The sequence below is a fragment of the Aquila chrysaetos genome, chromosome 8, assembly GCF_900496995.4.
Source record: "Aquila chrysaetos chrysaetos chromosome 8, bAquChr1.4, whole genome shotgun sequence".
Classification (NCBI taxonomy): Eukaryota; Metazoa; Chordata; class Aves; order Accipitriformes; family Accipitridae; genus Aquila; species Aquila chrysaetos.
Genome location: NC_044011.1, coordinates 43,325,905 through 43,538,854, shown reverse-complemented (window position 1 = coordinate 43,538,854; position 212,950 = coordinate 43,325,905). Strand labels below are relative to the sequence as shown.

Below are 212,950 nucleotides of genomic sequence, written 5' to 3'. Positions count from 1 at the left end.
GTCTGCTAAATGATGCATTGAAAAGAGCTGGAGGGAAAAAACAACTTTATCATCTTGTGGCTTGAGCAGAAGGGAATGGGGTTCCTCAGTGCTTTAAAAGATAATAAAAAAATAAAAAGAACAGGCAGAGAGTGATGCAAAAGGGAGAATTAATACTTTTTGATGGATGAATAAAAATGGGTTCAACAGAGAGCAAGGTCCCAGGAGAGTCCTAGGCACTGTGTATCCAGATTAATTCCATTCTAGGACAACTTTTCCTTGGAAGACAAAAGGGTAAAGGGGTTCAGGAGAAAAGCTCTGTCCAGCTCCTGAGGGGATATGCTATGAAGGAGCGTGGGAGCAAGACACTGAAGAAGTTACAGTTCAGAATTTAGATACAGCAAGTTAAATAGTAGAAGTTCTTGTGACAGTCAAGGCTGTGGTTCATTCAGTGGTCCCTGAACTGAAGCTTAGCATTTCTGATCTGGATTCTGGTGCAGACGTTTGTAGTAGATGCAAGATGATACAAATGCAATAGCTCATGAATGTAGTATATCCTTGCAGCTGCTCACAGTCTCCAAGCAGCAGCAGGAACTTCAGTGGTGGGTCTGGGTATGCTGGCAGAGCTCCAAGGGAAGGGGTTATATACGTCTTCATTGTTTGGTCTGAACACCAGCGAGCAGCTTTCACAAATGCCATTGCATTCCTCCAAAACTACTGCCTCTGCCAAAACACTGCTAGAAGAGCAATTTATCCACAAACCATCAACATCAGGAAATTTGCCAAATGCCCCACACAAGGTCACAACGTTAGCTGGACTCTATGACTGCAAGACAAGAGATCACAGAGAGCAGAAGCCAGAAAAGCTGTTCCATTTGCTTGCATTAAGGATCACAATTTGCCTAACCCTATATGATGGGTCACAGGAGGAGACACTATTGAAAGGAAAGGAAAGGAGAAAAAAAGGGGCAAAACAGGACAAACCTTCCCAGCAGCATCCTCCTCCCCTGCTGAGCAGTTATGCCCTCCACCTTTGGAAACATGCAGCTGCATTACTTAAAAAGAGTCAGGTCAGCATCTCTCAGTGGGGCAAGCCTCCTTAGTTCAGACATTTCTCAAGCGCTCATTTATTCAGATCTTTGCCCTGCTAGAATAACAACTAGCAGAAGAACAGATTCTGCTCCTGTACCACCCTGTGTCTAAAGCTATTCAGTTGCTTTAGAAATCTCAGGAATTAAATGCAAATATTCAAGGAAATCCCAAGATAATGTGGCACCCTACCTCCAATCCTCCTCCAGGAGATGCTGATTTCCATTGTTCTGGGTCATTGTGCTTTTGTATTTGATGAATATTTATATAATAACATATTAAAAGCCAAAGGTAATAACTGTGCAAGAAATGATGAAAGTACAGCGCTGGGTACAGTAAGCCAAGCCAGCAATGCCATTATACACCCGCTTCCTTATTCGCTTCCTAAAAACATAAGTATTTTAAATCTTTCTTAGTGGGTGTGAAAACTAAGGAACTAACAAATTTCCAGAGCTCGCATAGACAGGAGCAGAGTAAACTCCTATCATACAATTCAACACGATTATAGTTCAGTAGTATGTAAGGTTATAAATTCCTATACAGCTGTGCCAGTGCCTCTGAATCATATCCTGCCACACCACGGTTATTCCACAAAGCTCTGCCCACGTACTACAATTTTTGCCTGCAAGTAGCCTGCTGGCTCTGAATTCCTTTCAGAGCCCTGCCTGCTCAGCCCACACCTTTGCACCAGCATCATATTTTGCTCACATGTGTTGCCATATCCCCTCTCACCTTGCTAATGGAGTCACTCTCCACACCTCTTTCCTGGCTCCCTTGTGTTTCTGAGGTGCCAACCCTATTCTTGCACAAGGCATCAAAACATCCAGTGAATGCCAAGCAGCGTTTTCCAGGTTTCCACGATGTTTTCTTGTGCTCTGCATCTATGTAACTTCCTGAAGCTTTCCTTTTATCATACAGTCTTTAAAAACTGTATACCAACTACCACCTAACAGGACAATCCTCGCACAAGTTCACCTTGCACACAAGCTGTTTTCTGGTCACTCATGCAGACAACCCTCCTCCATATATGTATTTCACATAGCATCAGGCAATTTATTCACAAAACCAACGACCCGAAGACTGAGACTTTGCTTAGTATGTGTGAGAAACAACAAACCTCACCCAGTCACATTGCTGCAAACACCCCTGAAGCAGCAGCAGTAAATTTTTGCCTCAAGCCCTTCTGGTCACAAGCTTGTGTATATCAAACAAGGCCATTGGACAGCACCCGGCAACTTAAGAAGCAATAACATTTCCAGAAATTGATCGCCAGGTCTGCTCTAGGACCACAGCTACTAAAGGCCCCTGATCAGGGGAAGCCACAGGTCTGGCACGTGCCCCCTTCAGAACTCCTCCACCCACTGACCCCCATTGTCCCCCAAAGCCCAGCACTCTTACCGGGGTCCTTGCCAGCTCCTCCCACCGCACCTCTGCACTGTCACCCAGCAGGAAAAAACGCCCGCACTCCTCTCCTCAGGGGCAATGGCTTCTGACAGAAGACGAAGGCCTGGGGGAGCTGCTCTGCACCACACCACCACGCAGAAGAAACACCCCCAAAACTCAAGGGGGTTTTTCTGGTTTGGCTTTTTTTTTTTCCCGCCCCCCCCGAAGGCATTCACCTCACCCTTCCCAAGCTGCCCTAAGGGTGCTAGGAAAGGGAACAGCCCGCGGGGAGAGCCACTTTTGAGCGGGCACCGGCCGGGGCCGGGCAGCCCCGCCGGTTCCCCCACACGCTCCATCGCTGCCGCTGGCACGCGCTTCCCGCCCACCCGTCGCCCCGCCCACCCGCCGCCGGGCGCGAGGCCCCGCCTCCGTCACGCGCGGCAGCTCACTCCCGCCCTGTGCCCGCCATGTTGAGAGCGGAAATTAGCGGCCGGCGAGGATAGGCGGTGTGGGGTCCGGCCAGGAGATGGAAAAACGAGCACTTGACGGTGGAAGAAGCACCTGTGCCTTCGTGGGAAGGTGCAGGTATGCTGGCAAGCTTTGGGTTTTTACCTCAGCTGGGCGCTTCCCTTCCTGTTTGGCCCCGTGGCCTAGCCTGCACCTTTTTCCTGCCTCTGGAATGTCTTCTGCTGGCTTAGGGTGTCTCTCCTCTGCTAGGCTGCACCTCCGGGGTGTCTGGAAAGCACTGGGGAAGTTAGGGTGCTGTGGGGATGCCCCACAGAGGTGGCACGCCAGAAGTGAGGATGGATGGAGCTATCAATCATGGTGCTATTTCTAATCAGCTGCACCCCGGCTGGTGAACAAATGGCATCTCATTTGCAAAGCTTTTGCTCTGTTCTCTCATTAGCATAAGTATTGTTTTCCATTATCCATGGTGATTCACATTAAACTAATGCAAATTCATCTGTCATCTGAATATATCTGAGTAAAGGGCAACTCTGAATTCAATTAGTGACTATTTGCCCCTCTCTTACTTATTGACTAAAGGTGCGCAGTTTCCTGTGGAAGTTGCCTGCTGGTGTGGGTAGAATCCTGCCTGACCTTACTACAGTGGAAGCAGACTTGTATCTGTTTGCTACATCAAATTTGAACTTGTACATATCGATACTGATAGCATTAGTAATTCTGGCTTCCAAGGTGACTTGGGCTTTTACTGCAACTCTCTGGCTTATGATAAATGGTGTCTTTTATCCTTACCCTGACTTGATCATTTTAAGAAGCCGCAGTTTGTCTAGTAGCTTGAAATCCATTGCTATTTATGGTTAGCTTGGATGATTAGAAGGGAAGATAGTAGTCCTAGGTCTTTCCTCCTTAGAATATATCAAATACAGGAAGTAAGCTGTGAGCTGAGGGCTCTTCTTTCACATGCAGCATGGACATTCAGTTTCATGTAATGTTTTTGTAACTGCAGGAATCTAGTCCTGGGAAAAAACCTCCAGTTTGGTCATACTATTGCACAAAAGTCCCTTCAGTTTTACACTACAATCCTTTGTGCATTACCCAGGACAGTTACATTTGCTGGTAAGTTGTTACCATGGTCCGCTCAGTAGTGTTGGCCTGCCAGTGTTATAGAATAGACCTCTTCTTCCTCCAGAAAGAGCAATTTATAATGCTGTACTTTGTTGAATGCTAGAGGATCCTCCTAGACAATAATTGCTGCTGAAATGCATTATCAGGTCATACTATGCTGCAGGGAGAAGGTGACGACAGTGGAGTTGCCTGATACTTCCCCTTCTGGATGCTCTGAATTGGATGGGGTGGGAGCTGTAAGGATAAACAGAGTCCACGAAGTACTTTCCTTCACCACAACCACCCAGGCTATAATTCTCCAGGGTGCGTACTCTATAAATTCCTTTTCATTGCTGGCATGTTAATGGCACTTGGGGAGATGTCACTTCAAAACTAAAATGAGCAATGACACACCGAGCAGCAGAAGGTAAATGGCTTTTAACTGGATAACGTGTCAGTTAAAGGCTAAATTATTTCCCTGCTGTCACTTTCTTTTACTTTGCCGGCTTGTGTTATTGGCTGTTACTGACAATAGTTGAGAGAAGTGATGCCCTTGGCCCTGGGACATGCTGATTACCTTTGTAGCTATCTGTTTATGGTGGAATAACAGACAGATGGAGCTGAAATCAACTTCCATTCTTTTCTCTAGGATACATGGAAGTGACTTGTACAACGAGATATTCACCACTTACGCGGCGATATCTTTCACTAGCAATTGGATGCTTGCGGTGTCTCCTAGACAGATTTGCCAGGAAATTAACCTTTCCTGAGTGTGGTAAGTGTTTCTGGTTCAGGCTCGTTGTTTGGGCCTTCTAGCCCAAGAAGAAACGTACAGGTCTAAATATAGGTCTGCATAGGTCTACTGCTCCTGTAGGAGTAGTACTTGGGGCACAAGATGTATCCTCAGATATTCCTGTAGGATATCAGAATGGGAAAGGGACCCTTAGCTTCTTGAGACTGGATGTTGGGGCTTATAGATGATAGTAATTGGAATCTGTTGTGCTAGGTGCTGTATTAAGATGTCTAATGCTAAGGTAAATACTGCTGCTTTAGAATTTTACTGGGAGATTCAGTGGAAATTTTTGTGTGCAAGTCTCAATGAATTATATGGGTGAGTCATTACATGAAGGTGAGTGGTAAAAGCAGTATTAGGTGCTATAAAATGATCAAAACCAGAATGTTAATGAAATGCTGAAAATTAATATATTATTTATACAGTGGTCTTAGTATTGAAAAAGCTCTACTTTCTCAGCAGACTAATTGTTGTTAAGTAGCAGCAGAGTGGAAGAATTGATCTCTGGGTTACAAAGCACCAAAACTTTCTGCTCTTACTCTGTGGGTCTGGTTTAAAGCTGCCCCTGCAGAAATGGCCCTGTGATTTTGCTTACATCATTGACACCAGGTGGACACAGTTTGTAGGAGATGATTTTCTCACTTCCAGATGTTTTGAGATCTGCAAATCAAGCCAGGCCTTTTCTATATCATCATCCTTGGTAGTATATGTTCTGCAGGGCAAGTTAGGGTTTTATCTATACTTGCAAAGTTTTGTTGAGGTTTAGGAGATATCTTACTGCTCTCCTATATTTGAGCAAACTCTGAAATGGCAGTAAGTTAAAGGTGCTAAAATCAGTTAGTATTTCCTTCAAGCTTTAGTGCATCTTACTTGGAGTTAGACTAGGTAATTATGATTCTGTTCTTACCCGGTTTAGAACCTGAGTCATCCTTTCTTTTAAATGCCTTTATGGGAGGTGGGTGAGGAAAAGCCCAGTGAATGAGTATTGTTTTGCAGCAAAGCCACTTAAAATGCTTTGAGTGTGTTTCTTGTGCCCATTGAGAACCAAAGATCCCTGAGCATCAGAGTCCAGTTTAGGTTAACAGGAGGTATTCAGAGTTACTTCAAACACTTGGAACATGGCAGAAGTCTTTTAAGTTCACTGGCAAACACATGGAAAACCAGATGGTTTCTTTGCAACAGAACCCTGAACATAACAGGAAAATAGAATGTATTCCCCTTCCTCTTTTAGCTGGAGAAAAGACTCTTAAAAATGCCTTGCATGTGTGCTAAATAAATAAATTTAAAAATGAACCTTCTGGCCAATCACAGTTTAGCTACCCTGCAATTAAACAAATCCACAAACTGGCAACACATTTACATCTCATTAAGGGGAGGCAAATGCAGCAACTGCATGAAAATTTAGAAATTAGACACAATTACCATGTTGGCTGGAGGCAGGAGGGGGGAGCATTATTGAGGGAGGTTTTTAAGAGAAGTTTGATGGTTCCTTAATTGGCTGCTGCCTCCCCAGTCCCACCCAGCTCTGCTGTTTGAATGAATTTTTCAAAAAAGAATCACTGGTGCTCTGCCTATTTCTGCAGTGCAGCAGCCCCAAAGAGTTAATGAAGCAAGACCTGCAGAGGTCTGCCAGGGAGCCGCAAACGTCTAGGGCGCTCCCCTGGCATGGCACTGGGCAGGCCTCCCAGGCACCGAGGGACAAGCCTCCGCTGGCACTTTTTATGGGGTTTGCAGAGACATGGCTCAGACACGCGGACCCTTTTGCTCGTGCTGTGCTCTGCAGCGGCATCCATTCACATGATCAGTTGTTTTGAAGGTCTGGTACGCTTAGAATTGTAGTGCAGCACTCACCAAAGGTAGAGGGTGCCTTTCCATTCACTCTGATGGCTGGAGTATTTGGCTGACACCAGTGGGGATGTCTGCTAGTACAGAGGTATTTATTGTCTTTGTACAGCATCTTTCCTCATCTCTAGCAGTTGCCTAATTCTGCTGTATGTTTCTTTAGAGGTGCCAAGTTCCTTCCTCCTGAGGTGGCTGTATTTCTTAGAAACTGATATGGTGTGTCTGGGGGTGGTTTCTTGAATAGGTGCAAATATTAATAACATAAATAACAAATGCTAACTGATAATTGTGCACAGTAAGTGGGGATAAGGACCATGCGGGCATCACTTCTGGGAGTAGGACCTAGGCTTTCCTGGGGAGTGTCTAGGCCACTGGATTCAGGAGCGTTTCCACAATAATACTAATTCGTCATAAGACTGGTCATAGGAATGCCCACTGGAAGGTTGAAAATTTTACAAAATAAAACCACAAGGATTTTCAAAAGGAACAGTGAGACAGAAGGGCTGTTCTTTTGGTTTTTTTTGTTTTTTTTTTTTTCTTTTTTTACCCTCTTGCACTGAGGCAGAGATGGGTCTGCCCATGAGTGCTACTCCACCCTGTGGCTGTATTTCTGCAAAACTCCAAAAGCAACCAGTGATGGTGTTCCAGATCAGGGCAAATGAAAGGTTGCTGTAAATAAGTTCAGCTGACTCAAGGGAATCACAGAGGGGTGAGGAATGAAAAAGTGTGTTACTGCCAATCACCAAGTCCACTTTGTCCATCTGTTTAATAGCCCTATTAAATATAGCAAGTGTAAATCTTACAAATTGCCTTGAAGAGGATTCAGCTGCTTCAAAAATGGAGGTGTATTTTGGATATATGATTTGTTCTTCAGATCCATAAATAAGTTAGGATGTCTTGAAGTTACAGGTAAATGCTACTTAGGTGTATCTTTGTAGTTTTGGAAGATGTGAGGTCTATGCCTTTCCTTTCTGAAGAATACGGTCCTTTACCACAGTTTTCTACATGGCTTCTGCAGCAAAACCCAAGTTGGCACAACTGAAACAAGTGAAGTTGAGAATGAATAGAAAGTCCTACAGGCTGGCTCATACCCCGCATACCAATTGACAGAGTTTGTCTGGTGCAGGGAAAGACAAAGAAAGAAAAGAGGTTTTTCCACATGTCCTCAGCTGATCCCTTGAAAAAATGGAAGCAGGGCAAATGTAAAAATAATAATTTAAAAAAAAACCTTTGTAACTTTGTTTAAACTGGAAGCTTTTAAAAAAATACGGCCTGTGAGTTTCAATTGACTTTAAGCAACTTAAAGTTTGTGTTATCAGCATTAATATGCAACCTGCACTATGCTTGGGGTTTTTTTCCCCTCAGTATTTCTTTGGGCATCGTGTTGGTTTTGTTTTTTTCTTCCCTTGAAAGTACTTTGAAATGTGCAAGCTCTGTGATAGCTGAGGTATCTCTGATCCATTAGATCTGTCATTTTGCTAGGCACTGTGACACTGAGGAGAAGCTTTATCATTAACATAAGAATTGATGAACAGTGTTGAACTGGTGAATTGATAAGGAATTAGTGACGTTGTGTCAAGGGACTACTGATGAAGGGTGTAGGGGATCTATAGGGAATTTATATGTTCTGCTGTAGATGAGAGACTGTGTTGTCAGTAATTCAGGGGACTGTATGAGCAGCAGTGAGCAAGTTCAGAGTTGAAGACAGTTCCCATGGCATTAATCATCAAAGTGTCATTGAGTTCAGTAGTATTTTATGCCTGAAGTATGCATAGCCTTGATATGAATAACTAATGCAGGTGAGGTGCGTGGTTAAAACTATGCTTTGGCTGAAATGTAGGTGTCACTTAGGGGGCTATAAAAGCTCTCTGAAACCCGCCTTTTACTATCCCTGCCACATTGCTTTATAGCTCTTTTCCAGGCAGCACACAGCAGTATCGCACACAGCAGAAGAAAGACATACAACTGACCAGAAAACCGGGCCAGCCTGATGCCACTGCAGTCTGTATCCCAGCCAACTGCTCTATTGCCTTTCTGCCTTCTATGTAAAAACAGCACATTGCTTGTTCATAAGGTAACTGTCTAGGAAGGGTTAATACAGATGATACTTCAGAATGTGGCTTCTGCTTTTGGCTGATGATGGGGTTTGTTTTATTTTAATTTTTATTATGAAGATGTCTTGCTTAGGCAATGAGAAGTGGGCTGCAGCTGTTCCTATCTTGCCAATTCATACCCCTCTTCCCTGCACATGGATCACAAGGATCTCAGGAATAATTCATACAAATGTCTCCTAGCTTAGCCAAGAGAAGCAATTTCAGCTGGAACAGAATATCATCCATTTTACCCTGGCATTGAATAAAGGGAAGGGTACCTGCTATTACTCTGATTTTTATTTTTTTTTGCAAATACTCAGACACTACAGTGATGTGTGGAAAGATGAAATCTATAGATAGTTATAAAGGGTATAAATCAAAACCTCAGGTGTAGTCACACGCAGACTCCATGGAAACTGTGCTTGCAGTCATCGTTTCCTAATGGGGCAAACCCAGAGTTTCAGGTAAGCAAATTTGGGCAACTGTCAGAATGAGATCAAGTTTTAATCTTTTGTTTCAGATGTCACAGTACAACTGCATTATAAACCCTGAGCTCTTGCTTTTGGCAGCATTGTATATTGCTGAAAATGTGTTGTGTATCTAAACAAGTTGGAATGGGAGCATTTTCTTGTCTTTTCTGAGCACTCCGGTGCCTTGCTCTTAGGAAGAAAGCAGCAATTGTCTCCTTGCCACCTCATTTTTTGTGTAGTGAAACAAATGTTACGAAGTGGATCCAAGCAGGTATAATTCTCGTGTGGATTCCATCTTTTACTTATTTGCGATAATTGCCTGACGATGCCAGCATTAGATCTAGAAGGCCCTGGTTAAGATAAATGCCTGCTGTGCTGGGTGCAGTTTTATGAAGAGTGGGGGAGGAATTGCGAGTACAGCAAATTAAAACTAATCTCATCTAAAATATTTGATTACACAAACTCAATTTATTAGGCAGAGCTGCCCTTTTGACCACGTGCAAGCTGGTAAGGCAAGTAGGGTTGTGCAAAAAGAGAAGAATAAACAGAACAAAACAACAACCCAAGATTTGTTCTACAAGAAAACAACCACCTTCTATAATCTAGTGTAGTAAGAGCTCGGAAGACTGCCCTAACCTTGCTGTCAGTTAGTGTGCTTAGCACACTCCAGGGAAAGGATTCTCTTCTAAATCGGGGTCCTTGTGGTGTGCTCTGTGGTGTCTTGTGACCCAGGAATCTCTGAAGTTAACCTCTTTCCCATACCTCAGATTGAGTGGCAAGTTGTCAAAGTGTTTGGACTGGAGTTTAGATACCTTTGCACAGGGAGTAACCAAGAGCCTGTAGTTCTGGAGTGAATGAGTTTCTCTTCTGTTTGTTTGTGGAATTTCTTCGTTAATACGTAAAGAACATAAGTATTTTGTGCACATCCTGTTTATCTGCTGCTTGTTCACTCAAACCCCTGATTCCTGTGTCTCAGGATGAAAGAGTTATTTTGAAGCGTTTCTATTGTAAAACTACTCATTGCCATATGTCTTGTTTTTTTAATTGATCTTGGAGCTTTGCTGCCTTGGGTAACCCAAAAGCAAAGATTCACTGAAGGCTGTGATCCCTTTCCCTCCCAAACACTGCTTTATTCTGTGAGGAAACAAGGTTTCTCCAAAGATGGTTTCAAATGAGTAGAGGTTAGTTTTTCTTCCTTTTATCTCCCTCCTGGTTTGAGGAGAGGTTCTGTTTGGTAAGCGGTCTGGGAGCTGCCGTGGAACAATGGGGAAATACGTTCCATGCTGGAATTTAGCAGCCCCTCCAATCAATGTACTTTCCAATTAATTTCTCTGTATAAGCAGGACTTCTGAAAACAGTGTGCTGCTGTTAGCTCTGGCTTTAATTTATTTTGAAAAATGCGTAATTATCAAGCTGTGAGCAAATTGCCATTCCTTTCACCTGGCTCCTTTCAGAACTCATTCGCATTCAGAGGAGCCATTGATTAATGAACAGAGCAACAGAGGACAAGGATGATCCAATGCAGCCACGGGCTATGAGCTGCATACAGCAGAAGTAATGCTTCAGGAGAAGGTGTATTAGAGCCTGTGTTGCAGATCACCAGATGAGGCAATGCTGCCCCTCATTGTGGTAAAAGACAAGAATCAGGTCATAGGAGATGGACTTCTTTGCCATTCCCACTCTTAGGCAGTGAATGAGCAAAAGTGAGTCCTGCTTCTTAGGCCCTCCCCATGCTGTGTTTATGTGTTAAGCTGTCCTAGTGCACGATCCAATGCAGATGACAAGCCCATGTTACATTCTTCTTTTAAGAGAGAAAAACATTAAAACTCAACAGCTCATGTAGGGCAAGGACATTCTGTGCTTTGTACAATGCAGCAATGAATGGGATAGTTGTAGCTTCTCCTGCATTCAAAAGGACCAAAGGTTTCTTCCTTGGGCATGCTTCTGTACAGCCCTTTTTAGTGTCCCCTTTTTCCTTGGCTATGCCTTTTCCACACTTGTGGGACAAAGAGGAGCTGGCTGGTAGCCTTCTGTGTTGTTATGTGTAATGATGTTCTATGCCTTTCTCGAAGACATAGATGTACCCGTGAGGCTCATTCTGTGTTCCCACTTCTAGAGGTTTATATGTGACTTCTGCAACTTCCTTTGATCTCATATAGTTAGATTCAGAGGCAGCTGTGTAAGGGACACTGAGGTGACGGATTTTGTTCCTCTTCCAATATGAAAATTGTGCATTTTTCACTTCCACTAAGTTTTCAGTGACTCTCTCAATCTTTTCTTTCAGCTTCCATCCCTGACCTTATTAGAATGACAATCAGAATGCTGTTGGGTGTCATCTGTGCATCAGCTTGCAGATGTGAATTTGCAGGAGTTGAGATGAACAAAAAAAGTGTTTCTTCTGGAGTGCAGATTAGTGTCACTTAAACGTTGATACAAGGTACTGATTGAGTACAAGCAGCAGCTATGTTACTTTGCTTCTGCCTTGCCCTCTTCAACCTCGATCATCTCGGGTGTCACTCACTGTAGGTTTGCACAGACCCTTTTCTAGCAAATAGAAGTTTAGATCTTTGTGTTTATTTGCTGCCATGTGCCCTCCCCAAAGGAGTGGTAGTTGTGGTGGTGATTTGATGTGATATGAAAACACCTAACGTCTGAAAGACAGACAGCCTTCCAAATGTTACTTTTAGAGCTCGCTGAACAACTATCTGTTACTGGTAAGTTCAGAGCACTATTAAGCCAGGCTGGACTAAAATTGTTTAATATGGAGGGAAAAAAAAATTCACATGTGCATCTTTAGTCCCCCATGCCATATTTTTCCTTTGTTTTGGGTTTCTTGGGGTTCATTTGTTTAGGGGGAGAGCAGATGTTTTTTGGTGGTGGGTTTTTTTTTTTTTTAAAACTTCTTTGGGCTAAACTGCAGAAGCACTGAGAACGCAAAGCTTTTAGTAAGCCTTTGCCAGAATTCAGGGCTTTGCGGGATTGGACTGTGATCCCTCCTACTTGTTGGAGACTTTATGGCTTCCTGTTTCTGCAAGAGTTAAGAACTGTGTGTTAATATAATCAGGTTCTGACTTACTAGCCCTCTAGGCTGAGCAAGCTTTAAGCTGATACCATGAGAAGTAGGATAGCATCCCCAAAAAGGGGAGGCATGCTTTATTCTATTGAGTTTGCAGTGAAGGAGAAAAAAGAAAAGCCTAGCATCCGAGACCAGCAGTTTCTTAGAACCCTGCTACAATCCATTTAACAAATTGTTTCTCCTCTATCTTCACCCTAGTTGTTCTTATTATTATGCCTGTTATCTGATGGTTATTTAATCTATATTTTGTAATTACTTCCCTTCTGTCTTTCACTCCAACATACATTCATTTTCTTGTTGCACTAACGCAGTGACCTACATTATCCAAGCTGTAAAAGTCAATTATGCTGCCTGTGATTTTTCAAGTGGCGTTTAGCAAATGGGTTTGTGTATTATCTACCCGTTACCTGGTTCCTGTCAGGAGCCAGTTTTTCTCAGGCACCTCTTAAAAGCGTCTCTGGAAATACAACTGCTTTTCCAGATTTGGATGCAAATTCCACTGCTACAGTGCTGAGAAGGAATACAGAATGTCCTGCCCGCTCATATGGACAATAATGAACATGCATTATACTTTGGAAATGAAGCATTGCATTACTTGTCTGTTTCTCACTATGAATTGGGAATATATTGTTCCAACCTACTGTATCATGTTCTGTGCAGGTTTCACACTGTACTTGAGTGTGTGGATTTTGCATCTCTGACATTTAATATCAGGCTTTAACTTAAAACCATGTTTGTGGTATTTGATAGGTAAGAGGTATTGCTGTTACCAAACAGATCGCAAAATCATCCATACCCAACAGACGAGCAGTTCCCAAGGGGTGGGTGGGTGGGGAGGATTGTTTGTTTTTTAATCAAGCCTCGCTCATTAATGCCTGAAGCTTCTCTGCATATAGATCTTCTCCCTTCATGCTTTTCCCTGACTTCCTGTTACAATATTGAGATGTGAGCACATTACAGATGAAGTTTAGAGCCCATGCTAATAAGCTCTCCAGATCTGTGCTAATTTTGTAGTAGAAGAAAAGGAGGTATCTGAGGGAATTTGTTAGATAGAGGTGCAATCATTCTAAAACTCCTGGCTCTTCCCTAGTACGAAGGCTGATTGCTTTATTACTTCAAATCACGAGATGACTTACAGCAGTAGCCCTGTAGCATCACTTTTCAAAAGACTCACCAGCCATTTGACACATTCATGCGCACACGTATCCTGATTGAGATATGCAGGTAACGTGTATGCCTGTCACATACGCCCTCAGACATGCACATGTTCTTGTAGGGACATGCTTTCACAGGGGCAGGATGTGCAGAGATAAGGATTTAAACTTGTGCACAAATACTTACTCAAATGGGTATGCCGTACTTGAAAACAAATACGCATCAGACAGACATTGATGTATATGTTCATTGACTGACATACTCAAGAGATATACATTGGTCTTCAAGCATTTGCTGACAGTAAGTATACATGTACAGTCGTGTGGACGTCCACTAAACATTGACATGCATGCATATGTACTTTAAGGCAGATGTGAAAGCAGGCAAAAGGCTAACATAGTATTGCCTTGCCTGTACTTACCAGAACAAAAGTGGCATTTAACAATTGGTTTTGGGGTTGATTGCAGGAAGGTGGGCAAAGATTGTTGTTACCACTGCCATGTGATATTAGTGTTTCATCACAATTCGTGACAGCTGGATTACCATGGTATGAACCTCCTCCAGGACTCAGGGCTGTCTGTGCCTGTATTCTCTTTTCTTTAGGCTTCATTAGACTCTTCATTGTGGCATTCTCAACTCTTCCACTATTGTTGCTGTTTGCTGTGACACCTTTACCATGAGCTGCGCACATGTGCGGTTTATTCTGCCTCTCAATAATAAGCTTCAGGCTGCAGAAACTGTAGTTCTTGGGATGATGCTTATGAGGGATCCCTTTTTTATAGTTAAATGTGGAAAATTTCTTGGGAGAATTTGTCCTTCCCCCATTGCCCCCCCCCCCCCCCCCCGCCTATGTCCTTATTCATTATCTGTACATGGTCTATAAAAAAAATTAAAATTGAAAGAGTGGTTCCCTGAAAGCAGTAACTTCTGCGCTTCTCAACAAGGACTCATAGTGAGGTTTACCTGTTTTAAATGCAGGAAATATGTGGCATTTTTTCCCTCAGGCATTTGGGTATGGAGCTAGTTGTCAGTGTGCCACTGTAATTTCCAATACCATGTTTAAGCCTGACCTAAGTACCAACTGATTTAGTTTCCCTTCCCCCCCGCCCCTTACAATTCCTTCTGTTAAAAGCAGCTGTTATTCCTTCATTTAAGATAGAGAATTAAGGCAGAGAAAAATGAAATGACTTGCCCGAGGTCACTAGCAGAACTAGGAACAGAATGGAGGTCTTGCAAGTCTGAGCTCTGTGCTTTAATTGCAAGCTCAGATCTAAAGGTTAACATTTGCATGTGATTTTTTGGGGGGGGGGGGCGGTGATGGGAATGTCGTAACTGAGGTTCTTGAGGGAGCATTCCAGGTGGTGGATTGTGTGCTAGTTTGCATCTGGTTATGTTCTGATACCTGGGTTTTTCATTATAGCAGTTTCTAGAGTGTTTTGGAAACATGATTCTTTTAGGAAGTTACAAATGAGTGTAAGAGTAACCAGCAGGCCCCAGTGAAATCATAAGTATAGCTGGGGAGTAAAAATAAATAAGTACACTTTAGCATAATTTTTGAGCTTGTGTTCTCCCTTGTAACCCTGTCAGTGCATGAATGTGTGCCTGGGGCTGGCTAGCTGCAGACAACAAGGAAGAAGGTTTAATAGCTCGGCTGTAAATGTGAGAGCATCTTGTCACTGGATTTCCACAGATTGGTTTGGATGACTGTAAATGTCTGAATTCTAATATGTGCTCACTGGGAGGTGTTCAGCAATCGGTATCCTCAGTGCTGTAAGCCCAGCTGGGAAGATAGACCTGTACAGGAGCTAATGCTACAGAAAAAAGATCTCTATTTCAAGAACCATAACAGCAAATTTGATTTCCACCAGCCTAGTGTTTATAGACTGGTATTCTCTCCTCTACAGGAAGCCAATCTGAGCTTTCACAGGGCTCCTGCTGGAAGAAATCAAATAGCAAATTCATGCAAGGTTTGCAGTAGCAAAAGGGCAGGTAAGGACGTAACTGGTTGTGCTGGTGGGAGGTGAGAGAAATAAGAGGTATGGGAGAATGGCTCAGCAGGGGAGGAGGAAAAAGTTGCTGCACTTTTAAGAACTCGTGGAAAATGCTGTGGTCTGCTCTGAGTCACCTTATCTAAACCAGGTGGTCTTTGTTTGATGGAGAATGGGCTTTTTGTCCGCTGCCTACAGAAGATAAGGGAAAGACAACACCAGAATGCTTGAAGAGGTTACATTTGTGAAACCATTGTTTCAGCATTCCCCAGTAGAGAGATAAGCTAATCCTACCCAAAGTGAAAGTTTTTACCAAAATAGGTTAATGCATACATTTATTTTTATTGACTTGAGAATTGGGAAGAGTTAACTTTAAATGAAAAATCTGTAGGCCTTGTTTTCTGGTAGGTGAGGCTGGCAGTGTGCCCTAAAGCCCTGGTGCCCATGGGTGCTCTCTGGCCACGCTTGGACTGCAGAACTGGTGTTCTCTGCAGCATGCCTTGTGTTCCTTTTCTCCCTGCTCATTCATTGGACTTAGCTGCCAAAGGAAACCAGGATGTGCAGAAGGATGATAGGCAGCCAAGTCTTATCACGGCAATGGCAGCCAGGTTGCTTTTGGAGTGTGTTCTGAAAAAGCAGGACATAGGTGCATTCCCCCTGCTGTGGACAAAGCAAATATTCCCACCCCTGTGTAGATTCCCAGTAAGGCAAGCCATTGTTATCAAGAAGAAAATCCTTGGATGCCCTTTAAGAGATACAGGGACTTTTCTTGTAACAGGACCTGAACATGGCCAGAGGCGTGTATTCAGTTATGAATCTTTTTGCAAATGCTGCAAGCTGATTTTTTGAGTACTACTTAAATGGAAGTTTTCAAACCAAACCTGAGGGAAGCATACTTATTGCAAGATATTTGGTACTTTAGACTAAGACTCTTTCTTTTTACCTAAGATTAATTTTTCAGGGGGGAGATGCCCACTGGCCCAACACAATAATTACATATTTCCTCCAAATCCTCCTGTATAAAAGGAAGGGAAAAATAGGTATGTCATACCAGGAAAAAGATGCATGCTTATAGCAGATGAGAGTTGTACTTTACAAAAAATGGCCCTTTGACAGTATATCTTTGTGAAAATGAAGGCTTTTACTGCAAATCTTTGTGCTTTTTGTTCTGAAATTGCGACCTTGAAAAATTTAATCAAAACCTGCTTATTGGGTAAAAGGCATTCAGTGAAGGAAGAAAAGAAAAAAAAAGAAAGAAAAGTAAATCAAGGAAAAAATTAAGTACCTTAGTGCTAGGGGAGGGCAGAAGGGTGAATGGATTGCTGTTCCTGTAGGAGTTACTGAATAAGTAAATCATTAGGAGTACTAAGACAGTTTCCTCAGAACTACCACGGCCTTTACTAGTGTATCTTGGTCCTGTTGCTGTTACTGATACCAGAGGGAGCAATTTGGCTTGGTGCAAAGCTATTTGCCTACAGGGTGACTAAGCACTAGGCATTTTCACTCTGCTCTTAATGAATAGACATGCATTTATACTTTCATGTGTATTGTTAACACTAGTATTATATATATAATAGCTCTTAGTAACTGATGTGTTGTAACAAACGCTATACAGAAAGCGTAGCAGATGTGGGACAGGCCCAGGAAAATTAAACACAATGCCTCTTTTTATACTGTTACTTGAAAAATCCAACATTTTTGCCATCTGTCCCGAGACTGGGGCAGATGCTTAACTACAAGACCACATTCTTTATGTAGTCTTATATTAATACTCTGTGTTATTGTTGCATTATTCATCTTGTTTCTTTGGTGAGCTGTAAATTACACCGGCCATCTTCCCTCCTCTCAGAGACTGGTGTTCCCTGTTTTCTCATGTATTAATCTTATTGGCGTGAAAAACAGCACCCTCAGCTGGCAGTTGTGGAACTGAAAGCTGAGAAGAAACCTCGTGGTATTCTGCAGTATTCTGGGTATTCCAATGACACTCATCTTGCAAATGTTCAAAAATTTAAACAGAATTCTTTGGCCAGTTAATGTAGCGTTGCTACTCTTTTAGCTAGTTTGAAAGCTGCTGAGGTGACTCAGCAGAGCAAAAGAGTGGCTTTCAGCAAGGTCTTCTTTGGAAGGAGTAATGAGCAAATAAGATTTAGGAATCGGCTGTTATGAGACATTGAATCTTTTTCCTAACTGCTTCCTCCATCTGCAGAAAAAAAGAGCTAACAAGGAACTTCCAAAATTGGTATTAGTGCTACTCTTAGGTTTTCTGGAGGTCAAGGCTGGCTCCTCCAGGGCATTCTCTCTCCTCTCTTATAAGCAGTCACTGTTCTACAAACTGTCACAAGTCTGGATGGTAAGTAAAGTTGATATAAGACATGATACATTTGGCTCTTAATTCATGTAATGTTCTGAAGTACCCCGTGGACCTTTGCACTGGATGGGGAAGGAATTTCAGGTTGCTAAAGGGGATTTGTTCCTGTGTAGCCTGTAATAAAACAACAGTCTCACTTCTGATTATTGAGATTCTGTTTGGCAAGAGTGAGTATATTTATACAAAAGGTGCCATCAAGACATTGTTACCATTCGAAATCAATACAGTTTGGGGCTTGTTTTTCAGTAATAATAAAAAAAGAATAATTACATGGACCTTTGTTTAAAAAAAAAAAAAAAAAAACAAAACCAAAAAAACTTCCATTACAAAAGCTAAATGAGATAAATAACCCCTGACAGAGCAAGAAGGCGATCTCACTAAATTGAATCCAGCCAATTTTAACATTCGCAGCGCTAGAGGCAATTTTAGACAGAGTGTAAACGTAATGGAAAAAACATATTCCTGAAGCTGACTTACAGAACTCTGTATTTGGGCCTTTAATGATGATAAATCAATGATCTAGAAAATAAAATCCCTTTCCTATTAACCAGATGGGCACACAAATTCTTCTCAGACTTTGAGACGTAAGCACCCAAAATTTTCAATTAGCGTTTCACATCCCACTACCTTATAATTATAAGTAATTAAATTGGAACATAGTGCAGACACACATATATAAACTGTCTTTCTCTTGCTTTCTCTCTATATAAAATAATGTCTGTCTGCTGATTGATACAATTCTTTAACTCAGTTGAGAGATTCTCTGCTAACATCATAAGAGGTGCACTGAAGCAGAACTCTGAAATTGAATTACAACCTTTGTATTAAGTCAAAGAGCAAAGTTGTGATTATGAGGTCCTGCCTCTGCTATTTCTTCCCTCTGAGCTCAACTTTCCTAGGCTTTTATTGTGCCCTGAGGAGGCTTCGTACCTCCAGGACCATTGGGTGCAAGTGTCCTGTTAGCTGCCTGGCATGCTCTGCCTTTGTTTGCCTCTGTGGTCGCAGACGGTAACTTCTGAATGGCTCTGCCCAAACCAGAGCAGAAGAGGGGGCAAGGAAGACTTGGGGGAGCTTGGGTTGAGTGGAAATTCTCCTGAGTGACTTCACTGCTATAGCATTGAATGAGTTTATAGTAGTCCAAACTTCATGCCAGCTCTGGAAAAAATAGCTTCCATCTAGTTGTGTACTGGTAGGCTGGGTACAGGGTAATGGCTGAGAGATGGCAGTAGGATCCTGGTCTTGCTTTAGAAGAATCAGATAGTACTTCAGCATCTCGGAAAAACAAGTGGCAGCTGAGGAGCTTAATACTATGTAGCTAGGTTCGTCCACTGGCCTGTTAGGAGAGTTAGTAGATTTAAATATTTTTTGTCTTTTAAAGATACTAAAACTTTTGAGAGATGTAAATTTAAAAAAAGCCAGCATTTTCCAAAGTTGTAAATGCTGGGTGTACTACACACATGTAATCTGACAGTTGCAAAGAAGGATTCTCCTGGTATCTGGAATGGAAAACAATATTGTAATTTCTGTTAGTCAATGTAATAGATTCGAAATTGGTCAAATTTGTATAGATTCACAGATTTCAGAGGTGTCATCCCAGCTGCACCACTTCAAGGATTTTGCGATGCTGAAGTAAAAGACGTAAGTCAATTTCTGTGCAAACAGGAGAGTTTTGCAAGTTGCATTTGTTTTACATGGCATCTCATGATAGCTTACCTAAGGTGCAGTGGTTATTCCCTGTGTGTTTCGCTACTGCTGTGCTTGATGCAGTGGGCAAGATATTTGCTTGTGGAAAATGTTTATTCTAGGCAATCTGCGTGCACAGAATCAGACAACAGAGAACATGCAAAGGAGGCACAGCTTCAGAAATTGTGGTTCCAGTAAGCTGGAGGTCTGGGTTTAAACCTTAAGGGGAAAATAGGAGGGGAAATGGAAACTTGAGATGATTGAAACATGTCAAAATTCTCTGGAAATAAGAGGGACAACACCATCTTATAGACATTCCTCTCTTTTCAGCTTTGTAGTACATTTAAACTTCCAAATGTTGGACAATGTGAATGATTAAAGTAGGGTATAATGTCACATTTTACAATAGTGACTGTCATAACTTAGCAGTTTCCTGTGTGTAATGACAGTGGAATTACATTCCAGTTTTGTTTTCAAATATGTAAATAATGCTTATCCTTATGACTAGAAGGTTAACTTCATGACAACGTAAGAGCCTTGGATATTATTCTTAATGAAGTGCTATTAAACTCTAGATATTTAACTACATCATATTTATGTTGTAATTATTCCTACTTGCTTGGTGCCTTCCAGTTACATAAATTAGTGGCAATTTCAAAAAGGCTCAAACAAATGCATTGTGTACTGTAATTGTTGGGTAATTACAGTGTAATTATATGGTTATGAAATATAGTGCAGTATAACTTTCCTCTTGTTTTGGTGCCTTTTTTTTTTTTTTTAACTGCCCACAAGGTTCCTGAATAGACTTCATGACTGTGCCTTACACCTTTAAGGCAGAGGGCCTTTCAATACCAGAAGTGTTGAATCATGGCTTCCTATGGATTAATCATCATGGTTAATTGGCTTCAGCACCCAAGAGATCATAGGTCTGATGAAAGATTTTCTGGGCCGGGGTCTTTGGTGGCTTTTGCTTTCTAATGAAATGCTGTCATCTTCCTTCTGTCAGGACACTTGCTGCATGTCTTCCCTCACGTTTACCTGTTTACAAGAATTCTATGGGGATTTTGTTATCTGTGTCTCCTGCCCCTCTGTCACGTTTGACCAAGTTGTCTCAAATTTATTTGGAGACTCAAAGATGCAGATTAAGACATAAAACAACAGTAAAAGCTTAAGCGTTGTTCATGGGAAACAAGGCTAAAAAATCTGTGTATTTTCAATAAAGCCGTAGGCAGAAGAGTCCATTTGTACTGATTTTTATTACTTGTTCGAAAACTTTATTTTAATGCAACTTTTGGAAAAAAATGTTCTTGCCTGACTCTGTGCCAATTAGGGTAATGGAATTACTAATGAAGTCAAAGTATTTGCTCTAGTCCATGTGCTCAGAGGCATGGTCACAGGTATATGCTCATTCCCTTTCTTTAAACTGGGATCTGTAGCTGCTTGACAGAATTCCAGTATGAAATACTTCATCTCTCCCAGTTATTTTTTAACATAAAACGATGTCCTCTGAAACCTTCACAATGCCTCTTTAAACAGCCCTTCTCTTTCTTCTGTTCATCGTTGGACAGAATGTTCCCTTCTGTGTGCCCCGCAGTGTTCAGAACCTGTTGGAAAACTATTTCTGTGCATCTTACAGACTGTAACTGCTGTGAATGTGGAAGGAACTCCCTGCATGCCTCCCAGGTGTCTTAACTAAATGGACAGGCCTCCCTTTATTCTGATAGTCTGCCCTTGGTAGGCATGGGGGTGATGTCTGTGCTCGTGTTTAAGTCCAGAAGATCAGGTAGGGCACATGCAGCCCTGGAAGGACGAAGGCTCTAAGATGGTCCAATAAACATTACTGTGGCTGTAACCATGAAGATAAGCCTGCAGCATCTTTGTGGTCTAATTGATGCATTATCTGGTTAATCCTGAGAATTTGCTAGTGGAATTAGTTTTTTTCCAAATCTAGCCAGGAATAGCCATAGTCACATTTTTAGAGGGCTGTCAATCCAAGCTTTTCTGCACATACAGAATCCTGGGAAAAAAAACAAAAAAACCCAAACCAACTATTTTGGAAGCAGCCAGGCATGAAAAGCAAAAGGTTGTTGTATCTGAGCTAATAGAAGAGACCTAACAGAAGGCTGATAGTTCAGGGTGTTAACTTCTGATACTGTACACAGAAACACATCCTGAATTTCTGTTCCCTAATATGTTTTCACATATGGTTGTAATTTACATGACATTTTTGAATACACCTTCTACACTCCTTCTTCAGGTTTCTTCAAATACTTGTTTTACTATCCTCTGACAGGCAAGCATTGAGACATTTCTTCTGTTCAGCAAGCTGTCTCTCACACAAGGGAGCAGGAAACTTGCCTCTCCGGTCACGGGAGCTCTGGCTGCTGTATTGCAGTAGAAGAGCCTGTGGGCTTCTCTAGGTTACAAACTTCTTCCCTTCCTACAGCTGTAAAGCTCTCAAGCAGGAGCCTTACTGGTTTTAAGAGCTGAAAATTTTCTCATGCCAACTTCTGTACGTTTTGGGTTTGGTTTTTTTTAAACTGTTTGAACAATGTAAAATGCTTGACTGCTGGGAAACACTTCTTCCAGAAATCTCAGCTTTCCTAGATCCGAACAGGGGCGTTAGAGCCCTATTTATCTTTTTTTTTCTTTTTTTTTTTTCCATTTCCCTCATACATTTTCTATGGATAAGATTGTCTGCGTCCTTATTCTCTTGGTTTCTAAACATTGGGTGCACTTGGGAATGGGCAGGATAATAAAATAATCCTGTTCTGTATTGATTGAGTCATAGTTCCTTTATCCCTGTCTCTGACTGGAGTGAATCCAGCAGAAACATTTCCCTCAAGGCCTTATTAATTACTTATCCTCCCTATGTTAGCAGACACAAATAAATTAATAAATCACATTGTTCTGATGACCAGCTGACTAACTTTTCAGCGATGATAACGTGGAGATGTACTTGATTTCCAGGTCTCCATACCCATAGTGTCGTCGTGATTACCATATCAGTCAGGTGGTTATTTCTCAGAACCGTTGACCCTTGCATCTTGGCTTTGATGCTGTCTGATCTGGCTTTTGGAGAACTGGGCTGACTTCAGAGAGATTGTTTTGCTTGAGCGATAACTTGAGCAACAAGGGCGTCACACTACAGTGACTCACTGCCACTGATGCTTCACCTGGTGTGTACTGAGGATTGAATTCGGCTCAGTAAAGGCTTTTCCCAATACATACTGACAGGACAACAGTGGGTCAGTGGGGAAAGGTGTAGGCTTCCTAAAAAGCACTGGCAAGGGACTATTTCTTAGATCAGTATGTTGACTGATTGCCTATGTGTGTGCCATAGTGTGATGCATCTTCATGCTGCTGTATTTGGACAAGGGGGTAGAGCAATATACAGCATACTTGTACTTTAATCTAGAAATCAAGGAAAATAGTGAGAGGCATTTGAGCACACAAGATATTGGTGGCACAGCTAGGAAACAAGCCCAAGTATGCTGAATTCTCAAGCTAGAGCATTGCCATTAGACAACTACTCCTTTCCTAGTTTTATGTACAAGCTGCATGCCCACCCAGCTGATTTCTTTAACAAAAAAACCAACACCCAAACCACAATGCAGTGTAGATTCTTATTCACATTAGGAGCTTTTTGTGTATTAAGAAAGAAGAAGTCTGTAGTCAGTGCAATACAAAGGATTAGCAGTGCTGTAGCCCTGTACAATCTCTAGGCAGTTGTGAATGATGAAATACAAAATGAAAAGCAAAAGTACCTTCCCAGATCAGTTCCTGCAACAATGAGGTGGCCTCTTCCAGTGAACAGCTAAAGCACCTGTGGTGCAAGTGACAAAAATCTTTCTACTGACACGATTTGATGCTGAATTTCCGTTCCTGCAACTTTTACGAAATAAGAGAAAAGCAGAAGCTTTGAAGCTAATTTCAGCAAAGGTAAGAAGATTTCCACTCTATCTGTAATTCCAAACCTGCCTGCTGAAACAGCAATTAGAGATACTTTTACAATAAAATTTCCCCATCATGTGGATGTCCAGATGGGCAGGCTTTTTCTCCTCATGCTTAATGTAAATTAGAGTAAGGAACCGGTAGGCGAGGCTCCTGGGTTCCATTTCCAACTTCACCACTTATTCCCTGTGTGACCTATGAGTAACACAGTTATTTGAGCTTATACTTTGTTTGTAAAATTGGGATAATTATATTTTTCCTCGGGGGGAGGGCGGAGTGGGGAGCTGTGCTGAGGAATAGATCAGACAGTTGAAAACAGGGTAGGAGAAACTTCCTAAAATTCTGAATGCTACCCTGGTTCCCCCAGCCATTTCTAATGCTGTTACATGATGAACATGGTGTTGCACAAAACCAATAACCCATAGAAGCTTATAATCTAAAGGTTTAATAATGCAAAGTAGGCATTTAATGGGAAAACACATAGTTAATGTTAAGCTTGTTCCTAAGCCTTTGCAGGGTGGAGTGCAAAAAGACGCACAGGGTAAGAATGGTTTGTAAAACAATTAAGTGTTTGATTAGGGTAATAATGGACTTGTGTCTGGCTAGTTTCACTTGCTGTGGTGGGTTGACCCTGGCTGGATGCCGGGTGCCCACCAAAGCCGTTCTATCACTCCCCCCCACCCCCCTCAGCTGGACAGGGGAGAGAAAATATAACAAAGGGGAAGGTTTGACCACACTTTGTTATTTGTTTCTATTTGCAATATGGTTTGAGAAGATACAACCAAAAACGCTACTGTCTAAATTTATCCCGCATTGTAATAAACTGGGGCATGTAGAGTAGGAATCTGGTGCCTTGAGCTTTCTCTGAACTTAGTGGAAAGAGAGATTTGCAGAGCGCAACTCATCCCATCTGAAGTCTCTACTTTGGTTATGGAAGGAGCCTGGAGTAATTAAGATGCTAATGTGGTCACCTCAGGGAACTGCTGAAACTAAGGAGTGATAAATGCAATGCAATATCTATAAAATAGCAGACTTTTTTTTTTTTTTTTTTTTTTACATCACTTTGGTAAAGGCAAGTGACTTGTTAGAAGCCAGTGCAAAATGCCTAGGAAGAGAGTATGTGCATGAGGTAGGAAGCAGGCACACGCTATTAATGGAAGGGTCACGTCATATTCAGAGGCATAGGCTGCCATTCCCCTACTTGTCACAAGGAGAAAATACTGGAGGAAGATCTTCAATGGCACAAGGGCAATTACACACAATTTGTATTGCAAGCCTGAGCTGAGTGGTAGCTAGCCTATCCTTGGGTTCTTGAAAGCCCCCTTTAGTCCTTGAATTAGAAACAACAAAAAAAACCCTTACAGGTGTGCGCACGTGAGCACACACACACACTCCTTTCACCAGCATTGAAGGGAATCTTTTATGTCTTCTAATGAGTCTTTTAAAATGTGCCTGTGCTTCTTGATTTCCTTGGCCTCATAAGGGTAGAAGCCAAGAGAGAGATGTCATCATTCACATGCCATGAATGGAACAGCTGTGGAAGTGGAATTCTTTTTCCAAAAAGGCATTTGTTTAATAGTATTCTGCATATAAACTAAGCTGGACAAACTGTGCAAAACTGGGAAGTTTTGAGTATAGCAGTAGCACAGGATGCTGCAAAGGTGTGTGATACAGTCCCCAGCTGCTCTTCACCCCTATGTGGCGGATTTTCTCTTCAAAGAAAGTAAAGCTTTGAAAATCCCTTCCTACAAAGCTCCCCTGCTGTGCTCTAGCTTTGTATGAGCTGCATGACAGATCAGAGGGAGGTCCCTTATGAGCCTTTTCCCACTGCTCTCTTGCTCACAGTGGGTTGGATTCTGCCTCCTAAGGGAACAGATATTTTCATACAGGTTATAGCAGGGCTGCCTTCCCTGAACCTCCCTCTGTGTCTCATGTTTTAAGTTTGATAAATTCAGCCACAATGTGTGTATTTATACAGTCAGTGTATAAATATACGTTGACTTCCATACAAACTCTTTATCTCCAGAGGTCTAGGCCCCTTAAAGAAAATTTATTCTTTGCCAATAGCATATAAGCATCAATTTACAAAATTTTTCGTAAATAGAGCCTTCCCAAGGGCTGCATTATTGATTTACTTTTGACCTAGCACAGCACTAGCGTCATGATCAGAAAAGGCTACTCTCAAATTGGGAAGTTCTGGTTTTCCTTTAACTTCATTATCAAAACATTCACTCTTTCCGAAGTCTGTAATAAAGCAGCCTACCTCTGCCAGAGATAAATGTTGTTTATGATCTGAGTTGTGTCTCTGATAATTGAGACCTGAATGCCAGAAAGTCATAAAAAGTTCCCTGTGGTCATGAAGTTCCCTCTAGTTTGCTTTTCTTGCACTAATAATCTTCTCTTTCCCACATTTTTCTTCCTGTTAACCACAGCACATTGAATTATCCAGTCCCTGCAAGAAGCTCTAACAGTCCTGTGTCTTATGAGTTGTTAGGACTGCATTTCATTAACTGTAATAAACCAACATGCAGTGTTTACCGGAATAACAACGCATTGTACAGGCGGAGATAAGCGCCTGTCAGGAAGTGTCTATGAAGCACAAGCAATTCCAGTGCTTGTTCTTTATGTTCCTGACATTGTTGGTGGAATTTCAATTTTGTATCCTGCAAATGCAAACAGTGCTTGTGATAGTTATGTGCTACTGAGATAGCACCCGGGGGCTTCCAAGTAGAGAAGCATCCTTCTTTGTATTTCCTTGTCTGTAATAGCAGCAGTCAGGGAGAACAGCCCTGCTGTGCAAGGTGCTGTACGAAATACACCAATGCCATGCAGAACTCGGAATTTAAAAAAAGCTACAGCAAGGTGTGAGAGTAGAATAACAAAAAAATGGGAATGACTCAAGAGAAGGGGCTGTAAGAGCTAAACTGATACCAGTGAATGGTGAAGAAATCAAACTCTGTCTCTGTAGTGAGAGTAATTAATCTTTTTTCCTAGAGATTCATCCCTCAATGAGCACAAAATTGCTTTTGAGATTTGGAAATAGGCAAAACGTTCAGCAGCACCTAAATTCAGTTTGCAACATTCTCAGTACATGAGTACTGAAAGTAAGTTATTCGAACTGAACAGAGGTTTGCACAAGTTACAGTGTGTTTCCATTTCAGTTCATGTTGGGTGAAGAGGAGCGTAATCCTGCTAGATTATGGTCTGGAATAAGTTTCACTTCAACTGAAGATTCTCTTTACTTTTGCCGTTGTTTTTATTACTTGTTATGGTAGTATATAAAGAAGTTTTAGCACTGAGGAAAGACTTCCTGTGCCAGTGGCTGGGCAAAAAGAGAACAAGAACACAGTTGTTGCCTCAAAGCGTTTTTATGTCAGTTCTCCTGTAGTCCTCTCTCAAGCCATAGATATTTAAATCGAGTCATGGCACCATTTTATCCCTTAACACAACTTCTTCAAATTTCAGAAATATCTGTTTTCAGATTTACGTATTGCTACTGCTCCTGTCACTCAGAATATGTTAGTCTCTTATCTTTGAGACTGCTGTATGTTGGGTAGGGAGGATATTAATTCATTCCTTTATTTGCCACAGAAACAATGAAGCGAGTCTTCTATTTTCCTCAGAGCCTGGAAAATTTTACAAGGTTTAAGGGTTCTTCAGCAGGTGATAGAGACAGATGATGCTATTTCATCTACTGTTGTGGAACTGAAGTTTTCTAGGTGCTTGTCCTCTCCTACTGGTCTATCTCAAATGTCATATGAATCGTTGGAGTACTGGAGAATTACTGGTGGAAAACACATGTCAGATCAGGACTAGTTGACGCTTTGTGTACTCTTTGTTGACTCTTCTATCAAGGGAGTGAAAATGTAAAATTTCTCTGAGATTTGCTGTTACTCTCTTCTGACTCACTAGGCCTTCTGCCTTTCCCTGTGCAGCAATGATTGTTCTCAGCATTAATGGTATGTTGAAGACAAAACTCATACCATCCTTTTTTTTTTCATATTCCAACCATGTAATCAGCTGGAGTTCTGCTTCACAGGAGAAAACTGCAGAAGTATCAGCTGGTTTCTTTGCTGTCAGGCCCTCTCTATCAGGATCTTTTATGCTGTTTGTCAGCATGGTTTCTAAACACCTGTGGCCTTAGGCTTTGAAGGAGTCCAGCCTCTCCTAAAATTGCTCGTGCTTCTAGTATAGTTTGCATAATTTGCGCAGTGGGCTTTTCCTTAAGGCTGAGGGTCATAGGTGATTCAAATGTAAGGGGACTTCCACTTTTAATTTCCTCTCCATCAGCATGCTGTTTATAGAGGCAAAGCATATCGCTATCAATCTTCCTTAAAACTCCCCTTTGCTTTGCTCTTTGGACCATACCCTAGGGCATAAAATAGTGTGGAGCATTACATATTTTGTGTGCTAATAAGCAAAAGAAAAACAGAAAAAAGCAGAAACAACCTGTGCAATAATTTGTTCCAGCATGTGCTGTAACATTATTAGCTGATTCCTTTGGAAAATTACCACCAGTACAGCTTTGCTGACTTGCACATGTATAATGTATAAATGGAGCCATCAAAGTTTAATGCACCCTTAGCAATGTACTTCCTTACACTGCCTGTGACATGAGTTTCATTTTTTTGTCTCAACAGTTTATCACACTCCGTGTGACACCAGTGCAATATAATGAAGTGCAACTCAGCTATGCCATCCACTGAGGTAATTTTTTTTCCTCTTGTTCACTTTTCCACCATGACATGCAATACTCATTGATGGGTTTTTTTACAGCCTTATGTAGTCAGGCGGCCTGTCTGGATTTATCCTTAGTACTATAGTAGTGCCCACAGGCCCCATCCAAGGTCCAAGTTTCTTCTCTCCTAAGCCTTCATAATTACATGCACACACGCAGTGTAGTCTTTGCCCTAAGGAGGTTGTGATTTAAACAGACTGAACTAAGGAAGGCAGAGATGAAGTTATTATCCACAACAACAATAGATGAACAAAACCAAGCCTGGATATTTTATTACCGGGGCCTTCTGTGACCACTAGATCATACTTTGTCCAAATTTTTCTTAGTATAAAAATAAGAGAGAATGAATCTGAATTGTTGATATGTGGAGAGAAGGAGGAGATTAACAGCAGAATAGAAAGTCATCTAGGTGAGAGAAATACAAGGCTGGACTATATTAAAAAAAATGCTGTTGCTTCTGATTTAGATTTCTGACAGAGGCATTTGCAGAAATCTGAATACCATGATTAGTGACATGTTTGCCTTACGATTAGAAGCCAGTGTGGCAGATTAATTCTCAAAGCCACAGTCTTCACATTTCAGGAATACATCCATCCACTCTGCAGAGTGCACAGATGCTTCTGTACATGTAGCGAGGACATGCAGAGAACAAGGAAGAGATGGAGAAGGTTCAGTTTTGAGAGTCCACAGCTGGAGAGTGGAAAATTGTGGTAGCATTTAGGCACAGCCTCAGGAAAACCTGTGTTTGCAGCATAACTATGAGAAATCTGTGGTTTTGCGCACCTTTTAGCCTAGAAGTCAGTAGTTTCATGGTTTTACCTATGAACTGAAACTCTAGGAGGATGAAATCTAAGGAGGAGAAAAAATTAAGTGGGTATGTGAAAAGACATGCCTCAGCTTTGTAGCATCCAGAAGGCTGGACTGCTGAGCTATGTTGAATAACCAGGCTCTTTCCAGAGGGAGATCATCATTATCTGTGGGCTCTGTTGGTTTCAGAATTATCACTTTCGGCATAAACATCAGGGATCACCAACAGATGACTGCGTAAGTTTAGATGTTTATCCTGTTAAATTACATGCATTGCATTTAACATCTTCCTGAAACGTGATGTATGTGTTAACTTATACTGTTGGGTCAGTATTTTCTTCTTTTTAGGCTAACATATCCAACAGGAACTCCAGGCACCGTGATAATTATATTGAGATTTCGAGCCGTGTATTTTTGGACTAAACTAGTCATTGACTTCATAGATTTCCTTGCTTTCTTCCCTCTTGCAAAGAATTATGTTCTGCTGCAGCTCAAGAGCTCTTTCCATAATGTCAAGCTCCCTTACATTTTCAACCCCTGCGAGAGTTCACAGCACTACTAATTTTTTCTACAAGCTAGCAGGTTTTGATTTAATAAGGAGTAATAGTGTTTTCCAATGTGGATTTATTCCAGGATAATCCAATGTCTTTTCAAAATGGAACCGCACTATTTCCGTAAGGCTCAGCTACAGCGTGGCTTCCTGCCTTTCATTGCTGCCCTCCTGTTGGCTGGAATCCTGCTGCTTTGTGCTGCAGACCTCATATCGTTTGCCAGCTCAGAGTCAGATTTTGGAAGCAAGAAGAACTGAGTTCTCTTCCTGCTGCTGTCGTGAAGTTACAAGCACAAGCAGTAGGTAACCTTCATTGCTGATGGGTACATTTCATGCTGCTCTTCTTAAATTTGTGTGAACTGTTACATTTTCAGTGGCTCTTTTAGCTTACTCTAATTCCGTTTACTTCATTCTATTAAGCCCGCTGGTAAAGTGGTTATAAGAGAAGTCTTTGCACAGATTACTCAGTGGTGAAACTGCTGTGGATTCACAAGTGCTAGTTTGTACAGGGGACTTGACAACTAACCTCCTGGCAGGAAATAGCAAGCCTTGGAGGCAGCAGCAGCAAAAAACTTGATCAAGAGGAGTTAAGAGAGGAAAAGAGGAGGACAAAATGATTCCCTTTGTAAGCAGATCCATCAGTAGGCCTGAATCTGGTTTGCAGGCCACCAGCCATGGGCAAACAGCTCTGTAGGCTGCAAAAGTGCTAGTGGTGCAAGGAAAGAGCCATACCTCCATGCTGTGTGAGCTGAGAGAAAGGCAAGCAGGAAAAACCTTTCATTCTCCTCTTCCCCGCTACCCATTATTCATTTCAAACATTAACCTTTTAGGGAAGTAGAAAACAATCACATATACTGGAAAGAAAAATGGGTTTGGTCTTTTCTGTAATGGCTTTCTCAGCTCCAAGAAAACATGAAAGTTAATTTTTAAAACAAAGCCAGAACAAAGAAAGGCTGGGAGTAAGAGGAGCGTGAGATGGGTTTTCTTCTTTCCTTCACCACTTACTGGGCTACAGAAGGATCAGAAAGATCAGCTCAAACTCAGAAGCATAAAGCACCTGATTAACGTGAGGGGAAGAGTAAACTTTTCCTTGTGGGGAGAAGAGTAAACTAAACCAATAAGGTGACAGAAAACAGTTATTTCATTTTCAGGTTCCTTTCTATTGAGGTAAGTAATGGATATACTCTTTTCTCTTAGTGTTGTCAGAGCACCTCTCCAGTCATCTCTTGTGTATTTAGTAGCAGTAAAGAGAAGGAGAAAGGGGTGAAATTTATAGAACATGCCATTAATTACTGCTTACCCTTCTGTTTTGATGCCAGCAAGTGATGTATTTGTGATAGGTGTGCACCACAGGCATGGTAAACAGGCAACAAGCCTGAAACAGTCTCAGTGCTGGAACAAAAACTGTCAGCTAAAAAAAACCTCAACAAACCTGTCAGAAGAAGTTTTATCAGAAGTAAAATAAATTCAGTTTATGACCTTTGTTTATGTCTTTGTTCACTTCCACTGATACGGTCACAGATTTTAGTTTAGTCAGGGGAAGCAGTGGTGTTCAGGTCTTGGAAGATGCACAGCACAAGCTGTAGCTGAGTAATGCCTGGAAACGTTAAGTGTCATTAGAGAAGTGATCACAGAGGGAAAGAAGAATGGAGGCAGTAGAAATCTGGGCCATGTGTCTTTCAAGAGATAGAAGCTTAAATTTAAAATGGGTTTGAAAAACAGTTTGAAGATAAATGCCAAGTGCCTAACAATGCTCCTTGAGGTTGTGGAGGAGAAATCATGACACTTATTTAGAATTTAACTGTGGTGATTCGGGCTTGGTTTTGAAAGTCTTGGCTTTGAGGTGCAGTGGGGAGAGGTTCACATCCTGTCAGAGGAGGGCCAGTGGGAAGGGACATGAGCCAGGTCAGTGCAAAAAACCATAGAATAAGCGCATTTTTCTCAAAAAGCTCTTAAATTACTCAGGTACCTAACACTACCTTTTTGAAGCGATTTAAGCACTTGAAAGATAGTCACATGTTTTTGGAATATTATTTGAGTGACTTACACAGCAAACCAGTAAACCTAAAAGAAGTTCTGTACTTATATTTTGTGTTTTACTTACCTACTCTGTTTCCTCTGTCATAAATTTGGGCTGACAACATCCAGGTGCTCCTGCAGAGAAAAGCAGGCCAGTTGCTTCAAGGATTTTCTCTCCTGGAAATCCGTGAAGAGCTATCCTACTGTAATACAGTCAAGCCTTTGGAAGGCTAATAAATTGAATGGGTGGGTATGGGAGGTGAGCTCCGCTTTACTCATCAAAACTGATTTATTTATAGTGTTGTCTCTGAGAAGTACCTCCATTCCATCATGGATCTTCTTGCTATGAGTCTCTCTACAGTGTAAGTATCAGTATTTTGTTATCTTGGGAGTCAGATACAGGAGATCAGGGCACCTAGATTTCCGTCTTTGTTTTGCTGTCAGGGTATCGTGCTTTGTGTAAGCATTTGTCCTGTACCTTTGAAAGCAATGCATTTTCCCTTCCTGGAGGAAACTAAGGTTTAAGTAATTGGGCTTGCACTTAAAGCAAGGTTTATGGTTTATGGTTGGACTTGATCTTAAGGGTCTTTTCCAAGCTAAATGATTCTTTGATCGGACTGGATTCAGAAAGCTTGGGACCACAGACCTGCTCTTTGGTAGACTTTCTGTGTGAGCAGCTCATGCAGAATACCTCTCAATCAGAAGCAGCTTTAGGTTCCTAAATAGGAGACAGGACTGAACCATCTTAGCGCATGTGGCCCTCAGTCATGTCTCCATTCCTTCATCAGCAGCTCCCTGTGCAGTTCATTCAGAAATTTTCCAAAAGCGAGCATCTGTCTTAGAAACTTGGCACATCTGACTCCCTCTGAGGATTTCTCAAGCTTCTCCCCACCTTTCCCTGAAGGACATGGCCTAAGTATCCTTATACAACACACTCTGGCCCTTATCTCAGCTGGGGCTGGTATGTTTTGCTCAAGCACTTAAAGATCCGTAAGGAGGACAGCATGCCAAGTCAAAAAAAAAATTGTTAAATTGTACATAATAGGTGACCGTTGGACTGCCTTAATCTGACTAACGGACTGTGCAGTACAAAAAGGAACTTCAGGCCCTGCTGGTTTATTATCAGATTATAGAAGCTCACCAACATGCTGTTTGGAGTCTGTGCTTGCTTTCTTTCATTGAGCCCGCTGCAAAATGGAGGTCCTTAACACTACCCAGGGGAAAAGAAACACCACCGCGCCCCAGTTTGCATGTATGTTAATGACAGGCCTCCTTTCTCACACATCTCCTTGACGAAATGCATAGGCCAGTAGGATAAGGAGTAGGCTGCAGACTGAAGTATGTACGCTATTGTTTCCGTTCCCCTACAAAAAGGGATGCTTATTCTGGGCAGAGATATCCCATCTGCTGTTTCATACATAGCCAGAAGTTCCCCTGGCACTCTTTTGACATCTCATGGCATGTTTCACAGGTGCTTAGATTTCAGAGAGTGAGTAGGAACATTCGTCTACCAGGAAAGCTGAAAGAGTGCAGAAAGAAAGTCAAGATTTGTACCTTTTCATTTTTTAAACTTTTCACCAGACATTTTCTGTTCCAATGAGATAAGTAGAGAGAGCCTTCCATTTAGAGTGATGAGCAGCTTTTTTCCTTTTGAAGCTAGCTCAGATTCCAGAATTAGTCTTTGGGAAGGGAAGAAAAGAGCTATAAGTCACACGTTCAGCCAACAGTATAATTAAGCCAGGAAGACTGAAATGAATAGCTAAATTGATGGGTATGAGTAAGTGTCAAAAGATTTTTTTGTATCTAGGTGTTAGACATTATTTGTCTCAGCTTTTCAATGTCCTATCCACTGTAAAAGGTATAACTGATAATTCTCTGTCTTCACTTGGAAACTCCAGATACACAGGAGGCTGCTTCATCATCTTCTTTTGAGGAAGCAGTCCTGATTCGTTGTCTGTTCTCGCAAGCCAGGGAGGATTGTATGAACTAGAGTTGCTTATGCCAAAAGAGATGACAGCAGCAGTGGCTCGATAGCCTGTGTAACACTAAATACACACAAGAGAGAGGGGTAGTTGGCTAAGGCTCGGCAGCAGGATCTGGGTTAAACTACAGGTATTATTGCCACAGCAGCAGGTACTCGGCAGGCCAGCTCCCCACAGATTCAGTAAGTGCTGGAGATAAATACCTTCTTTGCCAAGTGTAACTGACTTAAGATCATCCTATCTATTGTGACAACACAGTTGGTGCCACTTCTCCAAAGCAGCTTACAGCTATTACAAGCAAAAAATACCAATGCATCTCCTTTGCAGAGCCTGGTTTCGCTGGGATCTTTGGCAGAAGATGATAAGCCTGTTGGTGTGTTACTCTTCTGTTAACTGTGTGCAACTTGTAATTGACAACTCCCTCATTGTCTAGATGAGCATTTCTGCTACCACTTGTACGTGTTTTATGAATGTTGTTAAGTATTTAGTAGAGATACCGCATCCCTTTACACACATTCTGTAATTATATTTTGACTTCAATTACGCACCAGGAGGTGGTGCAGTGTCATATAGGCTGGAGCCACAGAGAAATTTAGAGCAAGGCTTCTTTTAGATGAGGCACTGGATTAGTTCCTGTCCTCTTTCTTTTCTCCTGAATTCCACAAGGACCTGCACCTACAAGCACTAGAAGCTGTTTTGCCAGTGCCATTGCAGCAGAGAAGTTGCTTAGGAAGTTTGCCTGTTCTGTTTGCAGTCAGGAGTTGCAAGTGCTGCGGTGAGAACTCAATGGTTATTTCATTGATTAAGAAGCACAACAGAAACCAAGGCTTGCCAAAAGCATAGTCAGGAGCATAATGACCCCTCTTTTCTGCCTACATGCTTAATATTAAGGGCCTCTTATAGATGCAGATAGTTTGTAATTTATCTGTGAGAATTCGGTATCAAGGCCATTCCCCCAGGCACGTACTTACCTGGACACAGATGTGGCCAGTTACTAAGCTTCCTCTAGAGTGACTTGTTAATGCTAAACCAAAACAGCAGTGTGAGCTGGTTTGCCAGTAATATTCAAATAGGACCATAGCCTGAAAGCAGAGTTTCTCATAAAGGCAAGGGGAATCAATTAAAATACATGTTTCGGGAATCATAAGAAGTTGTTTACTGATGGGTGTGAGTGTCAGAGAGTTTATTCACTGAGCTTGTACTGTGGAGCACCTGAGTTCCAGTTTCTGTACTTCATTCCTAGCTTACTCTTGCATTGTATAAAATGTAGTATTACTCTTGCACTCTCATAGACCTATTTATAAAGACTGCGTTCTGCCTGGCTGTCTGTGCCAAAGGTCTTTGATGGACCAGGACCTTGAGCAGAGCCAGGAAAAGACTGAGAAGCTAGGTGAAATAAATGGCCTTTTGTGTTTCCCTGCAGGTTTTCTCCTTGCCAATTTGTAGACCTATATAGCGAGTTACTGTGTATAGTTGGCTGGTATAACTATGAAAATCTGTTAGAGAATGGGAGCATGTGTTTTGCTTAGTGCTTTAGAAACTCCACATTAGCTGTACTCTGGGATAAGCTTCACTGCTTTTTGGTAGTATAAAAAATATCTTTTGCCTAGCAGTTAGCTTTTAGGAGACTTATTATGTTAGTTTTCCCTGAAATTCTGGATTTGAACAGTGTCCCGTGCCAAGTCTTTCTGGCAGTTGGTATCTGTGCTCAGGCAGACCAAAATTGCCTGGGCTTTTCCCTCTTGCTTCTTGTCCCATCATTTCTCACATTCTTGGTGCTGTGCCCTCTGCAATTGGCTCCCTATTTTATTCAGTAGAGTTTTTCTGCTCAGTGTTTGGCTGCTTCAGCCTCCTGCACTTAGGTTTCTCAGCAACATTGATTCCTTTCTTCTTGCTAAGATTTCCTCGCATTTTTTGGTTCTCTCAGAAGGGGATGCAAGACAGCCAAGAAAAGCCAGGTGCTTATTCCTTGAAGTACCAAAATATGACAGCTAATTGAAAGGAGGGGAAAAAAAAATCAAGTACTTTGCAGTTGCACTACAGCAGAGCTCTGTTAAATAGATATATGGTGTTCATAACTATTAGCTTTTTGCAGTCGCCATCATGCTGATTTACTGCATTTCTAAAACAGTTTCTGCTTTAAGCAAGCAGCATCAGTAATTGGATTTTTTCAAGAGATCTTTTCTCAGAGATTCTGTTCACAAAGCAACAAGATGGCTATCTTGTGCTACAAGCTCACACAGAAGAAAGGAATCATGCTGGGTTTTCTTTCTATCAGAATATTTTCATACAGTTTGGCAGATGAATTTTTAAAAGTTTAATATCTTGCTTCAGCAGTTAGGCAGGACAAATGCATGCAAGCTAGTAGGATGGCTCTTGCACTGTAAATGCAGTTTCTGTATTACTAATAAGCCTAAGGGGTGGTGCCTGTTCACAGGAATGGAGTCCTTCTACAGAACAGCTCTTCAGCCTCCAACACCTTGTGATTAATGTGTGTGATATTTTCTACAGCTACATAGTGGCCTTGCTTTTCTTTTGGTATGCTAATGCTGAAAAGAAAATCAATGCTCATGTTTTTAAAAATCCAATAACTTTGGGTATATTTTGATCCAAGTTGTAGCAAAGGGTGTTCTTTAACACAACTGGTTTTTTATTGTCCACATGAAGACATGGGTGAACGCAAGAGGTTCAAACGCATCTAAGAGAGTGCTCCCATTGTTAGCGTCAGGTCATTTGAGTAGTTGACACACAGAGAACAAATCTATGCTAGATTATTTTCCCTACACTAAGAGGCTAAAGTATTTGCCTCAGACCTACTTCCAGTGCACCTGATCCAGTTTAGCCCTTACATTTCCTAGGTAACTGATCAAAGCTGATTTGCTGTGATTCACCCAGGAAAGAAGTAATAACACTATCTTTCTATCAGCTGAAACTTGCAGCAGATAACAGATTTTAAATCAGTTTACAAAAGTCTCAAGTTTTAGGTTTTCACTGCTGTTCTAGAATGTATTGGTTTTGTGTGGCAAGGTTTTGGTAGCGGGGGGGGTTACAGGGGTGGCTTCTGTAAGAAGTTGCTGGAAGCTTCCCCTGCATTCGAGAGAGAGAGCCAATACCAGCCGGCTCTAAGACGGACCCGCCGCTGGCCAAGGCCGAGCCAATCAGTGATAGTGGTAACGCCTCTGTGATAACATTTTTAAGAAGGAAAAAAGTTGGGACAGGCGGGATTCGGCAGCCGGAGAGAGGAGTGAGAACATGTAAGAGAAACAACCCTGCGGGCACCAAGGTCAGTGCAGAAGGAGGGGGAGGAGGTGCTCCAGGCGCCGGAGCAGAGATTCCCCTGCAGCCCATGGGGAAGACCATGGTGAGGCAGGCTGTCCCCCTGCAGCCCAGGGAGGTCCATGGGGGAGCAGATCTCCACCTGCAGCCTGAGGAGGACCCCACACCGGAGCTGGTGGATGCCCGAAGAAGGCTGTGACCCTGTGGGAAGCCCACACTGGAGCAGGCTCCTGGCAGGACATGCGGACCCGTGGAGAGAGGAGCCCACGCTGCAGCAGGTTTTCTGGCAGGACTTGTGACCCCACAGGGGAGCCACGCTGGAGCAGTGTGCTCCTGAAGGACTGCACACCGTGGAAAGGACCCATGCTGGAGCAGTTTGTGAAGAACTGCAGCCCGTGGGAAGGGCCCACGTTGGAGAAGTTCGTGGAGGACTGTCTCCCGTGGGTGGGACCCCACGCTGGAGCAGGGAAGAGTGTGATGAGTCCTCCCCCTGAGGAGGATGAAGCAGCAGAAAACAACGTGTGATGAACTGACCGTAAACCCCATTCTCCGTCCCCCTGTGCCGCTGAGGGGGTTGGTAGAGAATCCGGGAGTGAAGTTGTGCCCGGGAAGAAGGGAGGGGTGGAGGGAAGGTGTTCTGAGATTTGGTTTTATTTCTCATTACCCTACTCTGGTTGATTTGTAATAAAGTGAGTTAATTTTCCCCAAGTTGAGTCTGTTTTGCCCGTGACGGTAAGTGGTGAGTGATCTCTCCTGTCCTTATCTCGACCCACAAGCTCTTTGTTATATTTTCTCTCCCCTGTCCAGTTGAGGAGGGGGAGTGATAGAACGGCTTTGGTGGGCACCTGGCAACCAGCCAGGGTCAACCCATCACATAGAATCAAAGCTTTTCCCTATTGCTGTAGAGCTCTAGCTGTGATATTCCATCACTGGTGTTGCTTCTTTTTACAGAGAGCATATTAAAAAAACGATTTCCAACAAATATAAAACAGAGTGCCCCTATTTATAAACCTGCTTTTCCAAATGGATCTCTACAGGAAGCACTAAGCACTGCAGCAGATACCTGTGTTCTAATTCATTCCCTTAAAAATAAAACAATCCACCTGTATTTGAAGAACCAACAAAGAAACGAGTAACTACAGGAAATGCCCTCCTCAGTACAGGAAGAAGAAGGAAAAACAAAACCATTTTCTTAACAACAAACAGCAAAAGTCGTTCAGAGCTCCTCAATTTTGCATAAAAGCCTTTGCAACTTCAGGCTGTTCTTGAATAGAGCTTGGTAGCTACCTTTAGCATCTTTGCCACCTCCTCACAGTGAGTTCTATCTAATGATTTTTTCACTGTACACTATTCGAACATATCCAGAGCTACAGCACTGAACTGTTGTGTTGAATTGTGCGGTAAGATTGATTGTGAAGACTTCCAGTTAAAAGACAGGTTTCCAAAAGTACCCCAATGCAGGGAAATGTTACAGCCTAATGAAACAGAGCAGTAATGCTGACACAGGCTTTTCCATTGTATGTGTAATTTTATATAAGAGACTATTGCACGCTACTAGCAGCTGAATTCAGAGCTCAGTTACACTGAGCATACTCCTCTACTGTAAGCAAGTTACAATGTAGATGGGCAGATTATTCAAAAGTCGGAGAGGAAACAGAAAAAGAGTTTACCCAGAATCACAGTGCAGATCAGTGGCAGGAGAACAAACAGGACCATGTCCTCCAAATATCCAGTTCACACAGTCACTGGCCGTTGCTGCCAAATTGTGATAGTGAAATAATATGTGGCACTTCAGGAAGGTAAAAATCTCTCAAGGTTTTGTCTCGCTGTGAAAGCCTAGGGTAGTATTCTGGTAACCTGTTCTATTCTGGTAACCTATTACCAGATTTAAACAAAGTTCCTTACTTGATTTGATAACTGGGGAAATCACATGCCATTGTTATGTGATCTCCTTTGCTCAGGTATATGTTGAATATCAAAGCACATTTGCAAAATGAAAAACAAGGTTTCTCCTGAATTTTTAGTGAACTGTAATGGATGGACACAGGAAGTGTTACCAGTTGTGCTCTAGAGGCAATGGCAAAAGTAAGTGGGATGAGAGGAATCAGCTGAGTTGCTCTGCAAGCAGAATCCTCTGCTTGGCAGCAGAAAATCCATCTCAGAAATACAGCTCAACACTTCAAATCATCTGTTTTCGCACTCAGAAAATATGACACAGATTCTGAACTGGTTTATTTCCCTGACTTTCAAATTCCTTATGATTCAGCGCTCCCTTGTTCAGGACCTCCAATCAATCAAAATATGAAACCTGCCTTGAAAAAAAAGATACCTCTGCCTAAAAAACCCCAACCAAACAAAACACAAAACAAAACAAACAAAAAAATCAATATATGGAACCTGCCTTAAAAAAAAAAAAAAAGACACACCTCTCTGCCTTAAAAAAAAAAAAAAAAAGAAAAGAAAAGAAAAAGGCACCTCTCTGCCTGGGGAGTGAGTAGAAAGAGACGTAATCAACAATAAATTGAGCCAGCCTGTAAAAAGAAGGAAAAAAAAAGAGAGAGACAACTCCATGCCTTAAAAAAACCCAAAACCACACCTCTGCCTTAAAAAACAGGAGAGACCTAATCAATACTATATGGTACCTGCCTTAAAAAAAAAAAAGACACCTAATCAACAGTATGTGGAACCTGTGGAAACTGCCTTGAAGAAAAAAAAAAAAGACATCTAATAACTATATGGAACCTGCCTTAAAATAAATAAATAAAAAAAAGACACTTCTGTGCTTTGCTAAAAAAAAAAGGAAAAGACACCTTACTGCATTTGAAAAAAAAAAGATACCTAATCAACGATATGTGGAACCTGCCTTTAATAAATAAATAAATAAATGGAACCTGCCTTAAAAAAAAAAATCTAGTCAATATATCTTACCTGCCTTAGTGCCTTTAAAAAAAAAGACACCTCCCTGCCTTAAAAAAGAAAAGAAAAAGAAACCTAACAAATACACATAACCTTCTTTAAAAAACAAAAGGGCACCCTGATTGGTATATGGAAACTGCCTTTAAAAAAAAATAGAATATGTATATATATATTCTTCTGTGCTTTAAAAAAAAGAGCCTAATCACTATATGGAACTTGCCTTGGGAAAAAAAAAAAGGAAAATAGGACACCTCCCTGCCTTAAAAAAAAAAAAAAAAAAAAAAAAATCAATGATGTGTGGCACCTGCCTTTAAAAAAATGTACCTCACTGCCTTTACCAAACATAAAAAGAGACACCTAATTAACAATATGTGGAACCAGCCTTAGGAAAAAAAAAAAGATATCTAAAAAATATAAATATATGAAACCTGCCCTAAATATATATATAAAATAAATGCATGTTACCTGCCTTACTGCCTTTAAAAAATGACACCTTCCTGCCTTAACAAAAGAAACCTAATACATACATGTAACCTGCTTTAAAACAAAACAAAACCAAAACCAAAACTCTTTGCCTTAAAAAAAAAAAAAAAGACACCTGATCAGTATATGGAAAGTGCCTTAAAAAAAAAAAACCCACAATATCTCTGTGCCTTAAAAAAGAGACGCCTCTCTGTCTTAAAAAAAAAAAAAAGCGAGTCCTAATTAACAATATCTGGAACCTTCATTAAAAAGAAAAAAAAAGCCTAATCACTACATGGAATCTGCCTTGGGAAAGAAAAAAAAAGGAGGAAATTAAAAAAAGGTGAAAAAAGGTTACCTCCCTGCCTTTAAAAAAAAAAAAAAGACACCTATCCAACAATATGTGGAACCTGCCTTATGAAAAATAGAATAAAAAGACAACTAATAACTATATGGAATCTGCCAAAAAAAAAAAAAAAAGACACCTATTCTGCCATATGTGGAACCTGCCTTATAAATAAAAACCTAATCAATATATGGAGCCTTCCTTTAAAAAAAAAAACAAAACCAGCTCGGTGCCAAAGTTTGGGGGGGGGGGTGATTTTGTGATTTCTCCCCCCCGCTGATGACTGGAAGTGGGTTTGGACTGCGGCGTTACTGTGAGCATCCTTTCCCGCAGGGTGGGTTGTGCCCGCGCTCGGGGTAAGGGCTCTGCCTGGGCATCATCCGTGTGCCGGGCGTTTGAGACCGTACAAGCTCTCATCCCGATTGCCAAGAGCGGCTGGCTCAGGACGCCTTCCAAGGTGCTTGCTTATTGCGGTCGCGATGCTAGTGGGTAGCTTTGATACCTATAATAATAAATATGCTAGTCTTTTGCAGGGGGTCTTTGCTTTAAAAACTTCCTGTAACTTTTTTGGGGGGGACCTGGAGATGGCATGAAGCAAATGCTATCCTTATAGGTCATTAGCAACCAAGGAATTCTTTTTGCATGAGAAGAGGCAGTGCACCAGATGGTGCTTCTGAGCACATGGTGAAAAACAGCTGCTTTCTTATTTATTTCTTTGCTTGCACAGCTAACTGCTTTTGATTAAGGTAGAGGTATAGAAAGAGATAGGCCGTAGCTATATTTTTAGTTTTAATTCTGTCGCAAGAGAAGCACTAAAGTGCACCCTAAGCTTGTTAAACATGGTGTTTGCAAGACCATCGGTATGGTGATCGACGACACTAAAGCACGTTGCTGTCCCTGTTCACCTTAGGTAAGCTGGGGATGCACCTATCAAGATGAGAAACACCGAGGCAGAATGCTAAACTGTGGCTTCTGTAAAGGAAAGAGCTGAAGGAGAAAGACAAGAATGGGGAATTTCCTCCTTCCATTCACTGTGGGTCCAGCTGGGAATAGGCTGAAACTTCTCACCAGTGCCTAAAAGCAGTGCTTTTTTTCTCTTAGCAGCAGGGAACAGCATAGCTGCCTTAGGCAGTTAGGAGGAAGCTGATAGGGAGTTTCACAAGCCCAGGCTGTTGGCTCATTAGTGTTTGTGGCAGAGCAGCTCACCCAGCCTGCTTCTCGAGGGCAGGCTGGGAGTCTCTAATAGGCTGGGATGCTTCTAGCACAGCCTCTACAGCCCACTCCTTGTCTTTGCCCACAAGTCAGCTCCCCATTTTTTTCAGCTCCCAGAAGAATTTTTGTTATCAGCTGTTTTCTTTAGCAGAACAAGGTTTAGCATTCTGGGGTGCCCTTCATTAGTGCAAGTGTGCTTAGGTCAGTTCTAAGACATATATAGGAACCACATAGATGGCACACAGCTACAGTGATCAAATTAAAGACCATTCTACAGTCTCAGTTACTTTTCCTTAGACTGTACTTCCCTGTCTCTTCAGGAGGCAACCCCATCATAGGCAGAGCATACACTGTTGGCTTCTGGCTTCTCCTGTCCTGCAGGGAGCTCTCCTAGTTCTCAGTAGCATTCTCTGCAGCTGTGGGTAGCTAGCGGCAGCCCATTTCCCCTCCCTCCCTTATCCCCCTTTCAGCTGTAGTCAACGCTTCATTTGAGGCAATGAAACTAGCTTTTACTGACTTAAAAATACAAAATATACACAAAGCAATCACTTTGAATAGCAAAACAAGAGCCCCTTGTTTACCAACCCTCCCACACAACACCCACTATTACCATTATGCATTTATAAACATCTAGGGGTTTTTTTAATGTATTTATTTAGTGTGATAATACGAATGCACTTATCTTGGTCCATCAGGCAGATCAAGTTATTAAAAGCAGGGGAAAGGAAGTCAAATAATGGTAGGAAGCACTAGGAAGATACAAATTTGTACATTGCACCTTTGCAGAGTTTCAGAAAGGAAGCTATTACAGACAAACCCCCAGTGAGCAGCAGAGAAAGACAAGCCAAACAGAAGTCTCCCAAGTAGCTTGCTAAGGGAACAGAGACACTTAATTTCCCCTTTCTACCACTTCCAGAGGGAATGCCCCCTGTACTCCACCCAGGGCTGTAAAGACAGCCAGAACTATACAGCAGACACACGGTTTAAAGATGACAAAAAATATTTTCCTCCTATTATATGCAAGTCACACTTTACTTATCAGTCTCTTTTTGAGGGTACCATACCGGGTGCTTGATAGTCCTTTTGCAGTCCACAGGAAGCCTCACTCTTGGTTAGTAATTGCATCGGGCTTGACTTCAGCTTTTTCTGCTGGGGACTTGAGTTTCTTCAGCCACCTGCAGAGAGGGCTTGGCTTGCACAGCTTGTCACTTGGTCTCTTGCGTACCGCTGAGTTGCTTTCCACTGTTGCCTGGTCAGTCACCACATCTCCTGCATCTCTAGCTCCTGTCTCTGTGGTGGTCTGCAGAGGCAAGTCAGTTGTCGCTCCTGCGTCTCCTTCGGCTTGCTGAGCTGTTGCAGGTCTTTCCTGAGTTGGAGCACTAGTTTGTCTGTCTGGACCCATCGTTGTAGCAGGCTTGTTTTCAGTGTCCTCTGACTGTTCTGCAGAAGGCTGGGCCTCGCCAAGGTCTTGCACCTCTGTGGTTCTCACCATTATCCGCACCACATGCGGAGAAGATGAGGCCATTTCACTTTCTCTTCCTATGTCTTTGTTCTGCATGCCTGCAGCAGTATCTTGTGATTTGTCCTTTGGAGGATGATTCACACTGCTCCACAACGCAGCCCCCGGGGCTGTCTGGGCAGTAGGGAGATCAACTGCTGTATTTTCTTGCAGAGCTACCGGCTTTTCAAACTTCCTGGGCTTTCTCCAGCAATACCTCTTGTGACTAATTTCATTCCCCATGATCAAGATGTACAGCAATAATCCTGCTAGTAGCCTTCTCCAGGGAACCTTGAGGCTTTGAGATACTGAATGACTTCGGCACCAACAGAGCCTTTACTTAGAAGCAGACACAGAACCAAGTTTCATCCTTGTTACTGAGCTGATAGACCACTCCTGGGCCAACCGTCACACCTGCAAGGTAGTAAGAAATTCATTAGGGCCTACAACCTAGCCCTGTGTAAAAGCCCATTTGCGGCTCTGGCTTAATTTTCTGAGGAGCATATAGGTAAGAAAGAGTTTAAAACTTGATGTGAAAGTTTCTTTTGATTTCCCCAGCCTGTCAGGAAGCTTCAAAATGTGGATTCGTTGTTACCTACACCTGGAGCAAGAACAGGAATGTCACTTTGGGTCCTCCTGTGGCTAAGCACTGTTAGAATCTCATTTTTATTTTGACCAGGAAAGTGCCCTCCCTAAAATGAAGATCAGATTCACATTTCATTTCGGAGTGGGTTAGACATAAGTTGCAGGATTTATTGTTTTTAAGTCAGTCTTAGTTCAAGGGACAGTCTTCTTCAGTCTTTTGATATCGCTAAGAGCATTTAGGAAGTCAGTTACCATGACTCTCAGCCAATACTGCACTTTACGGTTATTAGTTCATATTACCAAAGTAAATACTATTTAGGTCTCCTCTTATTTCCTAGACCATTTATTAATTGTAGAAAGAAGTTCACATTTAGTCAGGGTAGCCATTGATAGGCCTGGTAAGATATGGAAAGGAGGAGAAAGGAAAGGCATAATGTCTCCTCATTGAGAGATGAGAGAAACATGTGGATTTCAGGCCCTTAGGTCATTATTTTATCAGTCATTTACTCAGTTTTTAGAAACCACAGCAATGCTATCACTTCAAACTGAAATAATAATAAGGGACAGTATATTTTGAATGCAGAGAAAAATTTACCTCCAGTTATGTTTACAGAGTGCCATTTTAAAACTACAGCATCGTTAGAAAACAGATTAAGTACTTTGCAGAGAAAGAGCAGGAGAAAACTGTTGAAAAGGGAAGGAGGGACCCACATACAGATCTGTCTGTTTTGAAATCTACGTCATGCAGATTAACTGGCATTGCTAGAAAGAGGCAAACACAATGTAAACTCGTAATTAAATAGCAATAGAAGTGCCCTGTTTCTGGGAGAGAAACTACAAAGTAAACACTACTTAAACGATTTCCAGCATCACAACTTCTCAACCTTTATTTCTTATTCAGGGTGATAAGGTATTGCTCTTAAGTAGGGTAGCTGGTGACACCAGATCATTTCCCCACAAGTCCCAGATCATTAGTTCCTTTAAAGTGCTGTTCCACTACAAATCCTGTGCCACTTTTTATAGCTAAATATTTAAAGTAAAATAGAGCTGCCACACAACATGATATGATTACAGATGGTTCCGCAGAAAGCTTAACCATCATAGCGTAGAATAAGAGGAACTACAGAAAAACAGATCTATAATTTAGGGATTACAGTTTTTAAAGTGAAGCTAATGGATCCAGAGCAGTTTTGCTGCACTGTTTGAGCTGCTTTTATGGGTAGAATCTGTAAAAATGTGTGATTCCATGCCAGTTAGGCACTCACTTAGAAGACTGCATGAACTTAATCACTTAAAACTACATACATAGTTGTAGGAATGGAAAAGGAGGAAAGACTAACCCAGCCACCTCTAGTGTGGGAGAAAAACCAAAATACAAAAAGACATAGAGGCGCTCTTTGATACCAAAGCTAGAAAGAGGACAACAAATAAATTAATGTTTTGTCAGGTTGACTTTTCAGAGTAAGCAATTGCTGTATCAACAGCAATGATTTTGTGTAAATGACTACAGCAAGCAAATGTTTCATGTGATTTTGGTGGGGCAGTGTAATACTAGGAGAGGAAAGGAAAATACTAGTTTATTCTCTGGTAAATTTACATTTGTAAGATGTTGTCATCGCTACAGAAGTGGTTCAAAAATATGACAATTGACACATTCTACTGCCGTTGTCTCAAGAGAGGTTTTACTTACAGAGATAGGCATAAAGATGTAGATATTCATTACCCTAAGTACAAATACACTAGTTGTTGCTTTTTATATGTAGTAAAATTGTTTCCCCTTCCTCATGTGGCCATTTCATAACTGTGAATATTTCCTTTTCCTTGCTTTGCTGTTAGTCCCACACTCTTAACTGCTAGCAGGATTTTGTTCAAAGCCATTTCAGACAGAAGAAAGCATAACTACAGTTTTGCCAAAACCAAAAGATAAGAGCTGTATCTCACTAGAGAAGTCAAACGACCCCCAAAAATGGAGAGCAAATATCCCTCCTTCCCAAAAGAAAAATACCAAACATCCAAACTTCTGTCATACAGTGCCCTCACTCATTTCCAAAGGAAAAGCCCCCAAACAGCTTCCCACACACAGCTTGGAAGAGAGCAGATGGACCTTGAATAGGGCAGGACAGTAACACTGAATTGCTTTCCACCGAAACCTGATGATTGAATTATTGTTCCCTTACACCATCTCTGCAGCCTAAAAATAAAAGATGCAGAATTTTCATGCTCCATGTTTACAAAATGTCATGTAATGTTCTTTTGTGATTCACATCGTAGGTTTCTGTGCATTTAGATATTATCTTCTTTTTTTCCCCGAAATATTTATTCAGAACTCAAGGGAAATGTGGTAGGGTGTATCTTCCTGAAAACTGACAATAACAACCTATATTGTAGACTGAGCAACAGCTACACAGTAGGCTTTAGGAAAAGTAGCTTGTAGCTTAGGTGTTACACTTAGGATTGTAGGCACAGTACATCTTCCTTATGCGCAGGAACAGCAGATCTCGGGTGCTTTTCATCTGTTGTGAGGTGTTGCTGGCTGCATGCATTCTGGATTTTCTCCAGTTGAGTGCTTTCTGTCGGGAAGGGTGTTTTGACTGGCGTTTGTTTCAGAGCTTTTCTAACTTTCATGTTGTGATTGGTTTTGGTTCTCAAATCACTAGCAGATTTTGTGGCTTTAAATCTGGGCTTCTTACATGTTATGGAGAGAGAAGTATGTAAGGAAGCAAGGAAAATACTTTGTTTCTGAAAGTCAGGAAGGGATACAATATCTAAAGTGATACAAAAATGGTTTGTATTGACCAAAAATATTGACCAACAGTTGCAGCATTGGATAAGGGAAGTCTTTATTTTTTGACCAGCTGTTGTCAGAACTTTTTACTAAGTTGTGTAAGCAGTTTAAACGGTTAAGGAGAAACAGACTGACTGTGATTAAGATGGTGATGACTTTTTACAAAGGTGCTTCAAAAGGAAGAGAAACATATACTGGTGTTCCTTAGAGCACAAGCAGATACAGATGTTAGGCTCCTAAAAATTCCTGGGTTTTTACTTTCTTAAGTGTGGCCAGGTTGTATTCTCAAGGTTTCCTGCTGAGTGACAGAAGGCCTTACTTACAAAAGTTAAAAGCAAAGATTCTTAGCATCAGGAGCTAAGATTTTCAGAAAGCCAAAATTTACATTACAATCCACACTATCCTCAAGACAGTTATGTGAATTGGTAATGCTACTTTATGCTTATTTGCAGTGATTCATAGTCAGTTTACTAGTCAAAGAATTTGCTGCTTATCATCTTAAGAGGGCAGCCTAGAGCCTGGGAACAGAGCCGAGTTATATTCACACCACTGCATTATTAATAAATTCTCCAATTAGAACTTGCCTAAAAAGATGAGACAAACAGCAGTAAAAGGTATAACTTGCATTCACTCATCAGTGACAAAGAGAGTTAAGTGCTCATGAAGCGGAGACACAGATGGCTTGTAGACATGCTGTGCTAGATGGTACAATTGTACTGCTGTTACAGAATGGTCTTTCCCTGTTCTAAGGGTAGGAATGGGAGTTTAAAAGCATTAAAGTGCTTTCATAACTTAAGTCCTATTCTTACAGGAGTCACATTTGGAAGTTTAGCCTTGCATCTTTATTTTCAGCAGAGTTTGAATACAGTGAGCCCAGTTAGTGTTAAAAGATTTGCAAAGAAATCATCAGGAGACAAGTAGCTTTCGTTCTGAGGCCAGCGATACCAATATTCAGCATTTTGCCCAAATACTTTACAAGATGAAAAGGACAAAAACATTAGTTTTGACATTAGAGTCAATGCAAATACCAGAAATAAGGTAGAGTCTCTTCTGACATATGCAATTAAAGCCATTAGAATTGCCAAAGCAAAATCTCCCCCAAGTATAATTTTGGGTAGGTTAAACCAGGACAATGCAAACCACGACATCTTGAGAGTAAAGCTTGGCTTTACAGTACTTGGGCAACATCTAAAAAACCCAAAAGATTATGATCAAGGAAAGCATTAGAACTGGAATAGACATGTCATAAGAGGAATCGCAGCTATTGTTCTCATTGACCAAGGAACATCTTGGATTGCAAATATTCAGCTAGTTGTAAATGAAGACAGGGCATCGCACGAACTTCTGTCCCCAAATTCCTGCGGTGTTACTTCTGGTGGAAGATTATTCCCTCCTGCCAGGATTTTTCTGAGAAAGGAGGAGGGAAGAAATACTCCTTTTTCAGAGCATGAGCAGAATATCCGCGATTCAGATTGTAGGTTCGTCTCCCAGATTTGCTAATTTGATTTAAATACTAAAATTCAAGTAAAACTGAAGTGCAACACAGTGCCGCATTTGTTCATGCAAATTGGTGATCACCTAACAAACAGCACATGATGTCGACCGACAGATTAACAGCTGTACAGCAGTCAGTCTGAACTAGGCTTGTATTTAGGGATAATGTTTGTGAAACTATAGCCTGCAGCATTATTCTGCATGATACCATTTGGGGTGAAAATTGATCCCTGTCACCCATTTGTTTCAGTGTCAGCAACAGCGTCATGTAATTACACTTGTACATTTATTGTGACTCCAGATTAGACCGATACCTTCAGTCCGAGCTATGTACTACCACCAGTCACAGGGGGAATAAGCGTTACTGAATCACTCTTAACATGGTTTCCTGATGAGTAGTGAGATGCAAGCATTTACTAAATCACAGGCATAAAATAAAAAGACAAGCTTATTTTGAAAATATGATTCTTTAATGTGAGAATGCAAAAATATACTTCTGCTAAAATCAGAGAGAGATTTCCTCCAAGTTTTCTGAAATGCCTGCCCAAACCGGGTGACTGATTGCCATCACTTCCATGATCCTTTGCCATGAATATATGCGAATGAACTTCCATCTACTTTTTGCCTTAATCTATCCCTCATAATTTCTTCCTTTCTGGCATTTAGCAATTTCCCAGCGTAAGAAGAATGTGTGTCCCTTTCTCTCCACTTAAGCTGTGATTCCCTTCTTGAATATTTCACTGCTTGCTTTATTCTTTCTGCCACATTGTCAAACATCCATTGGTTTTCCCAGCAACTGCAAAACAGAGAACAGATGATAATGCCAACCTTTTGAAAATACTTGGCACTTAATTATAGTTGCTGATCTGAATATCTAAGATAGAGGCAGAATGATGCACAGAAGCTTTTGTTGCTCTTTGCTAGCGTTGTTTCTTTTTCTGTGATTTCCTCAGGCCTCCTTAGCTCTCCTGGCATTGGTAAGGAGGAGCCTGCCTGCCCACTAATTGTTAAATCTAAATTCTGTGTAAGGAGGGCATAGATATTCTTCCAGAATAACAGCAGCAGCAGCTTCGTTAGAGGCAACCAAACCCAGGCAGCTTGTCAACATCATCAGCTGAGGTAGGTGCCTTCGGGATTTTGAGTAACAGCCAAGGGGACGGAACATGCTCCGTGTTATTTAAGTGATGAGGGAAGAGACATTTCTATGAGCAGGGTCTCCATTCAGATTTGGTCATAAGAGAAAATACATTAAGGAAGTCTGGCTTAAGTCGATAGGCTCGCAGCATGGCAGCCTGGTCCTTTGAACCAAAGGAAGTCTTTTTAAGGGTAAGCCATCTTCCTGATGTGATTAAACACATGAAGACAGTAAAACCAATCATCCTTTAAATAGATGCATAGCTATCAAAATCCTTGTATCCTGACTCACCTTCACCTATTATTTTTTTCCTCCTGTGAACACTGTATAGTATAGGAAGAATGCAAGAACACAAGAGCTGAAAATGGTTTCCTTCAGGAGGATCTTACTCTACTTCACATTGTAGTTTTCCAGCTGTCTAGTAGAAGTAATTATTTCGCTTTTAAATCTCCATGAGCTCTAGCAGAATAATTTGGTGTAAACCCCTTCTCTGGTTGAAATAGAGGGAAGGGAATTAGGCTGTATTACTTTCCTGGTTCCCTTCAGCACCACATCATTTGTAAATTCAGTGACAGTTGCTCAACTAGTCAGGTCTGACAGGAAGACTCCCCTCTGTTTAGGGTTTAGTATAATTAGAGACCAGCATTGTATAGGTAGTGGCATGAAATATATTTATTACTTTCAGCGAAGTGACCACCAGAAGTTTTTTCTAGTTGGTAACAGTCTGGAGGCAGCTACTTCCACAGGCCTCCTGTCTGAGCTACCTCACCTCCATTCAACAAGCACAAACCATAAAGCAGGTGGCCATTAATAAAACAACATTTCTTAGTAACAAGTGCTAAAATATGGCCATTTATTGATTCCAATTGCAATACAGACTCCCCTGTTCACAGAGCATTTCAACACAGTTTCAAATAGTAGTGACAGTCAGAGTGGGGTGTACAGACAAGCGTAATTAATCTGATTTGTTTGTCAGAGAAGACTTAACCCTGTGCGGTCACACATAGGGAGATAATTATGAAGTGCATAGCCCTAGCCAGGGTATATGTGCACGTGGAGGGAAAAAAAAAAAGGAAGTAATCTACATAAATATACTTTTCATACTGAGATATACTTAGCTCATGTCCATACCCCCTCCCCCAGGAGAGACAGAAGTTAGTGCCACTTGCAGAAGACAGTATACCAGCTTTAAGTTTAATATAATTTTTCAAAGCAGGGTTTACCAACACCCTGCTTTCTGGGGCCTTTAGAGTACAAGCACCCATTGGCATCTTAGTCCTTGCAGGATCAAGGCAGCAGATTCATCACTTGGCTGCAGACAAACCCTCAGTCTGCTCAATGATTGTTGCACCAGATTTCATGTTCTCTTTCAGTGCTCCTCTGGTTTTCCCCCCATTGCTAGCTTTGACCTTCTCCTTATCCTGCAGAGCAGCCTGGGTTTCTGCCAGGCAGCATGCGATCTCTTCTGATGTTTGCCCATCATCACAGTCCTCAGCCAGTTCTTCAGCTTGCTCTGGTTCAAAAGCATTTTCTTCCATGTCTTCAGTAATAGGAACCTCCATACCTTGTTCCAACTGGAGATCAGGTGGGGCTTTAGCAGCACAGCATACTTTCTCTGCTACCTGCTCTTCTGCAGAGCTCTGCACATTTGTGATGCTCTCTCTTGTCTCTGTAGTCTTCAAAGGCAGCTCCGACTCCTCCGTGGTACACAAAGCAGCTGGGGAGTCAGCTGCCTTCTGCACAGGCACTTCCCGATGAGTCTTTCCAACACAAGTGTCCTCTGAAACACGCACAACTCCAGCCTCGTGCTCTGCACCAGTCAGCAGCTCGGTCTCCACTATAGCAGACTGAACCTTGCCAGGTCCACCGTGGACATCTGCAGACACATGCACTTCAGCCTTTACTGTAGTCTGTGTAAGAGGTGTCACTTCATGATCCTCACAGCGGAGTTGCTCGTTGGGTATACGGCCGCCAGTAGGATGCAGAACACCTTCAGTCTTACTACTCTCGTGTGGGCTTCTCCTGGCAGACTGGGCTTCTCGTTTTGTCTCTTCACTGAGTTTCTGGTGCTGCATCACCTCTGCGCTAGGTTTGGCTTCAGGGTCCTGTGACGCCTCAACATCTTGTGCATCTCTAGCAGTCACAGAGAGCAGGGCCTCAGTATGTGGTGCACGTAGAGATGCAGCCTGTTCTCCTGTCTCCCGTTTAGCCTGGGCAGGAGATTCACTTTCAGGAGTGTCCAATGCCAATTCTGCAACAGAAGGTTCAGGGGCTTTTGGAGTCCTTCCTATACGTGCCGAATGAAAATGGTTCTCCCCAGTCCATGTTGATGCATCATGGAACATACGTGCGGTCCCCGATGTCTTTTTTCCTTTGGCCTTATAAAGAACGACTGTCTTAGGAAACACACAGAGCTTCTTGTTCTTGCCAAAAACACCTCCCATTGCCAGAGACGAAAGGAGCAATTCAGCTAACTGCCTTCTTCTGGAGGGGCTGCCACCCTGCTACAAGTTGCACGCTGCCTGAATATGAGTAGGGAGCTCTGTCTCTTAACAAAGAAGTGGCTTCAGACCTGCAAGACATGGATATTTATTAGCCTGTATCCATTTGGGGGAGTTAGCCGTCCAGTTCTCACATAGTAGCAGCTGTAGAGCTTTGTCAGAAGTCACAGAAGTGAGCTAAACACAGGTAGAATTGCACATGAAGCAGGGGGAGGCACAGAGAGCTTTTAAGAAATAAGGAAGAGGAAAAAAAGAGACTACCTGTCAATCAAACCAGACCACTCTGGAAAACAACCACAGCTTTTAGAAGCCAAGCAGACACTGCCATTTGCTATCTTTCAGCAGGATGGCTGCAGTGCCAATAGGATTCTATTATACTACAGACTTGTAGAGCAAAGCTGCCAAGTTTGTTAGACTCTAGGCACTCCAGTCAAGGAAGTGTTTAGACTACTGGCAATAGACGGGGCAGGAGGGAAGAGAAGCAAGGCAGGCAGAAAAAAAAATTACACGTGAATTTAAAATTCACAAGACACAGCATGGTTTATTCCTTAATAAGACCATTAAGAGAAGACTGCAAGAGTCACAAACTAAATCAGAAAATAAAAGAACATCTCCCGGCACAAAACTAAGTCTCGATAACTGAGTAGCAAGGTCTCCCTTAAACACTTACGCAAGTTAACACCAACAAAATTACTTGTATTCAGAGAGACCCAGACTCTGAAAGTGTGCATGAATTAAAACAAAGAACCCACACCATAAAAATCAAACAGCAGACCAGCTGATAGGCTCATAAACTGCACAAAACCACACCACTATCTTCCCTGGCCCACATCCCCTGCTTACCAGCACAGCTCCGCAATCCCCACTGAACACCCAACACCTGTAAGGCAAAGCCCCTGGTCTGGTGTTAAATAGGAGGAGGTGGTCACATGCAATCTCTTCCCCCTTTGGCTCTCAACGTTAGTTCCAGCAGATTGTGAAGTTCCCTTACACTGTATTTTCTATTTTTCCCAGCCATTTCATAGCCACTGGAAACAGCTGTGTGGTTCCTAAGTGCAGTTGATACATGACTAGCTTAATTGTGGTCATTCGATAATTGGCATTGACTACTTAAAATAAAGCTAAAGATTGATACGGTGCAGTCATGGACAAGGAAAACTGACCACTATTTATAACTTGCGATGCCAAGCAGCAGAATAACAGCCGTACTGCAGGCTATGTATGAATAGTCCTTTAATGTACAAATGATGTTACTGGAATTGTAGTCTCCGGTATTATTTTATATTGAGCAGTTAGGGGTGAAAAATTATCCCCCTTTCCACTTCTGTGCTGTCTTCAACCGGTTGAGTCGTGCAATTAGCTATTTTACAGTGGTTGCAGATTATTTTAATGTTTCCAGCCACAGCTGATCACCCTCTGTTGGCGTTAACATTACTGTATCGCCCTGGTTATGTTTACTGACTGGAAGTGAGTTGTAACGTTAAATAGGTCACATGGGCAAAACACAAAAGCAAATATCCATTAAAAATAAACTAATCCCAGAGACACAAGCGTAAAGGCAGATCCTAAATATCCACTGCCAACAGCAATGGATCTGAACGAAACCCAAAAAGATCAACAAATAGCTGGATTCCAGGCTTCTTTTTTTTTACATAAAAAAACCTCAAACTGACATTTTTCGATGCCAAATCTGGTTCAGCATGCTATACTTTGCCTAGCTACTATGATTCCCTTAATGCAGAAAACACAGAAGGAGGTTTTGGCGAGGTAATTCCACGCATGCAGCCAGTTCTGGGACCATAACATGACAACATCCACGTCTTGCCTTTCAATGTGGTCCAACATCTGTTCTGCACGATAATAAGCAGGCCTCCGTATCTCGGTGGCTACACCGACTGCATATTTACACTGGCCATAAGGGTTTCACTTAATGTCTGGGGTTTTTTTACGACAGCTTTTCAGAAGCCTGTTTTGTATACTTCCTATTGGGCTTCAGTGGAACTGAAATACATAAGCAGTTCATGCTTTCTTTGAAGATTGGCCACTTCTCTGAAGTTAATCCATTATTTTGACGTTTGAGACACACAGATGGCAATATGTAGAGACTGTCACAGATCAGTGGCTGAAAAACTCTGGTGCCTTTAGGGACATTGGTGCTTTGCAGAACAATGTAACTGGAAGGAAATGATGCATCCACAGCTCACCACTTGCTTCTGCACGGGTGAATGTTATTCATTGCATCGCATGAAGTTCTGCAAGTGTATTTCCAAATGAGCAGAAGCCAATTTGCTATCTGTTAAGAGACACAGCTGAATCGTAAAAGGCACAGCATGAAAGAAACCAGTAAATCAGTTAAAAATTGACGGGAGATTTTTGAGACCCTACCTACATTAAAAGTGTATACCTTTGTTTTGAAAATGTTACAAGACCTTTTGAGTTAATTTGTTGATTATAAGTGAGAAGAAAATTACTACTGGAAATGTTGTAGGTATGTATTTCAGTGGGAAGATGCTTAGTCATCAGCTCATCACTAGGTGGTTGGAATATTTCTGAGATTCAAGGTATAAAATTTCTTACTGTCCTGGTTTCAGCTGGGATAGAGTTAATTGTCTTCCTAGTGTGAGAAGAATGTTGGTAACACTGATGTTTTCAGTTGTTGCTAAGTAGTGTTTAGTCTAAAGTCAAGGATTTTTCAGCTTCTTAAGCCCAGCCAGCGAGAAAGCTGGAGGGACACAAGAAGCTGGGACGGGACACAGCCAGGACAGCTGACCCAAAGTGGTCAACAGGGTATTCCATACCATGTGATGTCACATCTAGTATAGGAACTGGGGGGAGTGGGGACGGGGGGAATTGCCGCTCGGGGACTAACTGGGCGTTGATGGGTGGTTGGTGAGCAATTGCACTGCGCATCATTTGTACATTCCAATCCTTTTATTATTACTGTTGTCATTTTATTAGTGTTATCATTATCATTATTAGTTTCTTCTTTTCTGTTCTATTAAACCATTCTTATCTCAACCCACGAGTTTTACTTCTTTTCCCAATTTTCTCCCCCATCCCACTGGGGGGGGGCGGAGTGAGCGAGCGGCTGCGTGGTGCTTAGTTGCTGGTTGGGGTTAAACCACGACACTTACCCTCGTATCATTGAGAAAAATGGAGATGTTCTAATAGCAAAGTCCAACTTACACCCATTTGAAAAAATCCAGAAGATGTCTTGCACATGAGACACTACAGAAGATGGCAACATAATACACAGAAGCGGAGGAAGGAAAATCTTACTGTCAGAGCAATCACATCTTCTCTCTTGACTAGGTTTAGTATTTGTTCCAAAAGCCTTTTCTGATCTTTGCTACTTTGATATATTTAAAAGGGCTGTTCTAAAAAAACACACACTTCATTTTTTGACAAATAAAAAAAAAAAAATCATAGACCTTACAAAGAGCTTGGCTCAGATGTCAGCTCAGAATTGTGTTGCGTGATTGAATGCCATACAACAGGACCATTACAAAGCCTTTTAGATGGCATCATTGCTTATAAGGAGCATGCTGCAGTCAGTTCAGAACATCAGTCTTTGTGTTTGGGGGTTTTTTTATTGCACGGAGTTCAAGCTGCTCCCTCTTACTAGAACTGTCTCCTCCTTCCAGTGCATGTGGCAGGGCCTCTCAGTACATTTAGTGTGGCATCTAGATATATTGGATGATCTGCCCAGGGGCTTCTCTCATTCATCACACAGCTGACATTACAAGAGAACGACAGGCTACATTTGAAAAATTTCCTCTTCAAAGAACGAGAAGGGCTTTCCAACACAGAGCTCTACAGCATGGTTGGGATGCCAACACTTAACTTTTCCAGGTGGTACATAACACGAACTTTACTGTAGAGTTTCTGCCTTCCCCTTGTTTCCAGGCTAAGGAACCCCACGCCTGAGACTTCAGTCAGTTAAGAAACATTTTTTGTAGCACAACTACTTCTTAAAACCCTGCTTAACAGAATTAACTTACTAGCCCATAGGCAGGCATAAATGTGATTGAGTCTGATTTCTCTTAGGGTTTCTTACTCAAGCCTCTCGCCTGCCTGAAGTAAAGTTTTGTTACTGGGGGAGGGTGGGGAAAAGAATAGCAGTTAACTTGCCCAGTTCCCTGCTAGGCAGCCCTTAGACACAAGCGTGAACAGCAAGGACTGCGTGACTTTTGGCAGAACAAATCAATTAAGCAAGTTTAAAAAGATGAGTCTGCAGTAAGCTTTGCATAAGCATGTTTATTTAATAGCTTCCCTCCTCCTTTTAGGCCCAAGAAGCCCATTGTTTAACATCACTGTAGAGATGGCCCACCTGAGCAACAAATACAGTTTACTAGCTCGGGGAAGCCTTTTAAGGAACAGAAAGTATTACAGGCACCTCTTTCTTTGCAGTTTATGGGCTCCTAAGTGAGGGAAGATTTGTTTGGCAAGTCTTACATATAGGATGGTGTCGTGGTTTAACCCCAGCCAGCAACTAAGCACCACACAGCTGCTCGCTCACTCTTCCCCCCCTTCCAGCAGGCTGAGGGAGAGAATCAGGGAAAAAAGTAAAACCCATGGGTTGAGATAAGAACAGTTTAATAACTAAAATAAAATATAATAATAATACAAATGTAACAACAATAATAATTGCAATGAAAAGGAATATAACAAAGAGAGAGAAATTAGACCCAAGAGAAGGTAAGTGAAGCACAATGTAATTGCTCACCACCTGCTGACCAATGCCCAAGCAGTGATCTGCCCCTCCCAGCCAACTCCCCCCCAGTTTATATACTAACCATGACATTCTATGGCATGGAATATCCCTTTGGCTAGTTCGGGTCAGCTGTCCTGGCCATGCTCCCTCCCAGCTTCTTGTACACCTGCTCGCTGGCAGAGCATGGGAAACTGAAAAATCCTTAACTTAGGATAAGCACTCCTTAGCGACAACCAAGACATCAGTGTGCTATCAACATTGTTCTCACACTGAATCCAAAACACAACACTATACCAGCTACTAGGAAGAAAGTTAACTCTAGCCAGCTGAAACCAGGACAAATACTTTGCCACCCTAAGTGCAGTTGGAAGGATGGAAGTATTTAAAAAAAAAAAAAAAACACGCACCTATCCCTTTACCAAAGCAGTTTCCTCAAAGCATTAAGTTTCATCCCCAACATCACTTGACACTTAACTCTCACCTCCTCAGCTTTCAGCTCTGTGCAAGCAAAACAAATGAGGAGTCACCAGCATGATACTTTGGCTTGTAGGTTCCCCCCCCCCCAGCATCCTTTCAAGTCCTGTTCCTCAAGCACACTATAATGCTTAAAAGAACTCTAGAGTGCCATCCTACTGCCCTCCCACATGCGCATCTGGGCACTTTATTCCATACAGTCACAGAGTTTGTTAGAAGGGCTTTTAAAAAGAAGTCAGTCACCATTTCTCCTTTGAAGTGTATAGAGAAGAGCACAGAGTAGTTTGTCATATTCTCTGCTCTCATTAATGCTCAACAATTAAAACATATTCAGTATGGGTTTTTGCCATGATCTTAAAATATTTTATTGGTAGTATAAAGTTAGGAACATTAAAAGTCAGTAGATTTAAGCTGCAATACACCGACTTATGCATTCTGATGAAGACTACATTTTTTTTTTAACTTCTGCATAAGCAGTACAGATTACATAAATGCTTGCACTATTACAAGAGATACAAAGAACTAACCAGAATTAGTATTTCATCACATTCCTGTGAAAATATTTGTTCAATATTGACAATAAACCAGGCACTATCAGTTGTACAAGAGAAGTATGCAGGGAGGAGTTCAAACATTTGATTATTTTGAGGTAGCAAGGGAAGCAGCTGTTAGCCTCATAGACAATATCTGACTGTCCTAGATTAGAGAAGCATTTGTTTATTCCGTTCCCAGACTCTTAAGACTAAGAGATGAAACCTCACATCACCATACCACACTGGGAGAATGCAGTGCCCAACATTACCTCAGTGAAATCACAGTTTAAGTGAATCAGTTTTCTCCTAGTAAGGCATGATCTCCTGAAAAAATAGCTACTGAAAATAGTAAGAAACAGAACTATGACTAAACTATAATTCAGGATAATATCTGGACAGGTCTACTGCGTACTTCACATATCTGTTTAGCAAGACTGCTCTCTGAAGTCCAGGACACATTTTGCAAAATCCCGAGTTCAACAGCTTGAGTTAGTTGCTTCCTGTAGCTGAAATTCCTAAAGGCAGGTACATCATCCTTGCCACTGAACCTGATATTTGACACCAAGCCATTTCATTCTCAGGTCTCTCAAGCTTCAACGTTTTCAGCCTCTATTTCTCCACTACTCCCAAGCACTTTGGCCAGTGAGGGTGCCACATTTACAAACTCAGCTTCTTGCTTTACAGGTATCTGAACACAAACTGGTGGTTCTTCTGGAAGCTCTGTTGTTTGTTGCACGATCCTGTGCTGTGGCTCTGCCTCACTTGCTGCAGTTTCTGCATCGCATTCCTTGCTCTCCTCGTCTTCCAGTTCACCTAGGACACCATCGCTTGGCTGGCGTAAAACCTCGCACAGTTGCTCAGGCTCTGCACAGCATAGGCTCTCCATCTCCTGTGCAATTGGCATACTAGACCGGGTCTCTTGCTCTGAGAAGTCAAGCAGCTGGTTTGCTGGCTCTAGAGATTCCCCTTCTGGATACAGGGACTCCCGAGGCATTGCAGAAGTAAAGTACATCTCAGCCATACCATTTGCTACGACTTCCGAAGGTTCCACTCTCTCCCTAGCCTTCTGCGGAGCCTGCACAGTCAGCAGAGATGCTGTATCTACTGGACATGTAAGCTCAGTACTCTTAGCAGATCGAGGACTTATTTCAGCAAACTTAGCCCTGTCTGTTTCCTCCACAGCCTCAGCAGAAAGGTAGGTCTCAGTCTCCTCTGCCATCTGCACAGCACACAGTGGCAAGTTCCTTCCTATGAGACTCTCTCCAGTCTCTGCAGGAGGCTTGATCTCACAGTCTTGGCCAGCTGCAGTTTCACTTATGATTTCTATGAAGTTGAGAATATTTCTTTCTTGGAGAGTTATTCCAGCACATGGAACACAGGCCTCCGCCTGTTCATCAGGCTGCTCTTTGTCTGCAACAAGCTTAGCATCCTGAGCTGTGCATGTAACAGGCTGGGCCTCAGAAGCATGAGGAACAGGTTTTATTTTCTCTTCTGCATTACCCACTTTCTGTCTTTCTTGCTGGTTGTCCACCTGGGTTAAGACTTTAACTTCTCCTTTGGTCTCCCCATCTGCAGGGGCCACCAAGAAGTCCATGGAGTCCCAGGCTGCCTCCCATCTCTCAGTCATCCCCATGGGATGTGCAGCAGGGCAGGTCTCTGTGTTCACCTCCGCAGCATCAGCTGATGGCCACTGGTCCTGGCTCGGTGACTGCACCTCTTCAGAGCCTTGTTTAGAGACTTCCAGGGTTGGAGAGGAAGGCTGCGTATAAATGCATATCGATGTTTCCCCCGAGGTCTGCAAAATCGGCTTGGTCTCACTGGTCTCTTCATTTGCTTGCTCCACCTTTTGTTTCTTACATATCCAACAAATCACACAGCAGATCTGCTTGCTGAAATCACTCCCCATGTTGTCACTCAACAGAACCTGCAAGAAAGAACAACTGTGTATCACAACTGCTTCACAACAGTTTTTCCTTGTACACCAAGGGTTTGTTGGCTTAGTTCCTGCAGAGGTCTGTACACTCGCAGACAGACTGCAGGGTCCTGCATGAAAGGGCAGGCCACCCTTTACATCAGAAGCTGAACCGAGTTTCATACACCAAAGAACATCTTCCTACCACCTTGGGTAGGAAGACATTAAGGTAGAAGTGACAATAGCACCACTGTACCATCTTACCAGTTTAATGGCAAGAGATTTACAGCGCTAAGGCAGTTCAGAGTTCTGAACTCCACACTAATCGAGGATTTGCATCAGTCACCCAGGCATGTTTATTAATTGGCAAGGTAGCACTCGACACCAAGGAGCAGCTGGTGTTAATCCTGTTAAGTAACATAGTTCAGGTGCAGCATGTTTACAAGGGCAACTCCTTCAACTTGAAGGGGGAATTGAGTTTACACTTTCAGCTAGAGTCCCTATAAAATAACAACAAAACCAACCAAGCAAACAGTCTTTGTTATTTAGGATAAAAGACATCAACTGCCTGCAGTTGTTAGCCACAGAGAAAAAATATTTTCTTCTAGTTGAAGCTACATTGGCTTGTTTTCTTTCCAGGGTCAGTACAGAAAAAGTCAGTTTCAGACTATGGGGTAATCAAGACAACACAGCCACACCATAATCCATTAATTGTGTCATGCACCAAGGCCCAAGTATTTTGGAGCACCATGTTTTCCACCTTAAAAGCTGGCATCCAGCCTCTCCACCAGAAGCACAGCATCATATTTACAAGAACTGTTAGAAACATAAAAAGCTCAAGGCATTAAGTTAAGCAAAGTGCCCTTAAGCACCAAAATATTTCTGACGTTCAAGCTTATTTTCTGCCTTCCTATTGAATTACAACAGAACACTTCGCTTAAGAACCAGCATTCCCAATACTCACATGGTTTCTTCCAAGTTTCTATTTCTATGTTTCCACTTTCTTTAAAAAAAAGAAAAAAGACAAGAGAAAGTAGACCATGGAGCCCTCTCAACACCTAAGTACGCCCCTGAATACTTAATTGCAAATTAAACCAACAAGTCTACTTTCATTAGAAGGACCTTCAGTTGTGAATAACACTTCCAGCATCTGAAAAAAAACCCCACATACTATCATTTTAGGACACAAAGTGAGTTAAAAATCCCACAGGATGATCCCAGCCTCTTGAAATCTACACATTTCCCCAATACATTTGTTCTAACAGCAGATGCTGTAATTAACTTACTGAAAACTAGAGAACAGGATTAAAGATCTTAGATTAAAATGGTTACTTACCAGCCTATGACAAAAGCAACAGACCACAACAAAAACCTCCCAAGTACCTCTTAGACCTCAAGCTCAACTTAAATAGTACTGAGGGGTCACACAAAATCACTTCCCCCAGCCCCTTGAACATGAATTCCTCAAATCCTTAGTTCCCTCCCATTCTCATTCCCTTCTGGGAACAGCTGTTACGGTTACATCCTTTATTTTACAGCTGGAGGTGTTTTATTGGCCATTTCGTGTTGCTTTTTATCAGAGGGTAAAGTAAAAATAAAACGCAGCTTCTGTTTATTGCAAACGAGCGATCACTAGCAATATACTGTAACAACACGCTGTCGTAAAGCAAGACAGGCAGAGGCATACACCAGAGAGTGGTTTTCAAGGAGCAGGCTGTGTCGGCCAGTTTGGGATTTTCCTTGGCTCCATCTGCCATCTGCAGAGGGAGAGAATTCCAAAGTGTTGCTGGCTTCACTACAGTGGAAATGGGGTTGGACATCCTCTAAGCTGGTCTCCTGACGCCTGTGGCACCTGCCTCACTCACATCATTAGTAGGCTCTGAAATATTAGTACAAGGATGATGCATATATGAAATGGAAAGGCCGACTCTTGAGTAACAAATGGAAGAGTAGTGACAGCCCTTGTTATACTCAAGACCCAGCAGCTGATGCAGGAAGAATAAATAAGGTTTTCCTTCTGGATGTTTGTATTTCCTAAATAGGCCCCTGCATTTTGTGACTTCCCTAGTTGTGACTGCAGAGAAGTGTAAATCGTTTGAGGGCTTCTTTTCACCTCAGTGCTCAGAAAGTTTGAAATCAGGGTTACGGCTGCATTTTCCGTCCACATGGACTTTCTCCTCTGTTGTCTGTTAACATCTATTGCCTGCCAAGAAAAAAAGACCAAATCTGTGTCTTCAGTGTTAGTCATGTCCTTGGAGACCTTACCTGAATTACATGTCCTTACTAAGTGAGGAGAGGGCACCCTCGAGGCTTTTATGTAACTCTTCCTCACATACTTTTATGCATTTTCATAGTTCTTTTGCTTAGTGAAGAACATCACACCCCAAGAGTGAACCTGACCAGGCTCTGCAAAGTGCTGGGTTCATTCTTTCTTCTCCTCTCGTCTCTCAGGGCAGCCTCTGTTTTTTTACAAGTTTGCCTTAAACCATCGAGGGTTTCTTCCGGCTGGGCAGAAATTCTGTCTCCTCTCATAATGTACTTTTTTTCCACCTCCACAGCATGACATGGATGTTTCTGAAGGAGCCGGCATTCTCCCTGCCAAAGCCAGCGCAGGGTACAAAACAGTGCTGGTAATAAGCACAGCGCTAGTGCAGGTGGAGTCAGCATGTTGATACCATAGTACTAAAACTGAGCAGATACATTCCATTAATGCTAAATAGTTGCTAAAATAATAGACATGAAAGCTGGCTTTTTATTTATGGTTGTTCATTAACAAGGGAAGGGCACGATAGGTAAATGATCTTTTCCAATGGGAAGTAAATATGAAACAAGATATAAATATTTTTTGGTGAGATTTTTTGACAGGTTCCAGCTGTTTCAACAGTTTTCTCGGCCTATAAGTCCTTTAGTCTGCTTTCATTAATTTTCTCACGACTTTTACCTCCTGTAAGTATGAATATGACTAGTTTGGGCCAAATTCAGTGAAACCTGCCTCATCAGGCCCAGTCAGGGAAAAAAAAGGCATTCATTCAGAGTTGGATAAATAGCAAACCTTTGCATTAGGCCTGGAGAGAACCAACAGTTGCCTCTTTTAAGCCTGGTCCCCTGCATGAGCTCCCTCCACCTTCCGGATTTTTAGCGGGGGTAATATCAACCTCCTTGCCAAATAAAACCCCTGGCCACACCATACATGTCACTCATGACTTGCATCTTGCCCCACATGACACTCACCAGCTACGGTGCAGGCTGCATGTTTGATGTATATACAAGTGAGCATATTTAAGTAAACAGAAAAGGGAAACAAAACACTGTTGCATAGTATTGTTTTAATATTAGAGGTGCAGTTAAAATTGAACAATGATGCAATTACAGTGTATAAATAAACCACATGAGAAAGGTCTTCTATTACAGAATTGGAGAAAACCCTCTCCTTCAGGAAAGGGACATTGCATTTTTACACAAATAGACTTCCTTGCCTTCAAGGAGAAACACTACAGCTTGGACTTATCCAGAAGAGACTAGAATATAACCATCACAGGCACACATGCAAAAGTGGTAGATGGGGAAGCTAAGTAACACTTAACAGTCAAAGAAAATGAAACCTCAGCTCACTAACAGCAAGAGTAGGGCCAGCAGCCAAAGCACTGAAGTCATAAACCACCTGGAATGGATGGCAAATGAATTCAGTTTGTGAACAGAAGTATCCACAGGACATATACACTGTATATATGACAAAAACACCCTAGCATATTTATATATAAACATGGTTACATTATTTAGTAACTTTGAAATGATCCCATTCTACAATTGCAAGCAGGCAAAGATACAATGCTGTCCTAGGGGAGAATCAAGGTAGGTATGTTACAGTTTTATTACAACCATTTTGTTTCCTTGTTCATCACTGAAATCCATGGCATTTTACATACATACATGTCCTCCAACCACTTATTTCTACAGCACACAGGACACACGTTACTTTTAATGACAGTCTGCCAAGTTTTATGCTCCTACTTCAAGATTCAGGTTCAAGGCTCTCACTCTGGTCCCGCTGGACTGCTTCCGAGTGCTGTCTTTAGTCTTGCAGCACAGCTTGATCGTTCTCTTCCTCAGGCAGGGAGCCAGTGCCAAGGGTGCCGTCACTCATTTTCACATTTCTCTGTGCCACCCTTCAGCATCCCAGAGTTCTAGAGTCCTCTCTTTGGCCTCCATCATAAGCTCAGCTTCACAACTTCTTTGAATTTAATGTAGTGTCGGGTTTACACAGGAGACTGCTTAGTGCAGTGACCAATACAGCAGTTTTACAGACAGTTGATTTTGCAGAGAACAGCACAAATCTTCCTTATACTTTATTTGTTCCTCACACATTCAGTATCACAGCAGCAACAGGCCTAGACATTAAATCAACTATAAAAATATCTTAAGTGCATTTAAAATGAGAGAGGTCTCAGCTGAAGCAAAGCAGCTGCTGGCACCTACATGAAGAATTATTTCTCACCCACAGGTAAACAGAACCTCAGGAGCATCCACATACTTGAGCCACTTCCAAAAAGGCAGCTGTCTGGTTCCTTTGGGAAAGGTGAAAGGGCAAAACAGCTGGTCCAGTCATTTTTATTGTGACGCTCAACAAGATGCTGATCCAGAGAGGGAAAGATGGGGGAAAAGAGCATCAAGCTCACATCATCTCAGCAAGCCATTTCATAGACTTGTAAGGGAAGTGGTGCACAAATTCCCCATGGGACATCTGAAGCATCCAGATGATCATCAGGGAAATCTTTACTTTTGTGCCCAGAGACTTACAACTGCAGTACCGAGGATCCACAATTTAATCGTGGAGATAATTTACTTTGTATAAAAGTTAATGTTCTATTACACAAGACTGCATGGTGCAAATATTTTGAAGTGGAACATGGGCTTTGCCTTTGTGGGGTAAGTAACAGTATGAGAACTCACTCCAACACATCAAAATTGCTTTAACAACATGCTTTGACAATGTATTCTGACAGGTGGTTAATTACAGCAGTATTTCAGCAGGCACTACATTTACCCTTTGTTTTACTACCAGGTGGCACAGGAATATACACCATGCCTATCAACTAGAACTCCACCACATCATCTGCTGCAAGTTAAACACAAAGCAAAACAGTTAAGTATTACACACTTGTTTTAGCACGCATCCAGACAAGTTACAAACCCCCTGCCCAAAGCTCGGCCCACTACTTCTCCACAGATCCCTGAACATTATTTCCATTCAGTTTCTCCTCACACTATTCCCTCTTGTTGCACATGCAAGATACCAGTTAAACACCATTTTAAAAGATTTTTACATCTATATGCTTGTGACTGTATTTAAATGTCGTAACTTGGGTTTGAGTCTTGACATGTTAAAATAGTAAAATAAACAAGAGAAGTCTCACTTTACATTTCCTTAGTCTTTAAGCATGCTTTTGCCTTTACAGCATTGGAGAAGGATACACACACTTCCCCTGTCTGGTGGAGCCTACAGCACTTGTCTTGCAAAAGCTTAACTGACTCAACAGACAAGCTATGAGGGGATGCATTGCTGTGTCAGAGCACTCACAACAGGCCCACAGCGCTCAGACATCAGTGGCAAAAATCACAGTGCCCCACAGCTGGCCACAGGGTGCTGGCTGAACAGCCTTTTGCTTCTGCTCTGCCAACTGGCCAGAGCTTCCACAATTCAAGCGTCCTGTCACCTGTAAGCAGATCTGCTCCAACAGCACATTGAGATACAGATGGATTCCATATCCCGGAGCAGGGCCTGGTAACCTGCCAGGGAAGCACAGCCAAATTCCTTGCCAGGGCAGTCAACCAGGTTGCCCATGGGCATTATGAGGAGGATGTACCAGCAGGGAATCAGCTCCCAGTTCCCACACTTCCTCACTCAACCTCTTCCTTCAAGTACATCCATGTATACGGACTTCAGTGATCACAATCAATATTCCAGAGCTTTCAATAGAGAGAGAAAGAGACCAAAGGCTTCAGTGCAAATCAAGCCCCATTGCTAACATGTCTGCCCAGCATGAACTTAGCACTTGAGCTCTGTTCACACTTTAATAGACAACAAGATTCTGCATTTTGTGTCTCATGTAGCTCATATCAGACCCTGTTCTCACCCCTCTCTAATAACTCTATTCAATAAAGTCTCCAGATGTTTTGCATATAGGTAAGCCAAGCTAGCTCACACCTGTTACAAGAACTAACAAAGCCTGGAATCATAGACTGACTGGACGAACAAGCAGTACTGAAAGCAGACATAACTATCTCTTTAGACCAATGACAATTGCAGCTGAAAAAGATGTTTTTCTCCAGAAACCTTGAAGCACACCCCACCTAAGAAGTGTGTCCTGGACTAAGCATAAACAGGGTTAACAAATAGATGAAACAGTTATGAGACAATCTAACAGCACACTAAGTGAAAGAAGGTATTTTTAAAAAAGAAACTGCTTTCAACAGAAATGAAACTTCAGAGCATATGGTTCAAAAAAGCTTTGAAGAATCCATGTTGCAAACATCTTTTCCTTTTCAAGCTAGAATGTCAAAAGTGTCAGTTTGACAATCTCAATTAGAGAGCAAGACCGCTTTTCACCTTATTACAGTTATTATCACAAGGACTTGTTGTTCAGTCACTGCAAAGAGGCCACAGTAATTGCAGGAGAGCTACATTAGCTCAGCTTTTAGAGTGGTCTTTTTTTTTTTTCCCCCCATCCATTATCCAATGTGACTCCTTGGGTCTAGTTACAGCATTACAGAAAAAAATGACTTTGTTGTAATTGGATGACTGAGGTTGAAAACACTCGGGCTAGAGTGCCAGCTACAGGGTTCAGGTTTCTTTGGGTCCTGCATTGTTTTCACAACACTGAATCTAACCACAGCTTTCATACAACTGCATTTACATTAAAGCTGCAAAAACTGTACAATATCTAAGTGCCTATAACCAAGTTTCAGTAGTAGAGGGCTTGATGCATTAAGGAACTTCACTGATGGTTTGGAAATATAAAGTATTTATTTTAAACTCACATCATATTCTTCAGCTTTTAACAGACAATTCTAGTATTTACACAGTTTCCCAGAAGGCAGTTACTCATGTAACAAAACAGAACAGGATCAGTCCAGTTACAATATACACCTGCTAGGAGGAGGTAGCTCAAGTCACTAGAGAAATGATCCAGTACAGGCAAATGACATCATTAATGCCATTTATGAGCAACAATATGCATACCTGCTATCGTCCATTAAGTACCACATTATGCAATGGACAGAAGGACAACATATTGCTAAGGGGAAAACCCAGCCTGTAGTTAGACACAAAAGATTATGCAGTTGCTGTAAACCTCCCCCCCCAATTCTCTTCCAAAAATCAGCAAGTTTATTGACCAGGCATGGCAAGTCAGGTACCAAGAGACTGTCAGATGACACCCATCAGCTTCCAAATGCAGCAGTCTGAAGAATAAGCTCCAGTCTTTCCCCACTCCATGGCCTGCAATAGAAACAGAGCAGAAATACAGTCTGCATGTCTCAGGCCAGAGTATGCAGTTTTACAGAAAATTAAGCCTGCCTATTTTACTCCTAAACTTTTCCAAGAAAACTTAGCAGTGCAGGGACCCCCCCTTTCTCCAAGGCTGCAGCCTACTGTTCAGCAGTCAGCAGCACTTGTAAGGAACATCACTGTCAGAAGATGCCCTTTGTTCACAAGTCTAACCCCACAAAGAGTAGGTCTCAATCTGGTAAAGAAGCTATTGCCTTCCAACTGTGTGTTGGATAGGAGACACCATGGGAAAACATATACAACAGCATGGACATTTAATACAATGGGGCATAGCAGACAACATAAAAATCTAATGTCTAAGATCTGGTAACATATTAATAATTATATTGCACATAACTGACTCATTTAATACAACTGGAATAGTCTCATAATTGTTACAGAAACTGTCTCCGGAGAACAATTGCAAACACCTATCAAGATCATCCTCATAAGTGAACGATGTTGGCAGCAATACAAATCGCCACCTACCAATGCAGCTTCTAAATCTGTTAGGGGAGTATACATCCTACTGCTGACAATAAAGGAACTGCTAAATGCAGTTAGGCTTTTTTATTATTTATTTGTTTCTCCCTAATTACACTTATTTCTATACAACAGTGATGGCAGTCCATCAGCATTTGTTCATTCACTAGAGCATTTCATGATGCCAAGTCAGGCTTAAAAATAGACTCCTATGTGTTATGGAGCTCAGTTCGGATACTATTTCTTGCATAGAACATGAATGGTTATATGGATGAATTTATCTTACAGCTCTCCAGCTTGCTCTTTGTTTCCCAATGCACTAAAACTGCATCTGTAATCATGCAGTAGATTGCAGCAGGCTATTAAATGATCTGTTATACAGTTCAGCATCCCAGGCCAACTTCCATGTGCATGCAGGATGCTAAATGATACACCCTGACCAAAACTTCTGTTTGGTTCCTTTACATCTACGTGCTTACAGACACCAGCACTCTAGCTTGAACTCTGGCCCTCACACTCCTGGAGGGTCAAAACTCAGGCTTTCAGCAAGGCAGAGTCTCACAGTTGGATTAAAAACACATTAAAGCCATTTTGGGGGTTGAGAAGAGGTTAAACTGTCTGCCTAGATACAGCTGCAACTAAGCAGCTCCACACCAGTGTGGTCACTGTGCTGTGACCTATATTTAATTAAGAGGTACTTCCACAGGGACAAAGAGGCTCCTGAGGTACTGCTCTGTTAAAAGGCCACAGAGTCAGAAACTGGCAACAGTACTATGCAGATAATAGCCTTATCCCAAATTTCAGACTCATCTCCTGTTAGCAGCTGTCAAATGTCACTTGTACACGTAGCACAGCCAGAAGGGCCATAAAGGAGTTTTCTCCATCAATTCAATGGCAGCTTAAGTGGTCTGTAGAAAGACAGGTCAGTTTAGGATGACAAGCCTCAAACTGGGAACAGGATGCTGATGAAGAAGTGACATCTGGAAGTAATAAATGTGTACATTTCTAGATTTGGGGTGAAAAGCTGCATTTTCTCCTTCCAGACTAACAAGAAACCTAGATGATTTCCTGACTTTTAAAGACAAGGCAATATATGAGCTCTACTTTTTGTGATGAGGCAGGAATCCTTCCTATTATATTACCATTCATTTCTGGGGTGGAGATTCGGACTCAGCACACCATGGCTAAGACCAGGACAGGGGCATGAATTACACTTTCTAATACATCCCACTTCTCTGAATCCAACTCCTGCCTCTCCAAGGACTGCTGTTCCTCTATTAACTGTCAATTTGCAACTACAATAGCATGACATTTCAAGGTAACTCTACTGCAAATGCATTGACATTGCTTGATTTCAAATTGATATACCTCAATTTGAGTCTATTTAAAAACTCTAAACAGCTGTCACCTAAAATTAACCCAATAACAAAAGTTGATAAAAAACCCAATATTGCCAACAAAACATCCCATGCCTTCTTTCTCCTGTGATGATTACTTTAATTCAGAAAGCTCATTTTTCCTCACTTATCTTAGAATGATTAGGGAAGTGTCTTCACCTACACAGTAAATATCAGTTCTACTAAGATGCATCATACTATACGCTCCAAGAGCGAGAAACTAAGTGGTACACCCTTAAATGTGGTTTAAGATTGCCACACAGTTGCTGCAGAAACTGCACCCTCAAGAACTCTCAAATACATTTTGAGACCTACCATGTAATGCTAATGGCAATATGAATCATTGCCTAATTAGGCAGCTTCTAACAAGCTGAAGAGACCAGCAGCCGTCTAGTATGGTCCCCTCTCTCCAACATACTCAACTTGCCAGATTGTTGCTAAACACATATGCTAGTCTTCAAAGTTTGGTCTAAAAAACAGGTTAGTCAAAACAAATGCATCTATTCACAGCAGTACTGAATTCCATAGCCAATGCTTTCACAATCAAGGGGGGTTGTATCTTTCCTATTATCTTTATTGTCCCTTGTTTAAGCATTTCAAAGCCAGAACTAAAAGAAAAATCAATAGCTCAAACTATTTTCTTGTATTCATCAGTACAAGAACTTACTTGGTGGCTTTCAAAGTTACAGGGCTAGACTATATAGTAAGCAGAGAACACAGGCACCAGCTCTCACAAACTGATTAAGCAGAAAGCCCAGGTCCTGTAAAAAGGTGTTTGTGTTTGACATGTTCCAAACAGCCCCTGTAACAGGGATGGTTACTCAGTGTGTCAAGCTAAGCATCTTGAAGTCTCTAGGCCAGGGTTAAAATTCAGCTTTGGAATGAATACTCCTATGAAAATTCAACAGCTGGTCAGCCACCAGCAGGAGAATCATCAAACCTGTCGCTCTTCCTGTGTCTAATCAGTACAGTGCACTATGCCACCCACCACCTTTTCTGCACACTTCCTAAAATAGCTATGCTGTGACCAAACATTTGGTGATTGAAAGAGTATCCCTAACTGCGTCAGCACACTCTCCACAAATTGTGGAATTGTCTTTCACTGAACCATTGTATTCTAATTTCAGATGGTAATAAAGAGGAATCCTAAAATCCCCTAAATATAAATGTACTCTGTGCTCCAGCACCAGTAACACATCTAGCATAAAACCTACAACATCCTACTATTAGATTTCAAAATGTAACTGAGTTTAGGACTAACTGCATTGCTTGAACCCATGAAATTAAGTTTGAGGCCTTGCCATTTATATCGGGTCAGAGCCTACCAGTACTTTCTCACTTTTACCCAAGTGTCAGAACTTGCTGAAGTACAAGAGATTATACAGATAATTTACACAGAAATCAGGGTACCGCTCACCTTATAAAAGGTGCAGTAAGTTCTCTACAGAAAAACTGCACATCCAACAAAAACTACCTTTATATGAGCAAATAACACTTGCAGCAATATAAGCATCTTCTCAGGTAGCCTCTAATCTGATAGGGGATTTCATGAACTGCAACTGCTGATGGTTTGCTTTGTTTTCCTTTTCCCCAACTACAGTTATTACTGTCGAGTTACTATACAAAATGCACAGCAATTCATAAATGATTGATGGCTACAGTAAGCTTTATAGAGCAAAATAGCAAACTGAATTATGCTGGTGATTTTAAAAGAAAGAACAAAAATTCCTACAAGTAAGGTGATCCTTCTGAATCACTTTAACACTGAAAATTGTTTCTCAGGGATGTTCCACTCAATAGCCTGAAGAGTCCCAGATATTAATGAAAAACAGGAATTGTTGAATATACACACATCTATAACTGACTTTGTGCTGCAAGATTTGTCCTATTTGTAAACAGCACATGTAACTAAATGGATACTGCTACAACAGGTTCTCAGTATGAAGAACAGCAGGGAACATACAGAAGTATTAAGCAATTAAAACAGGACTGTGAACATGCACTCGCAACATACACAGAGCTTAGGATTCAACATACCTGAAGTGACAGATTCAGGTAAGGAGGCTGACAAAGTGGCAGTTCTTGTCAGCACTGTCACAGGATGAAGAAGTTCATTCCATCTTTTTCAAATCATTCATTCACTGCACAGAAAAAAAGTACTGTAGTATAGGTGAAAACATGCAAGATACCAAAGGTTTTGCTATCAGTGGAAAGCGCAGTTATGATATGAAAGGTGTTGAGGTTGGGCTGTACTTCCACAGAATCAAAAAACTTGAAGGTAACAAAACAAGCTAAGTTGACAATTTTAAATCAAGAGCAAGTTTGCTATCTACTAAAACCAGGCCAGAATTTCACTAGTAGAGGGGCTTTTTTTAGTACAATGAAATCATCAGCTATGCTTTTAAAAACAGAGACAAAACCAACAGTTCAGCTGCATATTTTTAAACGGAAGGGGAGTGGAAGAAGGCCACAGAATTTTTGTTGATAAAAGAGGTTACAGACAGAGAGTGTGCAGAGCTGGCAGTGGTGAGAAAGGCAAAAAGAGACACCAAGGAAGACTGACTGAAAGAACAGAGAGAGTTACAGCAACCAGCAGTCAAAGGATTGGAGAGGTGCAACACCGATGTTGAAGGAAGAGGGGAAACAGCCAGCTTATTTGGTTCCAGTTAATATTAAAGGTAGAGGAAGTACAAAGGGAGGTAGGCACAACTAGTGCACAGATATTAAAGAAACAGTACCTGCACACCGAATGGCCTCCTGAGGGCAGCACAGCTATCTTGCACTTTCAGTCGTCAAGTTTCACATTTTTCTCAGGCTTCACCCACCTCATCTGGAACTACCCAGGTCATTGAAATAGAATCTGAAAAAAAAAAAAAAAAGATGAAAACTTTAATGGAGAACAGATTGATGGCATTTCCTGGGGTTAACAGGGACACTCTACAGAAACAGTCACATAGGAAGAACCCAGAAACACAAAGCCTCCCAATTAACTGCACACAAGAGTAATTGTGTGAACAAAGCCACAAAGGACTCTGGACCATGCCTTTTCCCTTCTCTAGCAAGCCAAATGAAAGCTGGCTTAGAAGAAATAATGACAGAACTGTCAAGCAATTTTGGAAAGAACAGCTGGTAGAAATGAATAGAACTTCAAAAACTAAAATAAAATTAAAGAGGGCCTTCATCACCATAGCAGAGAAAAAACTGACTTTCAGGTCAACAAGAGTGCCTAGAATTGTATGGAAGCAAGGGGAGAATATAGTTACAGAGCTTATAAATCTAACTAATCAAGAATTGTATCTCACACTTCAAGCTTGCTTTTCAATCTCGCCTTGATTGCAAGAGCGAGCTTCTTTCCGCTTAGGTGCAATCTTCAAGACTTCAACATCACATCTATTAGATCATTATGAACTCCAGGCTTGGTTCATGAAGAGTTCAGCTGAAAAGACAAAGTCAGTCCCCATGTTTTTAAAAGCATGGCTGATGGTTTCATTGTACTAAATGCTTATGCCCAGCACAGGGCACCCACTTTGTTACACAGCCCTGCTCAAATACTGCAGTGACTTGACTGAAGCATCTCCAAGTGAATGACTGAAGTCTCCTGCTACAGGTTATGGGGGCAGCTGTACCGGCTGTTAACTGAACACACACCCAAACACATCTCTAAAATTATTGAAGAAATTCCTCTTTCCCATATTTTTGGCATAGTTATCTGAAAGCATGCCAGGCCATACAGTTCAAGAAACCAGAGATTCACAGACACCATTTATAGCATCAGGTGTACACTTGGCTCCTAATCCAGTTACCCCTCACCTGCAGCTATCCTTTCAACAGCACACAGATATATCCTTTGGTTTACACTTCATCTATTCTATACTTAACTGTTCAAGAAAAAGCGGTTCCTCTAAGCAGAGACTGCATTTAACTAAAGGCACTAGGAAAATATACTTCAATTCCAGACCAGTAAAGTACACAGTGTGGATGCATAGAGCCAACACTTAATTAAAACTGCTAAAGAAAAGCCCACTAAGGAAGAGTTTTTAAAAAGTCAGGATAAGGAGCTAAACTACATTACTGGTACGTAGCACAGGCTCAAGACCAGAAACACGGACACAACAGCGTGAACCTTTGCTAAAAGGCGGCACTCTCACCTCACTGAGGGAGCACACCCCCCGCTGCTGACCACCCGGGCCCACGGCCACCAAAACCAGCCCACAAACAGCTTTGCCGAACCGAAAGACAAACCCACCAGTCCCTCAGCAGAGACCCCATCCCCGGCAATCACCAACCTGTGCAATAAAAGAGTCAATTGTGGGCCCCCCCCCCCCGGCGGTATTTGTACCCGCCCGTGGCCGGGGAGGGAGGGGGCACTTCCGATCCCCCGGAACCTTCTGGAAGGTGGGCGGTCAGGCGCGACTGCGCATGCCCCTGGGGCGCTGTAAAAAGGGGCGGGGCCCCCTCTCAGCGCGTGGGTCTGCTGTGTGTGGTTTGGGGGAAGGAAACCACACTGCTTCGTTGGGGTCGGTGAGGGAAAACTTTAAGTGAGGGGCTTTTTGGCAAGAGCAGGGTCTGTATATGCAGTTAATAAAGTCTCCTTTTTCTGTTTTGGGTCTTAGGTTTTTTTAGTGTGGGTTTTTTTTTTCTTTTTTTCCTCAAAGTGCTATTTTTAGTTTTAAGAGCTCTGCCTCTTGTTTGAGGGGGGTTTGGGTAGTGTGAGTGAGGGAATGAAAGGTTATCCTGAGGTAGTTAAGAACACCTGGGCTGTGCTTAAATTAAGTGTAGCTGGGCTGGTTTCCTATAGAGGAGAACAAAGAAGGAGTGTTTTAAGATTGCCGAGGTAGGAAAATATTTCTTTGAGATTCATGTTAATTAGTAGTCATTATGTGCATGGTATGGATACTGGTGTCTTTATTGTTCTGCCTAGGTGATTTCTCTAATGTGTCTGGTATGTTTTCCTTTCAGATCTGAGAGATGGGCTCTCCTTTCCTTTGTAAAAAAGGAGAGCCCTGGTTGCTTGAAGACTGATCAAGCTCCAATGTTAATCAACTGAGCAATCAGCTGGATAAGCAAATGGCTCATGCGTGGGTTTACAAAACTAGCAGTGTATGCTGGCTTTATCACTGTAACAATGTAATTGCATTTTTTGTTTAGTGGGAGATGTCCCTTTTATATGGTAGTAGGCTTAGCAGGTGGAGCAGTTCAGATGGAGGAAAAAAGCGTATGTCTCAAGGTGAGCTGAACCTAATATGAGATAGGAAAAATACAGATGCTGGTACTAATAAAAATAATGTACTGGGGTTGTATGATGATATTGAGAATTAATAATGCAAAGTCAGGTAGAAGAGTGAAAGATATGAGGCTCTTATTGTCCAGGAAAGAAAAAAGTAATCTGTTGCTGTTTTAACTGTATCAAATAAACATCAGGCTGTTTCATGTCCTTGTAGGTGATTTTTGTCCATTTCAGTGCAATGGAGGAAAAAAATTAACTTAGCATAAATGCAGAGAGAGGGAGAGCACGCAACCTTGGAGGATAATAAATAATTCTCACATTCTCTCACTTCTAGAGTTGCTGGAGATATAGAGTTTAATATCAAAACCTGGGAAAGAGGGTTGGAGAAAGTGAAAGTTCACTAAGGTAAAATCTCCTTAGACTAAGGCACTTAAATTATTTACTATCTTGTTTAGAAGATCATGAGTTCTAGTGCAGGCATGAGAGCTCTGTTCAAAGATTGGAAACTGGAATGTAACTAACTTTATCTGGGACATGAGGTAGGAAACTGAAATTGGCAAATATCAGGATATGGGTGGTGAAAAAAGTGTGTTCTAAGTATTATTAGAGACAGCAGCTATTCAAAACTTGATTCTTGCAGTTCTGTGAACTTAACATGCCTGTTAAAGCCTGGCTTAACTTCCACTTGTGTTGAGGTTGAGGGTAAATTTTGCAAGAGGACTTAACTTATTTTGGTTCTTCAAGGGCAACCAAGTTGGTGAGGGGCCTGGATCATAAGTCTTATGAGGAGCAGCTGAGGGAGCTGGGGCTGTTTAGTCTAGAGAAGAGGAGGCTGAGGGGAGACCTTATCACTCTCTACAACTACCTGAAGGGGGGTTGTAGTGAGGTGAGTGCTAGTCTCTTCTGTCAGGTGGCTGGAGATAGGATGAGAGGAAATGGCCTCAAGTTGAGGCAAGGGAGATTTAGGTTAGATATTAGGAAAAATTTTTTTACTGAGAGGGTTGTCGGACATTGGAATAGGCTGCCCAGGGAAGTGGTTGAGTCACCATCCCTGGAGGTATTCAAAAAGCGAGTGGACGGGGTACTTCAGGACATGGTTTAGTGGGCATGGTTGATGGTTGGACTCGATGATCTCGAAGGTCTTTTTCAACCTAAATGATTCTATGATTCTAAGTTACAGGGTCACGGAGTCCCTTTGTGAAATAGCTTATGAAGTGGATTTTCTGTGTATGCTCTTAAGACCTACTTAGATAGGCCTGGAAATGAGATCAAAGGTTTTGCCATGACAGTAACTCTCTCTGTTCTCTATGTAGGCTGTAATTGAGGCTTATTTGGTGAAAGTTGAAAGTCTCTTGTTCTGATTTCAAAACATGCATTAAAATAAATAATGTATACCTGTCAGAAACTTAATACTTCCATAAGCCTCAGGTATTTGTGCCAAGCAACTAGCCTGTGTGCAGACTAACAGAGCATTATGCAGTGTAAGCAGTTGCTCTGTTGGAGAAGAGGCAACTGACATCTCAAAAATGGACTTTGCATTTAATTAACATATGCTAGTCAAGCCATACATCAAGTTGCAAAATCAATACAGCCTGTAGGACAAAAGGCTAGTACCATCATGCAGTTTTAGCCAGCAAGGAGACTCAAGTTTCATCTTAAAGAAGAGTTGCTTATTGCACATAATTAGGCTAATGTATATAAATCTGCAAAATACTGCCTACTTTTATTAGGCAGAAACTGCTTTAATTGGAAGGTGCAGTTTCAGCTGTAAAGAATTGAAAAGTGTACTAAAATAACAGGCTTGAATAGATAAAGCTCTTGTGTAACTGAGACATCACTTTCTGCCAAATAAATGAGTTCTATGCTGATGTGTCTCCCCTTTTTTGCAGTTGTCACTGCTGAGTGTGAGGCTTCTTTGGCTGTTTGTTGAAAGTTATATCCTGCAGTTTGTTGATGAGCTCTTCATCTGCCCTGAGATGCTGCTTTTAGAGATGTGAGAGGAGTGACTGTGAAAAAGATGACTTCAATCTGCAGGACACTTGCTATTGAATGAGGTATGATAAATGCTGGGGATAGCTAGGGATGGGTGTCTACAGGGGTAAGAAATGGGGCATGAAGTGCCCTATTGCAGGTTGTTTTGCTTTCATGAGCAGTGAATTCATAGGAACCAGCTGTATGCAAAGGGCATGCTATAAAGTATGTAAATATATACAAGAAAGCTTTATTTTGTTGCTGATGTGTAGAGTTGATGGAGATGAAGGAAGCACAAAGGAAAGTCCTGTTGCTAATGGAACACATCACCTGAAAGTGTTTAGCTCCTAATAGTGCTGGTGACTGGAGCTCAGTTGAGAAGTGTTCTTGCTAAGTAGTTAATTAACTCTTTGTGCAGAGAAACTGGGAAGAGTATTAGCCCTTCAGGAAGGTGGTAGTTGGAGAGCTTAGTTACTGTTGCAGTTAACAGTATAACTGTATCTTTAGGCAAGAAGCACACTGATTTAAATTATGCTAGGGGTCATAGTTAGGATCCTTTAAGGGCTGTGCTCTTGAGAGGAAAATGAAACTAGATGTAAATGTGTGTACTGACTGTTCTGATCCCCAGAAATAAAATTAAATTACCTGGCTTTCTGTCAGGAATAGATTAGGTTGTAGTGGTGACTAAGAATGTATGGGACTTCTGACAACCCACAGACGAAAGGTTTTGCATGTGGAAGATTTCTTGTTTGATTCTTTGGTCTTTTTTGCTTATGTAAAAGGAACTTGCCATCTATGCAGCTCTCTTTTCAGCTGGCTGCTGTGGCCTTAGCTTGCTCCAATGTGGGCAATGTGACAGAGCTGCTTTTCTTAGAACTTGGGAGTCTGAGTTTGGAGTTGCTCATCCCTCTTCATTCTTGCTTCTTTCTTCTAAGTACTGAGCTGAGTGTTCCATGTAAATCTAGTCAAAAATAGTGAAGCTGTTCTTCTTTCTCTCCAGACTATTTGCATTGTTTTTACAAGTTATAAATTGGGAAATTTCTGAATGCTTGGCTTAACAATGTATTCTTGTGTGTGTGATAAGCTTATGCCCTTGCTTTTCAGTTTACAGTTTGAATACGGATTAGTCAGTTCTGCAGAGCTTCTGATGAAGTCCTGGTCCTTTAGAGAACTTGAGAGGCATGCTGCATGTCATTTTCTGCTCCCTTTGTGATTGAAACTGCAACAAATATGTCAAGATCTCTACAGAGATTCAGGGAACAGGCTGAAATGGTTGATAGAATGGCCTTTTTCTTGACACTGCCACCTTGCAGTGAGGGAATTTAGGTTTTGTCACAAATAAGTGGTTGAAGTGCTTGCTGGATCTATGGCTCTTGGTGGAGAGTTGTGGCCTTTCTGGGATGCAGCTGTTACACCTTGGTTTTGTGCCTCAGGCTGTAGAACAATGAATGCTAAGACTTGCTGCTAGTTCAGGGTTTTTAAATGTGTGATTGGTAGGTGACTGACCACAAAATTGCATCTGGTACTAAATATTTGGAGACTTGGTGAGGTATTGTACAAATGATTTGATGTTTATCTTGCCACACATATTTAATAGGGCAATTACTGGGCAAAGTATACACTGGAGAGCAGTTGCACCTATGTAGAAACCTTGTCTTAATACATACTCCTTTTCTTTATGCTTGCAGAGACAAGAACCAGTCTGCTGAGAAAGCTTGTAATGTACTGCAAGCCTAAGTGCTAGCAATGTTGAACTCTGTAGTTCAACAATTTTTTTCCTCCATGTTAGTAGCTTTAATTATAAGTACCATGCTATGATGGAAGACAGGCAATAGTCCTTATGTTTAGTCTCAGCTAGCTGTAGGAATTGAGTAAAACATGAGAAATACTGGCTATGATAATAAAGGACTGTCAAGTTCAAGCTGATGAATTTTTTTTCTCATTCAGATTGCAGCCTTGGAGGGATAGGGAAGCCTTTGGCTTGCCTCTTCTCCCTTTTTACTGGTTTGAATTAGAGTGGTTTCTTGGTTTTTTTTTTTTAGTAGGGTGAGGACGTCACTGTGTTACCACATTAAGGTGTAGGCTAGAATGAAGGTTTTGAAGAGCAGGATACAAAGATCATAGGCATATGGTTGGTAGCCCAGAATCATCTGTCACACTGAAAGCATTTAACACCTGGTGTGCATACTGTGGAAGCTCTTGCTGGGAAGGAAAGCCAGCAAAGGGATACCTTCAGAAGGCTCCAAACAAAAGACTTCAGAGGGAGTGTTTAATTTTTTTTTGACCTTTCAGATGCCCCTTAAGAGTCAGAATTTAGGTGCTTGATTTTAGAAACCAAGTTTTGATTAAAGTCCTTTAAGCAACAGTAAAGGACAGTGTGTTCATATTGCAGAATAGCAGATGTGAAGGAAACTAATTCATTGAGATGGATGTTGCATACAAGTGTGGTGTTTATTGACAAATTTTAATTGGCTTTTGAAGGACATGATTATAGGTGTAGACCTACGTTTTCTCCTTCAAGGCACTTCATAAGTAAATGCATATAACTATGGAGGCTCTATACCTTAAGCAGCCATAGTTTCAGTAAATGCACTGTATACTTTGTTCATCTGTGAATAGTAATTGAGTCCTGGACTGCATTTATAGTGCTGAGAGTATAATACAGCTACCATCATGTATAATAATGCTTAAGAGCTCCAGGGAGGCTCATTTACATCATAGTGAGGGAAATGGTCTTGCCAGGAATAAGAATTAAGAGGCTGGTATTGTGTGAATTACAAAATGGTTTTCAGGTGGGGAAGTCTGAGTGAACTGAAGTTATGGAAGAAAAGGGTGTAAAGGCATTTAAAATGATTGTTAGAAAGATCAGTTGGCTTTTATTTCTCCTTTCACTGACTTGGAATAAGAGGGGGTCTCTTCCTCTGTAGACACTTGGAAGAGGCATTAAGTTAGCCTTTAGAGAACTGGGTGCTTGTTCTGTTTCTAAAGAACCTGACCATCTAGTTTTACTGAAGGGAAACCCAGATGTTTAACTCCACTGGGAAATGCAGATGTTTTCCAAGACTCTTAATGTGGTCAGCCGGGAAGGAGGAATTTTGTGTGAGTTTGCATTGTCTAAGCACAGTTTTGGTTTGTACTTGTTCATCACTTGGATGTCTGGTTTCTTTTGCACTGCTTTGATAATCTTGAAGAGTTTTAGTCTTGTCCTAGTTCAGATATGGTGATAAAGGACTTGGCAATCTTCACAGGCTCATTGATACTTAGCAGAGATGTTGATTGAAGTGTCAGCTGGTGCCAGGTAGGTTATGGCAGAAAGGCAGGTTGGGGAAATAAGATGCACAAGCATTCAGTGATAGGCATGAAATACAGCATAAAAAAAGCAAAGTCTTAACTTGACAGTGTGGTATGGTTTAGGCTTTCATGTTTTCTTGGTATTTATGCATTCACTTTTTCACCTGTGTCCTAGGCATTTTCTGAGAAAGTAACTTGGATGGTTTAGTTGCATCATTTGAGTAGATTATTGTGGAGTGCTAGGGGACTTTGAGTTATCTGTCATGTAGCAGATGTCAAATGCCAGTGAAGAGCAAATTCTCAGTGTATCTGATGGAGCACTCTGTGTAGACTAATCCACATCGTGTATCGATTTCCTCTGAACACAATGAAGGAGGGGTAGGAATGGATCAAACGCTGGAACCTTGCCTCTTAAGAGGCTGGAAAAGATGAGGAAATGTGCTTAGAGATGAACTTGTGTTTTGTCTTTCTGCATCAGTTTGCTACTGTGGTGCAGTAGTGGTGAGTGGTGCTCCTTTGATGAAGACTCCATGCCACCACTCCTTTCATGAGTGGTGCTCCTTTGTAGAAGACTGAATACAGCTGTTCGGGTATGCATGTGCTGAGCCTGTTCATTCAACTGAAGTCAAAAAGATTAATCAGAAGTGTGCGCTGTTGCCTCTTGGGGTAATTTGAGAACAACACAAAATCATGTTATTCTACCACCACTGCAAAGATGTGATTCCTTTCCCCTTCAGAGCAGAGGCTTTTGGGCAATAGTGGTAGGTGTATCTGTTTAAGAGCTTTGTGGCTTCCTTTTGGATAGATGGACCATTTTTCCTGGGGTTTTTTTTGGCTTTTGGAAACTGTAAGACATCTGGGTCTTTTCCTGAAAAACTTGCCATTCACTGTGCTTTCATCTGCTTTAATACAGGATGAGGTTTTTTCCACTGCTATCCTGAGTATGAGGGGCCTCATTAGTGGCATAGTCCTTCTGGTGGAGGTGTTCCTTGTTCTGTATTGGAATGCAAAGAAGGATCACTTTTCTAGGGAGCCTTGTGTCCTTAGCTGAAGCATTTGAGTTCTGAACACTGTGAATGCTTTTGTTTATCTAAAGAGGTGCAAAACTTGGGTAGTTAAACCATCTTTAGGAAAGATTAAAGACAGTTGCATGCGCTCCCTGTTTGTTCCTTCTAACTTCAGTGTAACAGTACCATAAAAAGGTTTTGTCACTTGCAGCAAGGCTTATGAGATGGAGGGGAAACTCGAAGCAAAAGCGGAGATGTGTCCTTTGGGTGCAAAAGGGAATTGCTCTGTCTGAATAAGCTCATCTGTTTTGCACTGGCAAAAAGTTTTGCCTGAAACTCATGGGGAAAAACTTAGTGAATTGGAGTGGCTGTGTAAGAAGCTCTTTGGGGAGGAATGATACCCTGTAGAATAAGGGGCAATTTCAAAATGGCTACATGAGTTTTTCTTGAAATGAAGGTGTTTCCTTCTTGTTGTTTGATGAGTGTATTAAAAAATGTATTTAATGAGTCTGTGGACATTATCCTATTGACCAGTCCATGATATTCCCCACACTACCATTGAGGTACTGTAAACTTATAACCACTTGTCACCTGAAATGTTGATGTAAGTGCAGAGGGCGAGAGCTGTTTTTTCCAAGTACTCCCAAGCTTCATTTAAAATTGGGAATCTAAGGGTGGGTATTTACAAATGCCAGTTTTCCAAGGCTCCTGGTGTGGTTGAAATGACAAGCTCCTCTAGGAAATAATTTGCAACAGTCCTGACTTAGCTTCTGACTGCAGAGTTTGTGATGATTGGCTTCCTTAGCTGGAGTCAGCCTCTGTGAATGCTCCCAGAGGTGCGCTGAGCAGCTCTGAGTGTCTGGTCCATCATATTCATAAAGCATACTGAGATTCTGCGTAAAAGATGCTACTGAAAAGCTAAGTATTACTGTTGTCATAAAGTTGATGTTAGTACATCTGTGTGTCCTAGGGGAATGCACTGTGTGAACATAAAGTGACTTGGTGGTTTTCCCACCCTTAAGATTGCAGCTTTTACAGCTGCACTATCCTTGTTTATAAAATATATTGATCCAGGGACATCATAATCTTGAGATATGACTTGTCTCATTAGCTAGCAACTGGAAGTTGCTGTAGCAATCTGGTAAATTAGTGTGAGTACAGGCAGAGGTATGAATTGCCATCTGGCCTGGCAAGTGGCTGATTCAAATGTTTGTGTGGATGTGTCATGACAGAATACCATGTGCTTTAATCAGGCTTGCTGGCCCAAATGCATTTAAACTTTCATGTGTGCTGACCGTGTTTTACCTGGAAGAACCCCCAGATTTTTCATTAGCAGTGTGCATTTGGTACTGAAGAGCAGCAATTTTTTGGAAAGAGCTGTTACCTGAAGCATCTTGCAAATGAAAGACCGTTAGGAAAAGGAGACTTGAGTTGACAAGTTGTGGGGGCAAAGCAGCAACTGAGAAACACCAGGAAGATACTTAAAGTCTTAACAGAATATTGTTGAGCTTTTTGGTGCTTCATTCCATGAGAAGTACCAAGAGGTACTTCTGCAATGAGATTTTGCTTGGTCTGGTGGGGACTTGTAAATGGCAGATGGTATTAGTTCCTGGCTTTCCTCTGCCCTTCATGACAGTTCCAGTTTCTATTTGGTGGGGTAGTGTGTGTAATGGTGGGAAGCTAGCAATTGTTTCCAGCAAAATCCTTTTGAAATCAGTTGTATCTGTTGTGCCATATTGTTGTAGAAGTCTTTTCATGGTTGAAAAGCACAGATGTCAAATCTGAGCCACTCTGAAGCATTGGCTGAGATTTTAAGATGTTTAAATGTACCTGTGCATCACTGGTCAGGCAGTAGTCTCCTCTTGATTTCAGTGAGTGGTGAAACCTTCAAAGTTGTAGTTCATCTGTTTCCTTTAGCAACCAAAAACCAGTAAAATATGGCCCAGAGTTTCATACAGCATGTCACACAGTGACAAGCTTTGAGATGCTCTGGTAGTCTCAAGATGGCTTCTAACCTCACTGAGAACAACAGGGTAGGACATGATTTGAGGCCTGCTTCTCTGTGCAAGTATTCATTCTGACTCTAAAGATAATTGTCTGAATATAATCAGGTTCAGCAGTTCAACTGCTCTCCCATAAGGCCATTATTGGAAGGGAGGACAGAACTGGGCCCTTAGTAGTATTCATTTGACTGTCATCTGTTGCCTGACTTGTCAAAACTATCTACTGGAATCTAGACAATATGCAGCCCAATTGATGGCTTTACTGCAGATGCAAGGTCAGGGTCCCAAGATTTGTTTGTGGTGGCTGGCATAGGTGGTGGTGGGTGGCTAAGGCATCGTAGCCTTAGATGATTTGACAAAGCTCTGAGGTTAGTTACAGCCTCACTCTTTGGGAAGAGATGGCTGAAAGATTCAGGCCTTGGTTCTTTGTTGCCCATGCTTGAACCAAGTGATTGTTATTTCCCATTGCAGTGATTGGATGCTTAAAGTGAGAGGTCACTTTCTAATGCCTGCTGTTACAAAACCATTTCACGCTGTTGCTCTCCCCCTGATTGAAAGGGGGAGAAAGAGCAGGCTTAGGCTCGCAGCTTGCCAAAGTGTTTAGCTCTTCACAGGCTGTAATTCAGCAGGTAGCCAGTCATGCAGTCACATGTGCAAATGCTCTAACAGCTTAGAGATACTTTAAGCATTTAGTCTTCTGTCTTGGAAAAAAAAAAAGGGAGTTGTCCTAGCTAGAGCTGTCAATAGTGCTGAAGTCAACATGGGTCAAAAGCTAACAGGATTGCACAGTGTACTTCTGCAGTTTGTACTCTGCAAGTATGGCATTAATGGCTGCTTGCCAGCTGTGACACCCTGCCAGACAACTTGCAGTACTGGTCCTGGTACATGCTATGACGCATGCTAATGCCTGTAATGTTGCCTACAAAGGGCAGCAAACAGTAGGTCCCTTGGGAAAAGGAGGTGGGAATGTGGAAGGTCTACCAGAAAAAATGCACTGCTGACAACTCTGAATTGACTGCTGAGATGAATAAAACAACCCAGGTAATGTTACACAGAAATTGCTTGTCTTTGTTTTAATGGGGGTTGCCATCTATGTAGAGGGACCGTGTAGGTTAAAATGGTGCTGTTTCCACATCAGCTTTGTACTGCTGTGAATTTGGATGCAAAGTTTAAGATGGGGCAGAAATGATGATACTAGGTGCCTCACGGGTGAAAAAGCTCAACTATTGCATCCTAACACCCCTCCAGCAGAGAGCCTGCCAGTGTCCTGTACCTTTCTTCTCAAGATTTATGGCATATTGTTAAGCTGGCTAGGAGAGCTAGTGCTGCTGTGGCAGCCAATTCCTGAAATGGGCTTCTGGTGTCAGGCTGGCACAGTGCTTATGCCTGTGGTAGATGGGGGGCCGAAATGAAATATTTCTTCTAGCTGACAAGTGCCTGAATAAGCCAATCGCTTTACAAGTGAACAGCAGAGTCATCAACATTGCCTTCCGACTGTACTTTGTTAATTGGGTTGTAGAAGTGTTCCATAATCTGCAAGGTCTGTTTTCCTACTTCGGCTCTTTGTCTTTCAGCTCCCTTTTCTGTATTCTTGTTTTGTGAAACTGTAGTATGCTGTGATAACTTAGAACCCTTCTTTTGACCTGATCTCATGATGGCTAACTTGTTACAAGGATTTGCATGAGATGAAACTAGAAATTACATTCTTCTACATTAATGTGGCCTTTTCTTAATTGTAACTAATTCATGGTTAAGGCTATGAGAGAATAACAAATTTCTGAAAATAATATTAAAGGGCTAGACAGCTTTGTATGAACATACCTTGCAACAGTTATGTATGAGCATCATAGAAGGGCTTTGCACACTTAACGTGGGGTTGGGAAGTAACACCTAATTCCATAGTCATTTTTTGAAATATTTTCTTGCATGAAATAGTGTTGATAATGTGAGCAAGTGCACCTGTAATTTACCAGTAATGTGAATAGTAGTAAATTGGACCCTTGTGCTCAGGAATAACATAGAATATAGAGGTGTAATCTATGACTAGGGTCAGAAGTGGTAAAAATGCATTGAATGTGGCTGATGTGCAACTCAAGTGGACTGCTGCTTGTGTGTGTAGAAAGTTTGCCGGATGGTTTAAAACAGTGAATGTGTTTATGGAAGTACAGTGGCAGCTGGCAAAATGGGTGGTTTCTTCTCAGAGCAGTTCAATGCTACCTGTGATGCGGCAACAGACATGGTTGCGAAAACAATGATGAGGCTCATCTGGGATCTAGAGCAGTCTGTGCCATGTGGTCCCAGTTTATCTTTGTTTGCTAGCAGCCAGGAAGAATGCTGTGTGAGACAGGTTAGTTTTGCAGCCATATGAGAGGTGCCTGTACCTTGTCTCTACTGGTTTTGTGCACTAAATCCATACTTTGTGCAAGTCTGTTGAAGTCTGATTCTGAACCAGGGATACATCTGGGTCTTTATTGGTCAGAAATTATGGATGTTGTAGCCTGGCTTGCTTTGCTGTAGAGTTATGTAGCCCACAGCATGCTCCAGACACTGTTTTGATTATTGCTGGTGGTTTAAAGTTCAAGTCCTCTTAAATAGGTTGCTAGAGACAAGTTTTCTGTAGACTGTGTATGGCCTTCATATTTGTGCAGTGATCTTCATATTGCCTCTGGAGGATCAAAACATGACAAGGGAGTAAAAAAATGTGAGGGCTTTATTGTTTTTGAGGAAATATTCATTCTCTGCTGTGCTGGAGCAGACCTGGCTTAAGCCAAAGGTTCTCTTTGGGGCTTTGTATATACTCTTTTTAGATCTGAAGGAATTGACGAACTACTTGGGGTAGGGAGTGGTCTTGCAGAAAATAGCCAGCATTGCCTACTACATGCTGAAATGCATTCTCTCAAAATGTTGCAAGAGCAAAAGATGCCAGTCTCCTTGTTAGCTAGGTCAAGTGATCACAAGTAGTTTCTAGATGTAAATGAAAAACTGCAGATGCTACACCTTCATTATTATTCACACAAACCTGTCTTTCCTTCTGCTCAACATTTAATGGTCCAGTAAGCAGGACAGTAGCATCCTAGGAAGAAGGCAGAGTCATCCCAGCCCTCCATTCTTTACGCTCTGTTGAAGTGTTCCTATTAATAGGCAGGACAAGGGCTCCTGTCCCAGTCTCTTGCTCTCTCATTAGCATGCTTTCAGTTTTTCAACAGAGCTGGCTGATGTGCTCATTGGACCTTGAAGGATTCGTTCCATGTCAGATGCAAGATGCAAGTATAAACACAAGATATGCCTTAAAGTCAGAGGACTGTTATTGCAGGGATGATGGTGAAAAATAGCTAAAGATAGGTTGGTGTCCCTGCCTTGCATACCAGAGGGTACCCCTTCTCATGGTGTTTTTGCTGGGATGAAGCAGTTGTTGGTGGTTTTCAAGCCGAATGGATGATCCCCTCTTCAGTCTTTCAGTTTTAGTGGTAACAGAGGCCTGCTGTTTGAGGTCAGAACAACAGAAATGGGAAAGCACTGTTGTGGAGGTGAAAAGACTAAAGATCATCTGTAGCAGTTCCTGTGGCTTATCTTTTTCTGTGTGTCCTGGTTTCAGTTGGGACAGAATTAATTTTCTTTCTAGTAGCCTGTATAGTGTCATGTTTTGGATTTAGTATGAGAACAATGTTGATAATATATACACTGCTTAGCAACAACTGAAAAAAATCAGTATGTTAAGTCAAGGATTTTTCATCTTCTCATGCCTAGCCAGCAAGAAGGCTGGAGGGGCACAAGAAGTTGGGAGGGGACACAGCCAGGACAGCTGACCCCAACTGGCCAAAGGGATGTTCCATACCATGTGATGTCATGCCCAGCATGTTAGCTGTGAGGGGGGTGGATGGCTGCTCAGGAACTAACTGGGCATTGGTTGGTGAGCGATGAGGAATTGCATTGTGCATCACTTGTTTTGTATATTCCAATTCTTTTATTATTATTATTGTCATTTTATTAGTAGTATCATTATTTTCTTCCTTTCTGTCCTATTAAACTGTCTTTATCTCAACCCATGAGTTTTACTTTTTTCCTGATTCTCCCCCCCATCCCAGTGGGGGGGGGGGGGGGGGGGGGAAGTGAGTGAGCGGCTGTGTGGTGCTTAGTTGCTGGCTGGGGTTAAACCATGGCACAATGGAGGGGGAAGAATTGTTCAATATTGGCAGTGGAGCAGAAGCATGAAAAGGAATTAATGTGAGCGCTTTATTGTACTGATCTTCATCCAAGCATTGTAAAATATTATCCAAAGGTGAATTAGTAATATGTCTGTTTATAGCTAGCTGAGGAACCAAATGTGACATTATACTCCTGTCTGTGGGGAAAAGGACTGATAATACTGCTAGTTTTGAAGGGGGTGTGAGGACTAGCCTGCTATTTAAGAATAGGGTCTCATGTAGCACTTTCCATGTGTCTGCTATTGGTCAAAGCACCTGAGTACTTAAAAAAAAAAATAAAAAAAAAATCAAGTCTTAGATGAGGGCTGGCAGGAGGTATCTTCATTTATAAGGCTTTTTTAGGAACTGCAGGTCTGATGAAATGGCCGATCCCTTGTTTTTGCTCCTCAAATGATGCATGTGTACTTCTCCCACAATGATCTATGTACCAGTTCATGTGTTTGTTTGCAGTGAATGGCTGAAATGGATGGGTGGCTGAGATTAAAAACAGTAACTACAGCAGAGTTAGCTTTTATTTAGACTACCTACAGAAACATTTTGTGGGTAAACTAGTCACTTGCTATCTGGACAACCTTTTCAGTTCTGCTGTGAACTGAAAATATCTGTTTCTGGTCCATAGCTGCCAAATGGAGGTGATACATGCTTAACTCTCTAGGGGTATATAATATAAATATTTTCAGACTTTGCATAATACTTGATTCTACAAGCAGCTTTTTTGAAACTGCTGTGATAAGCCTCAGATGAAAGCTCTGCTCTTTAGGAGTCTTGTTTCCTTGGCGAGATTTTTTTGAAATAAGGGAAGTGTGTGAGTCCCAGGATGGGCAGACAAAATATACAAAGCTGGTCTATTTTTTCACTGCCTTGTATGTCTTATAATACCTTTTGGAAAGGTAGAGCCAGCTGAAATCTTTCCACTGGCAAAAAGAATCAAATGGTTTTGTAAACTTTCGTGTTGATCTAGTTGGAAATGATTGGAACTTCTAATGCAGTAGAAAATTGACTCTAAGTAGAAAAATAGCTCAGAGGTCATCGGCATAATGCACAATGCTGAAAAGGGCCTTTCCCCTTATACTGGTTCTTGGAACACTTTTCTCCCTTTGGTTGTTGTAGTGTGTGACTAATCGTTGCCTATATGTTGTCAGCATAAGTGTGGGCTAAGAGCTAGCTCCTGCCTAGCCTTTAGCAATGGCACAAATTAAGGAATATCCCTGCACGAGTAGATGGAGGATGAAGTGCTTAATACATTCTTAAAATTGTGTTTTGAACTAACCAAATGATCATTATAATGCATTATTCAGTCAGAAAGAAGTGCTTTGCAAAAAAAACCTCCAAAACATTAAATAAATCTTCATTGTAAGTGCATCTGTTGTTCCTTCCAAATGATTAGCTGTCAGTCATAAATTTTATTTTTTTTTGTGGTTAAGACTTCTAAGAACTGTATGAGACTAAGAAACTAGCTGTATTTGACAGAGGGTTAGGGCTTTCAGTCATGCTGTTTTTACCAGGTCAAAGATGTGGTTGATGACATGAAATACTGCTATTTTGTGGTGGTGGAGCCTGCAAAACTATGTATGTGCTAAGAGAGCCCCATCACTATATGGGCAGGACTGAGAGATAATGGCACCAGCAGGGGAGAGTTTAGAATCCAGTTAGAACAAGGTGGGGAGGAAGTATTTTTAGCACTGGCTTTATGGTTCTTGTTGCCCTTGTTTGGAGACACTTGAAGCAAGACAGCAATGCCACTTCTGACTCTTTTGGGTTCTTTACATTTCTGGTTACAATGAAGAGTGTAGACTATGAAGAAAAGAAAGTCTTCAGAATCAGTGTGAGGTGTAAAGGTTATTGTTCTCTGTTCCTGCTTAGTGAACTGTTGGGGTTTTTTGGGCAACTTGTCCATCTTCAATCTCTTGTCTTTGTTAGATTTGGCTAGAAAGTATTACTGCAAGGAAAGTATGTTTTATGGTAAGCTATTTTCAGAACTGCAGAGGTAGAACCTGCTAGCCCAAATGACTATTAGACTATGTACCTGATGAGTTTCTGTAGGCAAGAAGGGGAGAAAAGGAGCTTAGAAGTCTGCAGAAATACAGCTTTTTAACAGGCCAGTTGTAGCAAAATAAGTGTAGGAGGTGATGGTAATAGCATGAAGGAGTAAGTGTGTTACAGTGATGTGGGGAAAGAGGAGTAGCTGGTAATACAGGACGGGAAAGATGCTGAGGCAAGGACTGCGGAGAGGCTAGGTGAACGGAGTGGAATTTGTGATACAAGGAAGACTACCGGCAAGTCTTAGGCTTTTTTCAGGAGTGGAAGCCATTCAAGGCTTCATGTGGGGGAAACTCCAGACTACGAGAGGTAGCCTGAAGGGACCAGACTTATACCTGCTTGGGCCCAAACTGACTTCTGGGCAAAAGGTTTCTGAGCATGTGTTGTGTGACAGACCTGAAGTGATACCTCTGCTTTACATGTAGGACTTCCTTGGCAAACCACGTGGTTATTAACCAGTTAATCTGTTGGCATTGAGCTGGCTGGAAAACATATGTGAAGTGGAAAATGCTAAGCAGTAGAACTTGGAAGCTGCTTATCCTTAAAGTGAGATAGGCTTGTATGTGCTTGGTAGGTTTTGTGCTGAGTAATACTTCTGAGTGGTAACTCAATGTTAAACTTCATTCTGCATAGCCGTGGCGCTACATTGTATAGCTATATAGTGCAGATGATGTGACTTTTCTGCTCTCAAGCTTTCTTAAGTTGCCTTTCTGGGTTAGAAAGCAACTCAAAACTTGCTGCTTTTAGGCAGAAAAGGATTCACTCTGTCAATCTCAAGTGTCCCAGATAGGCTAACAAGTTCAGTGCTTTTATATAGGCTTATGTACAAAGTTCTGTACAGTGCAGCTGCTGTAAGGACTTGGAGCTCTCTATAGAATTGTGTTTCTTGAGATGGTGAAGTAAGAATGTCTTTAAAGGGAGCAGCTGTCAACAAGGAAGCAGATAGTAGCAAAATAGGTCACTATAGGAGAGGGATTCTGTTGCTTACCCCTAAGACAAACCTGTGGTAATGTGAAAATGTTTTTCACTCTTCTGGTGTTACTGCCCAGCTGTTGCACTTAAAATGAGTTGTCTTTTTCATTTGTGATTGCTGGGCCTTTTTGTTTGCACTCGGAAGTGAAACAGCTGGGAGGAAGCTCACTCTAAGCTTTTCCACAGTGTTTCTATGGAAACTGCCAGCTCTCCAGCAGGTTCTCCAAAAGGCACAAGCTGTGGATGCCTCTGAGTAGTTGCTATGTTCACATGCTTCTGAACCTTATCCCTGGACACCAGCAGATCTCTGAAATGGTTTCCTAGGTGACTGCATTTCCCATGCTGTGGACAGTAATAGGCATATTAGCAATGTTAAGCAGTGTGTTTTCTGCACCTCTTGCTGCTGCTGATGGAGTATCTGCTGAAATGTTGAGGCCATAGGTCCCTGTCTGGGGTATTTTCTTCCTGCTGGAAGTTTTTAATGTCTATAGAACTCCTTGGAGGCTCGATATGTTGAAAAAGTTCTCTTTGTGAATGAGGACTTAGATTAAGGAATCACTTCATGTCCTGAAAAGTAAGAGACACTTCACAGGAGATCAATTTTAAGTTGATCAATAGTTTCTCTGCTGTTTTAAAAGGGTTAAATGCTTGTCTGAGTACCACAAGCCTTATTTTGTCATTACATGTCAAAAATGTTGACAGATACCTGGGACTTCATTGGTATGCAACAAATCTTTTCGCTTTTGATCCAATAAACTGTTTTTAGTCTGTTAGCTTTCTTCTGCTGGAGTTGATGTTGTTGTCTGAGTTGTGTGGGTTTATGGGGCAATGTAGGTGGTGTTCAGAAAAATCTCTCCAGATATTTCAGAACCAAAATTACCTTTTGTGATGTTCAGCTCCTGTATGGAACTGCTCAGTTGTTGAGTGTGAGCTTGAACATAGAACAGACTGATAGATGGTCAGCAATGCTTGGGCAGAATAAATGCATGATGCTGTCATCAGTATGAACTAATACGTCTGCTTTTTTTACCTCCAAATTGCAATTTCTGATGGGACTGGCTATGCACAGAAATGCAGGGAAAGGTCGTAAAGACACTTCCAGAGGTGACTTTAGATTGTGCTAAACACACAAAAAAAATCACAAGCAAGGCTTTTGGCTTTTCATAGGCTGTGTCTGATATAATCTTCTCTGTATGGGTAGACTTGTATATTGAAGTGTAGTATCCAGTAGGATAAAAAAAAAGGATGCTTGCAATGAGTATTAACTGAAGTGGAGGGTGAGAAAGTGGGGAAGACAGTTCTTTCCACTAAAAGTGCAGCAACAACTTAGGGAGGCAGAGTGCATTGTTCAAAGTTCTTGAGCTGACTGACACCTTCATTTTAATGACTATGGGTAGTCGGGTGCTTATTGACTCTTAGTTAAATTTTTTCAGTAGGTTTGAAAGTGATGCCACCCCTCCTAGAACATCCACTAGTTTAATGCTGTGTTATGTTGGGGTATTTGCTGGGAAAGGAAGAGTGGGAGGGAGGGTGCAAAGCATGTCAGCTTTTTGCATCGGAAAACACAGGTTGTCTGTAGAGGTTTGCCACCAAAATATACAGATGCAGCTGAATGTTTTATTTGTAGATATCCCCACATGACAGAGTTCCCATGACTTCCCTAAGAGGCTACTGAGCATTTTGAGATACGAGGGAGATGAACAGAAGCTGCAGTGAGAGAGAATGAAGGCAGCATGTCTTGTTACTTCATGAAAGACTGGCATTTGTCCAGGCAACCCCAAGAGGTCTACAGTAATTCATGCAAGCCTGTGCCTTTTATCGGTTGGAGTGCCTGAGGGCATTTTGATCAGGATAATGTTTCCTTCCCTCTGAAGAGCACCAGAGGGTTCCAGTCTGTCACTTCGGTCTGCAAGGGCACGCTGAAACACTGCATGTGCATGGTCTGGTGCTGAACAGGAACAGAGCTTCCTGGTGTGAGATGAATCTGACAACAAAAATAAGAACTGGCTCTAATGTGTTGCAGGACTGCCAAATGTCTGTAAGCAGTCTGTGTAAACAGTGTATGCTGGAATATTTTGTCCATTAATGCTAAGGTGTGATGTGGAAACCATGTTGTTGGTAAAGAAAGTGGGGTACCAGCTCCTGATAATTGTTTCTTTTTAAAACAGTTTGAACAAACAGGACCAGATGCTTTTGGTGGAGTGGTCTTGTGTTACACTGCTGAGGTGATAGAGCTTTGGAGTGGGAGTTGTGAGAGGTTGGAATGTTTTTAAAAAGGGTAGTTATGGAAAAGCTGTATATACTCTAAGAGTTCAGTTAGTAAATGGGCAAAAAATACTTAGAATTGGGTAGAAATGCAGGTTTCTGAAATTCAGTGTATGAGCTTTAAAATAGATCAGTTTAAAGGGTATTGCTTTATAGCAATCAGTGTGCAGTCCTATTGAATTCCATATTGGCTTCTTTTCTAGGGATATGTGGGGAGCTTTCTATAAAAGGCTTGCTTAAGGTGATGAAGTTAAATGTTCTTTCTAGCTTCTGTATGGAATTACAGTGGAGAGTGCTTTTGGACAAGTGCTTAAATGCTGGGAGCTGAGGTTATTCAGCAGCTAGCAGAAAATGCTGAGTGTTTGGCCCAGTCCCTTACTAGCTATAAATACATCTTGCATGAGTCACATACTTTGTATTACCAGTGTTAATAAGTAAGGGTGCATACTTCTCAGTTGAGAGCTGAAGTAGTTTTACAGCTGCTGTGGATTGGACTGGAGAATAGATTTGTAATTACTGTGAACTTACAGAGGCTACCTTGGTGCCAAACAGCCTTTTTTCTACTCTATATTAAGAATGAACCTGTTATCTGTGGGAGTTGAGAGGCAGCTTCTGTATCTTATGCATATTGGCAGACTGTAGGAATTGCTTCAAGTTCTTCCCTATGGTGAAATCTCCCTCCTGTTCTCCCCTGCTGAGGGCCAGGCAGAGGAATATGTTTGGGTAGTGGCTGTGAATACCAAGTTTTGAAAGCTAAGTGGAGGTGCTTCCTCATGGTGCCCTTCTCAAGGGGAAGAAACCTAACCTTTTAAAAAGTGATCATCTTTCTGAGTTCTAAGATTTTTTTTTAATGCCTTTCTGCTGCTCATGCTATTCCACCCTTAACCAATAATTGCAAAAACAATACAGCCCAAGGAACATTTTTGAGGGTACTGTGTTCAGTATGGGCCATTCATCAAAACCTCATTGGGGGCCACCTCTGAAAAGTGTGTTTTTAAGATAGCTGGCTTTCTGATGCTCACTAAGAGCCCTAGGAGATATCGGAAAGGCTCCCATTGTGCATTGAAGGATTTTTGTCAGCAGGGTTAGACAAGGTGCCTAACCTTTTGCCATACATCACCTGAAAGCCTTTGTAAGAGGTGCTTGTAAAATGGTTCTGTAACTAGACACTTGTCACTTGGATGCACTTATTAATGATGACCCTTGCTGACAAATGGGGGAAATAGGACACTGAGTTTATTCCTGTAGAGTTCCACAAAACTTGTATTAATCTAACTAGGCTTGCCCGTTGCATCCCTTGACTGCATTGTGCAGGTGTTCATTCTTTGCATGGGTAAAATGACTGAGTGCACTGCAGCAGGGAGTTGGCTGTTAAACCTGAGACGGGAAAGGGTATGTTTGTTGATTTTGTATAAGCAGGGCTCTTGCATGGAGGGAGGATTGTCCTTCCACCTTTTACTGGCTCTGAGAAAGCTTAGTACTGGCAGGGCCCATTAATTTTTAATTTAGTCCTCTCTATGCTGCACTGCTATTGTGGTTTATGAGGACATTATGCTGAAATGAAGGCCTGTAAAACAGAATTTTAAAGTTTGAAAAAGGCACAGTCATTATACATAATATGCATGCTGAAGTAGAAATGAGTGGGTATTTTTAGTACAGCTAATATTAATTGTTACTTTTATTGTGATGTCATCCTTACAGGTCAACTGAAAAGTAAGATACAATGGAAGCCAGAAATCCCCAGATATTAAACTAATTTTAATAGGCAATGTTAAAGCGTGCTTAACTTCTACTGCTGATTTTGTGTTTAAAATGGTTTCTTGTATCATGATGTTGATATGGCTTTATATATTATTGTGAGGAAGGATATCATTCAGTACTACTACCATGGAAGCCTGTGTACTTTGATAAAGTCAGAGCTAGGAGGTCCAACTCTCTTAAAATAAAGAACCTACTGGAAAATAACACTCTTTGGTTAGCAGTGCTGCTGGTAATCCATTAAGCTAACCTGGTTTTGTGCATTTACATACAAAAAGGCTAAAAGGTGGTGCCCTTTCCCTGCCCCAGACTGCTGTAAGTTGGCAGGCATTTGGGGAAGGCAGGGGAGATGAGCTGCAGCTTCTGTGCTTTGGGGGCAAAAGTAAATCTAGGCTGTAAATATTGCATTAGACTAAGTAGGTAGCTCAGACTTTCAGGCCTGTGGCTGAAAGCATGCTGGACTGCAGGGAGAAGTGGAATGGCTTTTGGTCTTAAGACATGGCTGGGCTACAGGAAGCACAGTAGCAAACCTCTCCTTGCAATCTCGCTGGATATAATAGGATGCCTTCTAGCAACTGTCATCTAGTACAGACTGAATTGCAAAAGCTTTTTTTGAAGGATCTGTGAGCTGGGTGAAAGGAGGCTGTGGTGTGGGGAAGAAGCTTTAGTATTTTACCATCCTTACTTGATGTGTTTTAGGTCCTTGGTGCTGTCTGCTTGAGAGGGCAGCTGATAGTGTTGCAAGTACAGCTGGGCTCCAAATAGCTGTTGCTGAAGTAGCTTTGATACTGAGGTATTCATGTTTTGATGACTTCTGAATGTTGCTTGCTCTCTGCAGTTCATCTCCGTTATTCATCTCGGACTCAGATTCTTCTGAGAATGTGGTGTTTTGACTTAATTTCGCTGGATTTGGCTTTGTAGTAGGGTAATTCAGGTTAGAAGGGCTCTCTGGAGGTTGCTAGTCCAAACCTCCTGTTGAAAGCTTTGTAGAGACTTCAGGATTTACCTTGATTGTCTCATGAAGAGAAACCTTGAATAGGAATTGACTGTGAGAAACTGCTTTGTGATGAGACTTCCCATCACTCTGTTGCTTATACTCTGTCAAGGTTATTGGTAATATCAAAATCTTTCTGTTGTCTTCTAAGCTTCATGTAACACCCTTCTTAAAGGGATATTTGTGATTTCCCCCTGCTTCATTAAAAACTGAGGGGAAACTGACAGCAAAATACTTGCTCAGATTCTATTAAGCTTTGGGGAAGAAAGCTTTGTATGATCTGCAGAAAAATTCTACAGTTCTTGGAGGAGCTGTCTTACATATACCATGTGCCTACTCCCTGTAGCATGTGAGAGAGAAGGGCTTATGAATTCATTGGAAGATGTCTGCTAAGGCAGATATCTTCAAGATGGGCAAATTGCTTCCCCTGAAATCTCCTCCTGAGATGATAGTTTCCTAAAAGCTAAAATTCTGATATTACCCGCACAATGGACCCCTTGGATGCCTCTACTGTGCACAGTTAAACAATACAGGCAGGGGAGTGCTTGCCTGTTAGTTGCCTGTTGCAACTTTCTTTGCTTGCTTTCAACTAGAGCTATGTTTGAGCTGTTTGCATGGAAATGGAGGCTTGGCTGTTTCTTAAATAATCAGATAAGGACTATGCTTTGATCTGCTGAAGAGAAGAGCTACTAGATGGAAGTTTTTAAAATACCTGTATTTGGGTACCTAGAAACTCACAAGGTGACATTCTGATTGCTTTGGTGCTAGTGATGTTTTTTGACTTCAGCCTCTTGTGCAGAATGTGCAAGCTGAGAAATGGCTTTTATTGAAATGTACTATTGAGCTAATCTGTTCCATTCATCTGAAGATCTTCAGTATGTATCGGATTAAGGACGAGGCTGGGGTTTGTTTTTTTGAACTCAAGGTGCGAAAATAGTTCAATGTGGAAATAAGGAGCGTTGGAAACAATGCATCCAGAAGTGGCTTATGTGTTTGTAGGCTGATTGACGAACAAGTAACATAACTTGTGGCAGGACTTGGTCTGTCCTGTGCACTACCTGAAGAGCTCAGCATATGAGCTAGCTCTGGCTGATTTGCTCTTGTTCTTGAAAAGGTTGCTGCCAGAGAGGGTGACTGATTTGGAAGGCTCCTGCAGCCTGAAAATTGCAGCATCTTAAATCCCTGAAGCTTCCCTCCCTCAAAAAAACCACAGAAAGATAATGAAAAGTTGATGAAGCACAGGAGGAAGTTTCTAGTCAGCAGACTGCAGTGGTGGTGAATCGGATTTTCACAGCTCACTAACCTCTTAAGTGTTTAATAAATCCAAGAGATCTGTTCCAAGGATAAGGTGGCCCTGGTATCTAACCAGACAGACTCTACCTGCTGTCATCTTTCTTAAAACTGACCCTGCACAGCAGGACCAATTACCCAGCTAACAAAGTGGAGACAAGTGTTTCCTTTTGTGCCATCCTGTCCCCTGAGCTAAAGGTATTGTGGTTGCCATGGCAATATTGCTTCAGATACTGATAGCAGGAGTGGTTGTGATTAAGTGACTGAGGATTGGGTATGTAGGTTTTTCTCCTCCTTTTTGTATAGATTTTCTTGGTTAATCATGTGACCTTGCATTGACAGATTGAGGAATAGGCTTCTCTGAGCAGTCTCCGATGCTGTGATTACTTGCTGTGGTAAATTGGCAAGTTGAAAATGTAGTAGATCCTAAAGACATGTTGGTAAATGAGTTGCTGTGCTAGACGAGATGGCTGTGCATAGATATTTGAAGCAAAAACCCTCTTTTACAGACTGCAGTGAAGGGGATGAACGTCTTGGGCTTTACTGTAAGGTTGCATTTTAAGCTGCCATTATCACCTCTGTAGGTGACACTATTGTTTTGTGTTTCAGTCTAAGAATTCATGTGTCTTGATCCTTCAGCTGCTCCTTAAGCAATTGCTATTGGCTACGAAGTTATAGATGTAGGCAAATGAAGGGTTACGAAGCTGAGACTCTTGCCAGGGAAGGATGACTGGGGAGCTGATATAATTAGACAATTGATGTTCTAATCAGCCAGCTGGTGGCAGGAGGCCCAGTTGGCACCTCAGAAGTGATCTTGAGAATGAGCTGCTTGTTTCTCCAGCTAGGAGACCCCTTATGGAATGTGTGTTCGGTGGGTGTTATTTTTGGAGAAGTTGGCTGCTTGGCCCTTTGTCTGGTAGCTAGCATTCAAAGTTCTGAATCCTTCTTCAGCTTGGTAGCTGAAAAATACTGGACTAAAAGGCAAGTCTAAAGTTCTTACCTTGTTTTCACAGCCTGGCTGTCTATGTAAACCCATGAAAAATCTGTGAACTCATCTTCTGTCAAGTTGACTTGCATGTATGAACAATTCAGTAAAATTTGAGACAAGTGGAAACAGCTTAGAAGTGAGGCCTTGATGCATGAAGTTCAGGACCAGCAGCCAACCTGATTTATTGATACGAACTTGTTTGGGGATCTTGAGAAAATGGTGTTCCAGCTTCTTGCCTTGGTTTGCTTATTCAGTATTAAAAATACTGACTGACCTTGAATCACTTCAGTCTTTTTAAAAATGTTACAAGCTAGGGAGGATTAAAAATACCATGGTTTTTCTGATTGTCCTGATGTTACATGTAACTAGGTTGTCCAAAATCAAGGTTATTGTCTTTCCACAGACTTGGCTCACTTTCTGTAGTTTTGTTCGTTCTTTGTTTGCCCTGTCAGACCAGTGATTGATGACCACCTCTGTTGAAGCCTTTGTTTCCTATGGCTCAACAGTTATAGCAGTAGTTCTGGATCGGAACAAAGAGACCTGAACTCTGATGTTCTGGCCAAACTCTGGCTGAATTCTGAGAAGAGGTTTCAGTTCTGTAGGACTGGATCCAAAGTGATTTATTAACTTTTTCTGTAGGAAGTGGCATTTGTGCCCTTCAGTGATGGTGAAATGTAGCTTAGTATAGCTGTGTGAGGGCATGCACCTTGAATGACACCAGGCAAGATAGCGATTTGCATACAGAAGGCAAAAGCCTTTACACGGTGCAGATAATGCACATTGTAAAACAGTTACAATAACATTCACTGCAGCCATGAAAACAATTTTACAGCAGATTAAACACTTAGAAAAAGGGAAAAGATGAGTGAGAAGGCAATACTGACACTAAATTAGGGTTTAGTCAGCAGCAGAAAGAGAATGTAAGAGAAAATGAGAAAATGTTCCAACTGTCCTACTGCTTCGTTTTTTCCCAGGCTGGCTCTATTCTGTGTTAATCTATTTTGTCGGGGTGCTGTTTGAATTGAGAAGCTTTACTGCTTTCTAAGATCATGCCTGTAGTGAAAAATACTAGAGCTGAGATGAGCATTAACTTAAATAGCGCTTACAGGGCAAGTCAGTTGTGTTGTTCTTAGACAAACAGTTGTTCAGTGGATTTGGTCTTCCTTCTTTGTCATGTCAGATAACCTGTGAGTGCTTGAGAGTATCGGAATCTTAAGCAAAATGCCCTGTTTTAGACATATTTCAGTGGATCGCTTAGACTGTTGTCACCAGTACTGTGTGTGATGTATTTGAGGTGCATTATCAAGTGTGTGTTGTTCTTGTGCATGGTTTGGAATCTGTCAGGCCAAATGCTGTTTGTCAGTGGCACAGAAGTTCAGGCAAATGCTGAGTTTTGATCCAGATGTGGTCTTGAATGGTTACAGACTGCAGGAACAAAAGTGTCCTGTGCTCAAAGCTGTTGTAGGGGATTGTAAAGCACAAATTCTGGTTTCCTGGATGATGCACCAAATGCTGTTTTCCCCTCTAGTGGCTGAACCATATTGGGAAGCAGGGGCCTAGAATGCTAGTGGAGCAACTGCTTGGGTGATGGAGGCCTGTGCTTTGCTGAAGGCTTTGAGCAAGTCCCCACTGTTAAACTTGAAGGTCAAAAACATTTGCTTCAGCTGCTTGTCTGTGTCTATAGAATTTCTATTAATGAGCACTTGCTTCTTGACTTCACATGTGTGATGGTTGATTGTGCAGGATTATCTTTCTGCAGCACATAGACACCTGCTAAAAAGGGAGTAATCTTGTTAGAAGTGAAATCTCATCTGATCGTTAAACATGGTGTGCTTACAACCCACTTGTCAGCTCTGCTTAATTCAGCATGCAGGTCTCTGTCAGAACTTCTATTGATTCATTGGATTGCTTGGCATCTTTGTAGATATTAATCTTGTATGTCTGACAAGCTACTGGGCTATTTCAGAAGAAGCAGAGTTGGTCATAAATGCTACAGGCTATGGTGTCTAGTTGACTTTGTGTGGATGTCCTGACCCTCCTGTGAGCCTTGTCATGTGTGCATGGGTATTACAGCAGAGTTTCACAGTAGCTAGCATATGATTGCCTCCTGCTGAATAGGTTTAGGACAGCTCTGCTGTGTTTCAGACTTAGTGCTGGTGACAGTGAATGGGCATTTTTCTTTGGTTTGTATACCACAGATGGGTAACTTCGAGGAACAAGGGTCTGGATTTTGTGTTACAGTGAAGGTCTGGCCATGGTGTGTTATGGCAAACACACAAGTCTGCAGGCTTGTATAACGGCTGTCTCAGCTGACATGTTTTGTGTGCATTAAAACTATGGTAGATTCCTTGCTGGTCTACGGAGGAAGGTGTTTCATAGGTGAAAACAGCTAGTGTGAGGTGAGACATGGAGCCTGCAAGATAGGGGATAGCTCACCCTAAGGTGTCACTCAGGTTGATGTAGAGCAAGCATATCCGGTGGGCATTTGGCCCACTTGAAGTATGTGATTGGTGTGATCTATCTTGCCAACTTGAGATGTCTGAGTTAATGAGCTCCCTTTAGTCATGCTGGTAACCCACAGCAATTGCGTCAAAGGGAACATGGCTAGTGATACACCTCTACCAATTTTTCTAGTCAGTTTAATTAGCTGATTAAGGTGGCTGCTCTCATCTTTGCAAAGTAGATGTGTAGCCCTTGTTCTGTTAAAAATGAACTGATTGTGTAGCTCTTGAACCTTTCATGCCTGTTCAGAGAACTCTGTGCCCCTGTTGCTATATGGTGCTGCTTTTTGGAAGGAATGCTTCGAACAGTTTGGATATACATTGGTACTGCCAAAAATGCCTAAGTGAGGCTACAGTATGGGAGAGTACCTGTGGAAGACCTTGTTTGTGTGCTTGTGGATGGAGTGAATGCCAAAGGACAGAAGGTTCTCTGAGATGCAAGAAGGCACACCCCTTGTAAGTGTAGAGGAGATTTACTCCTTGTTGTAAACACATTGGCTTGTAACTGCATGGGGTACAACATGTCGGTGTCAATCAGCAGACATGCTCTTCAGTGACAAGACTGTCTCTGTCCTTATATTTGCATGCATATATTTAAGGATGTCTGTGATGGAGTATTGCAAAAGTTCTAACTCTTGAAGGATGAGAGGAGGTTAAATGAAAGTTGAGAAGTTGATTCTGTCAAGATCACTTGGGATTTTACAGTCTGGCAGATTCATTACTTTCAGAAATGATAACTGATTGTATCTGAAGAGGTGAGGGGAAGAGTGATTTAAATTATGTCTGTTACCTGTCAGCAAATAATGCTGCATACAGCTGTGAGGAGTGAAATGAGTGCATCTGACACTATCTGTAGCTCTTGTATTTGACTTTTCAATGAGAGCTATTACTTGTGCTTACTTTTTACATGTATGTGCTTCAGGAAAACTTCAGTTATTGTAACTTGTGTCTTGGTAGGGAGAGGTACCTGTGGAGGAATGTGGACAGTGAGTGCTCTTGGATAAGGAAGGCTAGTAGAACAATTTGTTATATAGTAAATCTTACTACAAACACCTATCCTTGCAGTCACTGAAAAAACTGGTGTGATGCAATATTCTGATATGTTAATCACACATCTATATGGCAAACAATTTTCTGAAGTATTGTTTGAACCCTAGCTCAAAGCAAATACGTATTCTTGATTTGAAAATAGCTGACAAAGTAATTCCAAGTTTAAGTAACTTCTGTTCTCCTGTTAACAGAAGTCATATTCCTGTTAGTCATGGGAAGAGATGAAATACTTATTTGAGGGGATAGTTTACTCTAATTTCATTGCTCACTGTGTGCTTATGTAGGCGTTTAGGAGCTGATGCTGGAGGCGAGGTGTAAAAGTTGGGAACTGTGTAGTTCTTGTACCTTAATCTCCTTCTGCCTTGTTCTCAGGATGCCGAGTATGTTTGCAAACCAGCTAAAGCCTGGCTGGAAGAGCCATTAAGGACAGACATATATAATTCCCAGTGGAATGTGTTTGTCGGATTGACCGGTGATCAATGTGCAGGTATGCCCCTAGATCTGGGTAGGCTCAGTTGTAAACAATGGTAACAGGAAATTTAGTGTCTCCAGCTAGTTCAACTGGCCAGTGTCCATGGTGGTGTTTGACTCTGTTGTAACGGAGGCCATTTAACTTCTCTGCAGTTTACTTTGCTGCTGTAGTGCACTCCTAGTGCCTGTCTAGGCTTGCTGGTTGATGTTTATTTGCCAGGTCTTAGAAATGTAATTTATTGTGCGGGACTAGACTCTTAACCTTAACATGTTAACACATGTGCACTGAGCTTCATGTAAGATGTGGTGTAAGCCCTTTCCAGCCTGCCTTTGGCCTGTCTGAGTGTAGTTAGTCAGGAACTTAGGTGCAATCCTGAAAAGTGCACTGTCATCCTGAAGGACTGATGGGACTTGCAATGGAGCTGATACGTTCTATTTTGTCTGAATGTTCCAGCTCGTGTGTATGGAACTTGCCTCCCTAATCTTTTAAAAGTCAGATTTCTGTGGTAGTGTTGTGAGACTGATTAATAAGTAGGGCTCGAAGTATTTTTTGAGACTTTTAATGGGAATAGCTCTCAGCAATCAAGTGATAAAGAGATCGTATTTTGGTTGATTTCCTTATGAAATAAAATGCATAGTATCTTGTGCTCAGTATTTTGAGGGTGTAAAACTTGTTTACAATGTGTGGAGCTTGTTATGTTGTATGTGCAGTTTTACTTTAGCAGTGTTTATGGACTGAATATTAATAAAGAGCTTTGAATAGTAGATAGCATAGTACAAAACACTGTCAGGTTTTGGAGGCGTATGCGTGGGGCAATTCCCTTGCAGAGACCAAAAAAAGAAATCTTAGAGGGTTCTGGATTCTGTCGGCCTACTAAAATGTCCAGGATTTGGGGTAGAGATTATCTTGGTGTGGTTCAGCAGAAAATTTTCTCTTTAGTGTTAGTAGTTTTCCATGAAATGAACCCCCTAGCAAACTAGGTCTTCCACTGGATTTTGAAATACCTGGCATCTGTTCATTTAAATGTGATTGCTGGGAACATGACACTTGCATAGTAAATCGGAGGTCCATGTTAAGGGATGTAGATTCACATATGCATTGTAGAACTCTTACAAAGTAGAAATACTGACAGACATGGCAGCAACAGGTAAGGCAAAGTTTGGCGGTTAAGGTTTGTATGTGCCTTTTTGTTGAACTCACAGGCTACATGTTTCTTGGCAGGAGGAGACAAGGAACTAGAAACCAATGGTTCCTCTGCCTTCCTGAATCTACTGAGATGTTCCACATGGGAGAAGAGTTTGCTTTTGCTGTCCCTATTGTGCTCTGTTTATGAAAATGCTCATACTGTAGCAGGTGTGCAGATCAACTCTGCCTTGGGGCATCTGAATAGGAAGAGTTAAGTGAGGAAGAAGGGCCTCCATTTTTTCAGGAGTGCTGTGCTGAGCAATGTTATCCTTATTACAGAGGAGGCTCTCTACTCTTGTCTGAATAGAACACAAAAGCATTGTGCTACTCACTCCATAATTCCTTAACAGAGGTGAAGAAGAGAAAGGGACAGGGAGGTGCATTTTGTAAATTGGGGATGGAAAGGGGATATCTTGCTTTGCATGGCAGTGCTAAGGCCCTTGAGGGGAAACCCTGACTTCATGGAAGAAGTTCCATTAGCATTTTTAACTTGAGATGCTGAAACTTCAGTCTCTGGAAAAAAAATAAAAGGTGAATATTTCATGGGCTGCTTTGCAAACTAGCCTTGTGATAAAGCCTGGATCCTATTATGATGAGGAATGTGCGCTACCAGGACTGTGTTCTGCTGGAGCATGCTCCTGAGGATAGCTCCTTAGCTTGTCTTTGAGGTGCACTGCCTGGATTCCTTAGCTTTGTCTGAAGCAAATTGGCATCCTGAAGGTGATTTAATATTTAATACCTCTTTCCTGCTGCCTTTGGATGCTATTAGTGCAACATGGCATAAGGAGAGAGTGGTGGCATATGAGGAATATATAAGTAAGAAGCAGTAGTTCTCTTGCCCTTGGGAATCTTTACTAACCACAGCTGTTGAGCCCACAAGAGTTTCTTAGGTGGCAACCTGTTTTGCACTTGTTCTCTTGTAGCTTGCATTTACAGTTAATGAGTAATGTAGAACTCTTGTTTCGTGGGGGGATCTCAAACATTCGAAAGCATCAACTAAATTCACTTCGTGAGGTGAGATTCAAGAGTAATTTTCCCCGGTTCAGTGGTAATAAAATGGATGGCTGGTAAGAGGGTGGTGGCTGAGCTGGGAAAGATGTTTCCATGGTCTTTAGCCTGTCATATGGCTGTTACTGTCTTGCACTGTAGAATGATGCTGTGTCTGTGTACAAAGGATGTTATGTATCCTATGTATACCTCCAAAGCAGATGTGTTCAAACATAACTTGTAGGAAACTCAACATGTTTGTAGCTATGGCTGGTGTAGGCAGCAGTGGCGACAGCTGTGGAAGTCATTATTATGTTAATGTTGGATTCTAGCCAGGAAAAAAAGCATTTATGCTTATATGTAAGTAGAGTTGCAACCTTAAGACCAGGAAGCAGTGAAGATGGAATGATTGTCAGTAAATACTCTCCTGAGGCGCTGCTGAAATGCGGACATAAGTCTGCTCTATTGGCAGTATAACTTTCTGCAGTAATAGGATTTTTTTAAGTCTCCCACTCAAGTTACAGATCCCGTTTAAGTCTGTTTAGCTCACAAGATACCGTACAGTCCCAGTGCATGATAAGGCAGCTGGCAGCTTTGATGTTCAATGTTGATACTGCTTTCTTTTAAATTACACTTGCAATAGAAACAGTATTTTGGAGAGGGCTGTTAGTATTACACTAATTACTACTTGCTACTGCTCACACAAGAGAAGGGAAAAGTGTGCCTCTGGGGAAGTGAGCAGGGTGGGTATATGCATCTGCTCTTGTGAATAAGGAAAGGGAAAGGCTCAGAAGTGAACAGTTGGGCAGGAGGAATGGGAAACCAACAAGACTCCTTTTCTGATTTGCTAACTCAAGTTCACTGTTCTTGGTTAAGATGGGTTTCTCTGTGTTGGAAAAAACTGGGTATTAAAGACTAAGGGCTAGAAGTTCACCTTTATTTACATGCAGGTAATGACCTGGTTCTGTGGCTAGTTTTATGTAATATGAGGAGCATGTGAGTGCATCCTGGCAAAAGCTTGGTGGGCTTCAGTGCCTGTCTCTTGTTGCAAGGTAATTGTGTAAAAGAACCTAGAACTGTCATGTCTAGTAGCACTTGCAAGGCTTGTTTTCATTATTGGGAGCTGGCTGCAGATTTACTGTAACATGGGTGATTGGAGGACAGGGCCTGGTAAAGTAGCTGTGTAACTCTGCATGAGATGGGCTGTAAGGCACAGAGCTGTTGCAGTTGTGTAATTGATTGTAGTAATAGGATATGAAAGTGATCAGATGAAATGCAAGAAATACACTCATCTAGCCCTAAGAGGTGGCCTAAGCTCCCTTTAGTGGCAGTGTCTCTGAGCATTGCATGTGGTTTGACCTCTTCTAGAATTTTATTGTCATTGACCAATCTGTTCAGACTTCTTTTGAAACCATTTATTTTCTGGCTTTCACAGCATTACTCCATAAATTTTGCAGTTATGTGTAATAGGTAATGGCAACTGTGTATGTGTAGTAAAGCTATGTAGTGTCAAGGGCATTTATTTTTCTCATCTTTTGGTCTGCTACCTGAATGTCTTAATGAGCTATGTCCTGGTTTGCTTACTGTGGAATTAAATTCCCCATTTACCTTGCACATGCTACTTGTGATTTTGATGGATGTCTGTTAGATCCCTGTTAAACAGTTGTTCTCCTAACTTCCTAGTGAAGTTGAGATTCTGGCTTTCTTGTTTAGCCCCAGCTTTTCCAATGGAGTGACCGGAAATGAGAATATTGAGGGGATATATGGTTAAGAGTATTGGTTAAATGTAAACAAACAACAAGAACAAAGTAGGCCACCCACACATCTGTTTTTATTCTTTCTGAGTAACTGAAGGGTGATTGAGTGCAAAGGTATCAAGATACCAAACATCACAAAATCTTGGATGGAATTTGGGGGTTGGGGGCACAGGACAAGTTGGTCTATGCTGGTGGCTTGTTCTAGCATGGCAAAGAAGAAAAAAACATTTTCTGGCCACGTATGGCTGCAAAGTAGCTTTCTTTTGAATATAGTATAGCTTTGTTGTAGTTGGTGAGCCTGAGATGTTTGGCAGAGCTGAGGGGGATTTATTTACATGCAATTTTATTTTCAGACTACTTTTTACTATTTTGACACCTCTTGGCAATTTTCCTAAGGGCTTAAATGGCACATTACTGTGGAGAATGTTTTTAAGCAGCTACATGTTTAAATTGGGTAAGGCTTATTTACTGTTTGACTTCTGGCTCTGACAGCATTTATTTCTCTAAACGATTTCTGCTAAATGAGTTATTTTTCAGTTAGATTGAGCAGGTTCCCACACTTGCATCTTCTTTTCCATTTGCATTTTCTTTCCTTTCTGTTGATGTCAATCACGCAGCTCCCTAGGTAAAGGATGCTTTTAGAAGTCAAATGTTGCTTGACATAGTGTGTGATAGAAGGGGCAGAAAACCAAAGAAGGCTGAGGAGAATCTTGTGGCTTTTAGCTGTTGACTGACATAGGCAGCTGAATGAGAAACTGTATTTCATTTTACCCTTTTGTTTTCTGAGGGAGAATGTATTGATGAAGAGGAGGAGATAGGCATGGGCTTAAATAATGGTAGTTCTAGAAAGAGGCTTTAGGTTGCCATGATTAATAGCTCTAATGCAGTGGGTCTTTTCCATACCTGAAAGCCTTACTGGGCATCAACGGTGTCCATGAAAAAACCTGAGTCAACAGAGGTGCTTAGACTTCATTTGAGGGGCTGGTGAGGTGTGCATCTTATCTTTGAGCTTCTGACTCCTTGTGTTTTCTGGTGGGGAGTGCCTACAGAGTTCTGTAGGACTTAAATAGCCTTGAAGATATGAGAGTACTTTAAGAATGATTTTCTTGTTTCCTCTGGGACTTTAAAAAACCTTCTTTGTCTCTGAGTGCCTCTTGCCTTAGATTCAAACTGAAGAGAGGGAAAGGGTGCTTCTTGAAAACAGCTCCAGTGTCACTCTGCATTTCATGGCAGGTAAGGGGAACTCTCATGCATCAGTGAGCTGCTGGGTTGGCACAGCCTCTACTCCGCGTAGTTGCTGCTGTAGTAGAGTGTCCTGTGAAGCTGAGCTTTGTACTGGGCATGCAAGTTGCAGCAAGACCTGAAAAGATGGTTTTGCTTGTAGCCTGGTTATTTATCTATCAGTAGATTATTTTTATTTGAGGAAAACCTGTTGCATTTTCAACATTATTTCTCCCCAGTGTGCAGTGAGGGCTTAATCTTCATGCTAACCTTTCTATTACTGTAAGTAGTTTCCTTTGCACTTCATGAGCTGGATTCCTCTATTCTTGATTTGGTGAGATTTGTGTTTCTTAGGCAGAAATGTACACCTAGTAAGTTATATTTGTTAAACAGATGAAATAAACCAAACTTGAGTTCCAGTACTGTATGTGAGACTTGGCTAGTAAATTGCTTGCTTCTGCCTACATACCAATTATTTCCATATGCTAACTGAAAAATACTGCATATCTATTAATGGAGCTGTTGCATCCCAAAGTTGGAGTGACTCAGGTTCGTGGATTTCCTTTTTCAGAATTAAGGTGAAAATATACCAGGGGAGTTCAAACAACAATCAACATTCATTCAGCCTAGCTAACCTTGCCCAAGTACGAGTGAAATTATCAATATGAACCTTGCAACATGTTGTTAAGCTGCTGTTTGAGAAGGGAGGTGTAGAAAAAGAAATGGAAAAAGGAACATGAAATGTATCAGAAGGAGAGCCCTCCCATTGAGTCACAAGGTTCAGAGCAGACCCCCTTGCTTTCTGGACTCCTCAAAGAGGAGCCCAGGGGCGGCTAGATCCACTCCTAGTCTCAGACTTGGTCAGTGGTTTATGTTTAAAAGGATGAAGTGTAGGGACTATGGAAAAGAGAAGGAAAAGAGGGAGAGAGAGAAAGAGAAAGAGAGAAGAGAAAGGTTTCACCAGTCCTGGGTCCAGTGTTAGTCCAGCCAGCGTAGAGATCCAGTTCCGGAGGGTGTGCACTGAGAACTCGTTCTCCCTTTTATAGTATGTTAGTCGATCTCGACATGTGCAGTTCCCATTCCCGGGGTTCTCCGGAATCGGTCGGTGAGCCTTGGGGGGGGGGGGGGGGGGGGGGGGGGAATGTTCATTGCGGAGTTGCCTCTCTTTCCCTGCTGGCATGACCACTTAAGATAGAAGCACAGTCCCATCCTCTGTGGGGCCACCTCCTCCAGGCGCATATGCTGTGCTCCTACTCCTGGTTGCTTAAGATAAGGAATTGCGGCTTTGGAGAAGTGTGGTCCCATCCTCCGTGGGGGCCCTCTCCTCCGGCCACATTGTCCTGTTCACAAAACTCCAGCGTTTTGACAGAGGCCGTTTTCTCCACCAAAGTTCTTGAATGAATGTTTGAGACATTGACTATAATTTGTCAGACTGTCACAGGAGCACAGTCTCTTAGCTCAGGGTAAGAAAGAGGCATGTGTTAGTTGTTGCTGTTGAAGGCTTTACTGTCTTGCTTTCTACAATTGTCTCCTGCACAGGTTTTCTCTTATGTGAGTCCTATCCCTTCTTGGTCTTAACTTTTTCTGTTAAACTTTCATATACTTAGTCATTATCAGGCTCAAATGTCTTGAGATAAGGGTTGGGCCACTCAGGGAGGTAGACAGGTAACATCCATGTGCCTTAAAAAGAAAACTGGCTGATGTGAAAACTGACCTGCTGCCTCATTTGAGGGTGATAATGTCTGGTGGTGGCTGAGGCATACTTTTTAGAATTATAATTCTGATGAGCACAGTTTTGTGTTCTTGGCCAGAATATCTTTACAGCCTAAGCACAGCTTGAGTGTTGCTTAGTAATGCATTTGTACCAGAGCCTTGTATGGACCTAAGACCTTGTAAAGCTTTTTATGCTGATCTCTTGCCTCCAAAAAATCAAAACTAGAGTGAAGGAAAAAGGTAGTTTTAAAAAGGCTACACAAAAGCCAGATTTGACTTCTTTCTGAGTGTGTCAGAAGGGAGCTTAAAATTCACACTCAAGTTTAGAATGTTTCTAAGCAGAGGGTAGGGGTGAGGGGTCCTTTGTGTGGTGATGCTGTTTGTGATTGAAAGCTTGGAATTGGTGAGCGGTGATGCTGCGAATTCCCCTCTTAGACCTCCCAGTCAAAAGGGGGTTTTGGCCTAGACTTATGTTGACTAGCCTGTGAGGCCAAGTCAGAGCAGGACGGCTACTCCCTTCTTCCCAAGTTCCTATAGTGTAAGGAGCTTTTTCCATTAATGAGCTGCCCGGTGTCAGGACGGGCAGTAGAAAACCCTCAAAAGTATTAGAACTTGCCTGGATCTGGGTAGAGATGGTGCTTGGGCTTTGGCACAGGTAACCGTATGTGGCAGCTGCTGAAGAAAGACCTTGTAGGTAGAATTTATCTCCTGTACTTCGGCTGTTTCTCTTGTTCTTGTGGTGCTTTGGTTTTGTACGGTTCTTAAACACTGCTTTTGCTGTTACTCGCAAAGCTGTAATAACTCCCTGTCTAGGGCTCCTTGCTTATTTGCTTAGGGATAGTGTTGGCTCCAGTGAGAGCTCAGTGAGTCTTCAATCAAGTTAGTTGTCCATGAGGACTCTGGCAACCTTCTCAGGATTTATTGCCTTCTAGGATGTGCTGATTTTGTGCTTAGTCTGTGTTGCTCTTGGCCTGGTTTCTCAGCTGACCTCTTGATTTTTAGCCCCATTTCTTACAACTGATTCTCTGAAGTGTTCCTGATGCCCCAGTCTTTGGGGCACCTTAACAGTTCTGAACTGTTACTCACTGGAGCCTTCCTTGTCCTTTTCAATATGTGTATGAGTTTAATGGGACCTGTTTCACTGAGCTGTACTGTTCAGTCTGAATCTTGGTCTGCTAAAGAGCCAGTTGAACTTGGACTCCTTTTGTGGTCAGTGTGCAGTAATACAAGTTGGAAATAAATGTCTTACAAAAATACCTGGCCAGAAAGTGAAGTATTTTCTTGTCTTTTTTTTTTCCTAGCTGAGAGGAGGCAGGGTTGGGGGCCTGGCAGGGAAGTTTGGCATGTTCATCCTTGCTTTAGATTTTTTGCTGCTTCTGGGGTTCTGAGCTAAATGCCCCCCTTGCAAAGCATTCAGATAGGAGGGAGCAGAATATAAAAAATTACAGATAATCCACAGTGGCTTTCCATTTGTCTGCTAGTGCTCAGATGCTGCTCTTATGTGGTGGAGTGAAGCAAAATACTAGTGCTAAAATTAACCCTTTGATTCTTGGGCAGTATTTCTAGGCCTCTTGATTACTTGGTGTCAGTGGCTGTTGGACAAAAAATCACTTCAGCTCTCTAGTTCTGTATCTGTCTCTTAAAGGGTTACAGGATTTTTGCAGTGAGCTTATGTTTCTACTGCAGAAGAGCAATGAAGATGCATATATTTGGGATCCTCTTGCTATGTTAATGAAGCTAAAACTGTAGGTTTTGGTTGTCTTTGCCAAAAGCAGTCTGTCTGGATTTATATTTGTATCTGTCAATTGAGATACAGTTGTAAAGATAAGGGATTTATGGGCTGTTATATCTGTTTGGGCTATAATTGTGACTCTATTGAAAGGAGTGCTGCCTCTTTAAGACTGCTTTGAGTAGCAGAAAAATATTCAAACTCAAGTTTTGAGCTAGGAAAACTGTGCTGCTTTGGTAATTGGAAGTTTGCTTCCAAACAATCAATAACAAATGTCATAAAGTACCAATCTATTCAGAGAATTAATTGGAGATACTTAGGAGAAATTAATAATGAATGTTCAAGTGATAGTTCCTTTTTAACTTTGCAAGAATATTAAGACAAAGTAAACATCAGAGGAATTACAGTAAAGCAGACAAACTGTGTGGGGAAAATTAGGTATGCAAACTAGAGAACTGCATAAATCTGCATGTTATTAATTGGGGGAGAGTTCCTGAAATTATCATATGGGCTGAGTATTAAGTATAATAAACACAAAAATGAAATGAAGAGGTGCTTGTGGGGGGGAAATGGTACTGTGTGTGGGGGGAGCTATTGCAGGCATCCTTTAAAGGATTGCAGCTTTTTTGGTGGTTGATAAATTATTACACACATTGTGAATTTTAAACGTATACTGTTTCCTGTATGTGCAAGAAGAAATGTTCAAGGCTGGAATAACCAGAGCAAGTAACTTCTTATTAGAAATCTCTGTAATAATACAGCTATTGCATTTTACCTCTTAGAACCCTGGGTTTGTCTTGAGGAATTTTAGCTTAGAAGCAAGCAATTCACCTTCTGGTTTGCTTCTATGCATGCTGAAAACAGCTTCTTCAGGATGTGCTCTAAATGTTATTCCCACTGAAACTTTGGAAGTGTTTTTCAGGTGCTTAAAGCATTCCTAAGCATTCTGTGAAGAAGACCCTTGCTAAATTTTCTGAATAAGAAAAAATTTACTGAAAATCTACCAATTTGAGATTCTGTGGATAGTACATTTTACAGAGGATCTCCTCTTAGTCCTTTGTTCATCACAAGTCTAGAGTATGTTTTTAAGTAATTTGTTAAACCAGTTACTAGCCCTGGATGTATAATACTCACAGCTTTATCTCAGGGCTTTGGTAGAAATGTCAGATGTAAGATACCTTAAGTACAGGCTACCTTCTATAGCCTTCATGTGAACTAACAGTTGCATATATGATGTCATTAGGTATCCTGGAAATGCTTGAGAAAATAATTATTTGGTAGTTGGTAAACTCTAAGATTCAGAGTTCGGCTGAATCTTAAATAATGGCTCCTAAATGACTTGTAAAATTGCTGTCAGTTGCTACTGCAGTAAAGTTGTGTTGAGATCTCTGATCTTTATTGTCCTAGCTGAGGAGTTACCTAAGAAAGCACCAATGGCAGCTTAGGAGTTGTTCCTGCATCTTCTCTTCATATATCTCTTTCCTTTTTTCCTCCTTAAGGCAAAAAGGTGTTTACTGAAATGCTCAAGGACTTGGATTTATTTCCAACCCATCATTTTGTGATAAACTTGCATTATTCATAAGGTAGCATCTTCCAATTTATCATTTGCAAATAGTGTTCTTCAGGTGCATGTTGTGAGGTATCAGATAATGAAACTATCAAGCTTAGAATTACTTCTGGCTTGCTTTTTTTAGTAAATCTGTGAAATTGGTCCTGCCTTAATTCTTGTGCAATGAGGTTAGGTGAGGGTTTAGCCTTGCCCTCTAAAAATTCAACAGAAGTGTTCTGTATTACTGCTAAAATCAGAATGACTGAGGACATGAGTAGAAAGCTTCAGGATTAGTGGTACTGAGCTGAACCGCATCCCCTATACTCGCAGTGCAACAAACAGTTGTTTTCAGCTTGAATATCACTGTGTGCTATGCATATGAATGCAGGATCTAGACTCTTGTGAAATGGGGACTGCTGTGTAGTAGGTGTTAGGCTCTTGCATAGCAAACAGGGGATTTACACCCAAAGGATAGGAAATAATTTTCTCTTAAATGCTTAATGGAAGCCTGCAGCATAGCCTTGCCCTGTGCCTTAACCATGAGGCAGGATCTTCAGCTGTGGGGATAAAAGACACTGTTTTATACTGAGGAGATAACTTCATTACTGTAATTGCTCTTCCTGTTGCATAGCAAGACAGTAGTTCTCGTGCCCAGGAGTCTGTCTTCCTCTGAGATGCTGGGAGATGGCCATCTAAAATAATGTTTTGTATCAAGGTCTTCCATGTGTGTGAGGCCAAAAGCGTCTCCAGAGTGCTAGGAAAGTCTGGGGAGAGTTGCGTCCCACAGGTGCTCTTAGTGTTATAATGCAAAGCCCTGTTGGCTCTGTCTGGCTTGTAGAAATGCATCCTGCAAGCAATTTAAGGAAGTATAGTGCAGCAAAGTACGTGGCAAATGCCTGACTTCTGTGGTCTTTCATAACTGGTATTAAATCTACACATAGTATGTGGGTGTTTTCCCCAATTAAGTTTGAGGTATCACTTTCATTCTTCTCAAGCATGTATCTAAAAACTAAACTTGCCACATACATGGCTTGAGTGAACTGTTTAGGGAAGTCTTTCTGGCTTTATGCATTTCCCTGGAAAAAATGCTTTTGTGAGAAGTATTAGAATTGATTAAACAGGAAATTAATGTGTGGATATGTTATAGTAAGTGTGAAGAGATTAAATTTCTGCTGTCTCACATTTCATTATAAGCTTGAAATATGACAGTGTTAAGATATTAAGGGAAGTGACATCAGGATTCATGAACAGGCTTCAGGGAGGTTGGGAAATAGAGATGGGAAAGAATCCAAAAGGGACCCTTCTTATTAGCATCATTCAGTTGTGTACTTGCTCTCCCCTTCTCTCTTCCAGCACTGTCTGGCTGCTTATATCCATATTCGTTGATGTAAAACTTAAGCTGCTTTCCTTTGACACAGATGCTCATTTTCTCCAATTGCAATGAGCAAAAAGGCAAATAACTCAGTAGTTTATTGGCTAGATTTCAACACTTGTTTTGCATTTGCAAATTGAGTGTGTTAAAACATTGTCAGATTTATTACTGCCTTGATATTAATGGTTCAGAATGGATATCCTGCCTATGGCTCCATCTACTCAGAAGTCAAACAGCTTTGGGGTGGTATGTTAAAAGCAGTGGCGGTCTAAGTTTAGGTTAAAAAGGGATGACTGTTTCTGCAGGGAGAGGTTTCTAATTGGACACCTTTTTGGGCAATGACTCCTCTTAAAAGGAACTACTGGGGACTACTAATGGAAAGAAGTCGGAATACCTTTCAAAAAAAAATGTTCCACTTGAAACAGAGTGTCTCTGGTAGGAGCAGATATGCTCCCATTCCTATAGCTCCTGAGCTGAGGTAAGTCATGTTTCTGCAGGATTATGAGAGCTGCCTGACATCTGTGAGTCAAGCTTTCACCAACCTTAGTAGACCCAGCCTTATTTTTTTCTTCCCATGTAGCACCAAATGGCATGGGGTGTGTTAATATCTTTTTCTACTGAGCGTTTCGAGTGCTTCAGTGTCACTCTGTAAAGTGTAAACAGTATGCATAAATGAGGACAGGTGTATCTAGGTGTAGAGAAAAGACAATGGTAAGTGTACAAAAGGAGTACTGGAACGAAGATGGGACCTGGTAACCAGCTGACAGTGCTGGCAAGTGGTCTGTGTGTCAGGATATCTAGTTGCTGGTTGTTTGGGACAGTCTTGGATAAATGTCCCTCTCCAAGGGACTGTGCATCACTAGTGGCACCTAGCAGCTGGTGTTGTATAATGGAGGCAGAAATAATGAAAAACTTTACCCCATAAGTTCAGAATGATCTATAAAATCCAGCTGCAAAGATGACTGCCTGTCATCTTCAGTGATTCATTTTGCTCTCTGAATTCCAGGCATTAAAAAAATGCGAAGGTGTTGCAGCAGAAGTTGAGCTGTCATTGTGCTGGCAACACAGCTTTCAGAAGACACCTCTTATTCTTTCTTTAAAGGCCACAGACCTGGAACCTTGCTGTACATTCTCCTGAGAGAAAGAAAGAATACTGCTGCAGGTGAAAAACTTTTGGAAGAGTTGAAATGTAAGATGTAAAACATGTTATTTAACAGCCTGCACATTTGTGAATTGAATGTTGGAAGATCTGGTGCTCTCTTCATGGGCCCTAAGTTTTGACCAGTGGCAGGAAGAGTAGTTCAGTGGGTTTTTTCAAGAGTATGATGCTTTTCTATAGTTCTAAGGATTGGGTAATAAAGAATTTCAAGATTGTACCTGAACACATGATACTTTTCTGCTGCACAGTCAGAATTGTTACAGCTGCAAGTCTTAAGAGTCGCTTTGGTTTTCCCAGGAAAGTCTCTTTGCATTGTGGGGAACTGTATTTCCCTACATCTCTTTAAAAAAAGATGAGATCCCATGCTACTCATTTGTGGGAACTGGCTTCTCTTGTGGTTCTACTTTGACACTGAGTGGTTATGGTAAGGCTTAACCTTTCTGTCTCAGCTCCAAAAGTGTCTCTTAAATTGTTTACTTTGGTATTGACTCTGTGGAAACTCACACTTACAAATGGGACAAAGACTTTGCATAGTATTTTAGTGTGCATTGCTCTTTTCCTTCTCTAATAGTAGTTTCTTGCATGGTTTAACTGGCTAATATGCCTCTTATTCTTGAACTAGTAGAGATGTTTAATGTCATTTGATCCTTTCAAACTCCAGTTTGCTTGAGATTTGGCCTCTGGTTCCTCTATGCTGGGTCTGAATGTAGTTTTTAATGTAGTGTTAGAGCTGAATGGGTTTGGGTTTTTTCCACTGACAACTTAAACATTTCGTTTTAAAAAAAAAAATTATCATACCAGGAAGCACAAAAATACCTTGGGGAAATACAGCTTTCTGAAAGTAAGACTTTGAAATAGTTGCATTTCCTTTAGTCTTTCTATCTGTGTTAGAAGTCTGTTTTCTACTAATGAACCCTAGTGCTTCCTGATTTTAAAGAAAAGCAATGCTTTTGCAAAACTCCTGAGCAGGTATTTACTGTAGCCTCATGTGGACTTTGTATCAGGGCTTCACATTCCAGATAAGCCTGCTGAAGAGAAGTTGCCCTACAAAGTTGCATCTTTATAGATTAGTGATTACAGCTTCAGATGGATATGTAGGCTGAGATGAAGGTAAGGATAGTATATCTAAGCATCATCTTCAGAAGTGACTGAAATCCACTGATGTAAGGCTGAAGCAGCTGCATTTAGAGATGGCAGTCTGACTTGATCTTGAGTCCTTGCAATGAGTGAATGCTGTACCTGGGAATAAGACTCAGATCCCCCCAAAATGCAGGTGCTGATTCACTAATGTTGAGGGTGCTGATACGCTCGACTCCAGACTCGACTTTATCCCTGTCTTTTTCTAGCTAGCAGAACACTGTAGACCTCACTGATTTGTGTAAAACTTCTCTTAGATTGACTGTGCCAGAGAACTGTTTGCTCTGCAGTGGAGAGATACAACATCAAGGGGATCATGCTTGTGTGCTTCCTTCCTGATGCAGTGCACTTTATGGCATTGGATTGCCCCTATGGAAAGTAGGTGACCTAGCAGTAACAGTCCTGCAAGACTTTCAGAGCCTCTTGCCTAATGTTGTTCTCCAAATCCCTTTGCTGAAACGCTGGAGGTGTTGGCCTGTGTAATCCATCTGTGGGCTGTCTTGCTAGAGGTGGAACAAGGAAATGAAAAGCTTTTTAACTGTTCAGCATGCTGCCTCTGTTCCCCTGTGACCCTACTGTAGCACCTAATGTGTTTGTAAAGAGAGTGCTGACCCTGGGGCTTGTTAATTAGTGTCCCTGCTTGATCTGAGTGGCTGGCCTTCTGCTTGTCAGGTCGGATAGGCTGTAAAATCAGGCAGAAAGCGCTGCCTTTTCTAATGAACTGTTTAAAATGAGTACCAATTAAAGCATTAAACAAGCTCTACTCCTGAACCAGCCAGACATTTTTTTGTTGGTGCTTATTAAATTACAGATTGCAACAAAAGAAGAGCCATCAACAGGGACCATTTGTCTCACAGTGGTGTTGCTCTTGGCTTGCATTAGATGAAATGGACAAGAGGGGAAATAATGGCTTGTGGAACCATGTAGAAATGGCATGATTTCGTAGTTCATTGTAAGGCTTAATGTTAACTGGACTCGAGTTTACAATATCTTAAAAGAAAGCTCAGTCACAGGTAGTTTTTGCTTGATTTTTGAGTTGGGTGTGGAAAACGCACTTAAAAGTAAAAATGTGGCAGAGTTTGAATGCCTCATGAAAACTCTGAATTCTTGAAGTGGGTATTTAGCTTGTGAGCTAAACTTAGCTAGGATGATGACAAAAATGCTGTCTGTTGATGTTGAAATTAACTCAGTGGGCAAGGATCAGCTGAGTATCTCAAGTGATGAAGATTCCCTGGTTGAGTCTTTCTGCTGTTGTATTGATCTTGTAGGTAGCTGGCATTGCACTGTGTTTGTCTATAGCAAATAGCCACAGAAGCAAGACCAACAGCTACTTGCCCTTCATCCTCAGGTAATGTAACCTCTTCGTAGGAGCCATTTTTCTGGCAAGGTTGTACCAGTTGTCGTTACCCTTGCAGCAAGCTGTTAACTAATACAGCAGGCTGTACTAATAAAGCACAGATGTCTCTCTGATGCCCCTTGGTTTAGATACCGGGCTACTTTGGTTCTTTATTTTCAGTTGGATTAATGGTTCAGAGGGAGTGTTTGGCAGCAAGGATGGGAAGAGAAGCTGCTTGATGTTTTTTCAGTTTGTTTGGACTCAGAATTTTCTGCTAATAAAATGAAAAGCTCATGTAAATAATACACTTCCAGCTTTTCTAGGCACTGTGCATAAACCTTGGTGCATGGTATGCGTGGCTTCTTACTATGCCTCCATATGGGTGTTAAATGAGTGCAAGACTACCCTAAAACCTATCATGTTCCTGTGTCTGAAACAGTACAAAGAATGCAAAATTTTCTAGAATACCTTGCACTAACTTGGAAAATTAGTCACTTGAGACAATAATATACACTGTTATCACAAAATGTTATAGCAAAGACTTTCATAGTGAAACCAAATTTAGCAGTGTGAGTGTGAAGCTTTTCTAATTTGTGGTAATTGAGCAGGAATCCCTAACTGCAAAGAAACTTTTCAGTTGAATGTTTTTGCTTGGGAAGGCTTAGCAGGGGCAGGAATTGTTTTAATATGGGTAAATGGGCTGTTTTGTTTCCCTTTCAACTTGACCATTGGGGAATATGTTGCTTGTATGAGTGATTTTTTTTTTAATTACTTTTTTCTGTAGATCCCTTTAACTCAGAGCTTATTTGGGAAAAAACCTTACAACTTACACATCTGCACAGAGGAAGTAACCGTAGATAACTAACAAAACTTGAGGTTTCCTTTCCTTTGCTGACATACTGTCTTTTGAAATAATGGACTGAGTGAAGGCTACCAAAGCAGAATGCTTAGCTCAGGCCTTTAGTACTAAAGGAATCGATTATTGTGATGTTTTGTTCTCAGGATTGCTCAGTAATTTGCTAATGCTGCTCCAAACACAGCAGCATATCTGACTGCAGCAAGGGAATATGATGATATTCTACTTACTTTAGTCTCTCTTCACTGGTTACCAGTTCATTTGCAGTTGATTTTGGCAGTTCTTTTAATTAAAATTTTACTCTGGGTGCTTGTATTTCCTCATTTATTAGTTGCTGTATTGTTGTTATACAAAACCATATGTTCATCAGCAAATGACTTTGTTCTCTTCTAGCAGTGGTGAGAAGCAAGAGCCTCCTTCAGGACAGGTACTTACTGCTGTTTCTCTTGGCCTCGGTGAGCCGTCTGGAAGTTCGTGTCTGGAGCCTTTCCTAGAGTTGTCTACGTTTGCTTAAACCACCCATTCTGAGCAAGGATTTATTCCATGTTTTAGGTGTGACTCTGGAAATGAGAGATGCTGAAGCCCATTAGGAGGGTTTGGGCTACCTGGTGGCAACATGGAGAAGCTTAAGGACTGGGAGTGAAATTTAGATTGTGTTCTTGCTGTTACTCTTGGGGAAGAAGAAAGTTTCCACCTTGTCAGCTAGATTAGCTTGAGGTTGTACCCGCTTCCTATTCTGCAAAGCTCATGAACAAGTTTTTCTGCTCTCTATCTGCATGAGGGAATGTAGTTTTAAGGATATTCTCACTCTTTCTCCCTGAGCCTCCTGGACTCTGTCCTTGGTGTGAGTGCAATACTTAAGTGAAACTGTGCAGGTGTTCAAGTGGTTAGCAGTGTACCACTTTGTGAAGTTGATCTGCTGGGATCTTTCCTGCACTGCATCCTTTGTACACAGGGAATGTAAGAATATATCAACAGCCTTATTCTTCCCCTATAGAAGAAGGGCAAAGGTTAGGTTTCCCTAGGTTTCCACTGCTACATGATGATGTCATGTATTGTGCTCTACTAAGGGTGGCTAGAGTGCAGAGGACTCTCTAAAAGTGGGAGAGAGTTTTTAATTCTCTTTGGGCCCCTTGCTGCTGCTCTTTCCCCGACCACTGTGTTCTTTTGATGATTAATAATTGTTCTTGTTGCCTTAAAAAGATGGGCTTCCATACCTGCTGTGACATTCAGAAAAATACAGCATCTTTCTTCTGAACTTGTATTGCTCCTGTTTTGGTGGGAGTTTAAACTGTAATTTTCCTGTTGTAATGTATTTGATACTGAAATGGCTTTCGGGCTGGTGGCATGCATCTTGGTGTTCAAAAGTAGAGATTGAAGAAGGAAATAAAACCCCCTGCTCTGAAAATTATTCTCTTGTACTTCTCATAGAATACGATTCATTTTCTTGGTGTTCTTTCCTTGCTAAACTCTTGTGGACGCAGCTCTCAAACCTATGTTTTTCTGCTTTTGTCTCAATGTGGAACTTTCTGAGCTGTCAATTAGGCTGCAGTTCAATTTCATGAAGGGTCTCAATTCTTGACCTTCCAATGATTGCGATGTCAAAGGGAGTCAGAATATGAAAACAAGTGATTGAAAACATGAATCACCATGGCAGCCTAGCTATCCGGCATGAAGGCTTTGATGGAAACTGGCACTGGGAGAAAAAGAAACACTTCCCACTTTTTTAAGCATCAGTCCTCTGCCATGTCATCTACTTCAGATTTTACAGGAGTCTGTGGCATAGCTAATGGCATTAGCTAATACAGCTTTTGAGAAAGTAACAAGTATTTGTAAAGCACATGCAAAAATCAGTTTATTTTTCTATTTAGTATCTTATGCTGCCTTGACTTTTCTGGCATCTTTTTCCTCAAATATCAACTACTTGGTAACTTTTCCAAGTTACTGCCTTTAAAGGAAGCAGGTGATTTTGTGTGACTGTAGCCTGGAAGTCCAAAAATAAATTTCCTTGATGTGTTGTGGAAGCTCTGTATTGTTTCAGACAAGCCATTTAATTCCTTATGTCAGTCCACAGCATGGAAAAGGAGGGGATACTAATGGCTTCCTAACCACCTAGCCTGGGATCTAAGTTAATATTTGAGATACTCTGATGCTGTGTGACATAAGTACAAGGCACATAAAACCTTTGTATCATGCTAGCTGTAAAATTGCTTCCTTAATGTTTTCAGTTCTTGAATAATCTCTTCAGAGGTAGGATTTCACAATGTATGCATTCTTGATTTTCTTAAAATGAGCAGTAATTTACTGCTCCCAAAGTGTAAGAAGTCTGCCTCTTTCTGGGTTGTCAGCAGCCACTTGGAACTTGAGCCTTTGCTCTGTTTTCTTCCAAATGATGTGCAAGAAAGCAGGTTTTAGCAAGTTAAGTTTTCCTCTGTTGGGAGGCATTCCTTTAGGAGCACAAACTCTCCAGATGGCAGTTGGCTAAGTTGGAGCCACCGGAGTAATGCCTTGCTTGCAGTTCTTGGTGTAGTGACCTGTAGATTCACATATAAAGATCAGTGAATCATGCTGCCTCTTGCTATAACCTGCAAGCCCTAGGGAGGAAGATGGAATTCAAGTTACTTGCATTGGGACAAGTGGCAGAAAGTCTGATCCAGTGACCTAATGCTTTGACAGGAGACTTCTGTATAGCCTGTGTTTAACTTGTCAGTCTGTAGTGATGTTACGTACTATGTGGCGTAAGATTTTTCAGTCTTGCTTAATGATGAAGAAAGGTTTCATGTCACTTAAGCACTTGCTATTTCAAGCTTTGCTTTATTGAAAATAGCATATCAGCTTAGTTAATGAGCAAGTAAAGAATTGGTTCTGTTACACCTGGGCATAGTAGTGAGAGATGTCCTTGGATACATGCTGAGGGGGGCCCAGTCTATATGCAGTCTGTGGGACCGCCTTCTAGTCTTTCATCAATTCTTAGTGTTGCCTGATGACAGGAATCTCCAGCCATACATATGTGACACTTCTGTTCATTGATAATTCCTTCTTTCCAGATGAGTGCCTTGATGAATTCAGAAAGAATTGCTTTAACAAGCCTTAGTTTCTTAAGGCTTTCTGAGCACTTGATAAAGGTATCAACTGTCAAATGTTGTGTAATTACAATTTAGTTTGTTTGTAAGCCTTCTAACTGAAGGCATAAAGCTTCTCTTTGCTATGCTTACTTGATTATTAACTGGGAAGATTTTTCAAACTGTTGCTGAAGTATCACCCTATAGAAATGTGCTTCTTCCTATTGTACTTCCCTGTCCTAAACTAGCTCATGTTAATAAGGAATACTGTTAGCAAGGAATGAAAGAAACAGATATTTGGAAGGGTTGGTGAGCAAGATTAATGCAACCTGCAGGTACTGATAGTGTACACTTAAAAGTATGTGTTATCTCTAGACATCCCTTCCAGTCTCTGGGAGTCTTTGACTTTTTTGGAGGCTGGGGGGAAGTCCAGGTTGTCTTAACTTTGGTGTAGTTGTCTGTCCTTTGGACTGTTTGGTTTTATGTGGTTCTTAGTCTCAGCTGTGCTCTTCATCTGGTTTCCTTGCCACTGCTTTATCTTTGGTGGCCTGAAAAATAGATGTCTAAGAGTGAAGATAAGGAATTTAAGTGGCTTTGTCCCTTGATACAGGACATGAGCTGTAGCGTTGTAATGCCCAATGGATTTTTTAATGAAAGAATAAAACAGGCATTCCTGACCTGCCGAGTTGATGTTTAGCGGGTTGATGTGTGTGAAATTGTCTTGTCAGAGATAAGATAGCTCTGATTCTTTTTGAGATGTAATATCACACTTGGTATATAAAAAAACCTTGGTAATTTGATAAAAGCTGTCACCTCAATCTCAGTCGTCTTCTGCTATTTAAAGAAACTGTGGTGGAACAAGATGCCTGCTGCATGTTATTTGCCCTGTCTTGTGGGAAGGGACACTTAATGGCTGGCAGAACGTGTTGAGCTAAAGTAGTGGAAATGTGGTTACTGTTTGCAGGCAGCATCCTCCCTTCTCCATTAACCTATGTCTCTATGAATGAAAAGCCTTAGCCTGGTGAAGTTTAGAAGAGAAGAAAACAGCATGGATATGGGCAAAGCTTTATTGTCCTCTGTACTACAAAATCAGAAGCTGGGATGTATGGAGCCAAACAGCATACGCTGAATGGTAGTATGTCTCTGGGAGCTGGGGAAAGCAGTTGTTGGAGGCCACATGAGTCACCCTTGATTGGTAGTGTAGCTGTACTTTCAGGAGGCCTTGTATCAGCTATTGGGAAATCAACTTTTGATTTAAAGCTGAATACTTCTGTTGAACACTCTTGACTTCAGAGCGGAGGCTGGTGTAATTCTTCAGTGAGGACTGTACTTCAAGAAATCCAGTAAAACGCCTGGCAAATTTCATGGAGTTATTTCATAATTACGTTTTATAACCTTTTCTGAAGTAGAAGCTGGCAAAATTGCAGTATCAGTAGAAGTGTGCAGAGCTGTCCTCTGAAATGGTCTTGAGCTTTTCTCCTCCAGATCTCCCCCAAGCTCCCTGCTGTAGCTTGATGTATTTGTCTGGTCTCAATTAAGCAATGATCTTAAAACACTTAGGCATATAAGGGACTCTTGTCAAAAGAACTTGTCCCACTGCAGTCAAAGCTATGTGTGTATAAAGATGTTTGCATTTGTAGACTGGAGCATGTTAGTCCTGTGTGAATGGGATGCATACCCCTCTGGGGACACTGAGCATATTAGAACTCCAAATCTAATACAGCTTGTAGGGAAATGGTACTAGTTTTCTTCCTTGATTTATCCAGAGTTAGGGGCTGCTCAGATTGCTAATTCCAGTTCAGGGCTCTCTTTAGTCTAAGAAGTCCCTTTTGGATTTGCTGTACTGGAATTAGAATACTTCTCAGAAGCCAGACTTCTTTCACTACAGAAGTGATGAATGCTGGGGCTGGTGTGGTGTGTGAAGTGGGAGCCTTTTTCTTCGACTGAAAATGTTTTTGTGGCTTGGCATGCTGTTGCTTTGATGTGAAAGCTGTCCTGCTTTCCTACTATTGAAACTCCAGCTAAGTCTCTGTCAAGTCCTTTAAAGTAGTTCAGTCAAGCTCTAAGCCTATGGAATAATTATTAGCTGGCCACTTTTGCTAGCACAAATAAACTGGGAAAAAGCCCAGGGGTCAACAACTTGGCTTTAAATATATGTTAAAAATTGTTTTAGATCTTTTTAGACAGTAAAAGCTGATTTTAAGTTTGTATGAGTGATGATCACATCAGATAGAGAAAACACTGAGATTGCATGTTGTTTCTAAGGCTCTAAGGGAAGAGTTTTGTTTCCTGTCAGACATGCCACGTTAACAGTGTGAAACTTGGCTCCATAGAAGTTGAGGGCTTGATGTATGTTATTTTACTGATTATCATCCTGATTTAACCATGCTTTAGTAGAAGATGCGGCATAGTGACTTCTGAGCCGTGTAGTTAACTGACTTATTACATACCAGTCTTCAATTTCTTTTTCTGGGCAGTTCCCTCAGCTGGAAAAAATTGGTGAATACCTGTTCATCTCTTTAGACTGAGAAGAGTTATTATTTTAAAGGGAAGCTTGGGTAGTTTTTAGTGTGTTGACACTCTGACATGTTTGCAAAAGCCTATTGATCGAAGACTATTTCTAAGCTTGACTAGTAAATGTAGTAGTTGATTTATTTTTTCCTGATTATGCAATGATAGCATTCCAAATCACTGAGTCTTCACTGGCTTTCATGTCATGCTATAAATCAACTCTTAACTTTGAAAAGATCAAAACCTATCTGCCAGGTTTTATAAACCTCCCCCCCCCCCCCCCCCCCCCAAGTCTATGAAAGTTCTTTGAAACACAGCAGACTTTGAATTGGATCCAACTACATAATAAGTACTTGAAATGAGGCCAGACTCTGTGTTTCATGGCTCAGTATGGGACTTCAGTGCTGCTTTGGGCTTACAACACCCAAAACCAAAAACTTGAAAGTGTGGTGAGTATCTTACCAATCTCAAATTCATAGCCCAAAACAAAATTCCTCTCTAAGAAATGTGTGAAGTCAAAACTGGTGATGATGAGAATTTCTGGAAATAGGCAGCTATATAGTGTCCAGATAGTTCCCTACTGATATGTAATCCTTCATCTCACATTCCACTAGTTTTCTGCATTTCTACTTCACCTTTACTTGGCTCAAAATGAAGAGGTTAAAGCAGTAACTTGCTAACTTGATATGTCATAAAATCCTGATTTACATTCAGGTGAATACCCTTCAGTAATGTTCAAGATGAAACTAATGAATTACTCTGATCTTGCCAGCCTTGCTCAAGCCAACGAAATAGAACACTGAAGACTGCTGGACAAGTAAAAAGGAATGCTTGAAAAGGGCAGCTTAAAGAGCAAAGATGACATGGATGGGATCCTGTACCTTGTGCCACCATTAACATGCTTGGAAAGTGAGCATGGGTCACTGACTGTGTGTGCTTGTGATGTCCTGTTAGACTAAAATAGATAGCCTCAAGAAAAAGGCAATGGAAAACCTGGGACTGTGTTTTAAGATAGCCTTTCACTGTCAGATGTGTGAGGGGGAAAAATTGCACCTTGTGCTAAAGAAATAAGGAATGGGAAATTTGGGGATAGTTAAGTTTCTTCCTGGGAAATGTTAGATCAGATAAAGGGAGAGGCTGTGGATTTTCATAGTGATGACCTTTAACTGCCTGCACATGATGCAGAGGCAGGAATTTCAAATGAGTAGTTAAGGGTGTGCTGTTTCTAAGGGATATTTCTTCATTTATGGAGGGTAATAAGAACATAGTAGAATGTAAGCGGTTACATTGAGAGAAGGTTTAGCTAAACAGATTTCCTACCTGAACACATGTTCAGAGATATGATTGCCATCATTTCTTAACAGTTTCTGCAAGGAGAATTGAATAGTGTGTTTTCTAGTGGCGTTTCCTAGCAATTGGCCAGACTTTGCACCACGGCTTTTGTTGCACATCCTTTGTAAGCAGAGGTCTGGCTAGTTTGCAGCTATTGATACTATGTGATCTTTAAAGCAAATTGATAGAAAGCTGAAAATGCTTCAGGGATATTCAGTATCTGAAAGGTTATCATAATACTGGGTGGGGAGACAAATGCTTGGGGGCTCTGAGTGGATGTAACTGAAGACTTTATGTGGTGCTAAACCCAAAAGGAGGAGGACTGGAGTTCCAAAGAAATGGGCACCAATGCACTCTCAGATGTAATCAAGTTCTTTAAAAAGTATTCATTTAAATAAAGCCCTGTTGAGTTTAATGGAAAACATAATTCTCTATAGGCTTTGTTGATATGCTCGTGGAATTTCTGCAAGAGTGTATTCTATTAAATTGGAAAGTTTCATGGCAAGACTGGCATTTTCCACTAAGTTCTGTAAGGCTCTACAGTAACGCTTCAAGCTATTTGACAATCTTAGAAATACTAGAGTGCATCCTTTTCCGAGGAGCTCAATTGTATTATCTATAAACAGATGGTGCTTGAAGCTCTGTCTCGGGACTCTCAGTCCCTAACCTTTGAGTAAGCAGGGTTTTTCACTGAAGAAAGGCTCTACTCTGTGCTACTTCCAGTTCAGGATGGGGGTGGCACTTCATTTAAGGCATGGTGTATTGTAATGAGTGCTTCGAAGAAGAACACTAGAACAAAGCTTGGCAAATGAAATGTGTCCTGACAGAGGGCATTTGTTTGTGTGTGACACCATTGTTTTCAAAAGCTTATTTAAATTTTGTGGGAGAGTAACATGGTTTGCTGCTGATGGGGAATGTACAATTAAGGACTTCAGTTTTCTTGGACTTGATACAGCAGTACCTGTCACCATCCTCTATTAGATCCTCTACAAACTCTGCCTATGTACAGCTATGAAAAAGTATGGAGCACTATGAGGCAGCTTACCTCTGGACTTAGATAGTTGTGATATGAGGAACAGAAGGTATTTTATGTGTACTTCTCTTTTAGGGTGAACAAGGTTTGGTATTTGCTTTTCCCACCGTGAAACAATATATTCAGTCTCCCCCATCTGTGCCATCCTGTTTGGTTTTATTTGTATTCACTTTGCTTGTTAGAATGATACTTCCAACTTTATGGGTCATCACTTGGGGGCTGGAGGAAGTCTATTCCCTCTCCCCATACTCCCACAGCCACAGAGATGGGGTTTTGTCTCCACAAGCAGGTATTAATAGAAGTTAGCAGAGTGCATTGCTTTGTGTTTCTAAGCATGCTAACAAAGATACAATACTAGAGTGGGTGGTATGTTTGGTCTTTGCAGGGTTTGCATAATGAAGTTGTGAATGGCTGTATGCTCCTTGACAATGAGTTTTTGGTTGTTTTTTTTTTTTTACTTGATTTGGGGCATAACCAAGTTTTTCTCTGTGTGAAAGGTGCTGGGATGACAGATCTACTTACTGGCCTTTCACTGTCTAGTCATTGCATGTATCAGACAAGATATGTTTCAAGTAGCCAACTGTGACCTGTAATGAGCATTAAATTTCACTGAAGTAGTCCTTGTCATTTCTGCTGTGTTTGTGTGGGGGAGGCAGTTTACACTTACTGTAGAAGTTGTACCTAACTTCATCCACTGAACAGCTATCAGTAAAGCTTTTAGTCACTGTTGCTGTGGGTTACTTTCATACTAGTGACCGTACGCTTAGAGGCAATGTGTCTCAACGCTGCTCCCCTGAGCTTGTGAAGCCCTCCCCTAAGGTGAACACATGCGTGTCACTTTTTTCCTGCCTTGTCACTGTAATGTCGGTGCTGGTATAGATGGCCAAGTGTGACACTTCAGGTGTGGAGACTTGAGAATAAAAAGGGCAGACACTCTGTGCTTTTCCTGGCTTGTACAGTGTTGGAAGGTAGTGCCAGTTTGGAGTTTTGATAGTGCTGTGAAATGCCAGCTGTAGTCTGCTGTGCATCTAAATGAATCACAAAGGGGAAACTAGGTTCAAAGCCAAACTGGTTTTCCCAACAAAAGCCATAGCAGTTGGTGGTATTACAAAGCATTTTGGCTGTGGTCTGGCTTCACATTGCTTTTCAAAATCGATGCTAAATGATTTGTGAAGACTTAATCAATTCTAAGACTTTGAGATAGGAGTGAGAGACATAGCTTATAATTACCAGTATCACCTGATGTACTTCATTTAATTGTGTGTATGTGTTGCTATCCTGTTAAATGACAAGGGAACCTGAAGCTGAGGTGGCAGATATTTACTGGCCTTGCTGCCACTGTGCAGAACAGTGTACTGTAAAGGTCTTCAACTGCTGCTAAGCAAGCCAGCTCTGATCATGTTGTGCAGCCCGGCTAGATCAGAGAATGCTATGCCGCAGGAACATCACTGGTCTCTTCCTGAGACTTGGCTTGTACCTGTACAATGATATGCTTCCCTGTTAACTTACTCCAAGTTGGTAGGGAATATCTGAACTCTCCATTGTGCAGGATAGGCATGTCAACTGTATCCGAGGTGGCATCAAGATCAGTCCCAGACCTGGATTTCAGGTTTTGCTCGCTTGAATGTTGGGTGGGAACTCCTGTGGAGTAAGCTGAGGAAAGAACCCATGAGCCTTATCTCTCAGCCAGCTGCTCAGCTGGCAAGCTGCAGATGTCCCCTAAGAGGGATGCTCTTGGCAATTTCATATGCAAACAATAATTAAAGCAATAAATGTTCTGAATACAAATTCTATTTAAAGCTGGCTTTGAAATGATTTTTTTCTGCTGAAAGGGGGATGGGGAAGGGAGAACAATGAAAAAGAAAACCAACTTTTCACAGAAAATGCTGTGTGAATAACTTTGACTTTTAAAGGAAAACTGAGCACAAAAAAAACCCTGAATACAAAATGCTTTGATTTTTTTAAGTGGAATTGACACTCATTTTTCAAATGTAAACAAAATGGGTAAATATCTAGAGAAAGCAAGGATGTTGGTTTCAGTCCTTTTTCTCCCTACCAAATGTTTTTCACTCAGTGAAAATTTCACTAAGTAATCTTTTTCTTACTTGAAGTTCCAGTAAGAGGATCTAGTGTGTAATTGGTATTACTCTTGGAAATTGGTCAAACGGTCTTTTGAGGTGAGCTGCATGACTCGTAGTGAGTCCAGATATTAGAGAGACTGACATTTTTTCCCCGTAAGAGATTGGTTACTGTGATGTCTGCGGAATTGTAGTACTTGCAAGTCTTTCAGGGCTAAGACTTCCAAATAGGTTAGGGTCAACGGATATGAGGTGAGGGAGAAGTCACGTCTCTAAGTTTTGGGGTTATTTTGACTAAAAGTATCCTAATGAAGAGGGCTTTTTAATAATTAAGGGCCCAGATTCTGCCACTCTTGCTCATGATGAAGAGCGGCTAGAAGAGTAAATGAAAGTGGATTACTGGCCCAGAATAGAGTTTCCAAGTGTTAAAGAAAATGTCCAGGTCTGCTGCCATGGCTAAAGAACAGTTCAAAGTGATCTTGAAGTGTAGGAAAGGAACTAATTGCTACCTTTGTTCAGCAGAAGTAATGATCAACAAATTGGAAGTCAGCTGCATGATTTCCTAGAAGGGAAATGTGATTCTTGTGAAGTTTATGCTTCATAAAGGGGTATGAGGTAGGTGCCCTCCTCCCCTAGTCAGACAAAACTCCTTGGATTTTTCCAGTTGTGCCAGCTAAGTATGAAAAACAGAACAAACTGATGGTGGCTGGAAGGAGCAACAGCCAAAAAGGTCTCCCAGGAAAGTGGTAAGACAGGAATGGCAATGCTGTAACAGGAAAGGGCTAAATGAAGATAAATGACAAGTTGAGACAAAAAGAGAAGAAAACAAAAGAGTGTGAGGGAAATGTAGGAATTTGAATCGGATGACAATAAGGCAAGTTATCTAACCTGGGAGTTAACTGTCACAACACTGAAAGGTACAAAACTAAACACAGCTCTTCCACTCCAGTTCAAAAAAAAAAAAAAAAAACCAACACCCCAAAACATTTAGTTTAGTTTGTAAGGAAGATGAATGGTTCTGAAAAGGTGTGTTGGTTTTGTTTTTCTAAGGAGAATGCATCTCGAAAGGGAAAGAATGCAGACTAGAGAGAAGCAGCAGGTACTCTAGTTTGCATTTTACAATAAACATGAAATTATAAAGAACAAAATCAAAAAGCTTTTGCAACAAAAGCTTTTCTTTCTAGAAGGTTTACTTTCTAATAGTCAGTGAGCTGACAATCATTCCATCATGTTATATGCTAGTCTGTCCATTTTGTTTCAGAGAAGCTAGCCTGCTACCTCAAAAAATACACAGGAACTAGTGAGAGATGCTGTGACTGGAGATGCTAAAGGGTTTGTTTGACACAGCTGTTACGACACCGCTGATAACAGGGAAGCTATGGTTTAGCATAGTCTTCTCAAACATAGCAAATTAGCCAACAAGGGGGAAAAGTTGTAGCAGAATTAATCGCTACCTGGAAAACAATTTCATGCTAGGCTAAACAGGGATTATAAAAAAAAAAAAAAAGTCTGGTTCACAACCCAAGCCTTGGTTTTAGAAAGAAAAGGGGAGGAAAAAAGAAATCAAGACAGTTACCTCAAGGAGTTGACTACCGATCTGTCCTGCAAGAAAGACATAGTTTGGAGTGGTGTGAACTAAGTAAAGATCTGTGGGACAGTTGGCTACTGGTTATAAATTTATGAAGTACTTAGCTTCCTGCAGTAGTTTCCTGGGGACATATGCAACTTGAGTATGGGAAAGGGGTAATGGAAGAGTACCAGGAAGGAGTGAATGGGAAGATATATTAGTACCTTGCAGATATGGATGTAACACAAGGTCCAAATGTATACACAAATATTTAAAACAAAGTTAACTTTATCTACTTGTTCTCTGAAGGGCTGTGCAGGGTGTTTTAGCCTGTGACTGAATGTTTCTTCTTTATAGTATGCAGTCCGGCATTTAAAGGAGCACACAGAGGAAAGACTCTTTAAAATGCAGCACTCCTGTGGATTATATGTTCGCTGACAGTGTCCACTTCAGGGCTATTCTGATGCTTGCAGGATGGAAATAGTTTTGGGGTGGGGTTTTTTTGTTTGTTTGTTTTAAGGGGTTAATAGGGTAATATGCATTTGAATCTCATGCTTTTAATCAGGTACTATGGTGAAACAGATAGCAGATGGAACTGGTTACTTGCAGAAATGTTTTGTTCATGTTGAACAGGAGGCCCTCAAGTTAAGGAGTTCTGGGACTCTGAGATCAGTTCCTGCTGTGCTGTGTGTTCTTTGTGATCTTAAGCAAGGCACTAAAAGGAAGATTTGTAGAAGCTTTTAGTATTGCATCCTACAGCACTGCCATTTTGGGGGGTAACTGGTCATCTAATGGAGTGGAAGCCACTCAACTCAAGGTGGCTTTTGTCTGCAATTTAAGGCAAATCCCTTAAATCTGTTTGGTAGAAAACTTGTCAAACTACAACAGTATGTTGTAAATGTCTGTTGTGGTTTAATCCCAGCCAGCAACTAAGTACCATGCAGCTGCTCTATCACTCCTGCCCTCCCCCCCCCCCCCTCAGCTAGACAGGGGAGAGAAAATGTAACATGGGTTGAGATAAGGACAGGGAGAGATCACTCAACTAATTACCATCATGGATAAAACAGACTCAGCTTGGGGAAAATTAATGTAATTTATTGTCAATCAAACCAGAGTAGGGTAATGAGAAATAAAACCAAATCTTAAAACACCTTCCCCTCCCTTCTTCCCAGGCACAGCTTCACCCCTAAATTCTCTTCTTCTCCCCCCCTGTCCCCAGCAGCACAGGGAGATGGGGAATGGGGGTTGCAGTCATGGGGAATGGGGGTTGCAGTCAGTTCATCACATGTTGTCTCTGCTGCTCCATCCTCTTCAGGGGCAGGACTCCTCACTCTTTCCCTGCTCCAATGTGGGGTCCCTCCCACAGGAGACAGTCCTCCACAAACTTCTCCAGTGTGAGTCCTTCCCACAGGCTACAGTTCTTCATGAACTGCTCTAGCATGGGGTCCCTTCCACGGTGTGCAGTCCTTCAGGAACAGACTGCTCCAGTGTGGGTCCTCTGCAGGGTCACAAGTCCTGCCAGAAAACCTGCAGCGTGGGCTCCTCTCTCTATGGGGCCACAGGTCCTGCCAGGAGCCTGCTCCAGTGTGGGCTTCCCACAGGGTCACAGCCTTCTTCGGGCATCCACTAGCCCCGGCATGGCATCCTCCCCGGGCTGCAGGTGGAGATCTGCTCCCCCGTGGACCTCCCTGGGCTGCAGGGGGACAGCCAGCCTCACCATGGTCTTCCCCACGGGCTGCAGGGGAATCTCTGCTCCGGTGCCTGGAGCACCTCCTCCCCCTCCTTCTGCACTGACCTGGGGGTCTGCAGGGTTGTTTCTCTTAGGTGTTCTCACTCCTCTCTGTGGCTGCAGTTGCTGTTGTGCAGCAACTTTCCCCCCTTCTTAAATATGTTATCCCAGAGGTGCTACCACTGTCGCTGATGGGCTCGGCCTTGGCCAGTGGTGGGTCTGTCTTGGGGCTGGCTGGCGCTGGTTCTGCCGGACGCAGGGGAAGCTTTCAGCAGCTTCTCACAGATGCTACCCTTGTAGCCCTCCCTGCTACCAAAACCTTGCCATGCAAACCCAATACAATGCCTAAAGGTTTAGGTGTGTACCTTGGTTAGCACACGATAGCACCCCCAAAAAAAGTTTTTCCTTTGATGTTTACATCAAGTGTGCCTTAGTTTCCCAGGTGTAAAATACAGTCGCTGCCCTGACTCACAAGGACTTTCATGTGGAGAATACACTGGGTAACATGAGAGAGTTTGTAAACAGATGTAACAGCTCTGAGAATGTACTAGAAACAGTGTTCTCTGCCATATGATCTTGATCTTTGCTTCTGTTAAAAAAGTAAGAATTGTTTGATGAGAAGTACTAGAGTTTAGAAATGGAGGGTTTTTTTATGTCTCACTTTGCAGAATTTTTCTGGACCCAGTTTCTCCATTAAAAGTGCCACCAGCTAGAGATGCATTCCTTGTTTAAACTTCTTCCTTTTCAAGCCTGCAAAATGGATCTTTGAGGAAAAACTTAAATGCACTTTTTAGTGATGCTTCCTGAATGCTGGTAACTCAACAGCACAGAAGAAATGTTATTATATGCAGCACAGCCTTTGTTCAAAGGAATAGGTTATCTTAACAGTAACTTTAGAGCTGTCTCTAAGGCAAGTGAGGAAGCTTCATCTCTTCAGTTCCCTATAACCAGACTGGACGTAGCCCTGGAGACTGTGCTATATTCCCCCTGGAAATAGGGTTGAGATTCAGAAAGTCAGTGGCAAAAGCTAATGGAAGCTATTGCAATGGAGAAGAGGTCTGAATTCAAGCACTTGAGAGAATGGTGTCTGCACAACTGGACCAACCTTATGGTCTTGAAGTACTTTTTTTCATACCAGGTGTTTAAGCTTGGAAATGAGAAATAATGATTTTGGGGCATATTGTTATGGAGGATAAATCAGTAGTGTATATCTAACATTGTTCTTTTTTCTTCTGCTCTTAAAGAACAGTTCTAGTTGATGCAAGGCACCTCTTTGACTCAAACTGTACTTGTACTATGCAGGCTGTACAAAACTTCCAAGGATAAATAAGCAGCCAAGCATCTTTGTCCAGAGTTCCTAATGAGTCCAAGCCACAGACTGAAAAGACCCTGAAATCAGCATCCTGTGGTGGTGCATATTAGCTTAAGGAGGCTAACGGCAGCATTTCCTGGCAGGGTTTTAGATTTAATAAGTGTCCTTTTGTCCCAGTCTCAGGCAAGTGGAACAATAGGGCATGAATGCAGAAAGAAACTAATGGGGTAGCATCAGTTGCCTAAGGTCTTCCCTGTTCCTTGGTAAGTGCTTTCATATGGCTCTGCTGTAAGAACCTGTTATGAGGCAGCTGAACAGCTGATGTGGAACAGCTGAGTTGCATGGAGCTCCATGTTGAACTAACCGTGTCCTAAGCTGTTAATCTGCCTGTGTCCTAGGAGCCCAGACTCTGCTTTTGATTCTGTGGAAGAGTATATAAATTACACGGCCCTTGGAATTGTTGCAATTTATGTATGGTAAGGAAACCTTCTCAGGCATACCTGGGAGGTGAATGATGGTAGTACTGTGACCATCTTTGACAAATTCTGTGCTGTGTAAAGGGCTGTGAGCATGTTCTGTATCTCTGAATTCAGCCAGCTAGAGACACTGTGTGCATATTTAATATTTTGACTTTCAGTTAAATTTCTGATGGGGTATGACTGGCCTGAAGTTTCTTCTGGGTGGACATGTTTGTTTCATCTATCCTGTCCTGTCAAAGCTATTCATTGCTTTAATCTGAGGATTCTATTAGAAGCATCTGATTTTTCAGTACTTTAGGATGAAGAGACTGAGAAATCATTATGAGTGCCTCTGATGATGGGTTGTGTGAGGTTCCTTAATGTAACACTTGCAGCTTTTGATAAATCATTAGCCTGATGTTTTGAAAGGCTTTTTTTTTCTTGTCCAGATTTCTTTTCAGTCACTCTATATTCTGTTGCTGGCACTAACTTCAGTTTGTTTGTTTTTTTTTTCTTTCTAGGCTTTGGCACTTGAGCTGCTAGTTTGGCCTTGGAGACTTCTGACATGGTCCAGTTTCCCTAGCCTAGGACCTTTTGCAAGGTCTTGGCAGGGTTTAAAAAGACAGTTACTTCTACTGCTTCTGGGTGACAGAATTGATCCTGGTTTCAAGAGGATGTATTATGCTTTAAAGGTTCCTGTCCTAGAAGAGACTTGCTTTTTCAGGTGGACAGGTGCCCCACTCTTCAATATCTAAATCTGTGGTGATTATGCTGTTGCCTTTGTTTTTGTACCCACTGCAGGATGAAGCATGATTGTATTAAGAATATAGGTAAAACAGTAATGGGAGTGGTAGGGGGCACTTTCAAATAAAACTGCAAGTTTGAGTCAGCAGCAAGTGCTGCTTTTCTGCTGTAGTAGCAAATCTGTTTTCCAATAAAATGCATGATAGGGTGTCTCAAAAGAAGGTCTGGTGCTGTTAGGAGCCTTTGAACTTGTGATCTTTTCTGTACTGTATGCTACTTCATGCATATACAGAAGTGGAATGTTTGGGTTATCTATACTCCAGTTCTTTGTTCTTGTGCTATTATGTGAAAGCTACATTTTCCTAATAGTATTTACGGGCCTTCAGACTGTCCTCTTATGAACCCTTTCCTACTTTCATCCATATAGAGAGAAGGGAGGAGAAACAACACCCCCAGCTGTCACACTCTGCTGACAGTAGTGTTTCTGTTTCATATCTACTCATTTCTTGGGTACTTAAGTGACCACCTTTTCCCTATATTCTGTTCTGTACCAGGTTTCTAGTCCTGTTGTATAGAGAAGGGGAATGTACATACATAATACATACCTACTGTCAAGGATGGTGTTTCCAGATGCATGTGAAATGCAGCACACACTAACTAAGCTCCACTATTATAGAAGAGTCTCTACTGAGGTAACATTCCTTCCCCACAACTGAAATACTCTTTCACCAGTGTCTAGAAGTCTTATGTTTTTACAGGTACCTGAGGTACTGTGATACAACAGATCTATGTTTGCTTACAGCCTAGCTATTATTTTGCCCATGTTTATTTGCCCATTGTATCCTATCTATGCGTTGAATTTACACCTGGACTGCAGCATTTGACTGTCTCCTGTGATGGAAGTAAAATGAAGGTGTTTGTAGGTCTAGTTTTGTTCATTTTCAAGGGACAGTTTTGGAGTTGATTTGCTTATTCTTCTGTTCCAGTTACCCATATGAGATCTCCATACAGTTTTTGAGGCTACCATTGTTTAAAAATAAAAGCCAAGCCGAAAGGCTTCCCCCGTTTCATGCCACAGTTCTGCAACAGGTTTTAAGGGGCTCTAATTATTTGCAGGGTTGGGAAATGTTGTTTTATTGAAAATTAGTGAGTGTTTACTGGGAAGGGCTACAGCTGTTGGGGCTTCTTGTTTTACTACTAACAGCAATAAATGAAGATCCATTGTTGTACTATAAACACAAAATGAGAAAGGTCTCCTGGGATGAACAAGCAGGCAACACTGCAGTAGCACCAAGTGTATTCTCCCAGCCTGATAACATTAGAGATACAATTAATCCCTGTGCCTGGGATTCATACCTCGTTCTTAATGCTGGTTTAGTCAGTTCAGCCCTTTTCCGATCCTAACCTGTCCCAGCTTCTAACATGTTCATCAGCGGTGCTTATTTTGCTTTCCTCTCTGTGATCCTGTGTCAGCCTCTGGGTACCTCTGTCCGTCAAAACTATGGTGCTCATTAGCAGGGAGTGCCTAGCCTTGCCTGCCCTAGCTGGGACAAGAGATGGAAAAGAAATAGGGCCCTTGAAGCTTGCTCAGGGTGAAACCACACAACTATACTTGACAGCAAAGTCTGTTGAGAGTAGTTCAGGTGCTTTACGGTGAAGCTGTGGAATCCCTGTGTTGCTTTTCCACAATGTTTGCCACACTGCTGGTCTCATTCCAGACTGGGATCGTCCTGGCATACAACTGAGCTGTAGCCAGCCCTGTTTATTATTTGCTATGCTCAGAAGTGCTTCCCTTGGTCTCTTTAGCAAACCCTCTGCACATTTGTCCTGCTTTTGCTAGCTAATTTCAGCATTAGCTTGGTTTGGTAGCTAAATACTGGCCCCATTTCTCTGGGTTCATTTTCTGAAGAGTTTACAATCCAATCATTCTGTTGAAGCAAGAGGCAGTAGTGCTAAGTCAACATCAACAGCTACATTTTTGTTTATTTATTTACTTTTCAGCAATGCACAAAACACGTTTGTTAAGCTACCTCCCCTTATGCTTTCCAGCAATGTTGTACCAGTGGAGACTTCAGAAGGCAGTGTTAGCTGTTTGGTGTGATTTCAGATGTCCTTTTTGACAACAAATCTCTGTGTGATGTTAATGAGGCTTGGGATCTGGAATACACTGAGAGTTACTGTTGCTGCTGGGCACAACTGGAAGTGAAGGGTTATGGGCAGCGGAGATGAAAAGGGACTTAGCCTGTCCTGTACCCTTCTCACTAAGGACAATACAAAGAAATAAGAGGTCTTCAGCAGTGTCTCACCAGAGTATAATTTTCACTAATTGCAGTATAATTATGTAATCACTTTAACAAATGCTGCCTGAATGTTTTTGGGCTGCAGCTATCTGAGATGGCACCACCAGAAATATATCCTGTGATGAAGCAGGCTTTACGAAATTTTGGGAGCATTGTCTGCCCTGTGACAATATCCAGGGATAGCCCTGGGCTGTGTTTCTTAAGTGTGTGTTCACCAGAAAAAATCAGAAGCTGTGGGAGAGTATGCTGAGGCAAGGGTTGGTCTGTTCCTGCCCAGTTGCTTTGACTCATCTCATAATACAAGCATTTTCTGCTACCCTTGTCAAAGACAAGGTAGTGGGATAAATGCTCTGACCTGGCATACAAGAGTTAGCAAAGTGTTTTAAGTTTGATTTGAGGTGGGGCAGGAGACAATTATCTACTCAACAGGCATGGGTACAGAGCAGACCAAGCATCTCTTACCTGTTTGGGAGAAATGAATGACTATGTTTTTATCAATGTTTTTCACTTAAGCTATGAGCATCTGTGGTTAACACAACTTTTCCCAGCTGAGCCTCTTTGGATGAGTGCCTTTGTCTATCTTTGCTGCCTCTGACACTCTGTTTGTACTTGAGTGCTGTAAGGGTTTTTTTGATGCAGCGACTTTTTGTTATTTGTTGTTAGTCCCACCAGTCTTTTTCAAAGTTGAATTTAACATAATCAGGTTTGATATTGGGTGTTGGCAGTGTTGCGTGAAATCTTAGCCTTGTAGAAATCTGGGAGTGTTTTGCTGTTGATTTCTCTGGACCCAGGATTACTCCCTTGTTTCCTGCCTCCCCACCTATCCCTACTGCTGCTTTACACTCCCCTAATCCATTGGCCATCTATGCTGTGTTTGCTGGAGATGACTGGGAAAGACTGTACTGCATCTTTATCTAAACTTGGCTGAAGATCTTTCTGGTTTTCTGTGTCATACCACTTAATTTCTTTCTCTCTGTAGTTTTATTGCCTTTATAAATTCAGCATTTAACTTGGTAAGCTTGGTAGGGATAAAGTTTAGCATGTAAAATAAAGCTATGGTGTAATTTTATACTGCTATTTTACTGCTGCTGTTTCTCGCAGAAGGGGAAAAACTTTCAGTTACCTGGGAAGGATGGCTCAATGTTGTGAATGTGTTGGCACCCTAGCTGTGAGGGTGCTTGCATATTTTTAACGTGTTGCTGAACTTGGTTGTCCCATATTAAACCTCATATTTTTTGTTGTCAGTGCTCAACTTGCTCTAGGACTCTACAACAGGAAAATAGTCTCTGTATTACTGCAGCATCTCTCAGTGTATTTGTAGGTTTTGTACTGGCAAGTGTTGTGTTGTCATATTCAGCCACGTCTTTCTCTCTGAGGTGTTAAAGGTCATTGGGACGCACGTATAGGGGAGCACTACAGCAGCCCGTAAGCCCATGGTGAACCATGCATGTGGTTCACAGGTATCATTAGAAGGGACTTGCAAAGTTGTTTTTTATGAGGTGCATACGCATGTGTATATATATATATGCATGCATGTGTGTATATATATGCATGCATGAAAGATGTAGCCCTGACTTTGCAGCTCTAAAAGTGGAATTGTAATGTATTACTCTGCAGACTTCTGAGTAGCACTATCTTTGTAATAGTAATGAAAAAAGGAAGAAAAGAAAGGGGGAAGCGGATGGGAGGAGGCACCACCCTTAGCCCTCACTGTCATTCCTGCCCTTTTTTAAGACCAAGTGGTGGCTTTAAGTTGAAACGTACTTGCTGTTTCTGTAGAAGCAGAAGTTTCTTGATTCAAAGTCACGGATCTTTTCCTTTTGCAATGAATAGAAATCTCTATAAGCTGTTGGTACTATTAAAAGTTATATCTATACAAATAAGTAACAAAACTATTCCCAATGTGATTTCTGACTCCCACCTCTCCCCCAGTTTTGAGTTTTCTGTGCTTCCTTTCCCCCTTTCCCCTAGAAAGTTTCTCTGTAGGTGAAACGAGACGTGCAGTTTTGGGTATTTGCATGTTTTTCATTTAGAAAATGGTCATTTTATCAGGTTTGATGGCTGAGGAAAATTGCCTATGTGGAAATGGTAACTAATTTCAGGGTGACTGATGGTAGCTTTCTGCAAGGTTCCAGGTTGTTCCCATCCCTTCTGGTGCATTCACCACAAGAGGGCAGTCTTCTTGCCCTAAGGTAGGTAGTGCTGCTGCTTCTTAGACACCGGGGAGTTTATTACTATTGGCAGTGAGCCGAGCAGAACGGTTTTTTGGTGTTCAAATCAAGAAAAACAGCGCCTTCCTGTTTTGTGAAGGACTACTAATATTACAGGGCTGACTGGTTTCTTTAGGACTGACCAAACAGTTCAAGAAAAATAGGAGCCTTTTCAAACACAGTCAGGTCTGCTGAAGCAATAGTAAAGTCATTGGTGGAGGGAAGATGAGTGTGTCAGTTCTGGAAGCTAAGCTATTTTGTATCCCAGAGGAATGAATATGCTGATACTTGGTAGGCCTCCAACGCCTGCAACCCAGAAAAGGACGTGCCTATTTATTTTCCTTGTTGGAGTCGTCTTCTCGTTTCTGTGCATTGCGTCCAACAGCCTAGATTTATAATTCAATCTGTGTCTATTTGTTTCTTGACAGAAGAGGATGAAATAATAGTGAGGCTCTGTTTTCTTTATAGCTAGGAATAGGTAGCTATGGCTTACCATCAGTGTAAACTGTACAGGGTTTTGTGACGTTTCAGATGAATGATGCTATTGCTGCATGAAAGTAAATCGCGGTGTCCTGGAGTGAGTCCCAGGTTATTCTGCTGTTCTTGCAGCAGTTCATTTCTGTAGCAGTGTACTTAGAGAAGTACATCAGGCCAGATTCTTCTTTTTTTGCTATCACCGGGAGTCACTGTGGCAGAGACAGTGGAAGTGGTCATGTTCAAAATTGGTGCAGATCTAGTGGATGTTAGAACCTCTTTTGAGAGTTTTAGAGTTCAGAATTGGGAAGCCTCAATGGCTGCATGCTTATTCTAGTGGGGTGCATCACATACAGCAAATCGCTGACCTACTCAGCTCCAGATCAGCTGATCAAAGGAAGGACCATCTTTGAGCACAAGGTCAGTATTTCATCCCTCAAATGAGACTGCAGTTAAATAGCAGATCCTTCTTTGCCTTACTCTATTATGTCCCACAGGGGTGAATTTGACCTGTGAGTTATCTCTGCATAAATCTGATAATTCCATAGTTAATTAGGTAACTGGAAATGAGACAAAGTGAATCTAACTGTTTTTCTTAACTTTTCTGCATTCTATTGCGTCTTCCATCTTTTCTGAACTTTCTGAAGTACAAGGGACAAGCAGGTCGAAAGTGGGAAGAAAATTAAAAGCGCTTGGCCTGGTGCCTGCCTTTACACTGTGTTGATTAGGTTTTAATTGGCAATTCTTGTCTGTAATATAAGATAATTGCAGAGATTTCTAGGAATTGTTTGTAGAATAGGAAGAAACAGACACATCTGAGTTCTACTGGAGGAGTTTAATTAAAGACTTTATAAAGTGCAACAGATGGTGCTTTGCTAGTTAAGACAACAGGCGTGAGGTCTCTTTGTAGACATTCAGCCATGATGGTTAGAGCTTCTGCTCCCTGCTGGCTAGAGGTGCTCTGACATAATCTTCCATTAGGGGACTTGAACAATTCCAAAATAACATGCACTTTATGTTCTGGTCCAAACTGTGAAGATCGTTCTTCAGAAAGTGAAGTTAGGCAGCCATAGAGTGAAATTCCTTGTGTGTGTGGCAGGACTACCCTTCCCAACAGGAGCTTTGCTTTCACTGACCTCTGCAGTTGTCCTCAACTCCCTTCTGAAAGGCTTGCAGAAGTGAGAAGGCACATCAGTAGGTGTGCAGTGTATAGACACTCCAGTGGCATGGAGGAAGAAAGATCTATTTGGTTTTCAGACAGCGGTGCTCCCCAATAAGTCTCTGCGAGCCAACAACCAACCTTGGACTGGCTCCTGGAGTGGAACTATGTCAGTGTGAAACTTGGAACACAGAAGAGCTTCCCCCCCGCCCCCCTCCTAGTGCCGGTAATCAAACTATTTCCAAAGCCCTCATCGGTCTCTGGCTTCCAGGAAGTTATAGGGAAAGTGGAACAAAGAGAGGGTATTGTAACTTACAGAGAAAAAAGATCTTGTCTTTGTAGTCTGTATTGGAGCAGGTACTGAACCTTGTGTTTTTCATGTTATTTCTAAAAGCATGAGAGTATGTTGAAAAAGAAAAATTCTGTTCTGAACTTGCACATTCATTAAATGGTTTCACGATACAATCTGATTGTTTACTATTGCAGTAGAATTATGATTTCTATGGAGTGGATCTATGATCCACACCTTAGCTAGTGGATAGTGGATGATACAAGGGAGAATCCTGTTTTAAGAAGAGTTCATCTGGGTTTTTAAATTCCAGGAAGAACCTAAAATTGTAGAACAAATAGCTGGCAACCAGGGAATATTTCACCTAGATGTTAAAGAAAAAGAAGAAATTTGTGACCGCGCGGGGTCCTTTTCATGGGGTCGTCTTGTTGAGCAGCCAGACAGATCTGCAAGATGATAAGTATACTTTCAAACTCCCTGCCTAGCAGATGCTTGAAAGGTATACATTATCTCATGTTTAAATGAGTTTTCTCACTTCTTGGCATCGGTAATGCTGCAGGGGAGTTTCCATGGGATTAACTCTTTGGCCATCTTTTCTTTCTGCAGTTCGGTGTTCATTTCACTTCAGGCTGTATTGGAAAGTGATTACCTGGAAGGGATTTGGTTACACTGGGCTTCAACAAAGGCAACACCAGATGCTCAAGAAACATTTTAAACATAAATTCTGAGCTTGCTTTTTTTTTTTTTTTTTTTTTTTTTTTTTTTTTTTTTTTAAGAACTGTTTACTAGCCCCTATGGCTAGTGCTTGGAGTTGGCTGATTTTGCTCTGTAGCCTTAGGATTTGCCTGAGAGGTGAGTGGGTAACTTTCTCATAGAGACAGACTTATTTTTTGGTTTGGTTTGGTTTTGGTTTGTTTTTTTTGTAATTAGTGCTGATAGTGTTACCTTCTAAAAGCTATAAGATGTTAGAGCTGGCGGTTGTTTAGCTCGTTCTGGTCATAAACTGATGAGTGTGGCTGCCATTCTTTCAAAAGCACAGTCTTTTTTAGGAATTCATTCAGGGGAGAAGACAGGTAGAGAAGGGGGGGTTGCATTCACCAGGAGGTTTTAATTTTCTAACGACAGGAAAAAAAAAAAGAGTGCATCAGTGTTTTCAGGTAACAATAATAATAATATTGGGGTGCTTATTTGAGTATGGAACAGATGGGAAAAAAAAGCCTGGAACTCTGCTCCCCGCATGCTCATTTTTTGTTGCTCTGGCACAGGCAAACAGAGAAGCCCTTCGTGAGGAACTGCATGTGAAATCCTTGCAGTTACCATAGTGAAGCTCACTTTTCAAAAAAAAAAAAAAAAAAATTATTAGGACAGTGGTGTACTAGAATCTAAATCTTATAGGCTTGTAAAATGAAAGTGAGAAAAGCAAAAAGGGAAAGCGTAACTCAGTGTTTGTTCTATTTTTTAAGTTCAGTTTCAGGTACCTTACCCTTTGTCGAGTATTTATCGCCTTTCTCTTATAGAACATGATGTGAAGAGACTTCCTAAAGAGGGATGGGTAAAATTGCCTTTACTGTGTAGCCTGGATAACTGAAGTAGAGAAAGAAGAAGTATCTTGGTTGAGATTACACAGCAGTACAGTACCTCCTTCAACCCTTGGCTCTTTCCATCAGACTGTGCTGTTTGCACTCTCTTGAAAACTTAGGTCTTCAACTTTCTGGTAAACAAAATGTGACCTTTTCAAACGATGATAAAGACGTGGAAAAGGCTTTCTGCTACCTACAGAGGGTAGTTGGTTTAGTTTGATAAGGCATCTGAAATTGGGATTTCCCCCAGAATTTTGTGCTCAGAATACTTACCTGGAAATCTTAAAGGAACAGATTTTCATTCTGGAAGAGAAATCTTTCTTTAATTTTAACCACCAAAACTTAAGAATTAATGTGATAACGGACAGGGAGATAGTGTTGATGATGAATGGAAAACACGGGAAGTTAGGTTTATTTCCAGCTTTGGTGCACTCTGTGTGGCTTTGAGAAGTCAGCTAGTTGATGTAAGTGTAACAGGAATAATGATAACAAGGAGTTTATTTGACTGTGGAACATGAGATTTTTCTGATTCTTAACAAGACAGGCTTAGAATATTTCCTGTTTCTTTTTTAGTCACTACACTGGTGGGATCCTGTGTCCCATTCATAAACACCACTTCCCTATAAAGGCAAAGCATTGTTCTTAATAGTAAAAATTATTGTGTTAATAGTACTAGTGCTATTAACACTAGTGACAAAATTGTGCAGATATTACATTATGGTGTAATAATAACTGGTCGTTTAACTTGGAGTCTTGAATTTTTGTTCATTGTACCTTAAATTTATTTCTTTTGCTTTCTTTTAGGGACCTCTTCCCTCTCACCAGATTGCAGCATAGACTGCCAGACCCACTGTCTTATAGACTGCAGGCAGGGACATTACTACACTGCTGGCAACTGCTTGGAATGTCCGACGGGTTTCTAGTAAGGCTCCTTCCTTCCCTTCTCCTCGGCAATTATGCTCCTACAATAAGAAAGTTAAACATTTGGGACATCGTTTTTACGTTCAGAATATTCTGAGAGCTATCCAGTAATGCAGATCAGGAGGTGGGGCACAAAGTGTAGTGCCAGTCCCTTATAGATGAATATTCAGCTGACCAGGAAAAACACCACCTTTGTCTTAAAATGCCATCCGGGGCTTTGTGCAGCAATTGGCACTCACAGTTCCCCTCGAAGTCAACAGGAGTGATTCTACTTCAGCACAACAGTCACAGTGAAATGTGTGACCGTCTCTGTGGGCAACGTACAAAACCTCATTCCCTTTAAGATTGCTTAGGACAGATTTTGTGTAGCGTGTCTTTTGTGTAGTGTGTATTTGGGAGGGGCAGGAATGTTATTTGTATTTTAGCAGCAGCAAAAATTAGGCTGATTTTCAGCTCGGAGGAAAGAACACAAGGTGTCTTTGGCTTCCAGTGCAGGGAATCTTCCCCTAGAAAATTCATTCTGTGTCCTGGCTACTTACTTACTGACGTGCCAGTCAGAAAATGTGATGAAAGCTGGGCACAGAACGATAACCTGAGAACAGAGAAGGCTGGGTACAAAGAACAGTGAGTTGCAGGGGGTAGGTGGTTGCTTTCCAGAGGTGCTGAACCCAGCACACAGACTGCCAGCCAGCCTGGCTGTGTTGCAAGCAAGACCTCAATGAGCCATTTTTGGTTGGAAAGCTGTCCTAAACTCTGGTGTATCATTGCCGGCATGCTCTGTCTTCCTCAGAAAAAAGTCATTAAGACATATTTCTCTGCCACACATGGCTCACTTTAAATGAAAGTAGAAATGGTCATTGTGGAGTTTTCAGACACAATCTCAAACCAGATTAAGATGGGTTTTGTACAAACTGTCTTGAACCCTAAGGTCAGGTTGCCACATCTTCTACTGCAAATTCTGTCCTTGCTTGTGCAATCCAAGTGATGCACCTTGAGCTCCTATATATGTGTTAGCACCCTCTGAGGTTCTGGAGGGATCTGATCTGAATCCGTGCTTTTGTGGCTCTGGAGGGATCTGATCTGAATCCGTGCTTTTGTGGCTAAAAGCATTTGTTCGAGCAGTTGGTGAGGGGGATGTTCCTGTATCTACACAACACCCATGCTGGCTGGTAGGGGCTGGAACTCCCAGAGAAGTGGAAAAATTTAATTTTTTAACTTCATTATTTTTGATCCAGTTGCCCTGGGGGTCAAGCAGCCCCAAGGAAATGCCCGCTGGGAACAGCCAATGAACTTACTGCTCAAGCAGACATCACAGCTTGCCAGGTAAGCTGAAGGACAGGGAAGAGATCGAGGACGTGAAGTAGTACTTTTTGCCTCTACTCCCATGTATTTTGAATCATCTGATTTCAGGCTGCTTTGCAGATTTTGTAGTCTGCTTTGGAATTTTTCAGGAAATCCCTGCATTGTGTTCGGCTCTGATTTGGCTCAGAGAAGGCAGGTTGTCCCTCCAGGTAGACAGCAAGCAGCACTCCCTCCATGCATTGTTTATGCCACTTTCAGTAAAAAGCGTATGTTGGGACCGCTCAAGAGTACATAGGCCAGATTTTGAAAACGATCCAACATCCTTTCCTTCTGGCACTTGAGCTGAGGATGTCTAAAACTGCAGTTTTACATTATTCATGCAAAGAATATGTTTCTGTGGATCTGATGCTCTTTGTGATCTCACTGCAGGTTTGTCCCAATGGCTATCTCAGCCTAGAGAGTGGAGCTGGGTGCCGTGCGTGTCCAGATGGCTATTCATGCGATCCACGTAGTGGTGTGCAGAGGAGCTGTGGTCCTGGTCAGTATTCGCTGGAGGGAGAGTTGGAGTGTCAGGAATGTCCAGAGACATATGTCTGCCCAGATGGACGGAGCAGACAGGTACTGAACGAGCATGTTACTCTCCAAGGGCAAATTTTCATTCTTCTGGACAGGCAAGGCCTGAACATGAATGTGTTGTCAAAAGAAGACATGCTTCCCTGGTTTAATAGTAGGATACAGACCTTTCTTCATCAAAGAAAAGCATTCAAAACACTTCAATGGTATAGTAGATCTAAGACCTTCCACAAGTGGCCTGTATTAAGAGAAATAAATATTTCTCATCTAAATTCTGAGAATGTTAGTGCTCAGGTTATCTGCCACCGCTAAAACCCTCAGCTGAGGACTCAAAGCAGCTTGGAGTTTGAAGTACCATTTTTGCTTCTAGAAATTGTCCCTGGAGAATAGAGCTGAAGCAGTGCTGGGAAGGCAGGAGAGGGCAGAGAAGGGGGAAGCATGAGATAGAATGCAGTACTGGGCTTTTTCCTGACTCGGGTCTGCCTGGGACACAGCTTTGGGCAGCAATGGCCATCAGACCTTCTGGTGGTATGAATTTGTGTTTCTTCCCCTTAGCGTTGTTTGGCCGGTGAGCAGCCAAATCTAAGCCGTACTCATTGTGTAACCTGCACTCCTGGTTCGTTCTCAACTGAAGACACTCTGCTATGCCAGCCCTGCCCAGCAGGTAAGTACATCTCACAAGCGTCTTCTGCAGTCATTAAAACATAGAACTTAAGGCGGCTGAAATGACACTTTTCTCTGGTAAAACTTAGCTGGCAGTATTGGAACAGAGATAGGCTCCTTGTGTCACAGTAAAACTGGAGGTTAAAAAATAATTCCTGAGATAAAGCAGATGCCATTCAGAAGAGTTCATGAAAAGCAGAGAATGAAAATGAGAGAAGACTGAGAATCACAGTTGGTTTTGATAGTCATCGCACTTGCTGGATTTATGGGTGAGGTCCAGCTGATACAGCCTTGGCACATAAACTAGTATGTCCGAATGTGCAAGTGTTGCTGAGTAATGAGGGAAGCTTTTGCTTCCTCTTCCCACACAGAAAGCAGCTCTCTCGCGCTGTGATTTTTAACTGATCATCTGTAAAATTGATTCGCACACGGTTATAGCTTTCTCCACTTCAGGACCTCGATTCACTGGCCATCACAAATACCCATTTATAGTGGGTGCTGTAGGCATTAGGAATGAAATAAGGGCACGCTGTGGTTTTCTTACCCAATTTCTCTTTGTGCTTGATACTCTCAAAGAAATCCGAATAAGCCCACGTTTAGGAATTTGCAGTGTGTTGTCTTTGGGGCTGTCACAAATTCCTCACCGAGATGCTGATGCAGAATTAGGGAGCAGGGGAACAGACTAGGAGGGAGTAGGGTTTTGTTGCAAAACAATTAACTTTTGAAATTATGACAAGTATGGAATGTCATTTCACATGATTAATTAGCCAAAAACATCCATCAAAGGAAATGATGGAGTAACTTGGGAAGCTACCTTAAGGTACATTCTGTGAGTGTTTGCTGTTTGGGAATAATCCCGATACAAGAACCCAAACCTTTGTATTTGCCCAGGCGGTAACCTGCCACTCTTCAGTGAGAGTGCAGGTTAAGCTGTTCTAGTACTGAATGGCCGTTTGGTATAGTTTCCCCATAAAGAGAGAGTTTTCTGCAGCATTAAAATCCTGGCATGTGCCTTATACATCCCAGAGAATGAGTATAAGCCTAGTGAGGATTTGGTAGCCCAAGGTTAGCTTTCCGTTGTGCTTGTTTCCTGTGATAAAAATGTGGTGCTTTGTTATCTCTCTGAGGCCCTCCGGGTGAACTCTTTTCCATTCTTCAATACAGTACTTGGTAATAGGAAAAGTTTGGTGCTGCAGGTAGGAGCGATATTACCAATAATTCCCTCCACACGCCCTCAGACTTTAATTCACGTTTCCTAGCCCACCTGAACCCTAGCAAAAACGCCTTATAGGGAGAGCATGGTGTAGCTGTCAATTTGTAAAAGGATATGTAATGTCACTACAAGAATGCAGTTTGCAAGCTGCAGTCCTACCAAGCTTTTCTCTCTCCTGTAAGCCCTGTACTGCATGTGAAGATGAACGATTTAATGAACAGCTCCAGGTGCCTCCTGCAGAGTCACTAAACTCAGTAACTTGATTCTTATGTCTGTAATTAGAATCCCTCTTACTAAATAATGAAGAGTTTCTGTACTCTGGGTACCTTATGCGTTGTCCAGTAGAAGGAGAAACGGAGTACCTAAAAAGAGATCGTGCCTAGACCACGATCTCAGTAGTTTCAATCCAGTTATAATACATAGGTGAGAGAATAGAACAGAGAATTTCTCTTATTTCCAGTGCCTGGGTTTAGGTATGAATAGCAAATAATTTTTCTCTTGCAAGGTCAGTCACACATGGGAAGTAATGGTGGTTTTGTGGATGTTTATCATATTACACTTGCCATTTGCTGTGCTCTGTAGAGGGCCAGGGAACTAATTGAGGCTCCATAAAAAAAAAAATATCAGGAAACGCTGGCTTTTTCGCACTTAAGCAAGTATTTATAAGTTGTACTTATCAAACGCTTGAACAAGTGAACAGACACGGGCATGTTACAGCATGGAGTTTAGAATGACAGATTTGCTACTGTATTATTATTGTTTATAGCGCAAGATCAGCCAAAAGCTGCAGTCAGGTTTCAGCTCCAGTGTATCAACCACAAAACCTGGAGAGAGCAAGTGAAAATCTCCGAGTAGATGATCAACAGGTTAAATATATGCAGAGTATCTCATGCTGAAATTCAATGCTTCCGTGTTAAAATTAGTCCCTCTTGTGTTCTTAAGTATGAATAAGTCATCCAGCCCAACTGCAAAGCCCTTAGATGGTAAGAAGTTTGAATACCGTCACAAGCAGGAGAGGCTTGAGAATTCCCAGCGTTCTTTTTCACGGTTTGACTGACTTTAATTATATATAATCTGTGTACTTAGTATTGCGTGCGTGTGAATGAAGCGTCATTGCTATGCTGATATATAGCAATACATTTCAACACAGCAGTGGCAATTCCATGCCACACACAGTTAAATCTTGCGCCCCCGTCACTCTTCAAATATCCATCTGGAGTTTAGTAAACCACTTTGATTATCAAGTTCTACAAAATCTTAACTTGGAAAGAATAATTAATTCTAGCTGGATAGGAGCATTTCATTGCTAAATGTACAACTGGCAGAAGAATTTTAAGATGGTGTATTGAACTGGGGAGGCCAGTGTGGTCCTTAGAGCAGTAGCAGGAATACTTTGGCTCATCTTTTAAACCCCATGATCTTGAAGAGAGCAGAAGAATTGGAGTAGAAAGAGAGAACAATTAACTCTTAACAATGCTAACTAATAAAACTAACTTGGATATTTAGCTTGAAATTTCATTTTAAGTTTTGAATTTAAAAATGCCGTGACATATTAAACATTGGAATTTTCTCTGCCAGCTCAGTTTTACAAAACAAAGAAACATTTTTAGATGGGAAATTCATGAGAATTTATTTTTCAAATCTTGTCAGAATTTCCAAACCTGAAAGATTTGGGCTATCTGTAATGTGCTGATTTTAAATAGTGACCTGCTGTTTTCTTCTGTTGATTGTGTCCAGGCATCTCTGCTTATATTGCAGAACCAAGCAATTTATAGTCTTCACAGCATCTTTGTTTGTATTCCTGAAATGAAAATGTTTTTGGAAAAAAACCCAGTCAATCATTTAAATGACAGCCTTCAACAAACAAGAGCTGACTGAAATGCTATGGAAACTCTAGATCTCAAGGAAATTGTTCATTCAAAATTAAGCAAACCCAGAAAAAAAATGTAAAATTCCATAATGCGCCTTCCCCCCCCCCCTTTTTTTTTTTTTGCAACTTACCAGAAATGCTTAAAATGATTTGCAAACTTGAATATTTGAAGTTTGAAAATGTTACTGACTTTCAGAACTTTGTTTTCATTTTCTGTTGGTTAGCTTTAGTAGAAAGTGATGCTCCTGCACTTCTGCCCTGTGTTTCTTCAGCTTTGTCTTTTCTCAGTGTAAACACAGCAAAACCCTTTGTCTGTCTAATGCAGCGACCTTTCGAAAGTTCAAGTGCTTTAAACATCATAAAATGTCTTTTCTGGAACAGGTTCCCTTGCTTCTTCCAGATAGCCCTTGTCCCCAGTGCAGGACAATTTAGTTGCTGACATATATTGACTTAGTGAGTAAAAGGTTTGGAATTGGAGGGACAGACAGACATGAATGGGTGAGGCTTATCCATCTTTGACTTCACCTATTACTTGATTTTGCTCACTGCTGTGAAAGACTTTTTTGAAACGCAGCCTACTAGAATGGCCTCCTCTCCATTCCTTTAAATGATTCTGGCATCTTACTACCATTAGGTATAAAACGCTGTTAATGTGTAAGTAAAGAAAGTGCACTTACCAGCCAGCCATCCTATGCAGGTTCTAGGCTGTTTTCATCAGTAGTGGACCAGCTTACCAGGGACCATCCTGGACTTTGGTGCTTTTGAGCACACAAAGCTTAAACAGCCTCTGGGAAACTGTATAGTAGTGCTGTATCGCCTAACACCTATTTTATTTTAGGACACTACTACCATCTTAGCTTTGCCTTGAGCTTGTGCTAATAAATCCTTTTTAATTGGACAGTGTCTTAGCCTAGACTGAGTAGCATGCTGACACAACTGGTTCTCCTGTTTTTACTTTGGAGGTGGTTTGTACCCTGCCGGATCAGAGCACATTCATGTCTGCCTTCAGGGTGCAAGGTTCATACACCCTGATATGATTTAGCCAGCAAATACTTGTGCTTTCCCATTTGTCCCCACAACACGCACACACATGTCAGCATGCGAGAGACCCATCACCACTCTACTCTAAGTCCAAGTTGTCCAGAACGTCATTTCTGAACCAGATGTTGTTTTCTTCTTCTGTATAGGTCACTTCTGTTCCAATGGCCTTGCAGTCCCTCCATGCGCAGCAGGGAGTTTCAAGCCCAAAGAGGGACTTCGTACACCCAGCAGCAGCTCCTCATGCTTGCCAGGTCTGTACCACGAAAGATCTTCATTTTGGACAGTGGGGGTAATAATTCTCACTGTAAATCACACTGTTAAGTACATTCTCATGAAGGGGCTGGCAGTTACAGTACTTATTTACTAGTCTCTGGCTCGGGCAGTACTAGAGCTGGATGAAAGGAACACCTGTGGAATCTCCTATGAGTCACCAGACTTGTGTTGAAGCATTCAGGAGTTACAGAGCTGTTGCATCCAGAGGTGCTTACTATCCGCTTATTTCATTGGGACTGCCTTTATGGGTATGGACCCTGGTATTTAGATATCTGCCCTACGCAGACATTTCAAAGAAGTTGCAATGGAGGGAAAAGGTGGTTACTGTACTTCCGGTAGAAGGAAAGAAAGTCAAGGAGCAATTTGAAATTACGTGCTAAAGTCATCCAACAGGTCAGTTGTGAAGCCAAAGTCAGCAACTGGCCTGTTGTTAAAGCTTAAGGAAGAAACTTTTTATGATGAGGGTGGTGAAACACTGGCACAGGTTGCCCAGAGAGAGGTGGTAGATGCCCCATTCCTGGAAACGTTCAAGGTCAGGTTGGACGGGGCTCTGAGCAACCTGATCTAGTTGAAGATGTCCCTGCTCATTGCAGGGGGGGTTGGACTAGATGGCCTTTAAAGGTCCTTTCCAACCCAAAGCGTTCTATGATTCTTATTCAATGTGTCAGCTTTGCATGCGAGACACTTTTTAGCACTATTAGTCAACTTTGAGGAGATGTGCTATGCTGTAACGCAGTCTCATTTTCAAGCTCTCTTACAAGTGGAACAGAGGAGTAACATAATTAAAGCAAGTTGACCATACACATTCTCTTTGGGAAAGGGGTTCTTTATTTGTATGTGTTTGAATCAATCACAATAGTCCCTGGCCCACTTTTGCAGCAAAGGGAAATTGGGTTACAGATCAGGCAAAACTTTTTTTATTGTAACAGTAAAAAACCACTGGAATTTATACCTTCAGAAGCTGTAGAAGCCCTGCCCTTAAGAGTTTTTCAAGTGCTAAGTAGATGAAGCAGCGTGTAATGTTCTGAAATGCATGCAAGGAGGTAGGCACAAGGCCTCCACAGATTTCCAGCTCTATTTTCTGTGATGTTTCCTTCTAAATATTTTTGGTTTGGTTTGGTTTTCTAAATCAGTAGAACTTTGTTTTGCATGTGGTAGGGCTGAGTCACACGAACGATTGAGAAACCTGTTGGAAGTGAGTAGATTTTGCAATTTAGTAATGGATGAATCAATTTAAAAGGACATAATAATAGAGCTTTGCTAAAGTCTTCTCTGCTGCTAAATCTTTGCTTAGACAGGGAGAGGGAGACCTGGCTTTCTGCTACAGTAATCACACGTTGCTGAGGCCAGCTCTACCTGTTTTTGAACATTTCTGATATCTCCGTGCCTCTCACAGTGGTATAAAAAAATGCCTCTCTCTCCTTAACAGTGCTGTACAAATGGGAAAATAGAGTCAGGGGGAGATTCAGGGAATGAGCTCAGTTCACTAAAGTAAACTTTGGCCCAAGTCCGGAACGTTTTGTCCAAGGTCACAAATCACCAGGTGCACTGCTGGGAGAAGAAACCTAGAGTTCAGTTGCTCAGTCCCCCTTTATATCTACTGGGCTCTTCCCCTCAGAGAGGTAAATGTGCTAAGAAAATAATTATCTCCTTCAAATCAAGCCATACATTTTTCTATTTGATCATTTCTTTTCTAGCGAATGACTCAGCTGCTAAAGCGTCTTGACTGTTGAATGATTTTTTTACTCACCAGCTAAGTCTAGGAAATTGCTGCTTTCCGCCCACTTCTGAAATTAAAACCAGAAGTGCATTTACATGGTGCAGCAAGGAACAAACCTCACATCTCATCAAGACAGCAAAATTCAAGAGACAGGGCCAGCGGCACCTGAACAAATGCTGTAGAAGCTGCAAAGTAAATTAGAGTTTAAAAACTCTTTCAGTTTAATAATGTAAGCTGTTACGCTATGCCTGTACTACTTTATATAATGATGTTGTCAACTCTCCTAAGGAACACTTGGCAAAGGTAGGACAACGCCTGCTGCAAAATAGGCGGGGGACACGTGAATAAATGGTGACAAGCCATAACGTATTTCAAGTATACTACCATGAGGGAGATACGGCTCGTGTGGTATTAGCCTGTGTCCACCATCTGCACTACAGCGTGTGAAGTGTTGACATACTTACCCCTCAGTGAAACCAACTTTGCCTGCATCACATCTATTGCACAGCAAGTACGTGGACTAGCCTGGTCCTGCAGAATAGATAATATGCTGTAAATCTGTGCCCTGATTGATCTGCTCTAAAGTGTCCAGGCAGCCACGCTATTAAGTCCGTTCTAAACTCCAAAGGGAAGCATCATCTCCAGAAAGTCAGGCAAGAACTGGAGATTTTATGTCCCTATAGTCAAGTCACATAGATTCTGGTTATATAAAATGCCAGTCCCGCTGGATTTGCTGGGGGTGCAAATCCACATCATGAAGCTTTTGACAGCTTAAGGCAATTTTTAAAGAGTCCCACAACTCCATGAGGTTGCAGCCCCCCTCAGGTGTGTTGATTCAGTTGCTGTGCTCAGAGCTGTGGAATTTTATAGTTTTGAGAAATTCAAATCTTGTCGTACTGAGGTTTTTGAACCTTGTGTTCATCCATGCCATGTGCAGTAAATGTAAGGGGTAAATAATAAGCTTTTTCTGAGGGGTGGGAATGAGCAACTGGGTGGAAGGCAGGGGGAGAGATGACCCTTAAACTTGCTTTGCACTCTGAGGAATCCCAATCTGGACCTGCACCTTCAATCCGTGGAGAGGAAAGCCTAGTAGATTTTAATAAATTCTGATCAGTCTGAGGGTGCTGTAAGGCTCTATTCCAGCCTGCAGAGGCACATACACACTAGTGTATGCCTGAGCCTTGCCTTGGCAAGCATTTGGAAGGGAGCCAGGGGTTCAACCTGGAAGTACTCCAGGGAGCCATTATCAGCAGCCAGAGTTTTCCCTTCCCCCTGAATTGCTCTGTTTGCTTTGTGCTGTTGAAAGACCTGACTCAGGAGGATAGCAACTTCTCCTGCGCTAAATTTGTGTTTCCTTTTCACCAAGTTAAACGTTTGGGGACATTTTTGTAGTGAAATACACTCTCTGAATATGGTAACACCAGTAAGGGATTGTTGTTTTATTATGTATTGTTTTTACTAGTGTTCCTTTAAGTTACAATGCAAGCATCTTTTGTTTAACACGCGGGATTTGAGAGATGATCGCGGCTCGAACTGGTTGTCATTCAAGCAGGTATCCATGTGTTTGTACTGAGAATATCTCCAGTCTGCGAAACCCGTTCATCTCTCTTTGTATTCAGAATGCAAACGTGGAAACAGATCAGCTTTCATGGAAACCCCAGGCTCTCTTCACAACTGAGGCCTAAGCATCGTGATTATTAAACATACCTGCATCTGAGTGTGTTTTAAGGCTGATACTTTTGTTTATTTTTTAATGGATCTCATTCCTTGTATTATCAGCTCAGAGCACAGTCCAGATGGTTTTACCGCTTCTGTGAGCCACTCAGCCGCAGTAACATTCAGCTAATCCAATACCACCACCTTCTGGCTTTGGAGTAACTTTATTGTTGGTATGAATGAACCTCCATCATACTTTCTTGCTGTAGGTGAAAGCAAAGGAATTGTATTTCATAGGACCCTCTGTTTTGTCAGCAGGTCACGCTCCCTTTGGGACCTTAAATGTCTTCTCTCTCTTCAGGAATTGGATTGTGTTTGAAGTGCCCTGCTGGGTATTTCTGTCCTGCTGGAGCAAGTTATCCAGTCCCATGCCAGCCAGGTACATACAATCCTCTCCAAGGACAGGATGAAGCTGCTGATTGCAGAGCCTGCCCAGCAGGGAGAGCTTGTACTCAGGCTGGCTTAGCCCAGCCTGATGCAGAGTGCTTACCAGGGTAAGCCTTGTTGTTTTTTTGTGCTTCTATCTATGTCTGTGCATATATTTCACCTCCGTTGTTTTTGCTTTATGCATAGGGCTGTGCAGGCGGCATCCTTTGCTATGTCAAGATTTTGTTGCAGTTTCTGGTAAATCAGTGTGACATAGACTGTTCTGGTGGAAGGCACTGCTGCCTGCTATTGCGACAGGATAGGTGGTAAAAAGAGACAAGAATGAAGCCGGGCCACACGTCCCTTGGTTATGAACAAAGTGACCTGGCTGAATAACTTGCTTTTCTTTTGGTGAAAAAAGTATGACACAACCAGTCCGTTTACAGTGTTTCATTTTTGGTATTTCTGCATTATCAGTTGTCAGTTACATTGCTGTCAGCCACAGCATCAAGTGCTTCAGCTTTTTCCCAGCTGCAGCATTCATCCTAATATTCTGGTAGGGCACAGAGTTTGTCTCCCTCTTGCATCAAAACATTTGTCCCAGCTAGCCTGCTGTGTTCTGTTAGGTACGTGTGCCCAGCGGGGTCATCCAGCCCTCATTTTCCCAGCAACGCCTGTCCTCCAGGAACGTTTGGCAATGACTTCAGCCTCTTTGATAAGTCCCAGTGTGAAACGTGCCCCGCTGGATTTGTCTGTGTGAGAGGTAGGTGGCTTTATGACAAAGTGAACTGTGTTCTTTGGTACCCCTTATCACAGAGCCCACTAGTAAGTACTAGAGTAGGTCAGTGAGGTATCACAACGATGGTAAGTGGGAAGAAGTTGCCCTGCAGAGACTGCTGTGCCCACTTGACAAGTTGATTTTAATTTTACTCTGAAATTTCCTCTTTATGCCACCCATGGTTACTGTTTTAACTTCATGACCTGGAAGCAGCCAGTTTTTACAGTCTTCAAAGTTTTTAGCTTATTGGTGGCTTCTTCACTTTAATATCTGTGCTAGCTTTGGACAGGGGCACCATGCAGGATACTTGAGTTGAAGAATAATTGCTTTAGTAACCGGTTCTGTGATAGAGCCTCTCATCGACAGAGGAGGTAATTATTGTTATTAAGGCACAAAGGCACAAAATGAGGAGAAGACTTAACTTGGGGTTATCCAGCAGTGCTGAAAACAGAATGAGGGAACTGGATTGTGCGAAGCCAGTATGCTACCCATTAGGCTACGTTGCTTCTCTTAAATTTGTCATTGTGTTTACAGGAACAGGTGGGAAACAGAAGCCTCCCACTCCATGCCCAGTTGGTCACTACTGCCCACCAGGCACAAAGCACCCAATGCAGCACAAGTGTGCCCCAGGCACCTGGAGCAATAGGACAAGCCTGACCTCAGAAGAGGAGTGCTTTCTGTGCCCCGCAGGCTGGTTTTGTGTGGGAGGAGCCCCTATCCCTACTGGGATGTGCAGCTCAGGGCACTACTGCCCTCGAGGTGGGCAGCTTTTTGCAGGAATGAAGGAGATTTAGTTTATTTCTGTCTTCGGAAATTTTGTGGACTCTGATAAAATCACACGCTGACTTTATCAGCGTATTTTTTGCATCACAGTATTTCAGTGTGGAGCTGGATAGCAAATTGTCCATTCTGTATAGTCATACTGTAAATCTATACTGTTTGAACTGAGCGTGTTGGTGTCGTTATTTTTTTTTTTTTCCCCTTAATTTGCAAAGAATTAAAATGCACAGTCAAGTGGCTGGTACAAGCACAATTCTAAATTTGAAACTTTCTGCAAAGATTCTACAGTATGTACTAAATTATGATTTTTTGTTGTTCTCAGAGCTGTTAGCAGTCATTTTTATATATATGAATATGTATTTACGTGTAACTCATGTAAATACTTAATAGCAATGAAGAACAGGGGGCCTTATTGCCTTCTGTCTTCAAGGCTGTATTAAGAATTAACATGGTTCTCTCCTCTTTTTTTGGAAAGGTACGTGGAGGGGCACACAGTACCCCTGCCCTGCAGGAACTTACAGTACCAGGCTGGGAAATGGCAGAGTGGAAGATTGCGCTGCCTGCCCCGCAGGAGCTTTCTGCACCAGTGGGACCTCTAAGCCAGTTCTATGCCCAGTGTAAGTACACTACACATGCTGCAGTAGTTGTGCAGGTACAAAAGAAAATATTTCTACACAGCATTTCAGAGCACTTCTGATTTTAAGTAATACCTTTCTGCACCAGAAATGTTAGTGAGTTCCTTTCACCTTGCTTGTTGCTGGGTGGTCCAGGCAAGTTTTTTCTGAATCGGGCGGTTTCTTGGCTCCAGAAACAGTAGATTTCCTCTATACCAAAGACTGAGAATGCAGACCAGAGGTGCACTGTCCTTTTCTTGGTCGCTTTGCTGTTGTTTGCGACTCTCCCTTCTGCTGTATTTTCTCCTGCAGAGGAACTTATCGCATGGAACGTGGCGCAAAAGTGGCTGCAGACTGCATCCCTTGTCCTGGAGGGTATTACTGCCCTGAGCTTGGCACTGTTACTCCTCAAACATGTGGTGCTGGCAACTTTTCAGTAAGTAGCAATAATTTTATCCTGTCATCTGTTCAGTGTAAGGACTGAATTTTGGCAGAAAAGGGAGCTTCAAGGGGAGGTTGAGGCTTTGAGTGCCTCAAAGAAGGAGCCCATCTCCTTGCATGATGAGTCTGAGTATTTGGGGTGATTGTGTACTGTGCTTCAAATAATATCGGCCACCTGTGCTGACCCTACAAGTAAGGAGTGAAAGCGCTAGTCCAGAGAAGGCACTGGGAATATTCCTACGCAATCAGGTTTGGAGCTGCTCCAGACGTGATAAATACTTCCCAGCATCGTATGTGCAATACTGCTCCTGCTGTTATTCCCACTCCAGAGGCTTGCAGTAGCACTCTTTTAAGTACATCTGTCACATGTCTGGCCGTGGGTAGTTGGGTAGATACTTTGGGTTTTCGTGATGTATTTTACCCTGGCAGAAAGCAGACGCCTGTATTTAATTCCTGCTCAAAAGGAGGTATTTGCTTGCAATGGAGCTAAACTATCACTTGGCTTTGGAAGGTAAAACAACAAGATGGAGCTACAGAGGGGAGCAGTGATGGCACAACTATTCTCACAAGCAGGTGCTAAGGCCTGTTTCTTTTTTATTTGCCCCAAAACTGTAAGGAATAATTCTAGTGGTAATTGCCACGTTTCCCCATTGATGGGAAATGGGCTTGTCACTCCTGCCAAATGATCCCAGTATCCCTGTCCAGGCGAGTTCTCTATCACTGCACGAATTGGATAGTTATCACTGGAACCCTTAATTACGTTTGGAGAGGAGGTAAATGGAGATTTATGTATGGCAAATAGACCTAGATTACTTTTTGTTTGCACTTTGGAGTTCAGTGTAACAAAGAAAGATGAGGGAACGTGTCTCTGTTTTTCTCTGCTCCTGCTGGTAAAGGGTGTTGGGTTGACTGTTCTGAGGATCAGAACTTTTTGTATGGATAATCCACAGGCAGTGACGGGGCCTGCTTCTTATTTGTGAAGCACAGGCTTTCTTGCCTGCAGGGTGAATGCACTGAATTGCATGCTGTTTGTTGTTCATAGGTTAGGTTAGGTGGAATTTTTAAAGGAAACTCTTTGTGCTTCCGGTAGTATTACTGAGCATAACAGCGAATGTTTTATAAGAGCAGGGTCCTGTCATCGGCTCCCAAGGGCAATGTCTTTACTCAGTGGCCGTGTTTTTGTGGACTGTTTCGTTTACTGATAGGGTCTGCTGTAGAGTTGGTTGCACTCATTTCCTTTGTTTTGTTCCTCAACACAGCTTGCCAAATGTGCAAGGATTCTTTTGCTCTCTAGAAGTGGAACCATGTGCTTTTCATGTTGTAGGACCGAGGTTCAGCCTCCTGCTTGCCGTGTCTTGTTGGACATTATTGTGCTAGTGAGCACACTAGCCGGGAAGTGATGCTCCTTGCTATGATTTGCCCAGCGGGTCTCCTGTGCCCAGAAGGACAGGCAGTTGTTCCTGATGCCAGTGCAAATGCCTGCCCAAGAGGATACTACTGTCCCCAGGGAGATACGGTAAGTGAATCTGCTTTGGTCCTTGGGATTCACTGTTCTCTCATCAAGTCGGCTGTACAGTTACAGTCTGCACTGGGATTAGTCTTGCTATGGGAGCCTTTCCTAATAATTTTTTTTTTACTGGTTTCTGTACTCTTTTGGTGTTCGCAGATCTTAGCAGTATTTGCCCTACGTAAAACTGTTCATAATATTGGGATAACGTTTTCTGAGATGGTGTATTCAATGCAGAGGATTGGATCCGTGTTCTATTATACCATCTTTTCAGCATTCACGCCAGATTTCTAGTGTCGCTTTTCAGTGTTTGTTCCCAGTTACGGCGAAGGATTATTTTCACAGCTTCAGCTTCTGGGTGTTTGCCTTGTGGGATGCAGCAGTCACATTAGTATGTTGAAGACCCATCTTTCTATTTCATTTCAAGGGCTTGCATGCTAAGCCTTGCCCCAGCGGGACCTATGGTGAGCAGAAGGGTCTAAGCAGTGCTGATGAATGCTTACTGTGCCCTGCAGGGAAGTACTGCTACAGAGATGGGATTGAGCCTCTAGGAATTCCCCACCCTGTAAGTATAGCCCAGGTTCTCCTGCTTTTCACGCCCTGCCCCCCCCCCCCCCCCCCCCAAAGGCTGCAATTGTTAATGGAGCAAGCTTAATGCATGTTTTCTGTCTTTACTTTGCCTTCTGGCTGTCAGTGCAGGCTATGAAAGAGAGTTCAAAGGTCAGGAATTGGTGCTGCTCTGTCTCTAATGAGTTTTGGGATCCTTCATTGCGATTGTCTTGTCTCTGGAAAGCGTGAACTCCTCAAATATTAATAGCTGTTAAAAAAAGAAGCCTCTATTAAGAGTAAAAAATGCAGTTGGATTCTCTTCCACTTGGATGAATCCACACTTTTATTTAAGAACAAGGTAATAACTCTTATCCCAGTTACAGCTCTTCCAAGCGCAGAAGAGCATCTTCTGTGCAACTGTATAGGCAACATGTAGGGCCTGTCTCAATGACAAGATTTTACCTTAAAAAAATCTCACCTAAAATAATTATCCTACATGGTCAAAATTTTGCTGGTAAGACTGTGAATTCCCTTCCTTCCTTTCTTTTCTGCTCCATTTTCTTGCAGTAAAAAAATGCCAGGTTATTCAAATTGTAGGTGAAGCTTGTATCTTTCTGTGTTGAATCTTAACAGTTTCCTCTTCCCTGCTCCAAAGAAGACAAAGCCATGCCTGACTGTGTATTTTACTTTCCAGACGGGGGATTGCCCACCCGGCTACAACTGTCCTCCAGGGACTGGATTCCCTTTCTCCTTCCCCTGTATGCCAGGCTTCTTCTGGGATAATTCCAGTGTAGAGGGTGAAGATGCTTGCAAACCATGTCCACCTGGGTACTACTGTGACTTTCCTGCCATGTTGGAGCCCAAACCTTGCCCAGCAGTAAGTTGTTCTTTCGTGGTTATCTAATGGAAGAAGCTGGTCTGTGGGAGTCTATTTAATAGAAGAGCCTTAAATGCTGTATTAAGCTGGCTTTGTTTTGCAGGGCTCTTACTGTGTCGAAGGCAGCTCTAAACCTGAACCCTGCCCAGAGGGGACATACAGTAACAAGAAGGGGCTGTCTGGACCCTCGGAGTGCAGCCCCTGCGGCCATGGTTTCTACTGTGCTGCTCCAGGACAGACTGGGCCAAGTGGTCCCTGTAAGGCTGGATTCTACTGCCAGGGCAGGGCCCTGACTCCAGTAAGTCACGCGGCAAGGTTTTCTTGTCCTTATCTAATTGTGCTCCACTGTGGGGGTTTTTTTTTCCCCACTGTGGTGCTTTTTGTCAACCCAGTGACTTCCAGAGTCACAATTTTGTACTGCTCACGCTCAATGTATGGCATAAGGACCGCTCGTGCTGCCCTCAAAGGGAGTGTAACCACGTCATATTTTTCCCTCTCAACACTAACAACCCGTTAATTAAAAATGCAGCCAGGTGAAAAGGCTACAGGTGAAAAGTTCAGTGGGTGTGAATCGCAGTGGGATTGCTAGTGTAACAATGTCATCCATATTTATTCTTTTTGCGTTTGCTACATTTCCCTTAAGTAGGTATTGTCTGTTTTCTGTACAACAGAGTATGTCTCTTGTTTTTCTTTTCTTTATTGCCTTGGGCCCAAATCCGTATGATGCCTTTAAATATTTTAACCCCATTTAATCTTTTTTTTTTTTTTGAAATGCCTTTTCGAATTTCAGTTGCCCACAGATGGCGTGACAGGAAACGTGTGCCCTGCTGGGGCATACTGCCCACCCGGCTCTCCCTCACCTATCCCCTGTCCTCCAGGAACTTACAGTAACGTGAGTGGGTTGAGAAGCCTCCATGAGTGCTTGGACTGCCCACCTGGGTGAGTATCATCTTTGGAGAATAAGGCTCAGTTCTGTCCCATTGCAAAGGGATTGTTCAACCCCCAGGTTTGTTGCCAGAGCAGCCCATCCTTACCTTCAGCCCTCTTACAGAGGAGTCCCCTCTGTTCCCAAGGCTCTAGTACAAATGCATAGCCTGCTTTCTCCATGGCTATGTGCCTGTATCAGTAGATTTACAATAAGGAATTTGAATTGTCTGAGTTGTTCCCCAGCTTTTACTGTTCACTGGCTTCTGTCAAGACTCATTATGTCTGTAGTGCAGGATGGCTTGACCTAGCAGCTCTTGCTTAAACGTCCTCATTAATACTGATGGGGTAGTCCTTTTTGTGTTACCGGATAGTATAATTCACCACCTTGTTGCGTTCCTTTCAATGACACAAAATTACACATCTGATTCTGAAGGAAAGGGTATGGATTGTGGTGGCTTTCACCTGTCCATTAGTGTGCATTGAGTATGTGCAGCTTGTTAAGGCCGGCAAGGGACAGTCTGGCTTTCAGGTGATCATATCTTCATGCTGGCATGACAAATGGTGTGTGCAGGATCATCTGGGGCTTAGTGGCACAAAACTTGCAATTTTTATGCTTTACTCTGAAGAAGGAGATCAGCTGGGTTGGAGTCGTAGATCTCCATGCGGTGGAATCCAAAGCTCTGAGAGAATCCACATTCAAAAAACTTGTCTCTCTTTTTTTACTTTTACTTCACTCTGTTTTCCCAGGAGAAGTAGGCAGGAAAACAGAGCAAGAGACTGCTCTGGATTTCATATTCTGTCTGGAAGTTGGAGGGAATGCCATCGAAGTTCCTTCCTTTATATGCATTTTTAGCCCAAAGTTGCAGAGAAGGTTTGAAGAAAACCAACATTTGGGTGTTTGTGTGATCTTTATTCAGAAGTATATGCAGAAGCCACTCCCTCATTGTAGAGGGGAGAATTCTTCCCAGGATAAAGCTACTGAACCTGAGAGGTTATAGTCTTTAAAAAACACGTGTGAGAAGTGATGCATATCCTCTGTAACTCCCTTTTGAGGCCTGTAAGCAAACAGGAACCATGTCTCTAAGATTCCAGGTAGACTGCAGGGATTTTTTTTTTTTTTTTTTTTTTCCTCCCCGATCGGGATTGTGCTATCGAGTGACAAAAGGAACTATTGCTACCCAAGGTTTTTGTTTTTCCTCACATAGCCTGTATTGTGATGGGACAAGTAACCAAGCTCCCTCGGGACCATGTGAACCTGGCTACTTCTGTACAGGAGGTGCCAAAAGCGCTCTTCAGCAAGTGGTGATGGAGGGGCATTATTCCTTAACAGGAGCTTTCAAGCCAGAGCCATGTCCTCTTGGCAGCTTCCAGCCTGTAAGTATGTTAGTATACACTGTGTAATATACCTGTGAGGTCATCAGAGCCCCTGGAAGCTGTAAAGTGCGTGAATAGAAATTCATGAGGTGTTTGCAAGTGGTCAGCTTAAAAAAAGAGGGACTTGGGTTTTATCCAAAGTTGGGTGATCACCACCTCCTTTGTGGAACTCTATGCAGAGCTAAGAAGGTTTGGGTCAGGACATCAGATCCATCAGTCCAGGACTCCTGTTTATAGCTCATTTGGCAGTTTTTCTTCAGTTTTCTTGCATAGTGCATATTTAGAAGTGGGCTGAGGAAGCTTTAGCCTAGCATAGGTGAATTAACATGTGCATGTGCCTTACTGCTGTATTAGATCAGGCCTGCGCCTGCCACTTCTTTAGTGGTGCAAGGTGCTGTTTGGATACCACAAATCTGTTGCATTTGGACTGCAGTTCATTTGCTTCAGGGTGTTTATTTTGTAGTAGGGAGTCTCTGGGAGTTGGTAGAATGTGCAAAGTTTATTTATTCACATGGTAAGCAGTAATACCCCACATCTGCAAGGTTCTTTCTATGTTCCCTCGTTAGGGCCGTGGTCAGTCTCTTTGTAGGGACTGTCCAGAGGGTACATTCTGCAATGAGACGGGCCTGGCTGCACCCCAGGATTGTCCTAAAGGGCATTTTTGCTTTCCTGGAAGTTCCTTGCCTCTTCCATGTCCAGTGGTAAGAATCAAATATGGACTTGTTTTTCAAGTAGTAGTTTTCAGCAGGCTTCCAATTCCTTGGCAGGGGGCATACACTGGTTCTCTCTCTTTGTGCAGGGAACTTACACAGATGTAGTCAGGGCAGGTTCATGCAAGCCCTGCCCAGCAGGCATGTACTGCAGCGTGGCTGGTCTGACTGAGCCAGAAGGATATTGCCAGCCAGGATATTACTGCATTCAAGGTTCCAGCACCTCCTCACCTGTGAGTACTGAGTAACTTGCATTGCTTCAGACCTTTTGGCACTACAAAAGCTTTCATAAGCCATGTTAATTTTATTTTCCCTGCTTCAGATGGGGCTTCCATTTGGAGATCTTTGCCCACAAGGACATTATTGCCCTGCTGGCACGACGCACCCAAAAGAGATGCCGTGCCCTGCTGGGACCTGGAACGGACAGAGAGGAGCCCAGGATGCCACTTGGTGTCTGCCGTGTGCCCCTGGGTTTTTCTGCAATACGTCTGGCCAAGATGCTCCTGCAGGACTTTGTGCACAAGGTGAGACAAAGCCAGAACTTCTTTAGCTACTCAGAAATTAAGGGGTTTTTGAGTGGGAGACAGGACTCAAGTGCTTTCTGCTTTAAGGCTATTACTGCACAGGAAGAACAAAGACTGCAAAGCCGGAGGATGGTATCACTGGAGATCTCTGTCCTCGAGGACATTTCTGCCCTGCAGGCTCAGCAGCACCTTCTCCCTGCCCCAGTGGAGAATACAGTAATGCAACAGGTCAGGAACTGGATCTTTACAACTTCAGTGTGACTTGGAGGACATAGAAACACAGATTGTGTTTTTTGTCTGTATCCAAGAACATCTTGATAGCTGCTGGCCATTATGAGCATCAGTATTTTCAGGGGGGCAGTAGAGAAAGGGGTTGGAGGCGGGGGGGGGGGGGGGGGGGAGTAGTTTGTTTTGGGTTTTTTTTTTCCTGGTGTCACATGGGGAATGTATTTCACCCCTGCAGCACCTCACGTATTAAGATTGTAGCAGTGTCGCTCAGTGCACAGAAAGCTAGTAAGCAGTTAACCGGATTTCCTTGCCGTTCTGCCTGCCACCTAATGGTGAGATGTGGAGGTTACTGGCACTCTGGGGCTGCTGAAGTGGAGTTGAGAAGTTTGCTGAATCAAATGCTCCTGGGAGAAGGTGCATGTTTGAAGGCCAGTTATAGCAGGAGGGCTTACAGAATAGCTTTATTTCGATTTCTGCTTCTTTAAGTGCACAACCAGGCACTTGCGCATATGGTATTTTTCTTCCACTTCATTTCGTGGTTCCTTTTAATTCCTGTATTTCCTTCACAGGTCAAGACAAATGCTTTCCTTGTCCTGCTGGGTTTCACTGTTCAAAAGGACTGAGGCGTCGCTGTCCTCCTGGCTTTTATTGCCCTCAGAAAACTGGAATCAGTTTTTATCCGTGTCCCCCTGGGACTTACAACCCCTCCTATGGACTCAGCCGGGCAGAGAGGTGTCAGCAGTGCCCTGCAGGTGAGGAAATGACGGAGTGCTCTGATAGTTCGTGTAGGGCAGTGTCTAAGAGGGTGATCTCTCTGCGTATGTCTTTTCCCAATCCACCGATGTGTGTTTCACTTCTAGGAAATGCAAACGTGAAAATACACAGTCAAAGGAGGTTCCCTGTCCCACTGGTAGTGTCCCCCAGTGAGCCACAGGTTTTTTTGAGGCTCTGTGGAAGAGTTTGGTTTACACTCAGGATTGCCCAGAGTAGAGCATGATCTGAGTTGGAATGCGGTTTTGTCCCAGTTGTGCTGATGCTGAAGGATTGGTGCTCTCAGAGTCTTCCCCTTTGCCTTCCAATCAGTGCATGCAGTACAGCAGCTGTCCTGTTTTTTTCCCCCAGTTTACTGATACTCTTTTCCCTCTGTGGTCTTCCAGGAATGTTCTGTGGAGAATGGGGATTATCGTCTCCAAGTGGTCCCTGCTGGCCAGGATTCTTCTGCACAGCAGGTATTGAATGTAGCGTTCACAGGGCAAAAAGTGAAAAAGTAGGAGGCTGTGGCCCTTTAGGAATTGTTTTTCGTACATTCTCTGTGCGATCTCTGCCTAGCTTTTATTGCAGAGAGTGCCAGGATAGTTCTGAGGAATGAAGCTATGTGATAAGGTTATACTCAGTCACATCAGAAATTTCTCTAGTCAAATACCTGCTTTCTGAGGCTAGTAGAAGGACTTAGGGTAAACTACAAGAAGTAGACTCAAGCAAGTTGTTACCATAGGAATTTGACTGTTCTGAGCAAGTTTCCTGGCCAGCTTTCAGCTGATGTTTGTATAATATAAGGGTTTGTATTTGTAGGGACAAAGGACTGCAGGCAGATGGGAAGGTCGTGGCAACTTCATTCAGTCCTTCAGCACAGTATTCAATAGCACTGAATTTTCTCTGTGCTGTATGCTGTAACTGTGCTGCTGAGGATTAGTGTTTGATACATTTCATATAACCACGGGACCTGAGTTCAGGCAATTTAATAAGGATCCTGACGCTTAATTTACGTTTAAGTAACTTCCTATGTCCTTGCAATTATTAAGAGAAGCCTGAAATGAGAGTAAACTGCAGGAGCCAAAAACCACACAAATCCCGATTTTTATAGATGCCTAGTGCTCTGTTTTTGACTGTTTGGATTTGGCAGTTCATCCCTTCCTCGAGATTTCTTTCAGGTCTTTACCAATTTCTGTGCTCTGTGCAGGGCAGTTGTCATGACTGTTTTACCAAGATCAAGTCCAAATTTAAGATACCTTTGGATGCAGTCCAATTTAAAGGAAATGCTTTCAGCTAACTTTGAGTTGTTTGCCACACCAGTGAAAGGGGAGCTTGCATTAAAAACAGGAAGTCTTTTTTGTTTCTAACTTTCTATTTGCCAGCTAGCACGTAAGCCCAGAGACTGCTCTGAAACAGCAGTCGACTCTACTGTGATCAGCATGCAGATCCGTGCTTTGCAGTGCGGTTGACAGGCCTTTGAACTTCGTAGATGCTCCCAATGTTCTCATATAAATAAAATAGCTTCTGTACGTATTGGCCCCTTCAACAAACAGATGATTCTGGGTTTAGCATGGGAGATGGGCACTTGGGATCACCAACTTTTAGTCCCGGTTGCAGCAGTGGGAACTCATGTGAGCTGTTCTCTTTCGGGTATCAGTTTTCCTGGCTACACGTTAGAGATTGATGGTACATGCCAGAGGAGGATTTTGTGAGCTATAGTTACAGCTCACATTCTTGTAGGGCCCTAGAGGTAATTGTGTAAGGTGTGGTCATCGTCTCCTTCTTCACTAACAGCCCAGCTTTTAGAGCAGTAGGTCTGTGGCAAAATAAAGTAAAAAGGCAAACCATCCAAATGGTTCTATTCCCCTACGGTAGTTGCTGTTCATTATTCCATTCCACTATAGATTTTTTGTTTTATTGTCATAAGTAACAATCACCTGTTCTCTTTTTTCAGCTATGGAAATGTTTCTTTAGGCGTGGGGGACAGACTTGCCTATGAATAGCAATCCATGTCGTTCAGGATACCTTTGGTCTCTCTTCCCTCGTGCAGGAGCAAGTGTCCCAAACCCTAATGGAGCCACAAACATGAGCACTGGTGGCCCATGCCCACCTGGACGCTTCTGCCCAGCTGGCACAAGTATCCCACAGCAATGCCCTGTGGGCACCTACTCAGACAGGTAAGCTTCTCGGTTCTGCTGATGCTAATTTTCATTTTCCTTTTCTTTTTGGTTTCTCCCTTAGTCCTTTAAGCAACAAAGCACAGCTCAGTAAGGCTCATTAGACACATCTTTGCATTGATCATAAAAGCTTCGTGGTTGTTTTCACTTGGCCAGAGGTGTAGGCATCAGTGGTCTACCTGCTGAACTTGCACGCTTGCCAACAGAAAGCCTGCTTATGTCCCTCACCAGGCTCTACAACTGGCAGGACTCCAGCTGCACGGTGTGTCCATCTGGCTATTACTGCAGCTCTGCTGGTCTCACGGCACCCTCGGGACCCTGCTCAGCTGGGTACTACTGCCTCTCTGGAGCTTCCTCGCCATCACCACCTGGTGAGCTGCACTGGGTCAACGTCGGTGTCTTCATCTGCCTGTGCCCAATAAATAGGGGTTTTGGCAACAGGTAGCTTTAAAAAATGCCACCTTTTTTTTTTTTTTCCCTGGTATTCCTGCCCCTGCCACTTCTCTCAGTCATGCAGGCCCCCATATTAATGTTGTTTTGAAGTATTTGTACCAACGCATACACATGCCAAGCGTGAAGAAGCAGTTGGTCCACCAATCTGTGTTATCGAATGAGATACTTGCATTGAACACTGGGAAAGTTATGGGTGCTTGCCTCTAATGGACATAGCCTGATTGCTCCTTGTCGTTTTATTGTGTCTCAGAAATGATAATTTCCAGGGAAGAGTTCCAAGTCCCCAGTGGACGATTCCATATTCTCCAGAATTCCTGGTATATGTAGAGTATTTAGAAAGCTGAACTGTTAAATGTGGTTCGTTGTGGCTTTGCCTGTGAAGCAAGGAGGGAAGAGACATGGTGACACCACACTGAATAATTCCAAAGCTGGGATATGGTGGTCATTCTAGTTACTGTGTTGAGCATCCTCTTGATCTGTCTTCTGGGATCCCAGAGAAGACAAGATCCTCATCAGTGGGTTGTTAGCTCCCTTTGCTGGCATTGTCTCTCCCTCAGCAGCTCCCTTTTATTGGCCATGTCTCTTCTCCTTTTTGTGTCCTAGGTATGTGGGAGAAAGGAGGCCCTTGCCCTGTGAGCCACTTCTGCCCAGAAGGAACGAGCTTTCCCTTACCCTGCCTTGCAGGCACTTACAACAACCTCACCAGACAAGCTGCGTGCTTCCCTTGTGCTGCAGGCTACTACTGCCCGGAAAATACCACCAGCTACAGTATGAATCCTTGCCCAGCTGGCTTCTACTGCCCCAAAGGTGAGATGGGCCCAGGGGACAAGGCAATCCATTGGCCAGGCTGAAACATTCTTCTTCTTAAAGGCAAGAAATGATCTCTGTGAACAAAAATGTTTAAGTGTCAGTCTGGTTCTTCACGGGAAAAAAAGACCCCAATCTTGTAAACCCTAAATACAGCTGTTGCTTAACCTCCTCACAGGCAAGCTAAACAGTGCCCAGAGACTGCCTTGGCCGTGAAGGGCAAGCTGTGCACTGTGGAGACAAGCAATGAGAGAAACTGGCAAAGATGACATGAAGTGATACGGCAGGTTTAATAGCCAAGACAGTATTTATAGTCCATGAAAGATTCTTGCTCTCTTTATTCCGAAGGAACCAGGTTTGCTACTGAGTTTCCCTGTCCCCGGGGCTACTATAACCCTGATCCCATGACACAGAGCTTGGATAGCTGCTTGCCCTGTCCACCTGGGCACTACTGTGGGAAGGAGAACTTGACAGCTGCCTCAGGCAAGTGTGATGCCGGTGAGTCTGGATCTGTTAGGCTGTTGTATTGCACAGCACTTGGGGGCAGTATGTTTGGGAGGCTGATGCTTATATCCTGCAGCTTTTACCACAGCTTTTCTAGTCTGTTTGCTTGATTCACTTTTATGATAATTTCTGGGGCTCTGTCATTGCTAGAGCTTCTCAGTCGTGTTTTCTGTTCTCAGGTTGGTTTTGCATCTCAGCTGCTTGGACCTCACAGCCTTTTGATCTGGACAACTACACCAATGCCAACTGCCTCTGTCCAGCCACTGCCACTGGAGGGAAGTGCGTAGCTGGTTTCTATTGCCCCAAAGGAAGCCCAGAGCCTCTTCCTTGCCCTCCAGGTTTTTACTGCAATGCCTCAGGTTAGTTTCTTTGGAGGAGTGATCTGTTTTGAGGGGAGTTAAATTAAAGGCCTTGTGTGGACGAGGAAATGCTTGCTATTTAAGAACTCATTAGAGGACCCTAGAGCTAAGTTCTGCTTCTAGGTGATAAACCTGACTTTGCCCAGCATTTGCTCTGTGACCCTGAGTTGAGTCACTTTGCCTCTGTGGCCATGTTCCCATCTTCAGAGGACTGGTATGAACACGTGTCATTGTAGGTTCCTAGACATGGAGGATCAGGGTCTCCTGTCAGACTCCACTGTATTCTCTGCATCTGCAGGCTCTGGGATGCTGCCTGCTGCTTTGTTTTCTCCTACTCTTTTTCTGTCCTTTCAGTATTCTTTCAGTGTGTTCAATAGGAGCTTCTTTTACCCTGATACTTCCATAGAGCTGTAATGGTGCTTGCAAGATGCCTTTGGTGTCTCCCAGAGGGAGGCTGTGAGTGATTTTTTTTTGCCTGCTTTTCTCCCTTTGTCTTAGTGCTTTGAGTGCCATTATCCTCTCTTTTTTCTAGGTCTGTCTGTCCCCAGTGGGGAGTGTACTGCTGGGTTTTACTGCAAAGGCGGAGCAGCTCTCCCTAAACCAACAGATGGCGTGACTGGGAATATCTGCCCTGTGGGGACTTACTGCAGTAAGTATCCAGCATCAATCAGGACTAGAAATTTCATTTCACATAATAGTCATATAGTATCTGAAACACTGATGGGTGATTTTGAGAGCGTGGTCGCCAGCTTGCTAGGGTCTGACCATAGTGCCTGAAGTGCCACATTCTTCCCCCAGTTCTTTCCCTGGCCTGTTCTTTGAAAGTGGTAAGTGACATATTTGTCTCAATGCCTGAACTCGTCTGTCTTTAGAATGAGAATGAAATGAAGGCTAATTATGTCTGTCCTCTCCCATGCAGCACTGTTTGATCTATGAGTGAAAAATAAGACTTCACCGATACTGTTTCCCCGTTGCTGTGCATTCGTCCAACCCCTGAATGCAGTGATCTCATTCATTCTTTTATTGTTCATTTCTCTCTGTCTTGCTTCTGTTCTCACAGCTGTAGCATCAGCAGAACCCAAGCTCTGCCCAGCTGGCACCTTTTCCAGCCTTCTAGGGAGGACAACACTTACTGAGTGCCAGCCTTGCCCCTCTGGCTTCTATTGCGAGGTACCTGGCCTCAGTGCGCCAACTGGGGAGTGCTGGGAAGGTAAGTCGTGAATAAACTGCACTGCAGATTGAGCATGTTCTCTGAGGACATGCTCAAAGGAGCATGTATTTTTGTGTATTGGGCAAGTTCAAAATCCATGTCTTTCTGGGAGTCACTGCTTTAGAGTGGAAAAGCCAAAGGTGGAAAAGTCATTTCCCTGCTGGGAGATCTGACAGAAGTCAGAGAGGTGCTGTAGACTGTACAGGCATCCAGAAAACAAGAGTCACATTTTTCACAATATCCAAATGTTATTGTGTGCATCCCTCATACAAGAGATGGCTGCTTGTTATTGACTCTTGAGCCTTCCTATGGATGAAACTTTAGATACTTGCTGCCTGCCTTGGTGGTTTCCTTCTCTTGACTGGAGAAGGAATAATTTCTGGCTCTGTGTGAAAAGGCCATTAGAGGTTAAAGCAATTCAGATGTGAAAGCAGAAATGGTAACGTCTGCGTATTCTGAAAAATTAAAATATTGGCAAGGGAAAACTCTTTTCGGTGGGAAAACTTTATTTGAAGGGTTTCAGTAACTGAAGGGAAACAGAAAGATCAATGCTGTGTCCCTAAGTGTTTTTTCCTGTGCCACCTGTAAGTTTTGTCCTGTATTCTGGGGACCACTGGGTGGTAAATTTCCTTCTAAAGAGTGCAGCAAGTGGAAAGCTTTGATGTGTATTTGTCCCAGCAGGAGTGTGATTCAGATCAACAGTAATTTAAGGTCAGCAGTAGATTTTTTTTTTTTTTTGAGTGGCCAGTGAGGTCTTTTGTATGCCTGGGAGAACCTGTTCTCTTCTCATGAGCAGCACCTCAATAGCTAGTATCTCTCAGTGACTAATTTAGCTTTCTTTCCTCTGTCTTCACTGCAGGCTATTACTGTGACAACCAGCAAGGGCCAGTTATTGATTTTACCCTCTACCCATGCCCGCAAGGGTTTTACTGCCCACCAGGGACAAACAGGAGCACTCAGTACAGCTGCCCTGCAGGAACCTTTGGACCAAGGCAAAAACTGAAAACTATGAAGGAATGTCAAAGATGCCCACCAGGAAAATACTGTGAATTCTCTGGACTTGTTGCCCCAACAGGTATTTGCTGTTCTGAGCCTATTCGTTACTGGTAGACAGTCATGTCAATAGCTGATGGCTAGTGTCAGGGATTGGAGTTAGGACTCTAGGGTTCTGATCTCAGCTGAGGTGAACTGTCCTGTTTTACTTGTCAAGAACTTCCTGAGAAAGGAAAAGATTCTTTTTTTCTAAGCAAAAAGTGAGAGAAGGACTGCAGAAACTACCTCATCAGAAAATCCAGTGGGGAGTTTTCCAGCATCAAACCCATCTGGCATTCTTTTAGAATTAGTTTGTTTTTTCAGCCTAGTTCCCAAAGAACTAATTATTCCACATAATTGATGTGCATCTGATTAGGCTTAGCAGAGAAAGAGAGAGCAAAGTACCCAGCAATTATATGTCTCCGTTTTTTTTTTTCCCAAGATTCTTTTTTCACATTGGCGCTGATGATTTTTTGTTGTTCCTTGTCCTGTATAGATAAAGGCCCTAATTCATCAAAGCACTTCAATAAAATTCTTAATGTTTCGTGTTTCGCTTAAGGATGTGTTGAATATGTGCACAAAGAGAAATGTGTGCTTAAGTACTTGCCCAAATGTGGAGGCAGTGCTCGGTCAGAGCTAAGTAAAGTGCTTCCCTACCTAGGAACAGTCAGTTTGGCATCTGCTACCAATTCTGCACTCCTGACAGTTACAAGCAGCTCCTCTGCTTGATGACCGTTACGTCACGAATTTGCAGACTGGCAGTGGCTCTGCATGATGACATAGCAAATGAGTGTACTTCAGTGTGTATTGTGAAATTTGTGTTTATGTGCCTATGATTTTAATGTAGTCGTGTATTTTGTATACGTTGTTCTGTTTTCTAGGAGATTGTGCTGAGGGATTTTGGTGCAAAAGTGGTGCCCGAGTAAGAAACCCCCAAGATGGAGAATCAGGACTGCCTTGTCCTCCTGGTCATTATTGTCCTGAAGGTAGGGTGCTTTGCTAACGCATAATTTTTCTCTAATTCACGGAAAGCGTGAGGTGGCATTTCCTCACTCTGGTGCTCTTGATTTTTGCCAGGTGCAGCACTTCCATTACAGTGCCCTCCTGGCACATGGACTGGCAGTGAAGGCAGTAGGAGTTTGCAGGAGTGCTGGCCTTGCCCTGGGGGATATTACTGCAATAGCTCTGGGCAAAGGGCCCCCTCAGGACACTGCAGCCCAGGGTAAGTAGATGAGTGAACACGTTTATGTACTCTGTTGAAAGAAGAGGTGTGCTATAAGGGGTCTCCTTTACCCTTTTGAAATAGAGAGTTACGTTCCTATATCCACGGCTGCAGGTACTACTGCGTCACTGGGGCCCAGACCCCAACACCCACTGACGGCCTCTCAGGAGCTCCATGTCCAGTCCATCATTTTTGTCCTCTTGGATCCAGGAGTCCAGTGCCATGCCCCCCTGGCTCCTACATGCCGTACATCCGTGGAGAGAAGTGCCATGCTTGCCCAGAGGGTGAATACTGTGTCTCTGGTGAGAAGCCACAGCCGTGTCCCCAGGGTGAGTTAAGGTCCTACTTAAACATCAGTTTTGTCTTTGATTTTCTAAGGACTGCGGATTCTGATCTGTTCTTTCTTTTCCAGGGTATTTCTGTCCCAAGGGCACAGCTCTTCCAATTACTTGTCCAGCAGGGTCCTATAACCCGTCACAGAGGCAAGCCAGCTGCCTCCCCTGTCCTAAAGGGTAAGGGTTGAGACAGCGAGCTTAGCATTGTACGTATGAGTCAGGGACTACTGGAAATAATTGTTTATCCAGTCATCGTGGAGCAGCGTGTGGTGGGAAAATGAGTTATTTTACCACTGAAAAGCACTTGTCTCTGTGAGAAAACAGCGCACCTATTGAGCTCTGTTTAGCAACACTGTATAGTCGATTATGGAACTAGGCTAAGTCCTAAACCCAGGTACAACTACACTGGAAGGGAATTTAGATCAGAAGGCTATTCTGAGCAAGGAAACCATTGGCACCATCTACTTTTTCCATGTCTGGAAGTAATAGATGGTTCCCTTGGCAACAGGCTGGCATAGGCCTGTTGAAGGGGAAGAGGATCTTGTATATCACCTGATGCTGACTGGCTTTTCCCTGGGGGATTCATCTCCAATTACTGACTGGATTTGACCTTGATTAACTTTTACAAGTTGATGAGTCACAGCCTGGATGTGTTATGACTCAAGTTAAGAAAATTATGTCTCTGTGGCTTTTGCAATTATGCCATCAATTTGGCATAGGAGGAGACAACTAAGAATGTAGTAATACGCATAAGTAGGTCTCTTTTGTGGTCATTACAGCACACTGCAGCAGCTGCATTAGACTAGCTAGCCCCACCATTAAGTTACTCGGGCATTTGTGGATAGAATATTGCTAGAAAATTTCTTTTTTTATTCTTCCTTTTTTTAAATCTCTTTGGACCAGGTTCTTCTGCCCCCAAAATTCCTCTTCCTTTTTGGAGAATAACTGTTCAGCTGGCCATTACTGCCCTACTGGTACTGCTTCTGCAACTCAGTTCCCATGTCCTAAGGGGACTTACAACCCACAGACTGGAAGCAGCCTGATGTCTCACTGCACCCCCTGTGACCCAGGTAAACAGCAAATAAGCGTGTCTCAGGATGGTGGCAGGAGAATGTATGAAAATGTGTATTTGAGTTGTTCTTGAGCTTCAGTGGTTCAGTGGACGAATTGCGTAAGTATGTAGCTTGCTCTCTGAAGTACCTTTCTGTTTTTTTTCTGCCAGTACTAATGGCATTGCTTTGCTTTCTCAGGGCATTACTGTGCATTTGCGGGGCAGTCACATGTTACAGGACCCTGTTTGGCTGGGTTCTACTGCAGCGGGGGTGTTTCTAGTCCAACACCTACAGATGGTCTTCTGGGGAACGCATGCCCGAAGGGAACTTACTGTCCTACGGGCTCTGCCTTTCCACAGCTATGTCCTCCTGGTTATTATAGCAACTCAACTGGGAATACTGGGATCGAGGACTGTCTCCTTTGTGATGCAGGTACAATATTGAAAGAAAGGAATAACGAGATTCTAGCCAGACACTAGGTTTTCTAGGGCTCCTGAGAAACATTGTGGTTCTAGAGCAGGCAATCATGAACAACTGCTTTCTTGGAGAGAGATGTTAGGTGGAGCATAGACTAAATCTGCCACTTTTCCATGTAGGAGGATACTCCCAGTGAAGTGCAAACTTCTGTGCTGTAAGCTTCCCTTTCCACCCTTTCTCTATATGCTTTCGTACTTAAGAGGTGATACAAGGAGTGCTCTTTGTTCAGGCCTGTAAGCTCTGTACTTGCAGCTACTCTCAGTGAAAGCATCTCCAGGAGAATAGATGTGGGGACAGCAAACACGATGCTTCAGTGATTATTTCCTCATTGCATACTTGCTGTTGTCTGTCTCGTGTGACCGATATCATTACGGTCCTTTTTGTGGTCTCTCTTAATTTCAGGGTATTTCTGCAATGGGACTGGACTTGTGTCTCCAACTGGATTATGTGAGGCTGGATTCTACTGTAGTGGAGGAACCATTTCTCCTAAACTTCCCACGGTAAGCTGTACTTGTGATTTAAGTAATGCAAAATGTCATATCTGTGGAACTGAAGACCATAAGGTCACCTTAGTTCTTTTGCCCTGTATTAAACTCTCCTTTACTACATTACCTTCTGTATCAGGTACATCTGGCTTATTGATAATGGAAAGGGCTAGAGAGTGCAAAATATACTTGGCCTCCTTTCAGCTTTTACATCTCAAAGCTGACCAAAGAAAGTTCTATCTTTGCATATTGATGCTGCAAAACAGAGTGGAATGCCGTATCGGATTAAAATTACAGATGTTGGGAGTACATGAGTTTGATTAGAATACTGCATCTGTCAGCCTTCCTCCTAGGCAAAATACAATAAAAAATTTTTAAGATGATAACTCAACAAGGTACTGGTTTTATGCCGCAGCTCTCTACGGACTACGAATGAAGAAAGGGTGGTGCTATCTTCCAAATGGCCAGCCCAGCAAGATTTGTCAGGCACAGAATTCTGATCCCTTATTTTGGAAAAGGATAGGTGTGCAGCCTTCAAGACTGAGGGATGAGCGCAGGATTTCATACTACATGTCCATTCTCTTCACCTTTAGAATCTGACATAGATCTTTTTGCAAGGCCACCCTTTTGAGTTTGTAGGCGCTAACTGTGGTGTTTTTCTTCAAAGACAACAGTCAGTGGCGGACCATGTCCACCTGGACATTACTGCGTGGTGGGGAGCAGCAGAGCCCAGCCGTGCCCTGCAGGGAGTTATAGCCCATCTTGGAGTATGGCACAGTGCTTGGAGTGCCCAGAAGGCTTTTACTGCACAGCTGCTTCCACAAACTACACAGATTGCCCTGCAGGTGAGTGTGATTGCACCTACCCACTCATTCTGCTAAATTTTGCTTAAGGGACTATCAGATGCCCCCACAGCTATTTGGAGTAGATTTGTCATTGGACTGGGTTGCATGAGCCACAAATCTCTTCCACTGGATGGATCAATGACCTTGGTCAAAGTACTTAAGCTCTTTGGGATTCAGTTCCTGTCTGAATGTGGAAAATCGTAAATGGAGCAAACAGTTTTGACAGTACACCTTTATCACACACTTAAAGATCTTCACATTTAAAAAGTACATGGTATTAAAACTATTGCTAATCCTCAGGCCTGATCAGCTTCATTTCATGCAGCCAATGTGACGTAGCTATCGGAGAGTGGTGATAAATTGTAAGGTGGACCCACCATAATAGCTTGGGATCAGTCCTTCTCAGAAAGAGATGAAGAGAATGCTATGTGTGCAGGTTGGGGGTTCTTCCTAGGCTATTACCAGCATGTGTTAACCTTTGTGAAACCTGTCTTTTCTTTCCTAGGTCACTATTGCCCCAGGAATACAGAATTTGCCACACAGTATCCTTGTCCCCCTGGAACCTACAGTGAAGCTTTAAATATCTGGGATGCTTCCAAGTGCCAACTATGTCCTCCTGGAAGGGTCTGTTCCAAGCCAGGCCTAGCAAGACCAGATGGACTATGCATGCCCGGATGGTTTTGTCCACCTGGATCCACGTCAAGCAAACCAGTGTTTCCTGGAAATCACTCTGGTATGAAGGGGAATGGTGAAGCGTGATGATTATTATTATTGAGGAGGTGGTATTGCAGTCACCTAAAGGACCCAGCCAGGTTCAGGATGGCTTACTTTCCCTTTTTACTTTCCTTAATTCAGTGCTCTAGTTCTGTTCTTCCTGAGCTCTTTAGATAAGATACAGTGCTTGCAATTCCTATGTTTCAACTTAGTCTGTGTCTTTTCCATTAGCAGGCATGGCAGCTCCAGCTTCTGGATCTGTTGGATTGTGCCAAGCAGGAACCTTTTGTCCTGCTGGTTCATTTCTTCCTCTTCCCTGCACTCCAGGTAGGAGAAGAGTCTTTCTCTCTGCACAAGTTTTTTGGGTTGGATTGGGTTTTTTGTACGTGTGTACTCTTTTCCCTTTTGCCAAGATCAGTAGGCAATCCCAGTCTTCTGCTGTGACTGTTTGGTTCTGGTGTCTCTTAAACGATGGCCTTGCTTCTGCCCTCTGCACCAGGTTTGTACTGTGCAACTGCAGAGCTCGCAGTTCCATCAGGTCCCTGTGAGGCTGGCTTCTACTGCACGGGGGGCTCGACGCTCCCAAACCCCATGGATGGAGCAGTGGGGAACATTTGCCCTCGAGGCCACTTTTGTCCTGCAGGGAGTTCTTCTCCATCTCCATGTCCCCCAGGTAGGTTTGATGGCAGCTGCTACACGCTATCATTTGTCTTCCCAGTGTCCAGTGAGCTGCTGAGCTTGCCTGAGTCTGTGCCATTCTTCTGCCAGCCCCTTGTTTCTTTGTGCTGAAGCATGCCTTTATGGTCCCCAGAGGACAGCTGCTATCAGCACAAAGGCTTAGCCTCTAATCCAGTGCTGTTGTATTGGAAACATCAGTCCTAAATGTGCGTTCAGACAGTAATTGCAAAACTTCCCCTGGAGCCTCAGTCTGTGGTCTACATGCTGCTGTGCAGCTGGGTGGGGGGGGGGGGGGGGAATGCTCTTTGCTGAGCCCTGCTGAAGGAGACTTCACGCAGCCAAGCACGTATAAAAGCCTCTGCCGCCCTCCCTGCACGGTGAGAGCTGTCCTTTAACATCACCGTTGATTAATGAAGGATTAAGTTGAATGTTTGTTTCTTTCCTGGGTTAAATCTGTAGTTACATAAAGCATGTGATTGCACTGCTCAGTCCAGACGAGAAATAAATAGGAATTCATCTCAGCCAGTACTCAAGACCAACGTCATACAGACCCCTCTTATAGGAGGACTGTCATCTACTCTCCTAAGGGAGTGCTGGGGACCGTACTCCCTTTTGAATTCCTTCCAGCCAGCATCCTTTTGGCATTTCCTGCAAGACGCAGCTGGGGCTACTGTAGCTAGGAAGTTACTGCGTGAGCAGCTTGTGCTTCTATCCGTAGCTGCTTTCAGCGGGGTCTAGGATGACGTGAGAATGTGCTTTTAGTGGCTTTTTATTTTCAGGCTCCTTTTTGGCTCATCGTGGTGGCCAGTCACCACAGGATTGCCAGGCCTGCTTCCCAGGGTGGTTCTGTTCTCAGCACGGCCAGAGCTCCCCGGAGGGCTTGTGTAAAGGAGGATGGTTTTGCCCAGAGGGCTCTGTGTCAGCCCAGCATTCAGGTAGGCAATCTTGGGGGTTATTCTTTACCTGCTGGAGCTGCAGTGGCAAGATGATCTTAAAATCTGACTTTACTTACAGTTTCAAGTTACGTTTAGAAATGACTAGCGATTTAGATTAAAAAATGTTTTCCAAAAATTATTCCAAGTAACACAGGTTAAGTAGTGGGTAATTGTTCGTAAATATAGTAGAAAATACAGGGGATTTTACCAAGATAAAAAAAAAAGCTGAAAAATATCCCAAGAGGAGTTTATTCTTTGTGATATTTTCACTTTTGTTAGAAAGAGCTACAGAGAGAGAGGTTATATGCAATTGTCTATCCTCCCTTTCATAAGGATGATTATGTAGGGATAAGTGTAACTCAAATCCTGACGTATTAGAAACATACAGGTGGCTCTGTGAAAAAGAAGTTAGTGAACCATGTGACAGTGCAGAGAGGCTGCAGCCTCTTCAGCTTTCTGGGAGCTGTTAAGGGCAACATGTCTGCACGGCTGTTCAATTGAAAGCCTAGTTCAGTGATACGTGAAGTTGGTGTTCAGAGTGCGGCACATGGGCCTGCACTGTTCAAATCTGTGTTTAGCAATGCTTTTAACAAAACCAGGGTGGTTTTTTTTTCCTTATAAAGCTTTTATCTTATTAAATCTTCCAGTTCTACATTTGTGGTGATGCTTCCCCTAATAGCGCTATAAAGCTGTTCAGGACATAAGCAGAGCAGTGATGTTAGAAGTATATTTCTTTTTTTGCTCCTAGACCATTTGTGTCCTGTGGGTCACTATTGCCCCGCTGGCAGCCCAGAACCCATACCCTGTCCCTCTGGAAAATATCAAGATCAGGCTGGTAAAAGCCAGTGTGAAATATGCCCAGCAGGAATGTAAGTGAAATGGATTCGCTCCTTCCTCTGGATGCTTTCCTTTGGAATTAGCATCTGTATTTCCCTCTGTCTTAGGCAGATCTGTGTGTTGTATCCTTTGATACACAAGGCTGGTTTTCTTGTTTCTGTTTCCGTATCGCCTTTCCCTTTACTGTGTCATTTTCTGTACCGCAACCCATGTATCGTAGAAAATCCGTCCTGGTAGGTCTGTCTGCCGGGATGGACAAAATGGTCGTGACAGGTTGCATCTTAGCTCTCCAGTTGTTTCCTTTCAAGTAATTTGTTTTCTGTTTTCTGTGTAGTCTTAGAATGTCACTGTTGCACAGAAAAAGTTTCTTAGTCTCTGGCAGAACAGAGGGAGAGCATGGGCTGAGGCAAGACTTGGGGTTTTTTTGGTAGGTTCTGTGCCCCAAAAGGCCACCGAGGTGATCTCCAGGAAAACTTCTCACGTGGCGTGGTCAAACCAATAGAATGTCCAGCAGGGTATTACTGCCTGTCGGGAACAAAAGCTGCCAATCAGTACCCGTGCCCAGAGGGCACCTACAGTAACCAAACTGGACTGGGAAATCCCAGGGAGTGCAAGCCTTGTCCTGGAGGCAAATTTTGTGCCAGTGCAGGTAGGAATCATGTATGGATCAAATACAATCCTAGGCTGTTTTGTATCTAGGAGAGTCAAAAAGATCCACCAACGGGTCAAGTGTTCTTCTGTATGCAGTTCGTATGACTTCTAAGTAGCATTCGTAATGATCTCTGGGACCCCTTGGGTAGAGATTCTTTGTGCTCAGTTTTAAAGATTTTTACAAACTATCTTTTGTAAGTTTAATTAAAGAGGCAGATTAAGGTGCTTTTGTTTTAGCAGAGATGATGAAACCAAAAGCCGAGCAGCTTGGGTTCTAGGACTCATTCATTCTTGGTTGTCTTTTAGTGGAAAGACCAGTACCGATCAGCCCCTTCTGTAGAGGTGATCTAGAAAGCTGTTTAGACCTTTCGCTGACTGGTAATCAGTTGTGTAAGTAAATGTGGAGATCGTAGATCGAACTTTTAAGTAACAGAGCTAGTCACAGGCCAGTAGACTCTGAAATCATTGTGATGACAAGGCTTGTCTGGTTTGTTTAGTCTAGAAGCTGTGATTTATGTAATGCCACTGGCTTATTTCACTTTATGCTGCTTTTCTTTAGGACTCTCGTCCCCAAGCGGTCCCTGTTTGCCTGGGTATTACTGCACTTCAAAGGCACGTATACCCAATCCTGTTAACGATGAGGCAGGCAACCTTTGCCCGGCAGGCCGTTACTGCCCACCAGGTAGCGGCAAGCCAGAGCTATGTCCCACTGGCACGTTTTTACCGCAGTCTGGGATGGTTTACCGTAATGCCTGTTTGCCCTGCCCTGGGGGGAAGTTCTGCCAAGGAGAAGGCCTGGCCAGTGTTTCTGGTGCGTATTGCATGCATCTAACATCTTTTTTGTCTCCCAGTTTGGATTTTTTTTTTTATGTTTCCTGGTTGCTTAAACAAATGCCGAAGCTTTTCTTTCTTGCAGGAACATGTTACGCTGGGTATTTTTGTGGTCTTGGATCCACACAGCCAGATCATAATCGCTGCCCCCCTGGCTTCTACTGTCCTGAAGGCTCTGAATCCCCAATCCCATGCAGCCCTGGAAGCTTCAACTCTGACAGTGGGAAATGGCAGTCAACAGACTGTCAGCTCTGCCCAGCCGGGTACTTCTGCAATGGTGAGTTTCTGCTGGTGTATTTGGGAACTAGGGGGTTATGCAATGTGAGTCAAGATAGACACTCACTACAGCTTTATTTCTTACAAGTTTGTCCTTAGCAAATATAGGAGGAACAAACTCAGTAAGTGTCACACATCATCTTTTGTTAGCGATGGTTTCTGCAGGCTGTACACTAAGTATAAATGCCCTGAATCATTTGTCTTCCAAAACTCCTGTTGTGTTCTCGGTAGCGGTCTCCGGTCACCCATAAACACTTCTTGCTTGCTATTACACCTTCTTTCTTCCTTGGCTCAGCCACCTCTTCTAGATGTCTTTTACGTTTTCGGCCTCTCAGGGAAACAAAATATCCTGGCAAACAGGCGCTTGGTACTGGCTAGCAGCCAGGGTCTCCGCTCTGAGACAGCTGCTCCTTCTCGGAGGTTCTCACCATCTGTCTGTACAAGATGTTTATTTGCTCCCCCCAACACTGAAATATTTGCGGTCACACTGACAGTAACAGATTCACCCATCACCTTCTGTGAGACAAAGAGGCTATTCCTTTCTCAGGTGAGGAACTGAAGCAACAGGGAGGAAATGACTGAGCTAACATGAGTTTATAGGAGAGCTGGAACCACGACTGAGAGACTCAGAATCGCACCTGAGCATTTTCATTGGAAGCCTATGTTTCCCCCAGGCATATAATTAAGAACTGACTTTCCTGTGCAATAAGATGTTCTTTGTTTGAGGCTGAACTTCAGAGAATAGGTACTTTCTGACACACCTTACAGGTATATGATGAAGGATTTTGTGATTCCAGCAGATAAGGGTTTCCATTGTCTTTGTTCTGGCAAAGAAAAAGGAAAGGCTTTGCTTTTGTTGTTGCAAGGCTGGGCAAAACCACTTCTGAAGGACCATGTTCTGCAGGCAACTACTGCCCACCTGGCCAGACTTCAGTTACTCCCTTTCCCTATCGCTGTCCACGAGCCTTTTACTGCCCCATGGGATCTGCTTTTCCTATGCCCTGTAAGCATGGGACGTACCAGTCACAGGAGAGGAAGGACTTCCGTGACCTTTGCCCAGCAGGACTCTTCTGTGAACAGCCTAACAAAAGTGAGGAGTCTGGATGGGGCTGTGTATTGGAATAAAAAGAGATTCCATGTCACTAAGGGCCGAGTCTTCCTGTTAGACTTAGTGGAACAAAAAGATTTTGAATGCTGTGGCTTCCTTTCTTCTGTTAAGGTTCTACTAAGTCAGTATTACATGAATTGGACTGGACAGGCAGGTGCATCAGTTTCTGCCAAGAATGGAAGTCAAAACACATTTCAAAGAATATGAGGCTGTAGGTGAACAAGTAGGCTGAAGCCAAATCTTTCTCCTGTCTGGGGAAAGAAACTCCATGCCCAGGACAATATGAGTAACAAAGATATCCCTGTGTGGTAGCTCATGCATGCAACAAAAAAATGCAAAAAATACAGCTGCACGAGTGTGCTTGAACTCCCTAGATGGGATTACTCTAATAAAACTGTAGACAGCTCCTTTGTAGACATCCGAATCTGAGCTAGTTTTCTGTACTCCCTCTGTAGTCAATGAAGAGAAAGAGAGGCACTTCGGAGGTGCAATTTATTTTTCTCATTTTTAGATGTCTGCCTTAGGATGAGATGAAATGCGGTTCCTCTGGAAGTGCTGTTTCTCTCCAATTACTGCAATGGGAATCTGAGCAACTAAATCAGAAGTACACACAATGAATCCCATGTCCTGGGTCTGGCTGAACTAATGGGGGAGGAAGGCTGACTACGTTGATAGAGAACGACATTGCCTGTCACCTCTTGTAATATCTCCTGAGCAGGGTGCTGTTCTTTGTATTCTAGGTTCACATACTCCTGAGCTGTGCCCTGCTGGGTACTTCTGTCTGCCAGGTACCAACTTCAGTACAGAGCATCCATGTCCAAAGGGTACCTTTGGCCCCAGGACTGGCACCACTAGTGAGTCTGACTGTGAGCCGTGCCCAGCAGGTAAGTAGGGACTTGGCACAAGAAACCCAGGGGGCATGCATGGGAAGGTTAAGGAAAATCCTTCATGTTATTGACTCCTGCACTGATCATCTGTGCAGGCCCTCACACTGAGGTTGCTTTCCTGTTCATTTTAGGCATGTATTGTTCAGCACCAGGTCTATCACAGCCTTCTGGATTTTGCAGTTCAGGTTATCATTGTGCCAAGGGAGCCATCAGCCCAGCCCCCTTCAAACACAGGGTGAGTGAGTACCGGGCAGCAGGACAGTAAACCTAGTGACAAGGAACGGTCTGTCACAATCTCGTAGCTTCTGGTGTAACATTTTCCAAGCATTACTGCTCTCTATGGGGTTGCTCGTGCCTTTTACTGCTGCCCTTGCAAGCTCCTCAGATGTAGTGATGTGCTGCTCTTAATGTCTGCTGGAATATGTTGCTGCCTACTAATAAATTCTGGCCAGACCTCTGTTTCTGTAGATTGCACTGGAGCATGCTGTCTAATATCTCCTCCAAAAGGTGGCATCAGGGATAGGATAGCCACGCCTCAGCAGCCAGTGCCCTTTTTATGCCAGCCGTGGTCTTTGTTTAGTTTCAGCGGCAGCAAACTTGTAGGACTCAGCTCCTATGTGCTCTTTCCAGAACCTGGCTGTGTAGTACATTGTGCTAAATCTTCTTTCAAGAACACTTTTTTTCTGCTCTGTATTTTTCTGATACAGGTGGAATCTTCTAGCCTTGGTCTGCCTGGTAATGACATCTGTCCTGTAGGGCATTTCTGCCCCAGCGGTACAGGGTATCCCATGCCCTGTCCTCCTGGATCCTTCTCTGCCATTGTGGGCCTGGAGGCAGAGGAACAGTGCCAGCCCTGCCCAGCCGGACGGTATTGCAGTGGGGCAGGATTGTCTGATCTGGCCCAGACATCGCTGTGTAACGCAGGGTGCGGTGAGACAGTTGCTTGTTAGTGGCAAAATACAGCTGTCAGGATTGCTATAGGTTATGGTAGAGGGAGATGCAAACTAAAAGGTACCGGGCCTGAATGTCTCTTGTTGAATGCCTTGTGTGCAAGTATTTATACTCAAGATTGATTAAACCACAACAACTTTTGTTCTTAGCCCTTCCGGTCAGCTACACAGCATCTACTTGGTGATCTCAGTAGATGTTTCAGAGCCATTCCTTTTCCCTTTATGTTTGCCTGACGTTCTGTCCCAGCCTTATATGTGTGTTTTTCGCTGTTTTCACTGTAGGTTTAGTGTATTACAAATCCCTTATTTAGCCTCATAATCACACTTGCTGAAAATTCGACCTGGGCATCCTTTTCCTCTTCTGTGTTTTATCTCTTTTCCCACAAGGTGGTGCAATAACCAGAGACAAGGTAGCATTTCTAGCCTTCATAATGCAAGCAGAAAAGTGCCGTTAGTTGTATTTGTCCATTTCATGAGTATGCCTTGTAGCAAGAAGCTCAGTTTATTTTGTGTGTGAAAGAGAATTTTAGAAGTGATTTCACTGTAGCGTAATGAGTTTTTGTGGGGAAAGATTTCTGATAGCAGGTGGCTCTTGAATCTAGTGGAGAAAACCACAACGAAATTTGGCTAGAAGTTGAAGCTGAACTTAGAATACAAGCAAGGGCTGCATTTGGAATGACTAAAAAAATAACTAGCGACGGAAACAGAATTCCTGGGAGTAATAGGGATTTGCCACTTCTCAGTTGAATTTTAGAGCCTTCCCCAAAATTCCTTTAACCCTAGAAAGATTTTTATAGCCTGCCTGCAACAGTATTGGCTAAGGTTTTCTGGGCTGAGTGATAATGAATATTACATGATTATAAATGACTCTCAACTTCCAAAATCTGTGAAGTTCTTGCCTCCAACAGGGTACAATTTGTGCTTTGCCCAGGCTGCTCTTCAACACCTCTACCATGTAGCATCCATCACTTCTCATAGCCCATTCAGTCCTAAATAGGTCTTGCTTCCAGGCAAAAGAACACAGCTTTGCTGTTCTTTTGTTCAGTGCTGCTCCTTTTGCACTCAGTATTTTGCCTTAAGGACTAGGAATTGTTTCTTCTTCAGAAACTACATCGTTTGAATCCTTGTCTACAGCATGCGATGGGACCACGGCTCTCACTTCTTTGTTGCTCAGCTCTTACCATAATAGATTTTATATTTCCTCATCTTTACTTGTTGGCAGAGTGTTGGGAGGGAAGTGGTAAAGGGAAGATTCAATGTTAGAACTAGGTGGCATGAAAACAGAAGCCTACAAGAAGACTGGGGACAAAAGGAGGCTAAGCAAAGACAGCAGGAACTGAACGCTTGGGCCCTGTGCTTTGAAGTAAAAAAACCTTTAGTTTTCAAAGGCTTTTCCTTCCAGAATGAGAACGCTTTCCAGTCAGCTTAGTGCAAAAAAGCCATTTGCTGGGATTTTCAGGTGGGCACTAAATTACAGATGACGGGGAGAGCATGTTAGCAAAACTGAAACAAACTGCATTTTCAAGGGTTTGTTAACGTGCTGACCCTTGGTTCTTGATTAGTGCCTCCCTCGCCTATTGCCTCTAAACAGGGCTGTCAGCTCACTGTTTCCGGTCTGGATTTTCTCTCTACAGCTATGTTTGCCTGGGAGGAAACTCTGCTCCCTGCCCTTCTGATGGGATTCATGGATACAGATGTCCCAGAGGCTTCTACTGTCCTGCAGGCACTGGGCTAGAACTGCCCTGTGAGCCTGGCACATTCAGCCCTGTGCCTGGGGCAAGTGTCTGCCTCCCTTGCCCGGCTGGTACGGCCTGCAGCAATGCTGCCACTGTCGAGCCACTCGCCTGCCCCAGAGGTGAGCAATACACGTGTGCAGCAAAACCCCTAACATACAAGTGGGAAGAGATATGGTGGATGTCTGTACAACTCTTTCTGGCTGAGCTATAGTAGTGGTTCACTCCAGGGGATGCTATTAGTTAGAGCAAGCTCAGTGTTCCCACCTCTTTCTCCTTCCTTTTTTGAGCAGCGTCTCATTCATCTGTCTCATTGTACAGGTTACTATTGTCCAATTCGGACGGCTGCCCCCCTGCCATGCCCCGAGGGGACACTGAACACCTTGGAGGGGGCATTTGCCCCCACTGCCTGCAGGCTGTGCCCAGTGGGGAGGTACTGCAGAGGAGATGCTAACTGGGAACCTGATGGTGAGTTTTTGGTTAATAAGAGACCACCCGCAACAGAGGGGTTGGAGATTCAGGGCTGAAAGATGTAAGAAAGTAGAAAACATATCTCGATGAACAGAGGTTGTAAAGGCTATTGGAGGGCACCCTTCTTCCCTAGGTCTGTGCCTATCAGTCATTTCTTTTCTCTGTTTCATTCTTTTAATGGAGCATTCGTCTTGGATGTTATTTTTATGTTAGGGCATTACTTTCCTTGTCTCCCTTAGTTTTTTCTGCTTTCTTTTTCTTTTCTTTTAACCCTTTTATTGCTCTTGTTTCTGTCCTCCTAAATCCTTCCCCTCCTGTTTAAGCACAGAGCATTTGTCACTGGGCCAAAATGCGAAGGTTGGACACATGAGAAGAAGAGAGGCAGAACTTCTTCCACAGAAAACACAATACGAGGAACCAGTTAGAGAATTGAAAAGGTAAGCAAATGCCAGATGAGGTCAGTGCAAGTAAAGGAAGGAAGTGATAGAGGCCAAAGATTGATGAGAAGGAGGGAAGGCAAACAAAAGGTGAACGGCCCAGGATATCAGCAGTGATAAAACAGGACAAGGATGGGCTTGCAGCTTCTGTTCTCTGAGTTATCTGCCTACTTCTGAGGGTTAGAGGAGGTGCCTCTTCACTGGCCATGGTACCATGGGCTGGCAATTGCCACCCTCTGTTTTCCCATGGCAGGTCTGTGTTCAGCTGGGTACTACTGTGAAGGAGGAGCCACTGATGCCATTCCACGTGGGACACCTGCGTTCCCGCTGAGTGGGCCCTGCCCACTTGGGCACTATTGTCCAGAGGGTACTCATTTCCCAATTGCCTGCCCAGTGGGGACCCTGAACAATGCCACAGGTGAGTGTGACTTCACCCACAGGTTTCTCCTGTGGTCCACAGTGATGGGGGACTTCATTGCTGGCAGCCATGGTGAGGGGGTGCCCCTTGGTCACTGAGGGGTAGTGGTACCCTCAGCCAGGCCTGATGGTGGCTATGTGTTATCAGTTCAAGTAAGTGCTGATGATGCTGTGACTGTACTGGGTGCACTTTCATCTCCTTCTCTCGCTGGCCTTGACTTTTGGTTTCTTCCTCAGGTGGTACCTCCCCAGAGAGCTGTGTGCCATGCTATCCTGGGTCTTTCTGTGCTAGCGTTGGTTTGAGTTCTCCAACAGGACCTTGTACTGAGGGGTTTTACTGCCCAGCAAACTTCAGCTCCGTCAGCCCCACAGCATTCCTCTGCCCTAAGGTACTGCTTAGTGACAGCTGGGCAGTGAAAGGGGTGGGTCTTAGCTCTGGGCAGGAGGTGTCTGTTTTCCACAGTGGCAAAGGGTCACATCTGCCTGATGGAAATGTTGATTACATCCGCATGGAGTGCTGCCCTAGGCTTTGGTAATTCTGGGATTCACCCTTTACACAGACCCTAAGTTTGCCAACATCTCCATGCAATCCTCTTCTTTTTCTGTTATTGCCAGGGTCACTTCTGCCAGTCAGGGACAGCCCACCCAACACCATGCCCTGCTGGGGAATACCAGCCGGCCAGGGGCTCTGCATCCTGCATTCCATGCCAGAGAGGATTCTACTGCCAGGAGCTGGTGGCAGGAGACCCCAGGCGCTGCCCACCACATTGTTACTGTCCTACAGGTCCACTGAAACTTGCATACCTGCTATGCCAAGGATTCAAATGTTGTGTGCCTCACTGGGATCCTAGAGTTGTACAAACCTAATGTGTGTCTTCCTGTAGGCCAGGTGATGAGGAGGTGGCAATGAGCAAATGTGGCATAGTTGCTGCCTTGCTTTCTGGGAGTCATTTTTTATGCTCTGATACGCTTCTAGAGTCTTGTCAGATCACAACAGTCTTCCTAGGGTTTTTTTATTGTCTCTGCGGTCTCCCTTTCAGGCACACGGGTTCCTCTCACATGTCCTGAAGGCACCTTCACTCCTGCAAATATGACTGGCCTCTGGAATGAGAAGGAATGCCTGCCTTGCTTACCTGGTCACTACTGCAGGTTATGATTCATTTCAATCTGGCATTTTTTCACTTTGTCTTAGCAGTTTGGCATCCTTGTTTTGTGCTGATAAACCGATGCTAAGTTCCTCCCAGCTTTTCTACCACAACTCTCTCATTCAAGGAGAGAAATATAATCTTAGATACAGCTTTTGGTTACAGAGGTGTTGGATCTGTGAATTTTGGGAGGCATCTCAAAGCAGTCTGATGTCATTGTCACGATACAAAGAAGCATCTGAAGGAGACAGTGGGTAGCATTTGTGAAAACGTGGAAGTAATCTAGAAAGTCCAGCCCAGTGGAAAGTCATCCACAATTTCATCTGAAGCAATTTGCCCATGTTCACGGAATTTGAACTCAGAAGTGCCTGGCTCGCTCTAGTCATCTGCGTGTTTTTATAAGTGGAAAAAATGGGTCTATTTTTTTCTCATATCAGTGTAAGAAGTTCTTATTTTTTGTTGCAGACTTCACAGAGTTCATTGCATCAATACTTGCTCTGCTTCTGCACCAAATCGTTAGTAGTACGTTGTATATAAATTCTGACTGTCCTCTGTGCTCCAGGCACGGACGGCTGGAGGGAAGGTGTGCTGCTGGATACTTCTGCCTTGCTGGGAGCTCTCAATCTACTCCACAGGGCCACAGCTTTTCCTGGCGCATCCTGTCTGGGTGCCGCTGGGGTCAGGTGTGTGCAGGGCTGTGTCCTGCAGGTAAGTGAGAATCTCAATAGTATTTAAAGTATAGAATATTGACTTGCTTCTAAACAACTGGAGAGCATCTGTTATCTTGTGTAATATATTACGGTCACTTCTTTGAAGTTGTCATTGCTCATTGGTTTCCTCTGGTTTTATGTTTTCAGAACAAAGAGGTGTGCCTGACCAAAAAGGCCACCTTGAATTTATGGTGCTAGACTGCTAGTCCAGCAAAGTTTGAAGGCTGTTGGTTTGGCTCTTTACATGCAGAGCAGCATCCCAACAGCTGTGTAGATGTTTATTCTACAACAACAGAAGGGTCTTGCTGAGTAATTGTTGCCATTGGAGGGCTTTCATATTTTACATTCATCTCTTTCCCGTCCATTTCTGTAGGTTTCTACTGCCTGGAGGGATCTGAGGTACCTATACCATGTCCTGCCAATACTATTAGAGACGTTCCAGGGGCTGCAAAGAGAGAAGACTGCCTGCCCTGTCCACCAGGCCACTGGTGCAAAGCAGGTTGGAACTCGGGGGTAAAGAGTGAGGGGAGGGAGTGGGAGTTTCTTTTCAAGAGAGTTGTATGTATCCCTGAGTCTGGTGAGGCTAGCTTTGATACCAGATAGTGCATTGTGGAACAGTCCTTGCAGTAGGACACACGCTCTAGTCATGAGTTCTAGTGTCTGCAGAGAAGAGAGACATTTAACGCTGTTAATATAACATGCTCTTCCAGCAAACATTGGAAATGTAGGAGAGCCTGGGATCACAACCAGTCTCCAAATATCACTGTGTGCTATCTGTGAGAAGAGAGGCTTGGATTGTGGAGGTGGGTTGTACACATGTGTGCAGTAGTTTAGGAAGGACCCAGGGAGGACACAGAAGAAAGGTGTTCCAATTACAATGAAAAGATGACTCTTTAAAGCCCTGCTTTCTGCTTGTTAGGGGATTCAGAGGCCTACCTGTGTCCATCAGGACACTATTGCTTCAGAGGCAACGGCAGTGACCACAGCAGTCTCCTGGCACCTCAGAAATGCCCTCCGCAAACTTACCGTAAGCACCCAGGAGCTCAGAGCCTGACGGATTGCCAACCATGTCCTCCAGGCTATCACTGCCCTTTATCAGGTAAGTGCCAGGTGAAAGCGAGCCCTTTTTCACCTCTAGAGCTGATTACAAAACTTCCTGAGATGAGATAGGGAAAGGGAGAGGTAATTCATGTTCGTAGCAAGCTAAGAGCCCTTCTCTGAAACCCCTCCTGGCCATTCGGCCTCCCTTTCTTCATTCATTTCTCTTCCTAACAGGTCTGACCAGGTTTGAGGATTATCCGTGCCCGCCTGGATACTGGTGCCCTGGTAAAGGGGATGCTTTCCTTTGTCCAGCTGGCACTTCCAGGATCCAGCCTGGTGCAAAATCATTGGAAGAGTGTGATCCCTGCTCACCTGGATACTATTGCCCGGATCCAGCACAGACAGGGCTGCCTAACACCCAAGGAGTACCTTGTAAACCTGGCTATGAATGCCCAGCAGGTGACATGACCGTGCTCCTTTGTTTTCTTTATTTCCAGCCATTTCTGAGTCTAGATGGCTGAGCCGTGCACCGCAGGCACAGCCACAGCATTTAGCAGTGACTAGACACATTTTTGCAGTAGCCCTCCTAGGACATGGTCACTGATGGAGTGGCTTTAGAAGTGGATTTATTACCCTGAATCCTTTTCATGGCTTTTGGCCTTTGAATTCTCTTTTCCCATTTCTCAGCTCTCCCTTTCTGTTCTCCTTTAGCTGAGAGTCCTAAAGGAAGTGGTCTGGTCCTAGAAAAGAAGCAGGTATCTTTCATCATCTAGGGCTAGGCATTCAGGTGTTAGCATTCCATGCTAAATAGCAAACTGGTTCCCAACACATCTGGGCCTTCTGCGAGCAAGAGGAAAAGCGCAGTGTTTAGGGACAGTCACACTTAATAAGGCCCCTTGCTCACTGTCTCCCCAGCACACACTCTCTTGTTCTGGGAATGTCACATAATCAATCGCTCTTTCCCCTTTTTTCCACCAGGTTCAGTAAATCCGAAGCCTTGCAGGCCTGGCCTATACTGTGGTGCTCGCACAGCTGTGCCTTCCATGTGCCCTGCTGGGTATTACTGTCCCGAAGGATCGTCGACATACAATAGCCCTGAGCAGCTGTGAGTACCTAGCATGTTTGGTGCAGCCAGCTTTAAGTTTCTAAAAAATCTGAATGTTGGGAAGTGTGCCTGTGATAAAACCTGAGTTAATGCTTCAACCACGGTCTTTGTGCATTGTGCAAAAGCTAAGGTATCTTTGTAATTACAGTTACGGATTTGGTGACTGCTAAGGCTGAGGGTGATTTATGATTTCTAAATTTATGATTTTATGATTGATGATTTCTACTGGTTAGCTTGAGCCTAGGACCAGACGAGAACCATTTTTAATTTTGCCTTCAGTTTGCACTGGTCATTGAATCCAGAAATCAAAACATTTCCAGAGACTTTCTTCCCTCTTCCTGCCTTGTTTTGCCTTCCAGGTGTGTGTTTCCCTACTACTGTCCCCCAGGCAGTGCTCATCCACTGGCTTGTGAAGGAGGGTACATGGCCCTCAGCTTGCCTGGTCTAAGGGATTCATTTGAGAAATTCTGCAGAATCTGTGATGGAGGCACCTATCGTAGTGACTCTCTCATCACGGCACCCTGTCAGCCCTGCCCAGCAGGCTTCATCTGCCCACAAGGTAAATGGAGCTGCCGTGGAGGAGTGGGGCAAGAAGTAGCACCTTAAATTGTAACGAGAAAATTTTATGTTCTACGTGGGGAAAGTTCTTAATGCTCTACAGTTACAAATCCCTGGTGTGGGCTGTCACGTTAGTTTGTGGAGTATTTGTGGTGGGTTGTTAGAAGAGTTTAGAGAAATGGGTCAAGAGTGGTTTGGATATTGGTGTCCTGTCTCTCAGGGGATGACCTGTCAAGCCCTTGCGAGCCATGTTTTCTCTAATTTTGTGGCTTAGCTGAGAGGCTCAGAGTTAATGTATTACAAGAAGTAGAAGAGTGAACCTAGGGGTTCAAAGTTTGCTGTGCAACAGCCGCTGCTGCTTGCAACCTGCTGGGCTAGGATGCAGGAGGAATAGCTTTACAAGCATTTGAAAGTCTCTGTTGGCTGGGATCCTATGTTAAGTTCACTGATGTGTTAGCTCCTGCCATATACCGTGGAGGAGATCATGTCTACCCACTTTTGCCACTGGATTTGTCCAGTGAAATAGCTGGGACAAAGGAATCAAGATTTATATTTAACTATACGTAAAATAAATTGAAAAATGTTTAATGTTGATTAACTTTATATATGCATACGTGTGTATTTATATATATTTGTTTGTATTTATGGACATATGTATAGGTGCGTGTACATGTATCGCTGGAGTAAATAAGTGCTCTCTGCCTATCTCTTAGCACTTGCTTGGGTCCTTAAGCAGTGTCTGTGTCTAAGAGCCTATCGCTTTCTCTAGGCAGTGAGAGTTACCACAAGAAGCCATGCCCCAGTGGCTATTACTGCCCTCCCCTGGCATCTGCCCCTCTGCCCTGTCCCCCGGGGACCTATGGGAGCAGCAACTTTGCAAAGCGTATAGAGGATTGCCAGGCCTGCCCTGCCAACACCTTCAATCACCTTCCTGCTCAGGCTGCCTGTTTCCCCTGTGGCAGCTCTTCTTCCTCTCAGCCTGGTGAGTTGCTGTTTGTGAGGGAAACTTTTCACCTCTGTTATGAGAAAGACTAAAAAGGAAATCACCTAGAAATGTGATTCCCCCATATGGTTTCATGACGGACCACAAGCCCTGGGATCCTCGTGATGCTGTGTGTGCTATCAATGCCTGGCTGCTCTTTCTCTGTCCCACCCAGAAAGAGCTTTCAATTTTCAAAGCTGTCTTTTGTTCTCTTGCGCAATGTTAGCCGAGGGGATTTGATCTCATCTTCTTCAAAGGAAGGAAGAGATGAGATGAGCAGCCCTACTAATTCTTGCTCTATCATTGCTTTGAAAGCAGTGGAGTTTCACCAAGAGTACTTTTACCCTGAATTGGGGAGCTTGCATTAAATGTAGGTGTGCTTTTGAGCCAAAACTGGGCACTGTAACCATGTCCAGCTTGGGCTATGCTAAAGTGGGAAAAGGCTAGAAAACTGGAAGGTAGGTGGCTAAGCACAGCAGAGAGTGCATATGCTTTATTCAGTGTACTGTGCAGTACTGTACCAGCATTTCAAATCAAGTGGATTTGAGAGTGTTGAGGCTTGAGAGAGGGGCTTGGCAGCCTTGATTGACTGGGTCCTTACCCTATCCAGTGGCTTAATGTACAAGTTAATGGAGTGCTTGTCAAAATGCCACTGTGGCAAATGACCAGCTGGGCCTTTTTGCATCTCTTGTTAAATGGGCACTTCAGGAAATGATCTAATGATTGTGTTGGTGGAGGAAAAGGCAGGCTGGCTCCAGCTGGCTTTCCTGTTGGCTCCGCTCTGCTGTGCTAGTGGGGCAGCAGACACCAGGAGTGTCACTAAAATGAGCAGTGTGATTTGGCCAGAGTATTATTCAACACAGGAACTGCTCCTTTTTGGTGAGCACAGTTTTTGCAAACTGTATTCCCTACCGTGATTACCACTCTAAATCCAACCTTTTCTCTAAGGTGCTGCCAGCTGTACCTGCCATGGGTTGAACCGGGCTTTCCAGCAGTCGGATGGCTCCTGTATCTGCCAGGCAGGTTACATTTACTACGATGAGAGAGGCAAGAAAGACCCTGACAGCAACAGCAATCAGGACTGCCGACCTCAGGTAAAGTTTGGCTTCAGAACAAAGTTGTTGCATGACATGCAGGAGAAGGAAAGTAGTTCGGTGCTTTAGGCCCTCTCTCAGGGTGTGTACGTGCGTGCAATCTGAGCTTAGTTCTCTGGGCTTCTGCAGACACGAGCAAGTCCTTTAGCTGTTTTGTTTGAGACCCTTGCCCCTTCCTTGTAGGATATTGGCATTGTCTTCTTTACCAGAATCTTATGAAGCGAAATTCATAAGGGCTGGAGGCAAAAGATACTTCCATACTACAGCAATGGGGAGCAGCCAAGTGTCTCAGATGATAGATGCAGGAATATAAGCCTCCATATGGAGTTCTTCGTTAGACCGGCTTGAGGAATTTGGATGGGAAGTGAAAGTGTTGTGTTCTTTCTTCCACACTTTCCAAGCTGTCTTTTAACGGACCTCGTTGGATTACCTTTACGTTGAATGTCAGCAGTGTGGGTGGGGGAGGAAGATAATTTTATGTCTGCTGCATCTTGGTTGAAGTGCTAGAGCTTGTCTGGTTTCACACATTGGATGAGTGTTGTTCTTTCAGGTGGATGAGCTCTGTGCTCCTGGAGAGGTCCGTCTAGCATCTACGCGCCAGTGTGTTTTTCCTGAGCAATATGACTGCTCTCCTTCTTGTGGTCCTGCAGGTGGAGAGATTAATGCAGAGCTGGGCATGTAAGTCTCAGCCCAGCCTCTCATTAAGAAGTACTTCACAATTAGTTCTGACGGGCTGAATTACTGATCCCATGAAGTCATTCCAGGGTAGGGCTGTGGGAGGTGTTTTTGAGAAATTTTCCATTGCTGGAGTTCCTTTCTGTGGAGATACCAGCCTTCAGTCCACATTCATTGGTCTCATTCCTCTACCTGGAGAGTATATGTCTGTGTTATCAACATTACCTAGTGATTTTATATGCTTGGGTGGAGACACCAGAATGAACACTGAGTGACAACGTGAGGGTGAACAGAGCTCACGTTTTCTGAGGTAGACCTTTTCTGTGTACCTCAAGTTGAGCCCTCCCTAAAGTGGATGATCCCTCTGTTAGATTTAGACCAGAATTGAAGAAATGGATCCTCGTTCCTGCACCCCCTGCCTTCAATGCTGACTGAAACATTGAAGCTAGTTCTTGTCATATGGTACTACTTTTTTCTCTTTGTGAACAAACTTCTGTATTGCAAAATCTTCTTCCAAAATGGATTGCACAGAAATCTAGTGTGTTAAAATGGTACTCTGTTGCTTTCACCCATTTTCTTAAAGCAGAACTTTAGGGAGGGATGCATAATACTCTGTTACAGGACCGAAGTTCATCTCTATTAGACACCAATAGAAGCCTGTTACAGAGTGGGGTATCGCATTTTGGCCTTTCCCATGCACCGAATAGCAGACAGAGTACTGGGTGAGATGGTCTGTGAGTTTCCTCTATCCTGTTTTACATGGATGTAGAGTAGGCCCACTCATTGTGTAGATTGTAAGATACTGGGGCTAGCCTGACCATCAGTATGTTGTAGCTGTTTGCTCAGAGATCACGAGTGATCGAGACCTTTCGTCTGCTTTATAGATGTCACTGCAAGCAGTACGTCTCTTCTGAGGAGCTCTGTGACCTACTGTGTTTGCAGAGAGCCCCACGGATCTCCTTGGGATTTGGTACCAATAGAGAGCTGCTTCTGAGGATAAAGGAAGGAGAAGTGAGGGTAAGTATAGAGTGGGGGAATGCTTTCCCAGCATGCAAGTCTGGAGAGAGCCCTTATAGACTACAGTTAGGTAAAGGGACTCTTGGGGGCTGAGGTTACAGAAGGGTACAAAACCGTGAGCAGAGAGGAGAGACTCAATATGTCTCATTGCCCAGAGTACTGATCAGGCAGCAGGTTGGTGTGTTACTGAGAAATGATAGTTCCTGAATGGTGGGGATAAAACCTCACTAGAGCAGTCTTGTACAGCTGAAAGTAAGGTTGATCACAAACCAGGGTCTGAGTCCAGGGTTGATTGTATCAGTGATCAGTGTTCTCCTCTGCTTTTAATAGGAAGTGGCAAACGTTCTTGGCCCAGATGAACATGTGCAGAAAAGCCAGCGAGTGCATTTGGTTCTGTTTAGTCCCAGTGGAGTGCTAGGTTTCATTGTCTCCAGCACAGATGTTCTGGATGCATTTCTCACGGGTAAGGCTTGCGAGCCCCTGAGAGTGAACCTAAGCTCCAGCCAGACTAAGCCATTCATTTCCTTTCAAGTTGGCACAGCAAGCAGACAGGAAGTTGGCACAGAGGGAATGGATTGTCAGACACTTCAAACTATTTACAAAGTAGGGAAAGATCTCGTGCTATCTGGGAATAAACAATGGGGACCTGCGCTGGCTGCACGGTTAGCTCCCTGGGAACAAGTCAAATAAAGATTGTAGGATGATTTTGGCCTTCCAAGGAACTAGAAGGAAACTCAATTTGGAGGCAAATCTGTTGGCAAGTGCATGCTGGCTCCTAATTCCAGTTGCTCCTCATTTATGGTAGTGTGACTGAGAGCAGAATTTGGCCTTGTGAGCTGTAATTGCCCACAGACACAAAATAAATAGTCCTTCATTACCAAGGGTTAGGTGTTTTCACATGCTGCTCTTTTTGCAGAATTAATTTTGTTTTGTTCTGTTGCCTGTGGCAGGAGATTTTTCATCACATCAGTTGCTGCAGAAAGGTTATCGAGTCCAGAGGACTTCCTCCGAAGATATCCATGCCTTGCCCCTTGTTCCTAACCCAGTAGTATGTTTGGAAGCAGGAGACATGATCCTTTTCCAGCTTAGCATCAATTCCCATAGTGAGTGGTTTTGGGTCTGTGTGCTCTTTGCAGATATATGTGTCTAGACCCGTTTAGAGCAATGACTCCACAATTGGTAGTACCGCATGTATGAGCACTCTCCTTCACCTCCCTGTCTCACTTGGCCTCAGGGGATTCCAGAACTTTAGTCTAGGCTCTGCCAGTGACTTACTTGGTGTTTTTAACTTTTAGACTGGATTTCTGTAGAATAGAGGTAAAATTTTTCCTCTGTTAAAAAGTGTAAGCCTTTCTTGGGCAGTACTGCATACCTCAATTAAATGAGTTGACACTGCATAGCCCTATAAAAGAAATGCAGTTACATAGTTCTTTGCCAGACCAGTGTCAGCTATCCTAACCAAAGTGGGTCAAAGTTGCTGACGCTGTGATGAACTGTTCCCAGATCGTGCATCCAGCTATTACCCTGTTTATCAGAAGCAGCATCTATATAACAGCAACCCAAGCGGGGATTTTGGACCCTTCCGAAGGCTAGACCACCTCGTCCAGGAGACTCACCTCAACATCTCCTGGTAATATCTGGCGTGATTAACAGTGCATGTGTTATGGGCAGGACCTGAGAGCGAGTCTTTCACAGAATCAGTAGGTCCTTGGAAGCGAGCAGTATGTAAAAATGCCAAAATTTGGTGTGTTCAAGTCCATGTATTTAACCATCATCACAGCTGGAGGCTAAAGAAAGCTTGGATCAACCGGCACCTTCCTTATTTCTCCCTTCTAGGTTTGCCCATGTTTTCCTGGAGTCTGGGACATATGTTTTCAGGGATAGGACCATTCAGGAACACTTCCTGATTGTGACTGTGAATGAAGCAAATGGGGGCTGTGACCCCAGAGATGTATCCTTCCAGCCCTCTTCTCTGTTCCAGCTGGCCAGACATGGCGTTTTGAAGCAACGGGATCTGAACTTGGCTCCTAACTGGGCTGCTATCACAGGTACAGCCAAAACACTGCGATACCTACCTTGAACCTTGATACTTAGCCATGACCTTTCTTGTACCTCTTCAGGTGTGTTTAAACAAGCATTATTTATTTTTTTTAATACCATAAAACCACTGGCTTTGTCAGCTTTAATCCTTTTCTCCTGTGGAGATTCCCTTCCCAAAGTTCACTGCTCTCTAGCCAAGAACCTGCCTGTGTAGGAGCTGAAGGGGGAAAGAGAGGGAAGGAGCAGTTGTGTTTCTCTCCACACCCTGCTTGAAGAATTCAAGTAATTGAGGGCTTTGCTTTCCTTGGCTTGAAAGCAGAAAGTGCCAGGGTGTTTCTGTGACAAACTAAAGTGAAATTAAATACATAATTTAAAAGTTCACTAAAGGCTAAACACAAGGGCAGTTGAGGTCTTTCCTCAAAGCCATACCTCTGTGTAAGTGCTGTGCACATACCAGTGCTTTGTCCATCAGTGAGAGGACAGTAAAGCAATAGAAATGAAAGCGCGGCTCGCAAGCATGATCCTTGGTTCTGTCACGTTCAGCTACCAGTGCTGAAAGCATTTTGCCTCCTTGCCTGCATGCACCAGATCAGCAAGGGGAGAAGCAGAAGCCCGTGTAATGAATACGACAGTTGCTAAATATTGGTTTTGTGTGGGAGGGAGAGCCTTTAGTAAAGTGTAAAAGGGAGACTGTGGTATTGATACACACTGCTTCCTACGTTTCTTACTTCTTGCCATCCCTCTTGGCTTCCCCAGTGGTCCTTTTTGTTCTGGGCTTCCTGATTGTGGTGCTGACAACCCTGGCTGTAGTGCTCCAGCCTGCTGTCCCTATCATTAGCCCCCTGAAGAGCTGGAAGCCACGATGGAGGAGCCTGGGCGAGCCGCACATCCCACCAGAGTACGTCCTCCTTAAAGACAGGTAAACCACCTTTTCATGGTTGGTATCAGGAGCTCAGACCTTGATAATACAAAAGCGTGTCCTATTGCAATTACTAACTCAGTCCCTGATGCTGGACTTCTTGCCAGCTTTACAGTATGCTGAGTTTCTAGCTGCACAGGGAGTTTCTTGGTATTACCCAGGAGCTCCCCAGCAGTATTCCAGCTCTCTTCCAGTATCGTGTAAAACAGCTCTGTTGCGTCATCTGCGTAGAGTATTATTGTCTGAATTACCTGACCTAGGCTTCTCCTGCATGTTTTGACTTCAAAATCTAGACAAGAAACCTGTTCTTCTGCTTGAACTAGGCTTGTAATAATGCACTATCTGATTCTACTGAGAAAAATGAGATGTTCTTCACCCCTTCTGTCATTCCATCTGTAGCCTTCAGTTCTATCGGACGGTTGGTCCTCATGCTTCTGGAGAAGATGCTGGCTTCACAGAGAAAGGAGCTGTGCATAATCCAGGTGAAGTGCTGTGCCAACCCCAGGTGTTCTCCCATTGGCTTCTTCCCACTTACTCCCCATTCTGTTGTCTTCTGTTAACTCTCTACTATGATATTTTGTACCTACTCACTCAGAAATTTATGCACACGCTTGAGGTCACGCAGTCGCTTTGGCAGCTATGCACTCGCATGTTTGCGCGCATTTACACACACACACACATGCGCGTGCGTACCACTCGCACTTCTATGCTATGTTCATTTTATCTCTCCAGTTGGGGAGCGTAACCTCCTGTCATGGGAATGCGTTAGTGTTTTCTTCCTTAGGAATTAGGAGGTAAGTGGCCAGCCCTGAAACGTCCTTTAAAACAATAGTGGGTTCAAATGACTAATGAAGAAAATAAAGATATTTAAAAATATTTTCTTGGGTTCTCCTGTTGGTCATTCTATTCTCTGAAGGCACATGACTCATGGGCCTTGTTTGCCTTCTGGGAATGACCTTTTTTGGGAATTTTAGGATGTTCACAGGGTAGAGTAAGTCCAGAACCCAGCAGATGGCACCATCTAGTGATGCCGAGAACTGCTTACAGACAAGTAGCACCCTGACAGTTTACTGGGCAAGTTAGGAGTTGATAGTAACGCTCTGTCATCTTCCCCCTCACTGAGGAAAGAGACCTTCTCTTACATCTCTTGCCTCAACCATTTTCCTTCTTCACAGTGCACAAAATGCTTTTGCATCCTACGGACAGGCAGTGCCCCTTCTGGGAAATAAATTAGAATAGACTTGTGGCCGGCGGTTAAGTGTGAAACTTACCCTGTGTTTCAGAAGAGCGTTTTGCACTGAGGGTTCTGGAGGATTTCAGTGTTCGCACCCTGTACGATAAGCTGGAAGATCAGAATTTGCACCTGGCATCTCAGCTGGCAAAGCACAGGATGGATGTGTTGGTGTTTTACAACAGAATCAGCCAGCAGATTCAAAGTCTCATGGTCAGTGTGAAGAAACAGTTGAGGGCAGGGAGTCTTGTAACTGTGAAATCTGTAAGATAAGTGATTCCCCTGAAGTGGCAGTTTACTGAGGGATAGGTCTTACTCTTTTTGGTACCTTATTTTGGCATGAAATAGTTACACTAATCTCTGTTTTGGTATGAGAGGCAGAGTGTGGAAATGGGTGAGTTGTGAGGTTTTCAGAATATAATACCGCTGCTTTCTGTAAACAGGACGTGGTGCAAGCACTGGACTCTGAAGGCCTGAAAATCTTTGCCAGCCAAAGGATTTGCGGGCATAAGCCTGCAGACAGCAGCCGGGCAGCAGTGGGCGTTGAACAATGTGATGAATGCTGTAGCAACAACTTCCAAGCAGGTGAGAGAACCAGAGTGCAGAGCAAGAGAGAAGCGGAGTGTAAGGGTAGCATCAGTGGACCAGTTAAAAAAAAGCATGGGTTGTACACACGAGAAAAGATCCACAAGATCATGTCTTCCAGTCTTGTAGTTCTGTAAGAGCTGACAGCCTGTCTTTATGTGAGTTCCATGAGAAGACAGGTCTGTCAGCTTAGGAACAGGTAAGCACAGAGTTATTTGGAAATGTTACAGCATGAGGCATCTTGGAACCATCTTGTGGAATTTCCAAAGAAAGGTTCCTGCTCTTGGTTTTACTCTGGAGATCATTACAGTTCTTCATGTGGTTCTGTAGAAGTCCATTTAAATTGCTTGTCAGGTTCATTAGGTGCTCCGTGGCGAGAGGCAACACAGTTAATGAAAGCTCTGGAAATGCTGCTTGGGAATGCTCTGTACAAGAATGTAGCTGTGAAACGAGAGATGGAGCAGAAGGTCCAAGGACAGAATGTGGTGACAGTTGTACCCTCACTGGACAGCCTAGCCAGTGGAAGTAAATCAGAAGTAGTCAAAGGGCAGGTGAGCTGCAGGTGTCTGTTGCTGGGCTATCTCTCACCTTTCTGCTAGTTTTTCCACTTGCCCATTTCTTTAACTCTTGGGCCCTTTTTATCCCACAGGATCATGAGCTGCCACAGCAATATGAGCTCTTCAGTAGGAAAGATGCTTTCTTCAGCTTCCCTGGACATGAAGAACGTGGTAAGGGCAGTGACTTAGTTGTGGGTGCCATGGGTACTTTTCAGCAATCACAGTAGAAGGCTGAGTCAGTGAAGTCAAGGTTAAGAGAGAGTATATATGTTTGGTAACAGAGCAAATGTATAATTACTTTTTCCCGTTTATGCTATTTCTTACTTTCACATAAATTTTTTTTGCTGAGGTGGACAATTGAAATTTTTCCAGTTCAGGAAAACCACTTCTGCCTCCTCTATTATTCTGTAAGAGGGAAGTCAAGGAGCTTTCGTCCCTGCAGACCCTTTACAGCTATATCTTAGGTGACTACCTGTAGGGAAGAGATTAGGTGTCACTATACTAATTAAATGCTAATGTGGGGAGGTCAGGAAAATTCTGTACCATCAGTTCTGTGATCCTCACAGGCTCTGGGTAGGCATTCTCTCTGCTCAACACAGTATTTCCTTGTGGCAGCATGTATGTTGCAGCCATCCAGCCATGAAGAGCCTCGTCTTCCTTTAGGCTTAAAAGTGCCCCCCCCCCCCCCCCGCCCCGTTTTCTTCGCGTTTAGATCTCCAGTTGGCTTACCTGACTGAGTTGGAGGTGGAGGCCCTGATAGCAGCTTCCCCCCTTGCCAAGACTCTATGTGAGATCAAGCAAGCTTTGGTGAATCTGCAGCAACCTTCAGACCTTGTTAATACAGGTAACAGATCTTAGCCTGTATTGCAGTTTCTGTTTCCCTATAGTGAATAGGGTATGAGATTACAAAATGTGGCAAGAGAAGTTGTCTCTCATCTTTGGTGCCTTGGTAAAACACACACACAAATGTCTGCTGTTGAGCTGCCAGTCATTAAAAAGAAGTCACCAGAAGGCCAATAAGCAGACCAAAGTGCTTGACTAATTCACACGTGTAGACTTGTTTCCTTCTTTTTCTCAGCAGGTACTTACACAAACGGAGGATTTTTGTTTCTTATTAATTCATTTGTTAGAGCTTTTCTGTTCATCACAAAAGGTTTCCAGGGAAAATGTTGTAATACAGCCAAGATCTGTGATCTTAGGAAGCAATTTACCAGCAAGAGAGTAAGGCAGCTGGTTCTCTTCATGTGTACTGGTTTATAGTAGTAAATAAACAAAGAGTTAAAATAAGCAGGATCTCTTCTGAACAGAGTGTTTTCCTCAAGCTGTTGCTCAATTTTTAGACTGTGATGCTTAGAGTTTGAAATTATTAATGGTGTGGTTTTGGTGTAATTATGGGTGGATCATTTGCATTATTTTGAAATTCAGATACAGAGAGCTTTGCAAGGGCCTGAACATGCTATCAATGTGCACTATGTAGCTTGCCGCGTACTCTAGAGTCACTGAGTCAGCGTATAGTGCTGGCAGTAGATCCTGCCCTGTTTTTTTGCCCATTGGACTAGGCTGCCTTAGTGGTGGCATAGCAATCCCTTGCTGCTGTCCACTGACGCTCTGCCTTTGTTTTGAATTTCTGTAACAGACAGCAAACATCAAACAGGCGTGGGGAGCTCAGCCCTCTTCTGAGCTGCTGGATTCTTGGGCCACAAAGAAGGATGAAGCTCTGCTGCTGGAAATAAAGAGGAGCTGCATTGCTCAGAGGACTGAAGAGACAGAAGCAGAAGTATTTCACCTTCTGCAAAGTAAAATAGCCACCAGCTCATTTCCTTGAGGAACGTAGCTTATCCTTGGCAATGGCTAAATGTGGATTATGGGAGGAGGGTGTGTGCGTCTGCGGACAGAGCTGCGCTACCTGAAGTATCAGAATAGCTAAGTATTTAGTTAGAGATGTACTTGGTTGAATATGTAATGGATAATGCATATTCTGTTTGCTTAACCTGGTTGAAATACTTTCACACTTGCCTTGGATTATCAATAATTTGTAGGCTTGAGAAGGAAGCTGAGGTTCTTGACATGGTTTAATAGCCTTATAGTTTTCATTGTTAAGTCAGTAAAGCAGAAAACATGTGAGGCCACAGGTGTCATAAGAGCCCCTACTTATCAACGCATTTTGTATAGCCTTTGTGATCTTGGATACAAAGGATATTTGTTAGGGTTTTTCAAGTATAGTTTAGAGCCATACTTCTAAGCCTTGCCCAGCATCTCTACGTTGCCTGTGCATGTTTTCAATATACTCATGTTGATCTCTGTAAGGTCTGCTGGTAGAAACCTTGAAGGTCTCTAGAGATGTGATTTTTTTTTTTTTTTTTTGAGCAAAGAGTACACTTAAACTATTCCCTGTAGTGGTGACTGCAGGGATCAATATAGCAGCCGGTGACCAGTGCTCTGGGAGCCTGGTGTTGAAACTGAAAATATCCTTCGTACCATTCTTACTCTTTTGGCCTGTCTGTATGATGCCAAGAGAGCCTGGCTGTGAAGTGGCCTTTGCTTCTGTGGAACAGGAGCAGAATCAGAACACTTGCTCCATCTCCTTCTGCGCAATATTCCTTAGTTCTAGGTGAAGTACAGCAATGTAAAGTCTCTTGACTGTGAGCCAGCACAGTTCGTTGGCAACCTCCACAGGTAGGCTTCAGCCAAGTGTTTCCAACAGCAAAGCCTGTTCTCTTCTCACTGCAATATTGACTCAATTGCTTATGTGTGAAGAGGTCTGTGAACCCACTCCTTCCTGGTTCCTAGATGCAAATCTGTGTTTACTTCTCCTGCCTTTGCATAACCTTAGTGGGTATTAAGAGAGTGAGACTTCAGTGCCCAGGAGCCAAGACAGAAGCTCTCGGTTTTGCTTCCAGTAACTGGTGTCTCTGGTGGATCCAGAGGAACTGCAAGGTCTTTTGCCTTCATCTACTCATTTTGGTGGTTCCCCATTTTCTGAGCTTGCTCCCAAAACCAAAACACTTGTTTTGGTTCCTTTGCAACTTGGTCTTGGGAGAATTTAGGTACTTGCTGACACTCTGAAGGGACTTCGGGAAAATGGGACGATGTTAGGAAGCAAAACATACCTACAGGCAAACACTACAAAACACCTGTAGGTCACTTTCTGTGATTGCCTGTTCTAGAATATAGTAGTGAAAAAACTGTCATTGCTCTCCATGTTGCTTTCTTTTTCAGGTTATCAGCAGGTATGTTTATAACAGTACTAAACGGAGGTAAGTGTCTTCAGTGATTGCTGTCTCTAATATCCACAGGGAAACATCGTACTGAGACAGGTGATAAAAGTTCTCTCTGTGACTTGAGGTTCCAGGTTATATTTGTAAAAGGCAGGGTGGAAGGCACTAGTAAATAAAACTTGTCAAATTTTTCGTTGTAACAGTTTTCCAATTCAAACAATTTTTTGGTTTAGATCAAAACAAAGATATTTGTATGGAATTTTGCTAGAAGTTTTCTTTTTTCCCCACCGTGGTTTTCTTAACAAGTACACTTCAGTTATAAGTAAACATTTTTGAGTTTCAGAATGTTTTGTGTCTTTTTTTCCCATAGAACCAAAGAATATCAATAAAAAGACCAGAGTTTCACACAATGTTTCTTTTCATACTCTGTTAATAGTTCCTTGGAAAGAACAAATAAAAAGAGGATTGGTGCAACCATTGTTTTTGTTCTACTTCTGAAGTATTTACTGTTGATAGCTCTTTTTCTAGTGGTCTATGGAATCTTCCAGGAGTCCAGTGCTGTCTGGAGTAGCTGTGAAGTCCCCTCGCATTTGGGAGGGTGCCATTTACCTGAGACTGCTGATAAGAGTAATCGAGTGGAGGGTCACTTAATTTGGAATTTGGAGAAGGGTCACTGGGCTGTTGGGTTTTTACTCGGTTGCTTTGACTTATGCCTCTCTTAACAGAAAATGAAAAGGCCCTTTTGAACATTCAGTGTAAATTTCAGCTTCTCTTGGAGAGCATCAAATACTGCTGTGGCCGTGAGAAGGAAGGTATGGTTGAGTTCCCTGAGAAGGAACCTCTTTGGTTTATGGCTGTGTGTGGTTCTGAGTTCTGAAATGAGCTGGGTGGTTTCTGCTGATTCTCTCTTCCAGTGTGAAACCGTCGTCAAGCCTCCCAGTGTGTTAACAAAGCCAGATAATGTTCCTGATGGTGCTTGTTGCAGTTACTGAGGCTGCCCCTGGCTGTGCTCATTATCTTGGTTAATCCTTGCCTCTCATTATACATATACGCAGATAGATACAGTGCTTTTAAATGCTGTTAGAAGAAAATGTCTAATGATATTTTCTTCAGATGGCTATTTTCCAATGAGGATTTCATTACTATGTCAGCGTGATGAAACATGCCAACAACCCAGATCTACTGGCGGATTCTTTGCAGGTTTTCACACTCTGTCCTTGAATACAGTCACGTTAACTAAGCCTGTCTAGTTGCCACTGATTAACAAAACTGTAATGGCTATCCATTGAATTCTCCTAGACATAGCAAGTACAATGTATTATGAGGCAGCTTATCCCACAGCAAGAGGTTTGCGCTAGAGTTGTATGACCTAGTTTTTGCCTTGACAAAAAGCATACGCATCAATCTAACTTGGCTGACTGACCACTAGGATGAGAGGCAAATAATTATTTAGAGATGGTCCTGAATCATAGTACTCAATGAAAACGCACCCAGACTTTGGGCTGTTTTTCAGATGCTTTTGCATAGCTAACACATGTCTTGAATTTAATTGCCATAGCTCTTAGTAGCTTCAGGCTATTGAACCCTGACCTAGACTTCTCTGTGTTACAGGTGAAATTGAATTGGCAGGTGAGAATGGCCAGTTGAAGAATTTGCTCCAGAACCAGGACCACTATGCATCTCAGCTCCTGAGTGAGACAGAGTTTTGTGTACTACTCAAAGTCACACGTATGTAAATTTGCAAACCTCTGTATTGTAGATGCTTTTATTTTCCTTTGTAGCTAAAGAAATACCCCCACACAGGTGAAGGTTGAAAGTTAAAGAGGATTTTTGTTCTGGATTCCGAACTTGAGCCTCTGAGCCTCCTTAGCTCCACTCAGAGACAATAGGACCTAATGATGTCGAACACTTACTGAAGACAGAGCTAAGATACCAGAAATTGGACACCAAAATTAAGGCTGCTTTTGAAAATGGTGGAAGTCAGGATTGCCTTAGTGTAGGACAGAGATTTCCTGATGGTCCCAGTTCTACCTCCAGGAAATGTTCTTCTGAAAGTTTCTGGTTTTAATACTGTGCTTTTATCCCTCGCAGCACATGAAGGTTCCGAAGAAGCTGTTTTTACACCACGGCTGAAAGACCACAGCATTGTCACTCCAAAGTTCCTGGGTAGGTAGCCTGAAGTAGATGTTTCTGTAATCTTGCTTTCAAACATGAGAGGAGAGAATATCATATCAGCTGTGCTCTTAGGGGAGGAATAAAAGCCCGAAGTAAAGAAGAAGGGGTTTAATTTATAGTCAAAATGGGAAATCCTTATTTCTAGAACTAAAAAATTAAAACTAACTAATGAAGAAAATGCTTGTTAGTATCTTTCCATTGTGCGTGAAGTGCTGGAGTCATAGATGACATGGTGTGTACCATGGAGGTACAAGAATTACTTTTGATCTTCTCTTATCAGCTGCTTTTTCTCTTCTCTCTGCAGCTAGACTGGGGAAGTGGGAAGATTCAAAAGTGTCACCTACCAGAGTGAAATCCAGAAAATACGGCAAACAAACAATCTTGCTTTTGGAAGTTCCATCCACAGAAGGTGAGCCCCTGACCTGAATGAAATTAATGCTTATGCTTTCTTTGGGTCCCCAACACCTATCCGTGAGCGTATTGTGTTTCTACTGCACGTAAAAGGAGTCATTCACCACAGGGCAACAAGAATGAAACTGTGGCTTCCCCTTCCAAAGAAACTGAGAAACTCTAATAATGGCAAGTCAAAGGAGTTGCTTGGTACTGAGTTTTGGAGGCCATCTTTATGCTTGTTAGTTTATTCCTTGATGAAACAATTTGTTGGGTTATTTCCAGAAGCCTGAAATAGTAAATGGCTCATTTCTATGAGAAAAGTCTCACTGAGCTAGTTTATCAGTGAATCAGTTTGAAGCCAGGTACATGCTTAATAAATTTGCCAAATGAAGCCTTGATCCTTGCAGACACTGGGCTTGTAAGGTGCATCACAGAAATTGGCAGAAGGACAAACTGCAGCCCCATGTTGGTTCATCTTTAACTCAGTAGTTTTATTTCTGGAATTGTTGAAGTATTAAATTAACAAGTCCTTAGTACTTTTATCTCAACCTGACTGACTAGCTTCTATAAATAACTTTATAACTCCTCAGGTGGGTTGTACTTCCATGGAATGGACCCTGTCCCGTATTTCACATACCTTTTGAATCAGTAGTCCTGCTGATTTGCTGTGCTAAGTACTTGTACGTATACAGCGCAATGAGAAACATATTAAAACTGTGTATAAAAACCTAGATAATCTTGTAAAAGCTATAGGTGAACCTTTCTTCTTCAAGGTTCCTCTTAAAAAAAAAAAAAAAAAAAAAGGCCTGTAAAACCTAATCAGTGAGAATATAACTTTTCTTTATACAACACCCAGTGGTACATTGACCTCAGATAAATTCACAGTTTTAAAGTTGCCATGCTTGGTTTTATGCAACTCTTCTGTTGCTGATTGTATTTAGACTTTAACAAAAAGATTTCCAAAATATATTTTCTAACAGTGGCCCCCAAATAAGATAAGGGCTGTTGGGACTCTCCAGTAAGATTCCCTACGTGCTGGTGATCATACAGTGAAATTCACCTCTGTCTGTCTATGTGAGAACTGTATGGCAATCTTGGAAGTATTTAGCTGTTCGTGTCATGGGAAAGTATTGTCTGTATTTTCTACAGAGAACTGATGCTCAGCCCATCTTGGTCACCCAGCAATTCAAATTCCTACTCCTGGCTTTGGAAGTAAAAGCAGCAACTAATTTCTATTAAATTCAAAGAGAAAATCTGTGCTTATGGAGACACTGTATTCCTCTGCTTCAGATCCATTCAGTATAACACCTGTTCTATGTGTGTCATTTTTTCTGACATATTTTAATGCATACTTGGAATCCAGCAGGTAGTGTCTCTTTTCTGTGAGATTTGCAGAAGTACTAAGACATGTAATACTTTGGTGATACAGGAATGGTCACCATAGATCACGTTACTGACTCCCTGTATTGTTGATTGCAGTTGCAAAAGACATGAAGCAATGGAGCTGCAAAATGAGATTGCACTGATACTAAGGAAGTGCAAAAGTGGTGTCTGCTTTGGATTTGTGGAGATGTAAAATTTGTTGGGATATAGCCTTTTTGTAAGGTAGCATCGGAAATAACAGTTACTTCAGTGGGAGGTCTCTGTTTTCTCTTGAACTTACAGAATTCAGTCCTGCAAGAGGTCTTGAGAAAATGAAAATCAGATAAAGGGAATAGATACCCCTGCTAGCTTTTCCTAGGAAAGAAAACAGATAACCCTGAAAGAGTAGCAGATAGACAAGATAACTTCATAAATTAAGCAGGACAAAATCTTGTCTTAAAGTAAGTCAGGTATCCAGTCCAGTCATTAGAAGAACTGGAAGAAACTTGAACTGAGGAAGAGGAAACTTGGTTTTCCTTGTTACCTTTTACTGACTGGCAGTATTAGTCCCTGAAAAAGAGAGACCTGGAAAATCTACTTGTGTCTATCAAAAGCAACAGGCATTGATTCCCAATCTCCCCCTCACCCATCTGTCAGCCAGTGTAAGTTCTGACAAATCAAAGCCCAAAATAGCACAAAATGTGCACTGTTCTCTGTGAGAAATCCGCTGCAGCCCATCACTCCTACATACACCTTTGAGCAACAAAGCAAACAATTCTGTAGTTCCAAAACCATACCAAGTGTACACCTGTGGTATTCTTATTGAGAGTAAAGCCGCTAACAAGCCTATTTCTTGGAGCAAATTTGCCAAGCCAAACATAGATAAAGTGAAGAACGTGGCATTAAAAAAGCCGGTGCTTTCCAGGTGCCCAGCTCTTACTAAATTCTACTGGAGAGCCATTGTGCGTAGGTCTGACAGGTTGGCCTTTGTAAACAGTGCCAGGGGAGGTACTAGCTGATAACTGGGTTGTGGTCAACAAGCAAGTCAACGTGCTGTATAGGTTGAAGATCTCTTGTAATGCTGGATGTTGAGGCCAGTCGCTTTTTGGCAGGTGTAAGAAACTGTTTTCAAAAGCAGCTTGCCTGAAGCACCAAGCTCTTTAGGATCCACAGACTGAGCTATACTGTAATGTTAGAAGGCAGGAGGGGTGAATTACCATAGTCCTACATGTAGATCCTGGGCTAACAGCTTTTTGGAAAAGGGCCAGATAACAAATACGCTCACAAATGATACCAGGGGTGAGATCAGAGGAAAAAGTGGATATTTGTGGTTTGGATTCACATTACAATACTGCTGCAGAAGTTGGGAACTGGAACTATAAAAAGACACGGTCCTCTCTTATTACATGCTGCTGTGAAGTTGGATTTATTCCACTTACATGAAATTTCGATATATTTTGCTATTAATGAGGTCAGGACCTGTGGGGGTTTTTTTGGTCTTGTCAGAGAAGCCAGAGTTAATTTTTTCTCTTCTAGCGGAAGAAGTGGTGTACACTAGGTAAACAGTCCTTGAACTCTGTTCTGGAGGAATAATTTTAAATTTAAGATGTAAATGTTATTTGATCCATAGTAACTCTATCAGCAAATGTCCCCCATCAATGATTCACCACCTTAAGAAGTTTTCCTGCAGTGTATTTACCTGTGTTTTGTAGGTCAGCAGTAACTAAGAACGAGGAAGACTTTGTAGTGTTATAAATCCTTTGCTTACCTTGGCTTCTCCACCCTCTCTTAGCAAACTGCAGTTCCAAAACTCTTAGCTAAGCTCAGAAAAGAAGTGTTCGCACAGCAGAATCACTCCCCTGAGGTTTTATTCTTCTGTGGTTTTTTTCTTACCACCACGTTCACCTTCTGGACTGGGAGGAAATTTGAGACTGCATTGTGTAGATCCTGGACTCAAGGAGAAACTCACCTTGTGGAAGCGTTTAATTTCAGCACCAAGCAAGCTGGATCCAGCTGCGATCTGAACAGGAGGCTGTGAAGCCAAGCGGCTACTTCCCCTTTGAGTTACTATTCATACTTTATTGGGTGATGCTAAGGGGGAGAAGGGGGCAGTTCTCGTGCACCCCAGTTGACCTGCCCTGGTGTGTACCCTGTGAAGAAAGCTCAGTTGCAGCTGGCCAGCTGGGAACTGGGAGGAGATTTGTCTTGGGAACATTTTGTCTGTTCAGGATCTAATGAACTTTGGAGAAAAGTAGCTCATACCTGGCCATTCCAGACAGAAATATAGAGCAATTCAAGCCTAATCTAGCAGACCTGACTATAAGCCCCCTGGGAATTCAAAGCAAAATTCAATTCAGCCACAATGAAGAGACTAGTTCTAGCCAGGGCTGTGCTGCTCCCACCATGGCAAAGGAGTGGAGAGAGTCAAGATGGGGAAAGCCCTACACGTTTCCCAGAATGACTGACCTGGAAGCCTGAAAAGAAATAGCGATACAACAGCAGTGTGCTTCTGACCTTACATGAGGACTTGTATATGTAAATAGGGAAGTTGCTACAAGCAGCTGCTTTATCCAGTTCTGCTGTGAAATGATTTGCGGTAAATCTGTCAATGTTAGTGCTTTGGAAGTCTCTTGAACCTCAGCGGAAAATCAGAGCTGAGGTTGTTTGGGCTATTAGCATAGGTTTATGCTCTCCTTTCTCCACAACTGGTCTTTAGGTAAATGGAGCCAGCTGACAACATTACATCAGGTAAATCTCTTGATGTTTGTGCTTTGGGAGTCTTTTGAACCTTGGTGGAAAACATCAGGTTGCTTCTCCAAATCTTGGAGGAATTGAGGCCTCCTATTCTAGAAAGCACGTGGATCTCCTTAGATGAAAGTCCTAGTGCAGAGTAGTACTGAACGTTAGTAGTCTCCTCACCAGCACATCCAGTGAATATTTCTTTGTGTGACAGTATGTTAACTTTCAGAACTCATAAAAAGGCTCCTTTTGAGCCCTTTCAGATCACAGGCCCCTCATTTATGTAGCAGAAAGAAACAGATCAGTTTTCCTGAGACAAAATCCCTATCTGGACTTCAGTTATTCTCTGTTACAATCCCATAGGAAATTACATTTGAAATGTACTTTGCCCTCAAGTGACTCTTTTGGGGGTGATTTTATTTGGCAGGGGGAACCCACCAAAACAAAACCCTGCATGTGGAAAAAGAAGGTCTTCATGGATAGGAGATTCGGTTTACTAGGGACAGTGAAGATGGTCAAACAAAGTGATTGGATTAGATCCAACGTAAGTTACTAGATCGGTGCAGTTTAGGAACTGGCACTTTGAGATTGGAGTAATCTGAGAGAATGTCCCTGCACTGTCTTTTTTGGGCTGTCTCAGTATTCTGTTGCTTAAAGTAATAACCCAACTCTTCTGCTAGCACTCTTTGTGACCAAGGGAGTTTGCAAAAGCTTTTGGGGTCTTCAAGTTGTTTTCTGCAAGGTTTTATTGTGAACTTTGTAATCTGTTGCTGTGTACCTCTTGGCCTAGTTAGCCATTGCTTTGGCTCTTGCCCTTTTTCAGGTCTGCAAAGTCATGTCCTCAAGTCTTTTGTCTTGATAAGGTAGTACTTAGAAACCAAAATTCTCCTCTCACAAACCAGCTTTTTCTTTTTTCTTTAAGAAAGCAGAAAGCTGCAGGAACTAGCATGGTAGGCATCGTTAAAATAAAAAATAACTATATATGTATTTTTCTTCCTCTTTCTGTCACATAACTGTAGTGCTTCTGCATGGCTGCCTCCTCCTCCCAGCCCTCCCTGCAATCGGGTAGCAGAACCAAGCTGAAAATGGAGCAGATGCAAAGCACTGCTGTGAGTGGTATCTGAACTTCAACTCTCCCCCTTCCCCAACTCCCTGGCACCACTTTTGCGCCCAGGAGAAGTACAGGTAGCTTCTTCAGGTTATCAGGCTTTCTGCTTTGGGGGAATTCCCTATACTTTGTCTTGTGGATGTTATCTATTCTCTTACTCAACATTTTCTGTTTTTTTTTTTAATTTGTGTAGAACTTGTGATACACTGCTGAGCTGTTTCCCATAGTGTATTCATTCAGCACACCTTTGCATTCCTCCCTCTGTCCGTCTTTCTCCCCATCCTTATTGCTACTATGACTCTACTAAGGGCATTTCTACACTGTTTAGGATTCACATGTTGGGACTGCTCCTGTTTAAATGCACGCTCTTTGATTTGCAGACCACTCAGACTGCCAGGGAAGTCATTGAGATTTTGACTTAATGCCTGGAAAACAGGCCTGGAGACCAGGTGAGATATACAAAGAATTCTACCAGAAGTAAGTTTACTCACATGATAAATGATACTGTTCACGGGATTTTAATCAGCAGTGAACCCTTCAGAGACGTTACAGAGGGATAACTCAATTCTCTCTCTGACTTACTTTCATTTTCTTCCATCTCCCCACAGTTCATGTCACTTGCCATGTGTTCGTGTCTCCCTCCTTTGTTCTGTGTTTTGCTAATTCAGCTTTGGTTTTCAGCTTCTTATTGTAGTTATCTTAGTTTCTGAGTGATCCGTTCTGGTGTTTAAAATCTGTGAATCATTACCGTCAGTTTGGTGTGACGAAACTCATGTTCCATATTCTCTTCCTAAGCCTCTGATTGTAATATAGGAGGCAGACAGTTAAAAGTCACAGACTTACCTGAGCCATTTTGCTTCGTTTACTTCACCGCTTAGTGCACAGAGTCTTCATGTCTGCCAGCTGCAGCTGTGAAGGATTCTTCTATGCTGCTGGAACTTCACCTCTGCTGACTCAGCCTGCGTGACAGGGAGGGACCAGAGAGATGTCAGAGCCTGGGGCAGTGGTGGTACATGGAGGTGAGAGGATCTGCTGGTACCAGCAGAGAAGAGAGAGCACAGTTAATCTGTGCATGCAGTCTCTGCTTCTTCCCTGCTGGTACCAGCGCATTCTCCTTACTCGGAGAATAAGGAAAGAGTAAGAGTACTTCCCTGCTGGTGCCAGCATTTTTTTGTTTGTCTGTTTCGCACAAAATAATTTGTTTTCCTACAGTTAAAACAAAGGTCACACCAGCTTTTACAGCTGAGGGACACCTGTTAGTGGGGGAGCCTTTTCAAAGGCATGGCGCTGAGCTGTGTCCCCTTTCTGTCCCTGTCACAGAAAGGCTAGAAGGGACAGTTACAGGGGAGTCTTTCAGTATGCTGTTGACCAGTGTGTTAAGACCAGCCTGCCTCACATAATGCAGACTTAATAGAAGGCCAGTGCATCTAGGGAAGAGGGGAGCTGAGTGAGAGATTCTTGAGGAAGAGAGAGAAGTTTCTTATCTAGAAAATTAATTCTTGTTTGGAAGTGTATTTTCTTTTCAGCCAGGGACTATTCTAGGTGTTCAGATCTTTTTACAAAGATACATATGGTGTATTTTCTTCTATTCAATCACTTGTGTAGCAGCCTGATCCTGTAAATCCATTATTCAAGACAGACAACTAGGTATTGCACTCATGCAAGATCTTCTAAACTCTGCTGTGAGATTTTTTTTTTTTATTTTTTTTTGCCACCAAACTGCAGATCTGTGACATATCTTGCCAGTTTTCACTTATCTTCTTGAATTCACGGAGTAGTGTACGGTGATGCTTCATGCGAGGCCGAGCAGAGATTCCAGAGGGATGCAACCCTGAAAGCGTTAGTGCTACCTATGAAAGAAAATTGGAATAGTTTCTGAGTTTGTAATGCAAACTGATGTACTGGTCTAAATAAGGCCAGCAGCCACGATTATTGCACCAGTGTAGGAAGCAATGTGTGTAGGTATCAGTTGATCTATTGGAAAGCCTGGTCTAGGATGGTGAAGCCGTCTTACAGGGCTTCAGACCTGGCAGACTGACAGCGTAGGAATTTCTGCTTAAGAGGCTAGGCTTGTAAGAACAATGTGGTTTTTCTTGTAGCTTCTCAGTTGCGTAGCCCAAAGAGTTGTCTGTTTTCCAGTTTTACGAGAGTGGTGGCTGGAGAAGTATGGAGACTATGCAGGGCTGGAACAGTGGGACAGAAGTGCTGAATGACTGAAGAATTCCTAGGTTGGAAAAATAAATAATGCAATCACTTCCAATGTTTTTATTGTCAAGATAGTTTTAGGTTAGGGCATTTCTTGCCTGGTGACAGTAGGTGCTTTTCCCATTGAGATTGGAATGAGATTGGGCCAGATGTTTATTAATCTGACAGTGGGGTTCCCCTGCAGTGTACAAACGGGCCAGTTGCAGACTCTTGGGAGAAAATTTGGAGGAAAAGAGGCTTGGCGATAGTTGAGTTGTGTGTGAAATTTCAAGGCCGTGCTATTTGTATCATAGTTGTTATAAAATCAATGTTTTTCTTTCTGTTTAAAAAAGGATCAGTTAAGTCGAACAGACCTCAGGTACCATGACAGCACGTGGGTCTGTTGACTTGCAGGGGAGAGATTTCATAGTTGTCAAACCCACTTCATTCAGCAGAGAAATCTGTTACCATTTTTACTGTGTTTTATCTTTTCTGCCTATTTTACATCTAAGTGCATGTTTCTTGTCCTGAAGAGTATTTATCACATTCATCTTAGAAGCTCTTGGGAACACAGAAAAGCTTGTACTTTATGGCTGTAAGTCTTGCAGGTGCACGTTCTCTGGTTTTGTGCTTGCAGACAGCTTCAGCAGGGCTGTCTGCCTGTAGGGAGTTAAACCCATCCCCTGCAGAATTGGAGGCTGTGTTTGCTTATTGCCCATCTCTGCGGCCTTTGCACGTCTTGCTGCCTTCTTAGTGCCGATTGGGAACAGACTTTGGTGCGCTGCTCCCTCCTTCTAGGAAGTTCTTTGTTCATACTGGGTGTAAAAGCCTATCTTTCTTCAGTTAATAACCTGGACATTTTAGGAGTATAAACACTGAAATGCATCTGTTCCGAAGTGCGTTTATTTAGCAAAACGTGTCACTGAGAAACTTGCCTGCGTGGGGGGGCGTGCGGGAGTACGCAGGTGGTAGGTGCAGGTGCCTCTCCCCAGCTGGGGTGGCTGTGGGTGGGCAGGGCAGCCCACCCTAACGAGCAGCTGTGCACCCTCTCCTCGGCAGGCTTTGGGCACAGCTGTGTGGGGCTGTTGTCCAGGCACGTGCCGTGCCCCTGGACAGACTCGTTTGTGCCGTACCTCTGAGTAGGTAAGGAATATTCGACCGTGCTGCTGAAGTTGTGCTTTTGGGGCTGTGGTTGCGGTAAGTCCTCAGGCAGCGCTTGGGCGGTTCGGAGGGGACCAGTGGCAGAGCTGAGGCTTCACTTCACCTCAGGGAAGGCTTGGCGAGAGACCGGCTGTGTCTGTGGTTCCTCTGAGCTTGGGGCCCGTGTTTCTCTGCTTACCCATGAGCGCAGGGGAAAAATAGAATGCAAGCTGTCTTTACCCGTGACTAACACTAGCCGTGGGCAGCCACCACCTAGCTGTACCCATGCTGATCCTGGCGTCGGCATATTTCCCTTGGAAGAGCTGTGGCTTTGCCAGGCTCCCCAGTGGCTCCCTGAGGCACAGGTAGCCTCTGGCTCAGCTCCTGGAGGTGGGCTACCTTGCTGTTCTTAAACCTGTAGCAGTTACGCTTTTAAGCTCTTTCACAGAGATTTGTTGGAGGCCTTGTTATCTTTTGCAAGAAAAAGAGCAATGCTTTCTCTCGTTTGTTTAGATGTTTGCTTGAAATTTTTATGAAACACAAGACAGAAGGAATTGGTCTTCTAGTCTTTTCAGAAAGAATCGTTGCCTGTTGCAATTCATTTTCCAATTAAAATGGCATTAGTTGAAAAGCGTAGTGGTGTTTTCAGAGTAGGTTGTTAAAGACAGTTCTAAACTGTTTGGGGGTTT

General features: G+C 42.7%; 2 protein-coding genes and 1 long non-coding RNA gene across 20 annotated transcripts; 1 reads left to right on the top strand and 2 right to left on the bottom strand.

Moving 5' to 3' along the window:
* Positions 1-58,055: 58,055 nt before the first annotated feature.
* Positions 58,056-70,949, bottom strand: LOC115345250. Its single transcript, XM_041125040.1, has 2 exons — positions 70,845-70,949; positions 58,056-59,393 (listed from the first exon to the last, which is right to left on the bottom strand). Exon 2 carries the CDS (start codon positions 59,373-59,375, stop codon positions 58,056-58,058), a length of 1,320 nt encoding a protein of 439 aa, XP_040980974.1. The 5' UTR covers positions 59,376-59,393; positions 70,845-70,949.
* A 5,122-nt stretch (positions 70,950-76,071) lies between these two features.
* LOC115345101 (SCO-spondin-like) lies at positions 76,072-201,172 on the top strand. 18 transcript variants are annotated; one of them, XM_041125555.1, is made up of 79 exons: positions 76,072-76,088; positions 112,660-112,832; positions 113,361-113,543; positions 141,485-141,602; positions 143,333-143,521; positions 144,032-144,140; positions 148,410-148,514; positions 152,274-152,466; positions 152,965-153,101; positions 153,651-153,875; positions 154,372-154,513; positions 154,823-154,946; positions 156,276-156,467; positions 156,886-157,023; positions 157,702-157,884; positions 157,988-158,182; positions 158,675-158,823; positions 160,017-160,185; positions 160,752-160,886; positions 160,985-161,128; positions 161,218-161,419; positions 161,507-161,647; positions 162,217-162,399; positions 162,805-162,876; positions 164,451-164,577; positions 164,809-164,948; positions 165,634-165,837; positions 166,186-166,335; positions 166,521-166,700; positions 167,233-167,349; positions 167,761-167,910; positions 168,770-168,985; positions 169,824-169,928; positions 170,020-170,164; positions 170,279-170,493; positions 170,577-170,676; positions 171,403-171,569; positions 171,750-171,983; positions 172,431-172,528; positions 173,181-173,358; positions 173,864-174,091; positions 174,304-174,399; positions 174,572-174,745; positions 175,530-175,685; positions 176,434-176,554; positions 176,954-177,171; positions 177,733-177,984; positions 178,090-178,281; positions 180,129-180,272; positions 180,407-180,510; positions 180,983-181,200; positions 182,860-183,080; positions 183,280-183,426; positions 184,120-184,284; positions 184,521-184,672; positions 184,899-185,067; positions 185,324-185,432; positions 185,991-186,136; positions 186,512-186,637; positions 187,058-187,237; positions 187,414-187,638; positions 188,158-188,284; positions 188,644-188,843; positions 189,612-189,824; positions 190,773-190,918; positions 191,469-191,596; positions 192,478-192,610; positions 192,941-193,073; positions 193,561-193,713; positions 194,114-194,240; positions 194,447-194,658; positions 195,407-195,569; positions 195,969-196,051; positions 196,853-197,013; positions 197,244-197,385; positions 197,740-197,936; positions 198,035-198,113; positions 198,655-198,786; positions 199,579-201,172. In XM_041125555.1, coding segments are annotated over exons 3-79 (11,889 nt in total). In that variant the 5' UTR covers positions 76,072-76,088; positions 112,660-112,832; positions 113,361-113,541; the 3' UTR covers positions 199,623-201,172. The 18 variants fall into 18 exon arrangements, 16 of the variants coding, with proteins under 16 accessions (XP_040981489.1, XP_040981488.1, XP_040981493.1 ...); XM_041125554.1 differs by lacking the exon at positions 76,072-76,088 and adding an exon at positions 107,418-107,454; XM_041125547.1 differs by lacking the exons at positions 76,072-76,088; positions 112,660-112,832; positions 113,361-113,543 and adding exons at positions 116,857-117,269; positions 132,446-132,656; positions 142,837-142,924 and having other exon boundaries at positions 160,764-160,886.
* Positions 105,652-106,989, bottom strand: LOC121233493. The gene is made up of 2 exons (XR_005933053.1): positions 106,953-106,989; positions 105,652-106,130 (listed from the first exon to the last, which is right to left on the bottom strand). It is a non-coding gene; the product is annotated as an uncharacterized LOC121233493 (long non-coding RNA).
* Positions 201,173-212,950: the final 11,778 nt, after the last annotated feature.

What these genes read in the sequence shown, in the direction of transcription:
- LOC115345250 (XM_041125040.1), bottom strand. Translation starts at nt 59,375, where the DNA reads ATGGGGAGTGATTTCAGCAAGCAGATCTGCTGTGTGATTTGTTGGATA.
- LOC115345101 (XM_041125544.1), top strand. Translation starts at nt 117,216, where the DNA reads ATGACTTTGTTCTCTTCTAGCAGTGGTGAGAAGCAAGAGCCTCCTTCA. An exon ending in TAAAGGAAGGAGAAGTGAGG is followed by an intron (nt 192,611 to 192,940) that starts GTAAGTATAGAG and finishes TGCTTTTAATAG; the next exon opens with GAAGTGGCAAACGTTCTTGG. An exon ending in TACGTCCTCCTTAAAGACAG is followed by an intron (nt 195,570 to 195,968) that starts GTAAACCACCTT and finishes TTCCATCTGTAG; the next exon opens with CCTTCAGTTCTATCGGACGG.